Here is a 288358-nt window from a genome sequence, read left to right as displayed (position 1 = left end):
AACCCCCACACTTTTTCAAAATGCAGAATGGTAAAGTGGCCATTAATGTACCAAAGAGAAACATTTTTTTTGCTACTCATGGATAGTACACATACTTTGCACAGCTACTAAGCAGATGATACTTGGTTTGATTCCAAAGACCTTTGATCCTGCAGAGAGTTAAAACTGGACTTGTGGAGATAAACTGTCCAAACAGTCAAGCTGAGGTTTTCTTTATTGATATATGCTGACAGCATCTTTCTTCTATTCCTCTGACTTCACATTTTTAATCTTATTTTTTAAAGTTCACCAAGAAGGAAAATTCTTGCAAAGGCTTGCAACGTGCTTCTGTTAATGGTTTGTTGCTGTAGTGTAACTGTCCATAATTCTAAAACCAAATTCTATGTCCATCTCCTAGTTGTATCTCCTCCTTATGTCCAGACAGTGGTGTAGCGAGGGTAAGAGGTGCCCGGTAAGAGGCACCCCTCGCTGCACTCATCTCCATCCCCCCGCTCCCCCTGCCCATGCGCTCCCCTCTTCCCTTCCCCCGTACTTCTAATTGTTCATTGCCACGAGCAACAAGAACTTCAACATTCTCCTCACAACCCTGTTGGCTCTCCCTCTGACAAAACTTCCTATGCATGGCACCCGGAAGTAACGTCAGCGGGAGACATGATGCGGTCGTGAGGAACACATTGAAGTTGTTGTTAAACTAAACTAAACTAAAACTTAGCTTTGTATACCGGGTCTTCAACCATAGGAAGCTCAACACGGAAAACAATAAATTAATAAAAATGCTAAAATACATGAAAACTAATTTTCAAAGTGTTTAGCAAATAGAAAAGTTTCCAAAGATTTACGAAAAAATTGGAAGGAACTGGGACATCTCAAAATTACAAGAAGTTCATTCTATAATAGGGAAAATGTAAAAGCCAAAAAAAGGCTGAAATTCTTGACTCCCTTAATTCCTTTCTTAGAAGGGAGAGAAAGTTTAAATCGTTGAGTACCTCTGGTATATGAAAATCTATAAACGTTCCATAGAAGAGGAACAAGAGGAATAAATACATATACATTTAAACTGAATTCTGAGATAAACCGTGAGCCAATGAAGGCTCAAAAGCAAAGGAGTCACATGGTCGAATTTGCTCTTTCCATAAATCAACTTCGCAGCAGTATTCTAAATCAACGGGGGTACGCATGTGGTGAGGGGAGGAGTGGGAAGAGGCAGGGGGCAGAGAGGAAGAGGGGTACTGGGTATTGTTATTGATTCATCTCTTATATTTAAGGATCAGCTAAATTCTCTCGTTAAAAAGTGTTTCTTCAGCCTCCGAATCCTGAGAAGAGTGAAAGCGCTCTTTCATCAGCAACATTTCTCTGTATTGGTTCAATTATCTTGTCAAGGTTGGATTATTGCAAATCAATGTACCTGGGTCTCTCAAAGGTCAGTCTGCAGAGACTTCAATTGATACAGAGCACTGCTGCCAAGCTCATTTTTGGTAAGAGTAAATTCGATCACGTAACTCCATTGTTCAAGGAATTACATTGGCTTCCAGTATACCTTAGAGTTTAATTTAAGTGTGTTTGTATTGCATTTAAAATTTTCTTTGGCATTTTTATTATTTTGGTTCCTTTAGATTGGAGTGTACACAGATCTCATCTCGTTAGGAGTTCAAATAAATTAAAACTTACATTTCCTTCCCTTAGGAGTAAAAATAGAACTTTCAAGAGATTCAGCCACTCTTTCATTTTCAAACTAACTGAGCTCTGGAATGAGTTACCGCTTTCACTTAGATATCTAGGTCCCTTTGTTTTATTTCAGCAAGCTTTGAAAACTTTCTTGTTTACTAAACACTTTGGAAACTAAGTTTCAAGTTTCAAGTTTATTAGGTGACTTGATTAATCGCTTAATCAAATTTCTAAGCGATGTACACATTAAAATTTACATTTGTTAGGGGACAATACAATACATACAAATACTTAAATAAGACTAAATTGCACTAAGCTTAACATATTCTAAACATTGGGTAAGGAGGGATGAAATACAATTCATAAAGTAAAGAAGAAACATTAAGGGAAAATACAAAAGGGTAATAAATAACAAAGGTATAATAAAGTAAAATGGAGTAATAAGATAATAAAATTAGGTTGCAAAGGCATCTTTAAAAAGGAAAGTTTTTAAGTTACTTTTAAATTTCCCAAATTCCTTCTCCTTCCTTAAAGAAATAGGGAGGGCATTTCAAATCTGTGGTGCTGTACATGAAAAAATAAATTGTCGTCTCGTGTTAATAATTTTCAATGAGGGAATAGACAGTAAGTTTTGTTCGTTAGATCTTAAAATTCTCCTTGCAGAATATGGAATAAGTAACTTAAATAAAAATGCAGGGGTCATATTATATAGGGTTTTAAAGATGATTATACACAGTTTATAAGTAATTCTGTGAATGACTGGGAGCCAGTGAGCATTTTTGAGAAGTGGTGTTACATGGTCAAATTTTTTGGACTTGGTTATTAAACTAAACTAAACTAAACTAAACCTTGGGTTCATATACCGTACCATCTCCACGGATGCAGAGCTCGGCACGGTTTATAGGAAGTAGGATGAGAGAGGAACTACAGTGGAGAGATTAAGAGTTAGGTGTAAAAGGGTGGGGGAAGGGGGAGAGGCCTAAGAGGGGGGAAGTGTTACAGTTTTGAGAATAGCCAGGTTTTTAGGTGTTTACGGAAAAGTTGGAGGGAGCTTGAGGTTCGGAGCGGGGAGGTGAGGTTATTCCAGATCTCAGTGATTCTAAAGGGGAGGGATGAACCAAGTTTGCCTGCATGGGAGATTCCTTTTGTGGAAGGGAAGGATAGTTTAAAAATTTGGGACGATCTGGAGGAGGTAGGGGTTGGGGAGTTCCAGGATAGAGGGATTACAGCAGGAAGGATGCCATGTAGGATCTTGTAGGCTAGGCACGCACATTTGAAGTGAATCCTGGGGATTATTGGGAGCCAATGGAGCTTAGACAGGAGTGGCGAGACATGATCGAATTTGCCTTTCGCGAAAATAAGCTTAGCTGCGGCGTTCTGAATCCGCTGAAGTCTGTGGAGGCTTTTCTTGGTTAGGCTGAGGTAGATAGAATTGCAATAGTCCAATCTAGAGAGGATGATGGATTGTACTAGGACTGCGAAGTGTTTTTGGTAAAAATAGGGTCTGACTTTCCTTAGCATGTGAAGGCTAAAGAAGCATTTTTTTACCAAGGATTGGAGATGGTCGTTGAAGGATAGAGAAGAGTCTAAGGTGACACCCAGGACTTTGCTTGAGAACTCGAGCTGTAATGAGGAGCCGGAGGACAATGGGATGGAGGAGGGTAAATGGACTAATTTTGGGCCGAGCCAAAGGAGTTTTGTTTTGGACTCGTTCAGTTTCATTTGCATTGTGAATGCCCAGGATTGGAGGTTCGTTATGCATGAGGATATGTTCATAGAGAGGTTAGTGAGGTTCAAGTCGGTCTCAAGGAGGACGAGGATGTCATCAGCATAAGTGTAAAGAGTTTCAAGGGGGGATAGTTGGAGTAGTTTCATGGAGGACATGTAAATGTTAAAGAGGATTGGGGAGAGGGGTGAACCTTGTGGTTTAATTGATGCATTTTGTATAATTTGTAGCCATTTTATTTCATGTAAAGCAATTCCTTTAAATAGAGAATTGCAGTAGTCGATTTTAGACATCACCAAAGAGTGAATCAGTATATTAAGTGCTTTGGGACATAGAAATTTAGAGATGGAGCGAATTTTACGTAACCTATAAAAGGTAGTTTTCACAATGTTACTAATGTGGTCATGGAAATTAAGCTTATTATCGAAGATTACCCCTAAAATTTTAATATTTTTGACTGATTGAAGGGGAACGTTTTGAATTGAAATAGGAGTAACAAAAGGGAAACTATCCTTCCAAGGAAAAAGCATGACATTAGTTTTTTTTGATATTGAGAGCCAATCTGTTTTATCCAGCCAATGATGAATTAGGTCAAGTTTTTCATTAATAGCCGAAATTTCAATTATGTTATTATTATTTAGAGGATGCAGTAGCTGTATGTCATCAGCATAGGCAAAAACATGAAAGCCTACAGATTGGCATAATGTCATTAGTGGTGCAAGAAAAATATTGAAAAGCAAAGGTGAAAGAATAGATCCTTGGGGAACCCCATGTGTAATCTGTGAAGGTGTGGAGGAAGATTCATTGAAAAGAACTGTGGATGTGCGATCACTGAAATAAGATGTAAACCAAGCGAGAACTTCATCTGTAACCCCAATAGATTGCCATTCTAGATTTCATTCTTCTTTTATATTTATGTACTATACTTACATTATTCTAAACTGAGTCGAGCACCTTTTGGTTGAAGACCCGGTCTATAAAATTAAGTTTTAGTTTAGTTTAGTTTTCAGGCGAAAACCTATCTGAGACTCATGTAGAAGTGAGTGGTGCTCCAGATAGTTCAGTAACTGAGAGTGGACCAATCCTTCCATTAATTTATCAAAGAAAGGGATAGATGCAATTGGTCTACAATTGGTAGCTTCCGAAGTAGATTCTTTAGAGTTTTTAACTATAGGGAGCAATGATGATATGACCTCCAGATGATGGAAATAGCCCCATCACCAATATATGTGACAACCAGTTAAATAAATCTATTTGGAAGTCCAATAATTTTTGGAGAGCATTGATCTAAATAACAGAACAAATTTGCATACTTATTATATAGTCCTTTAAAATAAACCCAATCTGCTTATCAAGATTATCTAAGCGGTTTACAATTAGGTACTCAAGCATTTTCCCTATCTGTCCCGGTGGGCTCACAATCTATCTAACATACCTGAGGCAATGGAGGATTGAGTTACTTGTCCAAGATCTGCATGAGTAACATCAAATTGATAGCAAAATTGGGGGATCTGATTATCTAATTGAGGACATGATGATCTTACTTAAACCATTAATCTTAGAACTAAAATAGTATGCTAGTTCCTCTAATGCTGGGGGTGGGGGTAAATGTGAGACGATTGAGTATAACAAGTAGTGTTAAAAACATTTGTAACAAGTAGTGTTGAGACAAAATTAAACAGTTTTTTGTGTTTGTTACTGATAGCCCAATCTTAGAATAAAGAGCTTGTAATTGTGAACTTCTTTTCTCCAAATTTCACAATCTGTTTTTTTTCTCAGATTTAATTCAGTTTCGTTCTAAACATCTAACTATACGTTTCATAGCATGAAGCTCCGTATCAAACCAATCCTTGAATTTACAGGGGCCTTTTTTGATTTGATGTTTTGGAGCTATTGTATCAAGAATCGAAAGACAAGTATCTTCCCAATGTGAGGCAAATTTGATAGTGTGTTCTGGCTTGGAAACTGCTCATAACATTTCCAGAATTCTATAGGATTGGGTGAGCCCCTGGATGTAACCTCATTTTTTGATATGGGTGATTTAGACTATGAGCGCAGATCTTGTTGCACAAGAAACCCTACAGAGGAGAAAGCAACAGATAAGAAGTGCTGATTGCTGACTCTTTCTGTTGAGTGGAAGACAATGCACAGGAGGTGGAAAGAATAGATTGACCTGTTTGGTTAGTGATGGCCCTAATCCCTTCCACTCTCTCTTCCTTCTGATAGCAGCTGATTTACCATAGAAAAATATGCCTTGGGAACCACAGAATTAGCACATCTGAAAAGGCCTTTCCTTAATATTTGCGATCTATGAATGTGCCTAGGTTTTTCTGTACTTTAATCCTTCCCTGCTTATTTCCCAAACCTATCCCGATTATGACACTTCATTCCTTCATGTATAATACAATGCGTACCCATGCTTAAAAATACCTTAACGCCTGATATACTAAGCTAGTGATATACTAATATATTGGGCATTACAAAATTCATGTAAAAAAACACATCAGCACTAAAAACTGAGTGAAATTGTGCAGTGGGATTGGTGCATATTTATACATTGGAATGTGCACTAAAGCCAGCAGTAAAATTTTAAATGTAGAGGCTTTCTTTCTTTTTCAGCCTGGGAGTTCTGAATGAGAGACCTTCTGCATTCGGAGCCTCAAACCAGTGATCCTCTGATTTGGAATCTCTGTGCCAAAGGAACTCTGCCCTAGGACTTCTAATCTAAAGATCTCCTTCTGTGGATCCCTCAGGTCAGAAACCCTCCAAGTAAAAGCAACAAGGACTTAGAAAGAGTATCATCAAAATAGATACAGGTCTCTTAAGCTCTCAGACGCCTGCGTTGGCTTTAACATTGTTGATAGGCCAACAGGGCAGACATGGTGGTATCTTTCATCGAGCTTTAAAGAGTTTTTTATAAATATTTTACATTTTTTAAGATTTTAAATATGCAAATAAAATTTTATGCATCAAATTAGAAATGCATTAAGAGGTCAAAAACCGGCACTTAGCTTTTAAGTGGTATTCGCCGGTGTAATCCTTTGATAGTCACCCAACGGGCCCCGTTTCACCCAAAAGAGGGCTTCATCAGGGGTCGGATTACTGTTCTAAAAAACATACAAACAAATAATTAATAAACACCCTTCTATCTTAATAATAAATAAAAAGCTGTCGGGTACTTACCGAGCTGTTAAGGCTCGTTGTTTTGACTTATAAAAATGGCGTTTGCAACAAGACAACGCCACGCATGCGCCTTTTATCACAATCATTACTGCGCATGTGTAGATCTTTAAATGGAATTTTAAATGGGTTGTTTTCAAAAAAACGTCACAGCCTGACTCTCTTTTTGTACTGTTCTTAATCATAATTAAGGGCTTAGAAAAAGGAATTCCATTCTATAACAGAATTTAAACCCTTAGGTTTCAATGTATCAAGGCGGAAAATCCATCGGGATTCCCTCTGTAAAAGTTTTCTTTTTCGATCTCCACCTCTAGGATTCAATTTTTCTTTATCAATACAAAAGAAACGGAGATCAGAAAAACTATGAGATTTCAAATTACAATGTTCTACCAAGGGGGCATTTAATCTCTGACATTTAAGACTGGATTTATGCTCTGCAATTCTTGTTTTAAAGGGACGAGTTGACATGCCTACATATAACAATTTGCATGGGCATATGATTACATAGATTATATAGTTAGAGTCACAAGTCAAGAAGTGTTTAATGTCGTATTTTTTACCAGTTTGTGGGTTTATAAAAGTTTTTTGTGTGATAGTAAGATGACAAATACTACAATGCCCACATTTATAGAAACCTTCAGGTAAGATTCTCAAGGATTTTACAGTGTTAGGAATCACTGCTGGTGACAAAAGATCTCTAAAATTACTTCCTCTTGCAAAAGCTATCTGTAGGTCATGTTGTTGAAACAATGGGTGAGTTTGAATAATTTTCCAATTGTTTCGAAGAATGTTGGCTACATCATTCCCATAAGTAGAATAACGGAGTGTACAAGTACATTTTTCGGGGCCCGTTGGGTGACTATCAAAGGATTACACCGGCGAATACCACTTAAAAGCTAAGTGCCGGTTTTTGACCTCTTAATGCATTTCTAATTTGATGCATAAAATTTTATTTGCATATTTAAAATCTTAAAAAATGTAAAATATTTATAAAAAACTCTTTAAAGCTCGATGAAAGATACCACCATGTCTGCCCTGTTGGCCTATCAACAATGTTAAAGCCAACGCAGGCGTCTGAGAGCTTAAGAGACCTGTATCTATTTTGATGATACTCTTTCTAAGTCCTTGTTGCTTTTACTTGTTTAGGAAAGGACTTTATCCATTTGTTGATTTAGTGCAGAAACCCTCCAACCCAGGACCACAGTCCCACCCCTCACCAATCCACCCATCCACCTACTTACCAATTAACTCACTTAACCTCTTCCCCCCCCCACCCCCACTACCACCATGCAGGCTCCCAGTAATGTTTTCTTACTTACCAAAGAGGGTAACAGCCTTCTTATTCTCTTTTTATTCTCCTCCATGCCATGGCCATGTAACAAATGTCATATATTCAGCTCTGGTCAGACTTCACCTGAATATATACCACTGCTATAGCCTGTATGAGGTTTGCAAGTGGATTAAATATTTAGGTACGATATTTTTCTGTTTCTGGAGGGCTCACAAATTACAAAAAAAAAAAAAGCTGAAGTGGAATTTGAACCTGGTTTACAGTCCACTGTACTAACCACTAGGTGACTCTTCGCGATTTGTTAAGAATGCAGGCAGGGATGGAACGGCGGGCCAAATCTCGGCGATGACAGGAATTGTCTGGCGAGCCAAATTTTATTGCACCGCGGGCCAGAGTTTGACATGTCTGCACTAGAGTAATGTTATACATATTTATTTCAGGATCAAAAGTTTGTATAGTTCCTGATTCATCTAAATTTTCACAGAAAAAAGCGCCAAGCTTTTTGGACACTTTGTCCTAGGGTTCAAGCCCTAGGGGTAAGTTTTATGTTGAAATTGTGTTATACTGTATATCAAGTGAAGTATTTTTTTTTTCTTTGATCTTAAACAGCTAATTTAATTCTTAGAGGCTTGAAAAGATGTGGAAGTTCATGCTTGATTTCTCATGTTTATGTGACACTGTTGGATAGTCTGGTTGAGTTTGGAAGGCATGTGAATTTAATGAGAAATACTACTTATTTTATATATCTCTATTTTCCTCTATTTCAAATTATTTCATTATGGATAACTTACTGTCTATTGAATAATAAAAATAAAGGGATCTACTTAGTAAGCAAATGCATGTTAGGTGTATAATGAGACATTAACAATTAATATAGTACATTAACTTTTAGTATTCTCTAATGACTTCCTTAACCCCTAACATGAGAATTCATATTACTGGAATTGAAATGGCATGAAATGGGTGGGGGTTACATTTTATAGTTAATGAGCAGATTATTACTGTGTATTGCAGCTGATAATTCCAGCCATGTTCACCCTTTTCGCCACCGCTGCGCATTGCGTGGATGGCTTCATTGACTTGTTGACCAGTACTCCTAAGTCTCTTTCCTGGGAGGTCTCTCTGAGTACAGCACTGGACATCCTGTATTTGTGTATAAGATTTTTGTTACTGACATGCATCACATTGCACTTATCCACATTAAACCTCATTTGCCATGTTGCAGCCCATTTCTCAAGCGTGTTTATGTCACGTTGCAGGTCTTCGCAATCCTTCTGTGTCTTCACTACTCTGAATAACTTTGTATTGTCTGCAAATTTAATCACCTCGCTCGTCGTACCAATTTCCAGTCCATAGTCTGTTATTGAGAAAGACATGGGGGAAGCCATTGTTTGCCCTGGATTGGTAGCATGGAATGTTGCTATTCCTTGGGTTTTGGTCAGGTACTAAGGACCTGGATTGGCCACCATGAGCACGGGCTACTGGGCTTGATGGACCATTGATCTGACCCAGTAAGACTATTCTTATGTTCTTATGTACAGCGTCCTTAATAATAATAATAATAATTTTATTCTTATATACCACCAAAGCTGTAGTAGTTTGAGGCGGTTTACAACAAAGAAGAGCTGGACAATCAGCGAATATAGGTACAATCAGCGAATATATGTACTATGTGAAGTCATCCAAAAACAGGTGAGCAGGATACAGAGGTAAGGCATAAGAGGTCTTAGGTTACAAATCGGTTAAACAGGTTTGTTTTTACTAATTTTCTGAAATTTAGGTAGGATGAGGAGCGCGAGATAATATTACCCAGCCAATCGTTCAGTTGACCTGCTTAGAAGGCAAGTGTTCTGTTCTAGTATCTTTTGTAACGGCAGGCCTTGAGTGTTGGATGGTTAAACAGATGTACTCTGCGTGTGGGTCTGGATGAACAATCTAAGTTAAAATGGGGAACCAAGTACATGGGGGCCGAACCAGACTGCATGCCTCAAAAAATGAGGTTGCCTTTAACACAATTACCCCTCCCTGTTCGTTTATTTCTGGTGGGCACAGAGAAGAAGCATTTGGCTCTCTTCTCCCTGTCGCTGTCCTGTCCTTTCTAGTAGCTGAGGAAAAACTATATTGATTGTTTTCAATTTTTGTTCTTTCTGACACATAAAAATATTGGATTTTATTGAATAAAGAAACTTTCTGTAGACATGGAAAGGGGAAAAGTTAGTTTTTAATGTTTTCATCTCAACTTCCAACTAGAGACAAGACCAATATATCATACAGTGATGAGGGGGGCCACTGAAAAGTTCTCAGCCCAACCAAGAAGTGAATGATGTGGAGCCATGAAATTTACAAGTTATTCCACACTTTGCTTGACATTTTTTGTTTCAATGATATGAAACGAAATGAAATGAAAAGTGTCAAGCAAAGTGTAGAATTACTTGCAGGTTTCAAAGCTCCACATCATTCTCTTCTTAGTTGGGCTGAGAACTTTTCAGTGGCCCCTCGCACTATGTGACTTGCTAAGAGACCAGTTTCCTGTTAAATATGCTGAAATTTGTCTCTTAAAAATACTAATGAGATGTACAGCGACAGCATCTATGAGACAAACATGATTTTTTCTGTTACATAGATCTTTTTGGACCCCTATTAGGTTACATAAGTTAGACAGTTCTAAATCTAATAGATGCTGGCACTGTTATCTAGACATAGGGACACTGGATCATCTGTTGTTCTATTGTCCTTTGATACTCAACTTCTGGAAGTCAATATGGGGACAGATTAACCTCATACTGAAATCAACAATTCCTTTGACGTATGAGGCAATTATATGTGGAACATTGCTGCATATCAAGCATCCTATGGATCGCTACAAAGCAGGCTTTTCCTAATAATGACAGGGATTGCTATGCAAATGATAACCCACAATTGGAAAAATTGCGACCGCCTCAACTTTCCGTTTTGGTGGGCCAGTTTATGTTTAGGTTACAAATACGAAAAGATGAATGCAGATATGTTAGGGAATAGCAAATTATTTAAATTGGTTTGGGGCCGGTTGACATCCTTTGTTATTTCAACATAGTTGTCTTTGTTTACATTTTTTGTTTATTTTTATACATATCCAGGACGGGCTGGGTGGGTGGTGGATATCTTTCTGGTTTATTTCTTGATTAAATTGTTGGATGGGAGGGGAGGGATATTTTTCTTCTGCATTGTTATTGATGGAATTTAAGTGCTTACGTTGATTATTAATGTCTTTATAATTCTTTGTATTAGTTTTGAAAATTAATAAAGATTTAAAAAAAAAAAAAAAAAAAGGAGGAATTCAGTTTGTGTAATGGAATTTTTCAGAGATGTGCTCAAATTGATTGATTACAAAAATATTAATCATTTTTCTTTTTCCCTTCTTCAAAAGAAACTGACTAATTGCCATGTCTTCTGTTTTCCTGCTGGTGCTTTCTACATGCTATAATAGAGCTTCCAATTTTTATGCAGTGTTTCTACTCTCTGTGGGTCTCCAGCACATCTCTTTAATGAGTACTTTCTGTTCTCCACAGTACTGCTTCTGATTAAAAGCAAATCTCCTCCCTCCAGTTCTTGCTTCTTGCATGTTTTTTTACAGTACTGTAGTTCCGCTGCTGCTATTCTACCAGCAGGGCTAGATTAACACTATATTGGACCCTCTAAGGACTGAGTTGACCTGAGCAAAGAATTGAGTTGAAGTGAGCAAATATTTTTTGCTACCTTACCTTGTGAACATTTCTTCAGATACATATACAGACTTGCACATACATACTGTACATAAGCAGGTAGATTGATTATATATTATAGGCGGGATTGATGGTGGTTTAAGAACCAACTTAGAAAACGCTAACTCTGTATTGCAACACCTTTACAAAAGCACAAGCATTGATTAAAGTTTAATAATGTATTGATTATGGTTAAATAATTTCTGTATTGAAACCATCCCAGGAAACGCAAAACTCTGTATTGCAACAGCATTACAGAAGACTGTTTCTGCAGGTGTAAGCCCTGGTGCCCAAATATGGGGACAGAAGCGGTGCTACATGCTATTCTATAAAGGACAGTCAACCTCAGAGCACCCTTTACAGAACAGCGCTGAATGGTTTTTTTTTTTTTCTAGCATTCAAATTTGGGTGTATATGATGACTCTGGTCCTAAGTGACTTTAAAGGGCATATCCCATGCAGGAAAATTAGGGACATCCCTCTTCTTCAGGATCACCGAACTCTGGAACAACTTTACTATCCCGCTTCGGAGTCTGACCTCCCTCCAACTCTTCCGAAAACATTTAAAAACATGGCTTTTCTCTAAAATGTAACGACCTCTCCCTCTTCGATATACTAAGTCTCTCTAAACTTCTCTGTACCAAGTTCTTCTACTTTTCTTTGGAGTTCCTTTCTATATCAATTCCTGTAAACCGTGCCGAGCTCTACTTCTGTGGAGATGATGCGGTATACAAACTTAAGATTTAGTTTAGTTTAGTGCATATGTTATAAAATAGTACAGTACTCCCCTGATATCTGCGGCGGTTCTGTTCCAGGAACCCCTGAGAATGCTGAAAAACCGCAAATACAGTTTTTAGTGGGGGAGGGAGGGGAACAGGAGAGGGCAACCAGAGAAGCAGGAGAGAGCAGCCGGAGTGCCGGCGAGTGAAGGAAATCACTCGCGGTATGCTCCAACCGCCTCTTCCTGCACTAAAGTCGGGCCTCACCAATCAGGAGCTGCTGTCAAAGCAGCTCCTGATTGGTGAGGCCCTACAACTGGGTGGAGGATAAGCCATTACGATTTTGAAAACAAGTAACCAGCAATTTTAAAATAAGGAAGCACTATAAGAGAAGCAATAAAAAATATAGTTAAAAATTTTACAGTGTTCCATAATGGTTGGGGGAGGTTTTGAGAATCAATGATACAAATATGGAACTTATAAGTCTTGGCTGAGAAACTTTATTCTATTTATCCAAGCTGGTTTCTGAGATTCTCAACCACCCTTTCTTAATATTCTATGCTTCAATTTATGGGACTCTGTTTTTCATGTGGCACTATGACCCATTATTCTCTGCTGCTCAGGGATCATTCTTCCTATTTAATATCCTCTCCTATCTTCTTTCCCCAATGACTGTAGTGACAAACCCCACAACCACGGGCTGCATCTTCAGCAGCTAGGTGTCAGCACAGCTCCCTGGTTGACTCTGGCTCCCTTCTCCCCAGGGCCTCTGGTGCTGCGTCTGCAATATACCCACCCTCAGTTGTCCTGAGAAGTAGAAGATCCAACTTGCATAAAGTAATGCAACATTAGTTACTCCTGAATGTTATTGGAACTGAGAACAAGCAAACAACAGCAATACTGCAAGGATATGTATAGGGTACAGGAGTTTATAAAAACACAAAATGTAAAAAAATTGTAAAAATAAAATGCATGCATTGCATCTAATATTCCTGTGGACCGGACCCGACACGATCCGTGTTTCAAAGGAACCCTCCTTCCTCAGGGGTCCTACAAGAAATACCGTTGCAAAAGACACGATACTTGCATTTTATTATTTATTTGGGTTCTCACACGCACACGTGCCAGCATGGTTCCCTTATTTATTCAGATGCTGCCTGCTATGCTATGTTTTTAGCACACACACAATATATGTCCTGGGTTTCTGTTAGCTCTGTACTGACATAAAGAAGTTACAAGATATATATTAAGTAGTTAATAATAGCGCTGCCTTCAGTGGTAATCACAAAAATTATAGTTTTCTCTGAGTGTTTTGTATTTGGTTCCTCTTTAGATATTTTGACAATTAGCACTGTGAGCAATCGTTTTGGTATACCTCTGCTGTATATCATCCCTTGTGCAAATAATTATTTTCTGTGATTATCCACCTTTATATATCGTTCTGGTATGTTCTTAACATTTTTTGGTACTCATTTTATTCATCCTATATAATAAAACCCTAGCTGCGCATGCGCACTTACCTCCGTGCTTCCGTGATCTCTGATCTGTGATTAGTAGGTCCATGGCCAGCAGGAGTGCGGATGTGGCGGCCAGGCAACTCGGAGACACACAGCACAGCCGGCGATTCCCCCCTCCTGCCCTCACTCACCGCCAAAACCACCACCGCCAAAGCCTCCTCCTTCTGGCCGGCTCACCTGCGTTTAAATTAAGAGAAAGCGCTGCACTGCACTAACGCTGGCCATGCCGTCTTCTGTCCACTGTGGTCCGCCCTCTCTGACTACTTCCTGTTTCTGCTAGGGTTGGCCGCAGTGGATAGAAGATGCCGAAGCCAGCGGTAGTGCGGTGCAGCGCTTTTCTATCATTTCAACGTGGCGGCTGGGAGGGATGCGGCAGAAAATGCTGTTGCTAAACAGGGAATGCCGGGAAATGCTGCTGCTGCACAGGAAAGGTCGGGAAATGCTGCTGCAGCACAGGGAAGTATGTGTGTGGGGGGGAAATGCTGATGCTGCACAGGGAAGTGTGTGTGTGGTGGGGAAATGCTGCTTCTGCACAGGGAAGGCTGGGAAATGCTGCTGCTGCACAGGGAAGTGTGTGTGTGTGGGAGGAAAATGCTGCTTCTGCACAGGGAAGGTAGGGAAATGCTGCTGCTGCACAGGGTAGTGTGTGTGTGTGGGGGGGGTGGGGCAGGACCGCGGGAAGGGAAGGGAAGGTAAGGGGGTAAGGGAAATGCTACTGCTGCACAGGGAAGTGGTGTGGGAGGAGGGAATGCTGCTGCTGTGGCTGCTGCACAGAGAAGTGGGGGGGGGGGATCAAAATGCTGCTGTACAGGGACATGGAGGGGGAAGGAATGCTGCTGTGGCTGCTGCACAGGGAAGTGGGGGGAAAAAAAGATAGACAGCTAGCACCCGTTAATGTAACGGGCTAAAATACTAGTTAGTTATAATCCACTATAATAAAACCCTTAGCGTGCATGCGCACTTCAATCTCTGTGCGGCCGTGATCCGTGGCTCCATGCCCCTGCATGCACAGTAGGAGCCCGTGGCGGTTTCCCCAGCAACGTTCCTGCCCCGAGAGGAAAGATGGCAGTGTTGGATTCGGTGTTACTGCTTCTCGGCCTCCTCCTCCGTCGCTGACGCCTGGCCCACCTCTGTCACTCCCCACGGAGCTGTGCGGTCACGGGGCATTTGCTAGGCTGGCCCACGGCCCAGTGCTGCTGGACAGGGGGGAGCAGGGAAAGGGTGCTGCTGGACAGGGGGGAGAGACAGAAAGAAAGACAGACAGATAGACAGGGGGCAGGGACAGAGACAGAAAGAAAGAAAGAAAGAAATGCCTAAGTCTACACATCTATTCCAGAAGAGGGCGACGAAAATGATAGGAGGCTTGCGCCAGAAGACGTATAAGGAGAGACTGGAAGCCCTGAATATGTATACCCTAGAGGAAACGAGAGAGAGACAGGGGAGATATGATTCAGACGTTCAGATACTTGAAGGGTATTAACGTAGAACAAAATCTTTTTCAGAGAAAGGAAAATGGTAAAACCATAGGACATAATTTGAGGTTGAGGGGTGGTAGATTCAAGAGCAATGTTAGGAAATTCTACTTTACAAAGAGGGTGGTGGATGCCTGGAATGCGCTCCCGAGAGAGGTGGTGGAGAGTAAAACTGTGACTGAGTTCAAAGTAGCGTGGGATGAACACAGAAGATTTAGAATCAGAAAATAATATTAAATATTGAACTAGGCCAGTTACTGGGCAGACTTGCACGGTCTGTGTCTGTGTATGGCCGTTTGGTGGAATATGGGCAGGGGAGGGCTTCAATGGCTGGGAGGGTGTAGATGGGCTGGAGTAAGTCTTAACAGAGATTTCGGCAGTTGGAACCCAAGCACAGTACCGGGTAAAGCTTTGGATTCTTGCCCAGAAATAGCTAAGAAGAAAAAAAAATAAATAAATAAATTTTAAATTGAATCAGGTTGGGCAGACTGGATGGACCATTCGGGTCTTTATCTGCCGTCATCTACTATGTTACTATGTTACTATGTATTCTAGCACCCGTTAATGTAACGAGCTAAAAAACTAGTTTATTATAATGTCCTAAGATGATATAGGACACATAAAGTTTTTAACATATAGGCATTCCTCCAGTGTTCTAATATGAATGTAATGCTTAAGGTAAGAGGCTCTTTTCATTTACTGACATAGATTTTGCTTACTGTATTTAATCTGGTTTTCTGATACTCTGTGAACCACCAGTAGGTTATGTATGTTATTTTTTGTTAAGATATTTTTGTTCAGACATGTCTCTTTTCTCCTGTTCTCATTCTTTCGGTTGGGTCACCATAATATAGCATTCTTTCCCCTTTGGTATTACAGCTGTCTAGCACCGCAAGTTCTGTTTGCCTCTATCGTCTTTTATTCCTGTCCATCTTTTTTATTTCTGATCTTGTCCTCTGATAGTGGTTCACTAAACAATTTATCATCACTAATAATTGGTTTAGCGTCATCTGCCATATGGTGCTCTCTTCTGTCAGCTGCACTTTTTCTTTTCATCACCAATTGGTCTATTCACACATGCATGTTTTTATTTCTTTTATGTGTAATACTTGCTCATAACATTATTGCTTGTAGGGCCCCTGAGGAAGGAGAGTTCCCTCGAAACACGGACCGTGTTGGGTCCAGTCCACAGGAATATTAGAACCAATTGTTTTATATGCAATTTATGCATTTTGTTTTATCAAGTTTTTTTTTCATTTTGTGTTTTTAATAAACTCCTGTACATTTCCTTGCAGTATTGTTTTTTTGTACTACAAAGTCCTGTTGGTTTCTTTTGTTTGTTTTGTCCATTGGAACTGAGAACTGCAGAAACAAAAGTGAAGAGATGTATGAAATCTGTGGCTATTAGGCCTAACTCTTCAGCTACACACAGCTGACAAAAGAACAGATCCCCATCTTTGCCTTTACAAAGTTCCCTTTGTCTGAAGCAGTAGCGTACTATGGGGGGGGGGGCGGGGGGGGGGGAGGTCCGCCCTGGGTGCCAGCCCTTGCTGTTCAGTCCCCCCCACCCCCAAAGGACCGCTCGCCCCCCTGGCCTCCCTGCACCACCTATGAAGCAGCCCGCAGCGGGATCGCAATGTCGGCGATTCCTGAGCTACTTCGGCGCTGCTTCCTGCGCCGCGGTCTCGCCCCTCCCCTCCTCTGACATCAGAGAAGGGGCGGGACCGCAGCGGAGGAAGCAGCTCCGAAGCAGCGAAGGGATCGCTGACATCGCGATTCCGCTGCGGGCTGATTCAGGTGATGCAGGGAGGCCAGGGGGGCGAGCGGTCCTTCGGGGGTGGGGGAGGACTGAACTCAAGGCCGGGAGCACCCCCTCAGGGCCTGATTCAGGTGGTGCAGGGAGGCCAGGGGTGGCGAGCGGTCCTTCGGGGTGGGGCAGGCAGGCAGGCCAGCAGGCAGGCCTTCAAGTTTCAAGTTTCAAGTTTATTAATTGATTTGTTCAATCGCTTAATCTGATTTCTAAGCGATGTACAATAAAATATGCATACATAAGGAGACAAAAACATTACATACACTTAATTAATTATAATATAAACAAAAGGAAAGAGGGGATGAAATCCATTTTTATAGTAAAGAAAGGACATACATGGTAAATACAAAAGGAAACTGGGAAGAGAAAAAAGAAATAAAAAATAAAATAACACTTTATAATAAAATTTAATTAAGTAGCAAATGCATCTTTAAATAAAAAGGTTTTTAATTCGCTTTTAAATTTCCCAAATACCTTCTCCTCCCGTAAAAACATGGGAAGCGCATTCCAAATCTGGGGAGCTGTACATGAAAAGATAAATTGTCTTCTTGTACTAATAATTTTTAGTGAAGGAATTGATAAAAGATTCCGTTCACTAGATCGTAAGGTTCTTTTAACTGAATATGGGATAAGCAACCTAAATAAAAATGCTGGAGTCTTATTTTCTAATGTTTTAAAAATAATTGTACATAATTTATGCGTAATTCTATGAATGACTGGGAGCCAATGAGCCTTTTAAGGAGTGGTGTCACATGATCAAATTTTTTAGATTTTGTTATTAATTTAATAGAAGCATTTTGAATAATTTGTAATCGTTTAATTTCTTGTAAAGCAATTCCTGTAAATAATGAATTGCAATAATCGATTTTAGACATCACCAGAGAGTGGATAAGAATATTAAGTGCTTTGGGACAGAGAAATTTAGAAATAGGGGGGAGGGGTGACAGGCAGGTAGGCCTTCAAGGGGGGGGGACAGGCAGGCCTTCAAAGGGGAGACAGGCAGGCCGGCCTTCAAAGGGGGGACAGGCCTTCAAGGGGGGGGGGTCAGGCAGGCAGGCAGGCTTTCAAGGGAGGGACAGGCAGGCCTTCAAGGGGAGGACAGGCCTTCAAGGGGGGGGATAGGCCTTCAAGGGGATCAGGCAGGCAGGCCTTCAGGGGGGGGGGGACAGGCAGGCCTTCAAGGGGGGACAGGCCTTCAAAGGGGGGGACAGGCAGGCCTTCAAAGGGGAGACAGGCAGGCAGGCCTTCAAAGGGGGGACAGGCCTTCAAGGGGGGGGGTCAGGCAGGCAGGCAGGCTTTCAAGGGAGGGACAGGCAGGCCTTCAAGGGGAGGACAGGCCTTCAAGGGGGGGGATAGGCCTTCAAGGGGATCAGGCAGGCAGGCCTTCAGGGGGGGGACAGGCAGGCCTTCAAGGGGGGACAGGCCTTCAAAGGGGGGATAGGTCTTCAAGGGGATCAGGCAGGCAGGCCTTCGGGGGGGGGGGGGTGACAGGCAGGCAGGCAGGCCTTCAAGGGGGGTGCAGGCCTTCAGAGGGGGAGTGCAGGCCTTCGGGGGGGGAGTGCAGGCCTTCAGGGTGGGATGCAGACCTTTAAGGGGGGGACAGGCCTTCAGGGAGGGGGGCCCTGGTGTAGAAATACACGGAGGGAATGAGGGGGTTCAAAGAGACGCGCATATGCCGGACTTTGGGTAGGAAGAAATAATGGGTCTGAAAATAGAGTAGAGGGAGAGATGATGGACCATAGTTTTTAGAGAGGGAAGGAACAGAAAGGGAGAGAAGTTGGACACAAGGGATGGTGTGGAGGGGGGGATAGAGATACTGGATAGGATGGTAGTTGGGAAAAGAAAGGGAGAGATGGTGGACCCTGGGGTGGTGGGGAAGGAGGGAAAGATGCTGGATGAAAGGGTAGTTAAGAAAAGATAGATCTGTGGAGGGAGACGAAAAAAGGATAGATGCCAGACCTCCTGGGGAGGGAAGGGAAACGGGGAGGACAGAGATGGCAGATGGATGGTTAGCATGCAGAAAGAAGGAAGAAGGAGACCCTGGCAAGCAAGTTATCAGAAGACAACCAGAGCCTTGGACCAACAAGATTTGAAAAATAACCAGACAACAAAAGGTAGAAAAACTAATTATATTTTCTGTTTTGTGATTACAATATGTCAGATTTGAAATGTGTATCCTGCCAGAGCTGGTGTTAGACCGCAAAGGTGAGCTAGGATTTAACAGAGAGGAAAAGTCCTTTTTGTTTCTTTATTTTATTTACACCACAGCGCCAATGTGGTTAGGAGAAGCCAAAGGGAGGTGAAAAAGCTATAAAATAAACCCACCAGGATGTTTTAAAAAAAAAACAAACACCCAATTGGGCAGGAGAGTTGAATCGAAAAACCAATTCAATAGGCTGAATCGAATCGGGCAGCACTAGTTTGCACTACTGTCTTAGACTTTAGAACCTGTGATTGGAGAGAGATGGCATCCTCAGTACTTTATAATGCAAGTGAAATGAGGATTCGGTCAGACTTTTGAAGGGTCTGCAGAAGAAAAATATTGATAGGCTGGGGACAAGAGACAGCAGAAAACGGGAACTTTTCTTCCTTCTATTTTTGTGAATGGCAAGGCTGAGGATGTCAGAGAGTTCAATTAAAATATGTGCTTTATAAGAAAATATAATAATGTGTTTTATAAAGTTTTTAAGCATTGCTGGCCTACCCGTTGAGGTGTTCCTAATGGTGGTGGTGGTGGTGGCAGCGTGTCAATGTGTTGAGAGGAAGAGGTGGTCTGGGAAATTCTGCTGAGCAAACTCTGGGCCCATTTCCACCCCCCAGTTAGTCCACTCCACTCAACTGGTTCACACACTGAGTGGGTCTTTGGGTGTTGTGCCTAGGTAGTTGTTTTGGAATCGCTTCTAGTGGTTTGTCAGTATCTCCTTGTGGTCCAAGGAAGGAAACTTTGTTAACCTTAGCATTGACCTTCAGAATATGTTTGTAACAGCGCTGCTTGTGTGGCATTAGACTATGTAGTGATAGAAAGAAAAAAACAGATCTTTGCACATTTTTGCACTATATGGTGGGTGTATGAGGAGATTCACATTTCCTGCACAGCTAAGTCCTTGTGAAGTTACCTTGTTCTTTCTGTATTTGACATCTAGCAAGGTCTCTGTTTGGAAGGAAAGAACTAAGCTTAAAAATGAAGTGGCCAGAAGTTATGGTAAAAGCAGATAGCATTGCTGATTTTAAGAAAGGTTTGGACAAATTCCTGGAGGAAAAGTCCATAGTCTGTTATTAAGACATGGGGGAAGTGTCTGCTTGCCCTGGATCGGTGGCATGGAATGTTGCTACTCTTTGGGTTTTGACCAGGTATTAATGACCTGGATTGGTTACCATGAGAATGGGCTACTGGGCATGATGGACCATTGGTCTGACCCAGTTAGGCTGTTCTTATGTTATGTTCTCATCTGTAGGGGCCTTTGTTTTCACTTCTTATTTTAAAGTATTTTTTTTCTGGGAAGTTATCAGTGTTTTTTAGAATGGGAACAAAAATGGAAGAGAATTAATGTGTGTGGAATGGGGGGGGGGTTTACTAATTCACCTTTAAGTTTGTCAATCTGGTAGTATATCTGGACCAAGTCCACCTCTACTGTGGTGAGGCTGTCCTCTATTACTCCTTTGAACACTTTCACTACTTCTGGTATTGTTGCGGTGTCCTCCTTCGTAAAGACATATGCAAAAAAGGAATTTAGTTTGTCGGCAATTTGTTTGTCTTCCTTGATGTACCCTTTTCTTCCCTGGTCATCCAACGGTCCCACCACCACTTTTGCGGGGTTTTTTCCTTTTATGTATCTAAAGAAGGGCTTAAAGTTCTTGGCCTCTTGTGCTATTTTCTCCTTGTAGTCCTTTTTGGCATCCCCCACCGCTTTGTGACATTTCTTCTACTCCTCCTTGTGTTTGTTCCGAGCTTCGGTTGTTTTCATGCGTTTACATTCTTTAAAGGAGTCCTTCTTTCCCTTTATGGCTTCTCTCACCTCTCTAGTAAGCCATGCTGGTTCTCTTTTGCCTTTATTTTCCCGTCCTTTGGTTATCTGTGGGATGTAGAGGTTTTGTGCTTTCATGATAGTAGTTTTTAGTAGGGACCATGCCTGATCAACCGTTCTGATTTTATCTATCCTTTTCCTGAGCTGCTTTTTTACCATGGCTCTCTTGCAATCATATCTTCCTTTTTTAAAGTTGAAAGTTGTGGTTAAGGTTTTAGTACGCTTCCCTTTCTCGATGTCTAGTTTAAAGTTGATCATATTGTGATCACTTGTCCCAAGCAGGACCGTGACTTCTACTTCTTTTTTCTGACCAATAATGCCAATAACAAACTATGGATTTTTCCTCCAGGAAAATGTCTAAACCTTTCTTAAAACCAGCTATGCTATCCACTCTTACCACAATGCGTTCCAGAGCTTAGCTATTCTCTGAGTGAAAAAAAATATTTCCTCCTATTGGTTTTAAAAGTATTTCCCTGTAACTTCATCGAATGTCTCCTAGTCTTTGTAATTTTTGACGGAGTGAATTTGATTGTGCTTGATCAGAAAATAATTTTGATAAATTTTTAAAAGCCCATCCTGGGATTCCTCAAAGCCACTGATTACATAAAGCTCAATTTTTCTTAAAATTTGCTATTAATTTTGCTTAATGGAGCAAATTTCTTGGTATTATAGCTATAACTTTTATGTTTTTACACTCAGTAATGATACATTGATAAAAAGACATTTTATGTCAAGTCTGTTTTATTGAAAAATAACAATAAATCAGTACAGAAATAATACTAGAATCTCCAATATGCTTATTATATAACTAGTCTTTAAGCCCGTTATATTAACGGGTGCTAGAATAGATGTGTGTGTGTGTCTTTCTTTCTTTTTTTCTCTCTCTCTCTCTCTCTCCTTGGCCACTTTCTGTCTGTCTTTCTTTCTGTCTGTCTCTCTCTTTCCTCAGCTGTCCACCATCACCCCTTGCCTGCTCCCCCTGTCCAGCAGTAGCCCTTCTCTTCTTTTTACCTCCCCTCTGTCCAGCAGCAACCCTTCCCTGCTCCCCCCTGTCCAGCAGCAGCCCTTCTCCCTTCGTTTTACATCTCCCCTGTCCATAAGCACCCCTTCACTGCTCCCCCTGTCCAGCAGCAGCTCTTCCCTGCTCCCCCTGTCCAGCAGCAGCTCTTCCCTGCTCCCCCTGTCCAGCAGCACTCCTTACCTGCTCCCCTGTCCCTCTTCCTTGCACCCCCTGTCCAGCAGCACCTCTTCCATGCTCCCTCTGTCCAGCAGCAGCTCTTCCCTGCTCTCCTGTCCAGCAGCATTTCTTACCTGCTCTCCTGTCCCTCTTCCCTGCTCCTCCTGTCCAGCAGCAGCTCTTCCCTGCTCCCCCTGCCCAACAGTACTCCTTACTTGCTCCCCCTGTCCCTCTTCCCTGCTCCCCTTGTCCAGCAACACCCCTCACCTGCTCCCCATGTCCAGCATTTTGTCCAGTTTGCGTCTGCCCTCCTCTTCTTTAAAGCAGCCTACTGAAGATCGCAGCCGGCTGTAGTGAACCTTGCAGGCCGCTCTGCACCTTGGTAGCACATTCCCTCTGATGTGATCGTGTACGTCAGAGGGAACGTGCTACCGAGGTGCAGAGCAGCCTGCAGGGTTCGCTAAAGCCATCCGCGATCCTTAGTAGGCTGCTTTGAAGAGGAGCAGCGCCGTCGGCAGCGGTTGGTGAGTGAGGGTGGGAGGGAGGGGAGAGTCGCCAGCGTGTTCCCTACCTCCATGTTCCAAAATGAAATTTGGCACGTAGGGACACAGCATGGCAGCAGCGATCAGAAAACCCTTAGGGTTAGCGCGCTTAGGGTTTTATTATAGAGGACAAGTGGGGTTGGATTCCTTAGAAACCACCTAATGCAGTGTTACAACCACTAAAGAATACGAAAACATTCTCCTATCATCTAATTATAAAAAGACATTTTATGCAAAAAAGTGGCATTTTATGCAATGTTATGTTAAATGAACCTTCAATATCTGCACATTATTGTGGAAATAACATAAATTTAACATACTTTGCTAATAGTTATACAAAACAAAAAGCTAAACATAAACACTTTGGTGTAGTCATCTACCAATGGGATTCCAAACACTTAAGCATTTAGGCCCAAATTCTGTAACCAGTGCCTAAAGTTATGCGCCTATTATGGAGGCGGCCAACTAGAAATTGAATAACAAGATCAATTAAGCTTTTTAATTGTCAATAATTGAAAGTTGGGCGCCTATCAAGAAATAACAATTCTGTAAGAAGACACCTCCAAAAATTTAGGTGACCTTGAAAAAATAGGCGCTATACATGTTAGGCGTGGGCGTGGCTTCATGTTAGGTGCCTCCTTACAGAATTAGTGCTGTTAAACATGCTTAAGCACTCACATGGCCGCCTAACTTTTAGTTATGCCTAAAGCTAGCCTAATTTTTGGGCACCTCCAAAATAGGCGCTTATCAGCATGATTCATTATAATGCTATATTTTATTTTTCCCCCTCAAAATATCTTGTTTAAGGCCATAAATTCTATGATTCTCTAATTAATTCAGCATTTCTAGATATGGCTATATGTTTTTCACAACTTTTTTCTTTTGGAATTCTTTATAAGGAGTTTTACATACCTGCAGGTTTTTCTACTGGTCTGTCCCCTACCTAGAGCGCATGTTGAATAGTAGATGGAGACTCCAGCTTTGGCTTAAGGTTATGAATACAGCAAATGAAGTGTGAATAATCTGTTGCATGATACACCCCATTTCCAACTCTCAGGAAAAGAGTACCAAAGAGAATATTCATGTTTGCTGTTCAGCAGAGAAAATGACCATTTTGTGTCGTACAACCCTGACATCATCATGGCTTTAAGAACATAAGATTTGCTGCTGCTGGATCAGACTAGTGGTCCATCGTGCCCAGCAGTAAGCTCACGCGGCAACCCTTAAGTCAAAGACCAATGCCCTATTTGAGTCTAGCCTTACCTGCGTATGTTCTGTTCCAGCAGGAACTTAGCCAACCTTTTCTTGAATCCCTGAAGGGTGCTTTCCCCTATAATAGCCTCTGGAAGAGCGTTCCAGATTTCTACCACTCTCTGGGTGAAGAAGAACTTCCTTACTTTTGTACAGAATCTATTCCCTTTTAACTTTAGCGAGTGCCCTCTCGTTCTCTTCACCTTGGAGAAGGTGAACAATCTCTCTTTCTCTACTAAGTCAATTCCCTTCAATATCTTGAATGTTTTGAGAAGAGGCCCAGTTTCTCTAGCCTCTCATTGTACGGCAACTCCTCCAGTCCCTTAACCATTTTTGTTGCTCTTCTCTGGACCCTTTTGAGTAGTACTATGTCCTTTTTCATGTACGGTGACCAGTGTTGGACGCAGTATTCCAGGTGGGGGCTTACCATGACCCGGTACATCGGCATGATAACCTTTTAAGATCTGTTTGTGATCCCCTTCTTAATCATTCTGTTTGCCCTTTTCACCACTGCCGCATATTGCGTGGATGGTTTAATTGACTTGTCTACAAGTACTCCCAAGTTTCTTTCCAGGAATATTTGACCATATATGTGTTTGATGTGGTTTTTAATCCCCTACCGGCTGAACATAAGGCCACAGCTGTAACAGCTTGCTTCTAGGAGTTGCTCACTGACATATGGTAAGGAAGTGGTTGTGAAACTACATGAAAAATTAGAAATTAGAAAAAGGAACTAAAAAGATCTAAAATCTGATGTAGATATGTAAGCAGCCTTAGCTGCTTTGTGTTCCCCAGGTGTTGGGTTCAATTCCACTTTTATGTAAACAGGTATCTAACAGTTGGTATGTCTAGAAACAAGCTGTAGTGGCTCATTGGTTACAGCTGTTGTCTTGTATTTACCACGAAGAGAGTTCAAAACCACCTCAAACATACACATTTATGGTCAAATATTCCTGCATACACCATAAGCTTAAAAAAGCCAATTTTTGCTGTGCCTGTCCCAGCTGGATGCATATTGATGATGGCATGATGATGTCAGGGTAGTGTGACACAAAATGGCCATTTTCTCTGCTGAACAGCAAATGTGAATGTTCTCTTTGGTACTCTTTTCCTGAGAATTGGGAATGAGGTGTATCATGTAACAGATTATTCACACTTCATTTGCTGTATTCACAACCTTAAGCCAAAGCTGAAGTCTCCATCTACAGTCCAACATGTGCTCTAGGTAGGGACAGACCAGTAGAAAAACCTGCAGGTATGTAAAACTACTGATAAAAAATTCCAAAAGAAAAAAGTTGTGAAAAACATATAGCTATATCTAGAAATGCTGAATTAACAAAGAATCATAAAATTTATGGCCTTAAATAAGACATTTTGTGGGAGGGAGGGGGAATAAAATATAGCTTTAAAGTGAACATGTATTCTACTTGAGCTGGTGTGAGACATGGCTGATCAATACATTTTAGAAGTGTCTTCAAAAGACGACTACCAGGCTTTACCTACACTCAGATACCAGCAGGCTTCACCATGTCTCTAGCCAGGGGTCAAAGAATAATAGTGCATGTTGGTAGAGAATCCACAAGTAAATGTCTCAGTCATTCATATAGCATTGACCAATCATTCATTGAACTGTCCACAGGGTCAATGTCCCACTCTTGTTTGAATAGTTTACCATAATTTTCAGGGCTTCAGACATGCCATTTGGTCACCCATGTTTTTCCGGTAACCAAATATATCTTAATGGCTATGGCTTCTTCATTTGCCCCCTCTATATGTGTTAAGATTTTTCTTTAGTTTTCTTTAATTGCTTATATTTATATTTTAAAGTGCTTAGTGCCTATATAAATACCAATAACTTAATAATACGAACTTATCTTAAAAGTGTTGTTCTACTCATTTCACTCTCTTATCAAGTCGGGAAAGGGACCTGTCACATCGACATGTTTCGCCGTCAGGCTGCTTCAAGAAAAAGTCCCCCTTTATCCACTTATCCAAACCATCCCGATCTGTATAATTTCTGCTAAGATAAGATCTGCCCCATTCCTGTAATCTCTGCCTTAACTGCACAAATCTTGAACACTTATGATTTTTTAAAGTGTTTGAGGCTTGTGCAGATGAGGACAGAGCTTGCAGGAATAGGGCAAGGACAGGAAAAGAACTTGCCAGGACGGGATGGGAAAAATTTTTCCCCATGTCATTCTCTACATGTTGGAACCCCTCTCTTGATTTTGCACAGTGGAGGAAAAAGAGCATCTGTTTCCACATATATCGTGTTGTACTACATACAATGACTGCCTTTTGGGGGTTTCCACTACATCTGTGTATGGTTTGTAGGTAGCAATGTTCTTCTCTGTGTGTCATAGAGGTATTGTTGTAGTAAAATATTTCTGGGTAGTAATCTGTTGTCATTTGGCCCCTTTTTATATTACAGTGGAGCTTTTAAAAATGTATATGAGCTACAGAGCTAACTGAAGGCTATGTTTTAGAATGTGTGCCAACATTGTAGATTAGCAAAGGTTTGGACAGTCTTTATATGTGTGGCTGCATATCCGCTGAGTTTTTAACTAGCCCAACTACTTCACTGAGAGGTGCAGTGCAAGCTGCACTAATGTACCAACGGGGGAGGGTGGGGTGACAGCAAAAGTTAGAAGGATGCTATAAAACTAAGGCATATGGGGACAGACTCAAAGATGTGACTTTTGAGGATTATTTGTATGCCTGTGTTATGATGATTTTGTTTTTAAATTATGTATGCATAGGCGTCGGAACAGGGGAGGCCACAGGGGCCATGTCCTCCCCAAAAACTGGTGCCTGCCTGCCCTCCCAACTCCGAGGGTTTAACTTAAAATGATCGGGCAGCCACCGCCACACAGCTTCAAGGGGCAGACCTGCCTCCGGAAGTAGAATGAAGACTTCCGGGGGCAGGCCTTCTTCTTGATGCTGTGCGGCGGCTGCCCGATCATTTAAACTTGAAGCTGCCACACAATTTTGCTGGGGCTAGGGCGGAGCGCCCTGGCCCCCCCCCCCAAACAAGACAGCATTGCGCTGCCCTTTATGTATGTAATTCTGTAAAATGTTTAGTTTTAAATGGTATAGAAATTTTTTAAATAAATAAATAACTATACTTTGGAGAAAAGGTGGGAGAGGGGAGATGTGATACCTACGTGGCATAAATGCTCATGAGGTGAGTCTCTTTCATTTAAAAGGAAGCTCTGAAATGAGAGTGCATAGGTTAAGAGGTGATAGGCCCAGGAGTAATCTAAGGAAATACTTTTTTTTATAGAAGGAATGGTAGATGTGTGGAACACTCTCCCGGAAGAGGTGGTAGAGACGGAGACTGTGTCTGAATTCAAGAAGGTGTAGGATAGGCACGTGGGGTCTCTTAGGGAGAAGAAAAGATAATGGTTACTGCAAATGGGCAGATTGGATGGGTCATTTGGCCTTTATCTGCCATCATGTTTCTATATTTCTTGGGGGGGGGTAGACAACTGGCACATTGCATCCAGGACCACTGTACTCTGCCACGTTCCAAAACCAGCAGCAGTAAACTTTCCAATTCAGCTATCATGGACCTTCCTGCATGTTCCTATGTCTGCTGATTCACCCCCCACTCTGGCATCATTTTCTTGTTCCACAGCAGAGCCGGCAGCCAAGGGAGGTGCAGAAAGGTTTCACGATGGCTGCATTTAAGTTTACAGCTGCCACTGCTGCTGCTTTGAGAAGCAAACAGCAGTGGTGAGGAGGTGAGTAGGCAGGGTACTGGGGTAAAGGAAGAGAGATAGGGCAGATGCTGGATGGAAGCGGAGAAGACAGAGAGGAGAAGATGCTGGATGGAAGGGGTAGAGAAAGAAGGTACATGATGGAAAGAGGGGAGAACTAAAAAAGGCACAGTATCAGAACCATCAGAGTAAGGATCAGTGAACACCTCAGCAAAATACGATGAGGCTATGTTTTGGTCCCTCTGATTCAACATTGGCTGGACAAGAATCATATGGTTGAGCAGTTAGAATTTGTGATTTTGGAGGCACCAGAATTGCCATGAGGTGGCAATTTGAAGTCCTGCCTATGGAGAAAAGAACAGGCTTGGATTTTCAAGTGGCAGTTACGCCTCATGGGCTAAAACCATGAGGTTAAATGATGGGTATTTCTGCACTGACATGTGGATGTCATCATTTCCGGTTGTGTGTGGATAAATGAATGGGTTGGAGGGTGGATTACCAGGAAGAGGAAATGAATTTCTAAAGGATATGAGGTACCCTCCAGAGCCGTCAGAAGACTATTATAAGTATATTTCAACAGAGATTAAGTTTTAATAATATGGTTTTTTACACTTACAGATCACTTTGGACTTTAAAAATTCTGAAATAGAGTGAAGAAGTCGGTCTGGCGAAATGTGTCAGAACCCGGAGGATTTGGAATTCTCATTGAGATAAGTGCTGCCTTAAATATTTGGTAACAACTACTGTAAGCTTAGGACCTGTTTGGGTCAAAGTGATATTTAAGTGAAGTGATTGAGAAAAAAAAAAGCACAGCTTTCAGGGTGTTATCCCGATTGTGATCTTTTTACCAGAAAATGGTCCTGAGCACTTTTTAACACTTGAAAATGTGGCTTTGTTGAGATACATGCTGGGTGGCGTTTGGGAGTTTTTGAAAAATAAAAAAGGCCACATTCTGGATGGGGGAATAGGGCAAGCTGTGGGTAGACTCCAGTGAAAAGAGAGTAACTGAGGACTGGATAGGAAGAAAGAATGTCATCTAGACAGATGTAGCAATAAATTGAGAAGGAAGTTGAAGGAAGAAAAGGAGAGGAGAGGAGCCAACTTCCTGAATTCTGAGCATTATTTTGCCACTATAGTGCCAATTTGCAGAATTGTAAGGCTATGATTTGACTTTGTTTCAGATAATTGATTGAACCATGTCAACGAAAAGTGTAGCATTTTCAAATGTGGAACTCCAAGCCATCACGAAGTTCCTATTTCTGCAGAAGAAAACTCCAAAGGAAATCCATGAATGTATGATGCAAGCATTGAGTGACAAATGCCTATCATACTCCACAGTGGTGTGCAACTTTCAGCATGGAGATTTTGAAACTGAAGATGCATCAGAGTCTGGGAGGCCTCAGTGTCAGCTCCTGAAATTGTTGACCAGATCAATGAATATCGACTATAACAATTGAGACACTACAGATATCCAGGGAATGTGTTGGGTGTATGATCCACGAGCAGCTGGGTATGCAGAAGCTGTCAGCTAAGTGGGTGCCTAAATGTTTGAATGCTGATGAGAAACGACATCAAGTGGAGACTTCCAAGCATTTTCAGTGAGTTGGTGCCAAGTTTTTGTAACTAGTTACTGTTGATGAAACATGGTTATACCACTATGATCCTAAGACAAAACAACAACACTCAGGTTCTCAAAGGCCAAGGAAATTCAAGACCCAAAAGTCAGGAGGAAATGTCATGGCCACAGTGTTTTGGGATCAGGAAGGTGTTGTAATGTCTATCTTCCAAGGGGCCAGTTAATGCAGAATACTTGCTGTGCATTGAAAGAAAAATAAAAAGATGGAAGCTGCAGTAAGGAGTTCTTTTTGCAAGACAATGCTCTTGCTTACAAGGCTGGCAAAACGATGGATGTTTTGATGCAGTTGGGGTTTCAGTGCATAGAGCATCTACCTTACTCACCAGATCTTGCTCCATCTGACTATTTTCTGTTTCCAATGTACAGTGCTATGTGTATCTGGTAGTGCTACTGAAATAATAAATAATAAATAGTAGTAGTACACTTCTCCGTGGGGGTTAGGGGCAGAGCCGGCCCATGAATAACTTTTAGGGCTGACTCTGATCCACCCCCGCCTCCGTCCTGCCTCCTGGACCTCTCCACACTATACCTGGTAGCCTAGTGGTGAAGCGGGGCAGGAGCAATCTTCCTACCCTCCTGCCCCTTGCAGAAATGTCAAGAAAAATGGCTCCTGAGACCGCGGGAACTCACGGCAGCCATTTTTGTTGTCAACTCTGCACGGGGCAGGAGCATAGGAAGATTGCTCCTGCCCCGCTTCACCGCTAAGCCACCAAGTACAGTGTGGAGAGGTCCGGGAGGTAGGGGTGGGTCAGGGTTTAGAAACTCGCAAATAACTGAAGTCGCGAGTCCTAAACCCGCAAATTTGGAGGGAGAAGGGTAGTTATAAAGAGTTTGAAAGGGTGACAATTTTCGAGTGACTGGAGGTGATTACAGCAGCGAAGCAGTATTTCAGAGATCAGACATCAGAGCATTTCTTGGAAGGGTGTCAGAAACGTCAGACGTGATGCACTAAGTGCACTGAACTGAAGGGTGAATATGTGGAATAACTTGTAAATTTCATGGCTCCACGTCATTCCCGTCTTGATTGGGCTGAGAACTTTTCAGCACCCCTCGTAATGATCTCTCCAGACAGCAGGAATCATGGCCTCCCTCAGTTCACTGCATTGATACCGTGACTAGAAATTTTTATAATGTAAAAGGCTGTGTTCTGTTTTGTGCATCCCATAACCTTCATATACTCTTTGATAGCTTGCGTCTACCGTACGCAGAGTTCACAGCTTGTCTCTGGTGGGCAGGAAATGCCTCTGTCTCTATCTGTTGGTCCTTCTCCCTCCTCCCCCTGCCTTTTTATGCTGTTCCTCAGAAGGAGAGAATGATTTTCTTCTTTGCAGCCTCAGTTCAATTCCTGCTGCTGCAAGTTCTTTAGCTCTGCTTCTCCAGACTTCAGTCTCCTAGTAACCAGGAGATTGTACGGCTACGCATTACAGAAACGAGTGAGAGGGGACTACAGAAAGTTTTGTCCCCGTGAGCCTTAATTTGGGATCCTATTTGCTTGTAAGGTAAATACATTTTCCATCAGTGCATGCAGCTGTCTCCGCATCTTGTATTCTTCCTGCCACCCTCTCTTTGTTGTGTGCCAATTAGTTGCCAAGGGTTTTTGACAAATGGGAAATTCCATTTTCAACGTTTTTCTTGATTGTAGTTAATCCACTGGTTGATACTTCAGTTCATCCAGATTTTACCTAGAGGATTGTTTATAAGTGGAGCAGAAACTCTTTTACGGCAAAAGACGGTTTTAAAACCTCTTGCTAGGATGAGGAGACATCAGTTGTGGGACATTTTCTGGTCTGAAGTCTATGAATAGAAGTAGAATGATTGTAATCCAGAATGACATCAGAAAATACAGGAGACATGCTATCAATGTGCATTTGTGTGTGTGTCACTGCATGTAAGCATGTACAAATGTATCTGTGTTTGCATATGCTCTTTGTTCCATGTACTGTAGAATGTTTCTAACATGTTACAATGATGTGTTAATCACAAATTTAGGAGTTTGCTGAAATAAATTTTTCATCTTGGTGAGCAGAGTGATGAGTCCACATAGAGCAAATGTTATGAGCGGAAAAAAATAAAGTACTTATATGGGACTCTTGTCATATTAGATGTATGTTAATATTGATAGACTTTTTATAAGTGGCCAGAATATCCTTTTACATTAAGGGCTCCTTTTACAAAGGCACGCTAGCGTTTTTAGTGCACACACCGGATTAGCGGGCTCTATAGTGCGTGCTAGCTGAAAATCTACCGCCTGCTCAAAAGGAGGCGGTAACGGCTAGCGTGCGTGACAATTTAGCGCGTGCTATTCCGTGCGGTAAGGCCCTAGCGCATCTTCATAAAAGGAGCCCTAAAAGTACTTACGACAGTTATGGCAGATAATTAACAAGATTCAAATCTTTTTCCCTAGTCACAGAAGTGTTTTGAAAAAAAAAAAAGGTGCACACAGGGCATTAAGGTTTGTGCTGGTCTATGTGGCTATAAAATATTCCAGCCCATCACCCTAGGCCTCTCCTCTCCTCGTCCTCATCGTAGGCATCCCTCTCCTACTTCTCGGAACCCGAGGGTTAGCCCAGCCTTAAGCATAAGGATATGAGACAGCTCATAGTCTATGTGGTGGCACCTCCTGTCATGATGCACGTTTCTTCGTGCTGGTCAAAAGAAAGGGAGATGCTACTATGAGGATTGTGTGTACTCGCTCATAATAATGGTACTTAAGGCTGACTGCTGCGGCTAATAGCAGCCAGATTCTGGGGCTTTACAACAGACATGCCACTTTGATAAAAGGTTTATGTACATTGGGGGAGGGGCCAATGAAAATTGGGGTTTGAAGATCTCCGACAGGGAGACTGGAACCTGGGGGAAGGGGGAACAACTTATAGTGTGTTAGAGGCTGCCCCAGGAGATCTGCTTGGTGCAGCCAAATTACCCAGTACCAAGTTGGAGATTATTTAGATCAGTCCTTGGATTTGTGACATCCCCTTCTTAGTGCATTATGGGCTTGAGGCATTGATTTTTAATGGGTAGAATTAGAGATTACAAATACCACACAGGTTTTGGATGTACATTTTGTTTTGTTCAAATGTTTTATTGGTATTTTGAAATGTATACAACTAGGAAATAGAGCCAAAAATGTATCAATCCAAGGACAACTGCATCTACATAGTTAAGATAAAATCTGTAGACTATGAGAATCCATATTAGGGCTAATATTCTTTTCCTATATATAATAGTCTAATTATTTATCCAGCAGGACAACTAATTCCAAACAAGCAATATTGCACAATATTGTGCAATGCAGCTTCCTGGGTTGCTTGTTTAGAATTAATTGTCCTGTTGGATAAGTAATTAGACTATTCCCTGCATTTGTGACTCTACCAGTTTGTTCCATCTGTGGCCTTCAGATGTGAGTTTAGCTACTTTATGTGGGGTCCGGTAAGCTTTATGAAGGAGGAAATAAGTACTACCACTACTATTAATTACTTCTCTAGTGCTACCAGACGCACGCAGCGCTACACCCCTCGTAATGATCATCCAAAACGTACGCAGCACTGCACAGAGTCACAGAGAAGAAGAAAACAGTCCCTGCTTGAAAGAGCTTACAATCTAAACCGCCAAGATAGACAAACAGGATGTCATGGATAAAGTTAAGGGGAACGGTTAATCAGCTGGCTGGGTTGGAGGGCAGAGGAATAGGGTTAAAGACTGAAGGCTATATCAAAAAGGTAGCTTTTCAGTCTGCTTTTAAACAAGGGAAGGGAAGGGGCTTGGCGGACAAATTCGGGTAATTTATTCCAGGCATGGGGAGCAGCTAGATCAGGGGTAGGGAATTCCGGTCCTCGAGAGCTGTATTCTAGTTGGGTTTTCCCCAATGAATATGAGAGCAGTGCATGCAAATAGTTCTCTTGCGTATTCATTGAGGAAATCCTGAAAACCCGACTGGAATACGGCTCTCGAGGACCGGAGTACGGCTCTCGAGGACCGGAGTTCCCTACCCCTGAACTAGATGAAAGGAACAAAAATCTGGAATTGGCAGTGGAGGAGAAGGAGAAAGCTAAGAGCAGCTTATCTGAGGAACAGAGTTCTCTAGGAGGTGTATACGGAAAGAGAAGCAAAGACAGATATTGAGGGGCAGCAGAATGAACACACTTGAAGGTCAGCAATCAGATCTTGAACTGGCAGTTTGTGTATTGGATAATGTATGTAAGGATTTATAGAGAGCCAGGTATGTTTCCATTTTGGTTCATCAAATACAGTATTGGTATCATATTGTAGTACATCCTGTAAACCAGGGGTAGGGAACTCTGGTCCTCGAGAGCCGTATTCCAGTCGGGTTTTCAGGATTTCCCCAATGAATATGCATTGAAAGCAGTGCATGCAAATAGATCTCATGCATATTCATTGCGGAAATCCTGAAAACCTGACTGGAATACTGCTCTCGAGGACCGGAGTTCCCTATCCCTGCTGTAAACCATATCACATTTAAACTTGACAGATTTGAAGAATTTATACCATTTAGAGGCTTCATCTTTCTTATACATAAAAGCTTCACACAGAGTTAAGTAGGGGGGAGAGTGTGATGCAGTGGTTAAAAGCTATAGCCACAGCACCCTGAGGTTGTGGGTTCAAACCCACGTTGCTCCTTGTGACCTTGGACAAGTCACTTAATCCCCCCATTGCCCCAGGTATATTAGATAGATTGTGAGCCCACCAGGATAGGCAGGGAAAATACTTGAGTGCCTGACCTAGACTTAGTCATACTGCAAGTATAACCAAAAGTTTAACAAGGCTGCCTGGACAGAACTTGTACATTGTGACTTAGGCCATGTAAAAACCATGTAAGTGCCCAGAAGGTATCCAAAGTGACTAGATAACCACTGCAGACACAAAGTACAGACCCCCCCCCCCAAGACCATAAAAATACCTGCCTTCAGAACATCAGCACCTGGCATAGGAAAGCCTAGTAGAGCAGCACAGAGGTCACTTAAGTAGTCTGGGGCTATTGGGGTTGTAGACAGGTAGGTCTAGTAGGTTTTGGGGGGCTCACCATGACCTTTAAGGGAGTTCTGGTAAGATGTTTATATGGCACCCTTTTTGTGAAGTTCATAACAGTGCCCTGTAAGGTGCACCACTACTGTGTTGCCATGTCTGGGTGTCCAGCCTATCACTTTGCTGGCCCCTCCCACATCCAAAAGGTCTTGTTCTAGGCATTTTTGACTCGGACGGTTTTTTGGACGAGTATGGGGTATAAAGATAGATGATGTGGCGGTCTGGCTGATCAAACGACTGGACATACAATTAGACGATTTTCAAAAAAAGAAAACATTTTGGATGTATTTTTTGGGAATGGATTTTCGACATTACCGATTTTGGGTGACTAATGATTTAGAACCAAAATGGACTTAGATGTATCTTTTGATTATGCCCCTCCACATCTGTTAATATCCCTGATGTTTTAATATACCCCCTTTTAGAAAACCACGCAAGAGGTTTTTAGCGCCGCCCGGCACGCTGAATGCTCTGCGCTGCTCTGATAGTCATAGAGCAGAGCATTCAATGCACTGGCCGGCGCTAAAAACAATCTACAATCCAACATATGCTCTAGGTAAGGGACAGACCAGTAGAAAAACCTGCAGGTATGTAAAACTACTAATAAAGAATTCCAAAAGAAAAAAGTTGTGACAAACACATAGCTTTATCTAGAAATGCTGAATTAACAAAGAATCACAAGATGCAAAGCTTGTCCTATACTGTAAACCTTTTCCAAATAGGTATTTTTCCTTCAGTGAAACCACCATTTCATAACTCTATGACCCAAGTATCACTGTAAGATGTGTCTTCCTCCTCACATAAATAAAATCTAATAAATCATGAAAGATATCTATTTTACACCCAAAATTAGCTCCTAAATTGCAAGGCTTGAAGAATGGTCTGAAATTTGGCAGCTAAGATTTAATGCTAAGAAATGCAAGATCATACATTTTGGCTGCAAAAACCCGAGGGAATGGTGCCATAATAGAACACCTGAAGTTTTTATGATCAAAAGTATGCTGTAGTTTCTGTTATGGTCACTAGCAGTGTGAAGAAAATCCCTAAGACTGTGCACAATTCTCTGGAAATTGACTAGCTGCAGTTGTTTTTATGTTACACTTCTTAAATAAGTGGCACAGAGCTAGGACAAGAGGTAGAGGAGCAACCAAAAAATAAAAACATAGCAGCTGCTGGTTAGCTTTTCTCTGTATTGATGTCGGATTGTCGCACGATTTACTGACATTGTTCTCATCCACATTTGTGCCTTCTAATTTTGTGCCCTTATAGTGTGGGACCCCTGAGAAAGGTGGTTTTAGCTGAAACACGGACCGTGTTTCACACCATTGTTTATGCGGATGAGTACGTTTTCTTCAAATGTTGGATTGAATAAATACCTATATCAAGAATATCCTTTCCACTGTATTGTTTTTATTGTTTGGTTTCATGAGGTAGAGGAGCCAGCATTTGCCTAGGATATAGCACATTTAAGGATAGTTTGAACATACCTGCATTGTAAATTGTATAAGGCAGCATTTCTCAAATTATTTTAGCTCCGGCACACTAAACAGAGCAAATATTTTTCGCCGGCACATTATAATTGAAATTATAAAATTGCAAAACCAAGAAAAAAATTAAATTTGAGAGTTATTTATTTAAAGTTCTTTAAGCTATGTATGGGCAATTGTAACAATGGTGAAACTAAAGTAGAATAGAATTGCTATGTGATGGATGTGCTTGTTTTTGAGTGCAAATTAACTCAAAACGCGGCTTGATAGTCGAAAAGCAAACACACATTTCATCATCCTCCATCTACAGTCTTTTTTTTTTCAATTTAATTTCTGTCTGAACTGAAAATCCAACTTTGCAAAGATAAGAAGATCCAAACAGTAACAAAGCTTTAATTGCTTTATTGCTCAAGTTAGGATAACTACTGCATAAAAATAAAAATAAAATTACTTGCTTTTAGTTTTCAAGGACTAATCATGTCAATGAATGATGCTTGTCTGGACAGTTGCACCCTTACACACCCAGACGCTCATAACATTGACAAACTCTTGCGTACATGACATATATGTCATCTATTCTAGTGTATACTTATGAAGGAAATTTTTAAAAATAAAGTAAATTTCTGGAATTTTTCGTGGCACGCCTGGAATCTCTTCAGGGCACACTACTGCGCTATGGCACACAGTTTGAGAGACATTGGTTTGCTTTCATTGTGATGGGGAATTAATTTTCAAACCTTGACTACAGAGCAAAAGTACTTTTGTTTTTGCTAAGATTGAAGGTAGTTTATATTCTTCTTAGTTTAATCTTAATTGTTACAATTCTAGAACATTAAAAGGTCGATATTAGATTACCTGGAGGGACTTAAATGTTCTCTTAGTTATTGCAGATCTAGAACAATAAAAAGGTAAGTATTAGATTGATTAGGTTTGAAACAATTTCATTGTATGCTAAATTTCAGTTAAGATACCCTTGTAAATGTAAGATCCAATTGGATCAAAATTCCTATTACCTCTGGTGAGAAATAAGGCCCCATTAATAATTTAGAAGATGTTGGATGACCATGGAATAAAGGGAGTGCTAAAGGAGAACAAAGCCATTGCCGACAAACTGAACACATTTTTTGAGTGTGTATTTACCGAAGAGGATATACACAACATACCGGAAGCTGACAGGCTATACGCAGGAAACAAAGACAGGAAACTGACAGGGTTGACGGTCAGTCTAGAAGAGGTATGCAGACAGATTGATAGGTTTAAAAACGATAAATCCCTAGGATCCTCGGATAGCATCCATCCGAAGGTAATCAAGGAAATGAAAGGGGCTATAGCTGAACTGCTTCAACAAATAGCCAATTTGTCGATCAAATTAGGAAGGATTCTGGAACACTGGAAAGTGGCGAATGTTATGCCAATCTTCAAGAAAGGTTCGAGGGGAGATCCGGGAAACTACAGACCAGTGAGTCTGACCTCGGTACCGGGAAAGATGGTAGAGGCGCTGATAAAGGACCGCATCATTGATCACCTTGATGGACACAATCTGATGAGGGCCAGCCAGCACGGCTTCAGCAAGGGAAGATCTTGCTTGACGAACTTGCTGCACTTTTTCGAGGGAGAAAACAGGCAGATAGACAAGGGCAAGCCGGTAGACATTGTATATCTGGATTTTCAGAAGCCGTTCGACAAGGTCCCACATGAATGACTATTTCGAAAAATTGCGAGCCATGGAATCAAGGGTGAAATATTCATGTGGATTAAAAACTGGTTGGCGGATAGGAAACAGAGAGTGGGGGTAAATGGACAATACTTGGACTGGAAAAACATCACGAGTGGAGTGCCGCAGGGTTCGATGCTTGGACTCGTGCTCTTCAACATCTTTATAAATGACCTGGAAATTGGTATGTCGAGCGAGGTGATTAAATTTGCGGACGATACGAAGTTATTCAGAGTAGTGAAGATGCAGAAGGATTGTGAAGACCTGCAATGTGACATTAACATGCTTGAGAAATGGGCTGCGACATGGCAAATGAGGGTTAACGTGGATAAGTGTAAGGTAATGCATGTCCGTGACAAAAATCTTATACATGAACTAGTCTTTAAGCCCGTTACATTAACGGATGCTAGAATAGATGTTTCTTTCTTTCTTTCTTTCTTTCTCCTTGGCCGCTTTGTCTGTCTGTCTGTCTTTCTTTCTGTTTCTCTCTCTCCTTGGCCGCTGTCTGTCTCTCTCCTTGGCCACTGTATGTCTGACTGTCTATTTTTGCTCTCTGTCTCCTTGGCCGTTGTCTGTCTGTCTTTTTTCTGTGTGACTCTCTCTCCTTGTCCGCTGTCTGGTGTTTTTTGTTTGTTTGTTTTTTCAATCTCTCTCCCTGGCCCCCTGTCCTTCTGTGTGTGTCTTTCACTCCCACCTACCTGTCTTTCAGTGTATCAATCTGTCAATGTACCATCTGGGTTTTTTTCTTTCAATCTCTCTCCCTGTCAATTATCGTGCCCAATCCTACCTTTTTTTTAAATCACACGTTGTGTTGGGAAGGGCAACCGGCACACAATAACTGCTGCTGGATTAGGTTAAACCGCCACTCAAAGCAAATCGTCATGCGCGCACACGCTGAATGCGCATGCGCCACACGCTTTACAATTTCTCTGCCGGCCATGGAGCTCCAGATGCACGGAGCCTCAAAGATTGAAGTGGCTCATAAAGATTGAAGGGGCTCATAATTGAAAGAGAAAAATGTCCAAAAACCAGCCTAAGTCAGCACTTGGACGAACATTTCTCAAAAACGTCCAAGCGCTAATAATAAAAACGAGTTTTGGACGTATTTCTAAATGACCTAGGCCTTCATAGTGTCGCTGAACGACCAAAGCTAAACAGGGGGCGTGTCGAGGGCGGGAGTTTGGCGCGACGTGGGCCGGCTTAGTCATACAGCATGTATAACCGAAAGTTATACAGCCCAGGTTTGATGGAACTTGGACGTTGTGACTTAGACCATGTAAAACATGGTCTAAGTCACAAAAACCCACCTAAACTCACCAGATAAGCACTGCAAATACATAACACAGAGCCCCACACACTACCTCAGTGATCACCACCCCCCATGTTAAATTTCAGCCTCCAGACCATCATCACCTGGCCGCCTGGCAAAGGAAAGCCTAGTCGTCCAGCCCAGATGCAGCTTAAGTCGTCTTGGGGGTGGGTTAGGGACCCATAGAGAGGAGGACCCATGCCCATAAACCCCTGTAATCACTGCATTGATACTTAAACATGTGCACTGCCCTATACACTCCCAAAACCCTTTTGTACTGGCATATAAGTGGCTCCTGCAGCCATAAGGGCTATTGGGGTGGTAGATAAGTGGGTCTAGGGGATTCTGGAGGTGGTTTGGGGGGGGGTTCATCATGACCTATAAGGGAGCTGTAGGGAGGAGAAGACATGGCACCCTTTTTATGAAATTCACAACAGTGCCCTGTAAGGTACCCCACTATTTAGGTGGCATGTCTGGGTGTTCAGTCCATCACTTTGCAGACCCCTCCCACGTCCAACAGGGTTTGGTCTAGGCGTTTTGGACTTGGATGGAAACATGGTATAAAGATAGACGATTTAGTGGTTTGGACGATCAAATCGGCAGGAAGTATAATTAGACGATTTTCAAAACGAAAAAAAGTTAGATGTATCTTTCGAAAATGTGTCTTAAGCTGTTTTTTACTTTGAACGACTTGCGAGATGGATGTAAACAAACTTAGACATCCCTTTCGATTATGCCCCTCTAAGGGTATTATTATTATATAGGATACCGGATGTCTGGTGCGGTACTTAGAGAGATCCCCCCAGGACAGAGACTTGGGAGTACTGGTCGACAAGTCAATGAAGCTATCCGCACAATGCGCAGCAGCTGCAAAAAGGGCGAACAGAATGCTAGGAATGATTAAGAAGGGGATCATGAACAGATCGGAGAAGGTTATCATGCCACTTTATCGGGCCATAGTATGCCCCTACGTCCAGCACTGGTCGCCGTACATCAGGTGTGTCAAAGTCCCTCCTCGAGGGATGCAATCCAGTCAGGTTTTCAGGATTTTCCCAATGAATATGCATGAGATCTATTTGCATGCACTGCTAATAGATCTCATGCATATTCATTAGGGAAATCCTGAAAATCCGACTGGATTGCGGCCCTCGAGGAGGGACTTTGACACCCCTGCTGTACATGAAGAAGGACATGGTGCTACTAGAAAGGGTCAAGAAAAGAGCGACTAAAATGGTTAAAGGGCTGGAGGAGTTGCCGTACAGTGAGAGATTAGAGAAATTGGGCCTCTTCCTCCTTGAAAAGAGGATACTGAGAGGGGACATGATCGAAACATTCAAGATAATGAAGGGAATAGACTTAGTAGATAGACAGGTTGTTTACCCTTTCCAAGGTAGAGAGAACGAGAGGGCACTCTCTAAAGTTAAAAGGGGATAGATTCCGTAGAAACGTAAGGAAGTTCTTCTTCACCAGAGAGTGGTAGAAAACTGGAATGCTCCTCCAGGGATTCATGACAAAGTTAGACAAGTTCCTGCTGAACCAGAACATACGCAGGTAAGGCTAGTCTCAGTTAGGGCACTGGTCTTTGACCTAAAGGCTGCCGCGAGAGTGGACTGCTGGGCACGATGAACCACTGGTCTGACCCAGCAGTGGCAATTCTTATGGTCTTGTATTCTTAACATTGCTGACACTAATTTCTCTTTTTCTTTGTATTAATCAATCTCTCTGATAATGTGAATTGTCTCTCCAGAATGTGGACTTTATTATTTGAGACTGAGTATTTTAATTTCTTTATGGGATCATTTGATCCAAATATTTTTTGTTTTCTTTAAGTCTGTAAAGTGGCAAGGTCTCGTTTCAATATATATACAATAATGGTATTATATATATATATATATAAAAGATAAATAAAAAAAGAAGAAGGTTTTAAATTCTTATGCTTCAGTATAGTCATCTTTTACACCCATCCTTCCCAACTCTCACACATCTCAGGCACATCCCTTAATTGGGATAATCGATTATGAATTAAGAGGACATTTAAACAACAAATGACTTGAAATTAAATGACATATCTTATTCAACATTCAAAGGTGCGGAAGGTCATGCCACTAAACTTTTAGAACATGCAGAGTCAATGGCACCCCTAATCGTCATTGGTCCCTTGTATTTTTTAACATTTTTAAAGATAGTTTTGTTTTAAATTTATATTCCAAAAACGTATGCCAGTACTTATCTTTAGCTACGCGGGTGGTAGCTAAAGATAAGTACTGGCATACGTTTTTGGAATATAAATTTAAAACAAAACTATCTTTAAAAATGTTAAAAAATACAAAGGACCAATGACGATTAGGGGTACCATTGACTCTGCATGTTCTAAAAGTTTAGTGGCATGCAGACGGTACCACTGAGGTCCGAGAGACATGAGCTATTGTTTATTTTGAAAATGTTTTGAGACCTTCCGCACCTTTGAATGTTGAATAAGATATTGCAAGGGAAGGCTTGAAGAGTGTTATAGCCACAGTTGAAAATTTGTATTGAAATTAAATGAAACATACAATAAATACAAAACAAAATATACAAATGATTCCGAAGGCCTTTTATATTAGCTGAGGTATGTTTACTCCCTTAATAACTTTAACCAACTCACCCAAGCTAAGATGCAGACAGCAGTCCAGAAGTGAGACGGCTGATATTGAATCTTTTGTTTTAAGTGCCATATATATAGGCTGACTGAATTTCACTTTCAGTTTCTGATACAGCAACAAAACCAACCAGACTTCCAGGTTTGGTTTTTGGCTGAAAATGCTAGTACATTTTCAGCTGAAACCAAAACTCTCCCCGCCCTAATCATTCTCTGTCCCCCCCCCTTGGGCTGCCTAACCATCTCCTGGACCAGCTGTTTGCCACCCCACCCACCAACGGCAAGAGTGACTGGGGATTGCTCTTGTTCAGAAGAGGCCACTAGACCACCAGGAATTTTAAATGATAGGCCTGGATAGCCCGATGGGAAGGGAGGTGGGATGCCATCACTAGATCACCAGGACATTTAAAAGTAGGATCAGAGAGGGCCTTAGCATGGTGGGAGAGTAGAGGAGATGTTGTGGTGGTGGTGGGGTTGTGGCGGGGGGGAGTTGTGATGGTGGTTGGCCTGGAAGGACCCATTGGAGATTTCATAATTAGGTATGTAGATAGCTGGTAGGCACTTGTCTGGCTGTTGTGAACATTGTTGACAGACATGGGGGAGGTCAGTTCTTGCCCTGGGATTTGGTGAGCTGCCTCTCTCTTGTGTGTACCACCATTCAGCTCTCAGCACAAACTTCCTGCACCACAAAGTTCAAACTTAGCATGGAATGTTGCTATTATTAGGATTTTTTGCCAGGTACTTGTGACCTGGATCAGCCACAGTAGTAACAGGATACTGGTCTGACCCAGTATGGCTATTCTTATGTTTTCATGTTCTTATCTCTTTCTCATATATCTCCCCAGCCTTCACCCAGTCTCTCTCTCGTTCTCTCCAGCCTTCACTGAGTCTCTTTCTCTCTCCTTTATACCCGTCCTTAACCCAATCTCTCCATCTCATACTCTCTTGGGAATCTGGCACCTACTCCCTTTACCTTGGCTACCTATCAAACAGAGTATCTGCCATGTGTATACTGGGATTTGGCTCTAAGTTTGAACTTTGTGGTGCAGGAAGTTTGTGCTGAGAGCTGAATGGTGGTACACACAAGGGAGAGGCAGCTCACCAAATAGCATTTGGGGGCATGCAATCTAGGCAACAGGGTGAGCCGGAGAGGCAATGGATAGAGCACCATTTTGCTGCCCTCACTTTCTTGCACCTGTACCACATGTACCTTGTTACAGCCTGAACTACTCATGACAGAAAATATATTTAATGGTGATAATTCAGAGCAGCTGAAAGAAATCCTCTGGACTAGACTGGACTGGAAAATAGAATAGGCAAAATGAACAAGCTAGATTTCTGAAAGAACTCAAAAATGAAATTTCAGATCTACCACTAGTAATCTGTAAGCTAGGATTCAAATTGTCTATGGTACCTGAAGATTGGAAGATGGCCTTCATAACATCAGTTTTAAAAAGGGTTCCAGGGAGGCTCTGAGAAATTACAGAGCAGTGAGCCTGATATCAGTCCAGGGCAAGATAGTAGCAACTATTATAAAGAACAAAATTACTGAATATATGGTATGATGCGGTGCATTTTTTTCTAGCAAAAATGGTGCCAGCACTCAAATACCAGGCCATTGTTCAGGAGTGGGGTGATTACAGAGGGACCTACTTCATAGTAGCCAGGCCTCCTGCAACCCACCACAGAATCCATGAAAAGGTAGTACTGAATATGCAAAACCTGAGCACTTTTACTAACATTTGAGGACCATAATCATTGTTATCAAGCAATGGAAATGATGGTGGTACTCAGTACCCCAGAGTACCCCCTCAAAAAAATGCCCTGGTCTGATGCGACATAGTCAACATTGATTTTACTGAACACATGTTTGATTGGATAGAGTCAACATTGATTTAACCAAGGAAGGGCTTGCCTCCTTAATCTGCTACATTTGTTACAGGCATGAATAAACTTGTGAATAAGGGTGAGGTAGTTCATACAAGGGGTGGCTGAAAAGTTCTCAGCCCAATCAAGCAGAGAATGATGTGGAACCATTAAAGTTACAAGTTATTCAACACTTTTCTAGATACTTTTTGTTTCATTTCATATCATTTAAATGAAAATATCCCTCCTGCCGACTTAACACTAGGGAGGTAGGGGGCTTGGGGGAGGGGGTATATCCTCAGGGGTGGATGAGAGGAATCAGGGTCTCTCCCTGCCAGCTGAGCTGAATGCAGCAGGGGAGCCCCGGTCAGCTGAGCTGACAGGGAGAGCAGCAGCTGTGGGCATGGCTTTATTTTTTCATTTTTGACAGGAGGGAGGAACTGTGCTCTTCTGCGCAAGTGCCAGGCCCAGTTCCTCCTCCCTTTTACCGGTGATTCTCTGCACAAATAGCATTTGTATGCCATTGTGCTGAGAATCGCCAGTGAAACAAAAATCGCTCTCACCATGGTATTTTTTTTTTTTTTTTTTACTGTGGTGTCGAAGCTTAGAGAATCTGGCCCTGGATCTGGTAAAAGAAGTTAATAGAGCTGGGTTTAAAAAATGTTTACACAAATTCCTGGAAGAAAAGTCCACAACTGTTATTATGGTAGTCTGGGGAAAAGTCACTGCTTATACCTAGGGGCAAGCAGCATTGATTTTTTTTCTACTTTTTGAGATCCTGCTAGGAATATATTATCTGGATTGGCTGCTGTTGGAAACAGGTACTGGGCTAGACAGATCTTTTATCTGTTGGTAATTTCTGTGTTACATCAGATGAGTAATTTGACTTGGAAGTCCAGAGGAGAAAGTGAAAGAATTTTCATCAGCTCATAGAGATAGGAACTTCATTCTAACTGGATGTGCTATCCTCCAACTTTGGGCCAGATTCACTAACCTTCCAATCCGTGTCCGATCCCTGGGCGATTGGAGGCAGGCCGATCAATTCACCAACCATCTTCATGCAAATGGGGGTGATCGGAGGCACGCCCCCATCTGATGACACGGATCGCTGGGTAGCGATCCTGACGCATGCGCAGACCATCCACTTTGCCTGTAGATGGTCTGCATATGTGTTTGCTGTCTGGTTTTCTTGTTTTCCTTTTTTTTTTACTTGCCCCAACATGTCCCTTTCTGCCTTCCTTCCCCTTGCCTCCGGTGCAGTTCTACTGTTTTACTTTTTTTTTCTTTGCATGCCCGTGGTTTTAACCCGCTTTAAACCTGCAGGTTAAAACCACAGGCTTGCACAGAGAGCAGGAGATCAGGGAGAGAGCAAGAGATCAGGGCAGAGAGCAGGAGATTAGAGCAGAGAGCAGATCGGGGCAGAGAATAGATCGGGGCAGAGAGGAGAGAAGCAAGTCAGATAGAGGAGGGCGGAAGAAGGCAGGGCAGTTGGAAAGGATCTGAGTGACTGGTCCTCGGTTCATAGACAACCCCGCGAAAGACAAAGGCGCGCGCCGACAATTGAGCGCAAGACGGAGGCGCACGCCGAAGAAAATTACAGTTTTTAGGGGCTCCGACGGGGGTTTTTGTTGGGGAGCCCCCCCCCCCCAGTTTTCTTAACAGCGATCGCGCCGGCATTGTGGGGGGTTTGGGGGGTTGTAACCCTCCACATTTTACTGTAAACTTAACTTTTTCCCTAAAAACAGGGAAAAAGTAAAGTTTTCAGTAAAATGTGGGGGGTTACAACCCCCCAAACCCCCCCACAACGCCCCCACAACGCGGTGCGAGCTCTATTAAGTATGCCCCCCCGTCGGAGCCCTAAAAACAGTAATTTTCTGCGGTGCACGCCTCCGCACTGCGCTCAATTGTCTGTGCGCGCCTTTGTCCCGGCGCGCTTTTGACCTGACACCCTGGTCCTCAGCAGTCGCTTATTTTTGATCGGTCAGCCCAGTTGGCATCCCTCATTTTTTTAGTGAATCGCTGCCTGCCTACATTTGCATGCCGTTCCCCTTCACTTGCATGCATGGATTGGAATTAGATCGGCACAGAGGTTAGTGAATCGGGTTGGAGGAAAATCAGATTGCAAAGAGGCCACAAACCGATCGGTACACGATTGTTTTGCTTAGTGAATCTAACCCTAAGTTGTAAGTCTGATCCTGGCCATATTCTTGTCTCCTCTAGAGACCTATGTTTGGAGTTGTATTACCACTGTTTGCCAGTGCAAAGGTTTTACTAATGCCACTCTGATATACCTATGTGTCTATTTTCTAAATACCTGCACTACTGTGAGTAAAGTAAACACTTGCTAGAACCACCAGGTGTGAAGTCAACTTGTATTAGTAGTCTGAGAGTTGATCCACTAGTAAAGAGAGGTAATGAGGGCACCACTTGACAGCAGGGGGCACTAGCGTAGAAGTAAGCTGTATTGAGGAAAATGGTATAACCTTGCTGAGTCAGAGGATCAGGACTCGGATGGGGATGAGTACTTCTGCCCCTGACTGGAGTCATTTAGGGAGGTCCCAAGGGAGAGGCTTCCACAGGAGAAGTTTCCCTAACTGTAGGCTAAGGAGGAGCCCGGGGAAAAGGAATGGAATGTATGTGAGAGTGTCCAGGGGATGTTTGATGTCTGTTTGGCCGAGTTAAGCCAACTATATTACTTGAGCCCTGTAAGAGCTGGTTAATTGACAAAGGACTAAGAGAAGAGCGACTAAGATAGTTAAGGGGCTGGAGGAGCTGCCGTACAGCGAAAGATTAGAGAAACTTGGCCTCTTCTCTCTCGAACAGAGGAGATTGAGAGGGGACATGATCAAAATATTCAAGGTACTGAAGGGGATAGATTTAGTAGATAAGGACAGGTTGTTCACCCTCTCCAAGGTAGGGAGAACAAGAGGGCACTCTCTAAAGTTGAAAGGGGATAGATTCCGTACAAACGTAAGGAAGTTCTTCTTCACCCAGAGAGTGGTAGAGAGCTGGAACGCTCTTCCAGAGGCTGTTATAGGGGAAAACACCCTCCAAGGATTCAAGACAAGTTTTTGCTGAACAAGAATGTGCGCTGGTAGGGCTAGTCTCAGTTAGGGTGCTGGTCTTAGACTAGAGGGCCGCCGCGTGAGCGGACTGCTGGGCATGATGGACCACTGGTCTGACTCAGCAGTGGCAATTTTTATGTTCTTATGAGAGATAGAAGTTAAGAGTGCAGTTTTTGCCTTCCCTGAGCCTGTGAAGGAATAGGCTCAGGTCAATGAATGAATAAAGGCTTTTCATTATATCTTACCAGAGTGTCCAAGGTGTGTGTATGCCCAGGTTTTACCTCAGAAACATAGAAACATAGAAATAGATGGCAGATAAGGGCCACGGCCCATCTAGTCTGCCCACCCCAATGACCATCCCCTACCTTTCTCTGTGAATAGATCCCACGTGTCTATCCCATTTGGCATTAAAATCAGGCACGCTGCTGGCCTCAATAACCTGAAGTGGAAGACTATTCCAGCGATCAACCACCCTTTCAGTGAAAAAGAATTTCCTGGTGTCCCCGTGCAGTTTCCCGCCCCTGATTTTCCACGGATGCCCCCTTGTTGCCGCGGGACCCTTGAAAAAGAAGATATCTTCTTCCACCTCGATACGGCCCTTGAGATACTTGAATGTCTCGATCATGTCACTCCTCTCTCTGCGTTCCTCGAGTGAGTACAGCTGCAACTTATCCAGCTGTTCCTCGTACGGGAGATCCTTGAGTCCCGAGACCATCCAGGTGGCCATTCTCTGGACCGACTCCATTCTCAGCACATCCTTACGATAATGCGGCCTCCAGAATTGCACACAGTATTCCAGGTGGGGCCTCACCATGGATCTATACAATGGCATAATGACTTCAGTCTGTCCAGTCTCCTACAGAATTAGGCGTCCAGAGAATGTGCAGTAGGATCCTATTCTATAAAGAAAAGTAGGTGCCTTGTTTCTTTCATAGATTATTAGTGAAACTGGGTATATACATGTTTAACATTTAGGTATGAGCACATGCCAGTCACAGAGCTGGTTAAGCACTTAAGTGCAGCAGGTAAACTAAACTAAACTAATCTAAACCTTAAGGGGTTCATAATAAAAAAAAAAAAACACGTCTAAAAAGTGTTCTAAATGGCTACTTTGACGATCAAAAAGTCTGATCGTCCAAGTACCCATAACCAAAACTGGTTAGACGTATCTAAAACCAGCTTAGGCCTTTCCCCTGCCACTAAATGCACAGAGAGAAAAGAAGCGTGTTTAGAGGAGGGGAAAGGGCGGGCGGTGGGTGGGAGGTGGGCCAACCTACACCTAGGCGTGCAGCAGGTATAACCAAAACCTTAGGCAGGTTGCCTAGTCGACACTTATACGTTTTGACTTAGACAAAGTCAAAACAGGTCTAAGTGCCGAAAAAGGGGCCGCTGAGCTGATGGTGGCTGCTGCGATCAGCTCAGTGGCCCCAGCAACCTGCCTACCCCCTACAGCAATGATCGCGGCAGGAGAGATGCCTCATCTCCCCTACCGTGATGCCATCACTCCTATACCTGAACTGCTGCGGCCTGCGGCAGGAGAGATGCCCTATCTATCCTGCTGTGGGTCGCGGCAGTTCGGGTAGAGGAGTGATGGCATCGTGGTAGGGGAGATGAGGCATCTCTCCTGCCGCGATACATCACTCCCCCACACACAACATCAGGGCAAGAGGGAGCCCAAGCCCTCTTGCCCCGCGGCAACCCCCGATTACGATCAGGCCAGGAGGGAGCCCAAGCCCTCCTGGCCTCTCGCCCCCCACCCCCCTACACGATCAGGCAGGAGGGAGCCCAACCCGGCCCATGTGCCTAAGGCCCCTCCCACAGGAGGGGCCTAAGACTCCCGGGCCTATTGTGGTTGACCCAGGTGTCTTAGACACCACCTGTGGGTGGGGTTTCAGACGCCTGGGCCAATCCGGCCCCATTCTGCAGCCGGCTGGCCTGCCAGATCTGTCCGGCCAACATTTTACAGGTATGGGGGTGGGATTGGGGGTGGGGGGGTTGTGGGTTTGGCGGGGGGTTGTGGCGGGGGGTTGTGGCATGGGGGCAATTTGGGGCGCAGTCGTTGGGGGGGGTTGTGTCGAAGGCAGGAGGGCCTGGGATCCCTCCTGCCTGTATTGTAGTAGGGGGTGGGGGTAGGGGGTCCACCTGGGCAGGAGGGGTTGGGCTCCCTCCTGTCCTATCGTGTCGGGGAGTCAGCGGGGCAAGAGGGCTTGGGCTCCCTCTTGCCTCAATGCTGTTGGGGAGTTGGGGTGTCGGCGGGGCAAGAGGGCTTGGGCTCCCTCTTGCCCTGAACATAGTCGGGGGTTTGGGGTGTCGGGGTCCAGGAGAGCTTGGGCTCCCTCCTGCCCGGATCGTTTTAAGGTGGGGGGGATTCTGTAACCGGTGTTGTTTTTGACAGACACCGGTTACAGAATCCAGCTTTTAGGCGAAGGATTGGCTCCTCCTTCACCTAAAAGCCCTTGTGTTGGACATTTGGGGCTTAGGCATTTTTTTTGGTTCATTATGGGGTATAAGTGTAGATGTCATGGGGGGATAAGTGTAGACGTAGTGGTGGTCTGGCTGTTTAAAAAGCTGAATGTAGAGGCAGGCCATTATCAAAACAAACCTCCTTTTGGACATTTTTTTGGGTTATGGACATTTTCCTTGCTTCTGCTTTCAACGTTTAAGGCCTTAGGCCAGAAGGGGACTTAGACGTTTGTTTTTTTTATTATGTCCCTCCACGATTATATACCGCATCTTCTCTATAAATATAGAGCTCGACACGGTTTACAAAAATTAAAAGGGAAGTACAGTGGGAGTTGGTGGTAGGGGGAAGCGGAAATTTACATTTTCATAAATAGCCAAGTTTTCAGGTGTCTATGGAATAGTTGGAAAGAGCCAAGGATGTGCAGCTGGGCAGGGAAATTATTCCAGAGCTCTATAGTTTTGAAGTGAAGAGATTTCCCTAGTTTTCCAATGTAGATAACGCCTTTTAGTGAGGGGAAAGATAATTTGAGCTTTTGGATAGATCTGGTGATGTTAGGTCTCACAGCATTCCAAGATAGAGGAAATAAAGGGGGAAGAATGCCATGGAGGATCTTGAAAGTTAGTCTCCGGTAGGTTTAAAGATGTTTTTCCCCGTGAAGCTGGGTTAGATGTTCTCTCAGGGTTTCCGCAGCTGGCATTGTGCTTGTTGTAGGTTTCTGCGTCTCGCTGTGTCTTCTCAGGTAGAAACCGACGTTTCAGCCACCATGGCTATGGACTTTCACAAAAAAATTCAAATTTCTGACTAACTAACTTTCCTGTCAAAATTCAAATTGGTGGACTGCCCTGTTCCCAATCAGGTCAGTGAACCCACTGTTTACAAAGTCAAACTGCAGACTTCAGAGCATACCTTGAAGAAAGCCACAGCATGGTGGCTGAAACGTCAGTTTCTACCTGACAAGACGCAGTGAGACCCAGAAACCTGCAACAAGCACAATGCCAGCTGCGGAAACCTTGAGAGAACTCCTTTAAAAGTAGTTCTAGGTCTGTATCAGAAGGGACTTGTCACATCAGAAGTTTTCAACATATGGTCCGTGGGCCGCATACGGTCTTGGCAATCCTTTGTTGGGACCCTCACATGCCTGCTGCTGTGGACTGCCCCTCTTCAGAAGCTGTGCGCTAACTCAGAGCCTCTGTACTGCAGTTTGGCTCTATATGTAAACTTGAGCTGCATGGTGCAGGACGTTCAGGAGTCTTGCAGCTTCAAACTTCTGCGAGACTCCCAAGCTTACTGCTCCGTGCGGCTCAAGATTATATACAGAGTCAAATTGGGGTAGAGAAGCCCCACGCTAGTGTACTGCTTTCAAAAAAGGGCAGTGAGAGAGAATGGTTGAAGGTTGAAGGGAATTAAGCTCAGTTGGGACCATAAAGGGCTAAAGCAGTAGCAAGGAGAGAGCATGGGGTGGTGAAAGGGCTGGAGAAACAACATTTCTAAATTTGTGGAAGGTTTGGAGGGCTATGGAGGGTGGGTGTATGGAGGTAAGAGTGGGAGGATCCCAACCACAGGGAGGTGGGAGTGATGTTTGCGGCCCTCGAAGGTTTCTCATTACCATTTTGCGGCCCTCGAGGTGAGAAAGGTTGTAGACCCCTGTGCTAAATCCACAGAAAGTTATGATCATACTTCTTCAGTGAGATGCATCCACCCTGCTGGCCCACTACATCATCTATTAACCCATAGCTGTAAACTTTGCAGTGTAAAGAACTCTAAACTACTAAACCAGTTGTACCTAACATCCCTGAACAACTTGGTTACAGTACTCTTTTACTGTCACCAGTATCTGAAAGAGCCTTGAACTAGCCCTTTTGAAAACGAACTAAAGTCTTTCAGTGCTTTCAGTCAGCTTTGTGTTTCAAATTTGAATCAAGACCTATGTGACAATGCCAGAATAGCTCATTATGAATTAATGCAGTATATGAAATAGATCCATTCGCCCTCATGAAGGTAGCTGATCTAAGTTTGCAGTCTCACATGAAGGTTGGATCTTCGTTTTCAGATTTTCACAGTGCCTTGGATAATTGCATCTCAATAGATCAATCTTACTTTCCTGGCTAAGTAATCTATATGGAAGAGTCAGCAGACGTTTAGGCAATTTTAAACTTTGCATGGCAGACGTACTTAAAAACATAACATCCTGCACAGGAATTCACGGGAGCCATTCAGGAAGTCGCTTAGCGCCGAGCAGCAGCGCCAAAGTGCGCTGCTGCTTGGTACTGCTCAGCGGCTGAAGCCAGAACTTGCAGCAGCAACCGACCAGGTTAGCAGCGGGGCAGGAGTGCGGAAAGCTTGCTTCTGCCCGCTACACTTCTGGACCACCAGGGATTCCAGCAGCAGAGGAGGTACGATGGACAGGGCAGGGAGGGAGGACAGGGTGCAGAGCCTGGTGGCCCGGCGGAGGCCTGCAATAAGTCTGGGCGAGGATTGGGTGGGTGCTGGGCGCTGGCCCGAATATAAACTGGGACCCCCATTTTAAAATCCCAGTTTATATTTGAGTATATACAGTATTTGTTAGGATTTATTTTTGAAGAAATTCATCCAAGGTGGCATACATCAAGAATAAGCTGGGCATAAGCAATAGTTACAGCAGTAAAAATATTCAAAAAGAGTACACATTACATATGGCGTGAAGGGTAATTCTACAAATGGCTCCTATCATTAGCCATCAAATCTCAGTGCATGACGGATGTCACAAGTTGACTTTTACATATGTAAAAGCTGTGTGCTGTTCTATAGCAAATGCAACAAACTCATGTGCCCCCCAATTCTGTATATTGCATCTTTTAAGTTGTACGTGAAAATTGGTGCACAGAGTCGATTTGATTAACTGGTATAATTGGCACTGATAATTGGCAATTGACACTTCAAAATTGATGCTAATTGTCACTAATTAAAAATTACACACACAACTAGGAAAGTGTGAATCTATATAAAATATACCCCAATTCCAGTGCGCAAATTTGAAAAGAAGGCATGGCTAGGGGGAGGGGCATGGGCAGATCATGGTGTTCCTAAAAGTTACAATACATCAACCTTGGGACAAGCAAACTTTTATTTCTATAAATTCAATTGAAATACAAGAGCACATGAATAAAAACACATGTATACAAAGGACTTTTTATACATGTGTGTAAGGGGAAATGAGAAAGATGCGTGTGTGTTCTTCTAACTGAAAAGTTTGAGCAACCTTAACCCTCTTTTGCTGAATTATGATTTTCAGATTGTGGTTCAAAGTTTGGAACTTCCTAGGGTTGACCATTGTAACAGCCTTTATTCAGAGATGTCTCAGGCTAAGTTTCAAGTCTGCAGGTGGCTCGACACGTCACGGTCTGCTTGATTTTTGGATTGTGTCGGTCAGATCATATTACCGTTTCAATGAAGATGCTGTATGATTTGGTTCCAGCTTATACGTCTTAGATTATGACTCTAATAGATCTGTGCACTGAAAATTCACAATTGACTGTGCCTTCAGTGACTTGGGTTGCATTGTTACTGCACTGTATCGTGTCTTCAGTGATCTGCAGTGTATCATTTCTTCTAATGCTGTGTTGTCTTTTGTAGGACCTGTAACATGGAATAAACTGCCATTGTATTTGTGGTTATTATAAGAGCTTAGTACCTTTAAGAAAAATATGAAGGCGTATTTGTTTGTTCAAGCCTATTTTGGAATTGTTTGAGTAGTTAGAAGCTGAGTATTGCTAGGAAGAATTTTCTTAATATATGTTTTCTTTTCTGTAATATTATTCCGTTTTATGTTGTATTTTATTGCTTTATGTGTGTATTTTGTTAACTACCTACTTAAAACAAACAAAGTAAATAAAATAAAAAGAAGATATTGCAGGACAAGCCATATGAGTTCTATGCAGAGTCAAATGTAGTAAATCAAGAGTTACATGATCAAATTGTCCGAAGAAACTAACCCCCTCTTTTACTAAACTGCTATAGCAGTTATTAGCACAGGGAGCTGTGCTGAATGCTTTGCGCAGCTCCCGATGCTCATAGAGTTCCTATAAGCGTCGGGAGCAGAGCGGAGCATTCAGCGCGGCTCCCTGCGCTAATAACCGCTATCACGGTTTAGTAAAAGGGGGGGGGGGTAAGTTGTGCTGCTGATTTCTGAACAGACTGCAAAGGAAGGGATATTCTTAGATCCTTCATCTGACTCATTTGCTTGGTAGTACTAATAGAAAAGTGGTGTGCTATTTTGCAAATAGTGCAGAAAATTGTTCTCCCAGTAAGACATCAATGTCAGGTTGCAAGCCAAACATAGTTTCTTGTAGGTTAATGCAGAGGTTATTTATTTATACTAGAATTAACATAAAAAGCAAACATCTTCTCTCTACTCCTCAACCAGCGATCGGGCTGGCTCCTGCACGGAGCTCTGCTGTGGCCCCCTTTCCCCATCAGGGCGTGCAAGCGTGCTCCGCCCCTCCCGTCTAGCCGGGAGTATTCAAATTCGGAGGAGGGAACGGACTCTTCAACGGTTCCACCAGCGATCGGGCCGGCTCCTTCACAGAGCTTTGCTGTGGCCCCCTTCCCCCATCAGGGCGTGTGAGCGTGCTCCACCCTTCCTGTCTAGCCGGGAGTATTCAAATTCGGAGGAGGGAACAGCGCTTAGCCGTCAGCGCGCCGGCTAAGGTGCACGGTAAAGGCGCGTGCCTTAGCGCACGCCTTTGCGAAGCGACTGAGCGGAGCATAACCAAGCTCCCTCACTCTACAACCTCCTGTAGCCTGGCACGCCCAAACAATGGGCGAAAGATACTACTCTGCCACCACCTTCTCCTCCCAGCTACTCGGGGACTGCAACGGAGAACTTCTACTCACGTCCACAAGTTCTCCTCAACAACCTGTGCCTGCTTGAGAGATCTCTACTTCTGCCCTAGAAGACCCCCGCAGGCTCACGGACTGAAAAAAATCTGATAAGTATTTGCATGATTACTCCAGCAAAATCATTAGCATGACTTTTCCACATAAAGTATCTGCATGATTACTCCGGACTTTTCCTAACCTTTTCTCTGCATGATTTAATCTACTAGCTTTATTTCTCTTAAGCCTTTCAGTCTCTTTGACCACTATATCTAAGATGGCTCTCTTAACTAACTATCTGATTTGGGTCCTTATGGTCTATTGGATCTGCTACAAAAGCAGGTCAGTTGCTGCATTTTTTGCTATCCCTATCCCAGTACTTATAAGTTCTCGCCCAACTAACTCAGAACATCTTAGAGCCGATAATCCTTCTCTTTACGACTGTTCAGAATGGGGTCCCTTCCAAATCCCGGTTGTACCTCTTTCACAAAAACCAAGCAGACCCTTTTGCAAAAGACAGCGGAAACTGAGAAAGATTACCTATTTTGTAACCACTGACGCTCCTTACCATCAAAATCTTCAAGGTTTCTACTTAAATATACGTTCTATTAGGAGCAAGTCACAGCTGGTCAAAGACTGGCTGGAAGAAGCCAACCCCAACTTTGTTCTTCTAACTGAAACTTGGTTGGTCTCAGACAACGACATTATTATACGTGATTGTCTATCTCCTAGGTTTAAAATTTTATTTCTACCTAGAAGCAGAGGTAAAGGGGGAGGATTAGCTATCATCTTAAAAGAATCATTCAAGTCCACAATCCTAGCCTCAAATTCCTCAGTGGACCTTGAAATCATTTCTTGTAAGCTCTGGTCAGATCAGTTAGAAGATGCTCTAATAATTACCCTATTCTACATTCCTCCTAAGAAATGGCCCGCAGCCAAAGACATTTTCTACGAATTCCTCCTTACAAACTCTACACTAGGCCCACACAACCTACTGACAGGTGATCTAAACATTCACCTAGAGCAGACAGAGCTGGGCGACTCCAAAGATCTAATATCCTTCATTTCTTCACTAGATTTCTTTGTGCCGCCTCCAGAAAAGACCCATCAAAAAGGCCACCAGCTAGATCTAGTCACTTTTTCCACCAAAGAACTAACCAATCCCAAGATTTACTGGAACCAAGCCATATGGACTGACTCTCTATGGTCAGACCACCATTTATGCAATTTCCTATTAAGCTGGCAAGTAAGACGCTCCCCAACTAAACCCAAGGTGGCAAAAAGACCAAATAAAATGGTAGCTAGCAGAGGTATGGTGAACCCAGTAGAATTCTGGTCAGACTAAGACTTAACTTCTAACCCAGACTTAGACTCCTTTTCGGCGGTTTCTTGGACCAACATGAGTACACAGATATTAAACAAAATGGCCCCCACTAAACTAAGAAAAATAAGAAACAAGAATCTGGATGGCTGGTACGACACCGAGTTAGAAAATACGAAACGGGAGTTACGGAAACTCGAAAGACAATGGTTGAAATCAGGGGACAGTGTGGGGAGGTCAAATTGGAGACAAAAATTAAATGAATACAAAAAACTAATAATAAAGAAATGCACTCACTTTTACGTCCAAAAAATCGGATCACCGAACACCAACAGTAGAAATCTCTTTGAATTAGTCAACAAACTCTATGACATACAGGCCCTCTCATGTTCTACCCTAGATTCCTCACCATCTGCAAATGATCTGGCTGAATTTTTCAACAACAAAATCATCAGTTTGAGATCCAAACTAGCGGACTCCTCAACCAACCTTTTGAACTACCCAGTCGCCCGACACAAAGATGATCCTAGGGTAGATATGGCCTGGAATAATTTCACTACCCCATCCTGGCAACAATTCTCTAAATTTTACATGAAATACGCCGTCTCCTACTGCAGATTAGACTGCTGTCCCCCCAACATTATGAAAGTTGCTCCAGTCTCATTTAAAGCCAAATTATACAACTGACTCTCCTCTCTATTACTAACCGGTACTTTCCCTGAGGATTTAGGCCAGATTTTGATCACCCCACTCGTCAAAAACCCTAGAGAATCTACCAAACTGACATATAACTACAGACCAATTGTGAGCACTCCCTTGTTCGTTAAGCTAATGGAAGGACTGGTCAACCAGGAACTACTAATGTATCTGGACAAATTTTGCATACTGCAATATAATCAGTCTGGTTTTCGTTCTGGATTCAGCACTGAAACTGTCATGACATCATTACTGGACTTCCTCCATACCTTATTCAGTCAGGGTACCAGTGCTCTAATTCTGCAACTAGACATAAGAAGTGCCTTCGATCTGGTTGACCATGCAATTCTGATTGACTGTCTAGAGTCAATTGGTCTTTTAGGTAACATGTTAAAATGGTTTCAGGGTTTTTTGAGCAAACGGTCATATCAAGTCTATAGTGACAATAAAAAATCCTTTAGTTTGGTAAACTCTTGCGGAGTCCCACAAGGCTCTCCTCTTTCCCCTACATTGTTCAACATCTACCTTGCCTTATTGGGGAACGTACTACAAAGCTTAAAAGTTAAATTTTATATCTATGCTGACGATATCACCATTGTTATTCCCCTTACTACTCTGACCCCCGAGACTAAGATTCATCTATCATCCATTCTAAAGCAAATCGAACTATGGATGACCAAATTCAAATTGAAGCTCAATACTGAAAAAACCAAATTTTTCCTTGCAAGCCCTAACAACAAAATCAAAGACACAGCGATCTCCTTGAATGGTCAGGACTTCCCTATTGACCACTCCATTAAAATCCTGGGAGTCACCCTGGACCGCCACCTCACTCTAAATGCTCACACAGATTTAGTGGTTAAAAAATGCTTTTCGGTACTATGGAAACTCAGAACCATCAGAAAATACTTTGATGCAACATCCTTCCGCTTACTGGTTCAATATTCCATCCTAAGCTTGCTCGATTATTGCAACATCATTTACTTGGGATCCTTCAAAAAAACTATTCTAAGACTCAGAGTCATTCAAAATTCAGCAGTTTGACTAATTTTTGGGCTGAAGAAATGGGAACACATAAGCCCCTATTATCAAAAATTCCATTGGCTGCCCCTGGAGGCGCGAATCCTGTTTAAGTTCTCTTGTCTGTGTTATAAATCAATATTTGGTCTGGCCCCCACTTACCTAGTTTCCCATTTTAATCTGGCAAGCTCTTTTAGGTCCACACGAAGAATACATCTGTTCACCTATCCGACAATTAAAGCCTGCCAATACAAAAGATTCTTGGACAGAACTCTTGCCTTCCAGGCAGGCAAATGGAACGATTAGCTTAGTAACTTTATCATGTTCTCTTCATCCTACTTCAATTTCAGAAAATTGGTAAAAACGAGTTTGTTCAATCGATTTGTAAACTAAGAATCTACACAGCTCTGCTAAGAACTATATAGCTTTCCAATTCTTTCATTATGTAAGACTGTACTGTTGACTTTAATTGTAACCTCTTCGCTGATTGCCCAGCGCTTCTTGCTATAAACCGCCTCGAACTTCCATGGCTTTGGCGATATATAAGAATAAATTTATTGTTATTATTATTATTACTTTGCTAACTAAGGATATCACAGAGGCTTTCTCAAGGGGTTGAAGCACAAGCATACCTCATCACTGCACAGTACTCACAATTAGTCCACTCCAGGTTGATTTCATTAATACTCGAATATAAACCGATCAGAATATAAACTGAGGTATCCCTTTTCCCTCCAAAAAGGGGGAAAAAGTTGACTCGAATATAAACCGGAGGTTAGAAATTTGGGTTATTATGGTGAGCCAATCTATAAAAACTGCTCATCTTCCCTCCCCATCACCTAAACATAATACAAATATCTGTGATGCATATATCCCAAAGCTAACATATTCACAATAAGGCCCCTACATTGGAAAACGCAACTACAAGCAACCACAAACTTAAATAAATGTAGACAAAAATCAAACTTAAACCTCAAGATTGGTAAGATATGCAGTTCAATACCAGAGAAAGAGAAACAGCACTTTACACTTTAGAATATAAAAAGAAAGCAGTGTGAATTTACAGTAAAACTGCATTTTATGTTAATGAAATTAAAAATAAAATTATTTTTTTTCTACCTTTGTTGTCTGGCTATTTTATTCATGTTTATCCCAGTTTCCAGTTTCTGCTTCCTTCTGTCTTTTCTTAGATTAAAGACTGAAAGAAAATTATCTACCTTTTCTCTCCTTCACTTACTCTCCTACATCCATCTCTGACTTTTAACCTTTTCCTTTCAGTTTTCCTCCATTTATTTTTCTGCATGTCTATCTGCTTCTATTTACAGCTTTCCGTCTCCCTCATCCTATTATTCTCCAGTTTGTTTGTTTTTTTTGCTAACTCTTCCTTTTCTACCCCTTCCAGCATCTTCTCTTTCTCTCTCTTTCCCTCTTTATTCTCACTCTTCTAACCAGTATCTAGTGTCTTGCCCCCTCCATCCATCATATTCACTCCCCTTTTTCCTCCAATACCTCATCTTTCTCCCTCCACCTCAATCCAAGATCTCTCCCCACCACTCTTTCCTTTTGCCACTTCTAGCACTACCTATCTGGGGCTCTGGCTATGGGAAACAGGAGTTGTGGGCCCGAAATGAGAGCAATCAGCTGCCTGCCTCACATTTCAGGCCCGCAACTCCTGTTTCCCATAGCCAGAGCCCCAGATAGGTAGTGATTCGTTCTATGTCGAAGTTTCTAGAATCTAAATCCTTAAATATTTTAATACACTCGCTTGTGATCGCCAAGCTTGACTATTGTAACTCACTATTGCTAAATACTACTCAAAAGGAAAAGAAACGTTTACAAATAATACAAAATACTGCAGTTAAAATCATTCATAATGGAAAAAAATGTGATTACGTCACTCCCTTCCTGATTGATTCACATTGGCTTCCCATCAGCCAACGAATAATCTATAAAATTTTGCTTTCAGTATTTAAAACATTATCCACAAACGAACCGCAATTTATAGATCGGCTACTCATTCCTTATAATACGACACGTTCTCTCCGTTCCGCATCTCAGGGTCTGTTAATGATTCCTTCTCTGAAAATTATCGGAACCAGACGACACGATATATATTCTGTAATGGCCCCTCAAACCTGGAATGCCTTGCCTTTATATATAAGAGAAGTCAAAGATCTCAATAAATTCAAAAATATTTTAAAAACTTTTTTATTCAGAGATGCTTTTAATGTTTAAAATAATTCACTTTATTTAATATTCAATATTTAAATAATTCATTTGTATCAATTCCAATCCCTTTCCTCATGTTTTCTCCCTATTCGTTTTTCTTTTCCTTAAAATTAAGATAAATATTAACATTGTAACTGTTCTCTCTTACTTTCAATTCCCCTATGTATCATGTTTGTTTGTTTTGTCTGTTTGTTTTTAACCCACCTCAATGATGTACAATGGATTCTTGATCTATCTTAAATATTAATTGTTACTTGCTTAGTATGCAATAAGCGATTTATCAAATTTTAATAAACTTGAAACTTGAAACTTGTAGTGCTAGAAGTGGCAAAAGGAAAGAGTGGTGGGGAGAGATCTTGGATTGAGGTGGAGGGATCCCCAGTCAGTTGAGTTTTCAAGATATCCGTAAAGAATATGCATGAGGCAGATTTGCATGCCTGCCACCTCTATTATATGCAAAACAGCCTCATGCATATTCATGAAGGATTTCTTGAAAATCCGACTGGCTGGGGGTCCTCTAGGATAGGTTTAAGAACCACTGGCTTAGATCATTTTTGAATCTTTTCAGCTAATTTGCCTGCAGTTCTTCTCTACTGATCCCTTGCAGGCCAAGAAATTGAATATCTATCGAAAAGAGATCTTATATGTGACAGATTTTTAGAAAAATTGATCAGAGCAACTTTCAAGGTAACCTGCCTGAAAATCAGCTGGGAAAGATATGGAACGTAGCCTTGGGAAAGGCAGATAAAATTGCACAAAAGAATGTCTGTGGCCTACTGTTAAAATCTCCATGTTTGGCTAGTGAATAAACATGTGGATAAAGGTGAGCTGGTTGATATTATTTAGATTTTCAGAAAGATTTGGACAAAGTTCCTTATGAGAGACTCCTGAGAAAATTAAAGAGTCAGGATAGGTGGCAAAGTTCATTTGTGGATTAGGAATTGGTTATTGGATAGAAAACAGAGGGTCAATGGAGGAGAATAAACAGTGTAGTGCCGCAGGGATCTGTACTGGGACTAGTGCTATTTAACTTATTTATAAATGAACTGGAAATTGGAGCGACAAGTGAGGTGATTAAATTTGCAGATGACACTAAACTGTTCAAAGTTGTTAAAACACATGCAGATTGTGAAAAACTGCAGGCAGACCTTAGGAAATTAAAAGACTGGGCTTCCAAGTGGCAGATGACATTTATGTGGACAAATATCCCATTAGGCATCTCTCCTGTTGCGATCATGAGGGGGAGGGGTGGAAACAGTTACAGGATTCTGTAACTGGCATTGTTTTTGATAGACGCTGGTTACAGAACCCTGCTTTTAGGTGAAGAACTAGCCCCTCCTTCACCTAAAAGGTCTGGTTTTGGACGTTTGGGACTTGGGCAAGTTTTTTGGTCGGGAATGTGTTGTAGGGATAGATGGAGTGGCAGTCTGGGTGAGTAGATTGCTGAATGTGGAGGTAGGTCATTCTAAAAAAAACACACCTCATTTTGGATGTTTTATTTGAGAATGGACATTTCCCTGCTGCCTACTTTCAGCGTCTAGTGACTTAGGCCAAAAGGGGACTTAGACATTTTTTATGATTATGCCCCTCTAGGGCTCTTCAGTTTGGAAAAGAGATGGCTGAGGGGAGATATGATTGAAGTCTACAAAATCCTGAGTGGAGAACAGTTACAAGTGGATCAATTTTTCACTCCGTCAAAAAATTATAAAGACTAAGGGACACTCGATGAAGTTACAGGGAAATACTTTTAAAACCAATAGGAGGAATTTTTTTTTTCACTCAGAGAATAGTTAAGCTTTGGAACACGTTGCCAGAGGTTGTGGTAAGAGCGATTAATGTAGCTGCTTTTAAGAAAGGTTTGCACATTTTCCTGGAGGAAAAGTCCATAGTCTGTTATTGAGACAGACATGAGGGAAGCCACTGCTTGCCCTGGATCAGTAACATAGAATGATGCTACTTCTTAGGTTTTGGCCAGGTACTAGGGACCTGAATTGGCCACCATGAGAACAGGCTACTGGGCATGATGGACCATTAGTCTGACCCATTAAGGCTATTCTTATGTTCTTATGATGAAGAAACTGCAGAACTACACAAAATGTTGCACACCTAATACACAAATCATGAACCCAATTAAACTCAGATAATTTTGGGGCAAAAAATCTGTTTGATCTGGAAAGTGTTTGACAAATGTGTGACTAGCCCAAACAAAACATATTAGCTTTTTAGCAAAGAACAAGATTGATTCATTTACACTTCCTGTTAATAAGTCATTATTACATGTCTGAAAGTCTAGTGATTGTTTTTATGACCTATGTCCTGGTTAGCTTGTAAAAAGTTGTGGTTCTAGCTCAGCAAGAACTCTTTTATGTACTGTGAATACATCTTTACAATTTGGAATTTTTCCAAATAGAGCTAAGGCGGCTGTTATTCAGTCTGTCCTGGAAAAAAATAATTTAGATGTACTGTTATTAATTATAGGTATGCTTCCAATGTGCGCTACTTTGGTAAGTTATTATGAGGACAATATAAGATTCCTTACTTAATCGAATACAATTTAAATTGCAACCAAAACTGGTGGTGCAACTTTCTGAACATCTGACCTCCTAGGCCTTGCTAGCCAATATATTCTCATCGCCAACTTGGTAGCACAAATCTAATTTGTTTAAATATATTTGTAGCCTGTTTGTATCAAACCAGCTATTCACTGACTTTCAGCTGGGGTAACCTACACAGATCGATAATTACAACTCTAGAATCATTTGTTCTATAATTAAAACCTGGAATGAGTTGCAAAGAGTGGCAGTCACAACCTTAAAAGGCAATGATACCACTCTGAAAGGTTAAAAGGAGGAGCAGGTGTTGATGGGAAATGTGGGCGGATCATGGGCAGAACATGGTTGTGTCTCCGACTTATGCATGAAACTTGTTAGTTAAACTCTTTTTATTAAGAAATAAGAAACCATTCAAATCTGTAATAAAGTGCATAAAACCATTTTACAAAACATGAGGCGCTACCTCCCTTCCCAACCTAATCCAAAAGGTAGTACTGTACATCTAAGAGCAGATCAAAGCCAGAAGGAAGAAGTTGAGGTCTGGGTTCTTATAACCTTAACTCATACCCCAAATACCAAGTGATGTACAGACTATTTCCAAACACCCCTCCCCAACTTTCCATCCCCTTCCCAAAAACATCTATAAAAATTCAAAAAAGCTGTGTGAGCCCTGTTGGCTTTTGTAGTTTATTCAAAATTTGGCTTTAAATTTAGTTTTGATCCATCTGAACTCAAGAAATTCTAAACAGCATATAAATACCCCGTTAATTCATAATCTAATACAGATTACAAGATTATTATTGGGCTCGTCCTTGGTGGATGTGGAGAAGAACTTTGACCAGACAGAATGGGTTTTCTTGTTTATTTATTGGTTTGATTCTGGTTTGGCCTTATTAATGGGACTTAAGCCTTGTAAAATGTCGATTGATGGTGTCAGATGAGACAGCAGTTCCATGACCTTTGAATCCCAGAATTTACCAGAGAGTAGATATTTGTAATAGGGCATTGAGTTGGTTTCTCTCTTCTACTTCCTACACTGCATGGTTTAATTTTGATAAGTAGTCAGTTAAATTCTTTGAATTCAGTGGACTTCAATGGAATGGAGAGCAACATTAATACCTCTGAAATTGCTTTAGAATTTTTCTGTCTGCAGTCACCACTCTATCTCTATTTGGTTCAAGTGTCAGAATCTCATTTCTTTCTCTACATTTCTTAACAAATAACCTACTACCTTTACTTTTTTGGAATAATATCTAGCTTTGTGCACAGATACAGACTTTCCAGCCTGTGTACTTACTTGTTTATTACGTATAATTGTAGTTTAGCTTGTGTAGATAAATTAATAAATAATTATCTCTATTCCGGCTACATCTAATTTATCAGTTTCTTTTACAAGTTATTTATCAGTTTAACTATTTCCTTATACCTTTTAGTATTGTGGCTTTAAAAGTATTACACAAAGTAGTACATGATATTTTCAATATTATTCTGAAATGGATTCAGTAACTTACATATCTGGTCAATTAAATCCTTTGTCTTCTAGGACAGATGAGTTAAATCTCCATATCCTGTAAGTGTATCACAATGAACAGATAGTGAGACTAATGCATGATCAGCGATTAATGCAGGGTAGTTGTTGGTATTTAAAGCAGAAGGGTCTGCACGATTTGACGTGAGAAATTAATCTATCCTAGTCAAGGATTGGCGATGGAGGGAAAGGAAAGGAAATCTGTTTCATTAGGATGTAATGCCTACTCGACAAGGTCCAGAGAAGAGCAACTAAAATGGTTAAGGGGCTGGAGGAGTTGCCGTACAGCGAGAGATTAGAGAAACTGGGCCTTTTCTCCATTGAAAAGAGGAGACTGAGAGGGGACATGATCGAAACATTCAAGATAATGAAGGGAATAGACTTAGTAGATAAAGGCAGGTTGTTCACCCTCTCCAAGGTGGAGAGAACGAGAGGGCATTCTCTAAAGCTAAAAGGGGATAGATTCCGTAAAAACGTAAGGAAGTTCTTCTTCACCCAGAAAGTGGTAGAAAACTGGAACGCTCTTCCAAACGCTGTTATAGGGGAAAACACCCTCCAGGGATTCAAGACAAAGTTAGACAAGTTTCTGCTGAACCAGAACGTACACAGGTAAGGCTAGTCTCAGTTAAGACACTGGTCTTTGACCTAAGGGCCGCCGCGTGAGCGAACTGCTGGGCATGATGGACCACTGGTCTGACCCAGCAGCGGCAATTCTTATGTTCTTATGTTCTTGGATCTTCAAGGACTATATTCTAAATCAGTTCCTTATACCTTCTTTAATTGTATAAACAACTTGCCTTGAGTTTAGCCTCCATCTGTTTATCCCAAAGCACTTTGTACCACCCATCTTGTCCCCATCTAATATCTGCATTTGACCCCTTGGCCAAAGGATAAGCTGTATTATAGAAAAGCATTAGTATCATATCTGTTATTTGAATGTTCTGATTTGTGTTTATTAGATACTTCATAAGAATTATGTCTCCCTTTTAGTATGTATTATATCTTTCTTATTTGAATTTAAGTGCTGTTAATAAATATGATTTTGTAATGGTTTCATGGTAGTCCCATTAATAAGTTTCAATTTACTAATTTTGACTTTTCCTCATTCATTGTATTTATGTTTATATTTGGTCTTTTTACTACTGTTATGCTGTTAACAAAATTGTGTGTTTTATGTTGAATTATACTTACTGTACACTGCCTTGGGTGAATCTCTTCATAAAGGTAAATAAATCCCAATCTACTATAATAAAACGCTAAGCGCGCATGCGCACTCCTACCTGCATGATCTGTGATCCGTAGGTCTGTGGCCGGCAGGAGTGCGCATGCGCGCTTAGCTGTGCCAGTGGCCGACAGATAAATTGAAAAGCGCTAGCCTCCCTGCTCTCCACCTGCTCAAGCCATTGAAGCGGCAGCCATTTTGATGATGGCTTTGCATGGGGCAGGAAGATCACTCCTGCCCCGCGTCACCGCTAGACCACCAGGTATGCAGGAGGGAGGCAGGGGTGGGTCAGAGCTGGCCCCAAAAATTATTTGAGATTGTTCCCTATTCGTGGGTCGGCTCTGCACCTAACTCCCGCGAATACGGAGGGAGAAGTGTATATCATTGTATTTCGTCAGCCTAAACACAATATTATGGAAAAACTCAGGTGAGTGGGTCAGTAGTGGGTGTTTCCTTTAGTTTTGATTTTAACTATTTAATTTTAAATTAAGTTCCGCTCTGCTATCTTTTCAGGAAGAGAGGTATATCAAGCCGATGAATCATAAAGATTCAAGAGTATCAATTTTCTACCGCCAACTTGAATTAGAGCCATTACCTGTCTACTCTGTAGGTTGGCTGACTCAGTAAACAAAATGAAAACACCTTTTTTTTCCTGACAGCTGGTACAATAATTGCATTTCAGATCTGTCCTCGCTTTAATGCATCTGGAATTGAAGGCTGGGTCTCTTGGAGCATCATGATATCAGAATTGATCTTGAGATGTTTTTCCTTTTAGTTGAATGACTCAAGACATTGACATTAAGCAACACTATGTTTAGATTACTCCACTAACCATTAGTGAGCACAGAGAAAGAAGAACATATTGTGCTGCCAACAAGAAAGTAAAATGGAGCAAACAAAAGATATTGCTGCTTAGCAAGAAAGAATCTAAGCATATGCCATTCTTTCTTGCACAATGGGGGCTGTAGAAACAATCATGCCTCCCGCATGGACAAATTATAGCAAAACTACTACTACTAATTATTTCAATAGTGCTACTAGACGTAAGCAGTGCTGTACACAAACATAAGAGACAGTCTCTGCTCAGCAAAGCTTGCAATCTATTCAAGACTGACAAGCAAGACAAATATGGGATTACAGAGTTACATTTATTATGGTTGCCCTGTTAGTCCCCTTTAAAGGTAATAAACTGAAATGAAACAAAAGGGAAAAGAAAACAAGGTAATATATTTTTGACAAGTTTTCAAAGGCAGATCCATTTTCCTCAGGTCGGATATGAGCATACGATGACAATATCAAAATATAAGTTAAACTTTTCAGCATTCAGATCTTTGATTGCATTGATGTATCATACATCCATCACTAAATACATGCAATCTCAGCACTCTCAATATAATGATTTAAGGATCTTTGGAAGTTAGTGCAGTATTCCTCAATTATTTTTGAAGAGCTGTTAAGATCGTCATCAATCCATAATCATATTTTGCAGTACTTTATATTTTTAGCAATTTTTATATATATATGCAAATAAGTTAAATATATTAATTTATAGTTTTTAAGCTGAATCACTTATCTCTTTAACTTCAGCTTCAGCTGAGGACTTCTGCTGACATGTTTCGCCATACTGGCTGTATCAAGGTTGTCCCTGTTTGCTGCAAGAACGGGTTAGAAGAGGAGGTGTAATTTATTCCAGGCCTAGGGGGCAGCTAGATGAAATGGATGAAGTCTGGAATTGGCAGTGGAGGAGAAGGATAAAGCTAAGAGCAGCTTATCTGAGGAATGGAGTTCTCTGGGAGGTGTATAAAGAGAGAGAAGCGAGGAGAGATATTGAGAGGCAGCAGAATGAACACACTTGTAGGTCAGCAATAAGATCTTGAACTGTATGTGATGGCAGATAGGCAGCCAGTGAAGTGACTTAAGGAGAGGGGTGATGTGCAAAGTGGGAGTCTTGGGGAAAAAAATAATTTTTTCTCTTTGGGTGAGTGATGTTTCACCTTCTTATTGGCGGAATCATTTACATGCTCTGTTATTACATGGGCGCTGAGAGGCTCACCTTAGCCCCAGGTGTAAATGACAGTTTCTTTAAATTTGGGACCCTTCTATTCAGTCTATACCTTCCTGGGAATTTAGTGGCATTTTGAATTTCTTAGAATAGTTTTCTTGACCTTAGTGGTTGGGTAACATGGGACATCTTGTGTGATATCCCCCCCCCCCCCCATTTTTTCCCCGTGGTTTATACACTGCCTTCTTGCCTCGGAGGACCATAAGAGTCCAGGTCTTCTGGGGATATTATATGTTTTTCTGCATTGTTGTGGAGGGTTGGGAAGGTGAGATAATAATAATAACAGTTTATATACCGCAATACCGTTAAGTTCTATGCGGTTTACAATAGATTAAGCGAGGTACAAATTGATTGAATTTAAGAGGGGGGAAGAGGAGAGTTAATAGGAACGGAAATGCGTTGTTGAGGAGAAAGAGATTAATAGGACAGAGGAATCACTATGGAGGAGAAATAAGATGATGATTGGAGATGGGATTGGAGGGTTGGATTTCTGGGTTTGATTAGTGATGTTTTGTATTTTTTTGTTGTTCTGTATGGTTGCCTGAATTTTTGTAATATTGGAAACTTTCATTAAAAATTGCTTCAATATAAATGATTTATTGATTAAGGGTTCCTGTTACAAAGCTGCTGTAGCGATTCTCCTGCGGAAAATACACTGAGGCCCATTCAATTCCTAGGGGCTTCACTGCATTTGCCGTAGGAGAATCGCTATTGCAGCTTTGCAAAAGTGGCCCTAAACTTGTTAAACTAGTTTTTTTTCTCCAAAAATTTTATAATAGAAGGATGATAAAGATCTGGTTGACAGACAGAAGGTTTTGCTTTAGATAAGGCAATTACGAGTAAAAACTCTTTCCAAGAAACACTAGGATCATAAAAAAAAATTCCAACAGGAAGTGGTAATGAATCAAAAGCATTAACAATGCTTGACACCCTTCTTAGCTCTTCCGCAGCCCAGTCTGTATTTGTCCAAGCTTCTCATTACTGCGCAAATAATAATAAACCTGGACACCTGTTGGCGAACTATCTCAAAAAGTCTCAAGATAAAATCACTATATCCTCCATTAAAAACTCTTCTGATAACTTGGTTACGGGCTCCTCTGCAATCTCTTCGTCTTTTCTTTCCTTTTATCAGCATCTATATTCCTCTGAATCTCCTTTTTCAGCATCCCCAGTCAACTCCTTTTTGTCTCTCCCCCACCCTGTTCTTTCACCTTTGGAGACCGTCTCACTTGATACGCCATTCACTCCGCAAGAACTCACAAATGCTGTTAATTCTCTCGCTTCTAATAAATCCCCTGGCCTGGATGGACTCACTACTGAATTTTACAAAGCCTTTCTTCCTACTCTACTTCCACATATGCTACCCTTCTTTCATTCTCTTTGTGCTCAAGGACATTCTACTTGCTCCTTTACGGAAGCTACCCTAATCGTTTTTCCTAAACCGGGTAAAGATCCCCAGAATGTCAAAAATTATCGCCCCATATCCTTAATTAATGTTGACGCTAAAATCTTTGCTAAGATTTTGGCAACCCGACTGCAATCTATCCTTCCCAAACTCATATCCTCAGATCAGGCAGGTTTTCTCAATCAACGCTATTCCTCCAATAATATTCATTTCTTATCCCACATCATGCATAATTCCATCTCTCACTCTGATAGACTTTTGATCATGGCCCTAGACGCAGAAAAGGCCTTTGATCGGATAGAATGGCACTTTCTATTTCATATCCTAAAATGGTACGGATTCTGTGACTCCTTCTTAAATATGATTAAGGTTCTTTACTCTCATCCAACTACTAGGATCATGATCAATGGCCACCTCTCACACTTTCTTCCCGACTCGCGGGACGAGGCAGGGCTGCCCCCTCTCTCCTTTACTTTTTAATCTCGCCCTTGAGCCACTATTAACAGCTATTAGACATGATTCTAGAATTCATGGCTTCCAGTCCGGCTCCTTTTCAGTTAAATTGTCAGCGTATGCTGTTGACGTCTTTCTTTATATCACTCCTAACTCCCTCACTTACGTTCTTGAACAAATTCGCCTCTACTCTGCCATATCGGGCTATAAATTAAATATTACCAAATCTGAACTCCTGCCAATAAACTGTATTGATGCTCAAACTGACTCTTCTAATCATGGTTTTCTCTGGTCTCCTTCTAAACTTAAATATCTCGGCTTATATTTCAGACCTTCTCTTGAGGCCATGTCACAACTCAATTCTGATTTTATTTTCTCTATTATCCAATCGTGTACAAATAGATGGTCCCCTCTTAATCTATCCTGGTGGGGTAGACTTTCCACCATACACATGATGATTACCCCTAAGATTAACTATATTCTTAGTATGCTACCTTTTCTTTTTCCCCATCCTGTTTATTCTCGTATCGAAAAACTTCTCGCACACTTCTTATGGCAAGGTAAACAACCCCGCATTGTGCTGCGCAATTTGAAATGCCCTAGAGATCAAGGGGGTGTTAATTTCCCCAGCTTTTGAGAATACCATTTATCTTTCCTTATGTCACTTGGATTTCAGTGGCTGAATATCCATTCTCCACTCATGCTCCCTACCTGGTTGCATCTAGTACACTCTCTTGTGGATTCTTTTTTCCTTTGTCATGCTCCTGCTATACCACTCCCTTCTTCAGCTAAATTAAACCCAATTCTATTTAGTACTTGGCAGGCACTCAATCTTATTGACTCCATCTCAGATAAAAAATGTACAAATTCAACCACGACACCGATTTGGAATAACCCCAGAATCAAAATTAATAAAGAAATAGTTGTATGGAAATCTTGGCAGTGCCAAGGAATTTGGAATCTTGCACATCTAATATCTGCAGATAAATGGATTTCTTTCTCTGACCTCATGGTCAGATTTCATATCCCCCCTTCATAATATTTTCATTGGATACAATTACACCATTGTCTCACTGCGACTTTCTCCTCTTCCTCCTCTTTACATATTTCTCCAGATCTATACTCCATGACACTTATCTTCTCTGTAACCAAGGGACAATTCTCCAAATGGTACAAATTTATTCAATCCAAATGTTTTCCCCCCTTACCAGACTCTATCAACAAATGGAACTCACTATTACAATCTCCATTTACTTCTCATACATGGCTGGCTATTTGGCCTAGACTTTTAAAATCACTCCACTCTGCCCCTCATATACAAACAGCGCTTTTTCTCTATCACAGAGCATTTTGGACTCCTAATAAAATGGCCATGTTAACTAGATCCTCTGACAGTTGTTGCTGGACCTGCAAATCCCGTGATGGCTCTCTACGCCATATGCTGTATGATTGTCCCCATGTCACGGCCTTTTGGTCTTCCATATGGCTTGTGATTACCAAAATTTTCCACATACCTGATCCCTTTTCATTTGATATTCTTATCCTTGGCTCTTTGCCCTCACATTACCTCTAGATATGTATCAACACCGCCTACTGACAATACTGCTGTTCACATAATCCTCCAACATTGGAAAGACTCCACGAAACTTGATTTTAACCACTGGTGGAATTCTGTATGACTACTTATTAAATTTGAATGGCATATTGCTGAACGTCATAATTCTTTGTCCTCCTATACTAAAACTTGGTTCTGGTTGTTAGACTATTGTAATTTAGACCTTTGACTGATTGATTAATTGATTGTATGATTAATTGCTTTATATGCCTACAGTGCTTTATATCTTGATGGATCTCCTAGATTTTGCATTGTTCCTTTCTTTACATGATATACTTACCTCCTTTCATCTATACCTTTTTACCACTACAGTAGCTACTTTACTTATCCAAAATTATTATACATTTCCCCTACACCATATTCCTTGAATTGCTGTATTGCATTTTCCCTTCCCCCTCTTATGAGCATAACTCTGTCTTTTTCTTATGTGATTTGATATACCAGACGAGTGTTACTTTTCCCAGTTTATTTTTTTGCTTCTTGGAAGCATATTCACATTATATTGTATTGCTGTTTTTATTATCATAATATCAATAAAGTTTTGAACTTAAAAAAAAACAATGCTTGACATTTTAATAGGCAAGGTCTTGATTTTAGTATGGTCCTAAGTCAATTTTTTAACAACAGAAAATAATTCCCTAGAACATATGAGTAACATAGAAGATTCAGTTTCCTGTTAAAATATTCTTGTTTTATGCGATTAAAGTGACAGAATGATAATGTTAAAACTGTTCCTGAGCTGGTCTAGATGGACATTTCTGCTATTCCTGTTCCAATTGTCTTAGTTTATGTTTTAAGTATTAAACCAAAGTGCATAATGTGATCTCTTAATATGATGTTCCCTAATAAGAGCAATTCCATCTAATGAATATGACAGTGAAGTGTACCATAGACAAACAGAGGCATTAACAGCTAATGAATCTGACTCAATCAATTTAGACTCTAATCTGTATGCAAGATCTTCTAATGAAACATTCCCATGACATGAGAAACCTTCAGTAGACGAATGAACCCAGTCCAAATGTTCATTAAAAACAGAGGGAAAAAAATGAGAGAGTGATCAGTTAATGGAAGGGGCGGCACAGAATCAATCTTAGCTAGTAAACTCTGAAAGAAGTGTCAGCAAATATTAAATCTAATGTAGGACCATTATTATGATACTATGAGAGTATGTCTAGTAGCACTATAGTAGCAGCAATAGTAGATTTACAAACAAGTTGCTGTCGGTCTAATTTAGCTGAATTCATATTTCCTTCTATTTGGTCTATGTGAAGATTAAAATCTCCTGATAAAATAGGATCAGCAAGATTCAAACCAAAGGAAATTAAAAGTTAAAAAAAAAAAAAAAAGATGAGCAATCCTTATGCAAGAAACCTGGAACACAATAGCATAACATTATGTCAAGTGTAAATGACGTTACCAATAAGATTTCCATATCCTCTAAAACTGGTAATTTTTTCTTCACAAAATCATTCTTGTCTCAACTACTAGTGGTCATTTCGATAGCGTTGCTAGACATACGCAGCACTGTTCATTAAACATGTAAGAATTCAATTCCTGCTCAACAGAGTTCAATAGACAAACAGGACAAATAGGGTTAGGGAATTTGTCACAGAGGGAGTGATAGAACAGACAAGGCTACTTTACAACAGAGGCGGAGCTTGATGTACTGACTCAGAAAGTCTGTTCCAGGCATACAGTGCAGCAAGATAGCAGGGACAGTCTGGAATTGGCAGTACAGAAGAAAGGTACATATACTCATAAGAGAGACTTACTTACCTGATGAATAGAATTTCCGGGGAGGAGTATAAGGAGAGATAAGAAAGGAAAGATACTGAGGAGCTGCAGAGTGAATGCACTTGTAAGTCAATAAGAGAAGTTTGAACTGTTTGTGGAAATGGATAGGGAGCAAATGGAATGACTTGAGGAGAGAGGTATTGTGAGTATAGTGACACTGGCAGAATATATAAGTCGTGTAGCAGTATTTTGAATATCTGAAGGGGAGAGATCTGTGCGAAGCAAGTTGCAGTAATCTAGAGAGGTGATAAGAGTGTGGATAAGGGTTTTGGTAGTGTGCTCAGAAAGGAAAGGTCAGATTTTCGTGATATTTTAGAGAAACAACATGCTTAAGCAGTTTGTTGGATGTATGCAGAGAAAGAGAGGTCTCAGCCTGCAATTTACTTGACTTCCCTCAGAGGATCACTCTTCTAAAATACAGAGAATGGAGCAATTAAGAGATATCGATGAAATTTCAATCACCTCTGACCTTGATTCTGAATTTGTCCTTTCAGTGGCTTCTGGTCATTTCTGTTCTGGCACTATTCTAGAACAGTATTTCTCAACCTTTTCAAGCCAAGTGCCCCCTAAGCCTAACAAATACCAACCGAGTAACCGCTCAAGCTCCACCCCGACCCACCCAAACTCCTCCCCAGATCTGCCCAAATTCTGCCCCTGACTAGCCCAAACTCCACCCCCATAATAATAGTACTAATTGTAATGCAATTTCTTCCATCCATTTTTCATATACACACAATATAATCTTATTAATACATAATGATAACCACAAAATTATAAAAACACAAAGCACACTGTATGCAGAGAAAATGTTAATTATCATTTATATTCGGATTTTTTTCAAAGAGGTCAAGGCAGATGACTTTAAAATATGCAATGTCACCTCAGTAACTACTATAGAAAAATAGACAAATATAATGCAAAATAAGATAGCAGATATAAATTCTCAAAACTGAGACATTTTGATCACTAAATTGAAAATAAAATCGTTTTTCCTACCTTTGTTGTCATAAGTCTCTGGTTGCACTTCATTCTGACTGTGCATCCAATATTTCTTCCCTTCTTTCTGCCTCCTGCATGCTTCCTCTCCTCCAGTCCTCATTCCATTCCCCAACCAACATCTCTCTCTGAACCTCCACAAGCCCAACTTTTTCTTCCTCTCTCCCTGTCTCACTGACCCACCCCCAAAGCCGACCCTGCCACCTGACATGCTCCATTCCTATCCCCACTCCCTGTTGCTACCGTAACATGAATGGGCCAGGTGTGTACACGCGACCAGCCCACAAGCCTTCCTCCCGACGTCAGAATTGATATCGGGGGAAGGTTTGGCCGCATGCAGTTGCTGCACGTGCCTGGCCCGTTTATGTTTTATTAACATTTGATATACCGCTTAAGCATATTACAGATCTAAGCGGTTTACAATAAAATACATGTACTTAGAACTTCCCTATCTGTCCCGAAGGCTCACAATCTAGCTAAAGTACCTGAGTGAACAATTATTAAAATAGAAAAGATATAACAAAATTCTTAGAATTGTAAGGGAAAGGTGCAATTCAAATAATAAAGAAATAGATAAAAGATAAAAGAAATAAAAAGAATAAAATTAAAATATACAAATAAGTTTGAAATTGGAGATTGAGCAAAATAAATTCCAATCTGGTGCTAAGTCCAATCATCAATCCGGTTCAATAGAGCTCCACATCTGAAAGGAAGGATCGACACAGAGAAGTGATGGTGGGATGTGGGGCCATCCCTGCCAGAGGTGAAGGAATCTGGATCCAAGAGCAGAAGGCAAAGAAACCAGGAAGAAGAGGCAGGCCACAAAAGATCATCTGATGCTGTCACAAACCCATTGCACACCATCCAGGCAGGCCCCTACCGATGCAAGCCAACAACACAGCCTCCGTCAACTGTTCTTCGTCCCGGCTCACCAGAAAAGTGGTGCACAACAATCTATGGCGCCGGAAGGAAGGAGCCAACGGAGCAGCCATTAGGTACAACACAGTCCCGCCAGCACATTCCTGTTGCAGCGGCAGCAGGGGGGTGGGAATGGAGCATGTCGGGTGGCTGTTGCAGTGGCGGCAGGGGGGTGGGGGATGGGAATGGAATGTGTTGCGGCAGCAATGGCTTCAGCTGGGGGACAGGCAGGGAGACATCCTAGTCAGCGGCGGCTAGCCCAAGAACCCCCAACAGGCGGCCTGCGTACCCCATGGGGTGTGCGTACCGCAGGTTGAGAAACACTGTTCTAGAAGGTGATGTTACCAATGCTGAAGGAGATCACCCTGAAGACAAATCCAAGTCTCCCTTTCGGTTTTCTCAATCTCACTTCAGGTTTTGAGAGGCTAAACATTACAGCCTGGGGAAGACTAGTTTGTCCTCATTTTAGAGACCTCGTTTTCATCAGCGCCAGTCTTCCTTTTATGGCAACAAAAAGAATTCTTCAAACTTTAGATCTTCTAATTCTTCCTGCTCCTCCCGATCCACTCCTTGTATATTCTCATTGGAGGTCTTTTGAGACTTTATGCAGAGTGGGCCAAAGTCACCTTGAGTTTCTGCAACCACTCAGATTTTTTATTTAGCATCCCCATACAAGGCACAAGGCACCCAAGACAAGACAAGCAGTTCATGAAATTTTGCAGTCCTTACTTTGTTTAGGAGCAACCTGTTTCTTTAGATGAATTAGGAACTGTCAGATTTTCCATTTACTTTGTGGTTCTGAAAAAAGAAGGTTCCTTCTGGGCTGTTCTTGATCTCAAGCACATCAGAACACAGAGTCCAGCGTTTTAAAATGAAAACTCTATGCTCTGTAATAAGCTCTGTTCATCCAGGGGAATTTCTGACATCTTTAGATCTAAAGGAAGCATGCTTCCTCATCCCCATTTAGCCGCCTCATCAGCTGTCCCTTTTCGATTCTCAAATTTCACTATCAATTCAAAGTAATGCCCTTTGGTCTCTCTACAGTGCCAAGAACATTCTCCAAGAAGGAATTTGGATTGATCCATATCTGGAAGGCTAGTAAACCAGAGCCTCTTCTCATCAAATCTCCTCAAGAGTAGTGGCACTGCTTCATTTCCTAGGCTAGATTGTCAACATGAGCAAGGATCAGTTGACAACCATTCAGTACTCTCTACAATATCTAGGATTTCTCTTCAATATCAAATCAGGGAAAATTTCTTCCCTCAGTGAATCAACTCAAAATTTGCTTTCAGGTTCAGAGTCTCTTTCAAATTCAGCTTCCAAGGACGTAGGATTCTGCTCAGATCTTGGGGATTATGGCTTCCAATTTGGAGGTGCGCCTTGGACCAAAATGGACATGAGGCCACGCCAGCTCTTTCTGTCTTGCTGGTCTCTGGTGAATGCATTACAGTGTTTGTCTTTCCTGGACCTTTCAGGCAAAGCAAAGTCTACATTTCCACAAGTCGGGATTCATCCTTGGGATGTAATGGAATTAATGTTTTAAAATGTTAACTGATTTGCTCATGACTTGGTTTACATTAGATTGTGCTATATATTGCCCTTTTTGTGTGGAACTGTCCTCCAGAGTCCATGCATTTCTTACAACTTGGAGCGTGCTTGTAAAATTGATTAATGATTCTATGCTATCATCTAAATCATTCTTAAAGATGTTGAAACACAAGCAGATCCAGATCTGACCCTTATTGACACTGATTTCTAATTAAACTGAGTAGGCACCTGCCTAACCAGTACCCTTAGTAGATACTCCATTTTTTTCCCCCACCATCCCTTTTCCAAAAGCTTGAGCATTGTTCTATCATATCATATCTCTCCCAAGCTAATGGCTCCTTTTATCAAGCTCTACTAGAGGTTTTTAGTGTGGGCCGGCGCGGTAAATGCACTGATGCTCATAGAATTCCTATAAGCATTGGGGCACTTACCTCGCCGGTCTGTGCTAGAAACCTCTATCGCAGCATGATAAAAAGGGGTGTAAGTAACATCGCATCTGGCGCCCTGACCCAGATCATCTACAGTTCTGCCCATCTGTGACATCACAGGTGCATAAAAGCTCAGAATCAGAAATGCACCTCCTTGTCATGCCAACAGAACATGACAAAAAAGCGCTTTCATGTGCACTCCTTCAAGCAGACTTCGGGTGAGTTTTAGAGAGATTTGTATTTAATTTTAGTTTTTTATTTCATTTCATACAGCATTTGTTTTTCTTCTATCCTTGTTATATTTGGTAAAGGTTGTTATGGTACATTAACCCCATCCACGTCAGCCTTCTAGGAAGAATAGGTATCTGACTGAACTACCTTTTAGGAAGTCTAAACTGTCTGAGTCTTTGACAACTCTATCTGTAGCATTATTGAATGCAAGGTCTGTTAAAAATAAAACAGCAGTTTTTGCTGATTTAATTAAGAACTTACTGTGTGTTACCAAATCCTGGCTATCTGCTGAGGATTCTATTGTGGCTAAACAAATATGCCCACCTTAACATCTTTTGATTTCTCAATGGCATTGCGAATGTCTTTTGAGATAGGAATGCAGAGGGAAGATGGATGGTGAACATAGAGTGAGAAGAAATGCCAAATTGATAGGAGAGTATGCAAAGGCAAGAAGAAAATCAGAAAATATCAGATAACAAACGTAAGATAAATGATTTTATTTTTAGTTTAGTAATTGAAATATGTCAGATTTGAGAATTTATATCTATGTATACATTACACTGTACAGCAGGAGATGTGAGGGGTGCACTTTATGCAATTAAAAATTTAATCACTGTGCATCCCTAATATACATGTATGTGTATGTATGTAATGGAAATCAACAGGTGCCCACTCAGTTTAATTAGAAATCAGTGCACATAAGGGTCAGATCTGGATCTGCTTGCATTTCAACATCTTTATGAATGATTTAGATGATAGCATAGAATCATTCATCAATTTTACAAGCACGTTCCAAGTTGTAAGAAATGCAAGGACACTGGAGGACAGGATAAAAATTATAAATGATCTTAGCATTTTAGAGAAATGAACAGACATAAATAGAAACGAGTACAAGGACAAATCAAGGTATTACACTGTCTAACCAGCAATCTGGATTTTAAGCTGAATATGATTCAGCAAACTAATACTGTTATGAGAATGTTAATCATTGGCAAAATATCAGATTGCACAATAACCTAGACCAATGTTTTTCAACCTTTTTACACCTATGGACCGGCAGAAATAAAAGAATTATTCTGTGGACAGGCATCGGTCCGTGGACCGGCGATTGAAGAACACGGGGCTAAGTCGTGAGCCAGACCCCGCCCATCTCTACCCAATCTCCACCCCAGACCCCGCCCCCATGATAGTACTAATTGCACCTTGCACGTCCCGTGCCTCATCTGGAAGCCTTCCCTCTGATGTTGCAACTTCAGAGAGAAGGCTTCCGGTTCAGGTGCACGATGCCCGTAAGAGCCACTGCCCGTGGCTTTGTGCACTGAATCAGTTAGAAAGAGGGAGCTGGCTCGAAGATAACGTCACATCGATTGCACCGTGGACTGGCGGTTGAAGCACACTGTTTTGGGCCTGATGCACATGCTGGCCCTGTGGACCGGCAGGAAATTTCTGTGGACCAGTGGTTGAAGAACACTGACCTAGACTACTGTTTCTCTTTTCTGTAGAGTCACTAAATTTACACAGCACTATACTAGATATACAGAGGACTCAGTCTGTCTGCTGTGGAGTCTAGTCAAAAGATAGCACTGAACAAATAGATTGTACGAAAAATAATTTGAATTATTCTATTGTTTTTTTATTTTCAAGTGAGTTTAATACTCTTTATGTAGTAGTCATATTCTCAATGGGGTCAGGTAACAGGGTGTTAACTCTATGGGCTCCTTTTACTAAGGTGCGCTAGGGCTTTAATGCGCGGAATAGCGCAGGCTACATTGCCGCTCACGCTAGACCTTAATGCGAGCATTGAGCTGGCGTTAGTTCTAGAAGCGTAGCGCGCGGTAATTTCCTGCATACGCTAAAAATGCTAGCGCCCTTTAGTAAAAGGAGCCCTATGTATCATGCAGTTTTTCAGTTGTAACTAAAAGGTCTACAGAACAGTCCTTAGCTCAGGGCATAGATTGTACTTTTGGTCTAATTCAAGAAAAGGCTGAGGCACAGGTATAACCAGCCCTGTGATTTATGTGTGTGGAGGTCTCAGAGGAGGACTAGGGGGGCAACACATTCCCTCCATTCCTTCCTTCCCCCCCCCTCCCCCGGATGCCCAAAATAATACCTTTCCTGGCAGGGATGCTGGAGCCCTGCCAGCCAAACCTTGCTCTCTTACTGCTGCAGTACAGAAGTCATTTGGTGTGCCACCAGCCACCGACACCGGGAATCCCCCAGCATGCTAAGTTCTTGCGCAAACTGAGTATGCACGAGGAGTTCTGGCATCAGTTGCTGGATGCATTCTGCCAACTTCTTTTGTACTGCAATAGCATTGAATATCTGGGGTTCCTTGTCATCAGCAGATGAATTCAGATGAGTGGGTTAAGTCCACTTATCAGAAGACTGAAATAGAGAACACAAAGCTGAGCTGTGTCATATATACAATGGCCTGCTCACTGGTACTTCAGTATTCTCTATCTCCACAGGTGGATGGATGGTCTCTCTTGCTCAGCATTGCCTGTGAGCATGGCTGACTCAGTGAGCAAAGGGATAGGTTTCCTGGGTGCCTGTTAGATACCTATACCCATTGTATCATTTCCTCTACAAGAATCTCCCCAATCATGAGATGTCCTGTCTGTCTGGCCAAATTAGATTGTAAGCTCTTTTGAGCAGGGACTGTCTATTGTATGTAAAATGTACAGTGCGTAATAGTAGGAGTAGTATAGCTGGGGGTGCCAGTTCCCTACCCGTCCCCTGAAGTCCCACTTGGGAATTGTCCTGCACACCTTCATTAAAAAAACAAAACAAACCCCCCCCCAAAGAATTAGGTTGGCTATACCCAGAGGGAGAGCAAGGGAGGACATGCAAAAAGGAAGGATTATGAGAGAGAAAAAGGGGACCCTGGATGGAAAAGGGGAGAGGGGACAAGCTGGATGGAGGAGAGAGAGAGAAGGACATGCTAAATTAGGGTTATCATATGTCCAGATTTACCTAGACATGTCCTACATGGTCTGCTATTGAGACAGACATGAGGGAACCCAATATTTGCTCGGGGGGGGGGGAGAGGGGGGGAAGGAGGGAACATGGCAGAGGAGAGGCATCCGGTTTAGTGGCAGACAGCAAATGAGCATCGCTTCTGACCTGTTGCTAACCAATTGAAGAAAGTGCTGCTGGAGCCCAGCCTGTTTTTTCCATGATGGCACTTTCACAGTATACCACGGCTAGATGCAGGTAGACACAGGTGCAGCTCATCTGGTGGAAACCCGGATAAATGGTGAAAATCACCAAAACTGCCCGGATGCCTGACAGTTGCCTGAAAATGAGGGCATGTCTGGGAAAACCTGGATGTAAGGCAATCCTACTTCTTCCCCACTGTTGGAAATCTTTGATGCCTCTTGAAGCATTTCATCAATGTACCTCTCACTCTTGCGGATGCTTCTCTGTCTTGCCACCTTCTCGATCAGTTTCTTCACTTCCTTCATGAGGGATTCAAGCTTAAGACATCTTGCAAATGAAACCACCCCTTTTCCTTGGGTAACATTTTTTGTCTGCATAGAGGCAGAAGCTGCAACCCTGACAACAGTTTTGGTGACACAGTGTTTCCCAGCCATACTGTAGTTGCAGAAGTATTCGCCCCTGACGAAAGAAAAGAGAAGAGAAAGCAGAAAAAGCTCTTCTAAAGCAATATCCTCTTCTTAATTGGCTGAATATGAATATGAGGGTTTGATGCAGTCAGTGTGATTTAACCAGGCAGGGGCCTCTCAGTTCTCTGTTTCCTAGCTTATTGCTCTAACCGTAAGGTGTACGTGTGTATTCTGGTTTCAGGAGATGATGCAGGGCAGCATTGAAGTGAATGACTATGTGAACGTTGCTCTCCATCTTTTATTTTTCCCTGCTATTTTTCTATTGCCTTTTTTTTTAAAGAAAACTATAGATTTTAATAAAGTATTAATGATGGGAGATGTGTTAATCACTGTTTTTTTTTAAAACACATGCTTGATTTTTCTGAATGACTTTCATGCCTCCTAATTTCACTGGAAATCTTTTTTTTTTTTTCTGTGAGCATTGCATATAATTTTTTCTGGAGCTGGAGGCAGTGCTGATGAATCAGCAAGGTCAGTGCAGAAAAACTAAATGATTCATCAATGAACTGAGCTTACAGAAACTGGGAAAGAACGGTATTATGCTACCTTTCCCCCTAATTTTTTGTGCCCTAACATTTCCACTGATATGTTTGCTTCCTGAATGCTAGACAGCTTGATTAGCCTTTTGCTGTATTATCATTCATGTTCTTATCTGTAGCACAAAGAGTGATCCTGGATTAAGCTCAGTTATTGAGGTGTAACAGTAAATCTTAATTATTATTTGGCTTTCCAATAGGTAGAATTATAAATGTTGACAGGGTAATTTTGAAAAGCACAGATGTGATCAGCATTGGGCGGTATCTACAGACTTACAGTACTTATTAAAAACTCTGTGCTGGTTAGTGGATACATTTTGGCTGGAGAAATTGATATTAGGAATTAGGACTTTTTTGTAGTTTTGCAACCATACTCAAAGTGGTTTACATACAGATACTTCAAGCATTTTCCCTATCTGTCCTGGTGGGCTCACAATCTATCTAATGTACCTGAGGCAATGGAGTATTAAGCAACTTGCCCAGGGTCACAGAGAACAGTGCTGGGTTTGAACTGGTGCTGCACAATTCAGGGAAATATTTTTCAATTCGATTCGATTCAGCCTATTGAATCAATTTTTCGATTCGATTCGATTTTCCTGCCCACTTGGGTGGTTTTTTTTTCAAACGTCCTGGTGGGTTATTTTGTAGCCTCTTTATCCACTCCACTCCCTTTGCCCTCTCCTACCCATGCTGGTGCTGTGGTATAAACAAAATAAACAAACAAAAAATACTTTTCCTCTCTCTGTTAGGTCCTTTCTCATATTCGCTGTCTAACACCAGCTCTTTCAGGATACACATTTTGTTGTCTGGTCATTATTCAAATCATGTTGGTCCCAGGCTTTGGTTTCTGTTTGTCTTCTGTTAACTCACTTGCCAGGGTCTCCTGCCCATTTGACGTTTTCTTCTTTCTCTGTGCGCACCATCCATCTTCCATCTCTTTCCTCCCCTTACGTTTATCCTTCCTTCCCCCGGAGGTCTGGCACCTCTCCTTTTTTTTTTTTTTTTGCCTCTATTCCCTGCGGAGGATCTCTGGTGATGTAGCCACTCTAGCAGGCTGCTGTTGGCCTCTGCTGCATGTTCCCTCTGCTGCAATCCTGCCCCTCATCTGACATCACATCCTGTTTTGGTCTGGGATGGACCACGGCAGAGGGAATGTGCAGTGGAGGCTGACAGCAGCTTGCTAGAATCACTACATCACCGGGGATCCTCTGCAGACCATTAGTTTAGAAAGTAAGACCAGGAGCCAGGGGAAAGTGGTGGGGAGAAGGGGAAAACATGCCGACCTTCAGGGAGCCCCCTAATGCCGCGGAGCCAAGAGTACCCACAGCACTGGTGCCTATGCATCACTTCTTGACTGCCCCCCTGGCCCCCCGACCCCCCCCCCCGTGAGCTCTGACATAGTGCCTCACAAATGAGGAGTAGCTGCGGCAGTGGATGGCCAGCAAGAGGAAGTGCTTAGGACAGGCTTTTTGCTGCCAGAGCGCTGCTGTTCCTGCTTTAGGAGGCCTGAAGATAGGCAGGGAGGAGGGTTGGTCAGTGAATTGGAAAGCCCGATTTTTGAAGAAACTGAATCAATTCGAATCAATTCACCGATGTGAATCGATGAATCGGGCAGCACTAGTTTGAACCCAAAACTTCAGGGTGATGAGGCTGTAGCTCTAATCACTATGCCACAGGGCCAGAGATATTTTAGGTGGGGCCAAAATGTATTTGTATAAGATGAGGATGGGCCAAGGACAAGTGGCATAACAAGAGAGGTTGGTGCCCAAGGCAGTGGTGCCCCACATTGCCGCACCATACACTCCCTACTTTTCCCCACCACTTGAGCACCCCTCCCCCCCACATACCTCTTGAAATGTTCGCCAGCATGAGCAGCATCTTCTACTTGCTGCTTGTGCTGGCCTCGGCTACTTTCTGCTCCCAGCCCTGCCTCCACACAAACCTCATCTCTTCTCTTTCCCCGAGTCCAGACCACATCTGGAGGGCTTCCAAGCATGCATGAATGCACTGCAATGATATTACATGCGCATACATGTAATGCCATCGCATCACATCCGTGCTTGCTTGGAGGCCCTCTAGACATGGCCCCCCAGCACGGTGTCTTCCATAACCTGGACAAACTGTCGGATTTTGAAAATCCATCCAGACACCTGGACAGTCCTCTAAAAAGAGGACATGTCTAGGTTTTCTCAGAAATCTGGTAACCCTAGGTGGGAGGAGATACCTTATGAAGGGAAACAGTGTTGGTATGAATACCTAGCTCCATTTCATTTCAGTTGTCTTTGGCTCCTGCTTCACTGGCCATTGCACCCCTGCTGTAAAGTGAAGAGGGTCTCTGATTAACGCAGTTACTGTACCTGAACAGAGAAGGAGTGAATACCATATGAGAGTCTACAAAGCTACTATACTTTCCACAGGTGATAGCTGGAACAGGGAACCAGCCCACCACCATATTCCTCCATGGAAAAAAGTGTTGAAAGATCAAGCCTGAAGGAACAGGAGAAGACAAGAGAAGAGACCCTGAAGATCCTCAAAAGTTCTCAGTCCCGGTAGCTGAATTCTCATCAGGGAAGGAATCACTTGCTAAGGAGTTTGCATCATAAGGCTCAAAGAGCCCTGAAGTATCTAAAAAGGAGACTTACAGAGAAGCTTTCTTTTGGGGACGAGGCTTCCAGCCAAAGTAAAGCTGTTATAAAGTACTTTAATAGAAAACTCTACCAACGAGTGTCCAAGAGGAAACATATTACTACTATTGCTTGAATACCTGAATAAATTCATGTAAACCATTCTGAGCTCTCCTAGGAGAACGGTATAGAAAACTGAATGAATAAATAAATAAAATACTACTATTAATTTATTTTTAGAGTGCTACCAGATAAACGCAGCACTGTAAAGAGTCATGAAGAAGACAGTCCCTATTCAAATGAGCTCACAATCCAATCAATCATGACACACAAACTGGATGCTGGGATAGGGTGCACGACCTCTAAACAGCTCCTGAGTCCTCCACCTCCTTCCTCCCGGCGCTTTAGTTTTAAATCTTCAGCAGCCACTGTGCAGCGTCCACGAGCAGGCCTGCTCCCGGAAGTAGAATGAAGGGGTCCGGGGCATGCCTGTAGTTTGATGTTGCATGGCAGCTGTGCGGTGGCTGCCCGAAGATATAAGCAAACACCGGGAGAAGGGTGGGCGAGAGGGTTTAAACCACAGCGACCAAGAATTTTTTGGGTGTCCATGGCCCCTGTGGCCTCCCCCGTTCTAACGCCTATGATGCCAACAGCCTCTCGGTGAAAGCTGGTCCCAATCTTGCTCTCCCTAGAAACTATACAAATATTTTATAATTTGCCTGATACTGAATGTTTTGGTTTGGCTCAACATTCTTCATACCTGAGCTTCAATTCTGAACCTGGTGGAGATGTAATATCATGTGGGGAAACATCTGATGGTGAAGCACCAGAAGCATCCATTTACATTCCCACCATTTTCCTCTAGTGTGGTCTTTTGTTTCTTGAGCTAAAGGACAAGACATCTATAATGTACTGCACACGTACAGTATACCCTGCCTAAATCTTACCCATAGGTGTCACTATTGTGCAATCTCTTCACACTCAGGTTGTGAACCCCATCCCTGCAGTATAGTTTCAGCTCCCGACAGCTCAAGGAAGAGAAGCTGCATCTATTACAGATTAAACTCAGATCTTTGCATGTGCCACAAGGTTAGCTTTTCTCATGCAGTATCTTGATACAATTTGTGTCACTATTATCACCACATACCCACTGTATCATTTCCTCTACCATTATCTCCCCAACCCTGAAATGTCCTGTCTAAATTGGATTGTAAGCTCTTCTAAACAGGGACTGTCTATTGTATGTTAAAATGTACAGCGCTGCACATGCCTTTAAGCGCTATAGAAATAATAAATAGTAGTAGTAGTAATATCTACCATGCAAAGAGTAAGTGTGTGCTGGAATATCATGGATTCCTGTAAGTCAGGTGCATTGGTAGACATGTAATACTAGAAAAACAGGGGTGTTAATGTGTAAGTTTCAATAATGGAAAAACAGAGTGTGATAGGGCAGGATTGAGGACTATGTGTGAGAAGGATTCAGTATTGGTACAGAGGAACAGGAGTTAGAATGGATTCTAATGAAAAAAAACTGGCAATGATAGTCTGAAGAGAACATGGGAATTTCTCAGCAGAATTTGTCTTTGTAATTTTGATAATGACTTTCTTCTACTATGTGTTTCATGATTGTCCTTTCCAGGGACTGTCCTTGCAGGGACCATCTTGACTCCCTTATAGATTAGTGATGTTCTCCAGCTTGCCTCTCCTCCTTTCCCCTTCCTGTTTTGCTGTTTATAGGAATACTTCTCCCTTGTTGCTATCTTTCTTCCTGCCTCAGGGCTCCCTGTGGTTTCTTTTGGGGTTTTTTTTTTGTTTTTTAAATCTCTCTCTCTCTCTCTCTTACTCATTACTACTGTTTTCTTTTCCTGTACTTGAGTTTATTCACAGCCTTCGTAATATATAGCAAACCCGTCTTTGGGCTTATTTCAGGCCTGTGTTTGAAATGACATCTATTTGACTGCAAGTTCATTTTTTTCCATGTTGTTCTATAAACAATAGCATTGGAATGCAATTAATTTTACATGTGGTGTAGCTGTTCCTTTTTTATTTGGTGAGAATAGTGTAGGAGAAATGTGCTTGGCAGCTACCATTAGAAACTGAAATCTTTTCTGTCTTTACAGAAAGGTACAACTCTCATAGTCAGGGTTTCAAATGAGTTACTGCCAAGATGCACCCTGTACCCTCGGCTTCCACATGTACTTTCACTGTAATTACAGTATCTTTTTGTTTATATGAAGTGTGAGAATTGACGATTACTGGTAGCCTCTGTTAAGTGGAGTCACACAGCAGGAATGGAATTGACAAAAAGGAAGGAAGCATGAAAAATTAGAAGGAAGGGAGAGAGGGACAGAAATTAGGGAGACTGTGATAGGAGAGGGGAGGGAAGGATGGGTGAATGCAGGCGGAGAAAGTAGAGAATGCAAAAGTGAGGGGAAGAGAAGATGGAGACTGTAAAGAAAAGAGGGCAGGTAGGTGAGAGGAAAAGATGTGAGTATGGATCAGAGACCACTTGCATTGAAAATTGGTAAGCATTACAAAATCTTTATAAATCTAAAAATTTACTTGTTTTGAATTTTCCATCTATTTATTGAGGTATGGTTTAAGAAATATTTGAAAAAGTTTTGTTGTTGCCCAAACCTGAGCAGATATCTTGTTGAAATTTTCAGTATTAACCTTCTTTGTCTATGAAGGAAGAGGTATAGACTACAAAGTGACAGAGAATAAACCGATTTTGATGAGTTTTTTTACCCCTCCTTTTATAAAAGTGCGGAAGAGGTTTTTAGCGCTTGGAAAGGGAGAATCTTGGGTGGGCATACAATAAATGAAAACATGGATTTTCTATTTCATAAAGCAAAAAAAAAAAACAACAACCCAAAACATTTACAGCTGCCCCAAGCCATATATACATTTCTGCTGTAAGGGGCAGCTATAAATGTCAATGCATGGCCTTCCAACACCCTTACTGATGTCCTCTCCTTATGAGGAAACCTCTTAAGGCATCTGATCTCCCCAAAGTAACTCCCTGAGGCTGCTGCCCCTCACCAGGCAACCCCACCTCAAAGAGGCAGATTCCCCTCTCACTACCTCAAGCCCCTCCCTGGTCTTACTGGAAGTCCCTTGTATCTAGTGGAGTTGCAGTGATGCTCTCTTTTCCTCACTCTCGATGATTCTTGATTTAAATTTGACTTATGAGACCTCACGCAGTAATCTCATGGTATTACCACTAGGGGTTAAATTTCCAATTTCCTTTATTGCTAAAGACCTTGGTGAAGCAACATTTGCTATATGCATCAATACATGCTTTACTCTAATTAAATTTAAATACAAACTTGTGACCATTTAAATATAAGCTACATTTACTAGTATCATTTACTAGTCTAGAGGCTATGATACTGGTAAACATAGTTTATATTTAAATGGTCACAGTTTGTATTTAAATTTAATTAGAGTAAAACATGTATTGATGCATGTAACAAAAGTTGCTGTAATTTCTTGCTATGAAGACGTTCTTTTAATCTTGTAAAATTTTGTTTTGTAAATTAAAGGCCTTGGTGGCCATATTTGAATGCAGGATTATGAAGAGTAGAAGTGAGTGGGCATTGCCTCTGCTCCACTAAACAACAGGGTCGTAGAGCATGTGGGAAGTCTGCTTGTAAATGTGTGGGTTTTTTTGGGAGGGGTTGTTTTGGGGAGGACTTACTTGGAGGGGGAGAGGTAGCTTCAGCATATCAAACAGATAAATATCCACAGTTCAACAATGTAATTTTAACATTTAAATCATTATTTGAATGCGCTCATAGACAGAAGATTAACTGGGCGCCATACAGTAATACGTATTACCAGTGGTGCATACGCCCTTCGCCCTAACTGATCGACTGGTCTGAAGTAAAATTCCCCTTATTTATTTTGTGGAATTTGCTGTGATCAGGGCAAATGTTTTAGAAAACTGCTCCCTTGTATGCATGAGAAAGGAACAAGGTTCTATGTTTATTTTTCCTATGTGCAGCTTTCTAAATCTGCTTCTTCCTCTGTACATTGAAATTCTTACGTATGCAAACCTTACCTGTTTTACAAGAAACATAGAAACATGATGGCAGATAAAGGCCAAATGACCCATCCAGTCTGCCCAGCCAAAGTAACCATTATCTCTTCCTCTCTTTAAGAGGTCGCACATGCCTATCCCAGACAGTTTCTGTCTCTACCACTTCTTCTAGGAGACTGTTCCACACATCTACCATCCTTTATGTAAAAAAGTATTTCCTTAGATTACTCCTGAGCCTATCACCTCTTAACTTCCTATGTCCTCTCATTCCAGAGTTTCCTTTCAAATGAAAGACTCAACTCATGTGCATTTACATCACGTAGGGATTTAAACGTCTGTATCATATCTTCTCTCGCCTACCTTTCCTCCAAGTATACATAGTAAGATCTTTAAGTCTGTCCCTATACACCTTATGATGAAGACCACATACCATTTTAGTAGCTTTCCTCTGGACCGACTCCATCCTTTTTATATCTTTTGAAGGTGAGGCCTCCAGAATTGTACATAATATTCTAAATGAGGTCTCACCAAAGTCTTATACAGGGGCATCAATACCTCCTTTTTCCTACTGGCCATACCTCTTCCTATGCACCCTAACATCCTTCTAGCATTCACTGTTTGGTCACCCTAAGATCATCACTTAGAATCAAACCCAAGTCCTGCTCTTCTGTCATGCACATAAGTTCTTCACCCCTAAACTGTACTGTTCCTTTGGGTTTTTGCAGCCCAAATGCATGACCTTCCATTTCTTAGCATTGAATTTTAGCTGCCAAATTTCAGACCATTCTTTAAGCTTCGCCAGGTCTTTCTTTATGTTATTCACACCATCCTGGGTGTCTACTCAATTGCAGATTTTGGTATCATCCGTAAAGAGGCAAATCTTACCCGACAGCCCTTCAGCGATATCGTTTATAAAAATATTAAAAAGAGATTCTGATTGACAAAATCTCAGTAAAATACTATAGGAATTCTCTATATCTCAACTTGGATATATGAATCCCCCTCTTCATATACTATCTAAAATCTGCCTTATTGTCTTGTTTGAGGTTGCTAGCATCTTCTCAGAAAACAACAACAACCCATAAGGAGTCTTCTATATATACATAGTATAATCTGCCTCAGGTTTGCTCTTTCTTGGGTACTTTATACTTCTTTTATTATCTATGAATTCTTTTGAGGGCTTGCTCTCCCATATTTGAAAGTTCAAGACAGGCAAACAGAAGAACACCTCGCCTTGGGATATATGCAGATAAGCAGAAAGGTAAGGGAGGTGTCTTTTCAACCAATGATCGAGTCTTTTTTGAAAACAAGTGGTCCCAACCAGGATTCTAGTTTCGGCGTGTAACAAATGCCTTCCTCAGGCTTGGCTAGTAGTCACTGAATACAACACGCTCTTTAGTAAGCAGACAGCAATGCTCAGACCACTTGTTTTCATTAAAGACTCGAAAGTTCAGAATATTTTCATAGAAAAGAAGTGGTTTCTGAGAGACTGCTGAAGTAACAGCAAAAATAAAACATTTTATATCTTTACTTGAATTGTAACACTGTCCTGAACTTCTGGGAAAGCGGCATGTCGATTTTCAATTAAATTAACAAGAAACTGAGAAAGTAATTACAAAATCTGATAACTTCTTGCCTGAGCCAAAGAAAATTGATCAGAGTACAGAAAGAAAGACATGAAGACCATGTTAAAAAAACAGAAAAAAGCACAGACCTTGATTAAAAGAGATACACAGAACAACAACAGCAAAAAAAAGATGTTTGGACATTACTGGAATTGTTTTTTTTCTCAAAATGACCTTGAGGAACCAGCACTAAAAGAGATTCATATTCTACTTACTATCCAAGCCCCTCAAAAATAAACAGAATTGAAGACGTGCTCTAGTATAATATCTATGTAAATATTTTGGACCTGGCAGTTTCCTTCTACCTCTTTATATTTCCAATTCATTCAGAACCAGGGCTAGGATCTGGCACTATGATCTGTCCTCTTTTTCCTTGTTTTATATCTCCACCCCCCCCCCCCCCCAACATACCACCCTCAGCATTTTGTAACCTGCAATTGTGATTCCTAAATTTGATCATATGCAGTTTAAATTTGTTTAGGACATTTACACAATCAAGCCACATTATTATGTCTACCTGCTAATATCCAGAATAACCACATCTGGCAGCAAGAATGACGGCCATATGCCATGGGAGTAACTAAATAAGATGCTGGGTAGTTGCTAGGGATATCTGGAGCCATGCAAGACTGCAGTGTGTCCATCATCTGCTGATGGGTGTGTGATGGTAGATCTAGACATCAAACATGCCAATCAAAGTAGTTCCAAATGTGCTCAATTGGGTTAAGATCTGGGGAATTCAGAGGCCATGGAAGTAGCTGGAAGCCTTGGTCATGCTCTGCGAACCACTCATGAACCATTTTGGTGGTATGACATGTCGCATTGCCCTGTTGAACGATCCCATCGGCCATAGGGAAGACCGTAAACATGTACGGGGTGCACTTGATTAGCAAGGATGGAGGGATACCTCAATGCATTGACCCATTCCCATGCAGTTCCCTGCATATCTTCTACACAATTTCTTAGTAATTTCTATGTCTCTGTAGCAATTCTAATATTGTATAAGCCACAATAATAATAATAATAATAATAACTTTATTCTTATATACCGCCAATAATCTTGCGACTTCTAGGCGGTTTACAATGAGGTGAAACTGTACAGACAGCGAATTACAGAGTATAACAGTGAACATCTGATATTAACAACATTAATAATAACAACAGTTTATATACTGCCGGACCGGGAAGTTCCGTGCTGTTTACAATGAGTTAGAAATGTTTCATAAATTGATTGGAACATTCATAGTTTAGAGATTAGAGGTTAACAGTTTGCAAGATCAGATATGGGTGGGATTACGAAGGGGGCTATTGTCCTTATTTGTTACCAATGTAATTCATGAACAGGTATCTTTAAAAAGGGATCAAGAGGTGACCCGGGAAACTACAGGCCGGTGAGCCTGACTTCGGTTCCGAGGAAAATGGCAGAAGCACTGATAAAAGAAAACATCGATCAACATTTTGAAAAAAATGAACTTCTGATAACCAGCCAGCATGGTTTCTGCAAGGGAAGATCGTGCCTAACGAACTTATTGCACTTCTTCGAAGGGATCAACAAACGGATGGACAAAGGAGACCCCATAGACATCATATATCTAGATTTCCAAAAAGCCTTTGACAAGGTGCCCCATGAACGTCTACTCCGGAAACTGAAGAACCATGGGGTGGAAGGAGACGTACATAGATGGATCAGAAACTGGTTGGAGGGTAGAAAACAAAGGGTAGGAGTGAAGGGTCACTACTCCGACTGGAGGAGGGTCACGAGTGGTGTCCCGCAGGGCTCGGTGCTCGGGCGGCTGCTATTTAATATCTTCATAAATGATCTAGAAACAGGTACGAAGTGCGAGATAATAAAATTTGCGGACGACACCAAACTATTTAATGGAGCTCGGACTACAGAGGACTGCGAAAAGTTGCAAAGGGACTTGAACAAATTAGAAGAATGGGCGGCGAAATGGCAGATGAAGTTCAACATTGAAAAATGTAAAGTATTACATGTGGGGAGCAGAAACTCGAGGTACAACTATACCATGGGAGGGATGTTATTGAATAAGAGTACCCAGGAAAGGGACTTGGGGGTAATGGTGGACATGACAATGAAGCCGTCGGCACAGTGTGCAGCTGCCGCTAAGAGAGCGAATAGAATGCTTGGTATAATCAAAAAGGGTATTACAGCCAGAACGAAAGAAGTTATCCTGCCGTTGTATCAGGCGATGGTGCGCCTGCATTTGGAGTACTGCGTCCAATATTGGTCGCCGTATCTTAAGAAGGATATGGCATTAGTCGAGAGGGTTCAAAGGAGAGCAACACATCTGATAATAGGTATGGAAAACCTGTCATATTCTGAGAGATTGGAGAAGCTGGGTCTCTTTTCCCTGGAGAAGAGGAGACTTAGAGGGGATATGATAGAGACTTCAAGATCATGAAGGGCATAGAGAGAGTAGAGAGGGACAGATTCTTTGAACTTTTGAAAAATAAGAGAACAAGAGGGCATTCGGAAAAGTTGAAAGGGGACAGATTCAAAACAAATGCTAGGAAGTTCTTCTTTACCCAACGTGTGGTGGACACCTGGAATGTGCTTCCAGAGGACGTTATAAGGCAGAGTACGGTACTGGGGTTCAAGAAAGGATTGGACAAATTCCTACTGGAAATGGGGATAGAGGGGTATAGATAGAAGATTACTGCACAGGTCCTGGACCTATTGGGCCGCCGCGTGAGCGGACTGCTGGGCACGATGGACCTCGGGTCTGACCCAGCAGAGGCATTTCTTATGTTCTTATGTATGTTTATAGGTGTTTCCTAAATTCGCTATAGTTGTTTGAGTGTGTGATTAATTTTCCTAGGTCTTTGCCCCATAAGGCTGCTTGGTACGATAGAAGTTGTTGATGATGTCTCTTATATCTGCATCCTCTAGCTGGTGGGGAAACGAATTTCAGGTGTGTGCTTCTCTCATGTCTGTTAGTTGGGAATGAGAAGAGGTCTATTATATATTTAGGGGCTAGGCCTGATAATACCTTAAAGCAGAGACATCCTAGCTTGAACTTCGTGCGAGCCTCCATTGGCAGCCAGTGCAGGAGTCGGTAGGAAGGGGTTATGTGATCGGACTTCTTCAACCCAAAGATCAACCTGACTGCTGCATTTTGTATAAGTTGTAGTCTCTGCATTTGTTTCCTAGAGATTGCCAGATGGGTAATGTTGCAATAATCAAGGTGGCTTAGTATTAGGGATTGTACCAGAATTCTGAATGCTGAGGTGTCGAAGTATGCTCTAATGGACCTAAGTTTCCAGAGAGTAAAAAATCCTTTTCTGACTAGAGAGTCTACGTGGTCTTTCATAGTTAGACCTTGGTCCAGTATTACCCCCAGGACCTTCATTGTTGGTTGAATAGGGTAGTTGAGTTTGTTAATGCGTAGTGATTTTGTCGTGATATGTGGGTGTGGCGAGGCTATAAAGAATTTAGTTTTATCTGAATTGAGCTTGAGTTTGAATTCTGTGGTCCATTGTTCCATCAGGTTTAGCGCTTCTGTTGCTGTGGGGGTGATTTCGGAGCTGTGGGGGTGATTCCTAGCTGACATTTGCGGGATACAAGAGTTGGTATGGTATGGTATACCCATATTGTTTGAGAGCGCCTTCCAGAGGTTTCAAGGGACCCAGACCATACCAAGAAAACATTCCCCAGAACATAATGCTGCCACCACCAGCAACAATAGTTGCTGGGTATTTGTTCTCAGTGGTTTCATGCCTGACACGCCAGTGTCCATCAGTTCAACGTGACTCGTAGGAAAAGGCAACCCTCTGCCAATCAGTGCAAATCCAATGTCGGTATTGCTGGGCAAATTGCAGTCATTTTTTGCAATAAACTCTCATGAGCATAGGTGCAGTCACCAGCCTTCTGCTCTGTGAATGCTATCTCCACAGCTTCCCCTACTCCAGCAAGTATGGTGAGTAGAATGTCTGACATGGGACTTGAACAAGGAACATTCCACATTGGAGTATGTAGCATTTACCACCTGAGATAATAGATTAGGACAGCCTGGCCTAAGTAGTTAATCACAGCTCTGAGTGTGTATATAGCCTGTGTCTTGAGACTGGATATTCCTTCATACAATGCCTGGAGGCAATGAGAATGATGAAAGAGGTTCAGAAAGAACACCGGATAAAAGAAGATCAAGGTTATCTTTAAGTAGACATTCCTCTGCAACTAGCTTCTCAGAGGACAGAAAAAGAAGGCAAGCTCATTAAGAGGCCTATTAGCAAACTGTGTCAGGTATTTAATGAAAGTGTTAACATGCATTAAAAAAAATCCTTCCACTTTTATTCAATGATTTTCTATCTCCCATTCGTACACTAGCTCAATCAATCGGTTTCACCTGCTTTGCCTATGCCGATGACATACAACTGCTCCACCCCCCTAAACCCAAACAATAACTCTGACATCTCAGAAATCAACTTCAAACTGAACAAAATTAACTCCTGGCTTCAACAAAATATGCTGTCATTAAATATCAATAAATCAAAACGTGTACTGTTTCCTGCCTCCGATACCGACCGTCTTGTAGATTCCATTAAGATAGACTCCATCCCAGTTCAAATAGATACTAAGGTGAAAATACTCGGAATCATTCTCGATCAAAACCTCTCTTTTCATCAGCAAATCAGCTCAGTGGTTAGCAAATGTTTCTACAAATTAAAACTTATCTGATCTCTTTCATCTTTACTTGATCCTCCTCTCTAAATATTCTGATTCACTCCCTTATCATTTCAAACATTGACTACTGCAATACGCTTTATCAGGGTATAAACCAAAAAGAGATACATAGACTTAAAATTTAACAAAAACACTGCCGTTAAACTTATCTATCATGTAATAAAATTTGATCATGTCACCCCGCTTCTACACGATGCCCATTGGCTCCCAATCCCCCATCGCATTACATTCAAAATTCTGTTACTCACCTATAAAATTAAACAACACCATACCTCTACCTTTATAGACAAATATCTAATCCCTTACGCCTCCTCTCGTGCACTCCACTCTAACCATCAGGACATTCTTGTTGTCCCCTCCATCTGAGAAATCTTATATGATACCACCAGAAATTCCATCTTCTCAGTCATGGTGCCCTCACTTTGGAACACACTTCCACTGCATTATAAAGCAAGAGTCTGCTCTCCCATTATTCAAGACAAAACTCAAAACCTTTTTATTCAAGGATGCTTATGATACTTAATTCAGGATCCAATCTACTTTCCCTGAAATAATTTTCACCTCAGGGTATCAATTCCAAGCACCTCTATAGAGGTAAACTAACCCCCTAATGTATTTTCCACCCCTTTCCTTCATTTATATTTCTTTTATCTCAATGTATTTTTTATCTTCTCTTGTTCTTTCCCCTCCTGTGTTGTAAGTCTTAAGTCATGTAACTCCCCTACCCCTCACTAAATTTTGTGATGGGTTTTTATTTTTTTTAACATTTGCTTTTAAAACTATTTTATTGATTGTAAACCATCCAGATATATTTTGATAGATGGTATATCAAGAATTTTTTTTTTTTTGTAAATCTTTATTAAATTTCCAAACTACCATAGTGCAAACAATTTCAATATACATAAGTTTACACAAAATGTACATTAAACTTATAGACATTAATGTACAACTATTTCCCACCCCCACCCCCACCAAATAATCAGATAAAGTACATACCTACAGGAAACCCTTCATATATTCCCCTAATGAAATTCCAATGCAAAACCCTCCCTCTTCCCACCCACCCTGGATGTATATGCTTAAGGTTCGATAAAATAAAATCAGTTATCATTCCTTACAGAACTTAGTCAATGGTTCCCAAACATCCATAAATTTCTTTTACCGTCCCTGTTGTACGGCCATTGAACGTTCCTTTTTAAAAGTATAACAGAGAGATTCCCACCAGAAAGTGTAATTTAATCTATCACAGTTCTTCCAAGAAATCAAGAAATATATCAAGAAATTAATAAATTGGAAACTACATATTAAATCCCAAGCTGAAACCGTTATGAGCTCATTGGGGAGAACGGGATAGAAAACAAATTAAATAAATAAGACACTTGTAGTGGGGTGGGAAGATCTGAATATTGCCATTAACTGGGTAACTCCCAGCTCTGCCTTAACTATGCCCTAGCACTATTTAGTGCCATCAGTGATAATTTTCAGTGGCATTTTCTGGATAAGGATAATGCCAATGAAAATCCATGGCTGGCTCCACTAAGAGGCACTTATTGGGGTAGGAGCTGCTCCCACCCAGCTATTTGCCACTGAATATCAAGCTCATAACTGGCTGGGAGAGTGTGTAAAAGGGTTGATAGGAGACATTCCCTGAGCTCCTTAAAGAACTGTACAGGGCTCAAGTAAAGAGTTTAAACCCCCAGGCTCAGAGTGAGGAAGGAAGGCTGAAGGAATCTGCTAAGAATGTGTAAGAGTGGGATGAACTTTGTTGTTACCTAGCTGAACCTACAAGGTAAACCAGGCATTCAGTATTTTTTGTTTTCAGTAAATAAATGGATGGAAGTGGGGAGGAGAGGAAGCAGACAGATGGAAGTGGGTAGGTAAAGAGGGCACATGCTAGATGGAATGAGAGGATAAAGAAAAGGACACAACCTGGAAGGGGGTAAAGAGGATAAAGTTAGTGAGATACTGCGGGGGGAGGGGGGAGGGAGGGAGAGGGGGAGTTTAGTGAGATACTGCGGGGGGTGGGGGGGAAGAGGGGGAGTGACGGAAAGAGGTTACAAGCAGTAGGTAGACACAGTGAAAAAAGGAAAATTGAGGACTTGATAGAAAGAAATAATTTAATCTAGACAGAGACAGAAAATAAATTTTATTAAGCTGAAAGGAAAGGAAAGAGAAAAACAACAACAAACAAACAGGAAATTCTGGCAAGAGAGTTAAGAGAAAACAAGGAAAGCAGAAACCAGAGACTGGGACCACAATTGGAAAAAAAAGCAGAGTTAAAAAATATAATTTTATTTTCTGTTTAAGATAAAAGTAGTGTGGTAGTTGTGTTAATTATATATAGGTGTGTGTATTTGTAAAAGGTGCTCAAAAGGTAGGGTCATGAAAAATTGTGCTCATGTCAACACAGTCCTTTGCTTGTGTTGAAAAGTTTTGTTCACGTCAGCTCAGTCCTTAGATGGAACATTGCTATAAGGATATGTAACTCATTGCTTTCTGACTATGCGGCAGAAGAAACCAATACCGCGGGTGAAGAGTCTGACAGGGGAGGGAGGGAGGGAAGGGGCTGGGAGCAGAGCCTGACCGAGGGGGATGGGTGCAGAGCCTGACAGGGGAGAGGGGAGGGAAGGGGATGGGTGCTGCCTGAGAGAGGGTGGAGGGAGGGGGCTGGGTCAGTGCCTGACAGAGGGGGCAGGGAAGGGGGATGGGTGCAGAGCCTGACAGAGGGGTTGGGGGAAGGGGATTGGGGGAAGGGGCTGGGTGCAGAGCCTGATAGGGAGAAGCAGGGGGTAGGGAGCTGGAAGTTGGGAAGGCAGGGAGGACAAATGCTCAGGGGGTTGGGAAGACAGATACTACACATAGTGGGAGAGGGTTGTGAAGGACAAATGCAGGGGCTGGAGGGGGGTAGAAAAGGAGGAAAAGAGAGATGCTGCACAGGTGGAGTAATGGGAAGGGAGAGAAAGAAATGCTGCCAGTGGGGGAGGGAAAAGGAACAGAGAATTGTTGGACATAGGTGTGTGGCGTGAGAGGGAAAGAGAGATGATGTATATGGGGAAAGGAAGAAAGAGGGATAATTGTTGGACATGATAGTGGTGGAGAGGAGGGAGGGAGAAATATTACACTTGGAGGAAGGAGAGATGACTCAAAGAAGGGAGAGATGTCAGACCACTGGAATGGGAAGGAGAGAAGAGAGATGCTAGACCACAGAATGGAAGGGAAGGAGGGAAGAGAGAGATGCCAGATTGCAGAAAGGAGAGGAGAGAGATGTTAGATCTCGGGAAGAGGGAGGGAAGGAGAGATAGATTCAAGACCATGGGAGAGGAGAGAGATTCCAGGCTATGGGAAGGAGAGGAGAAAGATGCCAGACCATATGAGGGGGACAAGGGAAGACAGAGATGGAATGAGATGGTGCATAGAGATGGAGGGGAAGGGGAGACAGAGGGAGGAGATGGTACACAGTAATGGGTGCAGCAGGGAAGAGATAAGAATAATGCTTCTTATGGATAATGGGAGGAGGGGAGAAGAAAGAGGGATGAGATGGTACACATGTATAGATGGAAAGGGAAGGCATGGAAAAATAGATTTTGAGAAGAAAGCAGAAAAATGGAAGAAAGTTGAATGTTAAAAGTTAATGCTAAAGATGGATGTGCACTTCTCCCTCCCCATTCGCGGTTTCCCTACTCGCAATTTCACATAATCATGATTTTTTTGGGGGGGGAGGAGGGGAAAATCCCCCATATTTTTGTCTTCTCCCTGGCATCCTGGCCTTACTTGGTGGTCTAGCTGGTTTTCGGGGCAGGAGAAATCTTCCTACGCTCCTGCCCCATGCAGATAGCCATTAGGAAATGGCTGTGGGGAGTTCCCTTAGTCTCTCGAGAGACTACGGGAACTCCCCACAGCCATTTCTTAATGGCTATCTGCACAGGGCAGGAGCGTAGGAAGATCACTCCTGCTCCAAAAACCAGCTAGACCACCAGGTAAGGCCGGGATGCCAGGGTAAGGCGGAAGGGAGGCGGGGGTGGGTCAGAGCCGGATATGCGCGGTTTTTCGCCATTTGCAGTCCGGCTCTGCCCCTATCCCCCGCGAATAATGAGGGAGAAGTGTATATATGAAAATAGACTGACTCCTATAAAGCTAAAGTCTCTAGAGAATGATCAAATTTTTGTAATACGCTCAGAGATATGAAACTCCGATGGGGAGCGACAACACCCCCTTAGCAAGAGTTCACCGTCCAGTCATTGTGTTTTGATATATGATCAATCTCTGAGACTAGATATTTGATTTTAACTATATCATGATTTTAACTATATATAGTTAAAATCAAATATCTAGTCTCAGAGATTGATCATATATCAAAACACGACTGGACGGTGAACTCTTGCTAAGGGGGTGTTGTCGCTCCCCATCGGAGTTTCATATCTCTGAGCGTATTACAAAAATTTGATCATTCTCTAGAGACTTTAGCTTTATAGGAGTCGGTCTATTTTCATATATAATTTGCATACTTTACTGATCTCCCCTATTTGAGCCTAAGTACCCTGATTGTTCCAAAAGATGGACGTATGGCAGAAAGTGAAGGAGAGAAAAACAGCAAATGGATAAGGTGGCCCTGGAAACACAGTTAAGATCACAGACAGAAGGAAGTGCAGCCAGAGACTGGGAAAGATAGTATGAAAACCAAAATCATCAGAAAACAAAGGTAGGGGAAATGATTTTATTTTCAATTTAGTGATTGAATTGTGCCAATTTGGGGAATTTACATCTGCTGTCTATATTTTGCACTGTTGAGGAAGAAATTCCTTTATTTCTATTTCTCTGGGGTTGTACTACATGCAGAGTATTGACTCTTAGGGCTTCATTTATATATATATTAGTACTTTTAGTTTGTGGTCCCGTATTTGCATAGGGGCTATCTGTGTTCTGGTAGGAATGAATGTTGAGAAGCATACATACAGTGTACTTTGTGTAGTTTAATTTTGTGGTTAACCATTATGTATTGTTAAGAAGATTATATTGTGTGTATATATGAAAAATTAATGGAAAAAATGGTATTACAATTAGTACTATTATGGGGCGGGGTCTGGGAGCGGAGCTTGTGGCCCCCCCAACAAAAAAGTGTTCCGCGGCCTATGCCTCAGGGCTCGGTCTTGGGACCTCTTCTTTTCACCATCTACACTTCCTCTCTTGGTGCTCTAATCTCCTTCCATGGCTTCTAGTACCATCTCCATGCTGACGACTCACAAATCTACCTCACTACACCTGAAATTTCTATGGGAATCCAGACCCCAGTCTCAGCCTGCCTGTCTGACATTGCTACCTGGATGTCTCGCCGCCATCTAAAATTAAACATGGCCAAGACTGAACTCCTTATCTTTCCTCCATTTTCTATTTCAGTAGATAACACTCTCATCCTCCTTGTCTCATCAGCTCGCAATCTCAGGGTCATCTTTGACTCATCTTTCTCCTTCTCTTTGCATATCCAACAGACCACCAAAACTTGTTGCTTCTTTCTATACAACGTTGCTAAAATATGGACTTTCCTTTCTGAACACGTGCTCCGTCTCTGGTGGAATTCAAGTCCAGGCAGAAGGTCCACTTTTTCAATACTGCATTTAATTCTTAACCCTACCAATTTCTAAAGCACCACATCTGTTTGTCATTCCCTCTGGAGCCCCCTACCCTCTCTTCCTCTTCTCCCTTTGTATTTTCCTACATGAACAGCATATATTGAGCCACCATTTTTGTCCAGTGTGTCTTTCATAATTAGATTGTAAGCTCTTTCAAGCAGGGACCATCTCTTATATGTTTAATGTGCAGCGCTGCATGTATACGATAGCACTATAGAAATAATAAATAGTAGTAATGTTCCCAATAAAAATGCTTTTTCACACAAACAAAGTAGTTACATATAATATGTAGTACATCTATTCTGTTTATTTCTTTCTCTTTATCCTACTCTGTTGATGCAATTACAGACCTATTTGCCTAATCCTGGGCCTATCGTTTTTGTTAGGATGGATTAGCTATCATGTTTCTAGAAGATACTGCAAACAGGGCAGGATTAAAGCATAGGCAAACTAGGCATGGGCCTAGGGCCCAAATATTTAGGAGGGACCCTCTCAAATCACAGGGCAGAATTTTGCCCTGATACATTAGATGATGCCACAGAGAAGAGAATCGGGAGGGCGCAGAGCCATTGTTCACCACAGAGGTCTTATTCTTCTTCACTCTCTGTGTACTGCCTTCTAGTCAGCAGGGGGAGCCAGCGAGCAAAGCCTCTTATCCGCTGTGTCCTCCTCTGCCAGTTTCCCTCTGTAGTCAGAATCATGCAAGGCTCCATTTGTGGGAGCTTTCAAATATATTTAAATACAATGAGGGGCCCCAACATACCTGTTTGCTTAGGGCCCAACAAAGAGTTAATCCTGCCCTGACTGCAAAGCCTTGCTGTCTTTTCTACCTGCCTTTGAGGAAGGAGTGTTAGGAGCCCAAACAGTCCTGAAACACAGAAGAGGCACAATTAATTTTACAATTAAAAAAAAAAATTTTGGGGGGGTGGGGGGGGGGGGGAAAAGTGATGGGAAATGGTAGAAGGAAGAGCAATAGGAAATGACTGGAGAGAGGACAGGACTGATAATTAATGGGGAAAGGAGAATATAGAGATGGAGAATGGAGGTATAGGGGAGTGTCAGGATTCTTTCCAGTCATGCAATGGAGTTCCTTTCTGTGTATTAATTTATTTTTTTTAGTCTGTGAATCGCTCAGTTCTGCTAGTCAGTTGTTGTGGTATATCAAATTGTGACTAAATAAATAAATAGACATGGGGGAAGGAAAGAGTGGGAAGAGGCATAGCGAGGATGAAAGGCACCCGGGGCGGTGGTGTCCCTCCACTGCTCTCCTCTGCTCCTCCCCCACTCCTCCCTGCTGCTAGTGTGTCCCCACTTCTCCGTACCTCTAGTTGTTCACCTCTGTAAGCAACAAGAACTTCTGTCGTCTCTCCCGCTGACATCGATTCCTATGCGTGGCACCCGGAAGTGACATTAGCAGGAGAGTTGCTGCCATCATGAGGCGCACGATAAAGTTGCTGTTTGGGGCGCACGCATGGCAAGGGGAGGAGTAGGAAGAGGCAGGGGCGGAGAGGAGGAGGAGTGCCGGTGCCCATACCAACATAGCTCCAGGGGTGACTCCCCTCCCCTTACTTACGCAACTGAGAAGAGATAAGGGATTGGTGAGATGAATGAGAGGAGGATCACAAGGAGTGGATCGGCTGTCTTCTTCATGCTAATAGGATTTTGCTCTGTTTCTCTGCTACAGGGTAACTACACCTGGGTGCCAATGTTTGGGCAGAGTGTGAGGCTGCAGCCGGTTCTCCTACAGAGTCTTTCTGAGTTGGAACGAGCCCAGCTACAGAGTGTTGCTTGTCACAGACTGCAAGCCAAAAACCTGAGCTGGGATATCAGAATCCCTAAAGGTAAGTGAGACTTCATCTAAAGGTCTTCACGTTCAGCAAGCTTAGTGCTCCCTAACAGCAAGCAGAAGTTCACAGGTGAACACTACGCTCCGGTGTATAATAAATATCTCAGAAGGAAGAATTCCATGTTACCAAGCTGGGGCACTGAGATCAGTATCTGTTGCCCAGTGTTTCTTGTCTATAGCCCAGTCCCATTTATTTTCAGTGCCTCTTGAGTTCTCGTAGGATCAGATTCTAGAGTGATACCTCAGCGGCTACCTTTTCCTATTTAGGAAAAAAATGTTCTTGTTTTCAGCCATAAAATATGTGTTGCCATATTGGTTCCAGAAAAAAGGGATAAGCCAAAAAAGAATTATTCTTAGAAGCTATTGTATTTTAGTTTGATAGCTTTCAAATGTCCTTTTTTAGTGAAAAATGTTGTTATCATGTTCCCCTGTATTCTTGTTAATGTGTTTCTGATTACAGAGGCATTCAATGAGGAATTAAAACATCTTCTGTTTTCGTCTAACCAAATTCCCTCTTAAAAGCTTCAAAAATTAGTTTGTGGTATGGCTAAATGCCTAATCCTGCTCACAGGATCAGGGCAAATGATGGGATATGACAATCGTTTTTACTAGAGAATGACATGGGGACAAATTTGTCCCTGTCCCCGTGGGATCTCAATATCCCCGTCCCATGAGTTCTGTCCCTGTCCTTGTCCCATTCCTGCAAGCTCCGCCTTAACCGCACAAGCCTCGAACACATAATTTTAAAGTGTTCGAGGCTTGTGCAGATGAGGACAGAGCTTGTGGGGATGGGACAGGAAATTGAGATCCCACAGGGACGGAGACAAATTTGGCCCTGTTTAACATCTAAAATCTCACAAGTTAAAGATACAGGGTATCATGGTTGCAAGCCTCATCATGTGTGATCCCCAAGATGTTATTGGGTCAGTGCTAAAGCCTGAGCTCTAACATTTACTGTACATGAATGTTACACACATAAGAGCCCGATATTTAGTTCTATTTAGATGGCTGGGAACAGCTCTTGGCTATCTAAATAACACATAGCCAGCAGTCTGCTGATATTCAGCGGAGATAGCCAGCTATCTCATGCTGAATATCCTGGCCTCCGGATTGTCATGCGACATAGCCGGTCACTGCCGATATTCAGTGGCTGGCCAGCTAGGTTCAGTGGCCAAAGACAACCACCTAAAAGGGTGGTATATCTTTGGCTGCAGAGACTTAGCCATCTAACTGCTGAATATTGGCATAGCCAGCTATGTTCTGGCTGGCCAAAATAGACCAGAAATTCAATGCCAGTGGCCAGATACAGCACTGGCATTGAATTTATGATATCGCTAAAGACCGTGGGAGACCATTGGTGATCTCCCGTGGTCTGAATATGAGGGTTCATAGACAAAAGCGCGTGACGACAAAGGCGCGCCGACAACCCAGCGCAGACAACTCCGATGGGTGGTGTTGTTGGGGAACCCCCCCCCACTTTACTTAACAGAGATCGCGCCGGCGTTGTGGGGGGTTTGGGGGGTTGTAATCCCCCTCATTTACTGGAAACTTAACTTTTTCCCTCTTTTTTAAGGAAAAAGTGAAATTTTCAGTATAATGTGGAGGGTTACAACCCCCCAAACCCCTCACAATGCTGGTGCGATCTCTGTTAAGTAAAGTAGGGGGGGTTCCCCCCCCCACACCCCCTGTCAGAGCCCTTTAAAATACTGTTTTTCTTTGGCGCGCTTCCGCCTTGTGCTCAGTTGTCTGCGCTGGGTTGTCGTCACGCCTTTGTCATCGCGTGCTTTTGACCTGTCACCGAATATGAGCCAGATAAATGTTTAAATATTAGCATTTATGTACTTATGTTTGCACTTGTGTATATATTTGCTAGAATGCTGCCTAAACGCTATTTTGCAACTACTTACTTAACTTACGTAGCACATATTTGCAAGGGGGGCATACATGGAGCAGGGCTCCCAATTATGCACATAACTTACCCCTTCTCTTACGAACACATAGCGCGGGTTTTAGCGCCAGTTGCGGTGGTAACTATTCCGACGTTCATAAAAATTCTATGAGCATTGGAGCAGTTACCACCACTGCCGGCACTAAAACCCGTGTTATGCGTTTGTAAAAGAGGGGGTTAGAGAATAATGTAAGCATTGCTACCTCTAAGGACTGAGTTCATGTGAACAAAAATGTGGGGGGGGCGGGGGGGGGGGGTTTGCGAGCAAAGGGCTGAGTTGATGAGAGCACAAATTTTCTGTTACATTACCCTGATGGTATTATACACACTATACATTACAAATATAAATTAAAAAAAATGGAAAATAAGATTATATTTTATTGAAAGGACTTAAAACATTTTTTCTGTTAGCTCTCAGAGGCCATCACCTCTTTCCCTGGGTTAGGACAGTAGCTGACAGTTGGTCAAAAATGTATTAAAATTAGTTCAATGAAAAGATATCATCTTTCTATTTTCTATTTATATTTAGTAACCTTTATAAACACAGATACCACACTACTTTATCCTGAATTATAAATACAATTATTTTTCTACCTTTGTTTTCTGGCCATTTACTTCTCTGGTTTCTGCTCTCCTCCATCTTAAGTCTATTTCCAGGATTTTTCTTTCCTCCTTTTGTTTTTGGCTTTCTTCAATTTATTTTTCTACCTCTATGTCCATATTTAACTCATTCTTACTATCTAGTCTTCAAGTTCCCTCTCTTTTATGGTCCACCAGCAGCTTTCCATCTCTTTCCATCACCCTGACTCTCCACTTTTACTTCCCTTTATTCCCAGTCTTTTGCACTGCCCTCTTTCTCTCCCCCTTCTATACAGTGTGTCCCCCCCCTATATCTGTCCTTTCTTTCCCCTTCCATCATTATCTCCCTCCTTTTTGTTTCTCCCCCACCAAATAGCTGCTCATTTCTCTCTTATTCCATCCAAGCTTCTGTCTCCCTCCTTCTATACAGCTTATCCTCCCCTCCCTTTTCCATCCAGCATATCCCCTCTCCCCTTCCATCAATATTTCCCTCCTTTGTACCTCTCCTCTTCCATAATCTGCCCCGCCTCTCTTCCCCTCACCTTCTATCCAGCATCTCCCATTTCACTTCCCCATTCTATCATTTCCCTCTTCTCTGTATCCCACCCTCAACATCTCCCCTGCTCTATCTAGAATCTGTCTTCCCACTTCTATACAAAATCTGCTCCCTCTCTCCCCCCACTTCAACCCATTTCCACCAGCTTCTGCCCCCCTCTCTCTCCTCCAGTATCTACCCCTCTCACCCCCATCCCTCTTCCACTAGTGTCTGCCCACACTCCATTTCATCAGTATCTTCTCCCTTCTTGCCCAACCCAAATCCACCAGCATCTATCCCCTAGCATCCCAACCACTGCTGCTACTTTCCCGATGCAGCAACAGCAGCGGCAAACTGAAACAAACCAATCTGCAGCTGCCGACTCTGCCCCGGAACAAGAAGTGACATTGGAGAGGGCGGGCCGGCAGTCATGGGTATGTATGGGAAGGTCCTGCAGCTGGCTTGTTTTAGTTTGCTGCTGCTGCTACTTTGGGAAAGCAGCAGCAGCTGCTGCACAAGGTGGGGGTTGATACCGCAGGGAAAGGATTCTGATCCCGATGCCACCAGCTATGAGGTGGGGCTGCATAGCCTCCTGATCAAAGGTGTGCAGCCGCGCAGCTTAGATAGAACATTGACTGTAAGTTGTGTGGGAATCTGCAGTACTTAGACACTAACATACCAGCTCTATGGCTGGCATAAGTGTTCATGCCTAAATGTTAAGCACATATATATCTTCTTATGGTAATAAATGCCTACTTTCCTTTATAGAACAGGCTGCTATTATGCATTCTCAGGTCACTTAATTGTAAGCACCATGTTATACAAATTACCCATTAAAGGATATGAGAACACAGTTTATGGCCATATATCATACTATGCTTGTTCAGGTTGAGGACATGCTTGTTTCTTTAGATCTCACAGGATCAGGGTGTAGGATTCTCTTTGATTTAACTCTTGAGATCTAACTCAGATAGCACATAGTCCAGTCTTTAGCTGACAAAACTCTAGTTTTATGTGAAGATCAATGCACAAAGACATATTTGCATACTGATTTTCACAAAATAGATAATTACATCTCACCAAAGTGTGACAATGTGTCTGTGCCCTGGCTTTCATTTGATTTTGAATTAATGAATAGTTTTGCAAGATATTGCATTGCACACATTTAGTAACTGCACATAAAATTTTACTACCTTAATTCAACTACCTTAATTCAGTGAACTTGCTTTTTTTTTTTTTTTTTTTTTTTTTGCAAGCAGAGCTACATGTGGCAAAAAATGCAAATCCCCTGAAATTTGACATTTTGTGCACGTTTTGGGATATTTCTTGTGTATATATAGCTTTTGTACCTATTTGCAGAGATATGCCTGAAGCACATCAACACAAAGCTTGATTCAAAATTTTACAAAACTGTGTGCTCTTTCATCAGCTGCAAAAACTTGCATTGAACATGCAACAATAAGTGAATCATAAAACAAAGATTCTGTAATAAAGTACATGAATGCAAGCAAATGTCCTGAAACCTCTGAAGAAACAGTATATTCTGACATTGTTTTAGGGTTTTTGTATAATAATCTTAAGTTGGAGAGAAGGCTCTTTCCAAATTTAGAAACGTCAATCAAAAGCTCTTTTGAGAAAGTTTAATGCATATGTTTGTGGAAGATAAGGTGATAAAAGTTCCTAAATGGTTTCACTAGTAGAAAAATTCAAAAGAAAACAGGCTGCAAAACTATCCCTCCCCCCCCCACACTGCAGTTGGACAGATAGCAGTGGGAAAAACTTTGATGTGAATTACTGGTCTTATTGTCCACTTTGTACATATGTACATGCCATAGAGTGAGAGATTAGAGAAACTGGGCCTCTTCTCCCTTGAAAAGAGGAGACTGAGAGGGGACATGATCGAAACATTCAAGATAATGAAGGGAATAAACTTAGTAGATAAAGACAGGTTGTTCACCCTCTAAAAGGTAGAGAGAATGAGAGGACACTCTCTAAAGCTAAATGGGAAAGATTCCGTAGAAACGTAAGGAAGTTCTTCACCCAGAGAGTGGATTGAAAACTGGAACGCTCTTCCTGGGATTCAAGACAAAGTTAGACAAGTTCCTGCTGAACCAGAATGTATGTAGGTAAGGCTAGACTCAGTTAGGGCACTGGTCTGTTACCTAAGGGCCGCCGCAGGAGCAGACTGCTGGCACGATGGACCACTGGTCTGAACCAGCAGTGGCAATTCTTATGTTCTTATGTGCTTTGGAAATATATGTAAATATGTGTGTAAATCTGGTTTCTGATGCGATGGGGCTGAGGGTGATTCAAGGGGTGGCTGCACAACAAATTTGTAGTATCTGTGGCTGTGAAATCAACTTCTCTTCCAAAATACTCTCCCCAAGGAATCTCCCTTGCCGGTTTTGTGTGTATATTGTCTCTAAATATCAGCCTGGACCTGCGTGAATTATTGTGGCCTGCATATTTCTGGACAGACTCAATGTTCAATGCTGGTTCCTGATCATGACTTGGCATTGAATATCAGGGCCTAATTTATCCAGCGATGGTCAGTGTTTAAAAAAAAACAAAAACTAACAGGAGCTGGCTGAATATTGACCGGTAAGTCTCCTAATGCCATTGGGCTACTTCCCCAGAACACACCACTCCTTTATTAGTTCTGACTGGCATTAGTCTGCATCAGGAACCCAGAATGTTGTTCTTGTTACTGAATAGAAAGCAACATTATTGTGTAATGCTAGATGTGTATATATTAGGGATGTAGCTACGAAGGTGCCATGTTTTACCCTGTGGCTACGGGTTCTTAGGCTTCAGCTAATAAAATCAAATTCCTCATTAGAGTGCCTTCTTTAAAAGTAGGTGAGTCATAGCAATCATACAGTTAAATTGTCAGTATTCGTAATTAGAATTAGAATAAAAGACCTCAGATTGGTTCACCTTGCTGTTTTGTATTCTGGCTAATTTTCTGAGCTGACTGCACTTCTGTTTTTGTCTGTAAGTAGTATGATTGAGGCAATCCATATCTGTATATGCATGTATTTGTTCATATCTAACAAAAATGTGGGGTGAAATAACTGTTGCCAAAGATCATAAATAATTCATTAATCAATACTGAAAAGAGTGGTAAGGCTGAGCTTTCATTCAAGATATAAAACTCATTTGTGGTGAGACCTCAGAAATTAATTCATTCATTGGGGAATGAATTTCTGAGGTCTCACCACAATTGAGCTTTATATCTTGAATGAAAGCTCAGCCTTACCACTCTGTTCAGTATTGATTAATGAATTATTTATGATCTTTGGCGATAGTTATTTCACCCCACATTTTTGATTTTTCAGTGTTTTATTTTTTTTTGGTCTTTTTTGATTTTGTGTTTGTTCATATCTATACATATAGATGCATATAGAAACTCTAGACCAGCAATTGCAACATAATCTACCTAGGATCTCACAAAAAAACCATCAAGAAATTGAGACTTATCCAGAACACAGCCGTCTGACTTATCTTTGGCTTGAAAAAATCCGACGACATCACACCATTCTACAAGCAACTCCACTGGCTACCTATAGAGGCAAAAATAATTTTCAAATTTGGCTGCCCCTGCTTCAAGACTCTTTTTGGCACTGCCTACCTACCTCCTGAAACACCTCACCCTGCAGGACAAACTCTTCTTCTTACGCAGAACACTGCTGTTCTCATTCCCTTCTCCCAAAGGATGCAAATTGAAAAGATTCCTCAATAGAACACTCTCCTTTCAAGCAGGGGTCTGGAACAACACTTTAAGTGACCTAATCCTGAACTCTCTGACATACCACTCTTTCCGAAAATCACTAAAAACCCACCTATTCGACAAATTTACCTGATCCTCCAAATCTGCGCGACACCTACCTCATCTTACACACCTCTTCCTCCTACCCTATACCATCTCATCACATAACTGTCTTTCTACCCCTCCCCAATTTTAATTGATGTTACCTCACTGTCCTTGCAGCACCTCTTGTTGTACACCGTCTTAAACTGAAAATGTACGATGGGATATAAATAAAGCTATTATTATTATTATTTGTGTACATCTTTTGCTTATTGCAGTGACCATTGCTGTGGTAAAAACACATCTGCGGAGGCGCTTTATGATGCTTAATGCCATTTCCGGCATTAGCCACGCCTATAATCAAGACTCCTGAGGCAGGCCTTTTTGGCCAAAACACAATCATGTCAAGTCTATTATAAAATAAAAAGGATTGAGCACCATCTGGTCTCCTTCATTGTTGTTTTGTACAAAATAATAATAGACATGTAAACTACCTAAATTAAGAGGGACCTGATGTGATCAAAAGCAAATGTGAACAGACAACATTGCATAACTGTGAGAAGAGTTGCAAACCTAAGCAAAGAAAATAATCAATGATTCAAAAAAAAGGGGTAAAAATAAATAAAGTGGAATGGAGAATGGGGAAGATACTGGAAATGTGCAAAAACACAAATGAAGGGAACAGGGAAATGGAAAGAGAAAGGGGGAAAGGAAGAGAAAAGCAGGAGGACGAGAGAAAGGGGAAAGGAGAACAGAACAGAATGGGGAGAGGGTGGGGGAAGGGGAAAAGAGAGAAGGAAAAAAGGGGGAAGAGGAAAACGGGAGGGATAGGAATAGAAAAAGAAGGAAAGAGTGAAAAGGGAAAGAGAAGAGGAGAAAAGGAATAGGGGAGGGAGGAGGGAAGAAAAAAGAGGAGAAGGGGACAAGGAAGGGGAAGGATTGATCAAGGGGAAAGGAAAGAAACCCATTGGATGGGCACCGCTGAACAGTATAAAATGCAGAAAAACATGGATATATCTCGTATAAATGAATGGTCTAGAATGCATGGATACAGTACTGTGCCTATTGTTATTACAATATGGGGCTCATAATCGAAAGAGAAAAATGTCCAAAAAACGGCCTAAGTCAGCACTTGGACAATCATAAACGAAAGACATCCAAGTGCCGATAATAAAAACGCGTTTTGGACATATTTCTAAACAACTTAGGCCTCCATAGTGCCGCTGAATGACCATCGCTAAATGGGGCGGTTCAGGAGGAGTGTCGAGGACGGGAGTTGGGCTGGACGTGGGCCAGCTTAGACTTAGTCGTACAGCATGTATAACTGAAAGTTATACAGCCCAGGATTGACAGAACTTGGACGTTGTGACTTAGACCAGTGCTTCCCAACCCTGGCCTGAAGGCCCACCAGGCCAATCGGGTTTTCAGGCTAGCCCTAATGAATATGCATGAGAGAGATTTGCATATAATGGAAGTGGCAGGCATGCAAATCTGCTCCATGCATATTCATTAGGGCTAGCCTGAAAACCCGATTGGCCTGGTGGTCCTCCAGGACAGGGTTGGGAACCACTGACTTAGACCATTTAAAACATGGTCTAAGTCACAAAAAACCACCTAAAGTCACCAAATAAGCACTGCAAACACATAATACAGACACCCACACACTACCCCAGTGATCACCGATCCATCCCCACTCCCATAAAAATATTAATCACAACTAGAAAATTGTGCCTCCAGAACATCATCACCTCGCATAGGAAAGCCGTCGTCCAGCACAGAGGCGGCCTAAGCCATTTTGGGGGTGGATTAGGGACTCATGGAGAGGAGGACCCATGCCCATAAGCCCCTGTAATCACTGCATTGATACTTAAACATGTGCACTCCTCTATACACCCCCACAACCCTTTTTTTACTGGCATATAAGTGGCTCCTACAGCCATAAGGGCTATTAGGGTGGTAGATAAGTGGGTCTAGGGGATTCTGGAGGTGGTTTGGGGGGGGCTCACCATGACCTATAAGGAAGTTGTAGTGAGGAGAAGACATGGCACCCTTTTTGTGAAGTTCACAGCAGTGCCCTGTAAGGTACCCCACTATTTAGGTGCCATGTCTGGGTGTTCAGTCCATCACTTTACAGACCCCTCCCACGTCCAACAGGGCTTGTTCTAGGCGTTTTTGACTTGGACAAAAATGTGGTATAAAGATAGACGATTTAGCAGCTTGGACGATCAGATCAGCAGGACGTGTAGTTAGACAATTTTCGAAACAAAAAATATTTTGGACGTATTTTTTGAAAATGTGTCCTAGGCTATTTTTTTACTTTGGACGACTTGCGGCTTAGACAAAAACGGATTTAGACGTTCCTTTCGATTATGCCCCTCTATACTATCAAAAAGTAACCTGCATGATTTAAACATTATAACAGCTAATAGTGAATAATTTAAATTAAAAAATAATCTCACATCAGCTTGCATTAAACAATTTTATACAATCAATCAATGCTTCTATGAGTTATTTGATGACTGAATCAATTGCAGGAGCAATTCAGTATCCCAAGTTTTACACAGGGTGGATAATAAAGCATTCTTTGCTATATGGAAGCGTTTCCCACAGAGATTCCCTTGATCAGTACCTGCATGCCTAGTCAAAAGACATCGAAGTGCTGCTGCCTGATCTGATTATTTGAAGGAATTTTTTTTTTTTTTAATCAGACTGAACACTCTGCTTCCTGCTAGTGCAGCTGTTGAACACCTTATTTGTTCTGCTGGTTTAATAGTGACCCCCAAGTGCACCTGCATAAGCGACAGTCTTTTCAGAATTTACATAGTTTTATTAAAAGCAAACAAGTGGACTGAATTTTAGATCAATAAAATTATTGGGATAAAAATGTCTATAGCAATTTCATTCCTTGTAGTTTCTGTACTTTTAATTTTACAGAAAAAAGTTTTATAATAGGCGATCAGCTCCATATTCTATAAACTGCGTCTATATTAGGCGCCATTGGGTGCCCTAATTGTGGCCGCCTAGTGATGCCTAAGTTCGGGATCCGCACCAATTTTTTTTTTTTTAAATTGGCTTAATCCATGTAGTAATTGACCATACTGGTTTTCAGCCATGCTGATGTATGGGATCTTTATGTTGTGCAAATTCTGAAATATGTATGTAATACCATGAGCCACCTTGGATAAAGGTGGATTAAAAATATTTTAAATAAATTTAGAAGTTTGGCGCCAAACTCTTGGGATGCCTAGTGACGCCTAAGTTGAGATGCCTTCCCATGCCTAAGGACACCTATCTGAAAAAGTAGGCATGGTTAGGGGCGGAGAATAGGCATGGTTGAGTTAGGCGTCATTAAGGGCTCCTTTTACAAAGGCGCGCTAGCAGTTTAACGCGCGTAATAGTGCGCGCTAAATATCCGGACGCGCTAGCCGCTACCGCCTCCTCTTGAGCAGGTGGTAATTTTTGCCCAGTGCGGGGGTTAGCGTATGATGAAAAGTCACGCGCGTTAACCCCACTAGTGCGCCTTTGTTAAAGGAGCCCTAAGTGTCTGACATAGGTGCCACCAAATCAGGCAAGGGAAAAGCTGGCCTAATGGAACAGCGCCAAGGTCTAGGATGCCTAGCGACACCTAAGTCTGCTTAGGTGTGCTAGGCTTGATTCTATAAATGGCGCCTAGCAGTTGATTGACACCTGCGCCAAGTGGCACCTAAAAATTATTCTTATGTATCTATAAGATATGTTTGCACTTACTTAAGTGCTTTGACCTAATACTTTGAGCAACTTTGTTTACCGACATACATGCCTAGCAATTTTATAACAAGCCATAACAACCTGTTTTGTGCAATAAATGGCTTAAAAATTATACTTGTTTAAAAATAAATAATTGATTTGAACATAACCTTTCTGAACAGTTTTTCAGAGCAATTCTAAAAGTTGCTATGGTGAAAAGAGAGGAAGTAGTATGGAATGCAATAGCTGAGTGCAGTTTTCAAGTTGGCAAGCCAACTACAGAGAAAGATATTAGATTAGTTTGCTATGACCTTCTTTTTGTGAAGCCACATTGACTGTTCTTTATTGGTCTAAATTCACCAGAGAAGTACCGGTAGTTATCTCTGATTATCTTTTTCCAGGACTTTGCTTCATTTTGCTGGTGAGATTTCCCAATCTGTAATGTCCTTAGAATCTCAGAGTGTACTGATTGTATAGTGGCAGATTATATGGATAGCACAAACACATTTGACACTGCGGCACTGTATCCAGTTAGAGGCCTAGAAAGCTTTCCTTAAATGTATGCCAAAAGTCAGCATTAGTGTATAGTTGTCCTCAGATCCACAATTATGAAAAAAAATATTCTCGTGGAAAAAGCAATTTTCATACCTATAACTGAACAGTTAGAGCACTTACAATTTCAGTGCAGAAACTGATTTTCTGAAGCGTTATCCTTCCTTCTTTTTACATCTGAGTGGTATCTCATCATGCTTGCTTAATGAGTGACTTGATTTCATTACAGTGTTTAACGTTGCACAATGAAAAGGTTATACCATGAAAAGTTTCAGTTAACTTAGGGTTCCACTGACACATACAGTTTGATTAGGGATGGCTAAACTTTTGCACACAGCTGCTTCAAGATATAAAAACTTCTCCTCTAACCTGATCTGCTGCTGTAGCCACCACATCTTCCTTCCCTTCTGGTATCTGATCCACTACTACCAGCACCTCCTCCTTCCTTTGTTCTAGTTTGTCCCTCTTTCCTCTCTCCTGGGCCTCAATCTGGCAGCAGCAGCCTCCTCCTTCTTCCCCTCTGTGGCCTCATTCTGCCACAGCCACCTCTTCTCTCCTTGGCCTTGGGCCACAAAATGACAGATGTTAATAATTTTACGTTGTGTTGGCAGATTCTGGTAGTTTCATGTTTTTCTTGATTTAGTGTACTTCCAGTAAAGTCTCTATCCATAGATATTGGTATGAACATATTTACATACATATATAGGAATTAGTATGGATACAAACACTACTTTTTGGTATCATTGAGATCAATATGCAGCTGGGCCTCATCCAGTTAAAGTTAACATGCTATTTTAAGGGATAACTGATTAAGGCAGCCACAAACTTATGGGACAAGGAGGGGTTAAGGACTAAAATTTGATCCCTCTCCTGGGTTCCTTGATCATAATAGATCTTTTGTTTCCTTTGACTCAGGCGCCCTCTCAAGTTTCCCATGAAGGCCCTCTAAGTAAGATATTATGCTCAGGGGTTCTGACTGATTTCCAGTTATTTGTTCTCTTACCAGGTCTCATACCCCTGGGGTAACCTTCCATATAACAGCTCAAAGGGGGGATAAGTTGTCTGGTTGATTGTTACCTGTGAATCAAGCAGACTGGCCTATCCAGCCATAGTTAATTGGACAGCCTCTTGGTTCTTAACCTACAGCTAGACACTGGCCCAAAATAAACCCATCTGCATGCCCAAAGTTATCCTGACATATATTCTGGATATTTGCCCCTTTGGAGGTAATTCTACAAAGAGCAAGTAGTACAAAGAGCAAGCAGGTATTTAAATACCAGTATTCTAATCATTCACACATATGCAAATAAATGACAATAATCTAGATACATGGCATTCTTCAACAGCATACACTTTGCAGTTGGGGATTCACATGGATAGAGACTGGGCAGGACACATGCTTAATTAATTAATACTATAAATTGCACTTGTATCTCCCAAATCTAAACAAGAGCTCTTACAACAGTATGACTAGCATATACTAGTGCTGCCTGATTCAGGGAAAATTTTTTTGATTCGATTCAGCCTATTGAATTGATTTTCCGATTCGCTTTTCCTGCCCTATTGGGTGTTTTTTTCCAAATATCCTGGCGGGTTTATTTTGTAGTCGCTTTTAACCCCACACCAGCTCTATGGTGTAAACAAATTAAATAAAAAAGACTTTTCCTTTCTCTATTAGGTTGTAACTCACACTTGCTGTCTAACACCAGCTCTAGCAAGATACACATTTCAAATCTGACATATTGTAATCACAAAATAGAAAATAAAATTACTTTTTCTATCTTTTATTGTCTGGTCATTTTATTATTCAAATCATATTGGTCCCAAGCTCTGGTGTCTGTTTGTTTTCTGTTAACTTGCTCGCCAGGGTCTCCTGCCCATTTGACATTTTCTTCTTTTCTCTGGGTTCACCATTCATCTTTCATCTCTGTACCTTTCCTTACCCTGGCATATCCAACATTTCTTTCTCATTGTCTGTCATCTCTCTCTCTTTTTCCTTGCCTTGTGCCCTGGGTCAAACCTCTCTATTCATGTATGCAGCACTTCTCCCTTCCTTCTCTCCATTATCAAGTGAAATATTTCTTTCTCTATCCCCATCACAATCTCTCCCTGCCCTCCACCCTATGTCCAACATTTCTCCCTCTCTCTTCTCCATGCATGTCTCCCTCTCTTTCATCTTATGCAGGATTTCTCCCTCTCACCCTTTCTACCTCTTTGTTGAACTTCCTTTCTCTCTTCATCCCATGTCCAACAATTCTTCCTCTCTTCCCCTATGTGCAGCAGCTTTCCTATCCCTCCTATCCCCCTTTGCAGCACTTCCCGACTGCCCCTCCCCCCAAGATCTGACATACCATCGGGTCTTCTAATGCAGCAGCAGTGGCAGTGGCCGGCTAGCAGATGCAGGCTCTGAACAGGCTGTTCATGGCCTGGCTTGCCAGGGCTTCTCTCTGTCGCATCATCGGTGATGTTATCAGCAGCATAGTGGGGCAGGCCAGGCCACAAGCAGTCTGTTCAGAGCCTGTATCTCTGCTAGCCGTCCACCGCCACTGCTGCTGCTGCTTTAGGAGGCCCTGAAGATATATGGCAGGCCTCACCCGTGATGGGGGGGGGAGGGAGGAGGAGGGCTGTTCACTGAATCGGTAAGTTCTATTTTTAGGGGAAATTAATTGATTCGAATCAATTCATCTATGTGAATTGATGAATTGGGCAGCACTAGTATATATCCAGTTACTAGTATATATCCACTAGTATTCTATAAGGGAAAATAGGCCCTTACTTTCCTTATAAAATAGGCTTCATCTAGCATCTAGGCGCCTAAATGTAGACAGTCCTTTATAGACTTGCCCTCATTGTGTTTATACATAGTGATATATAATTGTCATAGATAATGAAACGATGTTTATGGTGGATGCCTTGCTTGTTGTCCAGAGATGATGATGTAGATATGTTTTCCAGATTACAAGGGTTAGTGTTTCATCATTTTCAGAAGCAGGGAATTTCAGGAATGAGGACTGGAAGAAGGCAGGGAAGCAATATAATACTGGTACATGAGAAAGAAAAATGCATTTTCTCTTGTACTTTGCAAAATTCAAGGACAGATAAGATGTACAATGCCCAAAGTGAACACATCCCAGTCCTGAAAAAGTATTAAATAATATTTTTGTTTTCTATATTTGTTGTCTGGGCATATTATTTTTCTAGTTGAGCTGGTCCCAGGTATTTTTTTCCCCCATTTTCCTTCTATTAGTCTTCTCTTAAATTCTTTCCCAGGTTTGTCTTTCTGATTCTTTCTCCTCTTGTTGTCTTCTTTTTTACCTTCTCTACATCTGGCTTCTACTGATCTTTTTTTCCCACTTTTCTCATCTCTGTTTATATTCATCTATTTGATTTTATCCTCATTTTCCCTTTCTTTCACCATCTAACTAGTGAGATAATTAAATTTGTTGATGACATAAAGTTGTTCAAAATTGTTAAATTGCAAGAGGATTGTGAAAAATTGCAAAAGGACCTTGTGAGACTGGAAAACTGGGTATCAAAATGGCAGGTAACATTTAATGTAAGCAAGTGCAAAGTGATACACTGGGAAAGAGGAACCCAAACTATAGCTATGTGATGCAGGGTTCCACATTAGGAGTCACTGCCCAGAAAGAGGATCTAGATATCTTTGTTGAGGATACATTGAAACCCTCAGCTCAATGTGCGGCAGTGGCTAAGAAAGCAAACAGAATGTTAGGAATTATCAGGAAAGGAATGGAGAACAAAGATGAAAATTTTATAATGCCCTTGTATGGTACAGCCACACATCTCGAATACTTTGTACAATTCTGTTCATCATGTTTTAAAAAAGATGTAGAGGAATTAGGAAAGGTACAGAGAAGGGTGATGATAATGATAAAAGGGATGGGACGACTTCTCTATGAGGAAAGGCTAAAGCGGTTAGGGGTCTTCAGCTTGGAGAAGAGAGAGTTCTGGGGTAGTGGTGTACCAAAGAGGAGTGGTCTGCCCCGGGTGCAGCCCATAAGGAGATGCTCCGAGGTTCAGCATTGTGAACTTCTTCTGGCAGTGTTCACAATTCGCTGCTCTGCCTGTAGCGGGCCTTCCTCTCTGCTGAGTCCTGCCTTCATGGAAACAGGAAATAGGTGGGACCCAGCAGAGAGGAAGGCCTGATGTCAGCAAGAGTAGTGGTTTCTGAAGGGGAGATAAATGCTGCACCCAATTGGGGAGAGGGAGGGAGGGAGAAAGAAGACCAGGGAAGAAGGAGGAGAGGAAAGAGAGATGCCAGACCATGGGGAAGGAAGGGAGTGAGGGAAAAGAGATGCCAGACCATGGAGGGGGAAGAAAAGATGAAAGGGAAGGAGAGGAGAGAGATGCCAGGGCATGGGGAAGGAGACAGAGATGTCAGATCATGGGGTGGGAAAGAAAGAAGGAAAGGAGAAATGCCAGAGCGTAGGAGAGGAAGTAGAGACAGAGAGAAAAATAGAGAGGGGGTGAAGCTGAAATGTATCATGAAGAAAGGAGAGAAGGGGCACAGGGTAGACAATTTATGGATGAGACATAGAAAGAGGGAAAATGCCATATGGACGAGATAGAGAGGGCGGACAGTGGATGGAAGGGCAGAGAGAGAGGGCAGAGGCTGGATGGAAGGGGCAGAGAGAGGGGGCAGATGGTGCATGGAAGGGAAAAAGAGGACAGACACTGTATGGAAAGAAGAGAGTGAAGAAAAGATGATTAAAGCAGAAATGACAAAATGTAGAAAAAAATATTTTTTGGTTGCTTTAGAATAATGTAGTATTGTAGCTGTATTGATAAAAGTTCATAAACAGGAAATTGAAATAAGACAATTTCCTCAGGTCAGGATAGGATACCATAGCAGTAGAATACTGTACTGATCTGAATAAGGAAGATTTGGGCTCTGAAAGCTAATTGAAAAATGGATTAGTCCAATAAAATGGCATTTTCTTATTTCCCATTATTTGTTTTATTTCTGTTTGTTAATTTGTAAAGTGATGATTGCTATTTCGGGTTTTTTTCAAATTTACATCTGCTATCTGCTATAGAGGTCTATAAAATACTGAGTAGAGTGGAAAGAGTAGATATGAATCGCTTGTTTACTTTTTCCAAAAATACTTGGACTAGGGGGCATGCGATGAAGCTACTAAGTAGTAGATTTAAAACAGACCATAGAAAATATTTCTTGACACAACATGTAATTCAACTCTGGAATTTGTTGCTGCAGAATGTGGTGAAATCAGCTAGCTTAGCAGGGTTTAAAAAAGGTTTGGACAATTTCCTAAAAGAGAAGTCCATAGGCCATTATTGAGATGGCTTAGGAAAATCCACTGTTTATTCCTAGGAGAAGCAGCATAAAATCTGTTTTACTAGTTGAGATCTAGCTAGGTACTTGGGACCTGGGTTGGCCACTGTTGGAAACAGGATGCTGGGTTTGATGGACCTTTGATCTGTCCCAGTATAGTAATTCTTATGTTCTTTTATAGGCACGGAAGACCCAGCTCAGAGATCGAGCTAGGGGCCTTCCACTTGGAAATGCATAATCTTGTACTGATACAGGTGGCAGACAAGGGAGGGGCCATTGTCATTCAAGATCGACGTTGCTACGAGTTAGAAGCAATGAGACAATTGGGGGATGTTTCATCATATACCCCCTTGATCGCAAACCCGGGGGATAATTTAGCTAAGAAGATTTTCGATTTTGTTACCAATGCTTATGAGAAACAAATCATTACTAAAAAAGAATATAAGTTCTTGTTGAACAGATTTCCTAGGACACCTACAATACGGTTTGTACCGAAGATACATAAAAATCTTCAGAACCCACCGGGGAGGCCCATAGTCAACACGAGAGAAAGTATACTAGAGCCCCTTTCAAAATTCTTGGACATTTTCTTAAAGCCGGCAGCCACACAGGTACGTTCGTACCTTAAGGACTCCTCCCATTTTCTCAGGAAATTAGGGGAGGTGGCCAACCTTCCCTCTAACTGTTATATGGTCACATTGGATATCGTGTCCCTATATACGAGAATCCCCCAGAGTGGGGCGATGGATATCATCAAAGGAGTGTTGGGAGTGAGACAAGGAACCCCGAGAATTACTACAGATTTTCTAATGTCCTTAGCAGGGTGGGTTATTGAAGACAATTATTTTGTATACGATAAAATCTACTATAAACAGACCCAGGGTGTGGCGATGGGGTCCACATTTGCCCCTTCGGTGGCAACCTTATATGTGGGACGATTTGAAGAGCAATTCATATACCCATCCACACACTTTATTGCCAACATAAGACTATGGCTTAGGTTCCTAGATGACATTTTTATTTTGTGGACTGGATCTGAGGAGGATCTGAAGGGTTTTATCCAGTGGATCAACACGATCGATCATAACCTACAATTCACAGCTATGTATAATTTGTCACACATTGAATTTTTGGACATCACCGTATATAGGGTGGGAGACACTTTTGAGACAACCTTATATAGAAAACCGGTGGCGAGAAACAATCTATTGCACTTTGCCAGCTTCCATCCTTATAAACTTAAGACCAGCCTACCTATCAGCCAGTTCCTGAGAGCTAGGAGGGTGTGCTCCGAACTCACTGAATTCCAGCGGGTGGCTAAAGATGTCGGCCAGAGATTCAGGGTTCGGGGTTACCCGGAGAAATGTATACATCAGGCATATGTGAGGGCTCGCCACTCCCACCGGGAAGTACTTTTGAACGACGTGGAGAGGGGACCCCAACAAACTAGGGGGGAGCCAAGTTTAGTATGCGTTTTACCATATTCGGATGTGGTTATGACCATGGTGAAAATCATTAAACAACATTGGCCTATATTAAAAGATCTCAGGGGTTTGGATGATCTCCCCCTGTTTACATACACTAAAGGCACCACCATTGGTCAGCTTTTGAAACGAAACAACCCAATCCAAAATTCTGTGGGCTCCCATACCCCCTGCCACCAGTGCCAAAGGTGTGATAAGACCATTGAGGGTAGTGAGTGGAGCGACCCACGTACAGGTAGAACAATTCAGGCTAAAACGAATTCTTCGTGTAAAACAACTTGGGTTATTTATATCATCGTTTGCCCATGTTCTTTAGTGTACGTGGGCCGTACCAAGCGAGCTATACATGTCAGATTAAATGAACATAAATCTAGAATACTCACGGGAAATCTGACAGCTCCCCTAGTCCACCACTGGCAGCTGAAAAAACATGAAGTGTCCCACATTAGGTGGAGGGTGATCGAAAAGTTAAATACCCAGGGGATGGAGGGAGATTTAGAGGCTAAATTCCTACTGTAATAAGACTTTTATTGTCTTATTGTAGGGATAGTAGCCCTGAGGAAACCCCCCCGAAGGGTGAAACATGTTGGCTCATTAATCCCTTACTAGTCATCTACCACCAGCCAGCTAAGTATTCCAATACTTAAAAATTTCTTTAAAATATTTATGGTTTTAAGGTTAAAACAACTAAAAACTAAAAATAAACAAAAAGACACACACTAAATGTTTTGACCCTATGACGATTAGGTGCATAAAGCCAGTAGATATGATATGTTGATCTTCTGGTGGCATCTCTGAGGGCAAATAAACTTGTTGAGAAAGCTCTTTCTTGTGCACAGGGAAGTAAGGGTGAAAAAAACGTTATCACCTGGGTTATTCTTAATCTTGTACTGAGTCACCAGGCCAGTCAAAGCCCCTCCTTTCTTACAGTTCTTCCCAGCTTAGTTTTGTGGGGCTTTTTTTTTTACGTTTTATCTTGAAGGTTACTGAGAACTTCTGCATCACTCAGAAGATTTTACTTCATACTTTGGATCTAAGGGGTCCTTTTAGCAAGCTGCGGTAGGGGTTTAACGCGCGGAATACCTCACGTTAAACTGCCTGCCATGCTAGCCGCTAACGTCTGCATTGAGCAGGCATTAGTTTTTTAGCCGGCCGCAAGGGTTAGCGCGTGATGAAATGTCCGACGTGCTAACCCCGCTAGCGCAGCTTGATAAAAGGATCCCTAAATGTTCACTAGAAAGCTGTGAGGTTTCACCTTTTGTTTTGTTCAAAGTAAAGTAAGTTTACAAAAAGTCTGATGAGATGTTTATTCTCCATGCGCTGGTGAGGAGGGATGCCAGCTTCTTTTAGATCTGTTTCTGGATAGATCAGATACTGTTTTATGGAAGTTTGTGGCAGAGCCCATGTGATCTCCTTTTGTTTCTTGATGGGTGCATTCCCTTCAAGAGTAATGATGAATACAGATGAGTCCTAGTAGATAAGGCCTGCGTGAGAATTGTTCTCCAGTCTGCAGGGCTGAATTTGCAGATAAAATGGAAGTAGAACTTTGATGGCAGGGTGCAGGACTGCTACTATGCCAAGTCTACAGCATCCTTTGATAACAATGCAGCTGAGAAGCATGTACTGTAGGTGCAGTGTTAATAAAGGCTCTGTAAGAAGGAGGCAGGAGATACAAACACTGGCACCGCAAATATAAGCAGCAGACATTCCTAGGAAGAAGGTGACTCAGAATAATGGCATGGAAGGGCTTGTATGTGCATTAGGAGATGTTTGCAGTATTTCTTATTAGGCCATAAGCCTGCACATCCTGTCATCTGCTGCCTTCACATCTGGTTTGTGTTTTGGCTAAAAGAAATTCTAGCATTGAAGTGACAAGTTACAAAAAATGATAAAGTACCTTTCTTGGACTGTAGCAACAGAGCAGCTAATAAATCCTTAACATCCCACAGCACCAACCACAGACTAAAAGGACTGTGTATTTAAAAGAGACTTTTGTTTTCAAAATCATTAAGGAGCAGGTTAGTCATTCCTTTGGCACTGCTCTTCTGTTCTCTGTCATAAACATATGCAGGTAAGATTATATGGCGATATGAGAAATAATCGGAAAATTGTGGGAACTGTTGGTACCATATGCTGCTGCTGCTGCTGGCAGATGTTCTGACAGCCAGTCCTACTTCTTGTTATCTTCCAGTAAACCTTTGAGCTGCCTCTTTTCCCCAACTTTCTCCTGTCACTCGACAGATCTCCTAGCCTACAACATGGGAACAGCAGCAGCAGTATGAAGGAGCATAGATTCATTCTCTGCAGCTATCCTTCTTGCTCTCCCTAAGAATGAAGATGCTGGATGCAGTGCAATGCAGGAGAAGTACGAACAGAAACGCATTTTGTTCTTTAAGTTGTGAAACACAACATTAGAAAAGATAGGGCCAATTTTGTGACTCAGTGGTATATGCCATGCAATGCTGCACACAGGACCTAGGTTCACCCTGAGTTTGTGGGATCAATTCCCAGCACTGCTCCTTGTGATCCTGGGCAAGTCACTTAATCCTCCTTCCCCAGGTACAAAATAAGTACCTGTATTAGTGCTGCCCAATTTCCAATTTGAATCGATTTGCTTTTTTTTCAAAAAAGTCAGCCTGGCCAATTCGGAAGTGCTGCAGCACTTAGACGCTCTATGCATAATGTGACCATACGTCCCATTTTGAACAGGACCATCCCGTTTTTAGGTACCCTGTCCCGTTGTCCCTAAGCACAGCTTCGGGATGCCGAAATGTTCCATTTTCAGAAAGAGAGCAACTAGAGTCTAGTTGCTCTCTTTCTGAAAATGGGATATTTCGGCGTCCCAAAGCTGTGCTTGGGGACAATATACAGGGCAAAAAGGAGCCCGGGTGGCTGTGAGGGCTGAGGGAGAATGTGTGGGGAGTGCTGAATGCCCAGGCTTGGCTCGCGTGCTCTCCTCAGTCCCCCCCTGACAGGACAGCCCGGCCTCCTTCCCCCTCCCTATGGCCCAGTCTAGTGTTTGTCCCAGGGACTTAGGCCTTGGTGTGAGGAAGAACTGCCATAGGCTGCGGTGTAAGGAGGGCTCCCCCCCTTCTGTGCATTGGATGTGAGCGGCCCGCCCCCCCCCCTCCTCCGTTTGCACGTTGGATGTGAGCGGCCTGGGCTTCAGTGGTGATGGCCCTCGTCATGCTCAAGTGCATCCCCCTCTGGTGCTGCAACCGGTATGTGGAGTCGGTGGACATGCGGCACTAGTCCCTGCAGGCTGTGCTCGATGAGATCTACTGCCACAGCCTCAGCCTGGAAGAGCTGCTGCTCGAAGCCAACCAGCTGCGGGAGGTACCCAAGCCCTCTGCAGATAGGAAAGATGGCCCTGAATGCCAGCGGCAGCCCTGCTCTGGGCTTAACTTTATTCAAGGATGCAACAGGGGAGAGATTTGTGGTTTGAAAGACAGAAAGAAAGAAAGGGGGGAGGGGCAGGGAGAGAGAAAGAAAGGTGCTTTTCTTGTAAAAATTGTTACAAAATTATATTTTTTAAAAAGTAAATACAGTAGGCGCTTAACTTGCTTCCCCAAGGTACCTACCAGAAAGTAGGATTGTTAGGGGTGGGTAATAGGCAGATTTTCGGCGTGGTTTGACGTAGGTGCCCTCATGTAGGCCAAGAAAATCCTGGCCTAAATGGCAGTATGTCTAAGGTTTCAACACTTACTGGTGCCTAAGATTGCTTAGGCGCCACTAGGTGTGATTCTATAAATCGCACCTAGCAGATGATTGACAATTGCACTCAACAACGCTTATGAGTTCATTTATAGAATCAAGGTTTAAGTGCAGCCATTCCCATGAACTGCCCATTCAAAGAAGACAAATTCTCCTTCAGCTGGAAAAACAACTGCGGGTTGCCCCAGGGCTCCCTGCTATCTCCGACCCTATTTAACATCTACCTTATCACATTGGGACACCTGCTACAAAGCCTAAAACTCAACTTTTACATTTACGCTGACGACATTACTGTACTGCTACCACTAGCCTGTCTGTCGTCAGACTTTATTAATCTCTTAACCAACACCCTAAAACAAATAGAGCATTGGATGTCGGCCTTCAAACTAAAACTGAATACAGAAAAAACTAAATTTTTCCTGGCATCTCCCAATGAAAAGATAAAAGACAACACGATTCACATGAATGGCCGTGATTACGAAATTGACCAAACTATAAAAATACTGAGAGTCACCCTTGACAAACACCTAACCCTGGAAAAGCATACGGGTTTAATGTTCAAAAAAAGTATATCAGTCCTATGGAAGCTCCGCACCATTAAAAAATACTTCAATGATTCATCCTTTCGATTACTTGTACAATCATCCATCTTGAGTATGCTGGATTACTGCAACATTATATATCTGGGAGCTTATAAGAAGACTCTTAACAAGCTGAGATTAATTCAGAACACTGTGGTCCGGCTCATCTTTGGTTTAAAAAAATGGGAACATATCACCCCATACTTCCAGATACTCCACTGGTTGCCGGTGGAATCCAGCATACTCTTCAAGTTTGCCTGCATCAGCTACAAAGCTATCTTTGGAATGCTACCAACTTACCTCGCCTCTCAATTCATCCTCAACAGCTCTAATAAGAGCTCTCGCAGAATAAATCTCTTTAATTACCCATCCCTGAAATCATGTCTTTACAAGAAGTTCCGAGAGAGAATGTTATCATTCCAGGCAGCCAAACTGAACACATGGCTCGTAAAAGCCATTCTCGAGGCCTCTTCTTACGCCGACTTCAGAAAATCACTGAAGACCCGTCTCTTTAACAAATTCTAATTCCCAATTCTTGCCCAATCCCCCTCAGCTATCCTCATCCCATTCCCCAATTCTCTTGATTTTAGATTAACTCATCCTTCTTCCCATTTGTAAAGGTATTCCACCCAAATTGTTTTCCCCTGCCCCAATCTCTGACTAGATACTTCCTTTTGAATCAAACCATCTTGGTTCTCTTCCAATTACAATTTGTATCCCAGAAAGTACTTTTTCTGTTCCCCTTACATCTCATACACTCATTGTATGTATCTTGTTGTAATCATCTCTTACTTCTTCTTGTAAACATCTCTTACTCTCATTGTATGTAACTTGTTGTAAACCGCTTTGAATTTATGGTATAAGAAATAAAATTATTATTATTATTATTCTCTACCCATGTTTATGCCCCTCACACTAATACACTAAGCAATTGTATATACTCAAATATAGACTGAGATTTTTGGACCCAAAAATGGCCTAAAAATGGGGTCTCGGTGGTGAGCCAAGCTGGAATGGAGCGATTCCTCTCAGTAGGGGTTACCAGACATCCAGATTTACCCGGACATGTCCTCTTTTGAGAGGACATGTCCAGGTGTCCGGGCAGCTTTTCAAAACCTGGCACTTTGAAAAGCTTCCAGCTTAGGACCACATCGAGGAGGCATCTGCGTATGCACCGATGCAAAGTGGTGACATCATGCGCGTGAGCACATGTGTGTAATGTCATTGCGTCACACCTGCGCAGATGTCCTCCCGACATGGCTCTGAGCATGAGAACAGGTTGAGGGGGCGGGGCTGAGTAGAACTGGGTGAGTCTTGGGGCGCCCCATTGGTCCAGATTTTACAATGCTAAAATCTGGCAACCCTAGTTTCAGATCCTGTCCCGGCTGTCAGCCGGCTATAGAATCACTGCATGCCCTTTCCTTCCCTCCCTCCCTCTCTGCTGTAGAATCAACTTGCATCCCCTCCCTCCCTGCTGTAAAATCACCATGCGCCCCATCCCTCCTTCCCTTCCTGGGAGAAGCAGCATAGGACTCCTCCCGGTCTTATCTTAATCACTGGTGGTCCAGCAGAGTACATTACAGATTGCATCTGTGGATAATTTACTTGGAGAAATATTGGTTATATCCTTTATATGTTTGAAACACTATTTATGTCGTGTTGATTTACATGGATTTTAATTTTTTTTATATCAATCCATTTTTATTAGTTTGCATATATAAAACATTGGGATAACATAGATGTCTTCTTGGATTTTTAATATAGTGCACCTGAAAGGTCTTTCAAATCAGAGCGGTGGTACCCACTACACCTGGGATCATTTCTTTGACTTTTTCACATTATCTTGGTCTCCTGAATACATTTTTTGATGCTTGATCCATATATTGAACAGAATAGTCACATGGGCCCTGATTCTATAAATGGCGCCTAGCTGATTTCCTTGAAGAACTTAATTTTTTAAAAATTGCTATAATAATAGAAAATGCCATTAAAAGCCAATTTAAATTTTTTTTTAAATGATTAATTTAAATTCCATGTGGAAATTACCTAGGCGCCTAGTGGCAACTACACTAAGGCGCTTACCCCAAAAATGGGCATGGTTAGGGGCGGAGTTTGGACATGGAATGACTAAGGCATCAGTAGGTGTCTGTATTGGGTGCCGGTAAATTAGGCCAGGAAACTCTGGCCTAATATACCAGTGTCTAAGTCGAGTTAGGCGCCGCTAAATGAGATTCTATAAACAGCGCCTTATTTCAATTGACATGCGGTAAAGCCTGGATTCTCTAAACAGCACCATTATCAGCAGCTGCCGAGCACATATCAGTCACATGACAGTGCCATTTAGAGATTACTACTACTACTTATCACTTATACAACGCTGAAAGGCGTACACAGCATTGTAAATGTTGACATTTATAGACAGTCCCTGCTCGGAAGAACTTACAGTCTAACTTGAACAGACAGATATGATATATAGGGCTGGGGATGCAGAACCCAAGGTGAAAGGAGTTAGGAGTTGAAAGCACTCTCAAAGAGGTGGGCTTGTAGCTGGGCCTTGAACACTTCTGGCAAAGGTAGGCACCGGAAATGTAGGCCAGGGTTTTCAAGAACTACATTTCTGGTGACGACCTTTGATGTGAATTGTGCCTATGGATGTGCCTATCAGTGCCTAACGCCACTTCCGATGTTAGTCATGCCTAACTTGGATGTCCTTGGACGTCGTGTACCTGGACTTCAGCAAAGCGTTTGACAGCGTCCCACACCGCAGGCTGCTGAACAAGATGAAATCGATGGGATTAGGAGACACTCTAACTGCATGGGTTAAAGATTGGCTTAGTGGGCAGACTTCAGAGGGTGGTGGTTAACGGTACCCTCTCTAAAATGTCGGAGGTGACTAGCGGAGTGCCACAGGGTTTAGTCCTGGGCCCACTCCTCTTCAACATATTCATTGGGGATCTGACTCAAGGGCTTCAAGGCAAGGTAACCTTATTCGCTGATGACGCCAAACTATGTAATATATTAAACGGCTATAATCTACAGGATGCTATGGAGCAAGACCTGCGTACTTTAGAAAGTTGGTCCTCGATCTGGCAGCTGGGCTTCAACGCCAAGAAATGTAAGGTCATGCATCTCGGTAACGGAAATCCTTGCAGAACTTACACCCTGAATGGAGAAACTTTAACCAGGACTACGGCAGAACGAGACTTAGGAGTAATCATCAGTGCTGACTTGAAAGCAGCCACTCAAGTGGAGAAGGCTTCATCTAAAGCACGACAGATGATAGGTTGTATCAAGAGAAGCTTCGTCAACAGGAAGCCTGAAGTCATGATGCCATTGTACAGAGCCATGGTGAGACCTCATCTGGAATACTGTGTGCAATTTTGGAGGCCACATTACCGTAAAGATGTGCTCAGAATTGAATCGGTTCAGCGGATGGCCACCAGGATGGTCTCGGGGCTAATGGGTCTTCCGTACGAAGAAAGATTGTGCAAATTGCAACTCTACACTCTCGAAGAGCGTAGGGAGAGGGGAGACATGATTGAGACATTTAAGTATATCACGGGACGGGTCGAGGTGGAAGATGATATCTTTCTTCTGAAGGGACCCTCGACCACAAGAGGTCATCCGCTCAAACTCAGGGGAGGGAAGTTTCGTGGAGACGCCAGGAAATACTTCTTCACGGAAAGAGTGATTGAGCATTGGAACAAGCTTCCAGTACAGGTGATCGAGGCACGCAGCATCTCAGACTTCAAGAAAAAATGGGATACCTATGTGGGATCCCTACGAGGGTCATGCCAAGGGATAGGGTCACTAGGGTATAGACTTGAAAGAGCGGGTCAGTAGAGTGGAAGTATAATTACAATCATACTTAAGGGGGTCATTAGACTTAATAGGGAGGGTCAATAGGGTGGGCAGACTTGATGGGCTGTAGCCCTTATCTGCCGTCATCTTTCTATGTTTCTACAGTGGTTTTAGGCACTGAAAAGTGCCTCTGGAGGTTCAAATCCAGTGCTGTTTTTTAAGGCGCCAGTAGGCACCTGGAAATCTCTTTTAAAAGACCTCATAAATGTTATTTTCTTCTTAACTTAGGTACCGGTAGGGCACCTACTGGCATCTAAGGTAAGGTGCCATTTATAGAACATGGGCCTAAGTACCACTTTCAGTGGTGCCTACTGATTTAGTTGCTATTTATAGAATCAGGCCTATGGTACCAACACTACTATTAGCAACACCGCTCTTGTGTTTTTCTTCTTAAACATGCATTTCTGGCTTTCTTCAAGCTTTTTGTTGGTAGGATGGGAATGTCCCAAGTGATCACAGCTTTCTTATTTTCCACTGTTCTATGAGAGTTACGATACCAGTGTTTTTTTGGTAGAGCAATGTTTTAAAGTGTTTCCTTGGTTTCCAGTGGATAAACCTTGCTACCTTATTGTGCTTCTCTATATATAGGCCTTTCCAGTTCTGTGCTACAAAATTTTCATTTGTCAATCTTACATTTGTTTCTATGCTGGTTATGAACCTGCTTGATCTCGTGCCTAGGATTCCTGGTTTACAAAAATAGTGTTTGTACATTCATTGGGACTCCTCTCTAGTATTTTCTGACGGCAGTTAACACGCTCAATTTCTCAGAAAGTACTTGTAAAATTGTTATTTAACCCAGGCCAGGCTGATTCTCATCACTGAATGCTCCCAGATGTTGGAGAAAGTATTATGGTGTATTTCTGTCCCAGGACCCCCCTATAGTCCCAGAGAGGGTCAAGTTCCCAGGCTACAGGAAGTTAAATGTTTGCTGAGGGATCCCCTGGGCTGACTGTTGTGAGACTGGGAGGGAATCCAGGAAATAGAGAAATAAACATGAGGTGGATGACAGAGCTTTCAAAGCACTGCAGAACAGAAGGTACCACTCCTAACTGACAGCAAGAGGCCTGTGATAAGCTCTTCCTGTCTGAAAGGGAATGCCTAGGCTCAGCCTGAGTACTGGATCATGCAGGAAGACGATAAGAGTCTTTTATTTTTAGGCTACAGGTCCAGATCCCAGCTAAAAGGCTTATTTTTCCTTTATGCATTCTTCATATGTTATTTACATGCATCTTGGGTTTACCTCACATCTGTTATTATTTTTGCACTAACCTTCATTTATCCTTATTTTAAATTATTTTAGTATTATATATTTATTTTATATAGATAGATTTCTGCATTTTAATTTGGACTGTGAATTGTTTAATTATTAGTATTATTATTTTTATGTACTGTATGCTTGTTTATGTCAAGGGTGGAGCCAGACACCCAATTTTGGGTGGACTCTTCCTCTTCTGCCTGTACAATCTAGCTCCCGTTCCTAGCACTCTGGTGTTTCAAGTCTGCTGTTGCATACCTTTTAAAGAGTCCATCTTCACTAGCAGTGAGCAGCATGACTGGAGAAGATCGGCTCTCTAGAAGGTATGCAATGGCAGGAGAGATTTTGGAAGGGTTTTAACTGGTGGGCTTGGGGGATCCCTACCATCTACATGTAGATGTACTGCTACTGGGTGGGCCTGAGGCTAAAGTGAATGGTCCTTGGCCCACCCAGGCTCACCTATAGCTATTCCATGGGTTTATATATGTTTCTTACAAACCCCTGATCAGGTATTGTAAGATAAAAAGCGGCTCATGTTGGGTCAATGAAGGCCTGTCCCCATTCCATGAGGCCCTTTATGCCTTTTCTTTAAGTTGCTTTAGTGCACTTTGACCTTAGAAACATAGAAACATAGAAGATGACGGCAGAAAAGGACCATAGCCCATCAAGTCTGCCCACTCTAATGACCCCACCCCCTTGATTTTACCCCCCTAAAGATACCACAAGTGTATCCCATTTCCATTTTTACCCCCCTAGAGATCCCATATGTGTATCCCATTTCCTTTTAAAATCTGGCACGCTGCTGGCCTCAATCACCTGAAGTGGAAGTTCATTCTAACGATCGACCACCCTTTCGCCATGAAATTTTCCACCCCTGATTTTCAGCGGATGCCCTCTTATGGCCGAGGGACCTCTAAGAAAGAAGATATCATCCTCCACCTCAATACGGCCCGTGATATATTTAAACGTCTCTATCATGTCTCCTCTCTCTCTACGTTCCTCGAGTGAGTATAGCTGCAATCTATTCAGCCTTTCTTCATACGGGAGGTCTTTGAGTCCTGACACCATCCTGGTGGCCATTCGCTGAACCGACTCAACTCTCAGCACATCATTTTGATAATGTGGCCTCCAGAATTGTACACAATATTCCAGATGAGGCCTCACCATGGATCTGTACAACGGCATTATAACTTCGGGCTTCCGGCTGATAAAACTTCTACGGATACAATCCATCATTTGTCTTGCCTTTGATGAAGCCTTCTCCACTTGATTGGCATTCTTCATGTCTTCGCTAATGATCACCCCTAAATCACGTTCCGCCTTGGTCCTAACTAAGGTCTCACCATTAAGTGTGTAAGTTTTGCACGAATTCCTGCTGCCAAGGTGCATGACCTTACATTTTCTAGCATTGAAGTTTAGCTGCCAAGTCGAGGACCAGTGTTCCAATAGAAGTAGGTCCTGCATCATACTGTCTGGTAAAGTGTTCTCACTTACTATGTTGCATAGTTTGGCGTCATCGGCGAATAATGTGATTTTACCCTGAAGACCCTGAGTCAGATCTCCCACAAATATGTTGAAGAGGATCGAGCCCAAGACCGAGCCCTGCGGCACTCCACTGATCACCTCTGATGTTTTTGAAGGGGCACCATTCACCACCACTCTCTGAAGTCTACCGTTTTGCCAATCACTGACCCATGCAGTTAATGTTTCTCCCAGTCCCATTGATTTCATCTTGCTCAATAGTCTGCGGTATGGGACGCTATCAAAAGCTTTACTAAAGTCCAAGTACACGACGTCTAGGGACTCACCCACATCCAGTTTCCTTGTTATCCAGTCAAAGAAACTAATTAGATTGGATTGGCAGGACCTGCCCTTGGTAAATCCATGTTGGCGGGGATCCCGTAGATTCTTCTCGTCCAGGATCGTATCTAATTTATGCTTAATTAGTGTTTCCATGAGTTTACTCATTATGAATGTGAGACTCACCGGTCTGTAATTCTCAGCCCCTGTCCTGCAACCCTTTTTGTGGAGTGGGATTACATTGGCTGTTTTCCAGTCCAAGGGGACTCTTCCCGCCCTCAAGGAAAGATTGAAGAGCACAGATAACGGCTCTGCCAGGATATCACAGAGCTCTCTAAGCACCCTGGGGGTGTAGATTGTCCGGTCCCATGGCTTTGTTCACTTGGAGTCTTGATAGTTCACAGTAGACGCTGCTGGGAGTAAACTCGAAATTCCAGAACGGGTCTTCTGATCTTTGCCTTGCATGCAACTGTGGACCGGACTCCGACGCCTCACAGGTAAAGACTGAGCAGAAGTATTCGTTTAGTAGTTCGGCTTTATCGGAATCTGATTCTGCATAAGTCCCGTCTGCTTTCCTCAGGCGTACTATCCCATTTGTGTTTCTTTTCCTATCACTGATGTACCTGAAGAAGGATTTATCCCCTTTCTTAATGTCCTTTGCTAGATTCTCTTCTATTTGAAGCTTGGCCTCTCTGACTGCCATTTTGACAGCTCTGGACCTGGCCAGATAGTCTTCTTTTACCTCTCCTCTTCCTGATTCTTTGTAGGAAACAAATGCTTTTTTCTTTTTCTTAACGAGGTCCGAGATTTCTGTAGTGAACCACTGGGGTCTGTTATTTCTCCGTCGTATGCTTACTGTTTTTATATAGCGATTTGTTGCTTCGTGTAGGGTAGATTTCAGGTTTGCCCACATAGCCTCTACATTATTGGTTTCAGCATGGTCTTGCAGTGCCCGACGGATGAAATCTCCCATGCGTTTGAAGTCAGTGCCCCGAAAATTAAGGACCTTTGTTGTGGACGATCTGGTGAAACCTTTCCTAAGGTTGAACCAAACCATGTTATGGTCGCTGGAGGCCAGCGTATCACCTACCGAAACTTCCGATACGCTTTCTCCGTTGGTGAGTACCAGGTCTAGTAACGCCTGGTCCCTAGTGGGCTCCAATACCAATTGTTTGAGCCGTGCACCCTTTATGGAGGTTAACAACCTTCTGCTGCCGCTGGTTTTTGCGGTAAGTGCATTCCAATCTGCATCGGACATATTGAAGTCCCCTAACAGTACTGTGTCCCCACGCAAGGTGATGTTTTCAATGTCTTAGATTAATTCCATATCCTTGTCTACCTGTTGTCTTGGAGGTCTGTATATCACACCAAGATACAGGCATTTTTCGTTTCCTCTAGCCAGGTTCACCCAGAGGGATTCCCCGGTGTACTTGACATCTGTGATTATGGTAGTTTTGATGTCTTCTCTAGTGTATAGAGCTACCCCTCCTCCTAACTTGCCCTCCCTGTCTCGACGGAGTAAATTGTAACCCGATATAACCATATCCCACCCGTGTGAGTCCGTGAACCAAGTTTTGGATATCGCCACTACGTCTAGGTTGGCGTTCATTATTTCTATCTCTAAATCCAGAATTTTATTGCCCAAACTGTGTGCATTGACATACATAGCTCTCCATACCTTATGTTTGCTAAGTCCCTGTACAGAGTTTCCCGCCTGAGTTAGTGTGACCCCTAATGTATTGTTTACAGTGTGTGCACTTACCTCGGACTCAGAGTGGCGACTCACCTCCTCAGGATAGTTACTTACTGCTCCAGAATATGAGTGGGTACCCTCCCCCAACTTACCTAGTTTAAAGCCCTTCGAAGTAGGCGGGCTAGTCGACGTCTGAAGACGTTCTTACCTCTTCTGGTCAGGTGGAGTCCGTCTGGTCCCTGAAGTCTCTGGAGTGCCTCTCTATAGTCCAGAAATCCAAAGTTCATCTCCTTGCACCATCCATGTAGCCACTCGTTAGTCCTCTTCATGTTCTTCAAGTACAAGAACAAGGCAACAAGGACCTGATTTTATAAATGGCACCTAACTGTGCCAAACTTCTAGGTGCCACACCATGAGGCTGTCAATCAACCACTAGATGTCCTTTATAAAATCACGCCTAGCAGCATCTAAGCAGTTTTAGATATCACTAGGTATTGTAGAGGTAGGTTTTACCTGGCCTAATTTATTGGTGCTTAACTCACGCGTCTAGTGACACCTGAGTTTATCATACCTATTCTCTGCCTCTAACCACCCCTACTTTTGATGTAGGTATCATTAGGCAGCACAGGGTACCTCAACTTAGGTGTCATTATGGTTTATGGTTTGTTTGTTTATTTATTTTACAAGGCGAAGTAGAACCACATACACATAATAGAGCTTCACAAACATTTCAAGCATCTTACAAAAGTAAAAAAAAAATCTACATAGCTTTTTGCGTAAAATTCTAAATAAAATGCAAGCCTGACAATAATAACAGCACCAATCACTTCGCCTATGCCAAAAATCAATCTCAAGCAACCTAATACAACTCAGGGTTTCAACTCAGAGTTTCAAACAGGTGTTGTTTTAACAATTTCTTAAAGACATCCAAATTTTTTTGATGTTTAATGTAAGATGGGAGATTATTCCTTGCCTCTGGACCGCAACATGAAAAAGCTCCCACTCTCACAGTTTGCAGACTCAACTCTTTTCTTGATGGTATAGCTAGGTCACGCTGTGTTGCCAAGCGCAACTTTTGCAACCCAATGTAAGGGAATACACTGTCAATCAGATATCGTGACACCTCTGCATGCTCAGGTAAACCAGCAACAATAGTTTATACTTAATTCTGAACTCAATTTTCAGGATGTAGGGATATGGTTTGCGCTGGAAGGAGTCCATAGGGCATTAGAGGGAGATAAAGGGCCTGATTCGGTATAAGATGCCAATCTCAGCAGCCGACTAAGAAGCAGCTGAGAATCATATACCAGTTTCCTATGCAGAATCGCGTCTGCCCTAATGGAACAGAAGCCTAACCCCCTGCTTCTCTAACCAGCGCCCAGTTAGAGACCTTTGTAAAAGTAGACATGGCTGGCTGAGCTGATCACAATATGGGAATCCCTGATCAGTTGAGCCAATCCGAGTCTTAGGCCATGCCCACTGCATCCCAGGATGCACCGGGAAGGAGGACTAAGGCCCTGATTGGCCCAGATGCCTAAAGCTCCTCCTTTGGTAGGGGCCTTAGATATCTGAGCCAATCAGGGCCTTAGGCCCTTCCACGATGCATCTTGTCCAGGAAGGGGAAGGCCCACCATTTTGAAAATGTGGTCCTGGCAGCTGGAAGAAGTAGGCATTCCTCTTGCCGATTTATGGGGATTGGTGTCAAGGGGTCCTCCGACACAACTGACTGAGCTGATCTGATCACAGGCAGGGGGTATTTACCCCCAATCAGCTGAGCCAGCATGACTCTCCAAAGCAGCAGCTTCATGGAGTCCTGCCGGCTCAGCTGATTGGGGATTCCCTGGCCGCAGTCAGCTCAGCTGGCCATGTCTACTTTTAGGATTTGAAATGTAGGCCAGCATTTTGCAGGCCTACATTTCAGGCATCTGTCACGGCTCTAGAGAGTCACTAGGGCTGCTTAAACTCACCCAAGGCCACTTCCAGGTAAAACCACGCTCAAGCCCAGCCTTGGGCGAGATTAGGTGTCTCTATGTGTCTCTCTAGACCCATGGCAAATGCCTACAGTGTAGGTGGCCTGCCTCAGGGAGCTTTTTTCTAAAAACAACATGCATTCCATTTGGCTGCCAGACAGCGATAGGATGCCTACCGCCACCTACAGTTGAGGCATCCATTTATAGAATCAGCCCCAAAGCATGAATTACATTAAATGACATAATTTTATAATTAGATCTAATAGATGATTTAAGTATTCCAAGAAATAATTCACATTTTATTCTTCTCCACACATTTCATATTCAAGGATAAACCTTTTCTTAACAAGTAAATCATTACAACAATTTTTTTAATGAAACACTAATAAATGAAATATCCATTTCAGCCCATGCAGCAATAGTTCTATCATTAAAGCACATATCTCATATCTCCATCACTACACAATGGAGATTTAATGTTAAGTTATTACATGAGAATGAGTTTCAGGAACATATTGACAACTCTATCAAAGATTTTTTTTTACAATACACAAGTCAGAAGATACTAATTGGTTCACAACCTAGGATGCCTTTAAAGAGGCAATATAATCTCATTTGCAGTTAATTTTAAGAAAAAAAGAACGGCTGAAATCATAACTATAGAAAATGCAATCAAAAACAAAGAGGAAGCATATCAAATGATATCAATAATGGGCAAATACTAGCTGATTTACAAAAATTAAGATACCAACACAATTCTATCCTAAGCAAAACTGCAGCACAATTAGTCTTTATACATGCAGCCAATTATTATTATTTCAGAAAACAATCGAAGTGGCCATCTTCTGGCATCTTACTTAAAACAAAAATGGGATAAAAAAGTAATCACTAAGGTCCCCTTTTATGAAGCCGCGTTAGTCATTTTTATTGGCTGGCCGCAGTGATATTAGCTCCGATGCTCATAGAAATTCTATGAGTGCCAGAGTTTTTACCGCTGCAGCCGACGATAAAAAAGCCTAGCGCAGCTTCATAAAGGGGGGTGGGGGTGGGGCAAAAATCAATAGTAATGATGGTGTTTCCCTGACTAAAAATGAAGATATCATCGCTGAATTTAAAAACTTTAGCGTTTAGCGCGCAACTAAAATGGCTAGCGTGCCTTAGTAAAAGGACGCCATAATACCTAATAATTTCTTAGAGACACTGATCCATCCATGTCTGAATGAGAAGGATCATAAACTGCTTGATAAACAAATCACCATCAAGGAAATCAAAGAAATAATCCACAGCATGGCAATAGATTTCTTGGCCCAGATGGATTTATAGTTGAATTTTACAAGGCCTTTCAAAAGCTCTTGCTCCTTTTATACAACAATTCTTCAACCATCTATATACCAATGGAACAGCATGAGGTACCAAAGCAACCAAAGCGCCAATAATCGTTATCCCTAAACCTGGGAAAGACCCCCAACTAGTGCAAAAGTACAGACCCTTATGTTTTATAAAAGTTGATGCTAATAATATATATGCTAACATTCTGGCAACTCGTATGCAAAAAATCTACCCAAAATAATAGCATCTGATTAATCTGATTAAGTGGTGGCTTACAATCAATTAAAACCCATCTTAGTTTCACGTAGAACAATATCTGAATGATATGTAAAAGGGAAAAATCCCATAAGAAATATACTTTATAATCAACATTACTGAAGGCAGAAGAAAACCAGGTTTTCAATTTCTTAAGAAATATTAAATAACCTAACAACTCAGAAATAACTCTGGGCATAGTGTTCCAAAGGAAGGATATACAGTGGTGCCTCACACAACGAACTTAATTGGTTCCAGGAGCAAGTTTGTTATGCGAAAAGTTCGTTATGTGAAACGCGTTTTCCCATAACAATACATGTTAAAAAAAATAATTCGTTCTGCAGCATAAAATATGCTAAGATGACATAAAAAAAGATAAATTTGTCAAAATGGTGAAAATGGTGGTCTTGCTGAGGCCAAACTCTTTGACGAGGTCACACTGTTTTACCCCACATTCACTCCTTCTAATTATTTCCCGTTTCATTTCAACAGAAATCACCTTCCTGCTTTTTTTAGAAGCCATGATATATAAAAAATATTGAGTTTATCTTAAAAGGACGACTGTATACAGTGAGAGAGGGCAGTTAAGCGCAGTGACTAACAACTGCCTGCAGTGCCTGCGCGGAAGGATGCAATACATCGGCAGCTCGGGCGACTTCGTTGTGTGAAACGAAGTTCGTTGTGTGAAACAAAGTTCGTTGTGTGAAACAAAGTTCGTTGTGTGAAGTTCGTTGTGTGAAACGAAGTTCGTTGTGTGAATCAAGACATGAAGTTCGTTGTGTGCAGCGTTCGTTGTGCGAGGCGTTCGTTATGCGAGGCACCACTGTATAATATATAAACCACTTTGATTGTAATCTCTGAAAGTTGGTTTATTAAATCCCATCCCCTTTCTTCTTAAAACAGAGAATTGTGAGGTTTCTAGAATCTAATGGATTGCAGGACCCAAGGCAGCATGGTTTTTCTAGAGGTTGATGTTTTTGGACAAATCTGATTCATTTCTTTGACTGGATGACCAGAGAGTTGGATTAAGTGAAAATTCTAGATGAGGTATGCTTAGATTTTAGCAAAGCCTTTGACAGAGTTCCACATAGATGACACATAAATAAACTGAGTGCCCCCTGTATGGGCCTAAAGTGATTGACTAGGTTAGTAACTGGTTGAGTGGAAGGCTTACTCTGAGGATGGTGTGCCACAGGAACTGGTTCTTGTCCTGATTCTATTTTTCTTATGTTTACATCTCTTTATTGATGCAGTGGTACTATACATTGAATCAAAATACAAATGATTTGTGTACCATAGTTGATAAATATCCAACAATACAGAGAATAGAATATCTATATATATAAAATCGGATGTATGTATGTATGTGCCGCGATCACGCAAAAACGGCTTGACCGATTTGAACGAAACTTGGTATGCAGATCCCTCACTACCCGGGATGATATGTTCTGGGGGTCTCGCGGCCCACCTGCACACGTGGGCGGAGCTACAAACAGATAATCGGATTTCACCCATTCATGTCAATGGAAAAAATGTAAAGAGCTGCCAACGCAAAAACGGCTTGCCCAATTTGAACGAAACTTGGTATGCCGATTCCTCACTACCTGGGGTGATATGTTCTGGGGGTCTCACGGCCCACCTGCACATGTGGGCGGAGCTACAAACATAAAATCAGATTTCACCCATTCATGTCAATGGAAAAAATGTAAAACAGCTGCCAACGCAAAAACGGCTTGCCCGATTTGAACGAAACTTGGTATGCAGATCCCTCACTACCTGGGGTGATATGTTCTGGGGGTATCGCAGCCAACCTGCACACCTGGGTGGAGCTACAAACAGAAAATCAGATTTCACCCATTCATGTCAATGGAAAAAATGTAAAAACTGCCTCCGCAAAACCGGCTTGCCCGATTTGAACGAAACTTGGTATGCGGATCCCTCACTACCCGGGATGATATGTTCTGGGGGTTTCGCAGCCCAACTGCACACGTGGGCGGAGCTACAAACATAACTTCAGATTTAACCCATTCAAGTCAATGGGAAAAATGTAAAAAGCTGTGGGACCGATTTGAACTAAATTTGGTATGCTGATCCCTCACTACCTGGGGTGATATGTTCTGGGGGTCTCGCGGCCCACCTGCACACATGGGCGGAGCTACAAACAGAACATCATATTTCACCCATTCATATCAATGGAAAAAATGTAAAAAGCTGCCATTCTCACTGTGACCAATTTGGACGAAACTTGGTATGCAGATCCCTCACTACCTGGGGTGATATGTTCTGGGGGTCTCGCGGCCCAACTGCACACGTGGGCGGAGCTACAAACATAACTTCAGATTTAACCCATTCAAGTCAATGGGAAAAATGTAAAAAGCTGTGGGACCGATTTGAACTAAATTTGGTATGCTGATCCCTCACTACCTGGGGTGATATGTTCTGGGGGTCTCGCGGCCCACCTGCACACATGGGCGGAGCTAAAAACAGAAAATCAGATTTCACCCATTCATGTCAATGGAAAAAATGTAAAAAACTGCCATTCTCACAGTAATTCCAACTACCTGGGGTGATATGTTCTGGGGGTCTCGCGGCCCACCTGCACACGTGGGCGGAGCTACAAACAGAACATCATATTTCACCCATTCATATCAATGGAAAAAATGTAAAAAGCTGCCATTCTCACTGTGACCAATTTGGACGAAACTTGGTATGCAGATCCCTCACTACCTGGGGTGATATGTTCTGGGGGTCTCGCGGCCCACCTGCACACGTGGGCGGAGCTACAAACAGAAAATCAGATTTCACCCATTCATGTCAATGGAAAAAATGTAAAAAGCTGCCATTCTCACAGTAATTCACAAACGGCTTGACCGATTTGAACGAAACTTGGTATACAGATCCCTCACTACCTGGGGTGATATGTTCTGGGGGTCTCGTGGCCCTCCTGCACACGTGGGCGGAGCTACAAACAGAAAATCACATTTCACCCATTCATGTCAATGGAAAAAATGTAAAAAGCTGCCATTCTCACAGTAATTCAAAAACGTCTTGACCAATTTGAACGAAACTTGGTATGCAGATCCCTCACTACCTGGGGTGATATGTTCTGGGGGTCTCGCGGCCCTCCTGCACACATGGGTGGAGCTACAAACAGAAAATCGGATTTCACCCATTCATGTCAATGGAAAAAATGTAAAACGCTGTGGGACCGATTTGAACGAAAATTGGTATGCAGATCCCTCACTACCGGGAGTGATATGTTCTGGGGGTCTTGCGACCCACCTGCACACGTGGGTGGAGCTACAAACAGAAAATCAGATTTCACCCATTCAAGTCAATGGAAAAAATGTAAGAAGCTGTGGGACCGATTTGAACGAAATTTGGTATGCAGATCCCTCACTACCTGGGGTGATATGTTCTGGGGGTCTCGCGGCCCACCTGCACACGTGGGCGTAGCTACAAACAGAAAATCAGATTTCACCCATTCAAGTCAATGGAAAAAATGTAAGAAGCTGTGGGACCGATTTGAACGAAACTTGGTATGCAGATCCCTCACTACCTGGGGTGATATGTTCTGGGGGTCTCGCGGCCCACCTGCACACGTGGGAAGGGTGGGTTTACCCAAGAATGTATATGTTCTTGCTCCTGGAGGTAAAACTAAAAATGTTGTTTATAATCAATTTTTGTGTTAGTTGAATTGTATTCATTTTGTCAAATATTTCACATTATACTTTGAATATTTTAATTTTTATAAAGCTGTAACAAAATTATTTCATTCACCACTATAAAGTATCTTTATTTAAATCCATTTACAGTGTTATTGCTATAATTAAATACCCGTGCAACGCCGGGGCATCAGCTAGTTTTAAATAATACTCACTTGCTCCTTTTCAAGAACAAGATTATTTGAAAAACATATATCAATCATTATAGAAGACCTGTACTTTTATGACCTCCTATGATATGAACCCCAGCTGTATGACAACTACCTACCTTTCCCCTACAAATGCCCCATTCCTATAAGAAACCTCCCCCACCTTATATGTTATGGGGCTCATAATCAAAACTTAAACATGTCTAAAAACCCACCCAAGTTGGCACGTGGACAACCTAAAAAACAGGTTGTCCAAGTGCCGATAATCAAACTGACTTTCTGGACATTTTGAGGGATTTTTTATGCCTCTGAATGCTGCTGTGCACCCAGAGCTGAAAAGGGCGTATCTGGAAGAGTGGTTAGGGTGGGATGTGGGTCAACTAGACTTAGTCATCTTGCAGGGATAATCAAATGTTTTACTAGACATACTGGACGAAACTTAAATCTAATCTAATCTTCTAATTGTGCATTGCTCATACCTATACAGGCTCAAGGTGACTGTAAAGAGAGGTAAGAGAGGAGAGAAAGAGGAGGGAGAGAGAGGAGGTGGGTAGGCAAGAGGGAGAGGAAGGGGAGAGAAAAAGAAGGGAGAGAAGAGGAAGGGAAAGGGAGAGAAGAGAGGGTAAAGGAGATTAAGTATTGAACAGATGGGTTTTTAGTTTTCTTCGGAAGATGATGTGGCAAGGTTCAGTTCTGGTCTTTTCTGTAAGGACATTCCAAGTTTTGACTCCTAGGAAGGTAAACATGGAGTGGAAAACTCGTTTATAGTGAAGATCTTTAGTGGAGATTTAGTAGCATATGGTTGAGGGTTCTGTAGGAAGTAGACCATGCTATTGAGAAGAGTTTGATGAGTGGGGCCACAGAGTATGCGGTGAGTGATGCAAGATATTTTGAATGTTATTCATGATGGGATGGGTAGCCAGTGCATTTGTTTGATGAAGGTTGTGACTGAGTTGTATTTTCTCAGGTTGAAGATAAGTCTTATGGCAGTATTTTGGATGAGTTGCAGTTTGTGAATTAGAGCAGTGTTGATTCCCATGTAGATGGAGTTACAGTAGTCCAGTTGTGGTAGGATCATCAGTTGGACAATTAAGGCAAAGTTGTATTGGTGAAAGTAAGGTCTGATTAGTCTTAATTGTCTCAGGGTGTAGAGGGATTTCTTTTGGAGACTAGATATTTGGGGTTCCATGGTTAGAGTGGAGTATGCAACCTAGGATTTTGGAGGACTCATCTAGGGAGAGGGTTTCGCCTGATCGAAGGGTGAAGCTTGTAGATGCCATTTCCTGGGTCGTGTGGAAGTATAGAACTTTGGTTTTAGTTGTGTTTAGCTTCAGTTTGTTGGTTGTTGCCCAATTTTGGATTTTTTCTATATTATGTGAGATTTTGTTGGATAAGTCTGATTGATTTTTGATTATGGGAATAAGGAGAAAAATGCCATCTGCATATGACGTTATGCTTTCGTCTTCGAATTTGATGTTACCTAGAGAGCTCATGAAGAGATTGAAAAGGATGGGGGAGAGTGGGGAACCTTGTGGCACACCATAGAAGGCTTTCCAGGGGTTGGAGGTCTTTCCGCACTTGATGATATATTCTCTGTTTTTTAGGAAATCTGAGAACCATTTTAGCACTGTGCCTGTTATACCTATTTCTGATAGTTTTATTAGTAGTAAATTGGGGTCAACTGAGTCGAAGGCTGCTGAAATATCGAATTGGAGGAGTATTGCTTGGCGTCCCGTGTTGAGCAGTTGTTTGGTTTTTGTGCTTAAGGTGAGGAGGAGAAGCTCTGTGCTATGTTGTTGACGGAATCCAAATTGGGATGGGTGGAGACATGAGTGTTGCTCCATGTAAATTGTGAGTTGTTTACTTACGTGGGTCTCGATGATTTTTGTGAAAATGGGTATGCCGGCAATAATTCTATAATTTGAAGCCAAAGAGAGATCTGCCTTTGGTGATTTTGGTATCGGGGTGAGGGCAATCTTTCCTATTATCTTTGGCAAGTGGCCTTCGTTTAGGGAGTTATTGAGTAAGTTGGTGATCCAGATGGTGATTTGTCCAGGAGCAGCAGTAAGAAGGTAAGAGGGACAGTTGTCTAGTGAGCTGCAGCGCACGAATAGTTTGGATAGTAGTTTTTTTGTGTCATGGATGGACAGATTGGAGAATGTGAATTAGACAATATAAAAACAGGTATAAGTGCCAAAAATGGTATCCAAAGTGACCAGATAACCACTGCAAAGTAAAGACCCTCACACACTCACAAAAATCAGAATAAAAAAGAACATCAGAATCTGGTATAGAAAAGTCTAGTAGAGCTGCACACGGGTGTCTTAAAAAGCCTGGGGGGGGGGGGGGTAGGCTAGTGAACTATAGAGAGGAGGACCCAGGCCCATAAGCTATTCTAAACACCACATTTGTGGTGGAACATGTGTGCCCCCCAACCCCTACTCTACTGCCATGTAGGTGCCACCTGATGCCATAATGGCTATCAGGGTTGTAGACAGGTGAGTATAGTAGATTTTGAGGGGCTCACCATAACCTATAAGGGAATTCTAGTGAGATGTTTATCTGGCACCCTTTTTGTGAAGTTCACAGCAGTGCTCTCTGAGATGCCCCACTGCTCTGTTGCCAAGTCTGGGTAGCCAGTCCATTACAAGATTGGCCCCTCCCACATCCAAATGTCTATTTCTGGGCATTTGGGCTTGGAGGAAATTTTAGTCGAAAATGTGGTATAAAGATAGATGTCTTGGTGGTCTGGACGAACAGTAGCCTGGCTGTCCAGATAGATGATTTTTTAAAAAATTCTAGACCAGCGGTTCCCAAACTGTGAGCTGCAGCTCCATGGGGAGCTGTGACTGACATACTGGGGAGCCACAGATTATTCTTGTATTAGACATCTTTTACAACAGTGTTTCTTAACATGCGGTACCGAGCTGCTTGTTGGGGGTACACTGTAGCGCTGCCCGATTCTTTCAAATCAATTTACCAATTCACTTTGGTGAATCAATTTGAATGGATTTGTTTCCTCTGGGTCAAAACAACAGCAGTGGTGCTGCTCCTGGCCTGCCTGCTGGGACCTTCTCTCTGCTGCGTCACTGATGACATCACTGATGTTGCAGCAGAGGGAAGCCGAGCAGCCTGTTTACCGCTGCTGTGTAGGTTGGAGGCGCAGGGGAGGGGGTGAATCAGCATTGAATCAGAGGTGAGGGAGGTTGGGAGTGGGGCAAATCAGCATCAAATCGGAGGCAAGGGAGGGTGTCCAATCAGCATCGAATCTCATCTTGGTATTGGCAGCAATTCCTACACACTGCCTGCCATTGACTTGGAAATCTCTTTGTGGCAGAGCGGAGACTTCCAGGTTAGCAGCAGGCAGCATGTGAGAGTCACTGCCGATACCGCAACCCGAAGAAGCAAGGGAAGGAGAGGAAGGATATCTAATGGCACAGGGGGAGGGAAGAGGTAAGAGGAAGAAAATATGGTGGCACAGGGGGAGGGTGAGAAGAAGGAAAGATGGGAGAGTGCAGGATGACATGCATGGTGAGGGAAGAAGAAACTGCAAGTTATGGATAGGAAGGGAGATTGGTGAATGGAGGGAGATAGAGAGATTTGATAGGCACAAGGAAGGGAGAGAGAGAGAGAGAGAGGGGTGTTGGGCTTGGGGGTAGATGAGAGGAAGAGAGAGATGCACAGGATGTGGAAGAGGAGCAGAATGAAGTGATGGAGAGATTCACAGAATTCTGCCAGGAGTGAACAAAGAGGTAGAAAGGGGTGAGAAGGAGAAATGTTGGATATGGTGGTGGAGAGGGAACAGAGGTACAGATTGAAGGGGATGCAAGGGGAAGGAATATTGGACATAGTGATGGAGGGAGAGATGTGACATTGTGCTGGAGAGGGGTGATAGAAGGAGAAATGGGCATGGGGCTTGTGGGCAATGGTGAAAAATGCTGCAAATGATCCAGGGGATGAGAAAGGGATAAATGTTGGATGTGGGAGAGATGCACCCTGAATCTCTCTCACTCTTTCCCCACTCCCTTTGCAGCAATGGAGGGAATGAGAGAAGGATAGTGAGAGAGAGAGAGAGAGAGAGAGAGAGAGAGAGAGAGAGAGAGAGGGAGAAGTTGCCAATGGGGGTGGAGAAGAGAAGAAGAAAAATTGGACTCATGGAAGGATAGAGAGAGATGTTGGTTGGGGAAGGGAATAAGGTCCATACGAGAGGAAGCATGCAGGAGGCAGAAAGAAAAAAATATTGGATGCACAGTCAGAAGGAAGTGCAACCAGAGATTCATGAAATCACCAGACAACAAAGGTAGGAAAAATGATTCTATTTTCAATTTAGTGTTCGAAATGTGTCAGTTTTGAGAATTTATATTTGCTGTCTATACTTTGCACTATATTTTCTGTTTTCTTTTTTTTTAATCTTTATGATTTTTAATCTAAAATAGTGTCATACAATTGAACAACAGTAGGTATTACATAATTACACTAATATCTGTACAGGTAACATATACAACATTCAAGATTTATAGTTATCTTACATATAATAATAATATAACATAATATAACATAATATATATTATAAATAAAGAATAAAGTTACCCAAATGTTCCCATCAATATTTATTCCCCTCCCTCCAACCCCCCTCCCCACCTATATTGTTGAGATTTTAAAATTCCAAATGACTGTTGCAGTTGTGAAAAATCAAGCAGGTTTCCATAAGACATAACATCATCTAATGTCCGAATACCTGCCTGCATCCAATTCTTCCAAGCGATCCCAGCACCGCCTAATTGAATCTTGGAGTTTAACCATAAGGACTGCAAAGTAGATTTCATTATGGGAACATCTGTTAATTTATCAATAAATTTAATTGTTTTCCATGTGTCCAATAAAATCACATTGTCCTTAGCATAATTAAGTATTTTGATATTTAATATATGAGAAAGTCACATCGGGGACATGATTTTCCATTCAAGATATAACCAATCTGGCTGATGTTCTAAGAGCTCAGGGAGGATCCAATACATACCTTGAAGCATTATATAGGCTTGATGATACCTATAAAAATTGGGAAAATTTACCCCACCCTTCACAACTGATTTTTGTAGAGATATTAAAGCAATTCTTGGTTTTTTTCCCAATTTGGTAAATTCTTGTGGTTTGAAAGATATCTGGAGGATTCTCCATTTCAATGATCGGGAATTTTCATTTTGCTCCCATGTACATAAATCATTTTCAAGAATTGATTATGTATTTGTATCAGATAATTTAGTTCAAAAGGTTAAAAAGGCAACCATAGATTCAATTATTCTATCAGATCATGGGGGTATTTTCTGTTTTCTAAAGTTGTTACTGAGGTAACATTGCGTATTTTAAAGCTATCTGCCTTGACCTCTTTGAAACCCCCTCCCAAATATAATTGATAATTAACATTTTCTCTGCTTACAGTGTGCTTTGTGTTTTTTTAACTTTGTGGTTAGCAATATGTATTAATAAGATTATATTGTGTGTATATGAAAAATGGATGGAAGAAATTTCATTACAATTAGTACTATTATTATGGGGGGGGAGGTCAAGGGCAGAGCCTGGGTAGGGCTTGGATGGGGGTACTCGGTTGATATTTGTTGCATTTAGTGGGTACTTGGCTTGGAGAAGTTGAGAAACTCTGTATTAGATTACAGAACTATCGTCTGACCTGGGGAGCTGTGAAAAAATTTTGAAACATTACGTGAGCCATGAACAGAAAAAGTTTGGGAACCACTGTTCTAGACGCATTGTTTGAAAACGGGCATTTTCCCACTGCCGAATTGGTCTTAGACATTTGTTTTGATTATGCCCCTCCACTTATTTATTTATGTATTTGTATGAGTTGAGTCTCTTTCATTTGAAAGGAAACTGTGCAATGAGAGGGCATAGGATGAAGTTAAGAGCTGATAGGCTCCGGAGTAATCTAAGGAAATACTTTTTTACAGAAAGGGTGGTAGATGCGTGGAACAGTCTCCTGGAAGAGGTGGTGGAAACAGAGACTGTGACTGAATTCAAGAGGAACTGGAATAGTTACGTGGGATCCGGAAAGAGATAATGGTTACTGTGGATGGGCAGACTAGATGGGCCATTTGGCCTTTATCTGCTGTCATATTTCTATGTATTTATTTATTTAATTCATTTTCTATCCCATTCTCCCCAAACAGCTCAGAACGGGTTACAGGTTAACATACATAATATACATATAACAGATTACAATTTGCCATAGTTACGGTGCAAGATTTTTCAATAGAAGTTTTTATCCTAACGTGACACATACCAAGGATCGAATACCAATGTACATCCTATATAATAAAAGACTAACTCGCGCATGCGCACTCCTATTTGCGTGTTCCGTGCGCTGTAGGTCTGTGGTCGCAGGAGTGCGCATGCGTGAATCCCCAGCCTTCTTCCCAGCACCTACCTTGGCTGTCAGCAGCAGCGCCTCATCTCCTGTGGGGACCTCATGTGTGCTGTGTCCGTCCGTGGCCGTGGCTTGAGGCATATGCGCAAGTTAGGTGCATCGGGCGGCAGGAGCAGCGCTGGCGGCGGATGAAGGGAGGAGGGCTCATGGTCCTGCCGCCACTGCCGCTCCTGTTCACAGTGGCCTGCACGTCGCCGACTCCCCCCCTTCCCCCCAAAACCACTACTGCTCCTGTTCAAAGCGGCCTGCTGAGGTTCGTGACCGGCTATAACGAACCTCGCAGGCCGCTCTCCACATGGTAACACGATCCCTCTGACGCGATCGCATCAGAGGGAACAAGCTACTGAGGTGGATAGCGGCGTGCGAGGTTCGCTACAGCCGGCCGCGAACCTCAGCAGGCCGCTTTGAACAGGAGTGGCAGCGGTGGCAGGAAACATGAATAGAGGGAGGGGAAGAGGAAAAAGAAGGGCCATGGAGCAGGCAAGAAAGAGGGCTGTTTTGGTGGGAGGGTTGTGCTGAGTGCAGACAGCAATCATGGGGGGGGGGGAACAGAAAGGGGCCATGGAGCAGGTAGGCATTGCAGAACAGGGGGAGAGGGAAAGGGGGCTGCTTTGGGGGGAGAGGTGTGCTGGGGGCAGACAGCAATCAGGTTGGGGAGGAACAGAAGGGGGACATGGAGCAGGTAGGCATTGCAGAACAGGGGGAGAGGGAAAGGGGGCTGCTTTGGCAAGCAGGGGGGACAGGGAGACAGAAAGACGGACAGACAGGGGACCAGGGAGAGACACAGACACAAAGAATGACAGAAGACAGCGTCCAAGGAGAGAGAGACAAATAAAAAAAAAACCAAGCATACAGACATCTACTCTGGGCGGCGGGAGGAAGGCAGTGCGGAGCACTGCTGGCAGTGGCTGCCGGGAGGAGAGCTTCGAGCCGCAGAAGACTGTCCCCAAAGCCCCTGCGGAGAGTCGGCCCAACCTCTTCTTCCTCACCGACGCCGAAGAAGTTGCAGCTGGGGCAGTTGGGGCCTCCCCCGCCACGCCAAATACACCTAGGCCCTGCTCCCTCTCACGCTCTGAGCACTCACGATTGGCTGAAGGGTGTAATGCAGGTGCTGCAGATACAGGGGGCTGCTTTTGTTGGAGAGGTGTGCTGGGGGGCAGACAGCTTTGCTCGGAGGGGGGGGGAAGACAGAAGGGGGCCATGGAAAGACAGTCAGGGAGAGGGAAAGGGGCTACTTTGGGGGGAAAGGTGTGCTGGAGGGCAGACAGCTTTGCTCTGCGGGGGAAGACAGAAGGGGGCCATGGAAAGACAGGGAGAGGGGAAGGGGTATGCTGGGGGCAGACAGCTTTGCTCGGGTGGTGGGGGGCGGGGGAATGACACAATGACACACAAGAGGCCAGAGAGACAGACAGAAAGGAAGACAGACAGACAGCATCCACGGAGAGACAGCCAGCATCCAAGGAGAGACAGCCAGTGTCCAAGGAGAGAGAAACAAATAAACATAGACAGACAGACAGCGGCCAAGGGGAGAGAGAGAAAGAAAGAAAGAAAGACACACACACACATCTATTCTAGCACCCGTTAATGTAACGGGCTTAAAGACTAGTTTCTTTATAATCCATCAGCCATAGGCAAGGGAGTTAGGTGAAAAGGTATATTTTTATTGCTTTCCTAAAGTTGAGGAGTCCTTCAAGGGATCTGATCTGTGGGGGGCAGTTGATTCCAGTGACTTGGAATGAAGTGGGAGTAGGAATGGAAGATTAGGTTCTTATCTTTGGTAATCTTCTTTCTGGTAATCCCTGGAGGATTCAGTACACGAGGTGACAATTAAGCAATCAACCATTTATCCAACTCATTAACTCCTCCTTTTACAAAAACGTGATAGCGAATTTTAGCGCAGGCCGGCACGCTGAATGTTCTGCACTGCTCCTGATGCTCGTAGGAACTCTATGAATGTTGGGAGCAGTGCAGAGCATTCAGCGTGTCGGCCTGCGCTAAAAACCGCTATCACAGTTTTGTAAAAAAAGGGTGGAGGGAGTAAGTGCCATATTACACGCTTTAGGTGGCAATACTTGAATATATACCTACCAAATCCTCCAACCCAGCCAACTTATTAATCACTCCCCTTAACTGTATCCATGACATCCTGTTTGTCTTTGGGAAGCAGAGCTGAGCTTCTGATGTCATAATGGCTCTTCCACCAATAAGAGCCAATCTCATCAGTGATGTCACAATGGCTTGACTGTCCTGTACCTCCTCTGCCCTCCAACCCAGCCCGCTGATTAACTGTTCCCCTTAACTGTATCCATGACATCCTGTTTGTCTGTCTTGGCTGTTTAGATTGTAAGCTCTATCGAGCAGGGACTGTTTTCTTCTTCTTTGTGACTTTGTGTAGCGCTGCCCGTGTCTGGTAGCGCTATAGAAATAATTAATAGTAGTAGTAGTAGAGTAAGGCAAGCATCCCAAGTACCCAGTAACAGAAAGGTATGAATGCATTTCTCTTAATTTTTTTTGTAAGTGATATTGTGGAAGTCTGTCTGGTAAGGTTTGCCTTTTTGTGGATGATACAGGAATCTGCAATAGGGTAGACACCTCTAATGCTAAAAACATCTGGATCATGCATTTGGGCTACAAAAACCTGTGAAAGTGGTACAGTTTAGGCAGTGAAGGACATCTGTGCATGAAAGAGGAGCAGGACTTGTGATCATATGTGATGATATTAAGATAGCCAAACAGATAGAAAAGGCAATGGGAAAAGCCAGAAGGATTCTTGGATTCATAGGCATAGGAATGACCAGTAGGAAAAAAGAGGTGATAATATGAGACTTCATTTAGGATATTATGTACAAATCTGGAGACCACACCTTCAAAAATTATAAATAGGATGGAGTCGGTCCACAGGATGGCTGCCAAAATGATCAATGATCTTTATTATAAGATGTATGGGGGCAAACTTTAGGGTCTCAGTATGGAAGAAAGGCTGGAGTGGGGAAATATGATCGAGATGTTTAAATATCTCCATGGCATAAATGCACAGGAGGCGAGACTCAAATGAAAGGAATTTCAAAGAGGGGGCATAGGATTAAGGTGAAAGGGGACAGACATAGGAATAACCTAAGGAAATACTTCTTCACAGAGTGGTGAGTGCATGGCACAGTCACACAGTGGAGATGGTAAAGACTAGAGAATGACACGATGGCTATTACCCACGGCTAGCCGCGTGTAACCTGCCGAAATGGGAGGGAAGTACGCACTGCTGGCACGAGGTCAAAGCCTTCCACCACCCCATGGAGTGGTGAATGGCCTTGTTCCCGCAGTTAAGGGAGGGAACGCGCGCAGCCCCCTCCCTCCTTCCTATCTACCGGCCGAATCTAGCTCCCTCCCTCCCCCTTACCTTCGTGGCGCATTAGTAAAGTAACTTGCTCAAGCCGACCGAGCCTTCCTGCAGTCATGTGTATCTGTGGATGGAAGCTTCTCCTCTGACGCAACTTCTGGTTGCATCAGAGGAGAAGCTTCTGCCTACAGATGCACGTGACTGCAGGCAGGCTCAGCCAGCTTGAGCAAGTTACTCTGGAAAGTAACTTAAAATGCGCCATAAAGGTAAGGGGGAGGGAGGGAGATTTTTGGGCTGCGCGAGGGGTGCTGAAGAGTGGTGAGCTGGCAAGAGGAAAGGGAGGTGGTGGGGAGAAGATTCTGAAGGGAAATGGGGAAGACAGAGTGGGGAGAAGATGCTGAAGGGAAATGGGGAAAAGAGAGTGGGGAGAAGACGCTGAAGGGAAATTGGGAAGACAGAGTGGGGAGAAGACGCTGAAGGGAAATGGGGAAGACAGACTGGGGAGAAGATGCTGAAGGGAAATGGGGATGACAGGGAAGGAGATGCTGGAAGGAAGAAGACAGAGATGCCAGACTATGGAGGGAGCAGAGGGAAGAAGATGGATGCCAGACCAATTGGAAGGGTGAAGGGAGAGGCACAGTAACAGAGCAAAAGGAGGACGCAGAGAGAAGATAGACAGGGGATGGAAGGAATTGAATGAGAAGATGAGGAAAGCATAAACCAGACAACAAAGGTAGTAAAAAAAAAAAAATTCTATTAATTAATTAATTAATTTTTTTTTTTTTTTTTTTTTTTTTGCTTTAGGATAAAGTAGTATATTAGTTGTGTTGATAAAAATTTATAAACAAAGCCCTGCCAGCTGAACATCAGCCAGAACTTTGATTTATAAGGAAGGAATAAGATAAATATTGCAGTACTGAGGCTTGTATGGATGCTGCAGGGATATTAGTTGCGGGGACAGTGGTCGCGGGGATGGGGCAATGATGGGGAAAAATATTTTCCCTGTGTCATTCTCTAGTAGAGACACAGTTTATATCTGAATTCAAGAAAGCTTGGGACAAATACATAGGATCTCTAAGGCAGAAAAATATGTGGATGGATGAACTGGATAGGCCAGTTGGTCCTTATCTGCCTTTATGTTTCTGTTTCTATTTTTCTCAAGCCCTTATCCAGCTTAGGGCTTTTATTTTATTTAATTATTTTAGTATTTATATACCACTTATAGCCTAAGTGGTTTGCATTCAGGTACTCAAGCATTTTTCCCTATCTGTCCTGGTGGGCTCCCACTCTATCTAATGTACTTGGGAAAATGGGGGGATTAAGTAACTTGCCCAGGGTCACAAGGAGCAGTGTGGGGTTTGAACCCATAACTTCAGGATGCTGAGGCTGTGGCTTTAACTCCCACTCCCCCCCACCCACGATCCATCAAAACCCAAAACTAATGCACTGTGTGCTGTGAATTTTGTTGAAGTTTTTCCCTGCTTTAGACACCATAACCTATAAATCACTTTTGTAGGTCCTCTAGAGTTGCCCTCATCCCTATTGATGGAGCAATCACTACATTCATAGGTGCAATTCTATAAATTGGTGCCCAGATTTGGGTTCTAAAATGCAGTATATCTCATGCCAATTCTACAGTGGCATCTGGGTTACAGAATACTAGCGCAGACTGGCAGGTGAATGTCGATGGTGTAAATGAGTTTGCATATATGCAACAATCTACGCATGCATCTTATAGTATTCTTTAAGTCTCATGTGCCAGTGGGAGAAATTCTTGTCCCACACAAACTCTTTCCATATGCATTCCCTCCTTGCAGATGTGCAAGATAGAAACATAGAAACATGATGGCAGATAAATCTAATCTAATCCTTAGATTTGTATACTGTTCCGCGTCATCTTCCAATTTAGAAGCTCAACTCGGTTTATACAAAAAGATTGAAGGAGTAGAAGACAAAATCTAAATGGCCCATCTAGTCTGCCCATCCACAGCATCCACTATCTCTTCCTCTCCCTAAGAGATCTTGTGTGCCTGTCCCAGGCTTTCTTGAATTCAGACACAGTCTCTGTTTCCATCACTTCTTCTGGGAGACTGTTCCACGCATCTACCACCCTTTCTGTAAAAAAAGTAATTCCTTAGATTACTCCTGAGCCTTTCACCTTTTTTTTTTTTTAGTTCAATAATTTTTATTAAAATTTCGATAAAATACAATACAATGCATCAAAACTTAAATTTCATATCATATATAATAAAACGCTAAGCGCGCATGCGCACTCGTGCCACGTGTTCCCTGATCTGTTGCGGCGGCACAAGTGCGCATGCGTGCCACACAAGCTTCTCTGTTCTCCACCTCACAATACGGCCCTACCAGCTGAAGTGTCTTTAGACGCTGCCGCAGCAAGGCAGTGTGGAGTGGCAGCTGCCGGGAGGAGGCCGCGGTGGCTTGAGGCGAAAGGTGTTGCGGAGTGGCAGCTGCCAGCCACTAGCACCCCCTGCCCTCTTTGTCGCGGCTCAGGCCTGGACGTCACCGCTGCATGATGCGACGCCTGCGCGCTGCAGTAGGGACTCTAGAGGAAGTGGCTAGAAGTGCAGACACCAGCTCCCTGCGACATGGCAGAGGCCCCGCACTAGAGTGAACTCATGCTGCTACCCAGAACTTCTCCACCTCTGCTGACCCTTGCCCCTACCTGTCCCACAGGGCACCCTGGCCCTGGCAATCCTGGCCCACAATAGTCGGCCCAGACCCAAGACAGAGGAGACACCGGAACACCAACAATGCAACAGGTACTCTAATGATGCTGGATGGGGTGGAAATAGGAAAGGTAAAAGGGGAAATGGGAATATTGGTAGGTAAAAAGAAGGGAGAAGGGCTACTGATGGACAGGGGGAGCAGGGAAGGGGTACTGCTGGACAGGGGGAAGTAAAAGGAAGAGAAAAGAGCTACTGCTGGACAGGGGGAGCAGGAAAGGGGTTCTGCTGGACAGAGGGAAGGTAAAAGGAAGAGAGAAGGGCTACTGCTGGACAGGGGGGAGAGACAGAAAGAAAGGGGGGCAGAGAGAAAGAAAAAAAGACACACATACAGAAAGAGAGAAAGAAATGCCTAAGTCTACACATCTATTCTAGCACCCGTTAATGTAACGGGCTAAAAAACTAGTGTAAATATAAAATATAATAAAGAAACAATATAATACAAATAATACTCATTAATGCTATCATAAATACTATAGTAAAAACCATTTAGATTAGAAGTTATAGTGCTGGGGCATCTTGAACTTAGACAACCAATATCTGAAGATCTATCAAAATTATTAAGGATATTGCTTAATTTGTCCATTAAAATTATCTTAAAACACTGGAAGGATGTATTGAGGGTTAAATATATAACCTGGTAGAACACTGTGTATAACTGCTAAGTTTGAGAGTGTTGCTGCTGAAAGATTGAATGCGTTAAAAAAGTTTAATGAAGTTTGGGAGCCTTTGGATTATTATAGTTTTGGGCCTGCTAAAATATGAGGATTTTTTCTTAGCCTATCACCTTTTAACTTCATCCTATGCCCTCTCATTCCATAGCTTCCTTTCAAATGAAACAGACTCGACTCATGTGCATTTTATAGGTATTTAAATGTCTCTCAAGACTCCAAATCGCAATAACAAAATATAAATACAATCAGCAAAAAAATTGTTATTAGCCTAGTGGTGGAGATACCCCATGAAAGTACATTTATAATAGGTGGAGAAAAAGCCTCAACTTATCAACAATATACGGACAGCAGCTCAATGAGTTCTTAAGCCAGTCCTGCTCTGTATCTTAGGCAAAAAAAACTCCACACGTATCAAAATGTAACTTTTCAAAATGGGACCAAAGCCACCACTGTGTACAGGGAGCCAGAAAAAGAACAAAACAGTTCACTTATCTTCTGACGATGGCAACAACAGCAGCGAGTAGATCTTCCTGCTATAGCACTTCTCAAGCTGAAAAAAGACAAGGAACTGGATATCACCAACAAGGCTCTTGTTTCGCCAAACAACGGCTGCGTGAGGACAATCACATTCCATCATGGAGCAGGAGAGAATGTGATTGCCCTGACGCAGCTCCATTCATGCAACAATACATATATATTTAGATCAAAGGTGCCATTTTTATACAGGAAGGTTCCATAATGGGTGGGTCACTATATAGAAACTCTAGTGCCACCCAGCAAACAAATTTGCACTGTGCTTGTAATAAAGCTCTCAGCTTGGTTTCCATTCTCATAGTAGTTCTGATATTCACATCTTGCAGTCAGAGTTGTTTACTTGCTTGCTTGAAAGGCCAACTGACCTCCAACCACATAAAAAGATCTCATTGGCAGTGAAAGTCTTGAAGACATCTCAAGCTTGCCATGGGAAAATAAAAAAAGATCCAAGAAAAACAAAAATGTAAAACAATGAAGTCGGTTTGCAAGTTATCTCTGATATTAATTAGCTCATCATTTTCACAGAATCTTGGTCTTTTATTCAGGTTCGAGAAACACTGAAGGCTAGATTCTCAAAACTCACTGTGCATTTAACAATGGATGCTAAACCAGTCCTATCTGGTTTAGCGCCCAAGTGTTTTACCAGCTGATTCTCAGAACAGCTCACCATGCTCTTTTCCGTTCTTCCTAGCAGCCTCTGGTTGTACTATGCAAATGTAGTACAATGAGGTCATTAATATTAAAATGGTAATACATTGAGGTCATCTGCCGTCTTATGAAACTAAACATGTTCAAAACTTATCTGCTCCTCTTTCCTCCAAAACCCTCTGCTCCTCCTACGCCTTCCTCCATCTTGCTAAATAATACTGTCATCATTCCAGGCTCCTCTGCTCGCAACCATGGAGTTGTTTTCAATTCTGACATCTCATTTTCTACACCATTAAACTGCTAAGGCCTGTCGCTTCTATCTCTACAACATCACCAAAATTCGCCCCTTCCTCTCTGAGTAGGAGATGCAGTGTAACTAAGGTCCAAGGGAGGGAACAAGTTTGTTGATTGATGATTTTCGTTGAAAAAAGATTTTAGGACAAAGATCATGTCGATCATATGACCTGCCCTGTGTGTGGGGGTAGAGATCAATGGGGTTAATGAAATATCAGAAATTAAAGTTAGAATATCTGATGTGTGAGGGACTTGTCTTTACTAACCCAACATCAGGGTTCGGCCAATGAGCAAAGTGTGATTACCAAACTTCGGGGATCAGAATAGGTCCTAAAGCCTGAGCAAAGAGAGAAATCCCAAAGCCCTGTACTACTTCAGCAGGAAAGTGAAAGTGAAAACTAGCAGAGAGAGGGACGAAGCACACCAAACACAATACAGCTAAAAAAGCACAAAGGACCTCATTGAACAGGGACTTGTCTTTATTGACCCAACATGAGCCTTGTTTTGGCATACAGCACCTGCATCGGGGGTCAGTCAATGAGCAAAATGCGATTACCAAACTTCATGAAAACCTGGTTATTTTCAAAAATGTAACTCTTCCTCTCTCTGGTTACTCTGTCCTAAATTTTCTCTTCATTTTGTCTTTTCCTTTCACTGGAGTTCCTTTCTACCCTAACCCTTGTTAACCGTGTCGAGCTTTGCGAATGTAGAGATGATGCGGTATACAAACCCAAGGTTTAGTTTAGTTTCAGGGACCAGAATAGGTCCTAAAGCCTGAGCACAGAGAGCAATCTCAAAGTCCTGTGTTACTTCAGCAGGAAAGTGAAAGTATGAGGTATGAGCAAAGCAGAGCTCAAGGAAACGAGAGAAGGGGGTCACCTATAACATATAGGTGTAAGGATTACAGGATAAGAGCAGGATGCAGCTTACACTAATTTACAACTGTCAGTCAATACAGACTGAAGGTGGATACATACACACAACTGTAGGGGCAGAACAGGCAAAGATTATACTACTGAATGTCTTCCCCGGGGAGCATCATTTTATGATACGTTCGATACTGAATGTTCTCAATAAATGCATGGAAATGTTCCTGTCAAAGGACTACATTGTTTTAAGAGCATAGTTGGACCGTTTGACCATACAATATGATGATTTACACGTCCAAATTATTTGAGCCAGTACTCAGAATGTAGAAATTAGAGATGCTTCATAGGACTTTAAGAAATGGTTTATGGTTAAAGATGTCAAAAACACCAAACAGGTTTGTTTTCTTCAAATGTGCACCTGTCATTAAAATCATCCAGAGTACCCTAAGACTGGAGGGGGGTGGCAGCATAATGCCAGTTTTTATAAAGGGATCCAAAGCTGATCTGAGAAACTGCAGACTGGCGAATGTAATGTCTGTGCTGGGCACACTGGTAGAAACTATTATAAAGAACAAAATAACTCCACATAAATTATGGATTTGACCAAGAGAAGTCATGCCTCATTAATCTGCTACTTTCTTTAGAAGAAATGAATAAATATAGATAAAGTGGAGCTGGTTGACCTATAGTGTATGAGAGTGGAGGCATCCACAGCTATATTGTGTCCCATAAGCCCTGGAGCAGCTTTTAACAAGCGAATCATTGGCTACCATCGGTGGGAGCAATAGTACACATTGTTTATGTTCAATAGAAAACTAAAATGACATTTTTGAACGTGACTGATTTTGAAAGCCACTGATAAGTTTTTCTTTTTTGAATCACTTCAAGTGTTTTTTGAACATTTACTGCTGAGTTTACTATTTCCATTTGAAGCAGGCAAGTACTGATCTAATATAATATAACTCCTATTGTTTTATCCTTATTTGTTCTCTTTCCTATATCAAATTGTAGTTCTTCCCTGATTTTCCTATGAAATGTACCTCTGTCTATCCCTATATTGTATGTCACCCTCTTAAAAAAAAAAATAATAAAAAAAAATATATATATATATATATATATATTTTGTTTATCGCTTTGTAATCTTTGAAAAAAGCGATTTTATCAAATATGAAATAAATTTGAAACTTGAACCCTCAAGGGCTCCTTTTATCCAGCCGTGTTAGCGGGGTTACACGCGTGACTTTTAATCACGCGTTAACCCCTGTGCTGGCCTAAAAACTACCGCCTGCTCAAGAGGAGGTGGTAGTGGCTAACGCGGCCGGTGGTTTAGCACGCAGTATTACACGCGTTAAACCGCTAGCGCACCTTTGTAAAAGGAGCCCCAAGTATCTTTGGTTTTTGTTTTTGTAAATTTAAGATCTATAAACATCTGGTCTGATAGTTAAATTTGTTTTAGATCCAGATAGGGATTGTATTTTCCATTTGTTATTTTAAGCATCAGACTATCCAGTCTTTCCAGTTCTGGCTAAAGTCATGCAAAAAAAAAAAACAAACACAAAGGTTTTTATTATTAAGCTTTACAGTTCATCAGACTGTTGCTATTTTGTCTCTCTTTTCTGCCCCCCTCCCCCTCCCGCCTTCTACAGTCCCCACGAACATGAATGCTGCTGAAACAGGATCCCATTTTCTTATTTAGACTTTTGAAGGTCTGACTTTTATCTTGGAATTGTATACTCCTCCTCTTCTTAGATTGACGGACTGTCTTTCTTGCTGTATTTCTGTTTCATGCAGCGTAGTTGTTTACAAGTGTTTCCTTAGATCAAGCATTTAAAATGTACAATAAATAAAGAGGCTGATATTCAGAACTATTTAACAGGGCAGCAGATATCCAGTGGTCCAGTGCTGCTGAATATCAGCTTTAACCACTGCAGCCCTTTCTGGTTAATATTGGTGGAGCTAGAAGTTATCTGGAAACTGAAATTCAATGCCGGTGCCTGGAATTTTAGGCATCGAAACGGGGGAGGCCACAGGGGCCATGGCCTCCCCCCAAAATTGGCAGACGGTGTCAATTATGGTTTTACTCCCCTACCCACCTCCTCCCGGCCGTTGTAATTTTAAATCTTCTGGCAGCTGCCGCGCCGTGGCTACTGGAAGATTTAAAATTACAGCGAGCGGGAAGGTAAGTGTGGGAGTCAGGAGCTAGAAAGAGAGGTTGTGCTATAGCAGAGGTCTCAAAGTCCCTCCTTGAGGGCCGCAATCCAGTCGGGTTTTCAGGATTTCTCCAATGAATATGCATGAGATCTATGTGTATGCACTGCTTTCAATGCATATTCATTGGGGAAATCCTGAAAACCCGACTGGATTGCGGCCCTCAAGGAGGGACTTTGAGATCCCTGTGCTATAGGATCCTGCTGGGGCTAGGGCGGAGCATTTGCGCCCCCCCCCCCTCCTCCCAAACGATAGAGCATTCCGCTGCCTATGCCTTGGATAACTAACGGTGCAAGTGGGACTCATAAAATGCAGTTTTAACTTATGCCTGGTTAGTTTCCAGGTACCGGCGTTGAATGTTAGCCAGCCCTGGATAACTTCTGGTGGCTGCAAAAATCCCAGATAATTCAGTACTAGTTTTTAGATTAGGCCCAGCCCTGAATATCCCGGTCTTATTCATGCCATGGTGTAAAAAGGCTGACTGTTTCAGGCTATCTACCGGAATAAAGTTAAAACCATAACAAAACACAACAGATGACATTCTAATGCTTATCTTTATCTTATTCCAGCAGATGGTCCAAAGCGCAGGAAATCCCTGAGAAGAAAGCTAGACAGTTTCTCTAAAGAGAGGAAAGGTAAGCGCAAGTTGGAGATATTGGGTTAAAAGATTGAAAAGGGACTGTATTTACATTGTGAGATACCTGAACCCAAGAAAGTGTTAGACAGCGGACTCCAAAGAGAGATATGATGTCGTTTAGAGAAACTGTGATCCAAAGAAAGGAAGTATCCAATATGTATCATAAATACTGTGAGAAAAAATGTATAATGTATATTGGATACAACACTGTTAGACAAGGAATAATGTTTTTTCATTATTGTACACCTAGAAAGGAAAAGTGTGATGTCACGTTCAAAGTTGCATGTGCTTGGGCTCCCTCTTGCCCCTGATGCTGTCAGGGACGGTCGGGGAGTCGGTGGGGCAAGAGGGCTTGGGCTCCCTCTTGCCCCGATGCTGTCGGGGGTTCGGGGTGTCGCCAGGCAGGAGGACTTGGGCTCCTTCCTGCCCCATCGTAATCGCCGGGGGAGGGCTGATCGCTGCAGGAGAGATGGCTCATCTCTCCTGCCGGCGATGGTGATCGCCCACCCTTCTCCGAACCGCAGCACTTCGGGGTGAGGATCGCCGGCAGGGGAGATGCCCTGCCGTGATGCTCACCCCGAAGTGCCGCAGTTGGGGCAGGAAGGAAGTTTTGGTTATACCTGCTGCATGCCTAGGTCTAGGTCGGCTCACCTCCCACCCACCGCCTGCCCTTTCCCCTCCTCTAAAAACGCCTCTTTTCACTCTATGCATTTAGAGGCAGGGGAAAGGCTTAAGCTTGTTTTAGATACGTCTAAAACCAGTTTTGATTATGGGTACTTGGACGATCAGGCTTTTTGATCATCCAAGTATCCATTTAGGCCACTTTTTAGATGTTTGTTTGTTTTTTTATTATGAGCCCCTTAGTATCCTGAGGTTGTGAGTTCAATTCTCTCTACAGCTCCTTCTGACTCTGGGCAAATCACTTAACATTTCATTGCCACTTTGATTGTAACACACACAGAAAAAGTCATTTCCCCCTTAACATATAAACCAGCTTTTACAAGTGGAAAAAAAACCTATAAAATCACCCCCTACCATACACTTATAATCAGATATGACACCATATAACACAATTTTTATTCCTGGGCACTAAAATAATTTCTGAATTGCTCATGCCTAAAAAGTATAGAAAATGTCTGTTATTTCCATAAAACTTTGATTTGTGACCAAGATAATTAAATTGTCCAATTTACCTATTTAAAATGCTGAATTTTCATCTTTTCATTCTTATAAAGTCATAAAAAGCAACATATGAATTACAATTAACATGTTTTTATATTGAAGTTATACAAAAATAACCACAGAAGATTTAGAAGTGAGTAGTTTTTTTGAGATTTGTGATTATATTGTAAATCACTTTCACGAATCAGTCCCCAGATGTAGTCTCACATCATGTTCTCATTATATTATCCTTGGTAGCAGCGTTCAAAGTCCAGTATATCTTGGAGGAAATACTCACCTTGCTTCTCTGAGTATGCTCCTATGTTCTCCTTGAATGTCTCAAGATGAGCATCAAGGACATGGACTTTGAGAGACATCTACAGCCTATTTTACTGTAATTCTTCACCAGATTCTCAACCAACCTTGTGTTTGCCCAGGAAGCCCCATATCACTGCAACAAAGCTGTTCCAAGCCGCTTTCTCCTTCCTAGTTAGCTTCCTGGGAAATTTTATGCTCTCTAGGATTTTCTTTATCTGTGGTCTGACAAAGATACCAGCTTTGACCTTTGCCTTAGACATGTTAGAGAAGATGATTTGAAGGCCGCCGACTCCTGACAAATTATTTTATTAGGCCCAATTTAAAAAACTTTAAATAGTTTTAAAAATTAAACATTCTAATAAATTTTGTAGCAGAAAATTCTACCATCCCAGTGAGAAACAAAATTGTCTTACCTTCCAGTTTTTTGGCAGTGAAGTGAGGTGTCCAAGGTTTGTCTTGATCCCCCAACAGGCATGCCAAAATATGCCTTGTCAGCATCACACTTCTTAGCAGATGCTGTTATGGAGTAATTTTTCCCTCTTGTCTTCATAAATTGGCCACATACATAACAAAATGTATCTGCCGGATGTTTGCAGTCTTTGGATACCATATAAAACAGTGTAGATATGTTACCACTTAAGCAGTTGGAACTGAATTGAACTGGTGGACTTAAGATCTTTATAGTTATACTATTCTACTATTTATATTGATGGAAAGTTCTAGAAAGTTCTTGAAGTTATTCTAAGGGGCCCTTTTACTAATTCCTATGGTCAAAATTAGCGCAGCAGGTGCCTTCCACTTGCAAAAAAAGGTAAATTTTTTTAAAAAAAATCAATGTCCTGGTCACAAAAGCAACTTATTACCCAGAAAAAATAAAATAAAATTAAAATAAACTTTTGTTACCGAGATGAAAAAGGTTGAAGTGAAACAGTTCTTTTTAACAGCAGAAAGAGGAACAGATACAATTTTAAAAATGTAAACAAGGTTGACATATCATACATACTAAACATGACATAGTTCAACCATGATTACATATATGGGCTCCCTCTAAGCTGAGCAGGAGTCCTCCACCCACAGTCTCACCAATAGAGGGTGCTGTTTTACTGTCACATTTTTCAATTGTGAGGGACAGGCAAGTTCTGCAGGACTCCAGGGAACATACCTGTCCTTAGCGACTGAAAATATTCCACCCCCTAGTGGTAGCAATGCAGCTGGAGGACACCTGCTCAGCTTAGAGGGAACAGTGATAGGGCCATCCACTCAGCTGTACTGCAAACTTGTTATTAACACAGCATAGAAGGCAGAAGAAAAATGAATCAATCCTTCTTAGGAAGAACAGGGTACCATTGCATTACATATATGCAGTAGCAGTGTAGAAAAAAAAATAGTGGCAGTAGTAAGGAGAAATTAAGTGCATAAAGTACGAGTAGGTGAAATTATAAAAACATAATATACCAAGCTCGATATGGTCTTTGACAACAGAATATTTCACCAAAATGTGAATGTGAGAGCTCTCAAATGGAACAATTCTGTAGCAGTCCTGGAGTGAAACTGCTCTTTTCTTCTTCACTCCTCTCAGAAAATTATCATCTTCTACTTTTTTTCATGATAGGGAAATCAAACTGTGAAGATGACTTAACAGAAGCCTTCAAAGGAAGGCAGCAAAATTAGTAGTACAAAGCAATGCAAAGGAATCCTAACTGCTTCTGGCAAGTGGCAGCTGCAAGACCCCTTTAAAGCAACATAATGGTGAATTGGAACAGTATCTCTAATAGGATATAAATCGCAGGTAATGAATCATTAGCCAGAAAAATACCTTTGATGATTATAGCTCTCACATTCCATTGAATGTAGCAGTTTGCCAGCTTTTATTGACGATCTGATTCCCATTATCAGGCAAAGAAAACAAGACAATTATCCATGAAGAGAGAAAAAGGAAAGAATTGTTCCATGTGAGAGCTTTCACTTTCACATTTTGGTGAAATATTCTGTTGTCAAAGACCATATCAAGCTTGGTATATTATGGGCTAGATTCACTAACCTGCCTCTCCATGGCTGATCTGCGGCAGGCCGACCAATTCATGAAGGGAGAATATCCAAATGGGGGCAATCGGAGGCATGCCCCCATCCGACTACACGGATCGCTGTGTAGCGATCCCGACGCATGTGCAGACCATCTACTTTGCTTGTAGATGGTCTATACATATGTTTGCTGTCCGTTTTTGCTGGGGTTTTTAAAAAAACTTATTTTTACGGCCAAGACTCTCCTGCTCTCCCAAGGATGGGCGATCCCCGGCGGCAGCAGCCTCTTCCCCCTCACCAACTCGACACTCGACTGTTGCAGCGTTCAAGTTCACTGCCCCAGCGAGTCCCTGCTGCGAAAAGCCACAGCTAACTTTTTTTAAAGCAAGCATAATTATTCTCTCCTGCACTCTGCCGCCCTTCCCCACAGTGCAGCCCCGCTTTAACCCGCGGGATAAAAACAAGGGCTCGCACTGCGGGGAAGGGCGGCAGAGAGCAGGAGAGTCACGGCGGCAAAAGCAGAGTAAGGGCTATCCTGCTGTTCTGGGAAGCAGAGGGCAGAGAGCAGGGCACTTTTGATGGGGCAGTTTTTTTACACAAGCGCCTGGTCCTCACCAGGCGCTTGTTTTTTGATCGGCTAGCCAGTCAGTGTGTCAGGAAAAAGTGTAGTGAATCGTGTCCTTCCAGTCTTGCATGCCGTTTCCCCTCATTTGTATGCATGGATCGGAATCAGATTGGAGGAGAGGTTAGTGAATCAAGTCGGAAGGAAATTGGGTCACAAAGGGCTCATTAACCGATCGGTACACGATCGGTTTGTTTAGTGAATCTAGCCCTATGTTTTTTTAATTTAATTCTGTTATCTTTCTCCTTACTACTGCCACTATTTTTTTTCTACAGTGCTGCTGCACATATCTAATGCAACTGTATTCTGTTCTTACTAAAAAGGATTGATTCATTTTTCTTCTGCAGTACAGTGGATTGGAGTGCCCCACCCTGCTATACCCTTTATTTCTGGCTCCAGAAAGTAGTATGGTTACAAAGGGAAGATGCTCTTCTTACCTTCCGGGTCATGAGGGATGGGAGAAGGCATCTCTTTAAATCTGAGGTTAATATACAAGGGATAATGTTATTTATTTTTGTATTGTGACTCAGATTGTGTGAACCGCTTAGGTTTAAGCAGTGTACAAATTTTTAAATATATAAATAAATCTGTAAACAAGGCCCTATCGTTTACATGCCAAATACTTTTGCAAATTATTAGAAAACTGGCACATACATGCATATATGTATGCACATAAATGCTGAAAATCTGCTTAAGTGCTCATCTGTAAATATGCTGGGAAATGGGGAAGAGACAGTGGGAAGAAGACACTGGGAAATGGGGAAGAGAGAGTAGGGAGAAGTTGCTGGGAAATGGGGAAGAGATAGTGGGGAGAAGATGCTGGGAAATGGGGAAGAGAGAGTGAGAGAAGACGCTAGGAAATGGGGAAGAGAGAGTAGGGAGAAGACGCTGAAGGGAAATGGGGAACAGAGAGTAGGGAGGAGACGCTGGAAGGGAAGAAGACAGAGATGCCAGACTATGGGGAAGCGGAGGGAATAAGATGGGTGCCAGACCAATTGAGGGGGGGGGGTGAAGGGAGAGGCACAGTAACAGAGCAAATGGAAGACGCAGATAGACGGCAGACAGTGTATGGAAGGAATTGAATGAGAAGAAGAGGGAAGCAGAAACCAGACAACAAAGGTAGAAAAACATTTTCTATTTATTTATTTTGCTTTAGGATAAAGTAGTATATTAATTGTGTTTATAAAAATTTATAAACAAAGCCCTGCCAGCTGAACATCTCTTTCTCTAGTTTAGCAGCCAGAACTTTGATTTATAAGGAAGGAATAAGCTAAATATTGCAGTACTGAGGCTTGTATGGATGCTGCAAGGACAAGGATGGGGCGGTGAAAGGGACAGCGGGGACGGGAATGGGGCGGTGAAGGAGATGGTGGAGACGGGGCGGGGTGGTGAAGGGGATGGCAGGGACGGGGCAATGAAGAGGATGGTGGTCCGGGGACGGGGCAGTGACAGGGACAGAATTTTCTCCCGTGTCATTCTCTAGGAACAACATCAGATCTTTTTGTGATTTATTTAATTCACAGCTATGTAGGGGGGGCAGAGAGAGAGGGATAGAGATACTGGTTTCAAGTTCATGATGCTTTTTCATTCCCTAGCTGATCATTTATTCTTTGTAAGCATGGGGATTTTTTCGCTCTTTCTTGTGGCTGTCTCATGCTGAATGATAGGAATGTGCTTTCAAATGAATCTTTATGGAAACATTGTGTTCAGCTGCCAGCATTACTCTGTAAATAAAGCTCATACTTATACAACCACTATTTCATGTTGGCCCCCAATGTCAGACAGGTTTACGTTGGAGTTGTGCTCGTGTTATATTCCATAGCTGGAATTCTGGAGGTGCGTTCCTTTATTTTTATTTGTGTGGATATTGTTCAGAGCTTAGAAGATTCTTACCGTGCTGTATTATGTCTTCTGTGCTGATTTTTCCATATATTAGCTTTGGCTGAATGGAATAAGCCTGTGTGGCAAAATATTTACAGAGAGGGTAGTACAACTGGAACAGGTCATTCATTGCAGCCCCCTCTTAACCTCAGTAGAGCAGGTCAGCCCCCTTCTTAATCTTAGTGAAGTTGACCTGTTGCCAGTGGTGTAGTAAAGGGGGGAGGCCGCCTCAGGCGCCATGTTGGTGGGGGCATCGGCACCCCTCCTGCTTTCTGTCCCACCTCTTCCCACTCCTCCTCTCGTCACACACCCACGTACCCACCCCCCTTCCCTTTCCTCTAGTTCACCACCCTGAGCAACATCTTTAATGTGCTCCTTGCGACCGCGTCATCTCTCCCACTGACCTGTCGGGCTGTTGACTCTCAAAGGGACTGCGAGGAACTCCAGAAGGATCTGAACAAGCTAGAAGCATGGGCAACAAAGTGGCAGATGAATTTTAACATAAACAAATGCAAGGTGATGCATCTAGGAAAAAAAAACAAAGAACAGAAGTATAAGATGTTGGGGGTGACATTAGCAAAATGTGAACAAGAAAGGGATTTGGGGGTACTGATTGACAGAACCCTAAAGCCTTCGGCACAATGCGCGGCAGCGGCAAAGACAGCAAACAGGATGTTGGGCATGATTAAGAAGGGGATCACGAGTAGATCGGAAGATGTAATAATGCCACTTTATAGAGCAATGGTCAGACTGCAATTGGAGTACTGTGTCCAACACTGGTCTCCATACCTCAAGAAAGATATAATTCTGCTGGAAAGGGTACAGAGGAGAGCCACGAAACTTGTCAAGGGATTGGAGAATTTGAGCTACAAAGAGCGCCTTGGGAAATTGGGACTGTTTACCCTCGAGCAGAGAAGACTGAGAGGGGATTTAATAGAGACTTTTAAATTAATAAAGGGATTTGATAAAATAGACCAAGAAGAAGCATTACTAACTTTTTCGGAGGTGACACGGACAAGAGGTCATAGACTGAAACTGAGTGGCAGCAGGTTCAGGATGGATATCAGGAAGTACTTTTTCACACAGCGCGTGGTGGGAATTTGGAATGCTCTCCCGGAGGATGTTGTGACAGAGATTACTGTTCTGGGATTCAAGCGCAAGTTGGATGCACACCTTCTTGCAAATTGTATTGAGGGCTATGGTATATCTGGGTCTCCAATCAGGAGTACTTAAATGGGCCGCCGCGTGTGCGGATCACTGGACTGGATGGACCTCGGTCTGATCCGGTGAGGGCTTTTCTTATGTTCTTACTTCCGTGCGCCGCACAGAACAAGTGACGTCAGCTGGAGATACGACGGGGGTCTCGAGGAGCATGTTGAAGATCTTGTTGTTTGTGGCGGTGAATGACTGGAGGTCTGGGGGAAGGGGAGGAGGGGAACGCGTGTGGCAGGGGAGGCAGAGATGAGGGTGGGGGAGGTGCACCCCCCCAGGCGCCTCTCACCCTCACTAGGCTACTGCCTGTTGCTTTTTGCTGCGTGTATAATAATCTTTAATGTGTCATCGATACAGCTACGTGCTAGACTCACAGTTTTGTATGCACCTTGTTCTTGTTTCTGTAGCTCATCTGTATGAATAGTGTATGCATCTATACTTGTCTATAGTGAATTGTTGTCTGCTGAGGAAGGCGCTTCTGCACCAAAATGCAGATCCATGACAGTTTAAAAAAAAAATAAAACCCTTGTGCTGGAATTTATCTGGTCCACCTCCCCTCTTCTTTTCTATTATTCTATGTGAGAAACACTATCAAGTTTACCTCCTCTCATTTTGAAGAAATGTTTTATCATTAGTCCTGTATATATAGTGGACTCAGTGGTTTAGCTAGGACTGAATGGGTCCTGGGTGGAAAAATTAATATGCACCCCCTATAACACTACCTCTCCCAAAGTAGTATGGACTGGGGGGGGGGGGAGCAGGAGGAACCTCTTCAAAGCTCCAGTATACAATCCCTGCAAAAAGCAGACACTTAAGTCCTATATAGAAAATATTCATAGTAATAAAAATAGAAACTGAAATGCAAGATATCAGAGATGCACATTTCCCAAAGCTGATATATTACAATTAACACCGGTACATGCAGAAATAAAATAATTTTTCTACCTTTGTTCTCTCCCATTTTTCTTACATCTCTTTACAGGATCTTCCATCCTGTTGACATTTTTTCTTTGCCCACTATCCTCTTGCATCCCTATCCCTATCCTCTCCCCATGTTCTGCATCTGTCTTCTAAGTGTCCCCATCGGTCCCCTATAGCTAGCATCTCTTCTCTGTGTACCTTTCCCGTCACTTGTCCAGCTTATTGCTTCTCTCTTCCATTCCTTCTATACCTTCCACCTGGGACCCGTCTCTCCCTCTCTCTGCCCTCCCCCTCCAAAGTCTACCATCCCTCTCTCCCACTCAGGGTCCAATAGGTCTCTCTCATTTCCCTCTATTTACTCCAGGTTCCAGTATTCCTCCCCCCTTTCCTTTCCAGTCTCTTTCTTCTCTTCACTCCACCCCCTTGGGTTCTGCATCATCTCTCTTCCCTGTGCTTTGACCTACCACAACTGAAGGTTTGATTTCCTTCTCTTCTTCTGCACTATCATCGCTCTAACCCCTCCTCCTCCTTCCTCCACAGGTCCCCCAAATCACTCCTTTGGGAATCTCAGCATCTCTCCTCCTTTGTGGGTCCTGTCATCTCTGATCTCTCCACTTCACCTCCATGAGTGTCAACAGCTCCCCAACCCCCCTCCACCCTCATGGGTCCTGGCACCTCTCTAACCCCCCTCCTACTCCATAAGGTACGGCCAGCTGGCAGGTAGTGAGATAATCAGACTGCCTGCTTACCGGTGCTGACAGGGCCTACAGGAAGTGACATCAGAAGGGCAGGACATGGTAGTGGAAAGGCCCTGGCAATACTGATAGGCAGACAGTATATTATCTCGCTGCCTTTGCTGGCTGGCTGCCACCACCCCTGCCATCATGGTGGGGGCAGGGGGTAGAGTAAAGAAATGCTGGGATCTGTAGGGGCAGGGATAGAGTGAAGAAATGCTGGGACATTTGGGGGAAGGGTAAGAAGAGAGAATGAGGGGAAAAATACTGGGACCTGCAGTGGGAGAGATGCCAAGATGGATGGAAGGGCAGGGGTGCAACAGGAGGTGGCCCCTATCAATGAGCGACCCTGGGCATTTTGCTGGGTTTACTAAATTGTAACTTTGCTCTTGATTGGATTGATAGAACAATAGTTGCGATGAACTCCTGATGCAGACCTTTGTGCCGAAACACAGGTGTGTCGAGTCCCATGTTATAGTATTGTAGGGTCATGAAATGGTTAACTGTTGTTTGAAATACTGCTCTGGCCTACATGGAAACAGTGTACAATCTGCTGACATCATCTGCTTGAAATGTATGTCCCTGCCTTACCACATTGCAAGCTAAATAGATAAGAGTTTGAGCCATGATGTACCCTGCCCTCCTGAACATGTAACATTTAGAACTGCAAGGCTTAGTTAAGCAGGTAAATGAACTAGCTTCCTATATGACTATAAGTTGTACCTCTGAACCTATCACAAGTGCTGACTTAGGACCAATAATAATTGTAGAAAAGTTATAGAAGTAACAAATGAGAAGTTGTAGATTTTGCATATATTAGTTTGTGAAAAGGGCATAAAAGTCCGTGCATTTCCTGTTTCTGGCACTCTTGTAAGCAGGCTGCTCACTGCACAAGAGTCCGGCATGCTGTAAATAAACCTCTTGTACTTTCTTCACGCCTCTGACTTTGTGTATTCAAGTGACTTTTCAGCATGATTATTAATAAATTGATGTGATGTTTACATCTTGGACTCTTCCTTTTTTTGGACCTCACTTCTTCTTGTTGCTGTATCTTTAACAGCAAACAGATGCTTTTCAATTATTTCTGCTAAATGTGTTTTCCAGTAGTCCAGTTCTGGCTCTGATTTCCAAAGGTACGCTATAGTATTATGGGTTATATGAAGCCACCAACTGATTAATTTCTTCCTAAAACTGGTTTAGAGGACAAATGACAGAAGAAATTACTGAAGATATAAATCATAGAAAACAAATATGAATGGTGGGGCACAGAATATGATGAAGAGCAGATCTGAATGATAGGGTAAACACAGAAAATGAAGGATGTGACTAAAAGATGGCATGACAAAGGGTGAGTTGACGAAAAATGTTATGGGGACTAATATAGAGAGCAGAAGGCAGAAATAGATAATATTAGATGCAGTGGAGGTCTTTAATGACTGTGCACATCACTGATATCTAAGGCTTCGCAAAACCACTTTATATCTTTCTGATGACTTTATTAGGGGGCTGGTGACCTTTACATATTGTTACTCAGAATGATATGATCCTAGGCCTCAGGCTTCTGTGTAGCTTTTCATTCCTAGCCAGCAGTTATTCTGATAAATTGAGACAAGGCAGAAATCCAAGAGAAAGAGCAGATAATACAAAGCATAACATGGAGCTGCTCCGTTGCTTGATTTATGGTTACTGAAAGCAGAGAGTGGGTAATTAAAAGGTAAAATAAAGCATTTGACAAGTTTACTGTTTGATAGAGATCAGTCCTCACCAGCAGTGGCAGCTAGCTAGGCCCCACTTTTATAAATTTTTACATAGCCCTCCAACACAGTCTGTTATGCTAGCATCTTAGTGCCACATCATTCAGCCAAGCGCATTAGTCTTCAGTTCTAAAAGTAAGAAAACCAGAAAGAATACAAAGATAAATACTTGGAGAACCAATAAATTTTGTTTATGAAGAGAGAAAAAGGAAGAGCCTACCCTGCTGATGCATGCTTAGATCTTTGTAAGGATGAACTACTTGTCTGTGTGAGAATCATGTAATTTAGTGTTGGAAGGCAGCTTACCATCCTGTACATTAGTGAAAAAAGCAATAAGCTCACAATGTACAGGGAGAAAGAGCAAGACAGTGGGATTAGAAAGAATAACATTTCTGTAATAAAAGACAAACATACTGTAAAATGAGAGATGTAGACATTTGATTTAGTTTTTGAGCGTTGGTGCAGGGGAAAGTAAAAGAATTGCTTATAATACCTTCCACCAATCTTATTTTTCAGGAAAAAAAGTTATTTCTTAATTCCAAAGCGTTTTCAAGTTTCTCTTGGAAAATAACACTATAGTAACAACATTTTATTTTATTTTTGTTCATGGGTAATAAATGTTTTTTCTTAATTGCCTACGCCATGAAAGAATAGAAAATGGCTATCATTTCCCTCAAACTTTGCTTTTGTAACCAGGACACTGATATTTTGAAATTTACCTTTTTTGCACTAATTTTGGCCATAGGCCTTAGTAAAAGGGCCTCTTAGAATAACTTCAAGAACTTTCTAGAACTTTCCATCAATATAAATAGTAGAACACTATAACTATAGAGATCTTAAGCCCACCAGCTCAGTTCATTTCCTACTGCCTAAATGGTAACGTATCTGCATTATTTTAGATGGCATCCAAAGTCTGCAAACATCCAGCAGATGCATTTTGCTATGTATGTGGCCAATTTATGAAGACAACAGGGAAAAAGTACTCCATAGAAGAATCTGCTAAGATGTGTGATGCCTACAAGGCAATTACGAATGAGCAATTAGAACAAACCTTTGGCACCTGACTTCACATGTGAGAACTGCCCCCCAAAACTCTGGAAGGTAAGACAATTTTGTTTCTCACTAGGATGGTAGAATTTTCTGCTCTAAAATTTCTTAGAATGTTTAAATTATAAAAATATTTAAATTTACAATTTTCAATGCTATTTAAAAATATATCATATATGAAATATGTTGTGAGAATCTCATACACAGTAGTCATAGGTGAAATAAATCTATTGTTTTCATTACCACAATTTCATTTTGGTTTTCTACAGGATAGTACAGAGGGGAAAAGAGAGCAATGAAGTTTGCTATCCCAAGAATCTGGCAGGAATCCACTGACCACTCAAGCAACTGCTACTTCTGCATGGTGGACCTTCCAAACGTCGGACTGGCAAGCACGCATCTGCAATCCCATATCTGGACATTTCTTCATCTATCACCCTGGTGCCAAATTTCTCTGAGCTCCTCATACCCACTCCCCCAGAGAGAGAGCTGCTGTTTTCAGAAGAGAGCAGCAAGTCAGAGAGAAGATCCTGTTTACAGTATCAGTGGTGTAGCTAATGAGAGAAACCCATACTATCGAAACCAAAAAAACCTCAACGACTTGATCAAGGTTCAAGCAGTGGAACTTGTTGCATGAAAGTGTGCAAGTCACAGATCAGAGGAAGTGTCACCAAGCTTTTTCACCTTCTTCACCATCAAGATGGGCTCTGCTTTTGCCACAATGTGACCAGTCTGTTTGTTTGAGGCAACTGGAATCGCCTTTAACCCAAAAGAGTGGCATCTCTTCATTGCCAACTCATCCAGGAGCATCAAAGCTGTGCTGCTCCAAAACAGGAACAAGTACCCGTTTCTTCCACTAGCTCATTCAGTGCACCCCTGGAAGATAAGGAGTCGACAGCCTTCAAGTACCTTCAAGATGTCGTCCCTAATCTTTCTGAGGCAAAGGTCAAAGCTGGTGTCTTTGTCGTGCTACAAATACGTAAAGAACAGTGGTGTAGTAAGGGGAGGGGGGAAGTCTGTCCAGGCTACTGTCTTGGTGGGGGTACTGGTACCCATCCTCATTTCTGCTCTCCCCCATTCCTTCCCTTCCCCTGTATCTCCTTAAAATTCCCAGCGCGAGCAGCAACCCCAATCTGCTGCTCATGCTAGCGTCTGCTCTTCCTCTCATGTCATTTCCTGGACCCATGCCTAGGACGTGATGTCAGAGGAGGAGCCGAAGTTGGCACAAGCAGCAGACTAGGGTTGCTGCTTGCGCTGGGAATGTTAAAGAGGTACAGGGGTAGGGAATGGGCACACAAGCATGGCAGGAGGGGGTGGGGAAGGAGCGGATGGGGATGGGGGGCAGAGAAGAGGATGGGGGAGGGGTGTCTCCCTCCTGGGCACCTCTCACCCTCGCTACGCCACTGGTAAAGAAGATCCTGGAGTTCAAGGAATTTCCCAAGAACCTAACTAGGAAGGAGAAAGTGGCTTGGAACAACTTTGTTGCAGTAATGTGGGGCTTCTTGCGCAATCACAAAGCTGGAAACTATGGGAAGTTGGTTGAAAATCTAGCGAAGAATTATAATAAAATTGACTGTAAGATGTCTCTCAAAGACCATGCCCTTGATACTCATCTTGAGACATTCAAGAAGAACATGGGAGTAAACTCAGAGGAGCAAGATGAGCACTTCCATCAGGATATACTGGATTTCAAACACCGCTGCCAAAGCCAATATAATGAGAACATGATGGGAGACTACATCTGGGGGCTGATTCCTGAAAGTGACTTTATGACAAATGGTAACTCGCAATTGGAAAAATTATGATCGCCTCAATTTTCCTTTTTGGTGGGCGAGTTTATGTTTTTGCTACAGATATGGAAAGATGAATGCTGATATGTTGGGGCATAGCAATTTATTTAAATTGGTTTGGGGCCCATTGACATCCTTTGTTACTTTATTATAGTTGTCTTTTGTTTTAATTTTTGTTTATTTCCATACATATCCAGGGCGGGGGAATATCTCTTTGGTTTATTCTTTGATTAAATATGTTGGATGGGAGGGGAGGGATATTTTTCTTCTGCATTGATATCGATTGAATATAAGTGTTTATTTAATTATTAATTCCTGGCACTTTGTATAATTCCTGGCACTTTGTATTAGTTCTGAAAAATTAATAAAGATTTTTAAAAAAGTGACTTACAATATACTCGCAAATCGCCAAAAACTACTCACTTTGAAATCTTCTGTGTTCATCTTTGTATAACTTCAATATAAATATAGTAAATGTTAATTGTAATTCATATGTTGCTTTTTATGACTTCATAAGAATGAAAAAAATGAAAATTTGGCGTTTCCATGTTTTAAATAGGTAAATTATAAAACTTCACTACTCTGGTCACAAATGCAAAGTTTTTTGGAAATAACAGACATTTTTGTATACTTTTTAGGAATGAGCAATTAGGAAATTACACTTACTGCCCAGGACTAAAAATCGTATTGCACTTCTCCCTCTAAATTCGTGCTTTTAGGACTCAAGACTTCATTTATTCATGAGTTTCTAAACCCTGATCTAACTCCCACCTCCTGGACCTCCCCACACCTTACCTGATGGTCTAGCAGTGAAGTGGGGTAGCAGTGATCTTCCTAAGCTCCTGCCCCGTGCAGCGCTATCAACAAAAATGGCTACTGTGAGTTCCCTTACTCTCATGAGACTACAGCGGGAATTCAGGCAGCCATTTTTGTTGATGGCTCTGCATGGGGCAGGCTTGTAGGAAGATTGTTTCTGCCATGCTTCACCGCTGGACCACCAGGTAAGGTGTGGAGAGACCCAGGAGGCGGGAGAGAGAACATAAGAATAGCCCCACTGGGTCAGACCAACGTTCCATCAAGCCCAGTAGCCCACTCTTACGGAGGCCAATTCAGGCCACTAGTACCTGGCCAGAACCCAAGGAGTAGCAGTAATCCATGAGGTGGAGGTGGGTCATAGTCGGCCCTAAAAGTTATTCTCGATTTTTCCATATTCACAGGCTGGCACTGCCCTTAACCCCCACGAATATGGAAGAAGTGTACATAAAGTAATCAGTGACATGCACAGTCATTAAATACCTTCACTGCATTTGCTCTCTATATTAGCTCATCATAACAATTTTTGTCAATGCTACTCACCCTTCGTCATCAACTCCATTTTTCAGTCATATCCTTCATCATTTGTGCCTACCCTATAATTCAGATCTGCTCTTTATCATATTCTGCGTTCCATCATTCTTACTTGTTTTCTGTGTTTTGTACCAGCTCCCCATCCCATCTTCAGTTATTTCTCCATCATCTATCTCATATTCTATCATGGGTACCAGCTCTCTATGTCACTCTATATCATCCATACTTGTTCTTCCCTTTATCCTAAATTATCTGCACCAGTTTTCTATTACCTCTCCACTGTTAGTACATAAGTTATTAGTAGCTGCAGATTGTCTGTAATTACTCATGTGCGCAAATCATAGTAGAAAAAGTCTCAAACTCTCTCTGTTTTTTTATATTCCAGACTGTCCTCCTCAGGCATTTGGCATACCCTTGTCTCAAGTGATTGCCAATGATCGAGCACATAAGCAGAAGCAGGAGGCAGTGAAAGAGAGTCGCCGGGACTGTCTGGCAGTGGAGGCAACAGTGACTGAATTCCTGGAACAGAAACAGAAGAACCGGCATTCATTGTTGGGTTCATCACTGGAGATCTCCGATGCTCCACTGTCTCCAAGATTCTTGGACAATACGTCTCGAGCACAGAGAAGGGTAAGATACATATGTCACATATGCATCTTAAGACAGAGATCGAGGAGCAATATCTGTTAAATAATGAATTAATTGCATGTACTCCAGTTATGCATTTTTAGAATTTTAAGGAAGGAAGCTCTAAAGTAGAGAGTTGCGCGGGGACAGAAATCCCACCCGTCCCCACCCGTCCCCGCCAAAGTCCCACCCGTCCCCACCCGTCCCCGTGAGGAATCCCTCCGTCCCCACCCGTCCCCGCGAGGAATCCCTCCGTCCCCACCCGTCCCCGCGAGGAATCCCCTCCGTCCCCACCCGTCCCCGCGAGGAATCCCCTCCCCTATGGGCTTGTCTTCCCTGAGATCCCCTTTTATCCCTCTGCAGTCTAGCTGTCCAACCAATTCTCTTCTTGGCTTCTTGCTTTTAATATATCTAAAAAGGTTTTTACTGTGTGTGTTTGCTTCCAGTGTAATCTTCTTTTCAAGGACTCGCTTTGCCTTCCTTATTAGTGCCTTGCATTTGACTTGCCATTCCTTGTTCTGTTTACAATTATTTTCAGTCAGATCCTTCTTCTACTTTCTGAAGGGTTTTCTTTTCGCTCTAATAGCTTCCTTTACTCATTAACCACGCTGGTTGCTGTTTGGTCTTCTTTCCTTCTTTTTTAATACTTGGAATATATCTAGTTTGGGCTTTCAGGATAGTATTTTTGAATAACATCCATGCCTGCTTAATGACTGCAAAATATCTAAATATTTTTAGTGCAGGCAATTTACTGCTGCTAATTATCAAAGACAAGCAATGCAAGTGGGTTCCCTTTGAAATCTAACTGTGATATACACAGGCTAAAAGTTCCCTATGCATTGCAGGTAATACAGGGTGGTTTAATCAAACTTGGCCTTTATAGTTTCAAGTTCAAGTTTATTAGGTTTTTTAATATACCGCCTATCAAGGTTATCTAAGCGGTTTTACAATCAGGTACTCAAGCAGAAGGCGTTTTGGATCTTAATATTTTATAGCTTTTATAAAATCCATACTAATGCTTGTGTGTGGAGTCTATTTGGATTCTTTATCTCCTCAAGGTCGCAGTCTCCTTTTGAATCCTCTTGCTTAGCCTTGTTGAGGTCCATCGCACTCACTCCTGGGATTGGTCACTTCAGGCACTTCCTTTTTTTGTTGTTGCTGTTGTTTTGTTGTTTGTTGGGGGGGCCTTCTTACTGTAGCTGCCAAGGGCCGCCAGAGCATGGGCCTTTGGCATTTTGGAGTTTTTTGGTTGTCTTCTGTACGCTTCATGGGAAAAGAGGGGGGCGGGGCTTTTGTTCGGGTGGTTATTGCTGCTTGGGTAGGGATCGGGAACGGGGGTGGTGTTCTACTCTTGTTCTACCAAAGCAGCGCGATAACTTTTGTATTGTTGGACGTTAATTCCTTTGACTTTGTTGTCTTTGTTGTTTGTTGTTTTGTATTCATAATAAAACAGATTTGAACATAAAATCCATACTAAACATGATTATATCTCTTAATTCCAGTGTAGCTTCTTCCATGTCTGCTAGATATTATATACTTATTTAGTAATAGTAATTTATTTATTACTTTTTGAAGGGATTAACTCAAGGTGGTGTATGTATAGCAAGAATAAGTCAAACATGAGCAATAGATAATTACAGCAGTAAAAATATTCAAATAACAATACAAGATATTTAATTATTTATTTCGATTTCTATCCCGTTCTCCCAGACGCTCAGAACGGGTTACAAATAGACATTCACAGTCGTTTGAAAACAGACTAGTCATGACAACAAATAGGTTACAGTAGCCAATAACAGACCTTATTCTAGAGGCCAGACTGGCCATAGCGAAGAGTACTAGGAGAAGTATATTGAGGAGGCAGTTTTTAATGGCCCTATTGGTGGAAGAGGAAGGTCTTTACTGCTCTGCGGAAGGTCATTAGTGAGTCTAGCGACCTGATCTGTGTGAGTAGTTGATTCCATTGCTGAGGTAGGAAATGGCTGTAGGATCTTTTGTACGCCATACTCATTCGGAGGGATCTCCCTGCGGGAATGCTGAGTCTTTGTTCTGCTGCAATACACAATAAAACATGTTAATAGACAGCAAAAGATGCAAGCAAAAATGGAAGACAGAGTTAGAAAATAAAGGGACTAATTTACCTCCTCCCCACCCCCACCCCCTTTTTACAAAGCCACACTAGTTGTTGCTGCATAATAATAGCCCCGAAGCCCTTTAAATCCCTAAGGACTTCGGGGCTGTTACCACAGTGGCCTGTGCTAAATGGCTTTGTAAAAGTGTCCTTTAAAAAAAGTTTCCTTTTTCTTTTTTTGGATAAAGTAGTGTGGTTGCAATATTAGTCCACTTGAAAGCATATGAATAATGATTAATAAATAAAAACAAAAAAAAATTGGACTACATTAATACTTTTTGATCAGCTTTCGTTCCATTTCAAAATATGCACTGTTAGTCTTATAAAAAGGTGGCACCTTTAGTTCCTTTTATAAAAATTTTATATATCAACCTTTATTTCTTTTCTGTTGGGCATAATTATGTTTGATTCAGATCCTAATTAGCATGCAGTATTTTTGGTTTTACATCACTTACCTTCAAGCTGTGCCTGTGTGGGATGAAAAATATCTGGAAAATCTTTTTGTTCCAAGTTAGAACCCGCTGGTTTAGTGAGAAAATTATTGGTCTTTCCACATGACAGTCATTTTGCAACTCTGGGAACAGGTATTTTGTGTTTTAATAACCTGTATTGTTTCTATTGTACAATAAATAACAGAACTGTAGCAGGTATTGACATATGATTTTATAGCTGGATGCCTATGTGAGAAGTCTAATTTTAAGCCTATTTTATGAAGTCACCGTAGGCAACAATGGTGGCAGTATCTGGACAGCAGCGGTCAGCATTTCTTTAAATGCTGGCTGCTGGCAGCTAAGTTAGACCAGGATGTTAAATAACAACCCCTATCTGGGTTCCAGCACTGGATATCCAAGTACTTGGTTAGCCCCCGGGAAGCTTCCCGAACCAGTATTCAATGGCGGTACCCGGATGGCTATCCTAAGTGGCTGTCCTAAGTGAACTCCAGTCCAATCCAATTCAATCTTTCGGTTTATATACTACTTTTTTCCAAGGACAAGCAAAATACTGTATTCTTACACATGGGACTCCCTAGCTACAGATTAGGCAGTAATCTCCCAATTTCTGCTGCCCAATTCCTGATTCGAATCAATTCACTTCGGGTGAATCGATCCATTGTTTTTTTTAAAATGGGGATTGCTGATTTGTTGACCAACTCTCCTCCCATCCTTCAAGTCTCTTAAAGCAGGAGTGGCAGCGCTGCTCTTGCTGGCCGTCCACTGCCACTACCGCTTTAGGAGGCAAGGGGTGAGGGTCAGTGAAAACCATTTTGATACAGAGACTGTTTAAAAACTATCGTCTGCTTCTGCGCGGATCCCATAGCAACAATTAATTTTCACAAGGTAGCATTTCTATGCGTATCCCATAGCAAGAATTTATTTTCACAAGGTAGTATTCTGGTGCTGGGGAAATATTTACAACATTTTACATCAGCTTCATTCAGGACACGACACACTAAATTTCATAATAATCGTCCGAGTTCTGTGAAAGATGTGACAAAAACCATTTTGGTGTGTTTTTTTTTCAGTTCACAGTGTATGTTTGTGTATACTGAGGGAGGAGCTGGGATGTAACAAAAGTATAGAAAGTTTGTCAGGTAATGAGTATAAACCAACCAGGTCATGCATGTGCAGGACCGGAGGGCTGGGACTTCGATGGGAAGGCAGGACCAAATTGGGAGGCCAAGGTGGCAGGGGAGCCCCTTCAGATGATTCAGACAGGTCATGATCTGTTTGGGCCGCCGCGGGAGCGGACTGCTGGGCAGGATGGACCTATGGTCTGACCCGGCAGAGGCACTGCTTATGTTCTTATGTTCTTATGTTCTTATATCTGTTTTGTATTTTTATTTGTTTTGTTTGACACCATGGACTTGATCCAGTAATTGGCACTCAAATTTGGGTACTGAAAAAAATAAGTACTGTTTATAGAAATAGGACACGTATATCGCCTTTTTGTAGTTATACAATCACACTCAAAGCGGTTTACATACAGGTACTTCAAGCATTTTCCCTATCTGTTCCGGTGGGCTCACAATCTATCTAATAGCATTTAGTGTCAGGGTCTATGCCCAACTTTGAGCATGAGGATCTACACCATCTGGAGACAGGTATAAATCCTTGTGCATAAATTAGACATGTATCCTCCGAATTCTATAATGGTGCATGCATCTTTAGTGAATGCCCCTGACCCACCTGTGTCACTCCCATGGCCACACCCCCTTTTCAGTTGCATGCTAAAAGATTTACATGGCTTCTTTATACAATAGCATCATAGAATAGCGTGAAAATCCAACTGGTGCTAGTTAGCGCCAATAATTGTTTCACCTATTATTGGCACTAAGGGGCTGATTCTATTAACGGCGCCTAAATTGACCAGCACCTAGAAAACTGACACTGGCTGTGTGTCAATCACACTTAGGCGTCGTTTACAGATTTGCAGCTAGCGGTGCCTATGTAGAAACTTAGGCGCCTGAAATATAGGCCAGGGTTTTAAAGGCCTACACTTCAGGTGCCTAGGTTTTTGGAGAATCATGCTTAGTGGTACCTAAGTCATGCTCCACCCATAATAACACCCACTTAGGCATTAGGTGTAGCTAAGGTCCATGCGATAAGTGCCTATCACCCAATTAAATTTTTTAAACAATTATTGAGGCTATTTTGCCAATTAACCTCCCCCCACCCTTTTACAAAACCACACAAGAAGTCGTTAGCATCGGCCAGTGTGCTTAATGCTCTGTGCTACTCCAGCGGTCATAGAGTTCAGCATGCCAGCCAGCGCTAAAAACCCGTTGTGCGGTTTTGTAAAATGGTGGTCAGGGAATAATGAACAATAAGAAGAAGCAAGAACTGGGGGGAAGTGAGAAGAGAGAATAAAAAGCAGAGGGAGAGGTGAGAAGAAACACAAGAGACTTCTGATGGATAAGTTTGTACAAGGAAAAATATTTTAGATTTCTCTGTTTAGATATGTCACTCAGCCTTTGTGAATGAATATATGCTCTATCTTCTCATGCAGTATGTAAGGCTTTGCATATAGTATATGATACTCTTGCTTCATCTAGGGGGCGCTTTCTGTGGATTCCATTACTGATTTAGATGACAATAATTCTCGTCTACTGGAAGCACTACAGCTTTCCCATCCAAATGAGTTGGAGAGTCGGAGACTAATGGAAAGAAACAAGAAGCTAAGCCTTAACCCCATCTACAGGCAGGTGCCGCGTGTTCTGGAGAGGTGTTGCCAGCACATGGAAACTTACGGTAAGAATACAAAGTGATGTATATATTTAAACAGTCATAAGAATTGCCGCTGCTGGGTCAGACCAGTGATCCATCATGCCCAGCAGTCCGCTCCTGCGGCGGCCACCCAGGTCAAGGACCTGAGCCCTAACTGAATCTAGGCCTACCAGTGTAGGTCCTTGTTCAGTAGGAACTTGTGTAATTTTGTCTTGAATCCCTGGAAGGTGTTTTCCCCTACTACAGCCTCTAGAAGAGCGTACCAGTTTTCCACCACTCTCTGGGTGAAAAAGAACTTCCTTACGTTTGTACGGAATCTATCTCCTTTTAACTTTAGAGAGCGCCCTCTCGTTCTCCCTACCTTGGAGAGGGTGAACAACCTCTCTTTATCTACTAAGTCTATTTCCTTCATTATCTTGAACGTTTCAATCATGGGGGCTGAAGAATAACACAAGGGATGATATATGAGACAAAACCGAGAAATGTGATCAAGCAGAGTGAGGGGTTGATGGGTACTGGGAGGTGTGAGATGAGGAGAGAGCTACAGGGACATGAGTGAGATGAGGTTAGAGAAACAGAGTAAAAATGTTAGGGCCAGTGTTCAGTGGCATGGCTGCTGCATGTAGGTAAGCGGATGACTAATCCTTTTGTCTGTAAACTCAATTTTCACTGGCCCTCTCTGTTTAGATAAAGCCAGTGAACATGCATGCGCGTGCTCATGCACACATATCTACCTTCCTCAGGTCTCTGTGCAATAGTTTCCTGGTTCAATATTCTCCGCAAAGAACCCTACGATCATCCCAACAACAGTTACTGGTTGTTCCCTCGTTTTGACAATTATTCCTTGATTCTCACAGGAACTCTTCTTTTGCCACATGGCTCCCACTCTGTGGAACTCCTTACCTTACTATCTTCGTACTGAAAGGTCATTTTTGACATTTAAGATGCAATTAAAGGCATATTATTTCTCTCTAGCATTCTGCTCATAACTCTCCGGTGTTTCATTTTACCATCTTTGTGCTGAATGTTCACTCTTGGACACTTAGATACAATTACAGGCATTTATCTTTCTCTGGAATTTTGCTTATAATTCAATAGGCGTGGGCAGAAATCAAGTATGCTTAATTTTTACCTCAACAAAATACATTTTTATCCCTTCCCTTTCCTCTGTTTTTATTATAACCAACCCATTCTTCTTTTTCCCTTATGTCTCTAAATTTATTGTTCATTCATAATTTTGTTAATATGTTTATGTTTGTCCCCTTCCCTTTTTATTATAAACTGCTGAGATTTTAATCTTGGTTTTATATTTGCGGTACAGTGCTCTCCCGCAAATTCACGGTCCACGGTCCCGGTCATTTGCGGTATTTTCCAATCGCGAAGGGGAGGCAGGAGAGGGCAGCTGGAGAGGCAGGAGACTGCCTCTTCCTGTACTATAGTCGGGCCTCACCAATCAGGACCTGCCCTCTCCTGCCTCTCCAGCTTCCCTCTCCTGTCTCCCCTGGCCTAAAAACCGTATTCATAGTTTTTTGACATTCATGGGGGTTCCTGGAAGGGAACCCCCATGAATATTGGGGGAGTACTGTATATCAAATAAATTGAACTTGAACTTGACTAGATGGATGGCTACCCAGAAAGAGAAATTGCTACTGTCGAAATATCATTTAGCTGTGTCTTTAGAATACCCTTTGTACCTCCTATTCCAATATAGGTAACTTTTGGCCCTGCCCCTGGAGTGCCCAATGTACCTCCTGTTCTTATATGGGTAGTTTATAACCATATGTCGAGATTAGCTGTTGCAGAATTTCTTTTTTAAAAGGACTTATTCACCTAAAGGTAACTATATGTTTTTTTCAATTTTGAACTCATGGAGCAGATGCTGTCTTTCTACTGCACGGCTGACAGAACTATCATCTGATCACATCTAATTTTACATTACAGGTCTCCACACTGTGGGCATCTTTCGAGTGGGAAGTTCCAGGAAAAGAGTTCGACAGGTACCATAAAATAGCTGTTTTGCTAACTACAGTATAGAGTGTTTCCTGTGTGTGTAGTGCTGCACTTACAGACTGTGTCTATTAGGGAGGGGCATTGTTTGTGGATTTTACAAATGTCCTTTCCGCCTACAACCTAGGCGGATTACAATAAAAACAGAATATTTCACATAATCTTCACAACAAAACAAACTGTAACAAGTAACCCTACTACATCATTCCCTCATCTAAAATTTCAAATATAAAATCTCACAAAGACATTTCAATCGAAAAGGAATATTTCACAACATTTCACTCTAGAAAAAAGTTTGTGAAAATAAGTAAGTTTTCAATTCCTTTTTAAAAGATTTTAGCTCCCTACATAATTTCAAATGACCTGACAACTGGCTCCACAATCGTGGACCTGCAACTGAAATTGCTGTGGTCTTTGTTCTTTTATAATGAGTCTCCCCAACTGACTCAATCGACAATCGCATCGCTGTTTCAGATCTTAAAAGAACGTGTTGCTAGGTTAAATACCAAGGTGTTTGAAATAGTGTGAGAAATGTCCATGAATTCTCTTCTCAAAACTGGTCTTATGGATGCCCAATGAAAACTGACAGAACTCAAAAATTCATATATCAAAAATTCATTCCATTCAAAGTGCAAAATAGTGCTTGTCAGTAAATGATTTATCTTCTAAATCAGGGGTGTCCAACCTGCGGCCCTGTGAAGTATTTTGTGCGGCCCCGGTCAAGGGCGATGCAGTGTTTTCCTTTGCTGTCCCCGGGTGTTTACCATCTTGCCAGCTCCCTCCTCTGTCTTGCTGCAATGTTTGCGTATTTGTGCGGCCCCAGAAAATTTTTTTTCAGCCAATGCGGCCCAGGGAAGCCAAATGGTTGGACACCCCTGTTCTAAACCATCAGGGTCTTCAGTATGTCTTCTGACATACTGAAGACCCTGATGGTTTAGAAGATAAATCATTTACTGACAAGCACTATTTTGCACTTTGAATGGTATGAATTTTTGATATAGGAATTTTTGAGTTCTGTACTTCTACATAATTTATGAACTTTATATATTAGTGTGATTATTTTCCACAATGAGAACTGAGGCACAAACAGTTCATCAAATCTGCTTAGACTTTTCACCTACACATACCTATTAAACAATTAGAAGAAAGTGAAAATCACTAAACTTCAACAATTATTTCATCCTGATAACCTAAATAATTAGAACGTATTTAAGGGGCCAGTTCATAATAATATAGGATTTTTGGTGGTCTAGTAGTGATGCAGTATATTACCTGAAATATACTGGAGTTAAGTAATATGGCAAGTTTAGTCTTGGTATTTTTATTGGAGATTATTTAAAAGATGGGTTGTCAGGTGGTAAAGACAGTGCAAATATGCTTTGCACATATACATTTATTGTATCGTTTAAATTCACTGTCAATAAAAATATGTTTAACCCCCTCCCCCCCCCCAAAAAAAAAAAAAACAACACAATGTTGTTACAATCTGACTGCTGTTGTACAAGCAATGACCTTGTCGCGTCTGGACTATTGCAATGTCCTGTACCTGGGAATAACTAAGACCAGGTGCAGGGCTTTGCAAGTGGTACAGAATGCTGCGGCTAGATTGATAACTGGAACATCAAGATATGAGCATATTACTCCATATCTCTGTCAATTGCATTGGCTGCCAGTTGCATTCAGAATTCAATACAAAGCAATTATGATATGTCACCAATTTTTATATGGTACAATCCCTGAATTTTTTAAAGGTTTGATGTCTGAGTATCAACCATTAAGATCATTGTGCTCTGAAAGTTCAGCATTGCTGAAAACGAAGGCTAACCCTAAATATGTGGAAATGGATGCCATGACTTTTACATGTGCAGGGGTTAAGTTGTGGAATAGCATGGTTGGTCAAATCCGAAAATGTAGAGATAGGAGCTCATTTAGGAAAATGCTGAAAACACAATTATTTGCAGATGCATTTCTCTGAGAAATTGATTTTATGTAAGGATTGAATCTGTTTGTTTTGTTCTAACCTTGTTCTGAATTTTATAATATTTTATGTATGTAACTATTTAAATTTTAAAAATGAATAAATAAATATATATCTTATATAACTGAACAGAGAACTTAAATAAAACTACAATTACAACAGGCATATATAAATGATATGCAAAGCAAGGCTACTTAGTATGGGCCTTACAAATAGCATGTATACATATTAGAAGAGATCAGATAGTTATCCATATGTAGTGAGATAAGTTTCAAATGTAAAATATACTGTAGATTATGCCAGGTTTCCTGAGTGTCCATTCAGGAACTGAAGGAGCAGATTCGGGTCTTCAAAATTCTTTGTAATGTTGTGATAGGTGATCCGCACCCTAGCAGGGTAAAATAAGCCATTCTGAGTGCCCAGAATTTTTAGGGCATATATCAAGAAAAAACTTATGCTGTATGGTAGTGGCTTTAGATGAATATGAGGTGAATAATAATAATAGCTTTATTTATATCCCGTCATATCTTTTCAGTTCAAGACGGTGTACAACAAGAGATACTATAAGGCCAGCGAGATGGCATTACATCAGTTAGAATTGGGAAGGGTAGAAGACAGTTGAGTGAAGGGACGGAAGGGGGAAGGAGGAAGGAATGTGTAAGACGAGGTAGTTGATGGGCAGAATTGAGGAATCAGATAAATTTGTCGAATAAGTGGGTTTTTAGTGATTTTCTGAATGAGTGATATGTTAGTGCATTCAGGATTAGGTCACTTAAGGTGCTGTTCCAGATCCCTGCTTGAAAGGAGATTGACCTGTTGAGGAATCTTTTGAATTTGCATCCTTTGGGAGAAGGAAATATGAACAGTAATGTTCTGCAAGAGAGGCAGAGGTTGTCCTGTAGGGTGAGGTGTTGTAGGAGGTAGGTGGGAGTTGAACCGAGGAGGGTCTTGAAGCAGAGGCACCCAAATATGAAGATTATTCTGGCCTCGATTGGTAGCCAGTGGAGTTTCTTGTAGTATGGGGTAACGTGGTCTGATTTTTTTCAAGCCAAAGATTAGTTGAACAGCTGTGTTTTGGATGAGTCTCATTTTCTTGATGTTTTTTTTGTGAGATCCTAGGTAGATTATGTTGCAGTAGTGTAGTGAGCTCAGGATCAGAGACTAGACCAACAATTTGAATGATATGAAATTGAAGTATGGTTTTACCGTGCATAGTTTCCATATTAATTGGAAGCAATTTTTAATTATGTTGCTAGTGTGGGCTTCGAGTGTCAGTTGCTGATCTAGGGTGACTCCTAGGATTTTGATGGTAGGGTTAATTGGGAAGTTCCTTCCATTTAGGTTGATAGTCGATTCTGTTGGTTTGTTTGTTGGAGTGGCCATGAATATCTTGGTTTTTTCCAGATTTAGCTTTAGTTTGGAGTTTGTTGACCATTGTTCTACTTGGTTGATGATTGATGAGATGAATTGTCTGGTTTCGGTTGACAGTATAGAGATGGGAATAATGATTGTGATATCATCCGCTTACAGCCATAGAACACTAATGATTTTTTTTCTCATTAGCTGTTTGTATTATTTGCAAAGCTTGATTATATTGCAGGAGTTTCATCACAATTGGCCTAGGAAAGGATTCCAAGGAATGGGCCTAGACAGAATGTGATGAGCATGTTCTATAATGAGAGGCACATCAAATTTAATATTCAATATCTGAGGCAGAAAATTGCATAAGAACTCAGTCAAATTTGCTCGTTCAGTATGTTCCAGTCCCTCCAGTAAATGAAAGTTGAGATATTTATCCTCATTCAATTGGCTAAGTCTTCATAATCATGCTGAAGGATATTTATTTATTTAAGTGGCGCTGACCATATGCAAACATGTTAGATGTTATTTCTGTTTTAATATTTGAAGTATTTTATAGAGTAGATCTGCAAGGGCCTTCTCCAGTATTAACTGATCATGATTGGAACACTTTGATGCCGATTAAATTAGAAAAGAGGCATCATTTTTAGCTCTCTTAGATGACATGATGATCAGTAGCTATTCTTATCTTGAAATTGATCCAATTAATGTACCTCATGCTGAGAGGAGAGATCATCTTAGGCATACATAAGAACATAAGAACATAAGAAGTTGCCCCCGCTGAGTCAGACCAGAGGTCCATCTTGCTCAGCAGTCCGCTCCCGCGGCGGCCCATCAGGCCTAGTGCCTGAACAGTGGTCCCTGATTAATTTTGTAACTTACCTCTAATCCCATCCCTATAATCTACCTTTACTCTTATCTGTATCCATCAATCCCTTTGTCTTCCAAGTACCTATCCAAAGCTTCTTTGAACCCCTGTAGCTTGCTCCTGTTTATCACATCCTCTGGTAGCGCATTCCATGTATCCACCACCCTCTGTGTGAAGAAGAACTTCCTGGCGTTTGTTCTAAACCTCTCCCCTTTCAATTTCTCTGAGTGCCCCCTTGTACTTATTGATCCCCTTAATTTGAAAAATCTGTCCCTGTCTATTTTTTCTATGCCCTTCATGATCTTGAAGGTTTCTATCATGTCTCCTCTAAGTCTCCGCTTTTCCAGGGAGAAAAGCCCTAGCTTTTTCAGTCTGTCAGTATATGAGAGGTCCTCCATGCCCTTTATTAGCTTAGTTGCTCTTCTCTGGACCCTCTCAAGTACCTCCATGTCCTTCTTGAGGTACGGCGACCAGAACTGAACACAGTACTCCAGGTGCGGGCGCACCATAGCACGATACAGTGGCAGGATGACTTCCTTTGTCCTGGTCGTGATACCCTTCTTAATGATACCCAACATTCTGTTTGCTTTCCTTGAGGCCGTGGCACACTGCGCCGACGCCTTCAATGTTGTGTCTACCATCACTCCCAGGTCTCTTTCAAGGTCGCTCACCCCTAGCGCTGATCCCCCCATTTTGTAAGTGAACATCGGGCTTTTTTTCCCTATATGCATGACCTTGCATTTCCCTATGTTGAAACTCATTTGCCACTTTTTGGCCCATTTTTCCAGTGTTGTCAGATCTTTTTGGAGATCTTCGCAGTCCTCCATGTTATTGACCTTGCGATATAGTTTGGTGTCATCCGCAAATTTAATAACCTCACATTTTGTTCCTGCTTCCAGATCGTTAATTAATATATTGAATAGGAGCGGTCCCAGCACCGACCCCTGTGGAACTCCGCTCGTGACCCGTTGCCAGTCTGAGTAATGTCCCTTTACTCCAACCCTCTGTTTCCTGTCCGCCAGCCAGTTTTTGATCCATCGGTGGACCTCCCCTTGCACCCCATGGTTCCATAGCTTCCTTAGTAGTCTTTCATGTGGCACCTTGTCGAAGGCTTTTTGGAAGTCAAGGTAAATGATATCTATGGATTCCCCTTTATCCACCTGGCTGGTTACCCCCTCAAAGAAGTATAATAAGTTTGTGAGGCATGACCTGCCCTTGCAGAAGCCATGCTGGCTCGACTTTAGCTGCCCATAGTTGTCTATCATTTTCTTCTGGACTGCATTTTGATACTATATCACCAGCACATCACGCGCCTTGTAGACGGAGCCTGCATGTCTTTTATAGCCGAACAAAACTGCAGCTAAAAGCGGCTCTGGGGATCAAATTGGTTGTCCGTTATATCCAAAAGACCATTATATGTGAGTCCGCTATATGCGATGATTTTCTGCATGTTTATAAAGGCACACGGTCGGGACCAGCGGACCTCGTCCGCTATAGACGAGGTTCCGTTATAAGCGAGTCTGTTATAACGAGATTATACTGTATTAGCAAAGAAATAATTTCAATCTATCAACATCTACTTTGCTCTTTAAGGCCTCTTTTTATCAAACTGCGTTAGGGTTTTTTATCGCCGGCCACTGTGGTAAGAGCTTTTACCACAGCGGCTGACAATGAACCCTAATGGAGCTTAAAAAAAGAGGAGGCCTAAAGGATTTTCATTCTGGGGTCCTTTTTCTCGTCTATTTAGGACAATGAACTTTAATGTACCGTAATTAATACTGTATATTTTGCATTGTTTGCAGAAGATATAAACTATCAAGCTTACAAAACCACCTAGACGTCTTGATAGGCGATATATCAAAATAAAAATAAACTTGAAAACCTTGCACAGCTTTTACAATGATTAATATTAATAGAAAAAAATAATGTCTAAGCACTGTACTCCCCTTTTTTGTTCTTGTCCTAATTCTACTTTCATTTTCTCATCTTCCTCCATCTTTTTATGCCTCTGTTTCTTTCTACATGTTTATAACTGTCCATTCTTTTGGTCTCTCCTTCTCTCTTCTGGTATCATGCCCCTGCCACTCTTCCCTTCTCTACCTTTCTTTGTGGTTTTAGCTTCGGGAGGATTTCGATAAAGGTCTGGATGTTTATCTGGATGACAGTCAGAGCGTCCACGATGTGGCTGCTCTATTGAAGGAGTTTCTCCGTGATATGCCTGATCCTCTGCTCTCCCGGGAGCTCTATTCAGCCTTTATCACTGCGGCAGGTAAGAATCAACAGACAGGGCTGTATGACTAAGATAAGTGAATCAAAGCTGGGGAGAAATATATGAAATGATGAGTGGAAGAGAGATCAGGTTAGGGGAAGGTTTTGTGGGGGAAAATGAATGCAATTGTGAGAAGGAGATGGACTGAGTGCATGGGAGAAATGAGTAGTGAATTTGTGATGGGCAGCAGTAAGTAGTTAAGCAAGGAGATTATTGTAACAAAAGTATGGAATTTAAGAAGAGGTGATGAACTGTGCAGAAACATGAGCAATTGGGCAAGTGAAGAGAACTGAATGAGGGAAGGCAGTTGGCATAGATTCTTTCACTATTATTCTTTTTACATTTTCCTTTCCACTGTCTCATATCTCATATCAGCTTCTGGAGGGCTTGTTAAAGGGGGGGGTCAAGAGTCTGGAGGATAATAAATCCTATCAAATAAATAAATAAAATCCATGTCAACAATCAGTGATTGATATGATTGGGTGAGGAAAATTTCACCATAAGATTTACCTCCAGCAAAGTTTGTCACGGATTACAGAGAGTCATAAGAGGGGTTCCTGCAAGTGGCCACAACTATGACCAAGTATGTCACTATGGCTCCAGACTTCCAGCAGCTCTTTGTTCAGCCGAAGGTGGATTCGCTGGTGATACACGCCCAACGAACTCAGGCCCATAAAGTGGACATGGTCCTCAGGAGAAAATTTGAAGCTTTGGCCCTAGGGATTAAGGTGCAGTTGCAGCTTCTTTTGTGGCAAGTACAGACTCCAAATGGCTTGGGGTTTAGGACATGGGAATCTTTGAGGCTCTCAAAGATTCTGTCCATATGCGGGAGGTAAGTGACGCAGAGGTCCTTTCAGGGGTCATGGCAGAGGCTCAGCAGGGGCAAGAGGTAGAACCCTGGCTCTCACCCCTCTCCAGCCTCCAAGAAAGCACAATGATACCAGGACAGTGGTTGAGCCCCCCGGATAGGGGGCAGGTTGTAAGCCTATTGGTAAGTATGGGCTGTTCGAGAAGGTTACAAAATCAAGGTCTGTGCCTCCCTTTCAGACCTTTTTGTAGATTTCCATCCAGATGACTGGAGAGAGAACTCAGAGACCAGGCAAAAGTGCAAAGGCATAGAGCCATTCCTGGACGAAGAATTAAGCTCAGGCAGATACTCCATATACTTCAACGTGCCAAAGAAAAGCACAGAGAAATGGAGGCTGTCCCCCCAAGTGTTCAACACCATTGTTCAGCAGTAGGGCCATCCACAGATGAATTTGATGGCCTCAGCAGTAAACACAAAGGCAGCTCCCTTTTACAGCTGAAGATACGAGCCCAGAAGTGCGATCACGAGGAAGGCTGCTGACCAGGATGGGTGGGAAGGGAGGCAACGCACGACAGATACTTTACTGTGGGGACAAGGTCGTTCACCACAAAATATCTCTGAAATAAAATAGTTGTTACTACCTTTCTAAATTGAAGCAGACTAACATTTCGTACATCAACTGGAAGAGCATTCCATAATATCGCTCCCTGCACTGCAAGCATCGACTGACGAGAGCTTACTAGCCTCACATTTTCACTGATGCCATCTCCAGGCTCAATGTGTGCCCAGAACATAAAGACCTTGCTGGTTGATGTATATGAAGGGGTAATAATTAACCAAACAACAAAAAAGATTTTTTAATATAAACTGCAAAAAAAACCCAACCTTTGCCTCCTCAACAAATGAATAATAATACTAAAGGAGGAAAAGGACTTCATAATAATACAAGGATCAGATCATAGAATCTCTTATGACACAAGCCATTTCAGATCCTTATCCTGAAAAAAGGTTGTAATCATCTGTCTAAGTCCTCCAACCACCTATAGGTGAAGTCCATGTGCAAACTCTAAGCACCAAAAAAGTGCTCTACTATCTTTTAAAAAAAAAACCCCAATTAGTTCAATCATAAGATTATTATTAATGAAGCACTGGCATCACTTATCTTAACGGTTTTCTTAGACTCCAGTGCTGACTAAATTGCTAATCTCCTGACGCTTGGACATACGTGTTTCCCTCACAGACTGTCCAATATGATCGTTTTGATCCCTCCGATCTTCATCCGGGGATTCTCAGAGACTGTGTCCTCCTAAAGTGTGAAACAATACATTTGTCTTTTGCTTCATGATAACATAAAACAATAAACCACAGGGTTGTAATATCTTAAAATTATCACACGTTGAACTTAACAAATTAAATAAAACAACAACATGAGTGAGCGCAATACAATAGAGCACACACCTGAGTGAAACTGAGGACGCTGAAATGGCGTGGGTCAAAAGAGATTCTATGATCTGATCCTTGTGTTATTATGATGTCCTATTCCTCCTTTAGTATTATTATTCATTTGTTGAGGAAGCAAAAAAAATTTTTGCATTTTATATAAACAAATCTTTTATGTTATTTGGTTAATTATTACCCATTTTTTCTTGTTTATATAGTTTATCTGTAGCACGATATGTTTAATTTTGCTGGAGTTAAATTATAAATTTATTGCCCGAGCTGAGAAATGATTACATTTTGAATTTCTAACTTGGATTCTGAGAGACTGAGCCATCTATCCAGGTGTTGTGTTAAATACACCTATTCAGTGGAGAACAAAAGGACGGCCAGGGTGGATACCAGTGCTACTGCACCATAATAGAGTTTTTATAAGAACAATACTCTGTATTGGGGCACCATCTTAAGCCACTCAGCCAAAATTTAATCAGATGACATCATCCACCTGGAAACAGAGAAAGAAAAGCTACACTTGAAATACTGCCCTGTGATCGGATGCAATGTCAGCCTCAGGGAATACATAGCCTCTGAGTTCATGACTTGGGATTGGACAATTGCTCCTGGATTCTGGTGCCTCATGGGACCAGATTTCAATCCTCCAACATCTATAAAACCAGAAGATTCACCCATGCTTTCTCTTTTTCTCCTGGGGATCATCGTGCTGCAACATCTCTTTTATAAGACCATGTGCTCCCAGGTCAGGTGCCCAGCTGTACCATGCGGTCTCTGCAACTAAAGGACTTTTCAACCAGCAAAGGCCTACATCGTGAGTAACTTTAGAACCCAGCTAAATTAATCATTCTGCTTTAGCAATATTTTCTTTTGTGGCACATTTTCCCTTGTTCAAAGATCCTATTTATAACTTCTCTACCTGCCTGATTTTATAATTAATTCTGCTCTGTAAGAAATAAATTTTCAGTTGGATTGAAAATGTTCTTGAATAAATATAAACATATATTACAGAGCTAAGTTTTAACAGGCAGAGCTATAATTCTCCCAGATTAAAAATTTCTTTATAAAATATATTTCTTTAAGTCAGAGCGATATATTATATTGGTGAAGAATTATCCTAATAATAAATAATATCTACAAATCATTCTGTACTAACGATACTTAGGTGTTGCCTACTAGTGGTTATATTGAAAAATTGCATTTACTTGTTTGTATCTTAACATAGAATTTCACCTTTGCTCTGATTGGTTAAGTCCAGGGTGGGACGTAATACATTATGAGAGATCTGAGTTCACTCTGAGAAGCCTTTGTTTTTTCACTGCAGCTCTCAGATAAGCATGCAGCTCCCTGACAAAAAGTACTGTTTTTCCATTTGATTTGGCTGAATATTCAAAGAAGTCCTGAATTCAGCCAGCTCAGAGATTTAGTTCTATTCTTGCCTCAGTTTCCAATACATATTTTCAATAAATATGTTATTTAGGTACTGGCCTGCCTTCATATATGAAACTAAACAAAAGAAGTATGCTATTTATGCAATGGAATGTGCAGTAAACACAGAATAAATTTAGTATCAACAATTAACATACTGTATACCAAAATATTTTCAGTATCTGCAGTTGAATCCTCCCAAAGTAAATTGTGGAGCCGGTACTCATCAGGAATTATTGGGTAGGAATAGCTTCTTGCTGGATAAATCCTACTCACTGGGTTTATAATTATTAGCACCAACTTCATAGAATTATTCCTCTACTCCAGCTGTACTTGCAGTTCCGTGAGCCTGAAATTGAGACCACGAGAGGCAGCCTGGCTGCCTCCCCTGGTTTGTGGTGATTCCAGATATTTAATGCCAGGGTCGTATCTGGCCATCAGTATTAAATATCTGTTAAAGTTCACTGCCGCAGACTTAGCCGGCTAAGCCTATATACATCAGCTGGCTGGCAAAGGTCTAGCGGCCAAAGATAGACCTGCCTTTTGGGCAAGTCTATCTGGTTAAGTATGTTAGGCAGCCAGCCAATGAATATTGACGGTGATCAGCTATGATACACAACCTAACTTGTCACCGGTCAAGCCAGTGAACTGGATATTCAGCAGGAAATGGCCAGCTATCTCCCATGAATATCAGCAGTTAGCAGATAAGTTAGGGTTACCAGATATTCGGATTTCCTCGGACATGTCCTCCTTTTGAGGATACGTCCGGGGGTCCGGACGTCTTTTTAAAACCCGGCACTTTCCTTCATATAAGAGGGCATTCATGCATGCATGGATATCATGTGATGATGTCACATGCACGCATGCATGGGTGTGATTGGGCGGGTCTAGGGGTCCGGATTTTCCAGACGGAAAATCTGGTAACCCTAAGTTAAGTAATACTTAGCCGGCTGGAAGCCATTCCTGGCCTGCTAAGTACCACTGAATTTCAAGGAATTCTGTATCCAGGTGCAGAAATTTCTTCCTTCACCAATCAATGTATAGCAATCACAAAAAGTAGACTACCTCCCAGATGGATAAATGATTGGATAAAATCATCTAAATGAGGGAGATGTATAGACCCATAAGAGGCACTGTAATACATGAAGACTTTTGTATCCATTTTGATGAATATCCTGCTCTACATTTTTTAATTTTGATGTTTGAGGGTTTGTTTTGTTAGTTACATTTCTGTTGTTACATGTATGTGCCAGCTGTTCTGTTTATTGCAGAAGCAAATCGCTGTGAGATGTTTTCTCTAGTCTGGTTTATCTGGCTTGCTGGCTACCTGGAGTAGAGCATTCCCACTTCCAGGCACTTAAGGGTGTGTGTGTTGGGGGGGGGGGGGGGTTGTGGGACCACGATCCGCGAGTGCACAGTGTCAGACTCTGCTGGTGCCTTGCCTCGGAATAGGGAATTGACTTTGGAAGGGGCAGAACCAACAATTGCACATATGTGGATTGTGGCTCCACAACCACTTCACGCACCCCCCAACTCTGTGCACCTGGAGCGGACCACCCCCACTGCCCTGCTGTTGTTACATTAAAGCCCCTACTTGACCAAGCATAATATCCTAATCAGACCCAATACAGGGTACCATTGAATATGTGGTTTTATGGCATCCTATGTTCTTTTTTCAGCTTTGGATGCCTCAGAGCAGCTGGCAGTGCTGCAATTGCTTATATACCTGCTGCCCCCTTGCAATGGTGACACATTACTGCGCCTGCTGCAGTTCTTGAATACGGTGGCTCAGCATGCCCAAGACTCATCCATGGCAGATGGACAGATGGTAAGAAGCTCACAGCTGAGCCACTTCATTTGTTTGTGCAGGGGTACTGTACAAAAGCACTTCTTTCTTTCTACCACACCTGGAGACCTTCTCAAAGAGCTGTGACTCAGAATCTTCAGAGCCTTTTATAAAATGCTTTGGTTTAAGGCACCTGATGAAGTTGTCCTCTGAAACTGGTTGTTACGACAATGACTCTATGTATAATGATGCTAAACTGTGAGAGAGGGAATAAAATCACACTCATAAAATCAAATATAATCTCAAACAAAAAAATCCAGCACCCCAATCTTCTCATAACTGATTTTCATCCAGGAAAAAGCCATGGGGCTGATATTCAAAATGATTTAGCCAGCTGCTGACTGGTTAAATTGCTTGGTTGGAGCTAGCTACTGTTATTTAGCGGCAGTTAACTGACTAAGTGCCACTGAATATCACAGCACCAAAATCACAAGGCTCAAGATGTGAAAACTCATTGTGAGCCCACTGGGGACAGAAAAAAATACCTGCATATAGCATATGGAAAATCGCTTTGATTGTTCCCCAGAAAAGTGGTAAATCAAGTCCATGACCCTTTACTTTTTTTTACCTTTATTAAGAATGCAAGAGTAAAGTGCTATAGGACTGACTATGGATCTGAGATGCTGCTTTTGAAGTAAATAGTGACATTTTATTTTTGAAGTGGGAGACCAGCTTTCAAATTAGTGGTGGGTTTTATAACTTGCTGCTTCTGTCTTTTTTTGCTCCACAGGTCCCTGGAAACAAAATGACAGCCGCTAACCTAGCCATGGTGTTTGGTCCGAATCTGCTACAGAGGGAGAAGGAGAGCAGCCTATATGGCACAGGCATGGAGGACAGTGGAGCCATCATCACTGTAGTGCAGACCTTGCTTGAGAACCACCAGGCACTTTTCATGGTATGGAAGCCAGGCAGAATGGGCCAACTCTTAGAAATGTCCTGTTTGTTTGTTCCCCCCCCCCGTCGCCCCCAGTAGTGTACAGGTCTGTTTTACTTTGGGGTACCTTATTTTTCCAAGTTAGTGGCAAAACTGAGGGATCCTCCTTCTTCTTCTTCTTAATAATATCATACCACTATCTCACCACCAGGGGGACCCAAGCTCTCTCTTTCATTCTCTTCTTCATGATTTTCATTGCTTCTATTATCTATTCTTATTCCTCCTTAGCCTCTATTTCTTCATTTGTTTATTTAGTTTTCTATCCCGTTGTCCCCGAAGAGCTCAGAACGGGTTACAGGTACTAAATTTATAATCCTTCTAATTTGTAGAAGCATCCTAGGTAAGGGACAACAACATACAAACAATGGGGACGATGACTTATAATTGTCTGGGTCTCGCCACGTCTGGGTAGGTAGAACTGATGTTTCAGCCATCATGCTGTGACTTTCTTCAGGGTATGCTATGAAGTCTACAGTTTGTCTTTATACTTAGCGGGTCTAAAATTTATGCACCAACTGTTATACCAAGACAATGGTAGTTGTAATTGTTGGTGCCTAAGTGTGCCCTGAAGTGTATTCTATAAGTTAGGTACATAGCTCATAGAGATACTCCTGATCCACCTACTCTCTTCTCCCTTGAATCTATGCACTAAGTAATTTTGGCATGTGTATTCTAGAATAGCACTTACCAATGTGTCTAAGTTCTAATCTGTGGTGTCAAAAACATACATAAGTGCTATTATTTTATCACTTATGGGGTTCATAAAAAAAAAAAAGTCTAAAAAGTGTCCTAAATGGCTACTTGGACGATCAAAAAGCCTGATCGTCCAAGTACCCATAACCAAAGCTGGTTTTTAGACGTATCTAAAACCAGCTTAGGCCTTTCCCCTGCCTCTAAATGCACAGAGAGAAAAGAGGCGTGTTTAGAGGAGGGGAAAGGGCGGGCGGTGGGCGGGAGGTGGGACGACCTACACCTAGGCGTGCAGCAGGTATAACCAAAACCTTAGGCAGGTTGCCAAGTCGGCACTTATACCTTTTTGACTTAGACAAAGTCAAACCAGGTCTAAGTGCTGAAAAAGGGGCCGCTGAGCTGATGGCCGCTGGCGCGATCAGTTCAGCGGCCCAGCAACCTACCCACCCACCCACCGCAACCATCGCGGCAGGAGAGATGGCTCATCTCCCCTACTGCGATGCCATCACTCCTCTACCCGAACTGCTGCGACCCGCGGCAGGAGAGATGCCCAATCTCTCCCGCCGCAGGTCGCGGCAGTTCGGGTAGAGGAGTGATGGAATTGCGGTAGGGGAGATGAGGCATCTCTCCTGCCGCGATACATCACCCCCCACACACACACACACAACATTGGGGCAAGAGGGAGCCCAAGCCCTCCTGCCCCGGTGATCGTGCCCCCCCCCCACCGAGTACAATTGGGCCAGGAGGGAGCCCAAGCCCTCCTGGCCCCGGTGACCCCCTACCACCCACCCCCCACTACAATATGGGCAGGAGGGATCCCAGGCCCTCCTGCCTTCAACACAACCCTCCTCCCCCCAATGACATCCCCCCGAGCCTCCGATCGGCCCCCCCGCCGACCCGCAACCCCCCAGCCGACCCCACGACCCCCCACCCCCACTCCCCCCTTCCCCGTACCTTCAACGTTGGCCGGACAGACGGGTGCCAAGCCCGCCCGTCCGGCAGGCCAGCCGGCTCCGGAATGGGGCCGGATTGGCCCAGGCGGCTGAAACCCCGCCCACAGGTGGGGCCTGAGGCGCGTGGGCCAGACAGATAATCCCTCCAACTTTTGGGAACAACTAATCTGTCTGTTTCTTGTTTTTCCTTGAGTGCATATTTGCCATGCTGCTTTGATCCAAACATTCACGAAATAGTACAAAGATATTGGACACATCCCAAAATGAAATTCTACTTAAATTATTGTAGCTTTCAGTTCGTTTGTTACTTGTTTTAAGTCAGTTCTCGGCATTAATAAGCTAACTTTTCAGTACGTCCCCTTTTCTCAAGTCTGTTTTAGCTGCCATTTGCTTTCTATTATTCCTGGAAACTGGTCTCTGTTTCTTGAACACTACTAATGCCCTTTTGTGCTCATTATGGAAGTTGCTTTTATTATTCATAGTACAGTATCAAGAACTGCAAAACCAGAAAGAAGCCACTTTAATATGGAATTGGGCTACTTTTAGCTCTTGCCTTCTCTAGGGAGAACTCCCAATATGGAATTAATTTAAAAGCAAACATAACTTAAGCAGCTGTGCAGACTCTGCAGGGATTAACCAGGAGAAGAAAGAGGCACAGAATAGAAGAGACAGGAACTTTTCATAAGTTCTCATTTAGTTGCTTGAGCTAAAGACAGCAGGGGAGAGATGGACGGTGAGAATGGTGCAAAGGTTTAGGTGAAAAAGAGTTAGGGAGACTGGGGAGAGGGATGGGGGATACATCCTTTGGTAGGAAACCCAGTGCCAGCCCTATATGAGTAGCTGAGAAGAAAACACAGAGCAGAGACAGATTTGCAAAACTCAGGTAATCACAGAAAAGAGAGCTATGCTGTCTTTGGGAAGTCAGAGGGCAGCGAGAGGAGCCCCCAAACTTCAGGAATTAAATCACAAAGACATCTCATGCATATGTGTATCTTGTCATCTGCCTTTCTAGTTTCTTCATTTTACCATCGTTCTTCACCAATTTTGGTTTTTCCCTTGGAGACTTGACAATCAGCATTTAAGATAGGTGACTGGGGCCCACACAGAGTGGTGGGTACAGATCTGGCTAGGGTTACCATATGGCTCCAGAAAAAGAGATATCTGGGCTTTGCTTCCATTGCTTTCAGTAGAAGTAAAACCTGGACGTCTACTAATACTATTCACTTATATAGCACTGAAAGGCATACACAGCACTGTACATTTTGACATTTAAAGATGGTCCATGCTTAGAAGAGCTTACACTCTGACTTGGACAGGCAGACCTGGTTGAAAGGGAAGCCCATGATCCCCCTTCAGGTCTTAACTTTCAAAAGCTGCCTAAAATAAATGTATATAAATGCTGCTTTGAATCACAGATATGATGACTCAGCTTGCAAAAACAAGGGTAGGGCATTCTGCTGCCAGGAAGAAGAAGGCACTATGTCTTGTTGATTCCCAGTGAGCTCTAGAGCAGTGGTCTCAAACTCAAACCTTTGCAGGGCCATATTTTGAATTTGTAGGTACTTGGAGGGCCTCAGACAAAATAGTTAATGTCTTATTAAAGAAATAACAATTTTGCATGAAGTAAAACTCTTTATAGCTTATAAATCTTTCCTTTTGGCTAAGTCTTAATAATAATATTATAATTTATAGCTAAAGAGACATATGATCGAGAAACTGTTTTATTTTACTTTTGTGATTCTGATAAACATACCGAGGACCTCAAAATAGTACTGGGCGGGTTGCATGTGGCCCCTGGACTGCGAGTTTGAGATCTCTAGAGAGATTAAGGAGTACTAACCTGCAGTGGCGTTCCTAGGGGGGGGCGGGGGGGGCGGGCCGCCCCGGGTACCAGCCCTAAGGGGGTGTTCCCGGCCTTGCCGTTCAGTCCCCCGCCACCCCCGAAGGACCGTTCGCCCCCCTGGCCTCCCCGCACCACCTATGAACAGCCGCAGCAGGATAGCGAAGTCAGCGTCAGCGATCCCTGCGCTGCTTCCTGCGCCGCGATCCCGCCCCTCCCCTGACGTCAGAGGAGGGGCGGGACCGTGGCGCAGGAAGCAGCGCAGGGATCGCTGACGCTGACTTCGCGATCCTGCTGCGGCTGTTCATAGGTGGTGCGGGGAGGCCAGGGGGGCGAACGGTCCTTCGGGGTGGGTCGGGGCATCAGGCCTTCAGGGTGGGGCGGGCGGGCAGGCAAGCAGGCTTTCAAGGGGGAGGGGGTGACAGGCAGGCAGGCAGGCATCCTTCAAGGGGGGACAGGCCTTCGGGGGGGGGGTGCAGACCTTCAAAAAAAAAAAAATTTTTTTTACATGGGGGGGGGGTGCAGACCTTCAAAAAAAAAAAAAAATTTTTTTACATGGGGGGGGGGGGGGTTGTCAAAAAATGATGCGCCCCGGGTGCCACATACCCTAGGTACGCCACTGCTAACCTGAAATCATTTATTGAATAAAGAAAATGGGTAGATACATAAGGAACAATGAGGGAAGAAAAATAAAGTGGGATACCAGTGTGACTCGCTTTGTGTGTAAGTATCAATATTTTGTAATTGATCCTATCTTTTATAGGTAACCAATGCAAGTAAATTAGCAGTGGTATAACATGACATTTAGCTTGACATAGAACATGAGCTGCCGTGTTTTAGAGAGTTTGTAATCTCTGTAGTTCTCGTCTTGTGATCACTGCATAAACAGAATGTCATCCAGGTAACTATAGACTGATCGTAGTTGACAAAGGGCAAAAAAATCTGTATGTACAACTGATGAAATTTGTTGTGGGAATGAGCGCTTAGAATCAGGGATTACTGGCAAATAAAAAGTGTAAAACTAAGGTTAGGTATCGCTGAATGATGGGTAAACCTGCAGGTATTTGTTTTTTCAGGATTCAGCGGAAGATGATTTTCTGTGCCAGGCAGCAATGTCTATAAACTTATTATTAGTCACCCTAAGGGTTGCATAAATGGCCTGGCTAGACCAGGGCACATGGGAATACAGAATCTCTAGTATGGTAGCACTCTGGTATTTATTTATATTCCTCTATATTTATCTACATTCCCCAAGTACGGTAGATCCAAATCCAAAATCCCTTAGGCAAATATAATTTCTGACAAGCAATAAACTAGACTCTGTTTTAGAAAAATAGAATATTTATGCATTTCTATTGCAAGTGACAAATTATTAATGCTCAGACAGTACAACTTAGATATGAGACTTTAGTACTAGACAAGCTAGGATGCATAGGAAATACAATATCCCACTATTGCATGAATTACTGGGGAAGTAAACACACATTTCCCTATAGGCTATGAATCTGCCTCCTGATCTAACCCCAGAATACAAAGAAGCTAATACAACTTGTACATATAGAGAAGATTTCTCTCAGGCAATGCTTGGCTTCTGGAGTGATGCCCGGCACGGTCAGTGGAGAGAAGTTCTCTTGGTCAGATGGAGCTCTGGCACAATGCAAGAACACTGCCAACCACGGTCTGTGTGGGAGAGATGTCTCTCGGACAGAGGGAAATCAGTAGGTGTACTGACAGGAGTACAGTACACTGGAACAGTAGCAGTCTGGGTTTTGCTATTCTCTTTGGGCCCCTATTACATACCCAAGAGGTAGCAACTCAGGCATAGTGCTGCCAACAGGCCTCAGGAACAGGAACCAGCAGCATGAGGTTTAGAATGCTGTAGCCAGGAACCATGAGTCTTCCTAAGGATCCATCTTTATACCCTCTAGACTCAGTGCTTTTCTTGGAAGATGATGCTTTCATGCCTCTAGTTCTAATCTCTTCACCTAAGCATCTCCAAAAATATCCTCTCAACATCACCTCAGGGGAGTTGAAGGAACCTTGGGTCCTTGCTGGTGGTCCCCAGAGTTTTTGAGCACCAAGATGGCTAAACGGGCACGTTGCCCCTGATAAGACTGTAGACTGAAGCGCGTTATAACAGGTCCAAGTTGCCTCAGTTTAGTGAGTCACACGTAAGACCCCCTAAGGAGTAGAAGGAGGCCAAAAGTTCTCCCTGCTTCAGGCACAGTCTTTTAATTCTTCAGGAGAAATATATTTAGCTCTGTGTAAAAGTATATGCAGGCTTTAACCTTTACATGTCTTTTAAACAAGATTCGAGAGGAGAAAGATTGAGGGAAATGGGAGTAGTATAATATACAAGATAAATATCATCAGTATAATAAGTGCTTATGAGTCTGTATGGGAATTGTCAGGGGACTAAGGAAGAGATTAAAAAGCATAGGGATAGAATGGAGCCTTGGAGTACTCCACAAGCGAGGGGGTATGAACTTGTAGATATTGTTGAAGACATGATGACTGGAAATGACCGATCTTGTAAAAAAGAGGTAAGCCAGTGAAGAACATAGCTAGTAATGCCTGTGGAGGAAAGATGATGGAGTAATACCGTAGTGTATGATTGACCAGATCGTATATGGTGGAAATTTCTAAAGATACAGTGAGTGCTATATAACCTGCATTTACTTGACTGTGACAAACCAAAAAGAGCAGAACCAACCAAGTCTTCAAACCAATGGGAATTTAATAGCAATTTTGCCAGGCTATGTCAAGACTCGACTCGACATGGGCTGTGTTTCGGCTGAAAAGCCTGCCTTAGGAATCTTAGAGTCTGTTATAGAAATTATAATCAATCATTAAACATAAAAATATAAAAGGAATTTAAAAAATAAGTTGTTTTTTAAAAAATCTATAAACATACCTCATAAGCTGAGTCAATTCACACATAGAAATAAAACATTAAAATAATATGACATGATATGGCACGTCAATAATATTAAAACACTGATACAAATATTGTAAAGAGACAAATTGTGATTGTGCCCCTTAAAAATGTATGGAGGTCTTGAGAATATCACCAAACAAAATTGATGATTACAAAATGTATAACAGCAATAACTAATATTGCCAGAAGATGGAAATGACAACAAATAGAGCAGTGCAATTACAAATATGTTAAAATACCATTAAAAAAAGAATTGTGTCATCTTTTATACACTGTGACATGCCATCACTTATACACTGTAATGTGCCATTACTAAATCACTATTCTGTAGTTGAATGAATGTTTTTCAAAAATGCCATAGTGCAACAAGCTTAAGAAATCTCCTGCTGAGTGAAGAAAAAATAGAAAGCAACTCTTGCGCGAGAGTTGACCTTTCAGTTTCACACCAATTTTTTTTACATATACAGTGGTACCTCGGTTTACGAGTGCACCGGTTTGCGAGTGTTTTGTAAGACTAGCAAAATATTGGCAAAATCGGCGCCTCGGAAACCGAGCGCACCTTGATTTGCGAGCACCCCCCCACGAACCGGCACCCTCCCCCCTGCGATCCGGCACCCCCCCCGCCGCCATCGGCCCCCCCCCCGCCGCCATAGGGCACCCCCCCGCCGCGACCTGAGGTCCCCCCAACCCACCCGAACCCTCTTCTTACTTTAGTGTAGCCTCCGCACCGGCACCGGCACCAGCATGTCCTGTGCGTTGGTGCCGGTGCCTGAAGATCTGCCTCCTGTGCTGGGCCTTGAGCATGTGCGCATGCTCAAGGCCTGAGAGTTCACGTTCTCTCGAGAGAACTCTGAGAGAACGTGAACTCTCAGGCCTTGAGCATGCGCAACTTACAGTACACATTAACATTTTGAAGAACCATTCACAATGCTAAACTTTGAAGATCCATTCAACGTAACAGTTCATATGCAATTCACTATTATCATGATGGACATCACATCTTATAACACTCCACTTGTCCAAGGACTGCCTGCCTGTCTTCCTGGGCTACTGCACTTCTCTTAAGGGTGCTTTTCAAGCTTCCCCACCCCCACCTTCTCCCCTTCCCGTATAAGGAAGGGGCCTTTCACATGTCAGTTGAATCAATGCTGCCCGGCCTTCTTGCCATCCAAGCAGGGAGACATGTCTCTTGAGTGTTCCCAACAGCTGGTTCATGTAATGGTATATGGTGCCACTTTATATTCTCACCCCATGTGATGGTGTGTGATGTCCTGCCCCGCATCTATAGCTGCGACGAGTTAAAGGGACCAGGCAGGAGGGAAAATGCTGCCAGTCTCTTTGGGGCTTGGCCGAAATGTGGCCACAGGTCCCGTTGACACCCCAGTGTCCCTCTTGCTCTGCCCCTCACTGCCTACACCCTTCCCTCTATTGTCCCATCCCCCTCCTCCCCCTCCCTTCCTGCCGGCAACGGCCTCGCCATTTTGCTGTCGCTGTCGCCCCCCCCCCTATGTGAAGGGGTGCTTGTCCTTTTTTCTTCACTCAGGAGGTTTTTTAAGCTTGTTGCACTATGGCACTTATGAAGAACGTTCACTCAACTACAACACAGTGATTTAGTAATGGCATGTTAAAGTGTATAAGTGATGGCTTGGTGTGGTAGGGGGCTGTTGGGGAAGGGGGAGCTTTCTGACTAGGGGTTACCCGGGTGTCAGAAGGGAGGATGGTCCACCATACCATGAGACTTAGTATGATGGGATGTTGTAGTGGGGGGGAGGGTCTGGCAGGGGAGTCCCTGACACTATGGCAGGAAGGAGTGGGCATCCCTCCTGCTGATCTTCTGTAAGGGGTGGGTGAAGCATCAGCGGGGGGATGGTAATGAAGGGGGTGGGGGGGTGGGACACTAGACCACCAGGCTTTTTTTGGGCTCCATTTAGGAGGAATCAGAGCCATTTGTGGTGGTGGGTCTGAGCTGCTTTATTTTCCTGTCAGTGCTTGAACCAATCAGCGCTCAGGCACTGACAGTAAAGTAAGATCCTGCTGGTAAATATCAATCCCAATTCCTGTATGAGAATCGCTTGGAGAGGTAGACAATACAATGAAACCTTCTGCCCAATGTGTGGCAGCGGCCAAAAAAGCAAACAGGATGCTAGGAATTATTAAATGGTTAACAAGACTAAGAATGTTATAATGCCCCTGTATCGCTCCATGGTGTGACCTCATCTGGAGTATTGCGTTAAATTCTGGTCTACTTATCTCAAGAAAGATATAGTGGTGCTAGAAAAGGTTCAAAGAAGAGCAACCAAGATGATAGAGGGGAGGGAACTCCTCTCGTATGAGGAAAGACTAAAACGGTTAGGGCTCTTCAGCTTGGAAAAGAGACGGCTGAGGGGAGATATGATTGAAGTCTACAAAATCCTGAGTGGAGTAGAAGGGTACAAGTGGACTGATTTTTTACTCTGTCAAAAATTACAAAGACTAGGGGATACTCGATGAAGTTACAGGGAAATACTTTTAAAACCAATAGGAGGAAATTTTTTTTCACTCAGAGAATAGTTAAGCTCTGGAATGCATTGCCAGAGGTTGTGGTAAGAGCGGATAGCGTAACTGGTTTTAAGAAAAGGTTGGATAAGTTCCTGGAGGAAAAGTCCATAGTCTGTTACTGACAATGACAGGGGGAAGCCACTGCTTGTCCTGGATTGGTAGCATGGAATTTTCCTATTCCTTGGGTTTTGGCTAGGTACTAGTGACCTGGATTGGCCACCATGAGAACGAGCTACTGGGCTTGATAGACCATTGGTCTGACCCAGTAAGGCTAATCTTATGCTCTTATGTATTTTAATATTAATGACCTCATTGTACTACATTTGCATAGTATAATCAGAGACTGCTAGAAAGCAAGGAAAAGACCACAGTGTGCCGTTTTAATAATTGGGTGGTAAAATACGTACATGTATGTAACGATGGCTTAGTGCCATTGTTAAATGCACGGTGACTTTAAAGAATCTGGCCCTCAATTTTGAAAAGAATGGGAGATTAGAAAGTGGCCGGTAATTTGCCAGAACAAGGGGATCTATTGAGACCTTCTTCAAAGTAGGGCAGATAACAGCAGTTTTCCATGATGATGGCACAGTGTGACAAGGCTGTTGATGATGATAGCATGCATAAATGGGAGAAGCCTTAGGGATGGCAGTTTTAACCAAGGGGAGGGAAAAGGGTCAAGGGAGCAGGTAGTCAGATTTAGTTTTCCTATGATGTAACAAGTAACTGCAAGGATAGTAAATTAAATATACCCAACAAGAACTGAATACATGTGAAGGGAATCCCGTGGTGACAGAAAATCTGGTTTGACAGGAGATTGAACTGTAGAACAGAAATAGTGTACCAAGGTATCTGGAGTAGAGAATTGCGCAGGGACAGAAATCCCACCATCCCTGCCAAAATCCCACCCATCCCCGCAAGGAATCCCTCCATCCCCACCTGTCCCTGCAAGAAATCCCTCCGTCCCCACCCATCCCCGTGAGGAATCCCCTCCGTTCCCACCCATCCCCACGAGGAATCCCCTCCGTCCCTGCCCGTCCCTATAAACTTCAGAAATAGTTATTTCATTTAATTATGCTACTGAATTAAAGGTTCTGGTAGAGACCCATTTACAAATAAGCAAACACACTTTATTAATTTGGAAATATTAATTGGGAAGAATACATACTTTGTAAACGGGTTTGTACCAGAGCCTCTAATGTAAATATAAAATATAAATACTCAGCTGATGAGAACCCCCAAGCTGTCAGCTGAGGACTTCCTTTGCAGTTGGCTGGGGGTCCCTTTTGCCAAGTTTGATAGGCAGAAATAGCGTCCTTGAGTCACAGATGCTGGCACTTCAGTGGCTCATGGATGCTGCCAGCAACTGCGCGCTTGGTGGAGGGGAGTTCTGGCTATCTCCAGAGGAGGTCCTCTGCTGGTGGTGCTTGGGGATCCCCACCAGTCACAGCAAAGGTCAGCACTGTAGAAATAAAACCAGAAATGCATTTCCTTTTCTTTTGAACACAATACAAAGACATCTGCTATATACATATTTTAGTCAATAAATTCTGTTTTTTACCTTTGTTGTCTGGAGACTTATTTTTCCATAAAGTTGGTCCCAGTTTCTTTTTTCCGCTTTCCCATCTTCTGTAAATTCTTCTGTTGCTGTCCATTGGTTCCTCCTACCATGGTCCAGCATTTATCCCTTTCTCATCTTTCGCCCCTGCCCACCAGCCCCATGCCTAACATTTCTCCTTCTATCACCCTCTCCAGCACCATGCCACATCTCTCCCTCCATTCCCTTCACCACTATGTCCAACATTCCTCCCTCTTGCTTCCATTTCAATCTGTCCCACTGTTCCCTTTCCACCACAATATTTCTCCCTCTCATCTTTCTCTTCCCTCTCATCTGTACCTCACTCCATCCCTATGACCAAAAATTCTCCTTTCTTCCATTCCTCATGTATACAGCCATCTCTTTCCCTCTCTTCCTCTCTCCCAAGTTCATGCCTTCTGTGTCCAAAAACGCACTCCCTCTCCCACCTCAGCATCTCTTTCCCTCCCTTCCTCTCTCCCAAGTTCATGCCTTGTGTCCAAAAACCCATTCCCTCCCCCACCTCAGCATCTCTTTCCCTCCCTTCCTCTCTCCCAAGTCCATGCCTTCTGTGTCCAAAAACCCATTCCCTCCCCCACCTCAGCATCTCTTTCCCTCCCTTCCTCCCTCCCAAGTCCATGCCTTCTGTGTCCAAAAACGCACTCCCTCCCTCACCTCAGCATCTCTTTTCCTCCCTTCTTCTCTCCCAAGTTCATGCCTTGTGTGCAAAAACGCACTCCCTCCCCCCTTTTGTGTCCCGCTTTTCCCTCCCGTGTTCGACCCCCTTCTGTCCCGCATTTGCATCCCACGTTCATGTCCAGCCTTCATCTTCCAGGAAATTTCCTTTCAGCAACTTTCTCTGAGGTAGCTCGAGCCACGAGGCTCGTCTTCTTTTCCTACTTGCCCTGATGTCTTCTATTTCCTGCCTGCCCCACAGCACGTAGCCGATCGGAAGTCTTCCCCCTTGGTCAGTGCTGATGTCGGAAGGAAGGCTTTGCGTCAGTTACGTGCAGCATGCAGGGCTCGTTGCCCTACATCCTGGCACGTAACTGACGCAAAGCCCTCCCTCCGACGTCAGCGCTGATATCGGGGAGGATTTCCGGTTGGCTACGTGCTGCAGGGCAGGCAGGAAATAGAAGACATCAGGGCAGGTAGGAAAAGAAGAAGAGCCTCGCGGCTCGAGTTGCATCAAACCCCGCAGGATCCCCGCGACCCGAGGGGGCATCCCCATGGGATCTCCGCAACTCGAATGGGGAACCCGCAGGTCCCGCGGAATTCCTGTCATCCTCGTTCCCGTTCAGCTCTCTAATCTGGAACAGGGGAACATGGGACTAAGACATCAACTGAGACCTGGTAGCTTAGAAAATGTGGTAAACAATTATTACTTGAGTTAGAAGATTTCTTAAGCAGATCTGACAAATAAGTTCTCTTTGCCTTTTTTTATTTTGTTGGCATAAAATTTTTTTATTTAAGTTTCAAGTTTATTAGGTTTTTATATACCGCCTATCAAGGTTATCTAAGCGGTTTAACAATTAGGTACTCAAGCATTTTCCCTATCTAACCCGGTGGGCTCACAATCTAGCTAAAGTACCTGGGGCTATGGAGGACTGAGTGACTTGCCCAGTTGACGTGGAGTGGCATTTTCGGTATGACAACTGAGTCCCAGTTTGGACATTTTGTGAAGTGCATTCAAAAATCAGTTAGAGAAAATGGTCATTTTCGAAACTGCAAAATGTCTATCTTTTTTTTTCAAAAAATGACCTTTCTAGACTTGTTTGCATTTAGTGTGCTATCTTTTTTTTTTTTTAAGTTCAATCATCTTTATTGAAAATTTTTGTAAAATATACAACAATTGGGTAACAATGACCAATAAACTGAGCAATTAACAGCAGTATTAATGCATTTTGACCATCATTACCGCAAAAGGAAATCTAGGGTAGGAAACATCCTACCAAAACAATAACCATTGAAAAATAAAAAATAAAAAGGGTAAACTGGTCAGACGTGTAAAGTACAATATTCAAGCAGAGTAGATTATCAATGTCGTTATCAAGATGAGCAAATGTATCAGTACGTAGCAATAGAAGTAGACTCGCAGGAGGCTGCAGCAGAACATGTCATATCATGAAGGCTCAAGAAAGGTAAGTAGAGGCAACCACATTCTTTCAAATCTAATTAGTGAACCACGCCGTTCCGCTGCAATTCTTTCATATTTAGCATATAGGCACATTGTATTCCACCATTCCTTATGAGAAACATTAGTGAAATCTTTCCAGTTTGCAAATATAAGCCGAACTGCAACCAATATCATGAATTGTAGTAATGGAATTTTATCCTGAGATACGGTCAGGTGAGAAGCAGTCATACTAACAGATAAAAACAGATAAGACAGCGGAATGGCGATATTCATCAAGGAGCAAATTTGGGTCCATATATGTTGCCAGTAATTTTGCAATAGTGGACAATCGAATATCATGTGTTTCAATGTACCTATGGATAATTTACAGGACCAGCAGAGATCGCTAATGTGGTCTTTCTGTATCTTCGATAATTTGCTAGGTGTCCAATAAGTTCTATGTACTAAAAAGAAAAAGGACTGGTATAGTGCTGCAGAGCTGGTACATTTATATAGCAATGACCACATTTGTCTCCAATCCGTCTCTTCTATAGTAATATTCAGTTCTTCTTGCCATTTAGTTTGTGGAGTAGTTGTGGGAGAACGCTTAAAAGATTGCAGTGTTTTATACCAATTTGAGGCTTCTTTTTTTTTAAAGGCAAACGCTTGACAAAAGGTCAGAAGATCAGGTTCCACCCACTTACCCATCCTGTCATTGATAATGTCACAAAATGCATGTTTGAGTTGTAATCATTGGAAGAAAGCTGAAGGCGGTAGACGATAAAGGGAACTAAATTTATCATAGGGAATCCAATTACTGCCATCGTATAACTGTCCCAGTTTCCAAATGCCCGAAGCCTTCCATTTCTTCCAATTGACGGGATTATGTTGTATTTGTATATTTGGATTACACCAGATCGGAATATGCAAAGAGTCATTCCATTTATTAGTAAGTAATTTATCAGTTTCTTTAAGAACAGTTACAGAAGCCTCCAAAACATGATCTTTGTGAATTAAAAATCCAGAAGTTTGGGCATCTTTTTGGCACTTATTCATTTTTTAAAACAGGTCTAGCCCCAAACATTTTCTAAAATGTTTGATTTGTGGCAGAAAAACATCCATGTCATAAGTTCACCCTTGTCTCACCTAAAACATGCCTCTAAAACACCCCCTTGAGATTTAGATGACATGTAGTGTAACAGCATAGACTTCCATCTAGAAAATAGGTTTTGAAAATATTGATTTGGACGGTTTGGCAAAAAAAAAAACCCATTGTTTTTTATGTACGCCTTTACACATCTCATGCTTACTAACGGTGTCAATACCAAGGCACTTAAAGAGATACTCTTTATTGGGTGCAACGCAGCATGCTCTTTATCTTATAGATACATTGACTGAAATCTCAGTTAATGTTAGTCCACTCATGTCCCTTTGGAACAATCCCAAAATTCAAAATCACGACAAATCTCTATCATGGAAAAGGTGGCAGCGGGCAGGTATATGATTTGTCCATCAATTGTCCACCCTCAACTCGTTAATTCCATTCGATATACTGTGCTCTACATACTCGCTGCCTCCTTCTACTTATTCACAATGGCGCTCTCTCACTGGAGTGTTGCCTTCTTTGCATATACGATTTGACTATATGACTTCCAAAAATACTATTTACAACTGGTCTTCTCTGTCTCTATTAAAAGGCAAGGCGATATCATCCTTCTACAGTATTTTAAGAGATCACTCCTTCACTTTTTCACCTCACTCTATGAAGCACTGGGACGCTATACTTATCACTCCGCTTTCTGACATTGATTGGGAGCTTTTATCTTCTAGAGTATCACAATCAATGTACTTTCTTATGTGGCAGGCAATATGGACCCCACTTCGCATGTGGAAAGCTAACTTAAAGCAAGACTCTGTTTGCTGGAACTGTTTGAAAGAGGAAGGAACTCTTGATCATATGTTATTTCATTGTACTCTAGTCCGCTCTTTTTGGACCTACGTCTGGAACACCATACAATCTATTACTAACTGCTCAGAAGAAATCTCTATAGACATTGTAATCCTTCGCTCTCAACACCCATGTTTCACACAATCAAATTGTCCACCTAAACTCATTGATACCATGTTGGTGACTGCTCTCATGCACATTCTAAAAAATTGGAAATCACCCTCGCTATTAGATTATACCTTTTGGTGGAACTCTCTGAGTATGTATCATAGATTTGAATCCTATGCATATGAGAAGAGAGTTACATTCCGAACCTGCATGAACTTGAAATACAACAAATCTCCATGGTCATTCTTAGATTCCTATGTACGCTCATCTTCTTAGACACTCCTGTTATCCTTTTCTTCTCCTCTCTTCTCTCTTTCATTTTTCTTTCCTTTTTCTTTACTGCTCTCTCTGATCTTTATCTTATATATCCCTTACATACATTTTTAATAATTGGAGCCTTTGCTCCTATACAGTTAAACATAGATTTATATATTTTATATACAGAAAGCTTTATTTTGTTTCTATGTACTTTAAATGATTCTTGTATCCTTTAAAATACTTAATAAAAATTATTGAACTGAAAAAAAAAAACCCCATCCATCTGGCACTTTATGCCACTTTTTGGATGTTTTTCTCTTTTAAAAATGAGCCCCATAGTCTAAGTGCCTCAGCAGATCTACCTTTTTTCCCCAAGAGTGTTCAAAGTGTCGCACCTGCTGTTTAAGGATATTTAGGCCTTGGTAATACCAAGGCTGTTTTCTGGAATTTGCTGACATACAAAATTTAAGTGGAGAGAAGTGTTGTGAAAGAGAAAATTTTAAAGTTGTACTTGCTTATCTAAAATCAAAGCATGAAAATCACTAGGAAATGATGATGCAAGGGCAAGGAAGTTTTTCCTGGTCTATGAGACAAAGATGCCTGGTCCAAAAACCAGACTGCATAACGGAGGCACAGAACAGTGAAATTTTAGAAGAAGGACAAAAGATAATCAGGATAGTGGGATAGTGGGATAGAATTCCAACCAGCAGGGTCAACAGGAGAAGTGAGGGGTAAGCACTAAGGGGATGATTCTATAAGGGGTATTTAAAGTTAGGCACCTCTTAGGCGCCTAACCTAATTGGCAAAATGCCCTTAAGAACCCCAGTAATTGGTTTAAAAAATTTAATTGGGCAATAGGTGTCTATCTGATTCTATAAAAGATAGGTGCCTAATGCCTAAGTGGGCGTTTCTATGGGCGGAGCGTGAGTTAGACGCTGCTATGCACAATACTCCAAAAACTTAGGTGCCTGAAATGTAGGCCTTTAAAACCCTCGCCTACATTTCAGGTGCATAAGTTTTTACACAGGTGCCACTAGCCGCGATTCTGTAAATGGCACCTAAGTGTGATTGACATGCGGCTGGCACCTTTTGTTTTAGGTGCCGGCTGATTTAGGGGCCATTTATAGAATCAGCCCCTAAGTCTAAATGGTGACCTGCAGAATGTGTTGGGATTTTGGCCTGCTGGGTTAATTGAAGAACTAGAAGAAAGTATGCTGATCTCGACTGTCTAATCTCACATCATGGGTGTTAAATCACCCATAACAATCAAATTAGGCTCAAGGAGTGTGTCTGATAGGAGTCTGTTCTCTGGCAGTGTTCAAGGCCCAGTTAAAAGCCCACCTCTTTGAGAGTGCTTTTGACTCCTAACTCCTCTCACCTTGGGTTCTGCATCCCCAACTCTAAATGTAACGTTTCTTAAATTAGATTGTAAGTTCTTCGGAGCAGGGACTGTCTATAAATGTCAAAATGTACAGTGCTGCGCACTCCTTTCAGCTTTGTATAAAAGTGATAAGTAGTAGTAGTAGCAGCCCGATAGTTATTGCAGAAACTGGGGAACTGGGTTCAATTCCTACTGCAGCTCCTTGTGACTCTGGGCAAGTCACTTAACCTTCCATTGCCCCAGGTACAAAATAAGTCCTTGTATATAATATATAAAACATTTTGATTGTAACCAGAGAAAGGCAGTATATCAAGTCCCAGCTCCAAAAAAGGGAAGGTAGGTACCTTCTTTAGTTCATAGAATACATTTAGATTTGAGCACTTACGCCAGCCATAGAGTGCTGCAGATATCAGTTTAACTTACAACATTGGGTAAATTACATACATAGGTTTAAGCCCTGTCCAAACACTGCCCATAAATATACCCCACTTTGCAAGTATCCACTCTGTGAGGAAATTTGGTCTTTAGAGAATTGTGCTTAGGAGGAATTTTGATAGTATTATGTGCAAGGGCACACATAGCATCAGGTAACTATGATTTGGGTTATTTTTCACAGTCCACAAGGGTTTTGACAACTGTGAATAGTTTTGTGTCCTCTGAAAATGTAATTACCTCACTTGTCATTCTAATTTCCAGATCATTTATAAATATGTTAAATAGCACCAGTCCTCCTAATACAGAATCCTATGGCACTCCACTATGTACCCTTCTTCATTTGAGAAAAAGAGCCATTTAACTCTACCCTCTATTTTCTGTCTAATAACCATTTCCTAATTCAAAACAGAACATTGCCTCCTATCCCATGATTTTTTTTAAAAAATGTTTACAATTTTTTAATTAACTTATCCAATGCATCTCCTGGGCCAAATGGATTATCCAACCCTGCCTTACATTGTCCAAAGTAACACAATAAATAGATGTTGTTTGACTGCAATCTCCTGAACAAGTTCAAGTTCAAGTTTATTGGTATTTGATGAATCGCTAAATCAGTCTGCAAAGCGATGTACAAAAATATAAAAGAAGGTAAAAATACAAAAGGACAAACCCAATGACAAATAAATTTTTAAAGACAAGACAAACTTGAATTGGGAGGAAAGGGGGAAAAGTTACAATTCTTTTTAGAGGAAAAACAATAATGGAAAAAAACAAAAGGGAACGGGGTAGTTAAAATTCTGTAAATAATTAAACGAGTCTAAAATTTAAATGCTAAAAGCGTCTTTAAAAAGATAAGATTTTAAAGATTTTTTAAAAGAGGAGAGATCTTTTTCATTTTTAACATATTGGGTTAATGAGTTCCACCATTGGGGGCCCATTACAAAGAACATGTCGGATCTTCTTGTGCCTATTATTTTCAGAGAGGGTATAGATAAGAGATTTTGGGAGGATGATCTAAGTGGACGTATAGTGTTGTGGGGTATTAACATTCGAGCTATAAATTGAGGTTCATTATAGGTTAGAGTTTTAAATATCAGCAGCATAACTTTAAAGAAAATACAATGACTGATAGGGAGCCAGTGAGAATCAATCAATAGTGGCGTAACGTGGTCATATTTCCTGGCGTTGTGGATAAGTTTAATAGCAGTATTTTGGATAAGTTGGAGTCGTCTTTTTTCTTTTTGGGAGATGTTAAGTAGTAAAGAGTTGCAGTAGTCCATTTTGGCTATTACCAATGAATGAACCAGAATATTAAGTGATTTGGGCTCAAGAAATTTGGCGATTGATCGTATTAAACGCAATTTATAAAAACATGTTTTGACTATGTTATTAATGTGTTCGTGAAAAAGTAGTTTATCGTCGATTATGACCCCAAGAATTTTTAAGGAGGGGACAATCTCTAATGAGATGTTATTAAGGACAAATGGGATCTTCAAGCCTATATCTTTTTTTCAAGTAAAGGTCATGGATTTTGTTTTACTTATGTTTAATACTAGTTTGTTTAAATTAAGCCAATTTTGTATTGTTTCGCGTTTTTTATTTATGGATAGAATATCGTTGTGATTTTCTGGTTCAAGAGGGTGAATAAGTTGAATATCGTCCGCATAAGCGAAAGAAGTAAAACCGATTGACTGGCAATCCTATCTAACTCAATTTGATGACTACATTGCAAAAAAACTTTAAGGTTTGTCCCATACTTATAAAGAAAAGGACTTTTTTTATCAGAGCTTTCAGAAGTTGGATAAAGTAATCCACTTCAGAGCTTCAATTTTAAACTGTAAAAGCTTTGCAAACTTTGCATCAGAAGAGCATCAACATTCAAACAAGTTTTGTTCAACTAAGAAAAAGCCAATTGTTTTTTGTATACTATACTTTCAAATCTAACTGTGCTACTGTATAATTACTCTGATTACACAATTACAGAACTAAGGATCCCTGCGGCACGTAGTCTTGGCAAGTAATACTTTCTTCTCTGTAGTATTAGCCCAGTGGGACAGCTAAGCACTAGAGTTACACTGGCTCCTTACTTAGGCCAGCTGCGCTCAGCCTTTGCCTCTCGGGGATCCTGAGTAGATGTTGCATCACAGAGCAGGGACATAGTTCATCACTTTATTGTTTGCATCCCTCAAATTGTCCCTGCAGATGTGGTAAAGGATCTCGGTGGTTACATTTCCTGTGGTCTCTGTGCATTGTGCTTGCATATGCAGAACAATCTCACAGGGGTTACCACATTCCCTGTTGGTTGTGTCTGGTATTATCACAGATGTAGTGGGAGGTCCAGAGGTTACTTTCTGTGTTCTCTATACACAGTAACTTCTACCACAAAATCACCAATCAAAAAATGTCATGGCATGCTGTAAACAATGAGCATGCAAATTACAGCCACATTAAAATTATGACAGTAATCTACAGATCATGCATTGACAAATAGGGCGACATTTTAAAAAAAGCATAAAGTGGGCAAGAAAAGCATCTGCATCAGTCCCCACCCCCGAATTGATGCCTTGACAAACCATCTCCCCATGACCCAAACCAATCACCCTTCCTCCCCCTGATATTTTTTTAAAATGTCCCTGGTGTCTAGTGCACCCCACCTCTCCCTCCACTTGATAATAAAACAATCTTTCTCTGGTGTCTAGTGTACCGTCCACCCATTCCTCCCTCCTGCCTGATCATGACTGTAAAAACTCTTTGCCTTGTGTATAGTGGACTGACTCCATCCCATTTACATCTTTTTGAAGATGCAGTCTCCAGAATTGTACACAGTATTCTAAATGAGGTCTCACCAGTCTTATACAGGGGCATCAATACCTTCTTTTTCCTACTGGCCATTCCCCTCCCTATGTACCCAAACATTCTTCTAATTTTTGTCATCACCTTTTCAACTTCTCTGGAGGAGAATGTGAGAGATGCTGGGCCACAGGAGTAGAGGAAGGAAATTGAAAAGAGAAATGTGAAGGATCATGTGATACAGTGAGCTGAGGAGTAGCATTGTCTTTCAGTTCCCGGCACATCCATGCAATATCAATTAAAATAAACTATAATCTGTGAATTCTCTTCATCCACAACATGAGATAAACATTTTTGCCTGCTTTTTGGACAAATTTATTTATAAAATGGTGACAGAATAACTACAAAAGCAGGCAAAGTGATAAAGACAAGCCATGGCCCACTGCGCTGGTAATCTAAAAAATGGTGATGATAGAAAGGAGTATGTGGAGAGGTTAATGAAATCTTGCTTTGCCAAATTAAAGAAATAGTAGTGGATACCTCGAAAGCAAACTGAGCACAATTAAGAAGCCGTTGAAGGGTCGTAGACAATCTGGTTGAGTTCAATGGGAAAGTGACAGAAGTAGAATTTCATGTAAACATTATTGAAGATATCATAAGGAATATTTGGGTGGATCTGGCATGATTGCAGAAATTAGCTATCAGCTGCAGGAATAAATTGGATGATCTTGAGAACAGGTCATGGAAGAATAATATCGGATTTGTGGGATTTCCAGAAACCCTGAGGGAGGCTGGTGGGCTTCTTGGAACAGTGACTTACTATAGGAGCTGAAATTTTTTTCTATTGTAATTTTACACTATATTGATACATACAGGAATATAAGAATTACAATCTATAATGCCATAAAGAACAGTGGCACAAAGGTGCAGTCTGAAAATTACATTGAATGTTATTATAAAGATTTATGATATATAGAGAGAGAACATATCGTAATCATTTGGGAATGGAGCCAAATATGCAAGCTATAATATTGTAAAAGTATGCTGAACCCAAACCAGTTAAAACCATCAATAGTTATGTAATAATGTTAAGATAGGAGACCATATTTTCTTAATGGTATGGCATCTATTTGTTTGTAACGTAGCTTTGCATTCATGGTTGTGAATCATTATTATAGTAGAGCACCAGAAACTAGTATTAAGAAGGTGTGCTGATTACCAGTTTAATAGTATCATCTGGAGATTTAGAGCAATTAGGATGTCTAATAAATGTTCTTGCCAAATATCAAGAGGTTCTAATATAGCAGCTGATCTAAAAATAATTATATTTGGTGGTAGTGGAGAGGCTATAGGTAAAATATTACACAATAATTTTCCAGACAAAGGACCAAAAATCACAGATAATTGTACATGAATAAATCATATGTATGAAATCACTAACCCCCCTTTTATGAAACTGCATTAGGGATTTTTATCACAGGTCATAGCGGTAAAAGCTCCAATTCTACGAGTGTCTGAGCTTTTACTGCTATGGGCTGCAATAAAAAACCCTAACGTGGATTCATAAAAAGGGGGGGGTTAAGTGTGAGTTAGAATGCCAACATTTATTTGAGTTATATAGGCCTGCATTGTGCAATTTACTGGGTGTCCGTAAGGCTTTGTGATGTAAAAAAAAACATGGATTGCATTAGGCTTGTAGATAAAGTAGGGTGAAGAATAAGATTAAAAATATTTGACAATTGGTCATCAGATCCATTCCAGTCAGTTTCTTCAGACCAAATTTTTTTATAGTTCAGTTTTTGAGATGGAACATACAGTAGCATTACAGAAAACTTTATAATATAATGAAGTAGTATAACCCATTGAAGATCTTATTTTATATAGTTCAGATATAGGGGTATCATTTTTTTAGAAGCCATTTTAAGTTAGATAAGCAATGTCTTAATTGAAGCCACCTGTAGAATTCAATATTGGGTAGACCAAATTAATTTTGTAATTGAGAGAAAGGAATGAAGGTATTGTTACATATTATGGGGCTCATTTTCAAAAAAGATAGATGTCCAAAAGACAGCAGAAACTAGCACTGGAACATCTTACTAGTCTAAACGTCCAAGTGGCCATTTTTGAAACAGACTCTCTAGACATCTTTTGGGTCGTTTTATCTCCAATGCATCTGAATCTTAAGGTGGCGTGTTAGAGGCATGTTTTGGGCAGGCATAGGACTTGGACAGTCTGTAGGGATAATCAAACTTTTAACAAAATATCCAGGGCACCATTTAGATGTTTCAAGCTAGACCTGTTTTAAAAATGAGTAAGGGTCAAAAAGGTGCCCAAACTGACCAGATGATCACTGGATGGATTAAAACATTATCTCCCTTTAACTGCCCCACTGACCCCTTCCCACCACCCAAAGATGTGAAAAAAATAACATTCCAGTTTGTATTACAGCTGCAGTTGGCTACACAGACAGATGAGCAGAACAGAGCAGAGGGGCACTCTAATGGGAACTGCAGTGAACATCACATAAAAAGTCCCAGATACACACATCATTATAACCTGTTTATTGTATGGTGAGCCCTCCAAAACCTACTGTACCTACATAAAGATGGCATCTGCAGGCATAAGTGCTACTATACAGGTAGGCACAATGGGGTTCATAATAAAAAAAAAAAAACATCTAAAAAGTTTCCTAAATGGCTACTTGGACGATCAAAAAGCCTGATCGTCCAAGTACCCATAACCAAAGCTGGTTTTTAGACGTATCTAAAACCATCTTAGGCCTTTCCTCCTGCCTCTAGACACATAGAGAGAAAAGAGGCGTGTTTAGAGGAGGGGAAAGGGCGGGCATTGGGCGGGAGGTGGGCCGACCTACACCTAGGCGTACAACACATATAACCAAAACATTTGACAGGTTGCTTAGTCGGCACTTATACCTTTTTGACTTAGACGAAGTCAAACCAGGTCTAAGTGCTGAAAAAGAGGCCGCTGAGCTGATGGCTGCTGGCGCGATCAGTTCAGCGGCCCGGCAACCTACCCACCGCAACCATCGCGGCAGGAGAGATGCCTCATCTCCCCTACTGCGATGCGATCACCCCTCTATCCGAACTGCTGCGACCCGCGGCAGGAGAGATGCCCAATCTCTCCTGCCACGGGTTGTGGCAGTTTGGGTACAGGAGTGATCGCATCACAGCAGGAAAGAGGGCCAATCTCTCCTGCCGCGATACATCACCCCCCCCCCCCCGACAATATCGGGGCAAGAGGGAGCCCAAGCCCTCTTGCCCCATCGAACCGCGACCCCCCGATGGCATCGGGGCAAGAGGGAGCTCAAGTCCTCTTGCCCCGTCAAACCGCAACCCCCCTGATAGCATCGGGGCTAGAGGGAGCTCAAGCCCTCTTGTCACGGCGATCGTGCCCCCCCTCCCCCCGCCGAGTACGAGCAGGCCAGGAGGGAGCCCAAGCCCTCCTGGCCCCGGTGACACCCCTCTAACACGAACGAGCCAGGAGAGATCCCAAGCCATCCTGGCCCCGATGACCCCCTACCCCCAAACCCCCCACTACAATACGGGAAGGAGGGATCCCAGGCCCTCCTGCCCTCGACACAACCCCCCTCCCCCCAACGACCGTCCCCCCAGAACCCCAGATCATCCCCCACCTCCCCGCTAACCCATGACCCCCTGGCCGACCCCATAATCCCCCCACCCCCACCCCTTCCCCATACCTTTAACATTGGCCAGACGGACGGGTGCCAAGCCCACCTGTCTGGCAGGCCAGCCGGGTCCATAATGGGGCCGGATCAGCTCAGGCGGCAGAAACCCCGCCAACAGTTGGGGTCTGAGGCACCTGGGCCAATCAGAATAGGCCCGGGAGCCTTAGGCTTCTCTTGTGGGCGGGGCCTTAAGCACATGTGCAGTTAAACTTATTAAGTAACTGTGATAAGAATCTCTACAGCAAGTATACTGTGCCTTTAACACTCTGCTGTGCCACGTTGCTATTAAAGCTCAGCTGCTGCTGATAAGCTCCTTAAGCAAACGGAGTTTGGAGTGGAGCAGGGCTGAAAGCAGTAGCAGTAAAATCAAGTTAGCAACAGGAACCCCAGAGCTGAGGTTTGATTTTACTCTCTCATTTTGGATACTTTATTTGCTGTTCATGTTTTATATTTTCCTTATGGATTTATTTTCATAGCATTGTTGAACTGTGAAATCATTTGCCACTTACCTGCACCCTGGTGAAGAGGACTGGGTTGGCCCCATGTGCCTAAGGCCCCGTCCACAGGAGGGGCATAAGGCAACTTGGCCAATTCCGGTTGGCCCAGATGCCTAAGGCCCCTCCTATGGGCCCAATCAGGCCCTAGGCCCACCATTCGGAGGATGGCAGGCCTGCCAGGCGGACGGGCTTGGTACCCGTCCATCCGTCCAACTTCATGTAAGTTCAGGAGGGTGTCGGGGGGTATATCTGGGGGTCGCAGGGTTAGGGGAGCCAGTCGGGTGTTCAGGGGGCAGTCATGGGGGAGTGCACTGTGGGCAGGAGGGTCTGGGCTCCCTCCTGCCAGTATTTCGGGGGTGGGGGGTGGATCACAATTGCGGCAGGAGAGATTGGGCATCTCTACTGCTGTGATGATCCCCCCCGAATTGCCACAAATCGCGGCAGGAGAGATTAGAAATCTCTCCTGCCCCGATTCGCGTCAGTTCGGGGGTGGGGGGATCGCGATCGTGGCAAAGGAGATGAGCCTTTTCTTCTGCCGTGATCATTGCGGTAGGGGTTGAGCAGATTGTTGGGGCTGCTGAGCTGATCCCGCAATCAGTTCAGCGGCCCCTATTCGGAACTTATACTTGTTTTGACTTGGTCTAAGTCAAAACGAATAAGTTCTGACTGGGCAACCTCTTACAGTTTTTGGTTATACTTGCTGTACGACAAAGTCTAGGTCAGCCCACCTCCCCCCCTGTCCCCTCCTCTAAAAATGCCTCTTTTCACTATAGGCGTTTAGAGGCAGGGTAAAGGCCTAAGCTGGTTTTAGATACTTCTAAAACCAGCTTTGATTATCGGTACTTGGACAATCTGGCTTTTTGATCATCCAAGTACTGATTTAGGCCACTTTTTGAATGTTTTTTTAAAAATTATGAGCCCCAAAGTCTCCATCGAACCATTAAACTTATCACAAACGCTAAAAAATTTGCACTGGCTACCAATCACTCATAGAATCTCAATCAAATTAATACTGTTATCTTTTAAAACATTTTCATCAAAAAGACACAATTTATAAACAAACTACTTATCCCTTATATGTCTTACCATTCACTTTGGTCTATTGACCAACACTTGCTGTGTGTCCCGTCATTGAAGATAATAAGTACACAATGTCAATACATTTTCTCCATTGTTGTGCCCCAACTTTGGAATGTCTTGTCATTACACTTAAGAGAAGAAAAAAAACGACCATTTCAAAAGCAACTTGAAGTGGTTTTGTTTTTTTTTTTTTTTTAATTTAAAGACGCCTATAATCTATAATTCATTACTGACTGATACTTCATTTCTCCTCATCCAATCCCTTCCAAATTGTTCTTCCCTTAAATGTTACCTTTTATTTAAAGATTTATTTCCTCCCATCCTTTCCTCTTGTTCAAGTGTTTTTTGTATGTATTGTATTTAAATATGTATGGTGCCCAATTTTAATTGAATTGTACCCCTCTTAGGAAACCAGATAAGCGATTGTTCAAATTTTAATAAAAACTTGAAACTTGAGGGCTATATAAGTACACCTAGTCCAGCGAGTCCAGTTTTTTCATATCATAGGAAAAATAGTTTACAAAAGAACTGGAAACTTGCTGGTCTAAGCATATAGCCATTGGTGGTAACTACGTTGTTTAACTTGCTTTTCTATCAGACTTTTCCAATCACCCATGCACAATAAAATCAAAGAAAAAAGAGCTACAATGTTTAAAAGAAAGCCAAGAATAACATCCATACTTACAAGTACATACTGTACATTCTATTTAAAAACAAACAAAAAAAAACCCTTACGCAGATATACCACACAACAGACCTAGCTATCAGAGCTGAAAGCCTGGGCAAAGAGATAAGTTTTAAGTAACATAGAAACATAGAAGATGACGGCAGAAAAGGGCTACAGCCCATCAAGCCTGCCCACTCTGCTTACCCACCCCCTGTGTATGCCCTAATGACCCAATTTCCTTATCTTGACCCTCGTAGGGATCCCACATGGGTATCCCATTTATTCTTAAAGTCTGGCACACTGTCTGCCTCAATCACCTGCACTGGAAGCTTGTTCCAATGATCAACCACTCTCTCTGTGAAGAAATACTTTCTGGTGTCGCCATGAAATTTTCCGCCCCTGAGTTTGAGCGGGTGCCTTCTTGTGGCTGAGGGTCCCTTGAGAAAGAAAATATCATCTTCCACTTCGAAATGTCCCGTGAGGTACTTAAATGTTTCGATCATGTCTTCTTTCTCCCTATGTTCCTCGAGAGTGTAGAGCTGCAATTTGTTCAGTCTCTCATCGTACGAGAGACCCTTGAGCCCCGAGATCATCCTGGTGGCCGTCTGCTGAACCGATTCAATTCTGCGTACATCTTTACTGTAATGTGGCCTCCAGAATTGCACACAGTACTCCAGATGAGGTCTCATCATGGCCCTGTACAACGGCATCATGACTTCAGGCTTTCGGCTGACGAAACTTCTAGTGATACAACCCAATATCTGCCTTGCCTTAGGTGAAGCCTTCTCCACATAATTTCATATGGGAGAGTTCAGAATGAAGACTGTTTGGTAAAGAGTTCCAGAAATAAGGGACTACAGCAAAGAAAGCAGAATGACATGTTGCAATAAGTCTGGTCATATGCACAGAAAGAGTAGTTATTTGACATATTGAAGATGACCACAAACAATAATAAGGTACATAAGGAACCAAAAAGGATGCCAAATATGCAGGAAGACCTGAATATGATGTTTTAAATGCATGTGTCATCAATTTAAATTTTATTCTGTATTTAATAGGGAGCCAATGGTTTTCCTTTAAATAATGGGTCACATGATCAAAACAATTAATTTGTGTGAGTATCCTAATAACAGTGTTCTGGATAGTCTTCATTTTCTTCAGAGTAATTGCCAGAAGCTCTGTGTAAACCACATTACAATAATATAATTTTTGCATATAGTAAAGTGGCGCAAGAGAAATGATCAAAATATGGACGAAGGGAGTGAATCAAATGTATGAGTAAAAACATGATTTCGTGACAGCTGAAATCTGATTAGAGAAAATGAGCGTGTTATTGATATATACCTCTAAGTATTTCAAAGTAGAGACTAATTTTATTGGAATGGACGGGAGTGTAAGAACAGCAGCTGGAGTAGAGTGGGTGCCAGTGACCCAAAGAGCAATTGTTTTAGAAGGGTTCAGGAACAGACGATTGCTACAAAGACAATTGTCAATTTTATCCAAACAGGATTGCAGGATGGAGAAATCAGGGTTAATTGGATTGAAAATGGAGACCAAAAGAATATTACACTGGTAAACAAGCATTTTGCTACTGGAGTTTTGTCACCTGTACCTTAACAAGGACCACATGCTGACTCTAAATCTGAAAACAGGTTTCGTCTATCACATCCTGTTTTTAAGTTATGCATCAATTTGTGTTTATATCATTTCAATAACACTACCATGAAGCGTCAGTAATTTATTGTTTCTGTAACACAATATTGCATTTTAGGACAGTTCATCAATCACATATACCAGTAATTTGAAAGTTTATACTAAAAAGTGATTGTGCTGCTTTTTCTACCTGTGAATTTTTATATTTTGTTTGGTTTTGTCTAAGATATTATAATTCTTATGAACAGATGAGGTTGTGTTAACCATCCTGATAATTTCTGTTATGTCTGTGGACAATTTACTGCACAAGATCATCGAAATAATCTCTCCAGCAGACTTCAAAATGCATACAAGCATTATTTGGGCTGTAAAGTTGGCGACCAAGATAAAGCGTGGGCATCTCATGTGTGCTGCACTGTCTGCTATTCCGGATTAACACAGTGGCTGAATGAGAAATAGAAGAAAATGTCTTTCATTGTACCCATGGTGTGGCATGAACCAACAAATCATCACTTAGATTGTTATTTTTGCATGACAAAATTAGCTGGATTCACAAAAAAAAATTGTGTATCCTGATTGCCCATCAACAATTAAACCCTTTCCTCATGACTCGGAGAATCCAGTTCCAATTCCTCCTTCTACATCTGCAGCACAATGTGCTGAAAGTTCAGATGAAGAATGTGGCTGTATTACTATTTAAAAGGGTTTATCAAAGACCTTCGGTCACTGTCCTCACTGGGAAGAATACCAGGAGTTCAAAATAGTATACAAATTAAGTTTTATTACATAAATATAGTATTTCTAGCCATAATCATTAATTAAGTACAGAGTTTGAATCAATACGTTACCGGTTATTGCATCATCACTCCGTCGGGGGACCGCGATCAGGAGGCTTATTCAATATGTCATCACACAGCTCGTCAGCAGTGGAAAAGTCCCTACCTTTTTTCAGGGAAAGCACCATTTATATTGTACTTTTTACCCATCCCCTCATTGTGGATTGGATAATCAGACGCGTGCTACTTGCATGCTGAACTGATAATCACCAATCAGTATGTGTTAGAAACACCTAGCCTGGCTCGTGGGCTGAGTACCCATCCCCTCATTGTGGATTGGATAATCAGACGCGTGCTACTTGCATGCTGAACTGATTATCACCAATCAGTATGTGTTAGAAACACCTAGCCTGGCTCGTGCTAATCGCATGTTGAGCTGATGTGCTTCTGTGATCACCAATCAGTATGTGTTTACGACTTGTTTTCATAGTACTTGTGTTTTCCCTGTAACAACTGCCACGTATCCAAGGCAATCTCACTCAATATTAATATTCCTCACATTCCATTCGTTTCTCATTTGTATCACAGTGGCTCTGCTGCTTTGGAGGAGTTCTGTGAACTCGAAATGGATGAAAAATAACCTCAACTGCTAACTCAAGAAGATCTTAATGATCTGATTAGAGATTTGTCATTGTCAAAGTGAAAGCAGAATTGTTGGGTTCAAGGCTGAAACAATGGAATCTTTTAAGGCAGTCACCAAAATATCTTTTTTCTGTGATCGTCACAGCATCCTGGCTTCCTTTTACTAAATGGAAGGAAACATTTGTTTTTGTACTGATATTAATGGGTTCATGTGTGAACTGGGATATGAATATGTTTCTGACGAATGGAGACTATTAACTGATTCAAGCAAAGCAAGTCTTAAAGCAGTACTTTTACACAATGGAAACCAGAAGCCATCTGTTCCTGCTGCTCATGCAGTTGGGTTGAAGCAAACGTATGAGTCGATGGAGACATTTTAAAAACTCACACTCTATGCAGATCACAGTAGAACCTTTGTGGTGATCTCAAAGTTGTGTCACTCCTTCTGGGTCTGTAACTGGGGTACACCAAATACATGTGCTTCTTGTGTCTGGAAAAGTCATGATGATGCCAACCACTACAGGCAGAAACAATGGCCAAACTGAGATGAATCCGTACCTGCTATTAGTACATTGTGAGAAAATCTATCGTCCAGCACTTCACATAAAACTGGGTTTGATGAAAAATTTTGTCAAGGCGATTGACAGGAATGATGATGCATTTCAGCACCTAAGAAGTGCGTTTGGTTTTGAGAAAAGTGAAGCCAAAATCATATAGGGTGAAATGATTCTTGATGATGCATTCAAACAGAAGCTGAACCTAGCTGAATCATCAGCATGGGAAGCATTCGTGCTGGTTGTTCAGAATTTTCTTGGTAATCACGGATCAGAGAATTATGCTGAGCTTGTGGAGAACATGCTGACAGCATATCAGCTAATGGGTTCCAGAATGTCACTTAAAATGCACTTCTTACATTCTCACCTCGCTTTCTTCCCACCTAATCTTGGTGATGTCAGCGATGAACATGGGGAAAGATTTCATCAAGATATCAAAGTGATGGAAAGCAGATATCAGGGAAAGTTCAATCCCAGTATGATGAGAGACTGTTGGTTCTTGCAAAGAGAGACAAATGTACAGTACAAGCATAAAAGCTAGTGTTTCAAACATTTTTGAACATGCTGACATCACTTTTGTGTGAATTAAGAAAGGCATAAATATATGCTGTAACATGTCTCCTTATTGTCTTTGTGTTTGTTTTCAAAGTAAATTCCTTAACACAAGTTTGGTGGGACACAGTTCATACTCGCAATATTGTGCTGATATGGCAAACTGTCTAAAAAATCAGTATCGTGTATCTCAGAAACTTGATGCGCTAGCTGAATTTCAATTACAGATCTGAAATCAGCATCTTTAAATTAACTAAGAATACTTCTTAAGTTCTCAGTAGCAAAGAAAAACTTTTTTTTTTCTTGACCAGTGTTATCAGTGTAAATATAGCACTTAGTGAATGATTCCCGAATAAGAAGAACCAAAGGGCTTAAGAAAATATTAAATAATAAAGGAGAAAAGACCGAGCCCTGGGGACCTCATAAAAAAGTAGACACCAAAGTTGAGACTATGGACGGTAAAGAAAAAAATGATAGACTGATTTTCCAGAAAAGACTAAAACCATTACAAGACAGATCCAGAGCTATCAAGAGATCTTAATCGTAAAATCATAAGTGAATGGCTAATGAGATCAAAAGCTGCTGTAAGATCAATAGCAGAGTAATCATAATTCAAAAGCTATGCTATTATGGTCTCATCAGTGTGATTTTTATAAACTCCTGATTGAGAAGGACGAAGAAAGTGACAAGAATCAACATGTTGAGTAATTTAGTTGAGCACAAATCATTCAAGAAATTTAGAAAGGAATTGTATGTTTGAAACTGGCTGAAAATTATTTAAATGAGTGTTATTCAGAGAATGATTTTCAATATTGAATGTATTAGGGCCACTTTCCATTCCTTGGCCCACAGAAGCAAAACTTTTAATGATCATGTCTCTTACTAATGGCGAGAGGCCATGGTTACTGTGCAAGAGCCAATTTTATGGGATAGGGTCCAGGGAACAGGCAGGTTTTGTTAAAGATTGTCAGGCAGTGTGCAGAAATTATCCTGGAATGGTGTTATGAGGATTTTCTACCAGCTTTGGCTATTAGCTTCGATTCAGAGAAGGCTTTTAACTGCAGATAAGGTTTTGACATTCCTGGCTGTCTAAATTGCATTGAATATCAGGTCCAATATATAGTATTCTGAGTGGAAGTGACATTGCTTGTGATTTTGATTCACTGAATTATTATTTGTTATTACTTTTATTATTATTTATCTATTTGTTGTTATTTTCTTCTTTTTCTGTTTACTATTATTATTATACTGCCAGACCCCCCCCCTGGGGAGGGGGGGGAGGGCAGTAGAGTAGGATACTTGTTTAGAAGCTGTGGTAATATAAAAATGTATAAAAAATGTTTATGGTGTTTTAATCACATTTAACTACATTGTAAAAATTATGTTGTAATGTTTACTCCTTGCACTTGGATAAGAGTCAACGGTATCTCATAGTTCTGTTTTTCATGTTTTTGTGATTGCATTCCTTTCCATTGTGTGATTTATCAGCAATGAATACACCTCAACCTTTTGCATTGGTGGGATATCAAATGAACAATAAGCATAAACATAAATCTAATAAAAATGATGTCTCAAAAAAAAAGAAGAAAGAAAAACATGCCAGATCATCAGCAAGGAGCTGGGAACTAATGTGTGAGATTAGGGTACTTAGACGTGTGAGCTGGAGATGGGCCCTGAATACATGTGTCACATGCTTAATTAGAGTTACCAGATTTGTTCAAGAAATAAAGAGGACACGTGGCCCAACCCCTTTATGCCCCCCAGCCCCGCCCTGTTCTGACTCTGCCCCACACAAACTTCGACTCTTCTCCTCTGAATCCGGGCCGTATCTGGAGGGCCTCTTAGCATGCGCGGATGTGACGCGATGATGTCACATGCATGCGAGCATGAGTGTGATGTCATCATGTTGCATCCGCACATACTCAAAAACCCTCCAGACACGGCCCTGAGATCGGGGCCTTCTAGAACTCAAATTTTGAAAATCTGTCTGGACATGAGGACATGTCCAGGTTTTTCCGGATGTCTGGTAACCCTATACCGAATGCATATGAATTGGCATGTCTGCTGCATATAACTTGCTATAGCCCTGCTGGTTTTGTTGTACAGAATCATCATATGTCTGTTTTGTTAAATTTTACTATGCCAGCTCTGAACTTACATGTACATAGTTTCCTATCGATTTCACTTTTGTAGGTTTCATCTTGTACTATGCCAGGTTTTGACCTGCTTGTGGTATCTGAACTATTTGTGCTTTAGCCAGTTGGTTTTTCCTTGTGTGCTGGTCTAATTCTTAAAGAGTTTTATTTTGCAAACTCTTGTTCTTTTCCCATGTGCGAGCTTCCTGCTGTCACACTGTATGAAGTTGTACCCTGCAAATGCAGTGTGTGAGATTTTTATTGGTGCTATAACTTCTTGTCGTCTCTTTCAGGTGTCTGCAGATCTGCAGAATGAGGTGCTGATGAGTTTGAGACAGACAGATCCTGATATCATTGATTACCTTCTTCGGAGAAAATTTCCAAGCCCTCTGTAAGTTATTCAGTACAAAGTCATTAAAGACAGCAAGTGGGCAATAAAGACCTTTCCTATGAGACAACAGAGAGTAATAATACTGTACATATTTGAACTTTAGAAAATTAGGTGTTGCTTATCCTGAAATTAGTGGTAGAGTTGGAATAATAGTATTTATATAAAAAATGGTGCTGGTATTCAAATGCCACTGAGGTACCTACCCCACAATAGCTAGTCTTCCTGCAACCGTCCACAGAATGTATGAAAAGGCAGAATTGGCATGCAGAGCCTGGGCTTTTCATTAATAGTTGGGAGGGATCAAGAATCAGTGTTAGCAGGCAATGGGAAAAAGTGCCACTACTCAGTATCCCCTCCCTGAAAAAAGCCCTGGAAATAATAATAATAAACAGGGTTTTTCTATGCTATTATAACTCTTACCTCTAAATGGTTTATAGCCAAGAGTTTAATAATGGCCTCAGTAATAGATTATACAAAAGTATAAAACATAAAATTAACATTGAAATGATTTTGAAAAATGCTTGATAAACAACTAGGGGGCTCATAAGAATAAAAAAAACATTCAAAAAGTGGCCTAAATCGGTACTTGGACGATCAAGAAGACAGATCGTCCAAGTACTGATAATCATAAGAACATAAGAATTGCTGCTGCTAGGTCAGACCAGTGGTCCATCATGCCCAGCAATCCGCTAGCGCCCTGACTATCCCTATCAGCGTACGTCCTTGTTCAGCAGGAACTTGTCTAACTTTGTTTTGAATTCCTGGAGGTTGTTTTCCCCTATGACAGACTCCGGAAGAGCGTTCCAATTTTCCACCACTCTCTGGGTGAGGAAGAACTTCCTTATGTTTGTACGGAATCTATCCCCTTTCAACTTTAGAGAATGCCCTCTCGTTCTCCCCACCTTGGAAAGGGTGAACAACCTGTCCTTTATCTACTAAGTCTATCCCCTTGAATGTTTCGATTATGTCCCCTCTCAATCGCCTCTGTTTGAGGGAGAAGAGGTCCAGTTTCTCTCATTTTTCACTGTACGGCAGTTCCTCCAACCCCTTAACCATCTTAGTCGCTCTTCTCTGGACCCTTTCTTCATGTACGGCGACCAGTGCTGAATGCAGTACTCCAGGTGATGGCGCACCATGGCCCAGTACAGCGGCATGATAACCTTTTCCGATCTGTTCGTGATCCCCTTCTTTATCATTCCTAGCATTCTGTTCACCCTTTTCGCCACCACCGCATATTGCGTGGACGGCTTCATCGACTTATCAATCAGAACTCCTAAGTCCCTTTCCTGGGAGGTCTCTCCAAATACCACCCCGGATATCCTGTATTCGTGCATGAGATTTTTGTTACCGACATGCATTACTTTACACTTGTCCACATTGAACCTCATTGAACCTCATCTGCCATGTCGATGCCCATTCCTCGAGCCTGATTATGTCACGTTGCAGATCTTTGCAATCCCCCTGCGTTTTCACTACTCTGAATAACTTCGTATCGTCTGCAAATTTAATCACCTCGCTCGTCGTACCTATTTCCAGATCATTTATAAAGATGTTGAAGAGCACGGGTCCAAGCACCGAGCCCTGCGGCACCCCACTGGTGACGCTTTTCCAGTCCGAGTATTGTCCATTTACCCCCACTCTCTGTTTCCTATGCTCCAGCCAGTTTTTAATCCACGTGAGTATTTCACCCTCAATTCCATGGCTCGCAATTTTCCAAAGTAGTCGTTCATGCGGAACCTTGTCGAACTCCTTCTGAAAGTCCAGATATACAATGTCGACCGGGTCGCCCTTGTCTATCTGCCTGCTTACTCCCTCGAAGAAGTGCAACAAGTTTGTCAGACAAGATCTGCCTTTGCTGAAACCATGCTGACTAGTCCTCATCAGACCGTGTCCGTCAAGGTGATCAATGATGCGGTCCTTTATCATCTTTCCTGGTACCGAGGTCAGACTCACCGGTCTGTAGTTTCCCAGAGGTATAAATAGCCCAACTGTGAAAATACTCATACAAATGTGTGAACCAGTTTTTGCATTTCTTTCTCCCTCTCATTTACCCCAATGTTCAACATGTCTCCTTGTCTATCATCTCTCTCTCACTCCCTCCCTTACAGCACAGGGAGTGGGAAAAAGAGAGATTGGATCCAGGTCACATCTCTCCCACCCCCTCTACTGTCACAGCCAACATTTCTCCATCTCTCATTTCTCCCCGCCCCCCTCCCCCCCCGATGCAGCATTTTGCACCTTCCTACCAGCCCCATGCCCAACACTTCCCCTTCTAATGCCTCTCTCCAAACCCATGCCACATCTCTCTCTTCTTCCTTTCACCACCAACATGTCCAACATTTCTCTATTTTGTATCCCTTTCTATTCCCATGAAGGATCTGTCCCACCCTTTCCATCGCAACACCAATATTTCGCTCTCTTTTCTCTCTCCCCTATGCATCTCTACCTCCTCCCTCCACCACCGGGTCCAACAGTTCTCCCTCTCTCCCCCTCTATACAGCATCTTTTTCTCTCTATTCCCTCCCTCCCACTCCATGCCCAACAATTCTTCCCCTTTCTTCCTTTTTCTATGTGCACCATCTATTTCCTTCCCTCCCCTCCAAATTGTGTCCCAATAGTTTTTCTCTATCTTCCCTCCTCCCATCCCATGACCGCCTGTGCAGCATTTCTCACTCATTCCTTCTTCCGGGCCAAAAAAATCTAAGAAAATATAATCCAGCTTTATGGGATGAACATCTTTCCTGCCAAAATTCAAATTTGTGACAATGGACTTTCCTGCCAGGATTCAAACTCCTGACCAATGAACTTTCCTGCCTCAATCACCTCTAGCCTCAGCCAATTGGGCTTGAATACCTACTATATATAAAGATAAACTGTAGCTTGCTTCACCCTGATGAAAGCCACAGCATGATGGCTAAAACATTGATTCTACCTACCCAGATGCGACGAGACCCAGACATCTGCAACAATCAGGACGCCAGCTGAGAACATATAACCCAGCTTTATTCAAACTTGAGATCGATGGACTTTCCGACTAAAATCAAATTTGTGTCCAACAGACTTTCCTGCCAGGATTCAAACTCCTGACCAATGAACTTTCCTGCCTCAGTCACCTCAAGTCCCAGCCAATCAGGTTTGAGGACCCACTGTATATAAAGACAAATTTCAGCTGAGAAAAGCCACAGCATGATGGCTGAAATGTTCTACCCACCCAGGTGTGGTGAGACCTGGACAACCACAACAGTCATGACACCAGTCGTGGAAGCCTAAGTGAACAATTGGTGCTATTTGTATAAAGATGTACATGTAAATTTTTCATTGCGCACCTGGTGTGGAGGGGATGGCCTAGTGGTTAGAGCTGCTGCCTCAGCACCTTAAGGTTGTGAGTTTGATCCCAGCCTGCTGCCTGTAACTATGGGCAAGACACTTAATCCTCCATTGTCCCAGGTACCACAGTTAGATTGTGAGTCTGCCAGGACAGATAGGGGAAATACAGTGGTACCTTGGAATCCGAACTTAATCCGTTCCAGACTCTGTTCGAGTTCCAAAACGTTCGAGTTCCAAGACAGTTTTTCCCATTGAAAAGAATAGAAACTGGATTAATCTGTTTCTTGGTCCCACAAACTCTGCAAGATCGGGCCTACCTGGCAGAAACAGCAAGATCGGGACCCCCAGCAGCAAGATCAGGATCCCCAGCGGCAAGACAGCAAGATCGGCAACAGCAGCTGCAAGTGGTGTTCAGCCCAAAGTTTCCCTCCCAGGCGGAAACAGGAAGCTGCGTCAGAGGGGAAGCTTTGGGCTGAGCACTGCTTGCAGTTCGGATTCCAAAGCAGCGTTCAGATTCCGAGGCAAAAATGAAGAAAAAAAAAGTTTGGATTCCAAATCATTCGAGTTCTGGGGCGTTCGGATTCTGAGGTACCACTGTACTTAAAGAGTACCAGTTTAGGTGAATCTCTTCATGAAAAGGTGGTTAATAAAGCTAAATAAAAAAAGGGGGTGTGGACATAGGAAGGGCAGGAGCAATCATTAAACATTGCACAGTATTATTTATTGTAGGCTTACTATACCACTTTTAACTGTCAGGAAAGGACAAAGCAGTGTACATTCTAAAACAAATCCATCACGAAAGGAACAACAAAATTATTAGGAAGGGTGTTATAAAATATGGGAGATCCGTGCCTAATTTAGACACAAGGATTTACACCAGGTTTCCGTTCATGTACATCCTTGCGCCCAGAATTGGGTGTGGATTTTGGTGCAAGGACTATTCGATATATGATACCCAACTCATGGTGCCTTTTGTAGAGTAGTGCTCAGTGCTCATCTTTTTGGCACCCAAATGTGGGCACCATTTACTAAATCTAGTCCTACATGGATAAATTCTTTTAAATATTGGGCCCTAACTGGTTAGAACAGGATTTGGATTCCTAGCATGAAAGGTAGATGATGAATGAAGCTCTTGTAAAGAAGAAGAATGAGGAGGCAGTGGTATAGCGAGAGTGGGAGGTGCCTCGGGCGGTGGTGCCCTCCTCTATGCTCCTCCACTCATTCTGTGCCAAACCCTGTGCCCTACTCTATACTCCCCACGCTTCTTCCACCACACTTGCACCGTCCCTTCCCACCCCTGTACCTCTAAATCTTTGCCAACGCCAGCAGCTTCTCCGCCTGTTGCTTCTGCTGGCTTTCCCTCTGATGTCACTTCCTGGCCTATAACCTAGAAGTGATTTCGGAGGGAGCCAGGCCTGAGCGAGCAACAGGTTAGAGTAGTTGCTTGTGCTGGCGAAGATTTTAAAGAGGTAAGGGGGTAGGAAAGGGAGGGCACGAGCGTGGCCTGGGGAGGTGGAGAGGTGCCAGCGCCCCACCAAGATGGTGCCTGGGGCGGTCTGTCCCCTTCCCTCCCTACTATGCCACTGTGAAGAGGTATTGTTCCAGGGGAGATAATCCAGTAAGGGAGAAGGAAAGAGTATAACCTAGATCAGTGTTTCTCAACTCGATCCTGGAGTACCCCCTTGCCAGTCAGGTTTTCAGGATATCCACAATGAATATGCATGAAAGAAATCTGCATATAATGGAGGCAGTGTATGCAAATCAAGTTTATGCATATTCATTGCGGCTATCCTGAAAACCCGACTGGCAAGGGGGTACTCCAGGACCAAGTTGAGAAACACTGACCTAGAGAGTATGCAGTCCAAAAATTTTGTACACACATGCTCTATTGTGAAAAAGTGTGCACTCTTTGGAAATGATCTACTCTCTTTCCTAAGAATGCACACTAATTACAACACAGGAGTAAACTTTTTTTTTTGAGGGGGGAGTCCTGTTGTTATGGGATGAAAATATCATGGGAAATATCATTTCTTTTTTTTTTGTATATCTTTATTGAATTTTCAAACTACAATTGTGCAACAAGTAATTCATATACATAAAATATTACAAGACAAGCACAATAAACTTTCAGACATTTCTATCCCCACCTGGCAACAATTCTGCAGATTCTATTCAAAATATGTACAAATAATAATAATAATAACTTTATTCTTCTATACCGCCACAATCTTGCGACTTCTAGGCGGTTTACAATGAAGAGTGCTGGACATTCAGCGAAATACAATAAGTAGATATTCAGAGGAAATACAGAGATCAGAGACCTCAGGTGGCAATAGTATAGAAATACAATTTGCTGAGTGAAAATGTAATATGTACATTTTAGTGGGTAATGTCCGACAGGACCTGTTGGGGATAAATAGCAACGTAAAGTTACGATAAGATGAAGATAGATTTTATTTATAACAGTGCTGTAAGTTCAGGTGGAATAGGGAGGGGGAAGGGAGAGGGAGAGCGGGTCAATTGTTTAGGTATTTCTGGAACAGGTATGTTTTTAGGCGTTTCCTGAATTCCCCGTATGTAGTGGGCGAAAGCAGTTGGTCTAGGTCTTTGCCCCATAGGACTGCTTGGTGAGAGAGAAGGTGTTCGTAGTGTTTTTTCATTTTGCAGCCTCTAACTGGAGGGGAAATGAGTTTTGGGGGGGTGTTTCTCTTGAGTTTGTTATTAGAAAATGCGAAAAGGTCCGTTATGTACTTGGGGGTCAGGCCGTATAGTACTTTGAAGCAGAGGCAGGCAAATTTAAACCTTACTCGGGCTTCCGTTGGTAGCCAGTGCAGCTGCCGATAGTAGGGTGTCACCTGGTCGAATTTCTTCAGCACGAAGATAAGTCTGACCGTAGCATTTTGCATTATTTGGAGACGTCTTATATTCTTTTGTGAGATTGCTAGATAGGCGATGTTGCAGTAGTCAAGCTGACTTAGTATGAGGGATTGCACTAGGATTCTGAATGTTGACGTATCGAAGTATGATTTAATGGTTCTGAGTTTCCAGAGAGTAAGGAAACCTTTTCTGAATAGGGAATCCACTTGTTCCTTCATTGTTAGGCATTGGTCTAGAATAACACCTAGTATTTTCATGGTGGGATGAATAGGGTAGTTGAGTTTATTGATGCATAGTGGGGTTTTATTGTCAAGCGGGTGAGGGGAGGCAACGAAGAATTTTGTTTTTTCTAGGTTGAGCTTGAGCTTGAAATCTGTCATCCATTGTTCCATCTCATTTATGGCATCGGATGCCTTGGGAATGGTTTCCGAGATGGAGTTGGCGAATGGGATGATGATCGTAAATTCATCTGCGTAGCCGAATAGTTTTATTCCTAGTTGGGTTAGTTTCACACCTAATAAGGACATGTAGATATTGAAAAGCAGTGGGGAAAGCGGTGACCCTTGTGGCACTCCGGATGAGTTGCTCCAGGTGTCGGAGTGTTCGTTGTTAAAGCGTACCTGGTAAGAACGGGATGTGAGGAAGCCACGAAACCAGTTTAGTACCTCAGCTCTGATACCAATGGCGTCTAAGCATTGCATCATTTTCTCATGGTCTACCAAGTCGAATGCAGAGCTCATGTCGAATTGCATGATCAGGGCATTGAGGCCCTTACTAAATAATAGGCGCAGATAGTCTAAGATGGCAGCGTTTACTGTCTCCGTACTGAAAAGGGTTCTAAAGCCGGATTGAGTTTCATGCAGGAGAGAGAATTGATTAAGGTAGTCCATTAGTTGGGTGTGTACTAGCCTTCCATTATTTTTACAATGAATGGGATAGATGCTATTGGTCTGTAGTTTGTTATTAGCGCTGAGGATTCTTTTCTATTTTTTGGGATGGGGGTTATTATTATGTGGCCGTTGTTAGTGAGGAAAGTCCCATTTTTTAGGTTGTGGGTTAGGTAGTGTAATAGTGATATTTTGAATTCTGGTGGTGTCGCTTTCATAATCTCCGGAGGGCACGTATCTAGGATGCAGTGAGATTTAGAGTATTTGTTGTAGAGTTTGGTGTAGGTATTCCATTCTGGATCTAGAAAGGAACTCCAGATCATGTCTGTAGGTATTTCATTGTCATGTGAGTTAGCTATTTGGTAGTTGCTGGAGATGACTGTTACATTGTTATTGCTTATACAGTTATTTTTTAGGTTTTTAATTTTGGAATCAAAATATAGAGCTAGGTCCTTCGCAGTGGGTAACTTCGTGTTGTGCTCAGGTGTGGTGTAGCGGGTGGTGTCAAATAGGTTTGTGACTATGTTGAATAACTCTTTTGTATTGATTCCTTGTGAACCTTTGCATGATAAGTTAATTATGGTGGAGTAGAACGCTTTGCGTTTGTCTTTTATCAGTTGTTTGTAGGTTTTTATGTAGGCTCTCCATTTGTTGCGGTCTGTCAGTTCTCCTGTTTTATTCCAAATCCTTTCTAGTCGCCTAGCTGTTTGTTTCGTTTTTAATAGTTCGGTGTCAAACCATTTGTTGTATTTGTTTGCGTTGCTTTTGCTTTTATGTATGGGGGCGATTTTATCTAGGATGGAAGTACTGGTTGTATTCCAATGGTCCCAGAAGTCTATTCCTTCCTCTATTACTGTATGCGGTTTGTATTCTGACCAGTATTCTTCTGGATTAATATAACCTCTTGTTTGATGTTCTTTTTTTTATCATCAGACGTGTTTTAGATTTTCGGTGTGACCAGATCAGCTTAAAATAATAGGGGAAGTGGTCGGACCAGATGTCGTGATGCCAGGTGCCTTCAGTCAGAGAGATGATTGGGTCAAGGTTTTCCTTTGTGGACATGGCAACTAGGTTTAAATGATGGCCTTTTTTGTGAGTTTGTGTGGGTACGGGGATGTTGTAGTTGAGTAGAGTTAGGAAGTTTTTAAGTTCTATTGCATCTGTGTTGTTCTCTTCATCTAGGTGTAAATTTATGTCCCCTGTGATGATGTTGTAGTTGGGGGCTGATAGAATTGTGCAGGACGAATTCGCAGAAGTCTTCTTTGGCTTTGGGCCAGCTTTTAGGCGGGATGTAGAATAGTATGCTGGATAAGGATTCTTCTAGCTGGGTATTATTGATTTTACAGGCTAGGATTTCTAGGTTGTCGGTCATTTTAGAATCTAGTAGTTCGAACTCGAATCCTTCTTTAAGAGATTATGGCTAATCCTCCTCCTTTTTTTCCTGTGCGGTTTAACGTAAGGATTTTGAAATTGTTTGGTAGAAGATCAGATATAATAGGATCATCTTCAGATAGTAACCAAGTTTCAGTTAGAAAGAGGCAGGCTATTTGTTTGCTGGTGATCCAGTCATTTATGAGGAATGCCTTGTTTCTAACAGATCTGGTATTAAGATATGCACATGGGATGGAGGTGGTTGCAGCATTTACTGTTGAGTTAGTGGTTTTGATGGTTTTTATTTCCCTTGTTCTTTTTTTAAGGGTATGGTGGTGTCTTTTTTATATGAGATTACATTAATATGATTTGTAGTGTCTTCTTGCAGGTTGGTGATTTAGGGGAAGGATAGAACAGGGTGGTGGATGGATTGTAATTGTTCACTTGATCCCAGATGGATCTCCAAAATCTAAGTATCAAGGGACAATAGTACAGTAAATAATCCAACGTCCCAGCTTCAAGATGACAATGCCAGCATCTATTAGACTTTGAACTATCTAATTTCTGTAAAAGAACTGGGGTCCAAAATACTCTATGTAATAAGAAAAACCATGTTTGTCTCATAGATGCAGACACCGTACATCTCATCCTCCAAATCCAGATTTGTGGCCATTGAGATGCAGTAATCTGATGCTTTATCTCAATGCTCCAAATGTCTTTGGTTTCTTATTCAAAAATCCAGATATTAATTTATACCACTGAGCGGCCTGGTGCCCCAGGAAGTCCACTTGAAAACACAGGACTGGCAAGCTATATTGATTTTTAAGATTTTTCCAATCGGGGAACCCCTCCTGAATGGCCTGCTTCAACTGCAATCATCCATAATTTTGTGATTTATTAAGACCAAATGTGTGTTGCAATATCATTTCAAACAAGTGCTCATCCTTAGCAAAACCAGAAAAAGGAAGCAAAGAGAAAAATAAAGTATTTATGACCTCTATCATATATGCAGAGGATAGACAGATCCTAGCCAAATACAAAGTACGTGATCAAAAATCAGAAATAGAGATGTGCAGAGCAAATTTGCATGGGAAACATCAAAGCAGCCAGATACATTATGCATTGGAAATAGAAATACATTTCCTCCTGTGCAGTGAAAAATACAAAGGTTTCAAGGGTATTTTGTATGGACCAGTACCAGAATCTGAAAATTGCCCTTGTAGTCCTTTCTGTATCATATCATTTTATTTTACTGTTATTATAACTATAAATCTAATTTATTTTTTTTATTTAATCACTTTATTAGGGTACTTTCAAAGCTCCTTAGTTACCTCTATTCAATTCCTGACTCTGCCCATTACAATCACTGTTGCAGGTTCTGTAATACATCATGATGGGGATATTAGAAATACAAGACTGGCTCAAAATTTGCCTCTGGATCCGGGTAATTTACAGCTCCCATTTTTTTAGTAATCTGCATTACTTGCAAGCCAATGGGTATGGTGTAACTGCTGGCCTGCAAGTACATTTTCAGAGGAAAACCAAAATCTGACTTGCAGGGGGACAGTAGGCCCAATGCATCTATGTAGATATCAGAGCTTCCAAGTTACCCAGCTCCATGAGGGAGATTTTGGTCCAGTCTTTGATTTCTGCCAACCTTATCCTGATGCATCTTGGGACCTGCAGCACTAATTTCAAAGGGTAAAATCAGGACTCCAGCTCCTATACTGCTTTCTATAAAGCGGTATAGCGTAGCTTTAAAACCAGAGCCGGGTAACTTGGCAGCTCTGAGATTTTGTACCTGTTTTGAACCGGTGCAGAAATGCCAGCAAAACTGGAAGCCCCAAGCAGACTTTCCTTCCCCTGATATAATCCCATTACCTTCCCCATCTCATTTTTGGATACAAATAAAATTAAGCATGCTGAGTGCAGGCAGTTTTCTCATGGGCAAACAGATATTTAGCAGTGCAAGAAGCTTTGAAGCATGACAGAAACCACAGTCTGTCAGACTGATTTATTTTTTTAGAAAAGAGTGCCTCCATGTGGATGTTTGCTGTTTCAGGCAGAGGATCTTGAAAAACCACAATAATTTTTCCCTCTAGTTCCATCTGCTGTCATTCCACCCCCTTAATTCAGTTCAGGTGCATTTTCTTAACCACCTTTTAGAATTCCTGAAGAAATCTTGCAACAATGTATAATTCTGCACTCAAAAGTTCTCAATTCTGCACAATTCTTCATAGTTTATTTTTTAAAATAGTTTAGTTGGAAATCTATAGCCTGCTTTTAAGGCCTGAAAACTTGAAAACTCATTCACAGTAAAAATGAACTGTCCCGGAGGTTACATTGAAATCAGTCTTGTTTGTAAAAATTTTAGAGAATTGAATTGATTGATGTCTACTTTGTAGTTCACTGGGAATGTCCAGTTTTCTATTTTTGTGAACCGCATCGATTCGCGAGGTTTTGCAGTCTAGAAATGTAATTCCTGCAGCTGAAATAGAGCCTGGTTTTTCTTTCCAATTTCACTGTCAGAGAAGAGGGAGGGGGACACTTGAAAGGAAGACGTAGAGGGGCATAATCGAAAGGGATGTCTAAGTCCGTTTACGTCCATCTCGCAAGTCGTCCAAAGTTAAAAAGAGCTTGACACATTTTCGAAAGATACATCCAACTTTTTTTTACTTTCGAAAATCGTCTAATTATACGTCCTGCCGATCTGATCGTCCAAGCCACTAAATCATCCATCTTTATACCATATTTCCATCCAACTTTCCGTCCAAGTCCAAAATGCTTAGAACAAGCCCTGTTGGATGTGGGAGGGGGTCTGCAAAGTGATTGACTGAACACCCAGACATGCCACCTAAATAGTGGGGTACCTTATAGGGCACTGCTGTGAACTTCACAAAAAGAGTGACATGGCTTCTCCTCACTACAGCTCCCTTATAGGTGATGGTGAGCCCCCCAAACCACCTCCAGAATCCCCTAGACCCACTTATCTACCACCCCAATAGCCCTCATGGCTTCAGGAGCCACTTATATGCCAGTAAAAATGGGTTTTGGGGATGTATAGGGCAGTGCACATGTTTAAGTATCAATGCAGTGACTACAGGGGCTTATGGGCATGAGTCCTCCTCTCTATGGGTCCCTAACCCACCCCCAAGATGACTTAAGCTGCCTCTGGGCTTGACGACTAGGCTTTCCTATGCCCGGCTGCCAGGTGATGATGGTCTGGAGACTGAAATTTAAAGTTTTGAATACAATTTTTATGGGGGTGGGGGGGGGGTTGGTGATCACTGGGGTAGTGTGTGGGGATCTGTGTTATGTGTTTGCAGTGCAGCACTATGAAGGCCTAGGTCGTTTAGAAATACGTCCAAAACCTGTTTTTATTTTAGGCGCTTGGACGTTTTTGAGAAATGTTCATCCAAGTGCTGACTTAGGCCAGTTTTTGGACGTTTTTCTCTTTCGATTATGAGCCCCATGGCTTTATGTCACCTGCTGGTATTTTGTCTATTCTGAAAAAGTCGCAAGTCAAAAGAGTAACCTAGTAGTTAGTGCAGTGGACTTTATACTAGAGAATGACACAGGAAAAAATGTGTGGAGGGGCATAATTAAAAAAAAAAGTCTAAGTTCTCTTTTGGCCTAAGGCCCTAAACACTGAAAGTAGCAGCAGGGGAAATGTCCATTCTTAAAAAAACAAACAAACATCCAAAATGAGTTTTTTTTTTTTGAGAATGGCCTACCTCTACGTTCAGCAGTTTAAACGCCCAGATCACCACTACGTCTAAACTTACAACACATTATCAACCAAAAAATAGCCTAAGTCCCAAATGCCCAAAACAAGACCTTTTGGGTGAAAGAGGAGCCAGTCCTTCACTTTAAAATCATAAGTGTTTGAGGCTTTTGCAATTAAAGTAGAGCTTGCAGGAATGGGACAGGGACAGAACTTGTGGGGACAGGAAGGGGATATTGAGATTCCAAGGGGATGGGCCAAATTTGTCTGTGTCATTCTCTATACCAAATGCCCCTTCTGGTATATTTGTGGTCACATACATGTGGCAGAGACATATGTAACTGATAGTGTTCTGTAATTTTCACACATAATTTGGAGTTCCACTTCATGTCATAGTAACATAGCAAATGTCAGCAGATGGCTGACACGGTCCATCAAATTTGCCCAACAAAGTGGCCAGAGTTGAAGCTGGCACTCTGCACAGTCTCCCGGTTGAGGTGGTAGACACAGAGGCTGTGTCTGATTTCAAGAAAGCCTGGGATAGGCATGTGGGATCTCTTAGAGAGAGGGGAAAAGATAATGATAATGGGCAGACTGGATGGGCCATTTGGCCTTTATCTGCCATCATGTTTCTATGGGTAATTTAGCATCTTTGGGGAGGGGAAGGTTTCAGTTTCTTCTGATAGTTGCTTACCCTGTTAAAATTGGAAAATTGCTCTCCCCAGGCATGAAGCAACTGTTGACTGGTGCGAGTTTGTCATTCCTTCATTCTAGATAGACATCCAAAAAAGTTATAGTAAATGTGGAGGGACATTTTATAACATAGTAACACTCCACCTGTAAATAGTATACACTCCCCTTGCATGTCTGTGGTATGCTAACTATGTCCGCTGCTACACAATAGCACTTAGATGTCCAGCTGTCATTTTGCGAGTATATGTACACATACACATAAGTGGTATTAATATTCTATCCAGACAATATTCAGAGAGTGGTAGTCAGCAGTTTTGCTTTTTTAATAGGGTTACCAGATTTGCTCTTAAAAAAAGAAGACACCGTTGGCTCTGCCCCATTCTGCACTAGCCCTGCCCCCACACGAACCTTGTGTCTTCTTCTACAAGTTTGGGGCCACATCTGGAGAACCTCTGTGCATGCATGGACATCAATGCGATGACATCCGCGCATGCACAGAGGCCATCCAGATGCGGCCCTGAGCTCGGGGCTTTCCAAAACCCGGACAAACTGCTGGGTTTTGGAAATCCTTCTGGGTACCTGAACAGTCTTCTAAAAAGAGGACATCTGGGTTTTCCCAGACATGTGGTAATTCTATTTTAAAATAACCAGTGTAGGCAAAATTAGGCCCAGATGTTCAATGCCGGACCATGTTTGGGCACCAACATTGACTATCTAAGGCTGACTGGATTCTTTCAGACTGCTGGCTCTTATGTAGGTTCTGGCCAATATTCAGTTAGGCCTCAAATTAAACATTTTTGTGGGTCCTGAATTAATATTGGCCAATGGTCCATCTAGCCCAGTAGCCTGTCTTCATGGTGGCCAATCCAGGTCACTAGTACCTGACAAAAATCCAAATAGTAGCAACATTCCATGGTACCGATCCAGGGCAAGCAGTGGTTTTCTCCATGTCTTTTCCAATAGTAGACTATGGACTTTTCCTCCAAGAAATAGTCCAAACCTTTCTTAAAACCAGCTACGCTACCCACTCTTACCACAACCCCTTGCAATGCGTTCCAGAGCTTAACTATTCTCTGAGTGAAAAAATATTTACTCCTATTGGTTTTAAAAGTATTTTTCTGTAACTTCATTGACTGTTCCCACCATCCCCCTGATTCCTATTCCTCCTTTCCTAATCCCCTCTCAAAGAGAAGAAATATGCCTGACAAGACCCTCCCCCCGAATCCCCCAACCCTATGTAACCTCCAACCCCACCTGGACCTATCTTTAGTATCCATGGTGGTCTAGAGCAATGTTTCTCAACTCAGTCCTGGAGTACCCCCTTGTCATCATGTTTTCTGGATATCTTCAATGAATATGCATAAACTTGATTTGCATGCACTGCCTCCATTATATGCAAATTTCTTTCATGCCTATTCATTGTGGATATCCTGAAAGCCTGACTGGCAAGGGGGTATTCCAGGACCTAGTTGAGAAACACTGGTCTAGGGGGGTCTTATGAGCTAGCTAGTACTGTGAGGCTGCAACTAGAGGCTACGGCAGCCGTTTGGAGGCTGGAGAAATAAGAGGCGAATGTGCCAAGGTAGCAGGGTTTAATTTGGGGGAGAGATTAACTAGTCCTATTTTGTATTTGGCAGAGGCTCCGAAGTCAGTGAGGAGCCAGGAGAACAGCATAACCCTTCCAGTGATTCCAGTACCCTGAGAGGTAAGAACAAAGTCCATGCAATGTCTCCTCACAGTGCACCATAAGTAACATGACCATTTATTTTCTCCTCAAAAGGGGACATCTACTAATTTTCAGTCCAGTCCCCAATCCCACCCTAGCCCCGCCCCAAATTTCTTCCATTCATTTTTCATTTACACACAATATCTTATTCATAATGATCATAATGATAACCACACTTGGAATACTGCGTCCAACATTGGTCTCCATACCTAAAGAAGGATTTAAAAGTACTCGAGAGGGTGCAGAGACGAGCAACTAAGCTAATAAAGGGCATGGAGAACTTGGAATATGAGGAATGACTTAAGAGACTGGGATTATTCTCCCTTGAGAAGAGGAGACTGCGAGGGGATATGATCGAGACTTTCAAAATACTGAAAGGATTCGACCAAATAGAGCAGGATAAAAAACTATTTACAATATCCAATGTGACAAGGACAAGAGGACATGGACTAAAGCTAAGGGGGGGACAGGTTCAGGACAAATATCAGGAAGTTCTGCTTCACACAACGAGTGGTGAAAACCTGGAATGCTCTCTCAGAAGAGGTAATTGTGGAATCCACCTTTCTAGGGTTTAAGGGTAAGTTAGATGTACACCTCCTTATGAGTGGCTTAAGATGACATAGGTAAGGGTAAGCTAGATGCGCATCTCTTATGAGAAGCTTAGAGTGATATGGGGACTAATACTATGCCAGGGTACACCTGGCAGCGCCTCCGCGTGTGCGATCGCCGGACTTGATGGACCTAGGGTCTGTTCCGGAGATGGCACTTCTTATGTTCTTAAAAAAAACCACAAAGCACACTGTATGCAGAGAAAATTATCATTTATATTTGTTTTATTTTTCAAAGAGGTCAAGGCAGATGACTTTAAAATATGCAATGTCATCTCAGTAATAACTATAGAAAAATAGACAAATTTAGTGAAAAATATAGACAGCAGATATAAATTCTCAAAACTGCCCCCTCTCCTTCACTGCCTTCCAGCATTTGTCTCACTTGTTGAACTGCTCCTTTGTCCCCAGCAGCACTACTTGCTTCACTATGTCCAATATCCCCCTCACCCTGCATCCCCTCTGTTCCCTCTCCAGCACCATATAAAAACTCATCTCAGCTTTCTCCCCCCTCCCTGCCACCAGCTTTTGTCCCCAACAGCACTCCCCACATCACTATGTCCAGTCCCCCACCTTGCATCCCTTCTCTTCTTACTTGTGGAACTGCTCCTCTTAGTCTTTCCAGCTCTTTGAACTACTCCTTGCTCCAGCACTCCAGGACGGCGGATGATGGCCCAACACTTCTGGACAGCCCGGCTCAAACAGCTTCGAAACACTGCATGTGGCTGATCCACAAGCCCAGGGTAGGATTAATTCATTGAGGGCCCCTAGGCACACAAGTCCACTGGACCCCTGCTCCACTCCACCCCTGCCCCTCCCCACCATGCCTCACCCCCATTTATATTATTTACTTATTTATTTCCACTTTACAGTATTTCTTTTATTTTAAAATTCAAAACAAACAACAAAGATTACCATATCAGTGCCAGTGTACAGTTTTTCTTCTATGCAACCTCCAAACATCTCTGAACAAATCTCCCATTCCTTCCTAGAGGAAGAGATCTTCAGCTGGTAGGGCTTTGAGAAGCTCACCAATTTATATTTTGCATTTGGGTAGGAGGTATGAGGCATGGCAGGAAGAAAATTGAGTTCCTTCCATTTTATTTGACTAATACATTTCTCAATTAGCTTTCAGAGGTTAAAACCTCTTTTTCAGGTCAGTAAGCTATACTGCTGATACAGTATCCCTCCCTGTCCTGACCTGAGGAAAGGAGTTATGGTCTCTGAATTAGTAAAAAAATGTATTAAAATGAGTCCAATAAACAGGATCACCTTATTTCCATTTTCTATTAATAAACGATTATCAACACAGCTACAATAATACTTTATCCTAAAGCAAAACTAACTAAATATATAAAACAAATATAAATTTTTTTTCTACCTTTGTTGTCTGGTTTCTGCTTTCCTCATCTTTTCCTCATTCTCTTCCTTCCATCCACTATTTGCCCTCTCTCTGCCTCTTCCATATGGCATCTGCCCTCTTTCTGTGCCTCTTCCAGAAACTGTCTGCCTCTCCCTTCCATCTCTCCCTAACCTCCCCCCCCCCTCCATTGGTGTGGCATCCATCTACTTCTCTCCGCTACCCCCATGGTGCGGCATCTGTCTTCTTCCCTTCCATCTCTCCCTCCCTCCCAGCAGATTTTAGCATCTCTCTCTCTCTCTATCCTCCTTTTCTCCCATCAGATCTGGCATCTGTCTCCTTCCTCCTTTCCTCTTCCCAGGTCTGGTATCTGTCTCCTCCCATCCCCTCCCCCCCTGCTCTGTTATCTCTCTCTCTCTCCGCTCCCTTCCTCCTGTTCTTCCCTGGTCTTCCTTCTCAATTTATTTTCTGCCTTTCTAAATTCTTTCCTGCTATTCAGTCTTCAATTTCCCTCTTTCATTATGTTTACCTCTTTCCCTCTCCCCTTCCAGTAGCTAACTATATCCTCATCCCCAAATCCAGCATGTGCCCTTTTTCCATTCTCCTCTCCATTTCCTTCCAGCATGGGTCCTTCTCCCTCACCCCCCCCCCTGCTTGAGTTCAGTTCGCCCTAACACTGCATGCGCCAGCTTCCCTTCTCCTCTGAAACAGGAAGTTACATCATGAGGGGGAAGGAGGAGAAGAGAAAAAGGGACAAGCAGTGTTAGAGCCCCGCTGCCTGGGTTCATTCGCTTGCTGGCGAGAGGGCAGCGAGGGAGTGGAAGGGAGGGAAGCTGACCTCACCAGGCAGTCGGGGGCCCCCTGCCCTGTTTGTACCCCCTACTACTACTATTTCTATAGTGCTATCAGATGTACGCAGCGCTGTGCAGGGTCACAAAGATTGCAAGGTTTCCTTTTTTTACTTCTTGTTAGATCTCTCCTACTTTCTAAATTTAGGTCTGCTATTCATTTGACTTGATTCAGTGCTGGCATTAGGTGGTTGTAAGCAGTGCAACTGCCCTGGGGCCCAGTGTTACAGGGGAACCCAAACCTACCTACAACTGAACAAGATACAGCGTGCTATGTTAAACTTTAGGGCCTGCAACTACATTTCTGCCCTGCACTCCAACATGTTTGATACTGGCCCTGCTTAGATTTAGAAATCTAATTTAGGTGCCTAGTGCTGAAAATTGGTATTAATCTCTTAACAATTTTTCTCTGCCCTAAATCTGTTCCTGTTGCCACCCACTCTTTAGGCTCTTAAATTTATGGGTTTAGAGAAATTGTGAGCATACGTTTAGACACTCAACCCTAGTAAATTTTCGGAGGCCAATTTAGCTTAAACCCTTTGGAAATTGACTTCTTGGTCTAATCTAATCTAATCTAAACCTTAAGTTTAAATACTGCATCATCTCCATGAGTATGGAGCTCGACACGGTTTACAAGAACTTAAATAATAGGTAGAGAAGAAGAAAAAGGTTTACATGAACTTATGTGTAGAAGGGAGGAGAAAAAGGGGGGAGGATAGAGTTACAATTTGGTGAAAAGTCAAGTTTTCAGTTGTTTGCGGAATATTTGAAGGAAGCCCAGGTTCCGCAACGGGATGGTGAGGTCGTTCCAAAGACCTGTGATTTTGAAGAGAAGGGATTTTCCCAGTTTGCCTGCATAATGGATGCCGCGTAGAGAGGGGAAGGCTAGTTTATACCTTTGGGCAGTTCTGGAGGAGTCAGGACTGGAGGAGTTGAGAGATAGTGGGATAAGGGGGGGGGGGGGAGGATGCCGTGAATGATCTGCAACTTACACACATTCCTCCACTTCATCTTCACATACTCTTTGATTTTTACTGTATAGATGTTAACCTTTGGTATTCCTAGGTGCTTCAGAAGAGGTGATATACCCGCTGTCTCAACGCCGTGCCTCCCGCTCACATGAAGACCTGACAACAGAAGATTATTCTCCATCCCTGCAGCAAGGTTCCAGGGAATTGACTTTCTGGGGACGAATCGTAGAGAGACCCAAATTCCTGCCACTGTTCAGTAAAGCTCAGCGGAGTCCTCTGCAGAGTCCTGAGACACCCCAGATGGGATGGGAAAAGCTACTGGCTACCACCCCTAAAAGCCAGACTCCAAGCCCTGCTTCTTCTGGATGGCAGAGCCTGTCAGCGGAGCTATGCAAAGCCCATGGCTACCAAAGCCCCTCCTCATCTGTGACAGATGACAGTCGCAGCACAGTCCAAACCTCTGCTGATAAGGGGCCCTCACTCCAAGACCCCAGCCCTATTGTATGGGTACCACAAGACTCTAGAAGCAGCACAGAGGGGGGAGAAGCAAACCTGCAGCACAGACTGTTGAAGCCCTACCAGGGTCGGAGTCCGCAGCCTCACAGGGAAACTATGGTGTGATGGTGGAATCTCATTCTCAGCATTATGGGACTGCTTGATCTGGGGTTTTATGTTTTAGATGGATGTACAATTTTAACAGAATTTCTGAGGCATTGTCAAGAGGTTAGAGAACTTTGAATGTTGAAAGAAAAGAGAGACTTGGTCAAAGTTCTGTGTACAATGAAAGAATCATAAACGGAAACAGCATGAGATCTACAAGTCACGTTAAAGTACTATATGGATCAAGCACAATCATTCCGTCATGGTACAACATTACATGGACTGCATTGTCACTCTGTAATGTCATAGTGCCATGCAGACTGCATGAGATTGCCATGTTGTGATAGTATTGCACCAGTTGAAGGATGTCACCAAGTCAAGTCACAACATCAAGTTAATGACATCACCAAGCCCCAAAAGAATCACATTAATTGCATGATGTCACCATGCCATGTCACATCACAGCACATCACAGATTGCATGTAGCTACACCAGTACCATTTAATGCATTGCGCTCAAGTGCAGCTTCTCAGTTACTAACATGGTAGGATGAATGGGATGAAGGAAGTTTCCGTCACACACTGGACAACTTTCTGGCCCCCTCTCCCTCCAGTTCTGATTTTGCAGTGTTATGATGTATTCAGGCTCTTACTAACCGACTTGGAAAAAAAGTGTTACTTTCAGGATGACAGATACATCTGAACATATTATCTGATGCTAAATACTGCCACCTCTGGTAGTGAGAGGAAGAATCCGTTTCTGAAAGTCTATCACTGCTCTTTCCCTTGCTTTAAAACAGTGAACACTCTAGAATAGGGGTTCTCAGCCTAGTCCTTAGGATCCATACATCCAGCCAAGTTTTCAAGATATCCACAATGGATATGCATGACATAGGTTTGCATTCAATAGAGGATAGGACTGAGAAGCCCTGTTCTTGGGGAAACCACCCCCCTGTTTTTTATATTTTACAACCTTGTACATTTGTAGGATAAAAATTCAAGAACCATTTCCATATTGTGCCTCATTATACACTCTGATTCACTTAGAATCAGAGCTGTAAAAACTGGCTCTTGGGTTCCCTGCCTCTATCTGGCAAGTTCTCTGCATGGTAGAACAGTGATACTACTGAGCCATTAGCCAGCCCTAAACCACCATTTTCAAATAAAAACAAATCTATTCTCTCTTAGAACTCTGGATGTAGTTTGCATATGTCTTTAGGAACACCCTGGATTTGGTTTATTATAGTGCTGTATTGGGCACTAACCAGACATTTTTAATCCCAAACAAGCGATGTAATCATCCAGGAACTATTTCTGGAAAGTTAAATTGCTTTGAATATTGGCCATTTCGATTTAATCACAATAACATAAGAAGCCCATACAGGATCAGTCAATGTTGGGGTAATTGAAATTGCCAAGTGTGATTTTTTGTGATTTATCATGCTCTTTTCAAAATTGTTTGTAACTGAAATCACCCATTATTATACTGTTGCCCAATTTGCCACAATATTTCTTTATCTCTCTGTCCGGGGTGGGGGAGGGGGAGGTAGTATAACCCTATCTGTATATTCCCTCCCTTCACACATGGAATTTCTATCCATATGGATTCCATACTGCTATCTGTGTCATGCAGAATGATTATTTTGTTTGATTCAGTTCCCCCTTTAACATATAGTGCAACCCCCTCCCCCATCCAATTTGATCTACTCTATCCTTGTGATATAATTTTTACCCAGGTAACACAGTGTCTCATTGATTGTTCTTCCACCAGGTCTCTGAGATGTCTATTAATTCTTTTTTTTTTTTTTTTTTTTTTATACCAAAATTAATTTTATTGTTATAACAGAAACTTAGAAGAAAAAATGGATACACAGATCAAAATTCTAGAGATTGCACTTTCTAGACAGTGAATGGATTAAGGTATTTAACTAGTCTTTTCTTAGTGGGATGGTTTCCTCCTTCATGCCATCCTTTGTGATCATGCAGATTTTCAGTGCATCGCCAGTGTACACATCTCGCTCGGCTGCAGAGATGAAAACATCTTTGATCAGCTCAATAGCCTTTGTCAAGGTCAAAGGCAACTGTTGAACATTCTCCATATTCTTGAAGCCAATTTGGTTGTCAAGCAGGGACTGAAGCATAGCGCTAGCAGACCCACCAGCTTTATATGTGTCCCTCTGATATGATCCAATTGAATCAAAGCTGTAGACGGCCCCCTTCCCTTCCTCATCAAGTCCACCAATGATGTTGTAGACATAGTAAGGAAAGAAGCGGCGTGAATACAGGATTGTAGATAACATGGCTGCAATGGCCCCAGTAGTCATAATCTTGTTATTCGAATGCTTATACATCTTTAATCTGACTTCAATAATTTTTGTAAGCGTAAGACAATCGCCATGGAAGCCACTGCATCCAATCATGGTTTTGTTAGTTAATTTGTGGCATTTTGGCGTGTCCCGACTATGAATTGCATACCCTTCACTCAATCTTGTGTCAGAGGCAATAATAGAAAAGTCTTCTCCAGCAAGAGCCAACACAGTACCGCCATTAAAGGTGTAAGGATTGAAGCGCTGCTCCCGGGGCACTCCTTGCACCTCCAGCTCCATGCTCTTCCGCCGATCGCTGGACACGCCGCCAAGCTAGTGCTGTCTCACCGCGATATGGCGGCCCACACCCCACCGTGACGGCGCCGTTTCGCCCCCCCCCATGGCCGGCCTCGGGCGCCCTCCGAGATGTCTATTAATTCTATCTCATCATTTAGTGCCGTTTACTGTAATTTTCCTATTTATCTTTTAGGCTTCTAACATTTGTATACAGACACTTCAAATTGTTTTTTTTTTTTCCCCTTGTATCTACAGTCTGCTGAGAAGGGATAATTTGAGTCCTTTACCCTGCCTTCTTCTTAAGCACTCCTGGCTTTCTTTCACTATTATTGAAACCTCTCTATTGGAACACCCTAAATATTCTATTTCAGTAGTATCCTTCAAGGATACTCCAAACCGAACCATCCGCTTCTGGATGAATGGAACCTTTCCCCCCAGCAGCCTGGTTCTGTCCCGGTTAAGGTGGAGTCCATCCTTTTGGAATAGGCTCCCTTTTTTCCCAGAAGGTTGCCCAGTTCCTAACAAATCTAAATCCTTCATCCCTGCACCATCATCTCAACCATGTATTGAGACTAGAGCTCTGCCTGCCTCTTTAGTCCACTTTTATCATGTTTTCTGGCAATGAATTCCAAAGCTGAGCTGTGCTTTGAGTAAAAACACAGTGGCTGATATTCAGATCATGGGAGTTAGCCAGTAGAGAATGACACAGGGACAAATTTGTCCCCATCCCCGCAGAAACTCAATTTCTCCATCCCGTCCCTGTAAGTTTTGTCCCTGTCCCTGTCCCTGGCTCTGCCTTAACTGCTCAAGCCTCGAACACTTATGATTTTAAAGTGTTTGAGGCTTGTGCAGATGAGGACAGAGCTTGCAGGAATGGGGAAGGGCCCCATGGGGCAGGGACAGGAAAAGGGACAGGAACAGGGAATGGGGCAGGGACAAGAAAAGAACTCATGGGGATGGGAAAATGAGTTCCTGCGCGGACCAGGAAAATTTTGTCCCTGTGTTATTCTCTTTTAGCCAGGCTGACTCCCGTGGTTGGTGCTGAGCCCAGATATTCAATTAAAGCAAAAGAGCAGGGACAAGTCCAAAAACAAATCAACACAGGGTGTGCAAATGATTCAATGAACAATGTAATCTTCAAAGAAGTCTTTAATAACTTAAAATAAAGGACCCGACACAGAATATGTTTCATGTCAACCAGGAGCCTGCCTCAAGGGTCACAGGAAAACACAAATATCTCTCTATTAAAAAACACATATAACAACAGAAATTTAAAAAAAAGAACAAAGAAAAAATAACATCTAATGTGGAGAACATTGAGGGACAAATACTTAACAGACCATAAAATATTTTTGAACTAACTGTTGCTGAAACCTGAAAACCAGATGGTATATGATGTAAAGAACATCAATAATACAGCATCAAGAAACATCTAAGGGCTTATTAATTAAATAAAAGATACCTTTTGTAATATACTCTGCATATTAATTAAGGTCCCCTTTTATCAAGCTGCGATAGAGCGTTTTAGTTCTGGCTGGTGAGGTAAATGCTCCAACACTCATTCAGTTCCTATGAAGTATGATGAACTTAGCTATCAGATAGACCTGTTATTTACGTGATCCAGATAGCACATTAAATATTGCGGATAGCTGGCTAAGTCATGCAACATAACCAGCTAGCTGTTAGCCTCTAAGGCCCTGATTCTAATAATGGCAGATTATTCCAGCGATCAACCACCCTTTTGGCGACACCAGAAAATATTTCTTCACCAAAAGGGTGGTTGATCGCTGGAATAATCTTCCACAACAGGTACTAATTGAGGCCATCAGCATGCCAGATTTTAAGAAAAGATGGGATTGGCATGTGGGATCTCTTCATGGAGGTAGTTAGGGGGTGGGCCATTAGTGTGGGCAGACTAGATGGGCCGTGGCCCTTTTCTGCCGTTATGTTCTATGTTTCTAAGTTAGGTAGCAGTAGGTGCCCTACTGCTGCGTAACTTAATTGTTTTAATTGGTTCAATTGATGCAGTAATTAATTGCACTGATTAAAAACCAATTAAAATGCCATTTTAAAAAAAATGGAGGCACCCATTGGCACCTCCAAAAACGGCTCCATTGTCCCAACTAAGGAGGCGCCTAAGGCCACTGTAGGCATGGTTAATGCCGGATTCTCATCAAAGGTAGGCACCGGAAATGTAGGCCTTTAAAACCCTGGCACCTACCTTTCACACAGCCGCGCTTCTCCAAATGGCGTCATTGCATGGCTGACATGCAATCGGTGCTGTTTAGAAAATCTGACCCTAAGTGACTACTAACATTTGGTGGCCATCTTCTGCTAAATATTAGCACTTTGCTGGCTAAGTGCTATTTAACCGATCAGGAGCTGTTTCTGGCCGGTTACATTGCGCTAAATATTGGCCTGACCATTTCTTTGATTTGTTATAAATGTTCTATTTAGTAACTTCATGGAGCATCCTCTGGTCTTTATAAATTTTAAAAAAGTAAACAACCAATGTGGGTTTACGCGTTCCACTCAAGTTAATGATTTTATAGACTTCAATCCACCTCTTCTCACTACTATTTCTATAGCGCTTCTAGACATACGCACCGTTGTACATCAAAAAAATAGAAGAGATAGTCCCTGCTCAAAAGAGCTTACAGTCTAGTTAAGACAGACAAACTGGACAAGAAGGTGCATCGATACACAGTATTCAGGTGGGGGAATGATATGACAGATATTGGTACTTAGCAGGTGACAGCTTCAAATAAATAGGCTTTTGAGTTTGGATTTGAATATTGCCAGAAAACCGGCATTGAAGAGGCACAATTGAAGAGCCCTACTCGGTTTAGGCTTTCATCTTAAGAGAGTTGTTCCACTCTTTATCTTTTTGGCTGCTATTATCGGTAGCTTTTCTAGTTCTGCTGTCTTTCTGAGATGTTGCAACTAGGGTTCTATACAGTACTCAAAGTGTGGTCATACTATGGAATAATACAGAAATATTATGATCCTTGTATTATCCATTCCTTTTCTAATAATTCCTAATATTCTTTTTGACTGCCAGCACACACTGAGTCAATGATTTCAATGTATTGTCTATGATGATGCCTAGATCATTGCCATTGATGGTGATTCCTAATATGGAACCTACGTAGCATCATTTAGCTATAGCTTGGATTATTTTTCCCTATATGCATTATTGTGTACTTGTCAGCATTGCATTGCATTTGCCTTTGGACTGCTCTGTCTTGTAGGGTCCTCCTGCAATTTCTTGCAATCCTCTTGTAATTTAAGAGCTTTGGATAATTTTGTGTCATCTGCAAAATTGATGACCTCACTTCTTGTTCCCTTTTCAAAACATTTGTAACAAATCAGCTATGTTAACACGCAGGGAAAGCATGTGGAACATAGCTCATGGCATTTTTCCATTACCTTTGCATAGATTTGTTATATTTTTATCCTGGAGGGGAAAGCAGAGAGGCATGAATGGAGTGGTACCCGAATGCTCTTTTGGTTTGATAGAACTAATAAAATGAAACCAAGTGTAATAATATATCACACCATTAGATGTCACCATAAACAGATTTTAAAGGATGGAGCTTAAAGTTTAGCCACAAAAAGTGCCAATGTCCTGTGACAAAGTATATATATATATATATATACTTCTCCACCTTTGATAGTACACATAGCAATGAGTGGCAAAATACATGGTTCAGTCATTAGGGTGGCTGTTCTATAAGTGCATACCCCTTTTAGGTGCCCTAATGTTACAAGGTAAGATCCTGTTCTATAACAGTATCTGGGCACCTGGATTCTGTTACAAAATACATAGTAGCATAGTAGATGACGGCAGATAAAGACCTGAATGGTCCATCCAGTCTGCCCAACCTGATTCAATTTAAATTTTTTTAAATTTTTTCTTCTTAGTTATTTGTGGGCAAGAATCCAAAGCTCTACCCGGTACTGTGCTTGGGTTCCAACTGCATCAGTGTTCTTTATATTTAAGCACCCACAATTACACCAGCCATAGACCTGTTATAACTGCAGACATCTAAATGCAACAAGGGCAAATGAAACTTATAGGGCTGTTAAGAGACAAAGTCGGCCCAGGACAAATGCCCACCTGCCTCTGCCTCTCCCACCTCCCTAACCCCCGGTCCTCTACTTGCATGGAGTTATTGAATAGCAGGCAGCAACAATCAAGAGAGACTGCTCTTCCCGCCACTGATCCTTCTTCCTGCCACATCCTGCCAATGCAAAATCTGGAAGTTACTTCACAGGAGGTAGGACATGTGACCGGAAGAGCAATCTCGATTGCTGCTGCCTGCCTGCCATCAATGACTCTGGACAGCTAGTGGATGATGGGGGAGGGGGTTGAAGAGAGGGAAAGATGCTGGATCTCACCTGGACTGCTGGCACCTGCTTAAGGTTACCAGACATCTGGGAAATCCCAGACATGTCCTCTTTTTAGAGGATTGGGTGCCTGGACATACTTTCCAAAACCTGATAGTTTGTCCAGGTTTTGGAAAGCCCCGACCTCCTGGCCACGTCTGGAGGGCCTCTGAGACTGTCTCTGGGAAAAGGTGACTAAAGTAGTGGATCCAAAATGTTGAGAATGGCCAATTTTTCATGTCAAGGGGCCATAAGCAGTCTGCAGAAAGATACAGAACTCCAAGAACATAACTGTAGAATCTCCTGACTTACCACTAAGGGGCACTAGTGCTCCACTAGTGTCAACTTTTCCTTTCAGCAAGAAATTTAAAAACTGCACAAACTTCAAGACAGCCGATCAGTCAATTGAAAATATCCTCAGATCTGGCTGGGCTAAGGTAAAAGCTAAGCAGCTTAAGGTCTGGCTTAGTTCTGCATGGACTTAAAAATAACTTATTAAATATTGCGGCCAAATATTCAAATATAAGTAGCATTCTGTCATAATCATATATACATATATATATGCCCTGCATGAGTATTCCTATCCACCTACCCTCTTTCTCTCCCCTCTTGCCTCTCTTTACCGTCGCCTTGAGCCTGTATAGGTATGAGCGACGCACAAATAGAAGATTAGATTAGATTAAGGCTGCAATATATGTATGTATTTTATAAAATGCATGTGTGCACACTTTATGTACCTCTGGAACAAGTGTAAATTTGAGCAAGAGAACTGGGAACCATTGCATGAGCCTATTTTCTTTAAAGGCACATAGCTGCCTATGTTGCCTTCTAAAACACTACGCTCAACTGGCATATACTCAACAATACTCCACAGGGAACCTTCACTCAGAAATTTGTTCCCTTTATTGTCAATCTCAGCCAGAAAAAGATTTTCTTTAATTTCCCAAAAGACCTCAACGATGTCAGTCAAGGTAGCTCAGTATCTCTCATTGCCACCCGAGATTTATACTATATATCATATTGTCATTGGTCCAGAATTCAAGATGTAACAATTGGTAAATAAATCTCAGATGACAATGAGATATTGAGCTGCCTTGAGTGACATCGCTAAGGCCTTTTGGGAAATTATATATTTTTTAAATCTGTAAAACCTTTTGCTGGATGATATGGACAATAAGATCTCTGATCTCTATAAAACAGGCATACAATAGGCACCTTTTAGGACTTTTCACATAGATGCCCTTTTATAAAATTTATGCCAGGAACAGTACAGGAATCAGTGTTGTCACTGCAGTACACAGGTAGTTCGAGATTAAACCAAACCAAGGAGATCTTTAACTTGTCAGAACAGAACCATCAGGCTGAATGCTGTAGACCATAGTAATAGATTTACCTTTAAAGCATATGGGAATATCTAGATCCAATCCTAACCCCACTATCCAACATGTTTGACATTTAAAGGAAGTTTATTTGAATCAAAGCATTTATCAACCATTTTCAACCATTTTTGAAGAATATCCAAGTTTTTATCTGATACTATGAAGAAAACCAGGGCTGAGAATCAACCTATAATGTCCAGCCCACTGATGGTTTATTAGAATAAGAATGAGTCTGTTAAAATTCATCTTTAAAACTATAGGAGAGTAGACAAATGAGAAAAGCTTTCAGAGGGGTAGACATGATAGTCTGGAATAAAAAGAATGACAAGAGGCAGGTGGTACCTCATAGACAAAGATATTGCAAACTTTGTGCCGCGGCACACTTGTGTGACCCGGCAGATTCCAGGTGTGCAATGAAATGCCAATCAGCCGCGCTCCTCGTTGGCGTCTCTGCTCCTTCTCACCTCTCTTTCTGCAGCACCCCTCCCCCCCCTTACCTTTGGTAATAGGAGGCTTAGGGCTGTGGCTGAAGGACATCCGCGCATGGAGGGGCATGGATGTCGATGTGATGATGTTGCACATGCGTCCGTGGATTTCCAGGCGCCTTCCAGCCGCTGCCCCGAGATTATTTATTTAAAAAATTTATAAACCGCTTATAATCAAAGCAATGTACAAAACAACACACGTATTGTTATCCATAAAATAAACAAAATTAATATTTAAATATCATAGTTGTTCAAGCTGGAGTTCTTACTTCATCCACTCTATTAACTCATAGGGCTCCTTTAATTAAGCTGCGCTAGCGGGGTTAACGCGCAAAACTTTTCATCACACGCTAACCCCCGCACCGGCCTAAAAACTACCGCCTGCGGTTTAGCGCACGGTATTACGCGCATTAAACCGCTAGCGCGCCTTTGTAAAAGGAGCCCTTAGGGTCAGTGCATGGGCAAAATAGGTCAGTGTTCCATCTGTACATAAGTACGTATTACATAAAGGCAGCTTAAACAGTTTGTGGCACACTGTTTAGGACTAACCAATTTATTGAAGCATAAACTTTCAAGGACCAGAGTCCTCTTCCTCATATGCATGTGAGGATGAGGACTCTGGTCCTGGAAAACTCATGCTTTAAATTGGTTAGTCTATAAGGTGCCATGTGCCTCTGTCATTTTTGACAAATGAGGTGGCCAATTACATAACTCTGAGCTTCCTTCTACTGTGAACTGTGTTATTTGTTTGTCAATTAGGAAGGTTTACAATAGATAATAAGTGATCTTATTGGGCCTGGATAAGAAGAGTGGAATAAGCTGCCCGTGGAGCTAAAAAAAACCCAAACAAATTTGTCTTCAAACAACTCCATTTGTACTTGGTTAGATCTGTAGCCTCCGTTTTTTTCTCGACTGGTGTATCCTGGTATTCTGGAGTATTTATGAAGTATTCTATTTTGTTTGTGTTTGTGCATTTTATTATGTATGGGGGTTTTTTTGTCCTCCACCTTGGACAAAGGTGGATTATAAATAATAAACTGTAACTATAATTTTTCTGTCTTTACCATGCTGAAAATTATAATCACACTGCATTTGCAAGCCAAGTAGCTGTACTAAGGTAGCAGGGTGCCTGTTAATTAGCTGCAGGCTCCAGGAAGCTCTTCCAGAATCAGTTGTGAGGAATTTTTTACATATTACACAAATTAAATTTAATCTAAAAGTTATAATATGAAGGAAAGATATCCAAATGCTGTTAACACAAATAGGCCCCTCAGTTCTGAGTAATGTTAATAATTCAATATAAAATCTTATCCACTGAAGCTATTACTAATATCACATATACTATAAAGAGCACTTATGAAATATACATAGAGTTAACAATCTATTCAAGACAGACAACAGGACAAACTGTGGTACAGCAATGGGGTGGGGTGGACCACCCCAGGCACCATCTTGGCAGGAGAAGGGTTACCAGATTGTCCCGAAGGAAAATCTGGACCTGTGGCCACAGATGCCGTCCCAACGTCAGAAGCTTTTCAAAAGCCGGGCAAAATGCCGGGTTATGAAAAGCCATCTGGACCTCCAGACAAGTCCTTTAAAGGAGGACCTGTCCGTGGAAATCCGGACTAGAGAATGACACAGTGGTTGTTACCCGTGGCTAGCCGCAGTTAGCTGCGGGTAACCCGCCAAAATGGTGGGGGAAAAATGTGTTCACCATGGCTATGGGGACAAGGCCATTCACCGCCCCGTGGAAAGGTGAATGGCCTTGTCCCCGCAGTTAAGGGAAGGAATGTGCGCGGTCACCTATCGCACTCCCTCCCTCCTTACTAATCGCTGCTGCTGCCGCCGCCCAGTCCCAACATCTTCCTACTCCCTCCCTGCTCCTTACCTTCGTGGCCGGCGATTTCTAAACTGCCTTCTTATAGCAGCCAGAGCGTTGAAGCTACGTGTGGCTGCCGTAAAGGTCATCTCTGACGCAACCGGAAGTTGCATCAGAGACGACCTTTCCGGCAGCCATATGCAACTTCAATTCTCCGGCTGCTGTAAGAAGGCAGTTTAGAAATCGCCAGCCATGAAGGTAAGGGGCAGGGAGGTTTGCGGCACAGTTGTGCGCTGCAAGCAGGAAACCCTCCTTCTGCCTGTCGGACTTGGGCCTGTTGTCTGGGGGGGGGCGGGTGCATGGCGGAATCGATTAAGAGGTGTTCTCGCTGCAGGGGGGGGTGAAAGTGCCACAAAGGTAAGGGGCAAAGAGGGAGAAAGGGAGGAAAGGTGGGGTGGAGAGGAACAGACGCTGAAGGGAAATGGGGAAGACATAGTGGGGAGAAGATGCTGAAAGGACTTGGGGAAGACAGTGGGGAGAAGACGCTGAAGGGAAATGGGGAAGAGAGAGTGGGGAGAAGTTGCTGGCAGGGAAGAAGACAGATGCCAGACTATGGAGGGAGCGGATGGAAGAAGACAGGTGCCAGACCAATTTGGGGGGGGGGGGGGAAGGGAGAGGCACAGTAACAGAGCAAATGGAAGACGAAGAGAGAAGAGAGACAGTGGATGGAAGGAATTGAATGAGAAGATGAGGAAAGCAGAAACCAGACAACAAAGGTAGAAAAAAAAATTGTATTTATTTTTGTTTCTTTCTTTCTTTTTTTTTTTTTTTTTGCTTTAGGATAACGTAGTATATTAGTTGTGTTGATAAAAATTTATAAACAAAGCCCTGCCAGCTGAACATCTCTTTCTCTAGTTCAGCAGCCAGAACTTTGATTTATAAGGAAGGAATAAGCTAAATATTGCAGTACTGAGGCTTGTATGGATGCTACGGGGACAGGGCAGTGAAGGGGACGGGGTGGTGAAGGGGATGGCGGGGACTGGGCAGTGATGGGACAGTGGTCCGGGGACGGGGCAGTGATGGGGACAGTTTTTTCCCCATGTCATTCTCTAATCCGGACGTCAGGAGTATTGCACCTTTCCTTCTCTCTGCCCACCCACCTCTTTGAAATCTTTGCCAGCAGCGCGCATCTCCAAGCAGCTGCTTTTACTGGTCTCAGCTTTCCTTCTGACGGCACTTCCTGGTCACGGGACCAGGAAGTGACATCAGAGGGTGAGCTGAGGCTGACGCGAACAGCAGCTTGGACATGCTCACTGCCAGTGAAGATTTTGAAGAGGTATATGGGAGGGGATGCATGGCAGGGAAGAGTACAGGGATACCAGGTACCACCTCTCTGGGTGTCTCCCTCCCTAGCTACACTGCTGAGGACAATGAGGGTTAAAAATAGCTGAAGGCCTGATATTTAAAGCCTGCTTGTATCTCATTCAGTAATCCAGCTGCCAATATAGGGGGAGAGTATGGCACAGTGGTCAAAGCTGAATTTGTGGATTTAATTTTCTTGTCCAGCCCCATGAGTTTTGTTGCTGTCCCTGTCCCTGCCCCATTCCTGTAAACTTTCCCTTAACTGCACAAGCCTTGAACACTTATGATTTTAAAGTGTTTGAGGCTTGTGCAGATAAGGACAGAGCTTTCAGTACTGGGACAGGGACAGGGACAGGAAAAAAAACTCGCGGGGATGGGACGGGAAAATGAGTTCCCACAGGGACGGGGAAAAATTTGTCCCCGTGTCATTCTCTAGATTCAAACCCACTCTGCTCCTTGTGACTCTGGGCAAGTGATTCAATGCTCCCATTGCCCCAGGTAAATTAAATAGATTGTGAGCCCACCAGGACAGACAGGGAAAAATGCTTTGAGTACCTGAATAAATTCTTATAAACTGTTCTGAGTTTCCCTGGGAAAACAATATAGAAAATTGAAGAAATAAAATATTCAGCTGCACTTAACAAGGCAATGCCACTGAATATCAGCACTAACAAGCTATTCTAAATCTAAGCAGGAGAGGGACATTGTGGAGGAGACAGCAGGTGCGGGTACTCTTCAGTGCCAGTTCCTGCATAGCTAATCAGCCATGTTGGACCACATAAATAGCAATGTTAATTTTGCCCAGTTAGCTATGTTGGTGCCAGCACTGAATATCAACAAGCAGCTGAAAAAACTTACAGGCCCTTCCGGCTCCCTCAACTAGCTCCAATCCCCCTCCCACCCCCTGTTCAGCTACAGTGTCCAGTGTTCCCTCTAAGCGGGCGGGTGTTGTGAGCAAACTTTTTTCACCGTGAGCCAAAAATATCGGGCGCCAGCAAGTTATGAGCCAACTCGCCCGATTCTCCTCTCGCCGCCCTGCCATCTGCCGTACGCCTCTTCCGATCGTGCGCTGTGACGAGAAACGTGTGCGCTGCGATGTAATATTTTGTGCGCCAGCGCACGCCAGCGCAGCTTAGCGGGAACACTGGTTCAAATGGTTTTATTTATTTCCCCAAATTTATTTTTGTTATACGCATTGAAAATATTTGATATTGCGTTTAAATCAAAATCTCAATAAACTTGAAACGAGTGCCCGTGAGATTGTGGGAGGGTTAAATACTCAAAACTTAGAAGTTTTTGCTACGCCAGCTTTCTGGTATCTTTACATACAGTGGCGTACCTAGCATATGTAACATCCGGGGCCCATCATTTTTTGGCACCCCCCCCCATCTGTAAGAAAAACATGATTTTTAGTAACAAACCACACGTCACACATGAGTACCTAGGAAAAGGCAGCATCTTACATATTGCAGTGAGCAGTACATCAATACACCCATTGTAAAACTAAACAAGCCAGACCAGCACAGATCAATCCTACACCGTCAATCCTAACAGAAAACCATGTCTTTCGAACACACAGAACACAGAAAACACCTTCGCCTAGTAAGGAATATGTAATCACAAACTAACCCCTCCCTCTTTTACAAAACTGTAGTGTGGATTTTAGCTACGGAGGTAACAGCTCTGATGCTCATAAAATTCTGAGCATCAGAGCTGCTACCACCAAGGCTGGTGCTAAAAACGCTTCACAGTTTTGTAAAAGGGGGGATAAAATAAAAATACATAGACAAAGGTTAAATTGAACCAGCAAGAAGCTGGACTCTGCATACAATGCTTCACAGAAACAGTGACACATGTCTCCTAAAGCAATAAATAAATAGAAATTTTTTTCTACCTTTGTCTTCTGTGGTTTCTCCTTTCCTCATCTTCTTGTAACTCTCTTCCTTCCATCCACTGTCTGCCGTCTCTCTTCCCCTATATGGCATCTTCTCTCCTTCTATGCCCCTTCCAGAAACTGTATGCCTCCCCCTTCCATCTCTCCTTTCACCCCATTGGTCTGGCATCTCTCTCCTCGCCTTCCCTCTCCCACACCTCTCCTCATAGTCTGGTATCTCCCCTTCCCTGATTCTCTGGCATCTCTCTCCTTTCCTTTTCTTCCATCTTTCGCTCCCCCTCCATGCTCTCACATCTCCCCCTTCCTTTTCCCTTAGACTGGCATACCTTCCTCCTACGCTCCAAGCCCTGGCATCTCCTTTAATTCCCTCCCTCATCTTCCTTCTCCCTCCAGCTGGGTACCGCAACACTCTTCCCTGCAGCTCTGCACTTCCCCACAATTGCCATGCTTCGGTTCCTCTTCTTCCTTCCTTCCCCCCCCCCCCCCCGCGGGACCCTGCGGCACCATCAACTCTTACTCCCTCTAATGTCGGCCCTGCAGCTCCAGACTTCCTCGCACCTTCTCCCCTCCCCCTTTGGATCGCTATTATTTTAAATGTTATAGCCGCGGAGCTGTATCCATCAGTGGAGATGTCTAACCTCGGCCTGCCCCGGAACTCTTACTGCAGCAGACGCCCGTCTAGGCAGGAACAGGAAGTCACTGTTGCAGTAAGAGTTCCGGGGCAGGCCGAGGTTAGACATCTCCACTGATGGATACAGCTCCGCGGCTATAACATTTAAAATAATAGCGATCCAAAGGGGGAGGGGAGAAGGTGCGAGGAAGTCTGGAGCTGCAGGGCCGACATTAGAGGGAGTAAGAGTTGATGGTGCCGCAGGGTCCCGCGGGGGGGGGGGGGAGGAAGGAAGGAAGAAGAGGAACCGAAGCATGGCAATTGTGGGGAAGTGCAATCCCCCCAATGCGTCCCCTTACCTTACCGACGCGTGTGTGCGCTGTGAAGAGAAACTTTGCGCTGCGATGTAATATTTTGTGCGCGAGCGCAGGCCAGCGCAGCTTAGCGGGAACACTAATGCCAATGCCAATATTAATTTAATAAATGGATCCTTAGATGGCCGTTATGAGCAAAAATCTTCCAGGCTCAATCTATAGCCCAATTTTTCATCGATCCCACTTTTATCCACTCTTTCTTTTGCTGTTAATCACTTCTTTCTTTCTTTTTTTTTTATTTTATATCATGTATAAAACACTTATCTTGTTAAGCATTTGTCTGTTGTTACAGCAACATGAGAACTACCTCTCCTGACATGATCATGTTTCAACAACTTTCTTCAGCGTCAAGGCATCTTCACTTTAAATATAATCTACAACAAAGAAAATGAGGATTCCATATTACTAAATAGTTCAGCAAATATATATTCACACAAGCTAATTCCGAAAAATAAAAATGAGACGTACCATAATACCCTGTTCCAGAGAAATTCCGTCATATTTGCACGTCCTACTCTCTGTTTTCCTCTAACCTTGCCGTGTAATGTCAGAGAATTTCAGCTGAAAAAGCGTGACCGTGATGTGGCGCACACTGATTGGGCAGTTCTCACACTATAGACATCCAATCGGTTTCCTCATTTAATCCCACCAGGGTCGGCGTGTGAAGCTGAAAAATCCAGCATTGTTCTTTTTACATTCAAAAAATATTCTGCATGTAAAAAATGTATTTGAGGTTTAATCACACTTTTTGGAGGCAAATAAGCAAATAAAAAGAAAAATTTAAAAAGTGAGATGGAAACAACTGAGCGATGTTGTTGCAAGTCAGTTTATTCATCTGTCAATACACAGAGAGGGGCATTTTCAATAGGACATCTAAGTCTGAGTTTGGATGTTTTGAGAAAGACATCCAGAAATCCAGTAGAGGAAATGTTCATTTTCAAAACTACAAGACGTCTATCTTTTCTTGAAAATGGCTTATTTAGACGTTTTGGCCCTTAGTACGTCTATCTTTTTGGGCCATTCTTCAATAGAAAGACATCTACATGAAAAACGCACAAAAGCAAGCTTTTTGGAAGTTCATGCAGCCAGCATTCTTAGCAAACTGTTCACAAACATCTGAGCAAAGCAGAGGGGCACTCTAGTAGGTACTGTAGAGAATGTTACATAAAAAGTCCAAGGTACACATGTCACTATAACCTGCTTATATTGTATGGTGAGCTCTTCAAAACCCACCCAAAACTTACTGTACCCACCTTTACACCACAACAATAGCCCTTATGCCCGCAGGTGTCATCGTTATGTAGGTACTGTAGGTTGTGAAGGGCTCACCATATAATATAAGCAAGTTATAGTGACATCTGACCTGAGACTTTTAATGTGACATTCACTGCAGTAACCTTTAGAGTGCCCCTCTGCTCTATCTACTATGGAGATTTATATGAGCCATGTGAATCTGTAAGGCAGGCTGGAAAGTACTGGGCTTTTTTTAAATATTTGGGTGATAGGAGAGGGTCAGTGACTACTGGGGGAGAAAGGGGGGGGGCATGCCTTAATCCCTCCAGTGGTCATCTAATCAGTTTGGGCATCTTTTTGATCCTTATTTATTTTTACAACAGCTCTAGCTGCAAACGTCTATATGGTGCCCTGGATGTTTTGTTAAAAGTTTGATTATTCCTGCAGTACATCTAAGTCCTAATCCTGCCCAAAACATATCTGTAACATGCCCCCTTAAGATTTATACACACTGGAGAAAGTGACCAAAAGACGTCTAGAAAGTCTGTTTTGAGAATGCCCACTTGGACATTTTGACTGATAAGACGTCCAAGCGTTAATTTATGTTGTCTTTTGGATGTCTATCTTTTATGATAATGAGCCCCATAGACTTGTTTGCACACGCAACTTTGGAACACGCAAGTCTTGAACCTGTAACTCTGGGGTTTGGAGATATCTTCCTTACAGGAGAAACTACTCTGTCTCTTACAATTTGCAGTAGCCAGCCCATACTTCATTGTGAGATCCTTTTACTAAGCTGTGGTATATGTTCCAGTTTGATTTGATTTTAGGAACCCCGAGTCCTTCACTAGTCTGGATTATAAGTAATCATACTGAAACATTAAGCATCATTTTTTGTACTACATTTCACAATCTGCATTAGGTACTGGGTTGATCATACATAGATCCTGTTAGTTTTGATCTCTGAATACTGTGTAAACTATAAATATTGAGCTCCACAAGCTCTGATCTCATTTGTTCAGTATATTCAGCAACAGTTGGATAATTGTCATTTCTCAACTGTGACCAAATTTCAGCCACAGTCTTCTCAGAGAAACCAAACTTCTTTTCTTCCAGTTCTGTCAATGGTGTTGCCTAAACAACTGCCATAGTGGTGAGGCATGATCAGTCTGCTCAGTTATCTGCTTAATGGTACTATCTTTTTACAATCCCGTTGAATGCATTTCATTCAGGAATATTTGTTGCAAATAGCGTCCAAATCATGCCGAATAAAGTGTAAAGTAACAACTTTTATGATTTTTGGGGTAGTGTGGATTTTGTGGTCAGACATTCGGTGAAATGTCTGTTCACTAAATAGCCAGCTACGCAGCTTGCGGCTCTGATTAGGATGGGTAGAATCAGAGATGACAAATTCTACCGTTTTAGTACAATTTGAAACCCAGAATGTATGGGGCTAGGAGGTGGCCTACCCATGGATGGCACATTCCTTCCTTGTTGCAGCAGAAATGAAAGGTGCGCATTGCAGTACAACTCTGCTAAGTGAGCCACTGTCTGCAAGCAGTGGTGCAGCAAGGATGAGAAGCGCCCGTGGCCGTGGTGCCCCTACCTTGCCCTTGTCTCTGACCCCCTCCGCCCCTCCCCCACCATGCACTCACCCCCTTCCCTTCCCCTGTCCCTCTAGTTGTTCACTGCCGCAAGCAACGACTTCAACCTGCTCCTCAGGCCTGTGTCAACTCTCCCTCTGACATCACTTCCTATGTTTGGCGCCTGGAAGTGACATCAACGGGAGCCCATGTGGTCACGAGGAGCATGTTGATGCTGTTGCTCAAGGCGGTGAGCAACTAAAGATATGGGGAGGGGAAGGGAAGGGGTGCACGAGGCAGGGGGAAGAGTGGAAAGAGGCGGGGCGGAGAGGAGGAGGGGTGCCGACACCCCCACCATGACCTGGAGCGCACTGTCCCCTTTGCCCCTCCCTTAGTACGCCATTGTCTTGAAGGCAATCTAAGGCTATTCCTGGATCTGTTCTGTTGCTAATTCATGACTACCCGTGACAGTGCAGCACAGGAATAGCAAATCATAGGCATACCCAAAGAAATGTACTAAACCTTTCTGCCACTATATGCATGTACAAGTCTTCTAGAATGACCTGCAAACCCTTTAGTCTCCCTCTGCCTGGATTTGTTTGATAAAATCTGAATAGAGTTCTGTCTTTTCCAGTTATATTAATTAAAGAAAAAAATTCCTCAGCAGGGAATTTTTAATGGTTATATCTCATAATTCTGTTAATAAAATCAACAGTTTGAATTTCTTAAGGTTTTGGTAATGTCATACTAGCACTTAAGATCAGGTTAAGGGCAGGGAAAATGTTCTGAAGCACTTTTAATGAATTTTTTTTTTTAGTTTACACAGATTTGAGTGCAGGCCAGGTATTTTCTGTGCATAAAATGTAACCCATTGTGAGAAGAACACTATTTCAAAACTGCACCACTTTGCCATTTCTTTCTTTCAAGGAGGGCTTCCATTTAATAGCACGTTAATGTATAAAACTGAGGTATTTTCAGTTCAATTCTGCTGCAGCAACCATTTGAATAAGCTCTTAAGCAAAGAGTTCAGAAACCAGGATTTCCCCTGATGCTCAGCAATGAACGTTTTTCTTTTATTTCAAAATGTAAGACTGGGGGAAAGCATGCAACAAAGAATCAACTTTAAAAATGGCCGCATAGAAGAAATACTTACAATGTGTTCATTTCAGATTGTCCATACTACCGTAATACCAAGCTTACATCTGTGATGATAAAGAAGTGGAGCATTCATACAGCATCAGGCAACATGAACAAAAGAGAAGCTTAGCTGTTTAGCTCAATTGTTCCATCACCATCAATCCGATAGACTAGAGGATTTTTTGTGAATAAATAGTACATAGCAAATAAAAAATAATATAAGCAAATCCTTTCACACAGCATTGCAGCACCAATTCAAAATATATATTTAAAAAATGTAAAAAAAAAACAAAACAAAAAAAACCCCTCCAAAACAACCCACAAGTTGTTTCCACACAGATCTTATAAACAAAGAGCCATAGCACATAATCCTACTTTGGTATTTAATTATCACATTATTTTGCAGAAATCTACCCAAGACTCACTAAAGTCAGAAATCGTCGCTAAACCTGTTTTCACAGCTTTAGCGACGATTGCTTTTACTGACCTGATGCACAAAATGGCTCACCGCGTGTTTTTTCCCTACGATCGCCCATTTTCCGATCAGGCCATGCAAATTAGCGAAAACCCCGTGCAAAGTAGTCAAACAATTGTTGCACTAACATTGCTTGGCTATTCAAAAAAAAAAAAAAAACCAAAACCAACAAAACAAAACACCTAACAAACCAGGGGTTTTAGCTATCGGAAAAACCGACTGGTTTAAACCTGTTGGTAACTATGTTACCCTTCCCATGATCCCCTTCCCATGTAAGGTTTCTGATGTTCCTCTCCTTGGTTAGTTTTAGGTTTTGTGAGTAACTTCAGCAACTTCAGTAAATAAATATAAAAGACCCACTCAATCTAAGGGATGTTGAGAAGAAGTTGTGAATACTGATTTTTGTAACCATTTTGGTGTAGAGGTTCGTGCAAGAACAAGTGTATGAATACTACCCTGGTGTTTTCCTTTTTTATGATATGCAATTTGTGGGGTAGATGTAAAATAGTTTGCTCTTGAGTTCAATTGTTAAAGGTAACTGCCTGGTTTTTTGTTTGTTTTCAATGTTGTGTCATGCCAAGGTCCATTAAATCCACCATCTTGCTCTGATGATGGCCAGCCAAATCACAAGTATCTGGCAAATCCCAAAACACAGATCAATTTCTCATAACTCATTTCCCGAGATAAGCTATGGCTTTCAAAATGACATTTGTGGGTTACATTCTCAAGCCTTGATTACGCAAGCAAAGTGCTAGAACACTGTGGCAAGCTTTTGTACATACAATTCTAATTCACACATTAAGAAAATCTTTACTGCTGTTGCAATAAACTAATGGCATACAAATTATCATCGTGTTTAAAAAAAAAAAAAGTGGTGTTAGAAAAAAAACGAATAGCACATGCTGCCAAGATAATATACAATAGTTTGCTACATCCTGATTAAAATGCCTTTCTTCCTTTCAGTGTACAAGCAGATATTGTACAATCGCTCCTCCTAAACCTACTTGCTCCACTTCATCACTGACGCTGAAACCGTGGATTGAAGACAAAGTTTTATTTTATTTTTCTTTCCAGCTTATGATTTATCTTTAATCTTATCTATTGTTTTGCCTTTTGTCTTTGTTTTGTTCTATTTCTATCATTTAAATTTCTCCAGAATTCTACTGTTCAACGGCTCCCCCTTCTGCATCTATTCCTTTCTCTCCTCTCTTCTACCTTCCAAAGTATTTAGATCAATGCTGTCTTGTTAAAATGTTTATTTTATTTTTATTTTTCCTCTAACTCTACTTTTCACTTCTCTATTACCCTCCAGGTACTTTAGTTAGATTGTGAGCCTTTGGGACAGTAAGGGAATTTTTCAAGTACCTTTCTTATTTCTAATCTTAATGTATATTTTCTGTAAACCGCTTAGAACCTAACGGATGTAGCGGTATATAAGAAATAAATTACATTACATTACATATTGTCTCATGCACTGACAGGGAAAGGTAATAAAATTTAAAAAGACGGCTGGACTCCTTGGTCCCTACCCTATACCTCCATCCTACAAAAATTTCCCCTGGTAGTGCAGTGGGCCCTTGGTTTCCAACACATGCGAGTCCTCCCTGGTGAGTGAAAATTTGGGAATCCTGTCCACCACTGGAGGCTCCAGAATGTGCTAGATTTTACTACTAGATTAAAAAAAATCATGCTAGATTTTAGCAGTTTGTTTTGTAACTTCAGGAGTAATTTCTTACTCAGTGATTTGCATGCTCACTGCGCGACCCTTCAGTGCAGTGTAGAGATTTGCATGAGGATAGAAATGTTGCCCATCCCCAGTAGAATCTAACTCAAACCCACCTGTTCCTACCAAGATCCAAATGTTATTGCTGAAGGACTGTCTGGTAAGATTTGCCTCTTTGCGGATGATGCCAAAATCTGCAATAGACATCTCTGATGCTATGAATAACATGAGGAAGGACATAGCAAAGCTTGAGGAATAGTCCGGAATTTGGCAGCTAAGATTTAATGCTAAGAAATACAAAGTCATGCATTTGAGCTGCAAAAACCCAAGGGAATGGTACAGTTTAGGGAGTGAAGAACATTTGTGCATAAAAGAGAAGCGGGATTTGGGTATGATTGTATGTGATGATCTAAAGGTGGCCAAACAGGTTGAAAAGGTGACAGTGAACCCTAAAAGGATGCTAGGGTGCATAGAGAGAGGTATGACCAGTAGGGAAAAGGAGGTATTGATGCTGCTGTATAAAAAAAAGCAAGAGAGTAGGCAGTGGGGAGCATGTGGCTGGGGCATAATGTCAGGGATGAGTGGAACTGGGCATGCCTGGGGGTGGGTCTAGGGGTCCAGATTTTACTAGAGTAAAATCTGGCAACCCTATTCAGGGCTAACCAGACATATTCAGTGGTACTTGATCAAATAGTGTCACTAAAAATGTCCGTTTAGTGTCCAAATCAAAACCAGTTATTTTAAGGGTGTTTCAAGGGCAGAGTCAATACTTGGCTGGTTAAGTGATGTTATTCAGCATTTAACTGACCAAAGTAACCACATAAATAGGATCCCATAAAAGTCAGTCCTACAAGGGGCTGCTGAAAAGTTCCCAGCCCAATCAACAAAGTTGGGGCAGTCTCTATCGAGAGCTATACACTTACACAAGGAGAAATGATATGTTCTCTGTACTAGCTCCTCAACTCTGGAACACCCTGCCTCTTTTTATCAGAAAGGAAAAAGATCTTATTTCTTTTAAAAAATTGCTGAAAACTTTTTTATTTAATGATGCTTTTAATGATTAATTTCCTTCCTTTTTTATTTAATGATGTTTTTAATGTTTAATTTCCTTCCTTTTCTCCCTCTTTTATATTGTCTTTCCCTTCCTTATGTTCTTTCCTTTATTAAGAGAAACATTGTAATCCTTTCCCTCCTTCCCCTTGTTATGTTTTGTTAAGTGTTAGGTAAAGAGAAATTCTCTTCATTTTATTTAATTTAATTAACAATTGTTTATGTTGATGTTTTGGATGTCTTATATTACTAATATGATAATATGTTTTTATAACTTGTATTTTATTGTACATCGCCTAGAAAGTTTTATATAGGCGATTTATCAAAATAAACCTGAACTTGAACTTGAACTTATGGCCTCTTTTACAAAGCCGCGCTAGCAGCCCCGAAGCCCATAGAGATTTAAAGGGCTTCTGGGCTGTTGCCGTGCAGCAGCCACTATCGCTGCTTTGTAAAAGAGGCCGTTAGTCCAGTGATTTTCCACTTTTTTCATTCTTTTGGAAAAATATGAAACAATAAAAGTAAAAAAAAAAAAAATCACTGGACTAAACCCCTCTTTTACGAAACTGCGATAGCAGTTTCTAGCATGGGGAGCCGCGCTGAATAGCTTGCGCTGCTCCCGACGCTCATAGAAACTCAATGAGCATCAGGAGCAGCGTGGGCCATTCAGCGCGGCTCTCTGCACTAGAAACTGCTATCGCAGTTTCATAAAAGGAGGCCTAAGTGTATAGCTTTCGATGGAGACTACCCCAACTTTTTGGGTTGGGCTGAGAACTTTTCAGCGACCCCTTATATGTGGTTATGCCATAGCTAGTTAGGTGCTGAATATCATGCTTAACTAGCTATGGTTTGGGTTTGGTTTTTTTTTGTGCCAGCTCTGAATATCTGGAAATTCAATGCCAGAGCTTGGACATGGCCCAGCACTGAATTTCTGGAGATAACGTAGACGGCAGTCAGAAACTAATTGCTACTTGTTGGGTATCGGGCACCTTATTTCTTTGGCACCCTCATCTGACATTTGTCTGGCATCTGAAGACTAACACTGATGTTTCAGCATGAATCTGCCTGCTTCAGGGATCAAATTAATCTTGCGATCCTTATGCAGGTGAAAAGATATTGAAGCATACAATCAGCTATAACACAAATGTATGACCTATTAAAGGTGGACAGTTTTGTGTCAAGTCTTGATTCCTCTTTTTATAAAATTTGATTCAAATTAAAAAAGAAAATTGTTTATTGTCCTATTGTTTTGGTTTTCTTATGAGCCTTTATCTAGTGGGCTAATTGCATTAATAACCATGAGTACATAAGCTTCTTATGTGGCAATTGAACCCACCTAAGCAACAAGTTATGGAACAAATTTTTCATCAAGCAACATTTACAGTATATTTAAAATAAAACCAACCATCATTACCCAGGGTAACAAAGGACAAACTAACTACTATAAACTAGATTGCATTGGTCAGTTATTGACATTTAGAGAGTTATGGAGGAGGAGGAGGACACATTTTAGGTCACAGAAAAATGGAGACGGACAGAAAAGATCTGTGAGAAGGACAATCCAGGACAGGAGAAGTTTGGAGAGGGAGGAGATACCTAAGACGGTGAAGATAGAGAAAACAAAGGAATGAGAAAAATCAAAGAAGGAATACAGAAAAACATCCAAGATACATGAGGTAACTGAAAATGGGAGCGGGTAAGTAAAATGCATATATATCCTACTTTTCCAGGAAAAGTCTGCAGGTCAGGGACTGGTGACTCAGTGGAAAATCTTGTTTACTTAAGTCCTCATTTAAATGTCTTCCTGATCTCTTAAGTTAATTTTTTTAAAAACCCAAAACACTGGCTATTTCTTTCATTTATAAGCGCCTATTATACACAACATGACCTCTTCTCTGCATGATTTCCTTCTGCTCTTTGCTTAGCCTCTCCACCTTTTTGCCTCCCACAGCTTTTGTGCCAATCCTCCAGATTTGCAGGCACTTATTGCCCTCATCGCCTGCATCCTCCTTTCGCTGATCTCCAATATCAGTGATCCATCTTTTCATCACAGACTTATCCTTTGGCCACACAGGATCTCCAATTCTGCAAACTGTCACAGTGCTTTTGCCATCCTTGTCAAGACTGCAGAGTCTCTTTTCATCACTGTAATTCCTCCCAACAGTTATAAGGTAGCATACTTTTTCTTCGTATAAACCTTTAGATTTAGGGGACTGTGTCAGGATGCACCATAATCTCTTAATGTCTTCCTGGAAAACTGATGGTATTGGGTTGGTTCTTAGCTTTATAATGTAGCTGATCTTACTTTCTTTGTCATTAATGACCATGTCTATAAGATCTTCTCTAGTGATGCTGCATCTTGGTAGCTGTTGGTCTTCAGATACATTAAGCTGTTCAAGGTTGCCATTTCTTTTCTTTTTCTGCAGGAATCCATGTTTTTCTGTCCCCTGAAATTCCGGCACCTGAATATGAGTGTCCAGCATGATTTGAAAGGTCATGGCATTTAATAAAGGTCGCAGTTGCAAATAAAGCACAGACTGTACAAAATGGTCTTTACTGAGAAGATTATTCCAGAGCTCTTCACACAAAAACAAGGTTTTGATGTCATTTACCAGCCATTGGCAGGCTGCTGAGAGAACAGACCGTACACCGTATTCATATCTGTTGCACACGCACTCCACAAGCTCTTTTGTGTTCATCATTTCCTGAAGCTTTTTGGTCAGCGATGTTTCAGAAAGAACGGACTTAAGGGTTCTCTGGATTCTAACAAACTCTCCAGGTCCGCGGTGACACTGTCCCTTTATAATTTGGGCAAGTTCACTGCATGCATAGAGAAGGATTTCCTCCTGTGTGATCCGTCCTTTCTTTTCCATTATGTTCTGCACATGCTGAAGCACTTCTCTGGCAAGCGAACGACACACATGCGATAAGATAGTTGGTGTGTTGTCCACAAACAGAATGCAATGCTGCAGGCACTGCTGAATTAAACCTTTTCCTAGGTTATGGCATGCTTGTAATAGATTCCCCTCCAGTGCCTTGTGTTTCTCCTCAGCCATAGTTGTCCCAGCTAATATTTTCCACTTTTGTTTGAGGATATGGAGGACTGCCTGAAGAAAAGCACCATTGGTTTGTTGATTTAACCTTTACCCCATAAAACAATGTAAATTGGTATAATTTTTCTGAAATATAAGGAAGTTGATGTTTTATAACAGACAACACGGTCTTTGTTCTGGTATACTTGTATGATTGCAGCATTTAAGTTGGATTAGTAGCACTAAGTAAACTTTAGACAAAGAGTTACTATTGCAGATGGCCCTAAGTTATGAGAGGCAGGTTCAGCCAGTTCTGTTACCAATGCCTGTTATTCTGAATGCTTCAGCTTTTCTTAATTGCAAGAATGGAATCCAGAAGACAGAATGTACAAATTAAGAAGGGATTGGGTTAATCCTCATTATCTCACTCAAACTAAATCCCCCCCCCCCCCTTTTATGAAGTTGCATTAGGCTTTTTTTTCTCACTGGCCACAGCGTTATTAGCTCTGACACTCATAGAAATCCTATGAGCGTCGGAGCTAAAACCGCCATGAGTGTCAATAAAAAATCCTAATGCGGCTTCGTAAACGAGGGGTAAATTCTTGATTCATTTCTACAAATTTAAGCATTACAGTAGGGATTATGACAATCAGGTACATTTTATAATATTAATTGCGTATCAAGATAGTTCCAATGTAATACCCTCATTTTCTTTTTTTTTTTTCCTCCACTGTATAAAAATCTTTATTAAACACCCAGGAAGCATTGTGTACAGTCTAAGTGTTTAGCAGGCTGAATCTAAGTAATTCTGAGACTAACCACACTAGCCTCATTCTTCAAGAGCAATGGCAGTTGACTTACCACTCCCACAGAATGGATCCCATAGGCACACAATCTAAAAAATGTTAGGCTTGGCCATATCAAATACATGATGCAAGTCTCCTTAGAGAATGGCCAAGATAGCAATGATCATTAACTCTATAATACATTCATACACTGGGATGGGTAGTGACAATAACATCCAAGGGGAGAGGCATAAAAATAAAATAAAATCTGAGGGAACCTGTCCCTGCCTTTGGGCGTTCTATATACAATTGCGTCTGTCTGCCTAGTCACTCCAATTCTCTAACCAGTGTCCATGTTGCAGGCGCCGGTTAGAGAATCGCATTACTGCTGAGCTAATTGTGGAAAGAGAATCTCTGCCATGATCAGTTTAGTGGCCACACCAGGGAACATGTCCCACCTGCGAAGTTGGCTGGCAGGATGGATGCCCACTCCCTCCTGCCAGAACCCACGAAGCCCCCCCCCCAACTGTCCATGGTAAGAGGAGTGCCCAATTCCTCCTGCTGCCACCCCCTGAGTCTGCCTTAGGTTGATTCTTTGGTTAGTACAAAGAGATGATCCAATAGATGAAACTTATTAGTCACTTCCAGAAAATGCAACAGAACTCTGTGGACGTCCAGCAGCTTTAAATCTTTGTCTTTCTTCTTAGAACCCGTAGGTTGAAAGGACGGTAGCCTGACTTTCTGGATGATGTCATATAAACTAAACTAAATTAAACTAAACCTTAGGTTTGTATACTGCATCATCTCTACATTCGTAAAGCTCGACACAGTTAACAGGAGTTAGGGTAGAAAGGAACTCCAGAGGAGGGAAGGATGAAGAGGAAATTTTAGAGGACTAGAATAATCAGAGAGGGAGGAAGAGTTACATTTTTGAGAACAACCAGGTTTTCAGATGTTTACGGAAGAGTTGGAGGGAGCTCAGATATCTGATGGACTTTGGCAGCTAAGTGGTTTTTTGGCCTAATGCTATGATTTCGGATCATAGTAACATAGTAGATGACGGCAGATAAAGACCCGAATGGTCCATCCAGTCTGCCCAACCTGATTCAATTAAAAAAAATTTTTTTTTTTTCTTCTTAGCTATTTCTGGGCAAGAATCCAAAGCTTTACCCGGTACTATGCTTGGGTTCCACCTGCCGAAATCTCTGTTAAGACTTACTCCAGCCCATCTACACCCTCCCAGCCATTGAAGCCCTCCCCTGCCCATCCTCTACCAAACGGCCATACACAGACACAGACCGTGCAAGTCTGCCCAGTAACTGGCCTTAGTTCAATATTTAATATTATTTTCTGATTCTAAATCTTTTGTGTTCATCCCACGCTTCTTTGAACTCAGTCACAGTTTTACTCTCCACCACCTCTCTCGGGAGCGCATTCCAGGCATCCACCACCCTCTCCGTAAAGTAGAATTTCCTAACATTGCCCCTGAATCTACCACCCCTCAACCTCAAATTATGTCCTCTGGTTTTACCATTTTCCTTTCTCTGGAAAAGATTTTGTTCTACGTTAATACCCTTTAAGTATTTGAACGTCTGAATCATATCTCCCCTGTCTCTCCTTTCCTCTAGGGTATACATATTCAGGGCTTCCAGTCTCTCCTCATACGTCTTCTGTGCCTTTGGGCCCTGTTGCCACATTTTTTTCACGTGTGGGGTTATGTACCCCTGGTGCTTTTGAACATTGACTTTGCAAGCTATTACAGTGCTTTCTTCACCCTACCGGTTTGTTTGTGTAGGAGTGTATGTGAAGTGGAGTTTTTTGCCAAATGAAGCTGAAATGAGGCTTTTTCTCCACTTCTTTTTTTGTTTTCTGTTTGATTGAGTGTTTCTCCTGCTGTGGATGGTTGGGTGTATGTATGTTTAAGCCTTGTAGCGTTGCTGAGCAGGTTCGTTTGTTCTGTGTGGGGTTGTGTTTGAGATATTTATTAGGTTGAGGTTTTAAACCCACACTGCTCCTTGTGACCCTGGCAAGTCACTTAAGCCCCCTAATGCCCCAGGTACATTAGATAGATTGTGAGCCCACTGGGACAGACAGGGAAAAATGCTTGAGTATCTGAATAAATTCATGTAAAACATTCTGAGCCCCCTTAGAAGAACAGTATAGAAAAATAAATAATCTTTTCATTTCCTGACTGAATCCAGGAGCAATGCCAGTATGTCTGATGCCAAGAACAGGGAGTAATCAAACAGGTGAATATGTGGAATACTCATAGCAACCTAGAAAAAAAACAAAATTATTCTTCATTAAAACATTAATAGTTACATTTCAAACATGTGGAGGGACATAATCGAAAGGAGCGTCTAAGTCTGTTTTTGTCTAAGTCGCAAGTCGTCCAAAGTAAAAAAACAGCCTAGGACACATTTTCGAAAAATACGTCCACAATATTTTTTGTTTTGAAATCGTCTAACTATACGTCCGTCCAGTGGCGTACCAAGGAGGGGGGCGGGGAGGGGGAAATCTGCCCTGGGTGCGAGCCCTGAGGGAGTGCTCCGGCGTCCGTTCCCCCCCCCCACCCCCGACGTCTGGTTCTTCCTTTCTGGCCTCCCCACACCATTAAGAGTACCGAAGCAGCCTGCAGCAAGATCGCGATGTCAGTGATCTTGCGCTGCTTCATGCTGTCCTCCACCGCGGTCCCACCCCCTCCACTGACGTCAGAGGAGGGGGGCGGGTCCGCGGCGGAGGACAGCACAAGCAGCTCAAGATCGCTGACATCGCGATCTTGCTGCAGGCTGCTTCTACTCTAAATGGTGCGGGGAGGCCAGAGGGGAAAAACCGGACGTCTGTATGGGGGGTGGGAGGGGGGGCGAGCGGTCCTTCGGGGTGGCGCGGGCAGGCAGGCATTCAGGGGGAGATGCAGGCCTTAAAGGGGGGGGACAAGTCTTCATGGGGGGAGACAGGCTTTTGGGGGGGACAGGCAGCCAGGCCTTCAAGGGGGGGACAGGCAGGCAGGCCTTTAAGGGGGGGACAGGGGGTGTGACAGGCCTTCAAGGGGGGGACAGGCCTTCAAGGAGGTGCTGGCCTTCGGGGGGGTGCAGGTCTTCTGGGGGGTGCAGCCTTCGGGGGGGTGCAGGCCTTCAAGGGGAGGGACAAGCCTTCAGGGGGAGATGCAGGCCTTAAAGGGGGGGGGAACAAGCCTTCATGGGGGGAAGACAGGCTTTCAGGGGGGGACAGGCAGGCAGGCCTTCAAGGGGGGGGACAGGCAGGCAGGCCTTAAGGGGGGGACAGGGGGGTGGGATAGGCCTTCAAGGGGGGGACAGGCCTTCGGGGGGGTGCAGGCCTTCTGGGGGGTGCAGCCTTCAGGGGGTGCAGGCCTTCAAGGGGGGTGCAAGCCTTAAAGGGGGGGACATGCCTTCATGGGGGGGAGACAGACTTTCGGGGGGGACAGGCAGGCAGGCCTTCAAGGGGGGGAAGGCAGGCAGGCCTTTAAGGGGGGACAGGCCTACAAGGGGGTGGGACAGGCCTTCAAGGGGGGGGACAGGCCTTCAAGGGGGTGCAGGCCTTCAAGAGGGGGGGGGACAGGCCTTTGGGGGGACCCTGGTGTAGAAGTACACAGAGAGAAGGGGGTGTTCAAAGAGATGTGCATATGCCAGACTTTGGGGGGGGAAGAAATAATGGGTCTGAAAATAGAGGAGAGGGAGAGAGATGATGGACCATGGGATTTAGGGAGGGAAGGAACAGAAAGGGAGAGAAATTGGACACAAGGGATGGTTTGGAGGAGGGATAGAGATACTGGATAGGAGGGTAATTGGGAAAAGAAAGGGAGAGATGGTGGGCCCTGGGGTGGTGGGGAAGGAGGGAGAGATGCCGGATGAAGGGGTAGTTAAGAAAAGGTGGATCTGTGGAGGGAGATGAAAAAAAGGAAAGATACCAGACTTCCTGGGGAGGGAAGGGAAATGGAAAGGGAGGACAGAGATGGCAGATGAATGGTTAGCATGAAGAAAGAAGGAGATTCTGGCAAGCAAGTTATCAGAAGACAACCAGAGCCTGGGACCAACAAGATTTGAAAAATAACCAGACAACAAAAGGTAGAAAAATTAATTTTATTTTCTGTTTTGTGATTACAATATATCAGATTTGAAATGTGTATCCTGCCAGAGCTGGTGTTAGACCGCAAACGTGAGCTAGGATTTAACAGAGAGAGGAAAAGTCCTTTTTGTTTCTTTATTTTATTTACACCACAGCGCCAGTGTGGTTAGGAGAAGCCAAAGGGGGTGAAAAAGCTATAAAACTCACCAGGATTTTTGAAAAAAATCACCCAACTGGGCAGGAAAATCGAATCGAAAAACCAATTAAATAGGCTGAATGGAAATTTTTCTTGGGCAGTTTGCACTACTGTCTCAGACTTTAGGACCTGGGATTGGGGAGAGATGGCATCCTCAGTACTTTATAATGCAAGTGAAATGAGGATTTGGTCAGACTTTTGAAGGGTCTGCAGAAGAAAAATATTGTATAGGCCGGGGACATGAGACAGCAGGAAAATGGGAACTTTTCTTCCTTCTATTTTTGCGAATGGAAAGGCTGAGGATGTCAGAGAGTTCAGTTAAAATATGTGCTTTATAAAAAAATATAATAATGTGTTTTATAAAGTTTATAAGCATTGCTGGCCTACCCAGTGAGGTGTTCTTAGTGTGGTGGTGGTGGTGGTGGCAGTGTGTCAATGTGTTGAGAGGAAGAGGTGGTCTGGGAAATTCTCCTGAGCAAACTCCGGGCCCATTTCCACCCCCCAGTTAGTCCACTCCACTCAACTGGTTCACACACTGAGTGGGTCTTTGGGTATTGTGCCTAGGTAGTTGTTTTGGGATCTCTTCCAGTGGTTTGTCAGTATCTCCTTGTTGTCCAAGGAAGGAAACTTTATTAACCTTAGCATTGACCTTTTGTAACAGTGCTGCTTGTGTGGCATTAGGCTATCTAGTGATCGGGAAAAAAAAAAAACAGACCTTTGCACATTTTTGCACTATAGGTGGGTGTATGAGGAGATTCACATTTCCTGCACAGCTAAGTCTGTGTGAAGTTCCCTTGTGTTGTATTTGACATCTAGCAAGGTCTCTGTTTGGAAGGAAAGATCTAAGCTTAAAAATGAAGTGGCCAGAAGTTATGGTAAAAGCAGATAGCTTTGCTGGTTTTAAGAAAGATTTGGACAAATTCCTGGAGGAAAAGTCCATAGTCTGTTATTAAGACATGGGGAAGTGTCTGCTTGCCCTGGATCGGTAGCATGGAATGTTGCTACTCTTTGGGTTTTGACCAGGTACTAGTGACCAGGATTGGCTACCATGAGAATGGGTTACTGGGCATGATGGACCATTGGTCTGACCCAGTTAGGCTATTCTTATGTTATGTTCTCATCTGTAGGAGCCTTTGGTTTCACTTCTTATTTTAATGTATTTTTTTCTGGGAACTTATCAGTGTTTTTTATAATGGGAACAAAAATGGAAGAGAATTAATGTGTGTGGAATGGGGGGGGGGTAACTAATTTCTTCAGCTAAATAATTAAATCCACCTCAACCAGACATAGGAGAACTCGCACACCATTCACACACCCTCCAACCAAAAACGTCAAAAGAAAAAAAACTGTTCGACAACCTCCTAACACTCGACCCCCAACTCTACAACCTATTGACCTCGACCACAGACTACAAAACCTTCAAAAAAGAAATAAAAACCCTTCTATTCAAAAAACACATAAAACCAAACTAACACAATCAGAACTGTCCCAAGCATCACCTGCAACTACTCCATACATACTTCTGATGTCATGACAATTCAGACATAATTTATGTTATGTTATGTTTGGAATAATGGTTACATATATGAGGTTCAATAAAATAATATTTTCACTCCCTGTTTCTATTCTGACCATTTATACCGTTTCATGGTTATTACAAAAAATATTTTTTACATGGAGGGTGGGTGGGGGGGGGGTGTCAAAAAATGATGGGCCCCGGGTGCCACATACCCTAGGTACGCCACTGCGTCCGTCCTAATTGCTAAATCATCCATCTTTATACTACATTTCCATCCAACTTTTCGTCCAAGTCAAAAACATCTAGAACAAGTTGGACGTGGGAGGAGTCTGCAACAGTGGCGTACCTAGCATGTGTGATACCCGAGGCCCATCATTTTTTGGCACCCCCCCCCCCCCCCCATCTGTACAAAAAACATGATTTTTAGTAACAAGTCACACGTCACACATGAGTACCTAGGAAAATGCAGCATCTTACATACTGCAGTGAGAAGTACACTCATTGTAAAACTTAACAAGCCAATCTAGTACAGATCAATCCTGCAGTCAATCCTAACAGAAAACCATGTCTTTCGAACACACAGAACACAGAAAACACCTTCGCCTAGTATGGAATGTCATCACAAACTAATCCCTCCCCCTTTTACAAAACTGTAGTGTGGATTTTAGCCACGGTGGTAATAGCTCTGACGCTCATAGAATTCTGAGCATCAGAGCTGCTACCACCACGGCTGGCGCTAAAAAACGCTCCACAGTTTTGTAAAAGGAGGGATAAAATAGAAATACATAGACAAAGATTAAATTGAACCAGCAAGAAGCTGGACTCTGCATACAATGCAACACCACAGAAACAGTGACACATGTCTCCTAAAGCAATAAATAAATAGAAAATTTTTGTTCTACCTTTGTCTTCTCTGGTTTCTGCTTTCCTCATCTTCTTGTTACTCTCTTCCTTCCATCCACTGTCTGCCATCTCTCTGCCCCTATATGGCATCTTCTCTCCTTCTATGCCCCTTCCAGAAACTGTATGCCTCCCCCTTCCATCTCTCCTTTCACCCCCTTTGGTCTGGTATCTGTATCCTCTCCTTCCTCCTTGCTCTGGCATCTCTCTCTCCACTCCCTACCTCCTGTTCTTACCTGGTCTTCCTTCTCAATTTATTTTCTGCCTCTGTCTAAATTCTTTTTTACTATTCAGTCCTCAATTTCCCTCTTTCACTGTGTCTACCTATAGCTTGCCACCTCTTTCCCTCACCCCTTCCAGTAACTAACTCTATCCTCTTCCCTCAATCCTGCATGTGCCCTTTTTTTCTTTCTCCTCCCCACTTCCTTCCAGTTTCTGCTCCCCCTTTCCCTCACACTTCCATTCAGCATCTGTCCCTCCTCTCTCTCACACTTTCATTCAGTGTCTGTTTCCCTCTCTCTACCCCTTCCATTTACTGTTCACCCTCTATCTCGCCCCTTCCATTCACTGTCCTCTGTGCTCTTTCCATCCAGTGTCTACCCTCTCTCTCTCTCTTCCATATGGCATCTTCCCTCTTTCTATGCTCCTTCCATAAACTATCCCATGCCCCTTCTCTCCTTTGTACATGATTGATTACAACTCTGTCACCTCTCCGTTTTTCTCTCTCTGTCACCACCTCCTCCCCTATGCTCTGGCATCTCTCTCTTCTCCTTTCTTTCCTTCCCAACTCACGGTCTGGCATCATCCCTTCCCTGATTCCCGGAATCTCTCTCCTTTCCTTTTCTTCCATCCTCCTTCCTTTTCCCTTGGTCTGGCATACCTTCCTCCTTCCCTCCATGCCCTAGCGTCTCTTCTTCCCTCCAAACCCTGGCATCTCCTTTCATTCCCTCCAGTTGGGTACAGCAACACTCTCCACAATTCTCTACCCCCTCTGCTTCCTTTCCTCCTTCTGTCACCCAAGGCCTGGTGTCCTGAACTTCATCAGGCAGCAGCAGCATTCACAATTCACTGCTATTGCCGGCTTCAGGCCTTCCTCTCTGTCGGGTCCTGTCTTCACGAAAACAGGAAGTAGGCAGGACCCGGCAGTGAGGAAGGCCTGAAGCCAGCAATAGCAGCGAATTGTAAAAGCTGCTGCTGCCCGAAGAAAGTAATGGCGCCAGGCCTTGGAGCACCGAGGCAGACTGCTTCTCCCCCCCTCCCAGCCGAACCCCCGCTGACCCTCCTATCTCTCCCCCCCAAGTGAACCCTTCTGACCCTCCCAGCGAGAGCAGCAAACCTCCCTCCAGTAGCGTCGGCAACTGCAGCGCTAAACAGGCTGCTTTGCGGCTTTCTCCTGCTGGTGAAGCATCACTGATGATATCATCAGTGACGCTTCACCAGCAGGAGAAAGCTGTGAAGCAGCCTGTTTAGCGCTGCAGCTGCCGATGCTACTGGAGGGAGGTTTGCTGCTCTCGCTGGGAGGGTCGGAAGGGTTCACTCGCTGGTCACTTTAAGTAAGGAGGGAGGGAGCACAATAGGACCGCCCCCCCCTTGGTATGCCACTGGTCTGCAAAGTGATGGACTGAACACCCAGACATGCCACCTAAATAGTGGAGTACCTTACAGGGCACTGCTGTGAACTTCACAAAAAGGGTGCCATGTCTTCTCCTCACTACAGCTCCCTTATAGGTCATGGTGAGCCCCCAAACCACCTCCAGAATCCTCTAGACCCACTTATCTATCACCCAATAGCCCTTACAGCTGCAGGAGCCACTTATATGCCAGTAAAAAAGGGTTTTGGGGGTGTATAGGGGAGTGCAAATGTTTAAGTATCAATGTAGTGATTATAGGGGCTTATGGGCATGGGTCCTCCTCTCCATAAGGCCCTAACCCACCCCCAAGATGGCTTAAGCCGCCTCTGTGCTGGACGACTAGGCTTTCCTATGCCAGGCTGCCAGGTGATGATGGTCTGGAGGCTGAATTTTAAAGGTGTGATTACGATTTTTATGAGGTTGGGGAGGGGGTCGGTGATCACTGGGGTAGTGTGTGAGGGTCTGTTTTATGTGTTTGCAGTGCTTATCTGGTGACTTTAGGTGGGTTTTTGTGACTTAGACCATGTTTTCAATGGTCTAAGTCACAATATTTAAGTTCCGTCGATCCTTGGCTGTATACATGCTGTACGACTAAGTCTAAGCCGGCCTACGTCCCACCCAACTCACACTCTTGACACTCTTCCTGAAACGCCCCATTTAGCTTTGGTCATTCAGCGGTACTATGAAGGCCTATGTCATTTAGAAATACATTCAAAACCCGTTTTCATTATCGGCATTTGGATGTATTTTGATAATGTTCATCCAAGTGTGGTCTATTAGTAACTTGTAAGAGAGCAGCACAATTTAGTGATTCTTATTCTTCAATTCCTGAGACATTTGGGGTTTTTTGTTTTCCCCTAGTCTAGGTTTGTTTTATTCTTTTTAACTCAACAGAATGCTAGAAAGAATAATGGGTGAAAAATGTCTGTTTCAGAGCAAAATTAAGCCTACGAAAATTTACTACACCACCACCCCTTTTACAAAGCTTGATCTAATCTAGTATTTGTGCATCACGCATACCTGTGCGGGCTCAAGGTGACTTACAGTGTATCGAGAAAATGATACATATGACATGGAGGGGAATTGGGGGAAGAAGGGGAGAATATATAGGAAATATATAGAGAGAAGCCTGGGCAATATCAAGAGATTACTAATCTAATCTATTTCTGCATCGCACATACCTAGGCAGGCTCAAGGCGACTTACAAAGAGAAGAGATAGGAATGGGGAGGGAAGGGGAGAGAAAGGGGAGGAGAAAAAGGGGGAATATTTGGGCAGGGGGAGATCTGAGAAGTTCAAGTGTCAAAGAGGTTGATTTTCAGTTTTTTCAGGAATGTGGTGTAGTTGGGTTCTGTTCTGATCGTTCCATTGAGATCATTCCAGGTTTTCACTCCTAGGAAGATAAGCATGGAGTGTTCATGTAGAGTAAATTTTTTGGAGAGTTCAATTATCAAATAGAAGGGTCCTCAATTTCTTCCAAAATGAGGTGTGGTTGGGTTCCATTCTGATTATCTCTGCGAGGTTATTCCAGGTTTTGACTCCTAGGAAGGTGAGTATGGAGTGGAATATACGCCAATATTTGAGGTTTTTTGTTGAGGGAAGGTTTAGTTGTATCCTATTAAGAATTCTGCTGTTGTGCTAGCGGCTTCCACGTGGCAAAATTTATTTATTTAGATTTCTATCCCGTTCCCCCGGGAGCTCAGAAAGGGTTACAACTGACATTCACAAAAAAATTATAGGACAGAGTTTATAGGCAGTCGTAGAAAGACAGGAGGGAAGACGTAGGGGAGGAGGGGGAGGGGGATCAAAGAGAGAGGGAGAGGGCAGGGGAGCAGGAGTTAGGAAGGGGGGCTAGGAGCAAGGAGAAGGCAGTCCGAAGGGGCTATTCAATTGAAGAGGTGAGTCTTCAGTGTTTTCCGGAAGGTTATCAGCGAGTCTTGTGATCTTATCTGGGCAGGCAATTGGTTCCAAAAGATGGGGGACCAAGTCCCTAAGCCTTTTAAATCCCTATGGGCTTCAGAGCAGTTACTACAGCAGCCTGTGCCATTGGGCTTTGCAAAAGAGGGCATAGGCATCAGAATGGGGGGGAGGGGATAGGGGCCATGGCCTCCCCAAAAATTGGTGGTGGCTCTGCTTCCCTACTGGCCATTAAATTGTTGGTGTGTTTCATGTTCTTTCCTTTCTTTCCACCAGTGGGACCCTGTTACACGACCTCTTTCTTCAGCTCCCAACTCCCCCCACATCTATCTCATCCTCGGTGTTTGTTATTTTAAATCTTTGGACAATGTCAACGAGATCAGCATTCTTCTGTTGGCCTACCCCGGAAATCTTCATTCAGCAGTGATTTCTTGTTTCCGCATAGGCGGGCTGCTGCTGAATGAAGGGTTCCAGAGCAGGCCGATGGCAGCATGCTGATCTCGTTGACGCTGTCCAAAGATTTAAAATAACAAACACCGGGGTGGAGGTAGGTGTGGGGGAGCCAAAGAGAGAGGTCGTGCGGCATGGTCTCTCTAGGAGGGAAGGAAGGATTCATGCCATGGGCTGGGGTAGGAAGGCAGGGAGGACAGATGTTCAGGTGCTTGGGAGTTGGGAAAGACAGGTATTGCATGTACTGGGAAGGGTTGGGGTGGGAAAGCAGGGAAGGACAGGTGTTACAGGGGCTGAGATGGGCTTGGGAAGGACAGATGCTATGTGTAGTGGGAGAGGGTTGAGAAGGTCAAATGCAAAGGCTGGGGGGGTTAGGAAAGGAGGAAAAGAGAGATGGTGCACAGGTGGGGTAGTGGGAAAGGAGAGAAAGAAATGCTGCTGGTGGGGGAGGTAAAAGGAATAGAGAGTTGTTGGTCACAGGTATGTGGTGAAGTGAGAGGGAGAGATGATTTACATAAGGAAAGGAAGAAAGGGAGAATTGGACATGATAGTGGTGAAGAAGAGGGAGGCAGGAGAGATAACTCAAAGAAGGAAGAGATGTCAGATTCTGGAGAAGGGTGATGGAAGGAGGGAAGAGAGAGATGTCAGACTACTGGAATGGGAAGAAGAGAGATGCCAGACCAGAGAATGGAGGGAAGGAGAGGAGAGAGATGGCAGACTGCAGGAAGGACCCGAGGGAGATGCCAGACCACAGAAAGGAGATGAGAGAAGGAGAGAGATGTTAGACCACGGGAAGAGGGAGGGCAGGAGAGAGAGATGCCAGACTTTGGGAGAGGAGAGAGATTCCAGGCTATGGGAAGGGGGAATACCAAGTTGTCTGACCATGGCAGAGGGATGAGATGGTGCACAGGGATGGAGGGGAAGGGGAGACAGTAGGAGGAGATGGTGCACAGCAATGGGTGCGGCAGGGAAGATATAAGAAGAAATGCTTCTTATGGATAGATGGGAATAGGGAAGAAAAAGGGAGGAGATGGTATACATGGATAGATGGGAAGAGAAGGCATGGAAAAGTAGATTTGAAGAAGAAAGCAGAAAAATGGAAAAAATGGAAAAAATTGTATGTTAAAAGTTAATGCTAAAGATAGATGTATAATCAAAAAAACATTTCCCTGGATATGCAATAGTAATGATTTGACAATGCTATACATATGTAAAGATCAACTCAGAGATATGGAGGGGCATAAATAGTGCTAGTTCATTCCAAATTAATATCAAATCAGTGTGAACAAATCAAAAAATTAAAGTTGCTTAACTTAAAGCTTGGTTTCTTGGTTTCAACGTGCATTACTATTGCATATCCAGGGAAGTGTTTTTTTGATTACACAAACTTTTTCACTCCCTATTTTTTCATTTTTATAATTGAGGTATTTTTTATACCTTATTTCCCTGAATATTGTTGACTTAAAGATAGATGTATGACAGAAAGTGAAGGAGAGAAAAACAGCAAATGGATAAGGTGGCTCTGGTTACACAGTTACGAGCACAGACAGAAGGAAGTGCAGCCAGAGACTGGGAAAAGATGGTTTGAAAACCAAAATCACCAGACAACAAAGGTAGGGGAAATGATTTTATTTTCAATTTAGTGATTGAATTGTGTCAGTTTTGAGAAATTACATCTGCTGTCTATATTTTGTATTGTTCAGGAAGAAATGCATTTGTTTCTATTTCTCTGGGGTTGTACTGTATGCAGAGTCTTGCATCTTAGGGTTTTGTTTGTATATATCATGTTTCCCTGAAAAGAAGACAGTGTCTTATATTAATTTTGGGTCCAAAAAAATGCACTAGGGCTTATTTTGGAGGATGTCTTATTTTTTCATGTACAACAATCATCTCTCCCTTCATCTCCTCCACCCCAATTTTTCCTCTTTCCTTTCTCCCCCCTCCATCCCTTGTGCAGCATATTTCTATCTCTCCCACCGATCCTCCTGTGCAGCAGAACCCCACCGACCCTCCCACCATGAGACTGACATACCTCCACTTTGAGGCCTCCAAAAACTGCAACAGTAGCAGTGCTCTGAACAGGCTGCTTTGCGACCTTCCCTGCCAGGGCCTTCCCTCTGCCGCATCACTGACAGTGACTGTCCCTGTGGGTGACTATTACTGCTTCTCTCCTTTTGAGGACATGTCCAGGGGTTTTGATGGCTTTTCAAAATCTGGCACTTTGTCTGGGTTTTGAAAAGCTGTGTCAGGCAGGGAGGACGTTTGCCCATGCACGGCCATCACACGATGACATCATCATGTAGCATCCATGCATATGCGGACGTCCTCCCTGCCCGATAACAGCAGGCAGTGGAGGGCAGGGCTAGGGTGGGCTTGGGGGCGGGAAATTGGTGGGGATGGGTGGAACTAGGGGGACCTGGGGCAGGGCTAGGGGTCCGGATATTCCTAAAGGAAAATCTGATAACCCTAGATAAACAGTAAGATATTTCTTGTACCCCTGAGGGGCTCAAGCTCCTTAACTGTCTTTGCCATTGACGGGATCCAGACCGTAGAAGTTTGCCTGGCATTGGTCTTGCTTCCCAACCTCTTGAAACTGCCATCAAAGCTCACTCTATCTATGAGGTGATTTTAAGTTTTGTTTTAATTCCATCTTGTTTCTATATAGGGATTTTATGTGTTTATCCTATGCATTCTTGAATTTCATTACTGTATTTGGCTTCACAATCTTACCAGGGAGGACATTCCAGGCATTCACCACCCTTTCTGTGAAAAAGTTCCTGATGTTGTTCCTAAGTCTACCACCCTGCTACCTCAACTCATGATCTCTAGATCTACAACTTCCTCATATCTGAAAAGACCAGTTTGCATAGTAATACCTTTAAAGAATTTAAAGTCCTATTCTACCACTTCCTCATCTCTAGAAAAGATTAATTTGCATATTAATACAATGAAGAATTTAAACAAGGCACCTGGAAGTGCAAGGACGTTGGTATGATGACATCATGGGCATGCGTGACATCATCACGTTGATATCCGCACATACGCAGAGGCCCTCCAGATGGGCCCTGTGGTGCCAGTAGAGGGTGCCAGCAGGGAAGAGGTCCGGAGAGAAGAAGAGGCACTGGCGCGGGGTGATTGCCTACAGCAGTGTTTCTTAACTATTTCAAGCTAAGTACCCCCTAAATCTAACATATATCAACTGAGTACCCAACCACAGACCTCCCTAGGCCCACCCAAGCTCTGCCCCAGATCCCACCCCCTTTACTAAATGTAATGCAATTTTTTCCATTCATTTTTCATATACACACGATATACACAGCAGATATAAATTCTCAAAACGGACACATTTCAATCACCTTTATTGTCTGGTGACTTTATTTTTCTGTGCTTTTAACCATGTTTCCAGTGCTTTCTTATCCATTGACTTTTTCTCTCCTTCTTCACTTTCTGCCTTGCATCCATTTTTAAAATAGAACAAAACACAAAAGACCCTCTCTCATCAATACTGGGCAAGTTTCTCAAATAATATCTTCATATAACATTTAAAGACTTTTAAATATTTAAATGTGCTCATAATTTCTTCAGCAAGGCGCCACAGCAGCGGTACAATGTCACTGGAAAGATTCTTGAATTTTAATCATAACACATTGCATGGAGCAAGGATTCTCGCTTCTACTGGAGTGGCAAATGTTATGGCTCTACCAAAGTTGCTTAACAGTAGACCACTTATCTGAAAAGGTCAGTTCACGGCTCCAACACAGTCTGTGTTTCGCTATGCTACATCAGGAAGCCGGAAAGATGAGCTTTTTATACTGATTTTATTTGCAGTGTACAGTGCCTGATTCCTTTGGTCTACACACTTGAAGCCGAAGGATGCTAGGGAGAAGGGGGAAACATGCAGGCCTTCAGGGGGCCCCCTAAATCCACAGAGCCAAGGGTAACCAGCGCTTGCGCCTAAGTAGCACTTTGACTGATCCCCCACCCCCCTCGCCCCCTAAAGTAGGAGCAGCAGCAGCAGTGAATGGGCAGCAAGAGGCAGCGCTTAGGACAGGCTTTTCGCTGCCAGAGCGCTGCCGCTCCTGCTTTAGGAGGTCCGAAGGTACGAGGAGGAAGGTTGGTCACTGAATCAGCGAGACCGATTCTTTTTAGAAAATGAATCGGTTTGAATCGATTCACCAAAGTGAATCGATTCGAATCGGCGAATTGGTTAGCACTATGCAGCGCTGGTCACCATACTGGGTAAGCAAATCAGCTGGCAGGCATCTCTCTTCCTCCTCAGTGTGCTGCGGCACACTTGGAATCTCAGAAGGCACACAGTTTGCGATACACTGCTCTAGGGTATATTTACTCGGGTCTGTTAGTACAAGCCCCATATTGTTTTTGTTACTTTCCTTTGAATTGCCTCAAGTCTTTTGATGTCCTTAGCAAGATACAGCCTCCAAAACTCAACACAGTACTCAAAAGGGTGAGAGAGTTAAATTGGTGGGTTAAACCACCCACTTTTTATGAGTACTCAGTGATATGCAACATATACATTGAAACAATAAAAATCCCTTAGAATATAACACGCCTAATACAGGAAAAAAAAAAGTTTAATATGATATAGGCTATTGTCTTCTGTGTTAGTTTTGGGGTGTGCTTGTGCTAACTGTATGATAAATATATATATATATATATATATATATATATATATATATATATATATATATATATATATATATATATATATATATATATATATATATATATTATTTCAGGTATATTAGTGGTGGAGAATGAGCGTTCCTGTGCTAACTAGTTAGTGCATCTACATTATTGCTTGCTAACTGGTTAGTGCATGGTTAATATGGGAGTCCTTACCTGCATCTAAATACGAGGGACTGTATTTAAAAATGATGTGAAGCCATGAAACTTACAAGTTATTCTACACTTTTCTTGACAAGATTCTGGGCGCCAGTTACAAAATTGCGGCTTTAGGGAGTCCCTGCCGCTCAGCTGATATTGGAGGGGGAAATTCACCTGCTGCGATCGGCTGAGAGCAGCCGCGGCAGGGAACCCCCATACCTGACCTCAAAACAGCTGGCAGGAGAGATGCTCACTTCCTGCTGCTGGAGCCCCCCTTCCCTGCTAAATTCCAGGCTGTCCCTCCGAACATCCCCGGCAGGAGGGCAGCCATCTGGACTCTTCCCCGTACTATTAGTTGAAGGCCGCCAAAGGGATGCCCACTCCCTCTGGCTGGCTGATTTGAGGTCAGGTATGGGGGTTCCCTGCTGTGGCCACTATCAGCTGATCGTAGCAAGGGAATTTTCCCCTCCAATATCAGCTGAGCAGCCGGGACTCCCTGCCACTCTGCTGATGGGAGAGGAGGGAATTCACTAGCAGTGAAACTGAGATGGAATAATAAGCCTATGATGGCTTATTTGAAACAGGTAATAGATGTTAACTATATGAGAAGAAAAAGGGTCTCAAACCTGCTAAGAGACTGATGGGAATCAAAAGATTTAAGTCTGAGTCTTATCAGTTCCAGATTTCAATCATGAACCCTAAAAAAACTTCTCATAAATACAGAAACACCAACCTAATGTTTAAAAGTGCAATGCTTAAATCAAATAAATTATCTAAATTAATAAAAACATCTAAGTCCCTTTTGGCCTAAGGCGCTAGGCGCCCAAAGTCGGCAGCAGGGAAATGTCCATTCTCGAAAAAAAACATCCAAAATATGGTTTTTTTCAAGAATACATACCCGTATGTTCAGGCGTTTAATCGCCCAGACCGCCACTATGTTTATCTTTAACCCATATTCCCGACCAATATTTTACCCAAGTCCCAAATGCTCAAAACAAGGCCTTTTAGGCTTGGGAGGGACAAGCCCTTTGCCTAAAACCATGATTCTCTAACCGATGTCTGTCATAAGCACCGGTTAGAGAATTGGGGAACTGTCCCCCATCCGCATGCATCCTACCAGAACTCCCATGAGCCCCTGCAAGCATCACCGGAAGAGGGATGCCCAATTCCTCCTGCCGGAACCCCCCACATCGCCAGCAGGAGGGATGCCCAGTCCCTCCTGCCAGACTCCCCCCATTCCCCCAAAAGTTCACTGGCCAGAGAGATTTCCAGTCCTTCCTGCTGGACACCCCCCAACCCGCCTGAAATTTAGGCCACTAGAGGGGAGTCTGGCAGCCTATTTTTCAGGGGATGGAGGGTCTCCGGCAGGAGAAATTGGGCATCACTCCTGCCAGCGATGCTTTTGGGGGTTTGCGGGGGGTGTTCCGGTAGGAGGGATTGGGCATCCCTCCTGCTGGTGATTGTTGCGGGCTTCATGGGGTGTCTGTTAGGAGGTATTGGGCATCCCTCCTGCCGGTAGTCTTTGTGGGGGGTGGGGGGAGGAGGTCGGGGATGGGTTGCCTGGGCCGCTAAACTGATCACAACAGAGAGATCCTTTGCCGCGATCAGCTCAGCGGCAAGCCAATCCGGAACTTATACCTATTTTAATATCATCTAATTCAAAACATATAAGTTCCATCCAGGCAACTGGGTCAAACTTTCCATTATTGCTGCAGGACGACTAAGTTTAGGTCGGCCCACCTCCTGCCCTAACCTCTCCTCCAAAACTGCTCCTTAGAGCTCTGGGCGCACAGCGTGATTCAGAGGCCTACAAAGTCTCTGGATACGTCCAAAAACTAGCTTCAATTATCGGCACTTGGATAGCCTGTCTTTTAGGTCTTCCAAGTACCAACTTAGGCCAGGTTTTTAATGTATTTTTAGGACGGTTTTTGGATGTATTTTGATTTTGATTATGAGCCCCATACTGTATATATAACAAATTCCACAACTTAATTGTACATTAGATAAAATACTTTGATTCATTTTTCGTGTGCTACCTATTAGTTTCATGGAGTGTTCCCTAGTTTTATGGAAGATCTAAGTTTGGCATATAATTTTGGACTTTATTTAGTAATGAATTCCCATTGTATGCTTGTATAATTTTACATTTTTAGAGGGTAATTCAATAAGTCTGCATTACTTCTTTTCAGGTGCATTTGACTTTGATAAGCTTGTCTCCCTTTCCCAGTGATGACAAAATGTAACTAGTTATTTGAAAGTAAGGCTTGGGCATTCCTGAGCCATGCTTTTTGATTAGCCAGCTCATGCTGATATCACTGCACAACAATTTTTTGGTTAAGTCTTGATTCCTGAAAAGTTTTTGGTGATTATGACAGGTACCAACTTGGTATGCTCAAATATGGTTTTGGTTTTACTGCATCACGTAAGAACTATGAGAAATAGACATTTTTATGTTTACTGACAATAAAATATATAGTCAAGTTTACGTTTCGCACAAGCGACTAAATGAAACAGAATTAAAAGTGTTTTGCTCCCGAGTTTCTTTTATATTCAGTGTCTGGTGCATCACGTTGTAGCATCCAACAATAGTCGGCAAGCATTGACGGATTCCAATTGCCCTGGTATCGTTTCTCCATCGTAGCTATGTCTTGATGAAACCTTTCACCGTGCTCGTCACTCACAGCACCGAGATTTGCGGGGAAGAAGT

General features: G+C 42.4%; 2 protein-coding genes across 2 annotated transcripts; one reads left to right on the top strand and one right to left on the bottom strand.

Moving 5' to 3' along the window:
- The first annotated feature begins 97761 nt into the window (after positions 1 to 97761).
- LOC117360476 (rho GTPase-activating protein 6-like) lies at positions 97762 to 245853 on the top strand. The gene is made up of 12 exons (XM_033944263.1): positions 97762 to 97787; positions 100400 to 100556; positions 157162 to 157224; positions 172421 to 172665; positions 177846 to 178041; positions 179959 to 180014; positions 186348 to 186498; positions 191863 to 192011; positions 192760 to 192924; positions 225087 to 225184; positions 239701 to 239768; positions 243671 to 245853. The coding sequence occupies exons 2-12, from the start codon at positions 100421 to 100423 to the stop codon at positions 244195 to 244197; spliced, it is 1854 nt and encodes a 617-aa protein (XP_033800154.1). The 5' UTR covers positions 97762 to 97787; positions 100400 to 100420; the 3' UTR covers positions 244198 to 245853.
- Positions 245854 to 245989: 136 nt separating this feature from the next.
- LOC117361160 (proteasome subunit beta type-1-like) lies at positions 245990 to 246874 on the bottom strand. The gene has a single exon (XM_033946128.1). It carries the CDS (start codon positions 246779 to 246781, stop codon positions 246104 to 246106), a length of 678 nt encoding a protein of 225 aa, XP_033802019.1. The 5' UTR covers positions 246782 to 246874; the 3' UTR covers positions 245990 to 246103.
- Between the last annotated feature and the right edge of the window lie 41484 nt (positions 246875 to 288358).

The sequence above is a fragment of the Geotrypetes seraphini genome, chromosome 5 (genome assembly GCF_902459505.1).
Source record: "Geotrypetes seraphini chromosome 5, aGeoSer1.1, whole genome shotgun sequence".
NCBI classification, from domain to species: Eukaryota; Metazoa; Chordata; class Amphibia; order Gymnophiona; family Dermophiidae; genus Geotrypetes; species Geotrypetes seraphini.
This window is presented reverse-complemented; position numbering and strand designations above follow the sequence as displayed.

Bases quoted from the DNA above. Each gene is read 5' to 3' on its own strand.
- LOC117360476 (XM_033944263.1), top strand. From the start codon at position 100,421: ATGTTTGGGCAGAGTGTGAGGCTGCAGCCGGTTCTCCTACAGAGTCTT. The intron at 178,042-179,958 runs GTAAGAATACAA...TTTACATTACAG, and splicing joins CCAGCACATGGAAACTTACG to GTCTCCACACTGTGGGCATC. The intron at 225,185-239,700 runs GTAAGTTATTCA...TGTATTTGGCAG, and splicing joins AGAAAATTTCCAAGCCCTCT to AGGCTCCGAAGTCAGTGAGG.
- LOC117361160 (XM_033946128.1), bottom strand. From the start codon at position 246,781: ATGGAGCTGGAGGTGCAAGGAGTGCCCCGGGAGCAGCGCTTCAATCCT.